A 274,725-nucleotide genomic window follows, 5' to 3' on the forward strand; every position below is an offset into this window, starting at 1 on the left:
GGTGAGAGGGGGGGGAGAGGGGGGAGAGGAGGGGAGGAAAGGAGAGGAGGGGAGATGGGGGGAGAGGAGAGGGGGGGAGGAGAGGAGAGGGGGGGGAGAGGAGAGGAGGGGGGAAGAGGAGAGGAGGGGGGAAGAGGAGAGGAGGGGGGAAGGAAAGGGGTAGGGGAGAACCTAAAAAGCATTTTAGAACCAAAAAAAGACACATTCTGCAAGCATTGTAGAACCAAAAGAGACACTTTTTGCAAACATTTTAGAACCAATAGACACATTCTGCAAGCGTTTTAGAACCACTAAGAACACTTACATTTGAGTAGACATGTGTTCAGTGTTATTCACAGCTCAGAGAAACGTGACCCTCTGCTTTCCTCCAGCTTGCAGACACTGATTGAGGCACACCACTTCCTGGTTTTATAGTCCCTCCCCCCTGCCGCCAGCAGGGGCAGCAGAGAGAATGGGGAATTTTGTAAAATCATTAATATCTCTGTCATTTTTCATCGACGGGAAAAATCCTCGGCACACATACGGCGGAGGGGGGCTCTGAGCAAGGTGGCCAAAAATGACGGCCGTAGGTGGCTGCGTTATCTCGGAAATCGCAACACAGATGGCCAAAACCGGTCAAGAACAGACTTTTAGTAATATATAGATTTGATATTGTATGACAGGCTAATATTTGACATAGAATTGGCAAATTAGATGGTGCATTAGATTGATGGGAATTAATATTCTATGCAAGTATAGCCATGGCACTTCCCTCAATGCTCTGTGATGTGAAGAACTATGTGCATCTTCTTTCTTTCCTTGTCTTCACGTGGTCCCTCTTTTCAACAAACATCAGGTATGATTCATTCAAAGCTTTTCCATCTCTGACTTCATGTGTCACTCTCGAGGTTCAAGCATTAAAATCCAGACAGATGCTTCAGCACAAACCTGACAGAAAGCTGGACTATGTATCACCTTTCGGATGAGAAGTTAAGTTCCATCACTCTCTATCGTGAACGTGAAGGTTGGCATGGCACCATTCTGGAAGAAGCACAGGGATTTATCCCTCGACAAACATTTATTAAATGTTACAAATGTCTGAGACATTGGCATGTGCAAGTTGGCTCCCTGTTACCCATATTCAAGAATGAGCCTTCAAACATACTTCACTGCTTTGGAATACCTTAACAACAAGCCCTTTTCTCTGTAAAAAAAAAACTGCGGGCGCTGGAATTTTGTAATGGAAACATGGTGCCAAAACTCAGCAGGTCAGATTGCACCTCTGGAAAGGAAAACAGTCAATATTTTAGTTTGTGGTTAACGAGATAATCCAGGTAACAGTGATAGTGGAAGAGGGCTATGGGTGGACTTGAATAATCCAACACATCCTTGGCCTGCATTCTTCATCCAAACCTCTGGACTTCCTCTCTTAAACATTATTACCTCGATCTTTCCCCTTGATTGCTGTTTAAATATCTTGATTCAGGTCATCTGACATGTCTCTTTAAGCGGCTGAGTGTCAAATGATATTTGGTAATATTTCTGTGAAGCATCTTGGCATGCTTTGCTACTTAAAGTGGCTTTACAATATTGAGCTGTTCCTACTAGGAGGTATACAGCTCCGCACCCAGCAACGCTTCAGGAGCTATTAAGGATGGGAAATAAATATCAATTACATCCACTTTCCATGAATAAGTCCATAAATAAAAAAAGATCTGATACTGGAGTCAAGGAATGCCTTAAGGAAGATGAAGGTCCTTTGGAATTCCATGGCTATGTTCTTTGGCATTGCTATGACCAGCAATAGAATCATTACTTATGGAAACAGTTCACAGAGAAACAATCAAATATCTTCAAATTTAAATCTCTCAGTGTGGAGGAGATTGTAGAGAGAAGAGATGCAGAGCCATGGAACAATTTGAAAACAATTAACGAAGTGTGTCAATAAATGGGAAGATTGCCATCTATAACAATGACAAAACCCAACAAGTGAATACAAAAAAAGTTTGAAGAATGGTCTCGACCCGAAACATCATCCATTCCTTCTCTCCAGAGGTGCTGCCCGACCCGCTGAGTTACTCCAGCATTTTGTGTCTAGCAAGTGAATACAAAACACAAGTTGTAGACTCAAGAAACTGCACATAGAAACATAGGAAATAGGTGCAGGAGTTGGCCATTCGGCCCTTCGAGCCAGCACTGCCATTCAATATGATCATGGCTGATCATCCAAAATCAGGACCCTGTTCTGGCTTTTTCCCCATATCCCTTGATTCCCTTTAGCCCTAAGAGCTAAATCTAACCCTCTGTTGAAAACATCCAGTGAATTGGCCTCCACTGCCTTCTGTGGCAGAGAATTCCATAGATTCATAACTCTGGGTGAAAATGTTTTTCCTCATCACAGTCCTAAATGGCCGACCCCTTATTCTTAAACTGTGCCCCCTGGTTCTGGACTCCCCCAACATCAGGAACATTTTTCCTGCATCTACCCTGTCCAATGCTCTTAGAATTTTATATGTTTCTATAAGATTCCCTCTCATCCTTCTAAATTCCAGCGAATACAAGCCCAGTCGACACATTCTTTCATCATATGTCAGTTCCGCCATCCCAGGAATTAACCTGGTGAACCTACGCTGCACTCCCTCAATGGCAATAATGTCCTTCCTCAAATTTGGAGACCAAAAGATGCTGGTTAGATTTTATTTTAAGACACTAAGTGCTGGAGTAACTCAGTGGGTTAAGCATCATCTCTGGAGAACATGAATAGGTGACGTTTTGGGTTGGGACTGCTTGACTGTTACCCCATATTTTACCCTCAACATCCACTACTGGTACGTCATGCTGCAGTGTGTATTATCCACAAGATGCTCTCTCTCTTCTAGGCTACTCCAATAGAATGTAACAAACCCATGACCTCTGGGAACCATCTTCTGCCGGTTTCTCTTCAAGTAATACCATCCTGATTTTTAAAAATATATCGCTGAACTTTCGTTGTTGATAAATCTTGATCCTGAAACTCCGCTACTCCATGGGTTTGGGAGCTTCTTCACCAGAAGGTCCATAATGGGTCAAGTAGGTGGCTTACTCAGGCATTTAGGGATGGACAATAAACGTTGGCTGCGCAAACATTCCCTCAACCTGTAAATTTGTCCCTGTACCTCGGTACACACGTGACAATAATAGAACAATTAAAATACCAATGTAAAATAAAGTAAGTAGTTGCAGAGATCCCCTGAGTTGGCATCAGTACTTGAAAATTGTGTCTGTACTATTCCATTCTTTACAAAGCACACAGCTCCACACTTTGCATAACATGCATCCTCAATGTTACATTGGATTTGTGAGAGGTTATTGGTGCTTGCAATAGTATCTGTAAGAGTGCATTAATATTTACACGAATATTGGTGGCATTTGGAGTAAGTCAGTAGTTGCATTAATGTGCAAAACACAAAGTGTTGGTGTGTTTTTGTTCAAGAAGATCCAGCATCTGCAGTTTCCTGAGACACCAGTAGTTGCATTGATGATTGCAGAGTCCTCGATTGTGACACTTTTGTTTGGTGTCCCTGTTGGTGTTTTCAGAGACCCCCTGAGAGTGAGTCACTGATTGTGGAGGTGATGTGGACGTGCATTAATATTTGGATATACTCTTTGGTCCTGCATTTGTATTTGCAGCATCCTTGTGAAGGAATCTGTATTTGTACGGAGGCAACAGGAGGAAAGTGTGTGGGGAAATGTTGCGACATTTGTCAGCATCTGCACCAGATCCCTCCTTGTCTTTGTGCCTTTTCATTCCACAGTCCTTGCATGCCAATCTGCATTGTGTAGCTGGCTCAAACCCTTTGGGGAATTCCTGCTTCAGAGAGCAGGTGCTCTGTCTCCAAATTCACTGAAGATCAATTGAGTTGAAGACTGACCATTGGATTAAAAAAAAGACTTGTTCACGATTTGTAAGAAATTATTCTTGCTGAATGCAAGAAAAGAGGTTTACCTTAATTCTTCTTTGGATTTATTAGTGATTATCTCATATTTACTGTTTGTAGCTTTAGTGGAGTAGACCTAGAGTGCTAATTCCATGCATCCAGTATACAGGGTTCCTGAAGATACAACCTATACATTTGTTCTATATCGCTCTGTATCACTGTCTATATCTCTCGTTCTGAAGAAGGGTCGCGACCGGAAACGTCACCTGTTCCTTTTCTCTAGAGATGCTGCCTGACCCGCTGCGTTATTCCAGCTTTTTGTGTCTATATTCGATTTAAACCGGCATTTGCAGTTCCTTCCTACTCGACCTATGAAGGTCCTTCCCAGGTTAAGATCCCACCTCTGACAACATGTAGGAAATGATCAGACTCACACATAGTGATTAGAATCCATAGTCTTTTATTCGCAACTCTGTGGAGGAAACACAACGTTATTTCACCTCCAACATGCATTCAGCTAGTCTACTAGAGAGAGAGAGCTCACTAATAAGTCTGTGGGCAGACCAATAGTATGAGTGACATAAGGAATGTGCAACAGGCATAATCTGTGTGGTGACATATATATAGTATCGACACACTAATTTACAGCTCCGTTCCTGAACAGTGTGCACGTCGGAAATATGGTGGCCTGGGAATATATTTAAATAAAAACAGACCAACCAAGGGCAATGTGTAGTTTCATCCAGGCCATTTAACTCAACTGTTCAGACTTCACTGCAAGAGGCAATGATATTGCCACACGGCAGAAGATGCCTGCAAAACCATCCTGCCGGTCTCCCAAACGCTTGTTCATGTGCGGAGGTCGTACATGAATTGGCATTTGTAAGCTCACTGTGCCTCGGTACACCTGACAATAAACGGAACCAAATTGGGGAAGAGCTTTAATGCAATAAAACAGGGTGCTTAGCTTTGTCTACCTACAATAATCATCGTCGGAGGTACACATGTGAATCTTAGATTGGACAACAGATATCTCACACACTGTTACTTTGGAAAATGTTTTAAGTCAAGTTTCATCAGGAGAAGGAAATGAGAAACGTACAATTTACCTGTATGTTACATCTGTGAGTGAGTAGCAGCATTTGTCAGACACGTGTATGAGCACACTGCCAATCCTCAATTCCTTCCATATATTTTGTGCTGGTCCTGTGCCATTTTCATGATGTGGGCACGCTTGCCAAATCCTGAAGTGATTGCTACACATTAGCTGCACACACACACACACTGCAATTAAACGTTTGCCCTGGAACTGTGAAAGTGGAACAAAAACCTCACTGTGCTCTCCTCTCAAATGAATATTCATAGTTCCAAAATACAACATCTGGAGGATGCACAATAATCAGAGAATACTGACTGACTGCAATGGTCAAAGAAAAGGGTGTTTGTGTGTCTCACACCACTATTTCCCCACTTCCTCCGAGCCCCCATAAATGGAGACATTTTAAACAATATCCCGTTTACAAATCAGTCCATTCACATCACGTTTCATCTTGGTACCCTCTCATCTAGTGACAGAAACAAAAAAAAAACTATCATTCAGCATTCCTGCCCCCGAAAATACAAGCCCAACCAACCTGTAACACAACTAAATGTTGAGGAAGGAACTGCAGATGCTGGTTTAAACCGAAGATAGACACAAAAAGCTGGAGTAACTTAGCAGGACAGGCAGCATCTCTGGAGAGAAGGAATGGGTGATGTTTTGGGTCGAGACCCTTCAAACTGACCCGAAACGTCACCCTTTCAGCTTTTTGAGTATCTTTAGAACTAATTGTTGACCTGACCCAATGGTCCTCATCACTTTTACTGTACCTTGTCACCCTTTCCCTCGTGCACCTTTGCAATCTTGGATGTTAAACATTGTTTTTTCATCACCTAACCCTGGAGGTGAAATCCACAGCCTCACAACTCTCAATAGCAAGTTGTTTTTCTTGCTTGCTGTTGTAAATCTGTTTTAATATATTCATGCTTTCCCGTAATAGATATTTAGATAATTTTGTCGGTCTGCCTCAAACAAATTCATCCTGATTTTTCATAGTTTTAGATGCCCAAATATTATTGCCTCATAAACTCATAGCTTTAGATCTGCCCAATTGTTCATGTCTTTGATCACTCCTGATGACTCTTGAGAGGAATGCAGATATTAGACAAGTACAGAAACAAAGATAGACGCACAGAGTGCTGGAGTAACTCAGTGGGTCAGGCAGCATCTGTGGAGAACATGGATAGGTGACGTTTCACAGAGTGCTGGAGTAACTCAGCGGGTCAGGCAGCATCTATGGAGCTAAGGAAATAGGCAACGTTGCCTATTTCCAGAAGGATTTCGGCCCGAAACGTTGCCTATTTCCAGAAGGGTTTCGGCCCGAAACGTTGCCTATTTCCAGAAGGGTTTCGGCCCGAAACGTTGCCTATTTCCTTAGCTCCATAGATGCTGCTGCACCATAACTCAGTGGGTCAGGCAGCATCTGTGGAGAACATGGATAGGTGACGTTTCACAGAGTGCTGGAGTAACTCAGCGGGTCAGGCAGCATCTGTGGAGAACATGGATAGGTGACGTTTCACAGAGTGCTGGAGTAACTCAGCGGGTCAGGCAGCATCTGTGGAGAACATGGATAGGTGACGTTTCACAGAGTGCTGGAGTAACTCAGCGGGTCAGGCAGCGTCTCTGGTGAACATGGATAGGTGACTTTTCAGGTCGGGTCTCTTCTTCAGACACATGAATCATGCCGTGCTCTTGTAATTGAATATGCTGTGAAAAATCTTAAACTGGATGCACGGATGAAGTGTGAGACACTTAGATGCCAGACGACAGCCAGTCATATTTCACGTGGGCAGCTTACATCCCAGTGGTATGAATATTGATTTCTCTAACTAGTAACTCCTGCATTTCCTCTCTCTCCATCCTTCCCCACCCAAGTCGCACCAGCATTTCGTCCTCACCTAGCAAACAGCTAACAATGGCCTGTTCCCTTTATCATCATTACTTTTTTGCACATCTTTCATTCATTTGTTCTATATCTCTCTACATCACCGTCTATATCTCTCCTTTCCCTTCCCCCCGACTCTCAGTCTAAATAAGGATCTCGACCCAAATCATCACCAATTCCTCCTCTCCAGAGATGCAGTCCCACTGAGTTACTCCAGCATATCGGCAGTTATAATTTTCCAACAGAAAGTGCAGTCTAAAATACATCACTTTGAAGACAGGATGATCATTGAGATGACTAATATTCAAGAGCTTCAGTTGAATCTAAACACCATTCCTTAACTGTGGAGTTTCTCACCACCAACTTTTAACCCCCACCGCCCACTTACAGTCTGAAGAAGGATCCCGACCCGATATGTCACCCATCCTTTTCTCCAGAGATGCTGCCTGACCCGCTGAGTTACTCCAGCACTTTGTGTCTATTTTCACCATTTCACTTTCACCCTGTTTCTCCCAGCATCACAGCTTAAGGTGTTCCCCTCACACCTGCATGTCCCCTCACACCTGCATGTCCCCCACACCTGCAAGTCCCCCACACCTGCATGTCCCCCACACCTGCATGTCCTCACACCTGCATGTCCCCACACCTGCATGTCCCCCACACCTGCATGTCCTCACACCTGCATGTCCCCCACACCTGCATGTCCCCACACCTGCATGTCCCCCACACCTGCATGTCCCCCACACCTGCATGTCCCCCACACCTGCATGTCCTCACACCTGCATGTCCCCCACACCTGCATGTCCCCACACCTGCATGTCCCCCACACCTGCATGTCCCTCACACCTGCATGTCCCCCACACCTGCATGTCCCCCACACCTGCATGTCCCCCACACCTGCATGTCCCCACACCTGCATGTCCCCCACACCTGCATGTCCCCACACCTGCATGTCCCTCACACCTGCATGTCCCCTCACACCTGCATGTCCCCACACCTGCATGTCCCCCACACCTGCATGTCCCCCACACCTGCATGTCCCCCACACCTGCATGTCCCCTCACACCTGCATGTCCCCTCACACCTGCATGTCCCCCACACCTGCATGTCCCCCCACACCTGCATGTCCCTCACACCTGCATGTCCCCCACACCTGCATGTCCCCCACACCTGCATGTCCCCCACACCTGCATGTCCCCTCACACCTGCATGTCCCCCACACCTGCATGTCCCCCACACCTGCATGTCCCCTCACACCTGCATGTCCCCTCACACCTTGGATAATTTAATGGATGTTTACTGCACCCACACATCTCCTGAACAAAACGCCAGCTCAATCCATCCTACAAACAAGTGTGTGGGCATTAGGAACTCTAAACTCAGTGATTATGAGCTTTGTTTAAGAAGGAACTGCAGATGCTGGAAAATCGAAGGTAGACAAAAATGCTGGAGAAACTCAGCGGGTGAGGCAGCATCTATGGAGCGAAGGAAATAGGCGACGTTTCGGGTCAAGTTCAAGTTCAAGTAAGTTTATTGTCATGTGTCTCTGTATAGGACAATGAAATTCTTGCTTTGCTTAAGCACACAGAAAATAGTAGGCATTTACTACAAAACAGATAAATGTGTCCATATACCATGATATAAATATATACACACATGAATAAATAAACTGGTAAGGTGCAAATAACAGAAAGTGGTTGTTAAGGCTTGAGGTCGAGATCCTTCTTCAGACAAATCCTTGATCATATCCTTGCTGATTGATATCTTTTGGCAGTTGCTACAGTTTCACAGGTGTTGGGTTATTTATGAAATGGCTTCAAGTTGCAAAAAAAGCTAAAGGAAAGATATTATGAGCTTAATTGTTGGGTGAGTATCTTGAAGGGAGGGATAATGAAAAATGTAGAATTTTGTGAGCATAATTAGAGCAGCACTTTATATTTGCATCTGAAAAAGCCCGGTGCAATCATCTTATTGATTCTCTACGAGCCCTGGGCCATGATCTACACATTCTCTGCAGCTGCGGGATATATATTGCGTCTACATCACAAAAGATCTTCACCCTCTCCCCGTGCCATTTTCTTTCTGTTCGGTGAAGAATATTGTTTACACGTTGGTGAAGGCAGGTGGAGTAGAACAAAAGGAGGGGTCGGGGGGAAAAAGTGATTCAAACAGGATCAGACCTTGTGAAGATAAAGAAAGGTGTGATATGGAAATCAAGATTGAATAATATATTCTGATGACTTTTGCCGATTGGATGGTGTGCACAGATTTCATCACAGCGTACCACCAATGGGGAGATGAGGTTGCTGCTGCTGCTGATGTGACTGCCAATCTGATCACCACCTCTCTACGCAGCACAGACAGACCCAACGGCAGGCTGCTGGCAGGGAGAAAAACACAAGCTTGTGATTGGCATCTGCACTCACAATGTTGCTGGGAAACAGAGCGGGCCAAGGGAGGTTGTCGATGAAGTGTGGAGCTTAGAGCCAGCTGCGTGAGCTGCCCTTCTTGCAATTGACAATTTAGATTGTGTAACAAACGGAGGGAGGAATAGACTGGGAATGGACAAAAGGACCATTTCTTATTAGAAAAATAAGGAGCCACAAAGGATAACACGAAGAATGTAAGTATCCTTTTAACTTTGTTATTTCATTGCTGCCCAAATGGCTCCTCCCCCTTTATCATTTTATGCTGCAGGTTGATTTGTAATAAATGTTGTCTCTTTCATCCGCCTAGCTGCTGGATGTTGTTTGCCCTCCATCTTTGGGATCGTGATGGGGACCAGCGAGGCGGCACTTCGCATGGACAACGTTGAGCTGAAAGAGGAGTGGCAAGATGACGATTTTCCCAGGTTAGCTAGCTGTCCACATGTTTGCACCTTAATATGCATGCTGACAGCCAGTGGCATCACTGCTGCTGAAGCTGCAAGCCCTCAGAGACCAAGCCGTGCTGTCAATATTTATGCTCTTAACTCCTTCACTGCCTGCCTCAATACTTTTAATATAGTCTAGAGATACAGCACGGAAACCGGCCCTTCAGCCCACTGAACTCACGCTGACCTGTGATCACTGCACACTTACACTGTCCTACACACTCTAGGGACTATTTGTAGGGTGCTGTCTGTATGGTGTTTGCATGTTCTCCCTGTAACTGCGTGGGTTTGCCCCAGTTTCCTCCCACATCTTAAAGACGTGGGTTTGTAGGTTAATTGTCCCTCTGTATATTGCCCCCTAGTGTGTAGGGAGTGGATGGGAAAGTGGGATGACATTGAACTAGTGTGAACGGGTGATTGGTGGTCAGCGCGGGCTGAAGGGCCTGTTCCCATGCTGTACCTCTAAACACAACTACATTTGCTTCTGGAAGGAATGACAATCTTGAGTGGGGGAGGGTTCAAGTAGGAAATGGGAACCATTGGATTTCTCATCCTGATAACTTGGATCCCTGGTGGGAAATGTGCTCTGTGGGTGAATGTTGGCGAAGGTATTATTGTGAAACATTGTAATGTTTAGGCAGTTCAATAGTCTACTGTATGTGATGCATCAAACTGGTATCCAGCTTGGGCAATGTTGGGCCCACCGTACATTCATGTCTTCAGGAGAGAAAATATTTGAGTAAAAATAATTACTAACTTAAAGGAGATTTTTGTAGCCATGGATCATATAATACAGCCCACTCTTTTTGAATCAGTTCATGATAAATATTAATACCTGCATTCCCATTGTTCCTTCACTTGCAGCCAAATAACTGCATACAATCAGTGACAATGAGTCTCTGACCTGACAGATGTTGCTGGATCTGCCAGTTGCTTCTAGCGTTCTAAGATTTTGTTTCAGATTTTCAGCATCTGCAGGTTTTTACTCTAGCCCACGCTCCTCCAGTTATGATAGCCACAAACGGAACTGTTGGAATAAACAAGACATTAACAGGTTCAGAAACCCGTTGAGGGGCCCGGAGCTTTATAGATGGTATGATGGAACATGAAAGAATGTTTATAGCCACACGCACCAATTAAGGTCCACATGTGCACGTGGCAATAATTGTGAACCTGAACTTGAACTTGAAAAACAAGTAGTATAAACTTTGGAAGGTACACAAAAATGCTGGAGAAACTCAGCGGGTGCAGCAGCATCTATGGAGCGATGGAAATAGGCGACGTTTCGGGCCGAAACCCTTCATAGTATAAACTTTGAATTGAATGTAAACCTTTATATGCCATCTGTAAGTGTTTCGCCAGAGTATTGTATCTTTATGGAAAGGCTAGAAGAACATTTCAATTTATGGTAGACACAAAAAGCTGGAGTAACTCAGCGGGACAGGCAGCATCTCTGGAGAGAAGGAATCAGAATCAGTCTTAAGAAGGTCTGGACCCGAAACGTCACCCATTCCTTCTCTCCAGAGATGCTGCCTGTCCTGCTGAGTTACTCCAGCTTTTTGTGTCTATCTTCGGTTTAAACCAGCATCTGAAGTCACTTCCTACACATTTCAATGTATGGAATGGTTTGATGATACATATAAGGAGAAACCACTGGCAGGAGAGTTGTTAATCACCAATTAGTGCAATGTGATTAAAAATGAAAGATTAGGAGAATTATTTTATTATTTAAGCTGAGAAGAAATCACTGTGTGAACGATCGCTGGAAAAAGATACAAATGTAATTTCTAAGAATTAATTAGTTATATAGAACTATATTTGAAATGGGGGGGGGGGGGGGAATTAGGGGCTTTTCAAGATTCAAGATTCAAGAAGTTTATTGCCATGTCAACAAGTTGATAGGAATGTGTCTTGGTTCGCTCTCAGACAGATACAATACAGTACAATACAACCACCACATACACCACAATAAATAATACAGACAATACCGTACGAAGGACAATATATACAGGAAGGACAGTACCCAGCAGCATCTCATGTTAAGCGTAAGTGCAAGTGCAATAGAAAGTGCAAAGTGATTAGTGCAAATTAAAATATCTGATGGCTTGGAGGTAGGTGCTGTCTCTGAAGCGAGATGTTTTACTTTTAATGCTTCTATATCTCCTTCCTGATGGGAGGAGATTAAAGAGGTAATGTGCCGGGTGAAAGTGGTCTGCTATGATTTTTTTGGCCTTTCTGGTGAGTCTTGTTGAGTAAAGTGATGTCACTGAGGGAAGTCTGCTGCAACCGATGATCTTAGAAGCTCGGCTCACTATTCTCTCCAGCCGAATCTTATCCTGCGAGGTTGTGTGACCATACCAGACAAGCATGGAGAATGTGAGTATGCTTTCTATGGTAGACCTATAGAAGTGGGTCATGGCTGGTCGACTGACCCTGAATATTTTGAGCTTCCGCAGGAAGTAGAGTCGCTGGTGGCACTTACTGATTATGAGACTGGTGTTGAGCTCCCATGATAGGGATTGATGTATGGTGGTCCCGAGGAACTTAAAGGAGGTGACCCTCTCAACCACCTCTCCATTGATGAAGAGGGAGGAGGGGGGTGGCCTTCTTTCTGAAATCAACAACCAGTTCCTTAGTTTTTGAGATGTTAAGTATGAGGTTGTTGTTCTCACACCACCTTACTAGGCTTTGATGAAATAGCTAGCATTGACATGATGGGCCAAATAGCCGCCTTCTGTCCTAGACAACTATATCCAAAGGATGACAGACACAAAATGCTGGTGCAACTCAGTGGGACAGGCAGCATCTCTGGAGAGAAGGAAAGGACGATGTTTCGGGTCGAGACCCTTCTAGTCTGAAGAAGGGTCTCGACCCGAAATGTCACCCATTCCTTCTCTCCATAGATGCTGCCTGAATCTTGAGCTGCTTTCCATGTCAAACCTTGGATAAGTTACAATCTTTGCAACCAGTTGCAACTGGACGTGGAGAAGTAGCAATGAGATTGGACCCCTGGGCTCAGATCCCACCTCTCCCTGCACCACTCGCTTGGGGAGGTTTCATAACTTGGCTCCATGGAGCCACCTAGTGGCAGGAATCTGCAGCTGGACCATCATCTCCAAATTTATCATAACAATCTAGCGTAGTAAATGCTGGCAGAAATTTGTAACCAAAACTGTCAGATTACAAAGTGCATATTCTGCGCAATGTATTTCTAATAAACCATGCTTTGTTGCGTTTTATCCTTATATTTGTTTTTACCGTGGCTTTGTTAGAGCTCAGTTCTCGTTTGGCCATTTCGGAGTCAACCACATTGATCGAGGTTTGGTGTCACGCATAGGACAGACTGGATAAGGGTGGCACATTTTCTTCCCAAGTGGCGATTAGTGAACTATTTGACAATAGACAATAGGTGCAGGAGTAGGCCATTCGGCCCTTCGAGCCAGAACCGCCATTCAATGTGATCATGGCTGATCATCCCCAATCAGTACCCCGTTCCTGCCTTCTCACCATATGCCCTGACTCCGCTATCTTTAAGAGCCCTATCAAACTCTCTCTTGAAAGTATCCAGAGAACCGGCCTAATAGATATAGATAGAGATAGAGATAGAGATAGAGATAGAGATAGAGAGATAGAGAGATAGAGAGATAGAGAGATAGAGAGATAGAGAGATAGATATAGATAGATATAGATAGATATAGATATATATAGATATATATAGATATAGATATATATAGATATATATAGATAGATAGATATAATTTGGCTGTGGCCCAAATTCAAGCAAAAACGACTAGCCCAATATGCCAACTGGGTCGGCATCGATAAGGTGGGCTGAAGGGCCTGTTTTTATGCTGTAGGGCTCTATAATTATCTGCAAGATTTCTGAGAAGAGCTCAGATATTGCACTTAACTTAGAAAAGTCCACTGGCAAGTTAATGTGAGTTTTCGGGAACTGTGAAGACAATCCAATGCCCTTCAATAACTTAATGCAAGTGGTTGAATTTATTTTCTGCCGCATATATTGGAATCAGAGATAGCACTTGTGAGTGGGAATCCAGAGAACCTTTGGAAAGTCAACATTCAGTGTATGTTCTTAGATTTCCCAGAGGTGAGATGCCAGCAGGGTGAGAAAAGAACAAAAAAATGTAAACATAGAAATAACCAAACATCTAGCAAATGTTGAGCAAAAAACATAGTGGGTCAGGCAGCATCTGTGGAGGGAATGGACAAATGACATTTCAAGTATTGATATTTTCAGACATAGAGTGATACAGCGTGGAAACAGGCCCTTTGGTCCAACTTGCCCACACCGTCCAACATGCCCCATCTACACTTGTCCCACCTGTCTGTGTTTGGCCCATATCCCTCTAAACCTGACACAAGATGCTGGAGTAACTCAGCGGGCCAGGCAGCATCTCTGGAGAGAAGGAATGGGTGATGTTTTGGGGGGAACCTTTCTTCAGACCTATAAACCTCCTTTCCCTCTAAACCTATTCTGCCCATGCACCCATCTAAATGCTTCTGAAATATCCATGTTTAAGAAGGAACTGCAGATGCTGGAAAATCGAAGGTAGACAAAAATGTTGGAGAAACTCAGCGGGTGCAGCAGCATCTATGGAGCGAAGGAAATAGGTGACGTTTCGGGTTGAGACCCTTAAGGGTGAAGCAGCATCTATGGAGCGAAGGAATAGGTGACGTTTCGGGTCGAGACCCTTCTGGGTCTCGACCCGAAACGTCGCCTATTCCTTCGCTCCATAGATGCTGCCTCACCCGCTGAGTTTCTCCAGCATTTTTGTCTATCTTGGATATCCTTGGATTGTTACACTGAATATCTCTTTGCCATGTCATAGCAAACACTTCCTCAAAGGAGATGTGTACCCTTTCCACAAAGCTAGATCATTCTTTGCTATTGAGGTCATTTGCCTCAGTCACAGAGATCGACAGATGGTTGTTCTGTCTGTGCGACTGAAGTGGAAACATCAGCCTCATTGAGTTAATGATGGGAGCCAGAGATCACAGCAGAGCTGGTCAGCATTACACTGACATGGTGACATTAAAGATGCAATTTGTTACAGATGCAGTTCCCGCTCCAGTTCCAAATAGACTACTTATTAATTTATATTTCATCTAATTGATTTGGCCTGCACCCCACATAATGTTGAGCCTTTCCTTTATGTGGCACAGTATCAGAGAGGATTTTAACTTACTGATTGGATTGTCAACATTGTTCAGCAGTGCTGCTACTGGCATTAAGCTGGATAACATAGCATGGATGGAAGGTGAATGCATGCTAAACAAGAGAATATAAAAAGTCAATATGTTGATAGAATGGAGCGGCTGGGCTTGTATACTCTGGAATTTAGAAGGATGAGAGGCAATCTTATTGAAATGTAAGATTATTAAGGGTTTGGACACGCGAGAGGCAGGAAACATGTTCCCGATGTTGGGGAGTCCAGAACCAGGGCCACAGTTGTAAAATAAGGGGTAAGCCCTTTAGAACGGAGATGAGGCAAAACTTTTTCACACAGAGAGTTATGAGTGTGTAGAATTCTCTGCCTCAGAGGGCGGTGAAAGGCCGGTTCTCTGGATGCTTTCAAGAGCGAGTTAGATAGAGCTCTTAAAGATAGTGGAGTCAGGAGATATGGGGATAAGGCAGGAACGGGGTACTGATTGTGGATGATCAGCCATGATCACATTGAATGGCGGTGCTGGCTCAAAGGGCCGAATGGCCTACTCCTGCACCTGTTGTCTATTGTCTAACATTATAAATGACACTTGAATTTCATACCTTGCTCTCTGAAGCTGATTCTATTCAGGGCCGTTCAGCTTCATATTATAGCCTCTACACTTACAAATGAAGAATGTTCACACTGGTATTCACACTGGTATCAGAAAATGACAATAGACAGCAGCAAGAATTTAGCATCTTTTCGACAGCTGAAGAAAACCTTCCATTAGCTGAAATTACAGTAATAAAATATTTCAACCAGAATCAAAGGCACTTTTAATTTTTGCTTCCTGTATCATTCAAAATATAATTGATTTAAACGCAGTTGTCACAGAATAATTCTGTGTGGTGAATGGAAGACACTGTGAAATACAGCTGACAGATAGAAATCTGCTTTTTTTGTCCAGGATTAATCCTTTGTTCCTCTCAGCGTAAAGACATGTCGATCCCTGTGGTGACGTTGGACATGCTCAGTGTGCACCCCACACATTGGCACTGCCTAGCGTCTGCCATTCCCTTCACATTGGGGGTGAGGCTTTGCTAATGTAATATTTCCTTACAAGGCAAAATATCCCCTTGGTGTGACCAACATCGGAAACGCAGTGGCAGGGCTGTCAACCCCACTGCTTCTCCAGACATGTCTCTGCAAAGAAAGGCACATTTCTGCACAGTGTTTTTACTTGTCTCCTGATGGCAAAAAAAAACCTTGCCAACGAGGTAAGATACCCTTGCGATCTGAATAGTTCAGTGGAAATAAAGGAATATGTTAATATGTGAACAATATAAGATGTATTTGCGTCCTTCTGGCTTGATTCCTGGGCTTATACGGTTTTAATTCCACTGATGCTTGCGGCGTTATGAATATTTGATTATGTGGCAGTGTGTAATTATTGGATCAGTGTAGCCAAATGCAGCGCTATCTGGCTCTTTATCAGTGGGCTTCCATTTTGAATCCGGTTATCCTGCAGTGTTTATAGCTGGTGTACGCTGGTGCACGCACGCTGCTGTGATTCTTGCTACCCGGCACCATTGCAAATATTTGCATCAAGCTCCACGGTCCCAGGGTCATTGAGAGAGTTAGTTCTCCAACATATCGTGCCGTTCAATGTAAACTGACAGCTGGTGTGCAGTCCAAAAAACATTTGCAGATTCATTCTGGCACCTTAGACATGTAGCATTGTCTCTCTCTCTGAGTGAATGGATGGACAACCCAGCATGAAGCTGAGCACCAGGCCTGCAGCTCCCCAGTCTGTAGTCTTGGTGTCAGAAATAGAAAAAATAGCATGAATTCTTGCCTTTATTCATTTTCTTTATGGTCTTTCATTAAACTGTGCATGGAATACATAAACGCATAGCTTGTCCACGATGATTCCTTTGTTCACACAGCTACAAATACTCTCTGCCTCAGTAATAACCTGGTTATGTGATGCACAACATTGTGGAATAGCATTTCATTCATTACCTAATGGTGGCACAATGGCCTCAGCGCTAGAGTTGCTGCCTCACAGCACTAGTGACCCGGGTTCCATCCTGACTACGGGTGCTGTCTGTACGGAGTTTGTACGTTCTCTCTGTGACCACGTGGGTTTTCTCTGGGTGCTCCAGTTTTCCCCCACATAGAACAATAGGTGCAGGAGTAGGCCATTCGGCCCTTCGAGCCAGCACCGCCATTCAATATGATCATTGCTGATCATCTAAAATCTGTACCCTGTTCCTGCTTTTTCCCCATATCCCTTGGTTCCTTTAGGCCTAAGAGCTCTATCTTTCTCCACGTGCAGGTATATAGGTTCATTAGCTTCGGTAAAGATTGTCAAGTCAAGTTTATTCGTCACATACACATACGAGATGTGCAGTGAAATGAAAAGTGGCGATGCTCGCAGACTTTGTGCAAAAAGACAAACAAACAAACAACCAAACAAACTACAAACAGAATGGAACAGAATCACATATTATTTTACATATTAAATATTGAGGGCGGAAGGAAAAAGGGAAAAAAACAGCACTTTAAAAAAAAGTGTTATTTGTCCCTAGTGTGTGTAGGATAGTCCTAGTGCACAGGGATCGCTGGTTGGCATGGACTCCATGGACCGAAGGGCCTGTTTCCGTGCTGTGTCTCTAAACTAAACTAAAGTCAACTAAGTTCACAAACAAACGTGGCCATTTGGCAAGGTAATAGTCAGCAGGTATCAGGATATTCAACAGAAAAAAATGGACAAGAGTATTAAGGAATATATAAGTTGGCATTAACTTGTAGGATGCTCACAAGAGAAATGCCATTCAGGGACAGTTTCTTCCCAGCTGTTATCAGGCAACTGATCCATCCTACCACCAGCTAGAGAGCAGTCCTGAGCTACTATCCACGTCATTGGAGACCCTTGAACTATCTTTGATCAGACTTTATCTTGCACTAAATGTTATTCACGTTATTCCCTTTATCCTGTATCTGTACACTGTGGACGGCTCGATTGTAATCATGTATAGTCTTTCCGCTGACTGGTTAGCACACAACAAAAGCTTTTCACTGTACCTCGGTACACGTGACAATAAACTAAACTCAAACTTAAAACTCAAACTGAGTGGATTTGAATAGTAAGAGATTGACAAAGTACCTCAATAATTGTCAGATTCTCCTGAGAATGTGTTGCAGGAATTAGCTGACGTCCACATTCACTAATGGGAAGCAAAATAAAAACCAAGGCTGAGGCAGCAATGTGGCAACTCTCCAAAATGCTTCACCAACCAAACACTATAACATCGCTGTGCATAAGACAATCCCAACGCTGCAGTGAGATGACTGGCCAGTGGACATCCTGCTGCCCATATGGTGACACTCTGGTCAACCTGAGGAGCAGCTTCAGCAAGAGTCATGGGTGTCTTATTGTCATATGTCTCAGAAGGGACAATGAAATTCTTACTTGTTGCAGCACAACAGAATATGTGAACATAGTACATAATGGGGGAAGAGAAAAAAAAAGAGAAAGTTCAATAAATAACAAATATAGTGCAATAATAATATAGTCTTAACTAACTAACAGACAGGTTCCACCAAATTGCAGCACAGAACCCAACAGGAGATCCTTCTACCATGCTGCTATCAAACTGTACAACCCCTCCCCTTCTGTCGTGAGGTAGACTGACCCCCCCCCCCCCCCCAATCTTTACACATCCCCAATCCTTTCCACTCGTGGCTTTAATTTCATGCTTCATGCATCGTATCGTTCTATCATATCGTATCGTAAATGGGATCTTATTGAATTGTTGATGATCATTTTTAAAGTGAGATTGATAGACTTTTTGCGAGCTGAGGGGATGGGGGTAGTAGATACAATCAAAGCAGTGGATGATACCAGGATAGACACAAAGTGCCGGAGTAACTCAGCAGGTCAGGCAGCATCTCTGGAGAGAAAGGATGGCTGACATTTTGGGTTGGGACTCTTCTTCAGATGAAGCCTGGATACAAGTCAGCCAACACCTTGTTGAATTTTGCAACAGTTTTGCAGAGGCTTTTGCTGACATTGTTCCAGTGTCTGAGATTAGGCAGGTATGGCCTCAGTTTTCAAGGGTGTTGGGGAAACTACTTGGGACATGGTCAATGACTGGTTCCTGAACAAAGGCTAGTGTTCCAATGTCAGAGATTAGACAATTCTCAGGCCACTGCCCATTCCTGCTTAATCTAGTTTAGAGATACAGCAGTGAACAGGCCCTTTGGCCCACCGGGTCCATGCTGACCATCGATCACACATCCACACTACTATTATATTATTCCACATTTGCATCCACTCCCTACTCACAAACGACAATATTACACACGACAACTAACCTACAAACACACACATCTTGTGGGTGTGGGAGGAAATTGGAGCATCTGAAGGAAATCCACAGGGAGAACTTGCAAACTCCACACAGACAACTCCCAAGATCAGGATTAAACCCGGGTCTCTGGCGCTGTGAGGCAGCAGCTCTAGACTCGATGGGCCGAATGGCCTAATTCTGCTCCTATCACTGATGAATCACTGTGTAATGCAAGTGATGAAATGCTATAATTGTAATTTTGTTCTACAGACCAATACCAGAGGAACAAATGATGGATGTACTTGGACGTTTACCAGCTCTAGAAAACAGAACTCGTGAGTCAGTCTGCTCCACCGTGTAGTAAATGTGATCTCTTCAGCATGACATGTTGGTGGGGAAACGGAACACCTAGTGGGCAGTCGTGTGCTACAATACAGAGTCAATCTTACCCTGCTCTGCTCCATTTAGCATTCACACGGGACACTGATTAGGCGCAGAACTAAAACGTTTAGCCATTAGAACACAAAACAATATGGCAGAGGAACGAGCCCTTCTACCCACGATGCTTGTGCCGAACATGATACCTCCAAGCTGAACTGATCCCATCTGCCTGCACTGATCCATATCCCTCCATTCCCTGCACTACCCTGTGCCTATCCAAGAGCCTCTATTGTATCTGCTCTGTGTTCCCAGCTCCCTCCACCAGCCAACAATGTCCCTGCTACCCTAGTCCCACTTGCCTGTACTTGGTCCATAACCCTCCAAACCTGTCCTATCCATGTACCTGTCCAACTGTTCCTTCAATGATGGGATAGTCCCAGCCTCAACTACCTCATCTAGCAGCTTGTTCCATACACCCACCAAAAGTTACCCCTTGGATTCCTATTAAAACTTTTCCCCTTCACCTTGAACCTATGTCCTCTGGTCCTCGATTCCCCTACTCTGGGTAAAAGACTGTGCATCGACCTGATCTATTCCTCTCATGAGGAATGCCTCTATAAGGTCTCCCCTCATCCTCCTACGCTTCATGGAATAGTGACCCAGCCTACTCAATCTCTCCCTATAGCTCACACCCTCTAGTCCTGGCAACATCCTCGTAAACCATTTCTGAACCCTTTCATGCTTGACAATATCTTTCCTATAACATGGTGCCCAGAACTGAACACAATATTCTAAATGCGGTCTCACCAACGTCCTATAAAAACTGCAACATTACCTCCCCTTCTATACTGAATACTCTGACTGATGAAGGCCAAAGTGCCTTTTGGCCACCTTATCCACCTGCGACTCGACCTTCAAGGAACCATGCACTCCTAGATCCCTCTGCTCGACAACACTATCCAGAGGTCGACCATTCACTGTGTAGGTCCTGCCTTTGTTCGACGTCCTAAATTGCAACACCTCAAATTCTCTGTATTAAATTCCGTGAACCATTCCTCCGCCCACCTGGCCAATCGATCCAGATCCTGCTGCAATCGTTCACGACCTTCTTCACCATCTACAAAACCACTAACCTTTGTATCATCTGTATATTTTGGGTTATAGTGATGGTAGAGGTTAATTTTGGATGTTAGTGTAGGTTTGGTTTAGTTGAGTTTAATTTATTGCTACGTGTACTGAGGTACAGTGAGAAGCTTTCAGTGATACTGTTAACTGTGTTTCTGCCTCTCTTCCTGGCCAGTGCCCCCGAACACGTTGAATATCAACGGGAATCATCCAAAGCGCAAAACCCTAGTTGCCCCGGAAATCAACATCTCCCTGGATCAGAGTGAGGGCTCTATCTTGTCAGATACACCTGACGACCTGGACATCAATGTCGATGATCTGGAGACTCCGGATGAGACAGATTCCCTGGAATATTTGGGAAATGGTAATGAGTTGGAATGGGAAGGTAATTCTAAGGCATTTCTTTGGGTTTCAAATTATTTTTCCCGCCTATATAAAATGTGAGTTGCCTGTGTAACCATAGCAATAGTGAGCATGCCCTCACTACAAAAGATCATAAGATCATGTGTTGGGAGTGGAATTAGGCCATTCGGCCCATCAAGTCTACTCCGCCATTCAATCATGGTTGATCTATCTTTCCCTCTTCTCCCCATTCTCCTGCATTCTCCCCATAACCCCTGCCTTAAATATATCCACTGACAGCCTCCATAGCCTTCTGTGGCAAAGAATTCCACAGATTCACCGCCCTCTGACTACAGAAATTCCTCCTCACCTCCTTCCTAAAGGAACGTCCTTTAATTCTGATGCTATTAGCATGTCTTTTACATGTGACAATTTCTTAGGCGTCTCACCAAAATTGTCTTATATCCTTAATATATAAATTCATGTCATAGGAGCAGAATCTGGCCATTTGGCCCATCGAGTCTACTCTGCCATTTAACATGGCTCATCTACCTTTCTCTGTCAACCCTATCTCCCGCTTTTTTCTCATGGCCTTTGACACCCTTACCAATCAACAACCTGTCAAACTCCACTAGAAACATACCCATTGACTTGGCCTCCACAGCCTTCTATGGCAATGAATTCCGCAGATTCACTGCCCTCTGACTAAATCATTCCTCCGCATCTCCGCATTCTAAAGGTACGTTCTTTCAATCTGAGATGTATTCCTTCTCTCCAGAGATGCTGCTGGTCCCGCTGAGTTACTCCAGCTTTTTGTGTCGACCTGTATTACTTTTCTACAGGTTTTCTGGAGCATCCTGATGGGGAATCAACGATCTTATTGAATTGTGGATGATCATTTTTAAAGTGAGATTGATAGACTTTTTGCAAGCTGAGGGGATGGGGGTAGTAGATACAATCAAAGCAGTGGATGAGACCTTGATAGACACAAAGTGCCGGAGTAACTCAGCAGGTCAGGCAGCATCTCTGGAGAGAAAGGATGGGTGAGATTTTCAGTTGGGACTCTTCTTCAGATTAAACCTGGACACAGGTCAGCCAACACCTAGTTGGATTTTGCAACCGTTTTGCAGAGGTTTTTGCCGACATTGTTCCAGTCTCTGAGATTAGGCAGGTATGGCCACAGTTTTCAAGGGTGTTGGGGATGTTACGACATGACCACGAATGGTGAAAAGTAAAGGGCAAACTACTACCTGTAAAAAGACCCCCGCTTAATAATCTCACCCAGAAGCCGCCACTAATCACGCCTATACAGGTTGCACTGTGGTGGGCCATCTTTCCGTACTAGATCCGTACCTATCCCCCAAATAGCAGGAGTGGGCATATGAACTAATTCTGTAATATTCGTCGAGTTCTGTACATGAGTTATCATCATAGAATCATAGAGTCATACAGCGTAGAAACAGCCCACACCGACCAACATGTCCCATCTACACAAGCCCCACATACCTGCATTTGGCCCATGTTTGTCGAAGCCTGTCCGATCCATGTACCTGTTTAAATGTTTCTTAAACATTACGATAGTACCTGCCTCAACTACTTCCTCCGGCGCTCGTTCCATACACTCACTACTCTTTGTGTGAAAAAGTTACCCCTCAGGTTCTTGTTAAATCTTTCCCCTCTCACCTTAAACGTATGTCCTCTGGTTCTCGATTCCTTTACTCTGGGCAAGAGACTCTGTGCGTCCACCCGATCTATTCCACTCATGATTTTGTACACCTCTATTAAATCACCCCTCATTCTCCTGCGCTCCAAGGAATATAGTCCCAGCCTGCTCAACCTCTCCCTTTGGCCCAAGTCCTCGAGTCCTGGAAACATCCTCGTAAATCTTCTCTGCACTCTTTCCACCTTGACAACAGAGTTTTAGAGATAAAAAGATAGGTCGACAAAAATGCTGGAGAAACTCAGCAGGTGAGGCAACATCTAACCATCATAGATGCTGCTGCACCCACTGAGTTTCTCCAGCATTTTTGTCTAACTTCGATTTTCCAGCATCTGCAGTTCCTTCTTAAACAGAGATAAAAAGATGGTCGCTTCGGTTTTCCAGTCAGTGCTAATCACTAATAAGGCTCCCTGCTGTCAGGTCAGACTCGTGAAGCGATCTCTATTTAATAAAGTATAAATAATGCCTGTGTAATGTGAATAAAGCTTGCCAGCTGTGGGGTGGTTTGGCTGTCTCCTGAGTATCTGACAAGTATTCATTCAGCTACGATGCAAGCGTTTAGCATGATCATTTTCAGTGTAATGGTGGGTGTTGAGTCTTTCCTTTTGTCTCCACATGAAGCACGACAAACAGTTCAGCTTTGTGTCTCCTCCTTACAAACTGTTAATCTGACAAGTGGAATATTTTGTGCTATAAAACATTTGGGCAAAATACTAATTGTTACTAGCGAGGAGAAGTTAAGGGAATAACCTAAGATATTCATGCAAGTGAATTGCAACCTTATGATAGATTTGGTTTACATTGTGACCACTGCATATAACACAACGCCAGGACAGCTGAGTCACACTGTTGAAAACATCATGGGTGGCAGTAAAACACACCACAAAAACATGTTTGATGTAACGTGCAAGAATAAAAGGACGGACCTTTAGGAAGGAGATGAGGAGGAATTTCTTTAGTCAGAGGGTGGTGAATCTGTGGAACTCATTGCCACAGAAGGCTGTGGAGGCCAAGTCGATGGATATTTTTATGGTGGAGATTAATATGGTCTTGACTAGTGCGGGTCTCAGGGGTTATTGTGGAGAAGGCAGGAGAATGGGGTTGAGAGGGAGAGATAGATCAGCCATCATTGAATAATGGGCCTAATGTCTCCTATGATTTAGGAACTTGTGAATATAAAGTGTGATGCAAATAATGCACTTGAAAATACGTGACATTTTCAGGAAATGTGCAATTAGATAAACAAGTAATATTTATCTCTAAAAGACACAATGTGCTGGAGTGACTCAGTGGGTCGAGCAGCATCTCTGGAGAACAGTTCCCGACCTGACCCGACCCTAAACATCACCTATCATGTGCTTCAGAGATGTAGCTTGAACCGCTGAGTTACTCCAGCACTTGTGCTGTTTTTTCTTTGCGTAAACCAGCAAGGTTGGAAGAGTTTGAAGAAAATGAAGGGCCCCGACCCAAAATGTCCACTTCCCTGCATAGATGCTGCCTGACCTGTTGAGTCCCTCCAGCAGTTAGTTTCTTGCTCAGGTGACGATGTAATACTTGAAGTAGGTGAATGGAGGACATTCGCAACACGTCTCCTGCTTGTCTTCCAGATGATACTCCAGTTGCAAGTGCTAAAAATTCTCCCAGTGCAAAAGGGGGCTCTTTTGATGGAGAGGACGGCGAAGCCACCAATGGGAGACTGTGGAGGACAATCATCATCGGAGAACAGGAGCACAGGATTGACATGAAGATCATCAGACCATACATGAGAGTGGTGACTCATGGAGGTAGGAAGCGTCAACCACAGTGATGGAGAGCCCAAAGAGTTTTAATTCATTCAATTCATGATCTTGTAAGAAGACTAAACTATTAGAAGAATGCACTAAATGTTATTCCTTAATCATGTGTCTATCCACAGTAAATGGATTGTCTTTCTGCTGACTGGTTAGCACACAACAAAAAGCTTTTCAATGTACCTCGGTACACGTGACAATAAACTGAACTGGGATGAAGATAAATGGCCGTTATCTCAAATGTGTTGTGCCAAAACAGAACTTGCAATTATCAAGCCTCTCTCTGTGTACCCAAGAGAGAGAGAGAGAGAGGTTTGCAAATGTGTTAAGTTGAGTTACTTGACTCAAAAGGTAATAAGGAATAGGAGTAAAATTAGGCCATTCGGCCCATCAAGTCTACTCTGCCATTCAATCATGGCTGATCTATCTCTCCCTCCTAACCCCATTCTCCTGCCTTCTCCCCATAACCTCTGACACCCGTACTGATCAAGAATCTATCTATCTCTGCCGTAACTCATTGTAATTGTGGCACAGTGTTTGGGCTCAATAGCAAACACTGACTGTAATGGCAGGGCCTTAGTTATGATGGGCTCTTCTGTCCCGCTGAGTTACTCCAGCATTTTGTGTCTATCTTCTAACGAACTAACGACAATGAATCCATTGTTTTGTAGGCTATTATGGTGAAGGACTGAATGCGATTATCGTATTTGCTGCGTGTTATCTGCCCGACAGTGGATGTACAGACTATACCTACATCATGGAAAACCTCTTCCTGTAAGTGTGCACTGCCCTGCCTGACTGGAGCTGTTCACTTTCTGCTTAGGCTCCAGACATCAACACAGAGGGAGCAATAACTCGTTCACCCGTGCATCATTTGAACATTGCTAAGGCCAAGGTCTGAGGCCGACAGTACAGAATAGCTCCATGCAGAGAAGATCTTCTTCTTCTTCATGCGAGGAGAGTCACTGGTCTGTATGTACTGGTCTACAAGAAATGGGTGGGATAATAGTGACAGTTTTGAAGCAGATTCAGAATACTGACGAGAAGGTGAATGTCGGTGGTGTGGGCCTTGCAAGGGACGTCAGCTGGTGCTGGTCAGCCTTTGAACAGAAGTAGAGTTCAGGGAGTAACACGTAGCCTCATGAAGGAGCTGAGGTGAGACAAGGCATGAAAGAGATGGGGAAGCCATTGTTTCAGGGCAAGAATGGAAAAGGCCGGACTGGAGGTATGACGGTGGTGAAGGAGATTTGCAGAGACAGTCGTGAAGAAGTCTGTTTCTCACCAGCAGCACATCTCTCTTTCACAACAGAAAATTAAAATGACTACGCAAGAACATATAAGGGTGCTCATGATTGTGTGTGTGTGTCACAGTGTGGGTGTGTCACAGTGTGTGTGTGTGTGACAGTGTGTGTGTGTGTGTCACGGTGTGACAGTGTGTGTGTGTGACAGTGTGTGTGTGTCACCGTGTGTGTGTGTGTGTGTGTGTGACAGTGTGTGTGTGACAGTGTGGGACAGGCAGCATCTCTGGTGTGACGGAATGGGTAACGTTTCGGGTCGCAATCCTTCTGTAGTCTAAAGAAGCGTCTCGACCCGAAATGTCACCCATCCCTTCTATCCAGCGATGCTGCCTGTCCCGCTGAATTACTCCAGCATTTTGTGTCTATCTGCGGTGTAAACCAGCATCTGCAGTTCCTTCCTACACATTGGTCTGGGTGTGAACATGTTAACCCATAATATCCATGTGGGAATGTAATTGTTCTATCAGGGACATGATGATAAAACACTGTTGACTCGAGCGCGATGAACTGCTCTGCCTGTGGCCATGAGACTGTGTTTGTTTCCTTGTGTCTCAGGTATGTGATCAGCATCTTGGAGCTGCTGGTTGCTGAAGACTACATGATCGTGTACCTGAACGGAGCCACTCCTCGCAGGAGGATGCCCGGCCTGGGCTGGCTGAAGAAGTGCTACCAGATGATAGACAGGAGGTAGGTGTGTAGCAGTGGACAACTGGTGCACGAGAAGCACAACCCATGAGATCCACAGCCTCTCCTGCAACAAGGCTCAAAGCAGTGGGGCGGCACGGTGGTGCAGCGGTAGAGTTGCTGCCTCACAGCGCCAGAGACCCGCCTTCCATCCTGACCACGGGTGCTGTCTGTACGGAGTTTGCACGTTCTCCCTGTGACCGCGTGGGTTTTCTCCGGGTGCTCCGGTTTCCAATCACACTCCAAAGACGTGCAGATTTGTAGGTGAAGTGGCTTCTAGCCATTGTCCTAGTGTGTGTAGGATAGAACTAATTTTGGGGGATCATTGGTTGGTGCAGACTCGGTGGGCCGAAGGGTCTGTTTCCATGCTGTAACACTAAGCTAAACTAAACTGATGACATTGAAACATATCTCCAACTCCTCTTTCCCACCTTCTCAATAAATACTTTTGGTTTTTGGATGATTGTATTTATTAATTTTTTATGTTTTCATGAATTTACACTGATTGTTTAATTCATTTCGCCCTCCTTATAAACATTTCTGAACATCAGCAGCATTTGCATGAATTGAATCTGCAGAGTCTCACATCATCTTTGTAACCGTGTGTCAGATGGTGAAGCTGACCGATTGGCTTTGCCATCTGTCGGGAGCTTTTCTCGGCAGCTTCATCAGTTCAACTTGTTTTGCTGGATCCATGTGACTTGATGACATCCATCAAGGCCCTTCCACCATGCTGGCCCATGCAGTGAGGTGCAGGAGGCTTTCATGTGTGGATACACACGAGGCTAGTCTGGGTCCCTGGGTATTCAAGTGGCAAGTGCTGGCAGTGGGCTCTCAGGTTTGTCAGTCATAGGAGCAGAATTAGGCCATTCGGCCCATTGTCTACTCGGCCATTCAATCATGGCTGATCTATCTCTCCCTCTCAACCCCATCCTCCTGTCTTCACCCTGTGACCTTTGACACCCGTACTAATCAAAGCTTCTCTCAACAAAATGCAGCCCACTAAGTTGCATCAATTGCCATCAGTGAAGAAGGGTCTGAAGAAGGGTCTTGACCCGAAACGTCACCCATTCCTTTGCTCCATAGATGCTGCCTCACCCGCTGAGTTTCTCCAGCTTTTTGTCTGCCTGATGAATAGACTGATTACACACTGTTAATGAAGTTCAGAAGTGTTTGGAGCAGAATTAGGCCATTCGGCCCATCGTCTACTTGGCCATTCAATCATGGCTGATCTATCTCTCCCTCTCAACCCCCTTCTCACCATAACCCCTGACACCTTTACTAATCAAGAATCTGTCAATCTCCGCCTCCACTGCCGTCTCTGGCAATGACGTGCACTGCAATTAATGATCCAAATAATCACCAAATGATCCATGATGTTTTTTGTCAAAGACCAGCACCACCCACTATGAATACATTGCCCTAATCTCTGTAAATGAAGTGTCTCAGTATTAGTGCATCCCTGGAGCACCACCAATGACCTGAATCAGTGAAAATGTATGCATTTTCCCAATCGCTATGGACAACGTGATAATCATTTGTGAAATACTGCACTGACAACAATGAAAAATTGTACCAATCATTAGAAACAAAAATAGCTGTTAATATGAATGATTTGATCAAACCGCAGTTAATGAATTGTGTCAATTGCTATTGAAAATTCTCATCTCTGTACACAACCTGCACTCTTTGGCCACTCTTGCTATTGAGGGAGTGCAGAGTAAAGGGCCTGTCCCACATGGGTGTCATTTACGCATCAATTACGCAACATCCTAAAAATTGTTTGGCGTGTCGTGAAGCACGCATGGCGCGTGGTGAAGCGTGGTGGCGTATGCAGTAACGCGCGGCGCCCCAGGATTGTGGACTGCTCAAAATCCCCGCGTGACGTATCCCTTGTGCACGCTGATGTACTGATGGTGTATGCTGACGTACATCAATTAATTAATCCAACTGCAAATAGAATGCTATTTATTGTCATTCAAACCTAGGTTTGAACCAAATTCCATTTCTACAGTTTTTTACATTACAAACACAATGTGAAATGTGCAATCCGATATTCTCGCAATTACTACAAAACTGAAAAGCTAAGTTTATCTCAGCGGGTGAGGCAGCATCTATGATGCTATGATGCTGTCTCACCCGCTGAGTTCCTCCAGCATTTTTGTCTACCTTCGATTTTCCCAGCATCTGCAGTTCTTTCTTAAACAGCTATGTTTATCTCCATTCTTTTGTGAACCTTTGTGCGAGAGTTATTTGTCCATAAACACTGTGGAGGCAGTTAGATATTTGTTGATGTGATTATTTGAAAGTTTGGGTTAATGGGCCAATGTACCTCACAGATTTGTGTTTAATTTTGGGGAGTTTTATGAAATCCAGCTGCGACCACAGATTTTCTGTTTCCCACTTACAGGCTACGGAAGAATCTGAAGTCATTAATAATCGTCCACCCATCCTGGTTTATCAGGACTGTGTTGGCAATATCCAGGCCTTTCATTAGGTAAGTCTAACTCTCACATATCTGCTTGACTTTGGTCACATTATGCCAACAATAACATCCTCACACGCGTGTGTATTGACTCTGCCAGTAACTGCAGTGTGTATTATACTGAGTTTCTAGGTTAAACAGAACAAGAATGTAGTCCCTGATCAGCTGTGGCTGATTTATGACCAGTTGTACTAGAGGGTCCACAATAACTCCAAGCATCTCTAGACAAATAGGAACCAGATCAACCAGGATGCCCAGTGGCTCCACTTAAAGACTTGGAATAGGGTATGTGGGGTAAAACGTGCAAATGTGCAAGGTGTTATTCACAGTGAGAAAGATAGCAATAAGCTGCAACTGAGCAGAATGGGTGGTTTAGTGGCAGATGAAATATATTAATCTGACAGGATATACAATGACAATTAATGAAATTAATTTAAATGAAATGCCGCAGTTTTAAAGCATGTATATGTGCAGAGCCTGGGTATTTTTCTGTATAAATTCTAGATAGTGACAGGGCATTTTCAGTGAGCAGTTAGTAAAAAAACATGCCTTTATGTATAAAAGCACAGAGGACAAATACAGGAAGGGTTTGTTGATCCTTTGTATAACACTGAAGATAGGCACACAATGCTGGAGTAACTCAGCGGGACAGGCAGCATCTCTGGAGAGAAGGAATGGGTGATGTTTCGGGTCAAGACCTTTCCCTGCTGAATATCCCGCGGTCTAGGCATAAGCTTAGGGGCGACCGAGCCTTTGCGGTTGCAGCTCCTAGACTGTGGAACAGCATCCCCTTCCCATCAGAACTGCCCCCTCCATCAACTCCTTTAAGTCAAGACTAAAAACTTATCTATACTCCCAAGCCTTTCCTGACGTCCACTGAGCGAGGGCTATATGTATATATGTATGTAGTTTGTTTGCTTATACTATTCTTATAACAAATGTAAAACACTTTGGCCAACGAGAGTTGTTTATTAAATGTGCTATATAAATAAATGTGACTTGACTTGACAGAGATTTCTCGACCTGAAACGCCTCACGTTCCTTTTATCCAGAAATGCTGCCTGACCCGCTGAGTTACTCCAGCATTTTGTATTTATCTTAGGCACTATAAAATAATGGTTGTACAGCATGTTGGTAATATATATATTGATGGAATTAACAGCAGAGACTGTTCTTTAATCGACGTGTTTCTGCCTGCATTGTTTTACAGTTTTAAGTTCATGAGTAAGATTCAGTACGCTTACACCCTCTCTGAAGTGGAGCAGGTGATTCCGATGGAACAGATGCAGATCCCAGAGTGTGTTTTACAGTACGTATCAACACTGGTGAACACAGGGCCTGTGACACCGAACAAACGGCTACACGTTGGTCTGAGATGTCCTTGAAGGTTCTTTACAGTGGTTTGGTTTCACACGCATTGAGCTGTGAGATGCCAAGCTATAGAAACTAAAAAGCCCAATTGCTAATCGGGATTTGTTTACCGTTATACAGCAATAGGTCATAGTGCAAGGGCTAAGATCTGGATAAGATCAAAGCGTTTAGCCTGTTTTACAGCTTTGGTTTGGATTAACATGAGATCCTGTGGGAAGGTTGTTGTAATATTGGATTTGTGGCCGGAGAAAAGAGTCTATCAAAGCGACATAGGATGTAAACTCCGTTTTTAAAACCATTGGTGTTTTGCTTCACACTCAGGCTGCAGCCCCAGAACTGAGTCGGCAGGAAGAAGGGTTAATGTGACATTTGATATAGAGATGTGTGATTATTACTATTTGTATCCAGTACTGCAGTGCTGGGCTCTGGCAGTGATGCAGTGCAGAGACTGCCTGTGAACGTTGGTGCAGGCTGGGCTGAGTGAATGACGCAGACATTGAGCGCTGGGATATTGGGCTCAGGACCCCACCCTGGTCGGCATGATGACCGTGAGCCACTGCTGGAACCTGTGGGGCGGCACGGTGGTGCAGCGGTAGAGTTGCTGCCTCACAGCTCCAGAGACCCGGGTTCCATCCAGACCACGGGTGCTGTCTGTACGTAGTTTGTACGTTCTCCCCGTGACCTGCGCGGGATTTCTCCGGGAGCTCCGGTTTCTTCCCACACTCCAAAGACGTGCATGGTTTTAGGTTGATTGGGTTCTGTAAATTGTCCCCAGTGTGTAAGGTAGAGCTCATGTATGGATGATCACTGGTCAGTGTGGACTCGGTGGGCTGAAGGGCCTCTTTCCATGCTGTATCTCTAAACTAAATTGACCTAGCAGGACTTGCTTCATGTTGACAGATGATCCAGATCCTACCGTCTCTCTTGTCAAAACCAGTTGGATGTTATAGTCACAGTGTGATACAGGCCTGTGGAAACAGGCCCAACCTGCCCACATTGGCCAACCTGTCCCAGCTACACTAGTCCCACCTGTCAGCGTTTGGTCCATATCCTTCCAAACCTGTCGTATCCATCATGTGATGTGATGGAGACTGTTTCCTCCCCCTCTCTATGTTTGGCAGAGAGCACTGGTGTGTGCAGTTATTTTGATTTAAGTGTAAAAGTATGTGAAGTTTCATAGATCCGATCAAATAATCGATAAATCCCAATCCTTGTAACTTTCAGGTTTGAAGAAGAAAGAATCAAAGCTAAGCGACCGAGGTAAGTAGTTGGCCGAAGTAATGCAAGTCTTTGGAGTGTTTCATTGTCTCACTGTTGAGTGGGTATTGGCTCTAACACTGTTGGCAGAGCTGCTCCACAGTGACCACCCAACACGTCGAGTCTGAAGAAGGGTCTCGACCTGAAACGTCTCCCATTCCCTCTCTCCAGAGATGCTGCCTGTCCTGATGAGTTATTCCAGCATTTTGTGTCTACATTTGGTTTAAACCAACATCTGCAGTTCATGTTATCCATTATTATTAAACAAATATATTTTAATTTCACTTTTATATGTCACACAATGGTGTGGTAAATGTGTTACCAGCGAGTCTAAATGGCAAAGGAGGCCTGGTATTTTTAAGGCGGAGTCTGACAGATTCTGGATTAGTACGGGTGTCAAGGGTTATGGGGTTAAGGCAGAAGAATAGGGTTGAGAGGGAGAGATAGATCAGCCATGATTGAATGACGGAGTAGACTAGATGGGCTGAATGGCCTAATTCTGCTCCTAGACCTCATGAGATCGAAACTGGTGATTTTCAGATTGTAAACTGCAGTTTTTTATGTATCAGCAGTTCAGAACAAGCTGAAACATGCAATCATTCTGGATGCCAGCTCCAGTCACTAATCTACCCACGCTCGCAGGAGTTCCAATCTCCAACCCTGGCTCGAGCTACAACCCCTGCCTCATGCTCTGGGCTAATGGCTGGCACACCGAGTCCTCTCACACCGAGTCCTCTCACACCGAGTCCACTCACACCGAGTCCACTCACAGAGCATCGGCGCTGACCAGCGATCACCAACGCACAAGCACTACCCTACACACTAGGAACAATTTACAGAAGCCAATTAACCTACACACCTGCACGCCTTTGGAGTGTGGGAGGAAATCCGATCACCGGGAGAAAACCCACGCGGTCACGGGGAGAACGTACAAACTCCGTACAGACAGCACCCGTATAATATAACCGTATAACCATATAACAATTACAGCACGGAAACAGGCCATCTCGACCCTTCTAGTCCGTGCCGAACACGTATTCTCCCCTAGTCCCATATACCTGCGCTCAGACCATAACCCTCCATTCCTTTCCCGTCCATATAACTATCCAATTTATTTTTAAATTATAAAAATGAACCTGCCTCCACCACCTTCACTGGAAGCTCATTCCACACAGCCACCACTCTCTGAGTAAAGAAGTTCCCCCTCATGTTACCCCTAAACTTCTGTCCCTTAATTCTCAAGTCATGTCCCCTTGTTTGAATCTTCCCTACTCTCAGTGGGAAAAGCTTATCCACGTCAACTCTGTCTATCCCTCTCATCATTTTAAAGACCTCTATCAAGTCCCCCCTTAACCTTCTGCGCTCCAAAGAATAAAGCCCTAACTTGTTCAACCTTTCTCTGTAACTTAGTTGCTGAAACCCAGGCAACATTCTAGTAAATCTCCTCTGTACTCTCTCTATTTTGTTGACATCCTTCCTATAATTAGGCGACCAAAATTGTACACTGTACTCCAGAATTGGCCTCACCAATGCCTTGTACAATTTTAACATTACATCCCAACTTCTATACTCAATGCTCTGATTTATAAAGGCCAGCACACCAAAAGCTTTCTTTACCACCTATCTACATGAGATTCCACTTTCAGGGAACTGTGCACAGTTATTCCCAGATCCCTCTGTTCACCTGCATTCTTCAATTCACTACCATTTACCATATACGTCCTATTTTGATTTGTCCTGCCAAGATGTAGCACCTCACACTTATCACCGTAGTCAGGATCAAACCCAAATCTCCGGTGCTTCAAGGCAGCAACTCTACCCCTGTGTCACCGCGATGAGCTGCCTTTTATTGCTCTTTCAAGGAGTTAAAATGTTAGCTGTAGAATGCTTTCAGTGATTTTTCTGATATTGTTCAACTTTTGTAGATTTGTTGATCAGTGCAGGATAGAAAAATAAATGTATTTTCTGTTTTTCTTCCTCTTGCCCTGATTTTACCCTGGAGATAGATTCCACAAATATTCACACAATGGTCACAGTGTGACGTGCCGAGTCAGCAAACTAGAATCCTCACCTGCCCCTCGTCTAAAGTCCGCACCATAACACAGGTCACTGGGGAACAAGTGGGGCAAGGAGTTAGAGATTCCATTGAATATTACCCCTCTACCCACAAGACCAGTGGGATGAATGAATTCAAGTGCTTGTATTTTCTGGAGCAGACTAATGCTGGGAGTTGAGGTGAAACAAATGTAAATGTAACAGATGAAGTGGCAACATGCCATGTACCAAGGCAGTATTGCATAGAATCACACGGCGTGGAAACAGGCCCTTCGGCCCAACTTGCCCACACCGGCCAACATGTCCCATCTACACTAGTCTCACCTGCCTGCGTTTGGCCCATATCCCTCCAAACCTGTCCTATCCATTTACCTGTCTAAATGTTTCTTAAACGTTGCGATAGTCCCAGCCTCAACTACCTCCTCCGGCCACTCGGTTCCTTTCATTAATGAGATTTATTTGGGGTATTTTACAGGACAGAGGAAAATGAAAACACAACTGAGAAAAACAGGTAATATGGTCATTCTTTAACCCAATTAGATTTGTCTATTGTCATTGGCAAGGGTGCAATGAAGTTCCTTGTTCATATGAGTAGAGTAATGGTAAATACAGCAGTGAGGGTAAAGCAGCAGAACGGTGCAAGGTTGTGTTGCAAAAGGTGCAGGAGAATGTTAGGTAGACAGAGAATGCTGGAGAAACTCAGCGGGTTTCAGAAGCAGCATCGATGGAGCGAAGGAATAGGCGACGTTTCGGGTCGAGACCCTTCTTCAGACTAGAATATTAGAGTACAATATCAGAATAACCGGATGGGTGAGTGTGAGTATCGTGTATCATCTTTCCACTAACTGGGTAACAAAGGCTTTTCACTGTACCTCGGTGTACATGACAATAAGCTGAACAGAGCTGAAGTGTATGTAGCAGCGCCTCCTGCTGGGAGTGTGAGAGAGGTCATTGGTTCAGAATGGTCAATAGATAATAGGTGCATGAGTAGGCCATTCGGCCCTACGAGCCAGCACCGCCATTCAATGTGATCATGGCTGATCATCCACAATCAGTACCCCGTTCCTGCTTTCTCCCCATATCCCATGATTCCTTTAACCCTAAGAGCTAAATCTAACTCTCTCTTGAAGACATCCAGTGAATTGACCTCCATTGCCTTCTGAGGCAGAGAATTCCACAGATTCACAACTCTCTGGGTGAAAAGGTTTTTCCTCATCTCAGTCCTAAATGGCCGACCCCTTATTCTTAAACTGTGACCCCTGGTTCTGGGCTCCCCCAACATCGGGAACATTATTCCTGCATTGAGCCTGTCCAATCCCTTAATAATTTAATATGTTTCTATAAGATACCCTCTCATCCTTCTAAATTCCAGTGAATAGAAGCCCAGTTGATCCATTCTTTCATCATATGTCAGTCCCGCCATCCCGGGCATTAACCTGGTGAACCTACGCTGCACTGCCTCAATAGCAAACCGGCTGGTGACAGCCTATGACAGCACCCACGTCAGGAGAAGTCAAGCTACGCTCATTGGCGTCAAACCCACTGTGGTCTAAACATTTACAACATGTTGCGACTGAGGTAACTACTCCCGGTGACCACCGCAAACATGTGGCCACAAACTAGTCACCTGTAGTTGCCTAAAAAATAGCCTAAGTGGGACAGGCCCTTAAGACCAGAGAATGTCTAAAGAACTGAATAAGTCAGTCTGTTTCTGAAGGGGAAATGTGTTAGAGTTGACATGGCATTTTTGTAGCTTGGTTATGCAGGAACTAATAATATTTTCCTTTCTCTAACTCAGATCTGGAACTGCAGTGGAAGGGCAGGAGTAAAGGTTTGTAGCAAGCAGCGTTTATAATCAGCTCTGGGTCAAATGGCTTCTTTCTGTACTATTCCAGCATAAAACTGTGCAAGAGGAAGTTGTAACTGTGTACGCTGACTCTAAATCTAAGCTTGATTTCTCTGTTGTCATCATTGTTAACTTCCCATTTTATACCCTCTAATAGCCTGTCTAAATTATGCTGCATTGAATCTGCCCGACAATGACCTGCTTCCCCTTATGCTCCGTGTCACTGACTTGGATGGTCCATCAAGCCAGAATTAAAAAGTTATTTCACATCCCTCCACAGTCTTGCTTCATCTCCTCTCTACAATTGCTGCTCCCTTGAACTCTCTGAGGATAGACACAAAATGCTGGAGTAACTCAGTGGGTCAGGCAGCATCTCAGGGGAAAGGGCAGCTTCACCCTCCAGACCACTTCAACTCTCCAGTTCTTTCACTCTGCTCGTGTTAATTCCACCGACCATCGTGGTAGCAAATCATTCAAACATCTTGATCATTCCCTCTTAAATTCCCAGCTAACTCACGCGGTCTCACTTCAGTGTAGTTTAGTTTAGAGATGCAGCGCGGAAACAGGCCCAACAGCCCCACTAAGTCCACGCCGACCAGCGATCCCCGTACACTAACACTATCCTACACACACTGGGGCCAATTGACAATTTTACCAAGTCAATTAACCTACAATCCTACACGTCTTTGGTGTGTGGGAGGAAACCGGAGCACCCAGAGAAAATGCACACAGGTCACGGGGAGAACGTACACACTCCGTGCAGACAGCACCCGTAGTCGGGATCAAACCCGGATCTCTGGCGCTGTGAGGCAGCAACTCTACCGCTGTACTATTGTGCCACCCACTTCTTCTTGATTAAACCTTTAATAATCTTCTCAAAGCCCAATTATTCAACCAGCTTTCATGTCATCTACGTCTCGTCACAGCTTCATGCTCATTGCTTCATTCATTTCTCTCTCTATTTTTCAATAACTATTCAGCCTTGTCATATAAATGGATTTTAAGTCAGGATGTTCCTTCAGCAGGCTTCAGATTTTGCCTGAACGGAAGTACATTTAGTATTTTGAAAAATGTATTCTTACGAGGTATTCTTTGACTACAGGCTTAAATTCTTAATTATTTGAAACAGTGAGTGAAAGCTTAATTCCGGTTTGTGCCATTTGTACGTCACCTAATCCCCCAGTCACCTAGAAACCCCAAAACAGCAGCTGAGTCATTCATATCACGTCGAGTAAACATGGTAGAAAATGCAACTATTAGTAAGTCACGTTGAGAATCCTTGAGGTCTGAAGAAGGGTCTCGACCCGAAACATCACCCATTCCTTCTCTCCAGAGATGCTGCCTGTCCCGCTGAGTTACTCCAGCTTTTTGTGTCTACCTCGAGAATACAGATTATTATAAAAGTCCATCTATTTTCCTTATAACTCTTTGGGAAGAAAATGTAGTGTTTTTACTGGTTCCAGATCTGATGTAATTTTACCCCTATATGTTTAACACTTCACATCCCCCCCTGGAACAGCAAGGCACTCGGTTGCATCAAAATTGTGATGACCTTCACAAATCCAGCAACTTGCCCTGAGTAGGGGAATCGAGAGCCAGAGGACATAGGTTCAAGGTGAGGGGGGGAAAGATTTAATAGGAGCACAAAGGGTGGTGGGTGTATGGAACAAGCTGCCGGATAGGTAGTTGAGGCAGGGACTATCGCAATCTTTAAGAAACATTTAGACAGGTACATGGATAGGACAAGTTCAGAGGGATATGGGCCAAACGCAGGCAGGTGGGACTAGTGTAGATGGGCAAGTTGGGCTGAAGGGCCTGTTCCTATGCTGTACGACTATCTAACATCAGGAACAAAGCCCACTCCCAGCTTCAAGATGACTCACCATTGCTGTTTTGATTAAAAGCCATCTCATAGCCGCCCACACCCATCAAGGGAATTTTAATAATTCCAATGGAAACAGCTGAAGATGTGCAGCAAGTCCGGCAGCATTGTGCAGAGATAAGCAGTTAATGATACACGTTTGTGCCTTCAATGCAGGTTTAGAGCAACGCGTAATGGCATAAAAAGTTAACTGTTTCTTTCTCCTCTCTCCACAGATGCTGCCTGACTTGCTGAGTATTTCCAGCACTTTCTGTTTTTTTCCCCTGCGGTACCTTGTTTTTTGTGAATGAAAAAACAATTTCTTGACAGTATTAAAAGGGTTTTGTCCGTGTTGTGAGGAGATGATTTCAGTAATGGACAGTTAATCACATGTGAATATTCACTGGAAATGTGTCAAATTGCAGCGTTCTTGACTTGTCCATGGACACTGTTCTAGAGTCAGAGTGATAGAGTGCAGAAAGAGACCCCCTGGTCACTGAGTCCACATTAAACCCCAGTTACACTGTGACCCATTTTATGCATCAGCTCCCCCCACTCAGTCACACTCATCTACACACTAGGGCAGTTTTCCACGACCAACTAACCGACCAACCTGCATGTTTTGGGATGTGGGAGGAAATGGGAAGAGATTGACTCGAGCAGATCTTCTGTATTTTTGTTTACTCTTCATCTAGACATCCCGTTGCTTGTCTGTGTATCTGTTAGCATTGGACAGGCTCAAACCCAGGCCACAATTCCCCACTACTTTTGTTGAAAGAACCAGACAGCTGTCTCTATTCCTCAATGCCTCTATGAATCACCGCCCTAGTGGGAGCAGATTGTAATGTTATATCCACCTGCTGCAGCTTTACTGTGTTCCCCTAAACTAAATCACTGCAGAAATATCTTTCACACCAATCCAACAGTCTTCCTCAGCCCAGATACACTTGAAAATGGAAAGAAATGCTGATAATGTGAGAGGGATTGAGAGCAGTAAACATTGTCAAAGACCATTGGGTTCCTGTATTGTGGATTTGAAGTAATCAGATTTACACGATGTCTAAAGTATAACATGCAAGAGGATGGAACTTATTTTCCAAAATAATCTTTTGAATACAGAATATCATCATAATCATAATTGTCATTTACTAGCTAAGTATGTTTAGCAACATACGAGGAATTTGATTTGCCGTTCAGTCAAACCAAAAAAGCAACAAGACACACAACTACATAAAATTTGACATAAACATCCACCACAGCGGCTCCTCCACATTCCCCACTGTGATGGAAGGGAATAAGGTCTTATCTCCTTTCCTCCATCCTCCCGCAGTCGGGGGAGTCGAACCACCCACAGCCGGTGATCGAGCTCCCAAGTCGGGGCGGTCGAACTCCTGCGGCTTGGAGCTCCCGAAGTCGGTCGCTAACCAGGGACCGCGAGCTCCGTAATGTTAAAGTCCGCAGCTCCCGCAGCTTGGAGCACCAAACGCCGACTCCCGGCAAAGGGATGGCCCACTGCGAGATGTTCAAGTCCGCAGGCTCCATGGTTTTGGAGCTCTAGAAGTCCCAGCTAGAGGCCGCCAGCTCCACCATGTTAGGCCGCAGTGCAGACGGACATACGACATGGAAAAAGTTGCATCTCAGTGAAGGAAAGAGATGAGAGTCTCCTCCACCCGGCCCACCACATAATACAAACTAAAGATAAACTAAAACATACATGTTACAACAAAATAAACACACAAAGAAGGAGAAACACAAAGACAGGCCGTTGGCGAGGCAGCCATCGTGCGGCACCCCCTGCTGTTTAATATATTAAGCTAACTGTAATATTAGAAGAAAGTAAGCCCACAAATGGCAGTGTAGTGCAGCAGAGGAGGGTACAAGTTAGAGACCCTATTGTTTGTTTGACCTCCTCTCCTATCCATCCCATTGTGCCACATGTCCCTGTGTATTGATCTCAATGCTTGTGATACCTGGCTGAAGTGGCCAAGCTTCACGTGTGGGCTGAGACAGAGAATGCAACCAGGATATTGAACTGGACGTTAACAGCAGTTGCTGCAAAATAGCTTCACACAACATCCACTTCCTCACCGAGATTGCAGATTGATGAAGAATAGAAATAGTGAGTTTCCTCATTGGAAAATAGCAGGTTAATGACTCGGTTACATGAGTGGATGCAAGGTGGTAGGTCGTTGACAAATAGTAACTTTGGTCCCTTTTATTGGGAACACGGGCAGGTGGGACTAGTGTAGATGGTTCATGTTGGCCGGGGCGGGCAAGATGGGCCGAAGGGTCTGTTTCCACGCTGTATCACTCTGTGACTCTGTGATAGTGCTGGGGAAGCAACAAAACCCTGACTTTCACTATCAAGGTTGAAATATTCAATCTTCAAGATATTCAATATTTAAAAAAATAATTGAAGTAAGTATTTTGACCATAAAACCATCTCGTTATCTTTCTGTTCTAGGAAGTTGAGAAGTTTCACGTCATAGATTGGAATTCAGAGAAAACAGGATGAAGTTCTTGGCAAAGTTGTTGTGAAATTTCTGACACAAGTTATATAGTTTGTCAATGGTTGATTTTCACTCTGTGTCGCTGACTATAGGATCCAGACACTGGGCCAGGATCATCTGAATTCTGTCGCCATTAATCATGTGGCTCACATCGTCACATGGAAGTATGTTAGGTTAAGGTCGTAACTCTGTTGTCACCACATCTCCTTTTTATATACATTATTTAGTACTTTGGTTTTGCCAACCTTGTTCCTCCCCGTCCTCTCCTGAAGCACCACCATCCATTGCTCTGTCAGTAGTCTCAAAGGCACCAGCCCCCCCCCCCCCACTACACATCAGCCTCCATGTCCGATGTCAGCAGCATCTTGTCAAGGTATCTCAGCCGCCTCGTCTCCACAACCCAAGACTCCTGCAGTTTCTGAATAAAACCCACGACTGACTGAAAGCTTTCAGGCTTTGAAGTGAATTAAGCTCCAAATGTTCTTAATCCACTTACCTTGAATTATAAGGATATGCAGGAGATTATTTCATCAGTTGGCCTCTGTGGAAAAAGTGTGTAGCCAGATAAATGTTTCAAAGCACCTGACCCATGATTATTGGAGAAGGGTTTTGGTGCTAGTTTGTTACATTCCAATGAGTAGTTGGGACAAAGGTGGTCAAGTTATTATTTAACACTAACCGCAGTAATTGCAATGAAAATCAAATGAGTGCTGTTGTGCAGGTTGGAGCTGGTTTGTTGCGACCAGCATGTTCTCAGATTCAGTGAGGAAGGCCTCACTTCGGTCGCTTTGGTGTAACGAGCTCTGCCAATGCATTGTGTGGACTGTGCGAAGCTCTCCCTGGTGTTTTGAGCTTGCTGGTCACAGCCCAGTGGGCTCCAGTTGCCAATTCTGCTGCTTGGTGGGAGAATGTCGGTCAAACTGGGCAAGTAATCAGCGATGCCCCCCTCAGTGATTGGGTAGCCAGTCATCACTGGACGTCATAACTCACACATGGAGAAGGTGCAAGATGCTGCTGGATAAGGCAGCAAGAGAGATAACAGGGGCAACAGCACACAGTTCTACTGGAGACAGTACTGGCCAGTGTGCAAGGCCAATGTAGTGGAGCCTGACTCGGAGTGGAGGCAGAGAAAGAGAACTGCTGACAATCACAGTTATAAATGCCCAATGATGGGTCACTTACTGCAAGTATTTGTTGGTGAATCTCATTGTAAATGTCTGTTATGGTTAACACTTGCATTGTTTTAAACTGTTTTTGATTGATTTCTTCATGACTAATATTCTCAGATAGCCGAGTTAAATTCCAGCTCTGGAATAACTGCTTGCTCCGTCCCAGCAGTGTGAAGGCTTACTGTGTAATCACCAGCCGCAGACATTGTGACATGTGCTGGATGTATCTATTCCATATTGTATAATCTTAAAGGTGGCTCCTTGATGATGTTTTGCCTATTGTCTGTTTCAAGACTTTTCGTAGAAAACCTCAATGAAATATGTTGATCTTCTCGTTGGGTATCTATCTTACTGTCAGATTCTTCACGCGAATGTTTTCAAACTATGGACTTTCTCACATGCAACAGGACAATCTCCCCCAAATGGAAGGGTTCTCTGATCAATGGAAATGGACAGCTCCATGAATTCCAGGAATTGGGAAAGGTCCCACCTTTGAATGACATCTGGGACACATTCCTGCTCTGCAGGGATTTTGTTTAGTTCAGAGATGCAGTGAGGAAGCAGGCCCTTCGGCCCACCGAGTCCGCACCGACTAGCGATCCCCACACTAACACTATCCTACACACACACACACACACACACTAGGGACAATTTACATTTATACCAAGCCAATTAACCTACAAACCTGCATGTCTTTGGAGTGTGGGGGGGGAACCGAAGATTCCGAAGACAACCCACGCAGGTCTCGGGGAGAACGTACAAACTCCGCACAGACAGCACCCGTAGTCAGGATCTAACCCGGGGCTCTGGCAAATCCTTTTGTGAATGAATCCTTTCATGGCGCTAGTATTCAAAATAATGCATTTTCTTCCTCCTCCCATTTACCTGTAAGATCCAACATCTTGATGGACAATTCTTTCAAAGCCTAACTGGTCCTGGAGTGTTGAGCAGGCTTACATTCAATGTTTTCATGCCCTATCCATAGACAGTGGGGAGGCTGTTGGAGTTACATAGATACATAGACAATAGATGCAGAAGTAGGCCATTCAGCCTTCTAGCCAGCACCGCCATTCAATGTGATCATCCACAATCAGTACCCCATTCCTGCCTTCTCCCCATACCCCTTGATTCCGCTAGCTCTAAGAGCTCTATCTAGGGTGAGTGATAGACAACAAGCGACCACAACAACCCTACTGAGAGTGAACGTGTATTATTAGAATGGAACCATTGGGCCGAAGAGAGACACAACAATCTGGAGTAACTCAGTGGGTCAGACAGCATCTTGGGAGTACAGGAACAGGTGACGTGTCGGGTTGAGACCCTTCTTCAGACTGAGCCTGTTGTGTACTCCTCATTTTACCAAGGTCCTGACTGTAATCGATAAACACCTACACAGCATGATGGATCCAGAGTGTGAGGGGATTATGAGCTGGATCATCAACTCAAGCCAAGTATGTTCCAGTGTTGTGGAGCTGGGGTAGGTAGGGTGTCCTGTTCACAAGGGGAGTGACACTGTTGTGGACTGGACATTTAGCCAGTTCATGCTCCATGTAAACACAGCTCATTGTTCTCAACAAAGAGCCAGCACATCCTCCTGTGTAATTGCTGACCCAGAGCTTCTGGCAAAAATCACTGCATCAATGTTGATTGCTAATTCAGTTACAGTTCATACACAGACACTGATGGGTAAATGTAACACTTCAATCCCTCCATAGACACAAAATGCTGCAGTAACTCAGCAGGACAGGCAGCATTTCTGGGGAGAAGGAATGGCTGACGTTTTGGGTCGAGACCCTTCGTCAGATAGGCCTTGCTTTCTCCTTCCCCTTCCCAGTTCTCAAACTAATCTTACTGTCTCCACCTACATTCTATCCCCTCCCGACATCAGTCTGAAGAAGGGTCTCGACCCGAAACGTCACCCATTCCTTCTCTCCAGAGATGCTGCCTGCCCCGCTGAGTTACTCCAGCTTTTTGTGTCTATCTTATATTCCGGCAGGTGATGATTATATAAAACAGGTGCTGGGATCATGTAGGTTGTTGTATCTCAGCTCAGTCGGCCCGTTCCCCTGCTCCCTTGACAGCACCTTTCCACGGCTTGCAGCCCACGAGGGTTTTTAGTCGAATGTAGTGCTCGACACACTCGAGTGCAATGGCATCCACATCTACATCAAACTTATTTGCAAATAGATGGTGTTGCTGAAGAATCCAGTTGAGGTCACCGGCTCCATAAATACAGACCGACCTACGATGAGAGCCGGTGCACGGAGGGTAGGGTCTGCCTCTCGTTACATCGCCTTCCAAATATTTCCACTTGACCAGCCTCGCCACCGACCTCATGTCACTCACATCGTACTTGGCATGTGAAGGATCTGAACCAGGAGCGCCAGGCACCCACTGCAGAGTGGCCCAGAAAAACTCATCGGGGCTGTAAGTATCTTTTGACCATTCCATTAAATGCTTTGCCATTGAGTGTTTGAAGATGTGTTCAACAAATCGTCTGCTGACCACGATGTAGGCACTGCCCGACAATATGGAGGTTTCTTCATCGTATCGGTCTTCACCATTTTCCCATCGATAACGTCAAAGTGGTATTTCCAGCGCTGCTGCTTCTTCCCTGAAGCTACCTCAGACTCTAAACTATTCTTCCCATTCAGCTCCTGCAGTTTGTGGACAATCTCCAGGTTAGTTTTGATGGGGAAGTCCATGCCACAGATGTTGATGTGGTACTTCCAGGTTAGATGTCTCGTCAGGAGCTCCTTCATGCAGTTCAGGTCAGCCTAAACCCTGGACAACCTTCTCCAATCTCCCTGCAAGGAAAACGTTGGGCAAGCAGGATGCAATGCTGCCAATCGCGGCTTTGAAACTAGTGGGTGATTTGTTGTCAACATGTACACAGTAAATATTCTGTGGTGCGAAGATTATTCTCAACATTCTTTCGAACTGGTCAGCTCTCTCATGAATAACGATGGAGTATGCGATGGGAAATTGCTTCTCATTTACACTGAGAGGAAATGTGATGTATTTTCTCTGTCTCATGAAAGCCTCGTAATTGCTTGTAAGGTTAATAAAGTAAGAGTCCGTGTGCCTGGTGGCTTTCCACTGCACCTTTAACAATTGGCTTCTCTTGATTCCGTTGGCTTCTCCTTGCAAAACAGCCGTACAGTTGACATCGTAGAGAGATTCTGTAGCGATCTCCAGCTCCGAGCACCGTTTGTTACAAGGACCAGTGGTGCGAAGGTCACCATTTCTCAAAGAACTTTGGAATTTCTCAGGAAAGCAAACTTGAATGTCAGATGAAAGGCCCATTCTCATAAAGAACTCCAGTAATGAAAAGGTGACACAGCTCAAAGCCAGGATTAAACAGGATTGCCCTAGAAATCATTTACATTTCCTCGTCATGATGAAACAGACAACAAACTTCAACAAGTTGTAAACTGATGACTTTGATTGCTGATTCAATGCTCCTCTAGCCAACAAATTGGCTCCACGGAAGGAAGCAGAGGGTGATGGTGGAAGGTTGCTTCCCGGACTGGCCTGTGACTAGTGGTGTGCCTCAGGGTTCAGTGCTGGCTCCGTTACTGTTGGTCATCTACATCAATGATTTGGATGAGAACATACAGGACAAGGTTAGCAAGTTTGCTGATGATACAAAAGTGGGTGGTTTTGCAAATAGTGAGGATGATTGTGAAAAATTGCAGCAGGATGTTGATCGATTGGCCGGGTGGGCTGAGGAATGGTTGATGGAATTTAATACAGAGAAATGTGAGGTTGCATTTTGGAAAGTCTAACATGGGCAGGACCTACACAGTGAATGAAAGGGCTCTGGGGGAGTGTTGTAGAGCAGAGGGATCTAGGAGTGCAGGTTAATGGTTCCTTAAAGGTGGAGTCACAGGTAGATAAGGTGGTCAAAAAGGCTTTTGGCACATTGGCTTTAATCAGTCAGAGTATTGAGTATAGAAGTTGGTAGGTCATGTAGCAGTTGTATAAGACGTTAGTGAGGCCACATTTGGAATATTGGGTTCAGTTCTGGGCACCATGATGCAGGAAAGATGTTGTCAAGCTGGAAAGGGTACAGAGAATTTACGAGGATGTTGCCAGGACTAGAGGGACCTGAGATGCTGCCTGTCCCGCTGAGTTACTCCAGCATTTCAAGGTTTCAAGGCCAGTTTATTGTCACAATTAAGGTACAGTGAAATTTGAATTACCATACAGCCAGACAAAAAAAGGCAACAAAACACACAACTCCATAAAAGTTAACATAAACATCCACCACAGTGGATTCCCCATGTTCCTCACTGTGATGGAAGGCAATACAAGTCCTGTCTATTCCCTCTTTTATTCTCCCGTGGTCGGGGCAGTCGAACATGTTGTGTCTATCTTTGGTTTAAACCAGCATCTGCAGTTCCTGCATACACTTGCTATTAAACACTACAACCTCCACATAAACACTACAACCTCCACATAAACACTACAACCTCTTATAGAAATGTACAAAATTCTTAAGGGGTTGGACAGGCTAGATGCAGGAAGATTGTTCCCGATGTTGGGGAAGTCCAGAACAAGGGTTCACAGTTTAAGGATAAGGGGAAATCTTTTAGGACCGAGATGAGAAAAACATTTTTCACACAGAGAGTGGTGAATCTCTGGAATTCTCTGCCACAGAAGGTAGTTGAGGCCAGTTCATTGGCTATATTTAAGAGGGAGTTAGATGTGGCCCTTGTGGCTAAAGGGATCAGGGGGTATGGAGAGAAGGCAGGTACAGGATACTGAGTTGGATGATCAGCCATGATCATATTGAATGGCGGTGCAGGCTCGAAGGGCCGAATGGCCTACTCCTGCACCTTGTTTCTATGTTTCTAAACTCCAACTACATAGACTTGGAAGCATTATTTCTGACTGCACTTTTGTTTTTACAAGAGTATTATATTTACATATCTGTTGGCCTGCTGCAGGTCATTCTTCTATCTGGGACACATGATAATAAAACACTCTTAAACTCTTGAGATGAGAGGATCTGTTAATTCCTCTTCCTCTCTGGCTCAACTCCACAAAGTGCTTGTTGTAGCTTCCAGTTCCTGCGCTTTTGTCAGTACTTCTACAGATTCTTTCAACTGCAAATATAAACCTTAAATACTAGATATATGTTAAACACACTTCCATGGTGTTATAACTACCCAAAGTGCAGAAACTAGCTTTTAACTGGCTAATAAGCGATTATTATCGAGTCTGCCGTGCATGCTCAAAGGACCAAATGGCCTCCTCCTGCACCTATTCTCTATGTTTATTAATTCGCTATATGAATCTGTCAAAGTGCCAATGTGAACTTTCTTGGAAACCCAAGTCATGAACTGAGACATAAATATTACGACCGCAACTCCATCATCAAATGTTTAAGATATGACTAACTTTGAGCCCATCTCTTTGAGCTCCAGGACACTGATTCGCGTTAAATGTGAACAGATACTCACTTTAGTTTGTAAAGCCGAATCATAAAGCCAACGCTCCCCGCCCGGAGTTCCCCTTTGCAAGAAGCAGCAAGCAGGCGGGCGGGCAGGCGCTGCTCAACAGATGCCAGCCGACCCCACCAACACACTTGAGTGCAGCGCAGCGACCCACACGCCATTGTGAATAGCGAGTGAATGGAGCGCTGCAGTGTCAATCAGCCAGGGGTGTGTTACATCGACTTGTCTGAGCCGGGACTCGAACAGTGGGGAGCAAAGATCCTGATCTTTGGTGGGGAGCGGAGTACACGGGTAGACACAGAAAACTGGAGTAACTCAGCGCGACAGACAGGCAGCATCTCTGGAGAGAAAGAATGGGTGACGTTTCTTCAGGAGAGTGAGGACGTTTCATTAAAATATATATTTATTTACATGAGTTACATGGTTCATAATTCAGTATTTACAATTTTACATAAAATTAACATGTTGATTAAAAAAATATGCCCCACTGGTCTAAGTTTTCAATTGAGGGGGGGTAGATTTAATGGGAACCTGAGAGGGTGGTGGGTGTATGGAACGAGCTGCCGGATGAGGGAGTTGAGGCAGGGACTATCGCAAAGTTTAAGATATATTATGGACAGGTACATGGATAGGACAGGTTTAGAGGGATATGGGCCAAACGCGGGCAGGTGGGACATGATGGGACATGTTGGCCGGTGTGGGCAAGTTGGGCCGAAGGGCCTGTTTCCACGCTGTATCACTCTATGACTCTATGGTCCCAGGAGACATCCAGAGAGCAGTGGACACCAAGCGTTCACATCATAGAAACATAGAAATATAGGTGCAGGAGTAGACCATTCGGCCCTTTGAGGTAGTTCCGTCATTCAATATGATCATGTTTGATCATCCAAAATCAGTACCCCGTTCGGGCTTTCTCCCCATATCCCCTGATTCCGTTAGCCCTAAGAGCTAAATCTAACTCCCTCTTGAAAACATCCAGAGGGCCAGTGGACTGTGTGTTCATATTATCCAGAGCACCAGTAGACAGTATGTTCTAATCATCCAGAGAGCCAGTGGACACAGCGGGTTCATATCATCCATAGCACCAGCGTGTTCCAACTCCAGGGCATGGAGGTTTCTCTGGGAGACAGTGGGCACTGGGCTGTACCTGCAGCCGTGCATTCATGGCACCACAACGTTACAGCACATCCACCAACCCAGGCGTCTCCTGCTGCCCGTCTGTGCCAGGCCACGTGGACCCCACACAACTGGAGATGGAGCTTGTCGTCCTCGATCCCCACCGTCAACCTAAGAAATGCATTAAAAAAATAACATGTTAACGAGCAGTTGGGAATATTTCTGAAACTGATGCTGATCTCCATAAGATACATGTTCATAAGTGATAGGAGCAGAATTAGGCCATTCGGCCCATCAAATCTACTCCGCCATTCAATCATGGCTGATCTATCTTCCCCTCTCAACCCCATTCTCCTGTCATCTCCCCATAACCCCTGACCCCTGACCCCCGTGCTAATCAATGCAGATCATTATATAGGAGCAGACGTCAGCCTCGGCCCAATTGAGTCGACTCCGCCATTTAATAATTTCTGATCTATCTTCCCCTCTCAACCCCATTCTCCTGCCTTCTCCCCATGATCTTTGACACCCTTACTAATCAAAAACCTATCAATCTCCACTTACAAAATACCCATTGACTTGGCCTCCACTGCTATCGGTGGCAATGAATTCCACAGATTCACCACCCTGTGAATAAATACATTCCTCCTCACTCTCCATTCCAAAAGTACGTCCTTTAATTCTGAGGCTGTTCCCTCTGGTCCTAGACTCTCCCACTAGTGGGAACATTATCTCCACATCCACTCTATCCAGGCCTTTCACAATTCGGTAAGTTTCAATGATGTACCCCCTCATCCTTCTAAACTCCAGTGAGTATAGGCCCAGAACAATTAAATGCAGTTTTTGGGCAGTCCATATTTCAAAGCGATTGTATTTTTGTAATGCGAGCACGATCTGTACCTCTTTGCAAAAATAGTTCTGTAAAAACAGTTGGCTATGAAAAGCAGAAGGTGTTACACTGAGAGGGTGGTCTGTATGTAGAATGAGGTGCCAGACCAATGGGTTGAAGCTGGAGCAATAACACGTAAATATCTCTGGACAGGTACAGAGATAGGGAAAGATTAGAGGGACATGGGTCAAATGTGGGGTAGACTTGATGGGCCGAATGGCCTAATTGTGCTCCTATCACTCATGAACATGACTATGATTAGAATACATGAAATTATATGTAGGAAGGAACTGTAGATGCTGGTTTATACCGAATATAGACACAAAATGCTGTAGTAACTCAGCGGGTCAGCCAGCATCTCTGGAGAAAAATAATAGGTGACGTTTCGGGTTGAGACCCCTTCTTCAGACAGTAGACATGAAATTCTGTTTCACTTTACACAAAACCTTAAGTTTTTAATCAGTTCTCCAGTGGAGTCTTTATTGCTCTGAACATAAGTCCTGGAAATAAACTCAGACAATAGCATGGGTTGAGGCTGACGAGACTGGCTTTGGGGAGAGACATGAGGTTACAATTGAAAGGTACACACAATGGCTGAGTGAATAGTGCAGCCTCAGTCCTGAACGCTCTTCTTTACGGAATGGCATCTGGAATTAATTAGCAGACAATGTCAAACCATCGACTGCAGTAAAACAAAACTGTATTCTTAATCTGGAAGATCAAAGGTACACTCTGGGAGTATCAGCATCTCGTGTTTAGTTAGAATCACATCTCATTTCCCACGCTCTTCTCTTACAGTCCCCGCTCCACAAGAGCAGGTTTGTATTAATGACCCCAACCTTGCTGGGAGTTACGCCAGGGACACTCTGTGTAGGAAGCAACTGGTTTAAACCGAAGATAGACACAAAAAGCTGGAGTAACTCAGCGGGGCAGGCAGCATCGCTGGAGAGAACGAATGGGTGACATTTCAGTCTGAAGAAGGGTCTCGAAATAAAATATCACCCATTCCTCCTCTTCAGAGAAACATTCCTTCCTGTCCACAATGGACATGAGGGAGGCGATACTTTCATCCCAACGCTCCTACCTCATCTTCAACAGCGCTGGCCTTTAACATTTGTAACAAGTATATTTTTTATTTTGCTGGAAATGATAATGAGAGCATCCATCTCGAGTTTACTGCCTCCGTGGGTTTGTCAAATGTCAGGTGGACAACAGGGTGATTGTGTTTTCGTGGGACATTGACATGTAAGACACTGGATCAGTGACTGGAGCAGATGTGAAGCCAACCTCACCCTCACCTGTGTCCCAGTCTGCTTTGGTCCACAAGTGGAAGCACTGAAGTGTGTCTATCTGATTGGAAGCCAGCGTGAAATCAGTCATTGCGTTACTGACAGCTCTGTCTCTGTAAACAAGACCTTAATCATGGTATCCAGAGCAGTAACTGCACTGATTGCTGTAGGAATATCGGTACGTGCAAATGTGTTTTGAGTAAACTAAACAAGAGTTGCCTTATACGATGCTTGGGCATTCTCTCTTTGCACATGTCTCTATCTCGTTCAGGTTGAATTAGAATCATAGAATCATAGAGTCATAGAGCGATACAGTGTGGAGACAAGAAATAAAACCCATAAATGTATCTGTGGTACACCTCATTTAACTCCGTTATAGTCTTACAGTGTGGAAACAGGCCCTTCGGCCCAACTTGCCCACACCGGCCAACATGTGCCAGCTGCACTAGTCCCACCTGCCTGCGTTTGGCCCATCTATCTATATAACTAAGTCTCATCTTGACCACCTGTCTACACTGTATATTGATTTTAGAAAAAACGCTACCATATATCGCTATGATTTTTGGCCATCTTACTCACAGTCCTCCTCCGCTGAGGCAGACCTGAGGATTGAGATAAACTCTCTCTAGTTGGAGATGATTGGTTGCTACCTGAGTTGCATTAGTGAAACGTTCCATTTCATAAGGTCATAAGTAGTAGGAGCAGAATTAGGCCATTCGGCCCATCAAATCTACTCCGACATTCAATCATGGCTGATCTATCGCTCCCTCCTAACCCCATTCTCCTGCCTTCTCCCCATAACCCGACACTTGTACTAATCAAGAATCTATCTATCTCTGCCGTAAAGATATCCACTGACCTGGCCTGATTTACGAGTCTGTGTCTTGTTTTCGCTGTAACTGCTGCTGAGTCTTCAGTTCTATCGGGTCCCAGAGCCCTTCCTGTATCCAGGTAACTCACCTGTGCTCAGGTAAAGCAAGTCGGATTGGCTTCAGGTATGATGTGGAGCTCAGAGGAACGTGAGAGCAGTCATCTAGAGAGAGTTTTCAAGAGAGAGTTAGATTTAACTCTTGGGGTTAAAGGAATCAAGGGATATGGGGAGAAAGCAGGAACGGGGTACTGATTCTGGATGATCAGCCATGATCATATTGAATGAATGCGCTGTCTTGAAGGGCTGAATGGCCTCCTCCTGTCCCTAGTGTCTATGTTTTCTATCTACTTCGCTCCTCTGGCTGACAATGGTGGTAAATGGTTCAGGCCTATGTTTACACAAAAGGTACAGTGGAGATTCAGAGTCTTGATTAGTGCGGGTGTCAGGGGTTATGGGGAGAAGGCAGGAGAATCGGGTTAATAGACAATAGACAATCGTGCAGGAGTAGGCCATTCGGCCCTTCAAGCCAGCACCGCCATTCAATGTGATCATCGCTGATCATCCACAATCAGTACCCCGTTCCTGCCTTCTCCCCATATCCCTTGACTCTGCTATCTTTAAGAGCTCTATCTAACTCTCTCTTGAAAGTGTCCAGAGAACCTGCCTCCACCACCGTCTGAGGCAGAGAATTCCACAGACTCACCACTCTCTGTGTGAAAAAGTATTTCCTCGTGTCCGTTCTAAGTGGCTTACCCCTTATTCTTAAACTGTGGCCCCTGGTTCTGGACTCCCCCAACATCGGGAACATGTTTCCTGCCTCTAGCGTGTCCAAGCCCTTAATAATCGTATATGTTTATTAGGGAAAGATAGATCCGCCATGATTGAATGACAGAGTAGACTTGATGGGCCGAATGGCCTAATTCTGCTCCAATGACTGATGACCTTATGACCTTACACAGATGAGGTGTTGCATTTTGGGAGGGTCATATGCAAGGGGGTGGCAACAAGAGTTCCGACCCAAAACGTCACCTATCCATGTTCTCCACAGATGCTGCCTGACCTGCTGAGTTACTCCAGCACTGTGTCCTTTTTTGTAAACTGGCATCTGCAGTTCCTTGTTTCTGCAACTAACTTCACATTGTGTTGGTTGAAGCCTGGCTCAGCAGTGATTGTGTAGAAAGGAACTGCAGATGCTGGTTTAAACCGAAGATGGACACAAAATGCTGGAGTAACTCAGCGGGACAGGCAGCATCTCTGGAGAGAAGGAATGGGTGGCCGCAACCTTTCTGGAGAAGGGCTTTTGGAACATCTAACCTAATAATCACAGCAGTCTGAGGACTGATGTAAAACCCAACATACATGTCAGCTAAAACGCAAAGTGCTGGAGGAACTCAGCGGGTCAGGCAGCATATGTGGAAAGTACTGGACAGGACCCTTCTTCAGATGAAACGTTGCCTGTCTATTTCCCTCCACAGCTGCTGCCTGACCCACTGAGTTCCTCCAGCAGTTTGTTTTTTGCTCAATACTCCAGCATCTGCAGCCTCGTATGTCTAAGTCATGTCAGATATTAATTTACTTGCTGATTGCAAATGACTGCAAGCCTTTGATTTGTCCACTAGGTGGAGAGCTTTGATATCAGAGATGATCCTCGTGGCAGAACTTGGAGTCACAGTTAGTGTCTGAATCCCAACCATCAGATTTCAAAACAATCTATCCTTGATTTTAATGCTGGCTCGAGGTGGAAAACTCACAACTCTGTGGGAGGACCTGAGGACCAGGTCATGGAAATAGCACCAAGTGGAGGGAATTAAACTTGCCCAGAGGTTATGATGTGTACACACAACTCCACAGATCACACATACCCTGCACCTCCTTATTCCAACGTCTCTTGTTCGCAAATTTGTCTTTAGACTTTAGAGATGCAGCGTGGAAATAGGCCCTTCGGCCCACCAACCAGCGATTACCGTATACGAGCACTATCCTACACACTAGGGACAGTGTGTACAGAAGCCAATTAACCGACAAACCTGTACGTCTTTGGGATGTGGGAGGAAACCGGAACTCCTGGAGAAAACTCACAGTCACAGGGAGAACGTACAAACACCACACACAACACCCGAGGTCAGGATCGAGTCTGGATCTCTGGAGCTATAAAGCAGCAACTCTACTCCTGCAACACCATGTCACCCCTTATTTTCAACTGTGACATTTGGAAAGAGCTGTTCTTCACTGCGATTTAATGATGAATTGGGAATAAATTAAAGATTTGGTGGTGTTGATGCAGCTGGATCTCAAATGTGAACCTATCCTGTGAATGGTAATTTTTGCATCTGAAGAATTACTGAAATGGGAAGAACAAGAATGAATAAACATTGTGTGAACAAATGGCCATTAGTTCTAGAAATGTAAACTTGTTTTTGAATGCTCGCCACTAGTTTGGGTTTAATATTGCCCCAGAACACAAGGAAGGTACTGAAGATAGACACAAAAAGCTAGAGTAACTCAGCGGGTTACCAGTCTGAAGAAGGGTCTCGACCCGAAACGTCACCCATTCCTTCTCTCCAGAGATGCTGCCTGTCCCGCTGAGTTACTCCAGCTTTTTGTGTCTATCTTCTGTTTAACCCAGCATCTGCAGTTCCTTCTTACACAAGCAAGGTACCCCCTGGGCTTCTCATTGCCATCAGTGATGTAGGCTTTGGTTCCATCCGGAGATCCAGGGATGCATTGGATAGCGAGCTGAGGGACAGATAAATCATGATCTTGGTGCTCGGTGGAGCAGGCTCATAGTCTGCTCCTGCCTCTCCACTCCCAATACTTATAGAGTCGTCACTTATAGGTGCTAGTCCCACATGCCTGCATTGGACCAATATCCCTCTAAACCTATCCTACCCATGGTGCATGTCCAAATGTTTTTTTTAATGTTGTTATAGTCCTTGCCGCAACTACCTCCTCTGGCAGCTCGTTCCATTCACCTACCACCCTGTGTGTAAAAAGGTTTCCTATTAAATCTTTGATCCCCCTCACCTTATACCTATGTCCTCCATTCCCAATCCTTATTGATTCATATGATGTCCATGTTAAGGTCAGGGCATATCTCAATATTCTAAGCCCCAGTGACGGTCATCTTTCCTGGTTGTTCGACTGCACTGGAAGGAAATGGTCATGTTTGCCAATAATTTTTTATGGAAGCTGATCAGGCATTTATACCAGTGAGACCATGTGGAAAGAATGAACGGAATATCCAGGTCTCCTCCGACCAACTCCTTGCTGATTCATTCAGAGTAATATTCATATGAATGACTGGGGACCTGGATGTCAAAGAGGGCTGAGGTTCTGCCCTTGTAAAGACCACACATCATCCATGCCAGGCAGGGGGGCAGCGCTATTTAGTTTAGTTAAGTTTAGTTTAGAGATACAGCGCGGAAACAGGCCCTTCGGCCAACCGAGTCTGTACCAAACAGCGATCCCCGCACACTAACACTATCCGACACACACTGGGGACAATTTACACTTATACCAAATCCAATTAACCTACAAACCAGCATGTCTTTGGAGTGTAGGAGGAAACTGAAGCTCAGAGAAAAGCGACAATTAGGAGATGTTTCCATTCCCCTCAATCATGGTGCCCCAGAGGAATTGTCCATGGGACAGAGAGAGCTGGCCAAACTGTACACGAATGATCAAGGGCACTGCCTAGCTCTTGAGCCATGCTATAAACACGTCTTGTGTTTATGTGCTCATACATGTTTCACATAGTTTCATGCTCCCTTGTTCCCATATAAAGCTGGACATCTTTTATACCACGTCTGGTGACTTCCCCTGGCAACCCTGCGCCCAGTCACTGTGGCTCCCGTTCTCCCGCACTCTCTGCTCCTTGTCACTCACCACAACTTTCTCTTGACCTTTCCTAAAGGCACCAAACTTCCTGGGCTACAAATTCTGTAGCTTGCAGTTGATTTTAAATAAACCGATTCCAATGCCCAGGCCTTGGTGTTCTGGTGCAGGGACCGGCTGCATTCCATATTCACTGGAATTTAGAAGGATGAGAGCGGATCTTATAGAAACATGTACAATTATTAAGGGATTGGACAGGCTAGATGCAGGAAATATGTTCCCCATGTTGGGGGAGTCCAGAACCAGGGGTCACAGTTTAAGAATAAGGGGTAGGCCATTTAGGACTGAGATGAAGAAAAACTTTTTCACCCAGAGTTGTGAATCTGTGGAATTCTCTGCCACAGAAGGCAGTGGAGGCCAATTCGCTGGATGTTTTCAAGAGAGAATTCAAGGGATCATGCAGGAACGGGGTACTGATTTTGGATGATCAGCCATGATCATATTGAATGGTGGTGCTGGCTCGATGGGCCGAATGGCCTACTCCTGCACCTATTGTCTATGTTTCTATGAGATATAAACTGGACGGCCAATCACAAACTGGATGAAAGTTCTGGTCCATTTTTAAAAGCTGGTCACGTTCATAAGTGATAGGAGCAGAATGAGGCCATTCGGCCCAACATCTCCACTCCGCCATTTAATCATGGCTGATCTATCTGGTCATACAGCTTTCAAGAACATAATAATATAAGAAATGGGAGCAGGAGTATGCAATTCAGCCCTCATACCCACAAGATCATGGTAGATTTTTTTACCTGTGTGCCACTGGTCACGTCAAATTGTGTTTATCGTCATATGTTCAAGTACTTTGGGCAGCACGGTGGCGCAGCGGTAGAGTTGCTGCCTCACAGCGCCAGAGACCCGGGTTCAATCCTGACTACAGGTGCTGTCTGTACGGTGTTTGTACGTTCTCCCCGTGACTACGTGGGTTTTCACCGGGTGCTCCAGTTTTCTCCCACAGTTCAAAGACGTACAGGTTTGGAGGTGAATTGGCTTTGGTAAAAACAGTAAATTGTCCTTTGTGTGTAGGGTAGTGGTGGTGTACGGGATGGTCACTATCCGGCGTGGACTCAGTGGGCTGAAGGGGTATGTTTCCGCGCTGTATCTCTAGAATGATAGAGTTATAGAGTGATCAGTGTGGAAATAGGCCCTTCGGCCCAACTTGCCCACACCGGCCAACATGGCCCAGCTACACAAGTCCCACCTGCCTGCGCTGGGTCCATATCCCTTCAAACCTGTCCTATCCACGTGTAGGAAGGAACTGCAGATGCTGGTTTAAACCAAAGATAGACACAAAATGCTGGAGTAACTCAGTGGGACAGGTAGCATCTCTGGAGAGAAGGAATGGGTGACGTTTCGGGTCGAGGCCCTTCTTCACACCTGGTCTGACCTATCCATGTACCTGTCGTGTCTCCTAAACCACACCTGGAACTTTGGCTAAGACGCAAGCATTTGTCATTCTATTCTTAGTGAAGTTGCAAGAACTGATCTTGGTGATTGTATAAATAATACATCTTGTAAATCTTTGGACGTGTCTGTGGACACGTGAGCATGTTACGGTGGGGCGGTGGGCATTAGCGTGTGTGTCGTGTACATAGCGCCATGCCAACACGTCAGTGTGACACGGCCGGTCTCGGCAAGCACATGTGAGTCACTGCACGTGAATCATCCATGACCTTCTTCATCAAACACAGAGCCCGGACAGTACCTGGGCCTGCTGCCCAACACCTGCCTGTTCCAACTTGGCATCAGGCACTTTTGTTTTTAATGACTGAATATAAACTCGCAGATAAATCTGACTTTGCAGGGCTAGCCTGCTCCCTTTCCTAATCTCTCTCTCTCTCTCTCTTGCCTTCCCTCGCTTTTATACACACCAACTACCTTTCAGGGTCCCTACCTGGTCGGAGAGAGGCAGCTTTTCTCCGGGCTGCAGCTTCGACCCGTCCTCGCGGCCTACCAGCGGGCCTGGAGCGGCATTTCCTGTCGGGGACCGCCCAGAACCTCGGCTTCGGCGACGGCACAGCGCTGGAGCGCTATCGCGGAGCGGGCGATGCCTTGCCCGGGTCGCCGCGCTGGAGCTCCGGTGAGCTGAAGATCACTGAGGAAAACATCACGGAGCTGCGGGACTGTGGGGCAACCAGCTGCGGGCGGCGGCGCTGACTTTACACCGGGAGCCTGGGATCTCTAGATGAGATCGCCAGTTGTGGAGCTCCAACCGGCGAGGCATTGTTGGCTTTGGAAGCCGTGGCCTCCAGTATGGAAGCGGCCATTCCAGGGTTCCCAAACCGCTGAGAGGACTCTCCCGACGCCGGAGCACCATCACCCGGCGAGAACGGCCTGGAACATCGGGCCTCCGTAGAGGCAACTGTGGAGGCCTCAATAGGCCCGACTATGGGTGAACTGGGGTTGGGGACTGGACTTTGTGCCTTCCCTCATGGTGGGAACCATTGTGGGGGGATGTTCTTTATGTTTAAATCACTTATTAATGTTATGTCTGTATTCCTTCTTTATGTGCTGCAAAATGTCAAGAAGCATTTCACTTCACTACACCTAGGTGTATGTGAATGTGACCAATAAAATACCTTTGATACCTTTGATACCTTTGATCTTCCTCATTTGGAAGCTTTGATTAAATTTCAATTCAAAAATATACTTGATTCCTAAATATACATGGGGGAAATATAGTCCAATCAGCGCATGTCTTTCCTTGCATTCCTCATGCCATCAAACCAACACGTAGTCTTACAAAGCACAAGTTCCACTCGTGTTTCCTGTTTAAACAATGTTGCCATGACGTGCCTGAGACTTTGCACATGGATATGCAGGGAATGGAGGGATAAGGATCACATGCACATTAGTTTAACTTGGCAGAGTTTAGTTAAGTTTTTTTAATTTGTTTAAATATTTTTATTTATTAGAAGCAAGTGTACTAAAATAGAACCGACGGCATATAAAATGATACAGTTATTGTACAGCTTCAATTTTAACTTTTAGTTGGAAGAAAAGAAAGAAGAAAAAGCAAGAAAGCGAAAAAGTGAGATGTGCAAAGATAGAGCCCCTAGATTACCAGTGTAGCAAAAGTAGTGTAGCCAAAGTAGTGTAGCCAAAGTAGTGTAGCTAAAGTAGTGTAGCCAAAGTAGTGTAGCCAAAGTAGTGTAGCCAAAGTAGTGTAGCCAAAGTAGTGTAGCCAAAGTAGTGTAGCCAAAGTAGTGTAGCCAAAGTAGTGTAGCCAAAGTAGTGTAGCAAAGTAGTGTAGCCAAAGTAGTGTAGCCAAAGTAGTGTAGCAAAGTAGTGTAGCCAAAGTAGTGTAGCCAAAGTAGTGTAGCCAAAGTAGTGTAGCCAAAGTAGTGTAGCCAAAGTAGTGTAGCCAAAGTAGTGTAGCCAAAGTAGTGTAGCAAAGTAGTGTAGCCAAAGTAGTGTAGCCAAAGTAGTGTAGCCAAAGTAGTGTAGCCAAAGTAGTGTAGCCAAAGTAGTGTAGCAAAGTAGTGTAGCCAAAGTAGTGTAGCCAAAGTAGTGTAGCCAAAGTAGTGTAGCCAAAGTAGTGTAGCCAAAGTAGTGTAGCCAAAGTAGTGTAGCAAAGTAGTGTAGCAAAGTAGTGTAGCCAAAGTAGTGTAGCCAAAGTAGTGTAGCCAAAGTAGTGTAGCCAAAGTAGTGTAGCCAAAGTAGTGTAGCCAAAGTAGTGTAGCCAAAGTAGTGTAGCCAAAGTAGTGTAGCCAAAGTAGTGTAGCCAAAGTAGTGTAGCCAAAGTAGTGTAGCCAAAGTAGTGTAGCCAAAGTAGTGTAGCCAAAGTAGTGTAGCCAAAGTAGTGTAGGCAAAGTAGTGTAGCCAAAGTAGTGTAGCCAAAGTAGTGTAGCCAAAGTAGTGTAGGCAAAGTAGTGTAGCCAAAGTAGTGTAGCCAAAGTAGTGTAGCCAAAGTAGTGTAGCCAAAGTAGTGTAGCCAAAGTAGTGTAGCCAAAGTAGTGTAGCCAAAGTAGTGTAGCCAAAGTAGTGTAGCAAAAGTAGTGTAGCTAAAGTAGTGTAGCCAAAGTAGTGTAGCCAAAGTAGTGTAGCCAAAGTAGTGTAGCCAAAGTAGTGTAGCTAAAGTAGTGTAGCTAAAGTAGTGTAGCCAAAGTAGTGTAGCAAAAGTAGTGTAGCCAAAGTAGTGTAGCCAAAGTAGTGTAGCCAAAGTAGTGTAGCAAAGTAGTGTAGCCAAAGTAGTGTAGCCAAAGTAGTGTAGCCAAAGTAGTGTAGCCAAAGTAGTGTAGCCAAAGTAGTGTAGCAAAGTAGTGTAGCCAAAGTAGTGTAGCCAAAGTAGTGTAGCCAAAGTAGTGTAGCCAAAGTAGTGTAGCCAAAGTAGTGTAGCCAAAGTAGTGTAGCAAAGTAGTGTAGCCAAAGTAGTGTAGCCAAAGTAGTGTAGCCAAAGTAGTGTAGCCAAAGTAGTGTAGCCAAAGTAGTGTAGCCAAAGTAGTGTAGCCAAAGTAGTGTAGCCAAAGTAGTGTGGCCAAAGTAGTGTAGCCAAAGTAGTGTAGCCAAAGTAGTGTAGCCAAAGTAGTGTAGCCAAAGTAGTGTAGCCAAAGTAGTGTAGCCAAAGTAGTGTAGGCAAAGTAGTGTAGCCAAAGTAGTGTAGCCAAAGTAGTGTAGCCAAAGTAGTGTAGGCAAAGTAGTGTAGCCAAAGTAGTGTAGCCAAAGTAGTGTAGCCAAAGTAGTGTAGCAAAAGTAGTGTAGCTAAAGTAGTGTAGCCAAAGTAGTGTAGCCAAAGTAGTGTAGCCAAAGTAGTGTAGCCAAAGTAGTGTAGCTAAAGTAGTGTAGCTAAAGTAGTGTAGCCAAAGTAGTGTAGCAAAAGTAGTGTAGCCAAAGTAGTGTAGCCAAAGTAGTGTAGCAAAAGAGTGAATAAATGAAAGAAAGAAGAGAGGAATAGAAAAAATAAAAAAAATAAAAGGACAAAAAGAGAAAGAAAAAAATGGTGATATACCTGCCTCACATCCCTCCCCACCCACCTCACCCAACCCGTAATTAGATTTAAATCCAAAGTTGTGTTGTACCATACTATCCTTATAATAAATCAATGAATGGTGTCCATGTCCGAGTTTAGTTAAGTTGAGTTAGACCAAACTCAATCATATTCAGCACAAATACTATTGGCCAATCAGCCTGTTCCTATGCTTTATCGGACTTTATCTTGCAATAAACGTTATTCCCTTTATCCTGTATCTGTACACTGTGGACGGCTCGATTGTAATATTGTATAGTCTTTCTGCTGACTGGTTAGCACACAACAAAAAGCTTTTCACTGTACCTCGGTACACGTGACAATAAACTAAACTAAACTACTTCTGCACTAGTTTAGTTCCTTCCTGCACTGAACTGAACTAATTTATGTTGTAGTGGAGGAAGGAACTGCAGATGCTGGTTTAAACCGAAGTTAGACACAAAATGCTGGAGTAACTCAGCGGGACAGGCAGCATCTCTTGAGAGAAGGAATGGGTGATGTTTTGGGTGGAGACCCTTCTTCAGACCGGTTAGGGATAAGGGAAATGAGTGATATAGACAATGATAGAGAACAATGAATGAAAGATATGCAAAAATGTACGCAGGTCTCATAGAGGGAGGCGAGGAGGGAAGGGACAAGGACTTTAAGACCTTTGCCCTCCATCACAGTGAGGAGGTGGCTGGTAGACTCACTGTCCAAGATGGCTGTCGTGAAGGGAGAGTGGACGCTGGCGTGCTTTAGCTGCCACTGCTCTCTCTTCACATTGTGTTTTTGATTTTTTGTTTTTGAACTGAATTCTGTTTTTAATTTGAGTTTCTGTGATGTCTTTTTTACTTATTTTATTCTGATTATATGTTTTTTATTCCTGTTAATCTCTGTAAGGTGTCCTTGAGATGTCTGAAAGGCGCCCAAAAATAAAATGTATTATTATTATTATTACTGTGGTGGATGTTAAACTGTGTTAAGTGTGTGTTTTGTTCTTTTATTCTATGTTATGACTGCAAGGTATACAATTTCGTTCAGACTGAAATGTCTGAATTACAATAAAGGATACTTTACTTTACTTTACTTTACAGAGAGTCTGTACAAGACTCCAGCCCTCAGTGTCCAGTGGTGACCTGACCCTAGTGCTTGGTCCTTCACTACAGACCCTGTGTGTTAGCTGCAGAAAGCCTCAGTGTGTCCCTCTGCACGTACTCTGACAGTGGCAGTCGGCAGGCACATTCCCTGCGGGACATTTCATGTGCAAGTCTGGGCTTGGAGCAGAGGGCACCAGACCCTGTGCTAGTGCTAGCCTGGTCCAAACCCCCATACACGTAGCGATCTGCAGCACCCGATCGCACGACTGTGAGCAAGATACAAGCGCGGTGAGAAACTTGCTCTTCACCTCTCCGGCCCAGGAACTGGTTGCGGGCCAACATTCCTCCGTTGATCCCTCCAACCCCATCAGTGGTTAAGGCCAAACAGCGACGATTGGGGCTTGTTGCAACCAATCGAGCACAGCGAGGGGTTGCTGTGGCGTCTGATTAAACAGACTGTGTGTTCGGAGTAAACTCGATTATCTCTGCCGGACACCATTCTGTTTACTGTCAGACAGTTAACCCATTCCTTCTCCAATTAAGTGACTCATAGAGGTTTTCCAACAACCTTTCCAAAATGACTGAATTATACAGTTGGGAATTGGATTGGAAACCTTCTGATAGGTGGAGCAGTGCGCAATGTTAGACCATACCACAAAGGAGCACAATTAAGCCATTCGGCCCATCGAGTCTGCTCAACTATTCAATCATGTGTAGGAAGGGACTGCAGATGCTGCCCACTAAACTCCTATGTGGGACCTTATCAAAGGCCTTTTGAAAGTCCAGGTACACTACATCCACTGGCTCTCCCTTTTCCATTTCCTACTTACATCCTCAAAAAATTCCAGAAGATTAGTCAAGCATGATTCCCCTTCGTAAATCCATGCTGACTTGGACCGATCCTGTTACTGCTATCCAAATGTGCCGCTATTTCATCTTTTATAATTGACTCCAGCATCTTCCCCACCACTGATGTCAGGCTAACTGTTTTCTCTCTCCCTCCTTTCTTACATTAGCTACCCTCCAATCCACAGGGACTGATCCTGAATCTCTAGAACATTGGAAAATGATCACCAATGTTTCCTCGATTTCTAGAGCCACTTCCTTAAGTACCCTGGGATGCAGACCATCAGGCCCTGGGGATTTATCAGCCTTCAGTTCCATCAGTCTACCCAACAGCATTTCCTGCCTAATGTGTAGAGCAGTTGGATCCAATTTCTGATTCCCTCCCCAAACCCCATTTTGGAGAGCACATCCCTCATGTACGTGTGCGATATCCTGTCGAAGGCCTTCTCCTGGTCCAAGCTGACTAGGCAGGCATCCACCCATCTGTCCTGCACGTAGGCGATAGTATCTCTCAGCAGTGCCAGGCTGTCTGAGATTTTCCTGCCAGATACAGCACAGGTTTGGTCTGGGTGGATCACCTGTCCCAGAGCAGACTTGACCCGGTTGGCGTTGGACATAGACAGGATCTTGTAATCTACATTCAACAATGTTATGGGTCTCCAATCCCTTATATCCTTCATCTCCCCCTTCTGCTTGTAGATTAGGGTGATGCTGCCCAAAGATCCTATAGAATTAACAGAATTATGAACTAACAGAATTATGAATCTAACCCTATATCACGCACAAAAACTTCCCCCGCAATGTCAATCACCCTGCGAGTCGGGTCGGTTCCTACAAAATCAACTCAAACACTGCTTGTGAACCATTTAAAAAGAAATGATTTAAAAAACATTAAAAAAGACAATTACCAGAATCAAATTTTATTGTTGACAAGAAGTATGAACTGACAGATTTATGAATCTAACCCACACAAACTGCTGCCCCACAACATTGATTACACTGCGAGTCGGGTCGGGTCGGGTAGGCTCAGGTTACTAAAATGGGCGTGGAAAAATGCCCATGATCCCCTCCATAGCGTACTACACGTCAGCCCATTGCATTTCGCAGGAGTAGCCTATCTTGCTCCGCTATAGGATCTTTGATGCTGCCCTTCCTCATGGAGTCTGACATGCTGCCGGCTAGAAGCATGCCGTTGTACACTTCCAGCAGGTCTGGGCCCACCCAATCCCACAGAGCCGAATACAACTCGGCCAGTAAGCCATCGCTTCCGGGAGTTTTACTCGAGTCAAAGGAACGGATGGAGCCAGTCAGCTCCTCTAGGGTCAGTGGTTGGTCCAGACTCTCCCGCTTGCTGTCCTCCAAGACCTCCGTGATAGAGGACAGGAAGTTCTGGGAGGCGGTGCTGTCTGTGGCCTTTTTGTAGTACAAATCCGTATAAAAGGATTTGCATATCCACCTGCAAGGATGCTACCGAGCCGTCATCCTCCCCAAGGCTGTTGATCACAGAGCTCCCCCTGTGAACCTTATGGATGAAGAAGCTTGAGCACGTCTCATCCTGCTCCACGAATCTTCAAAACTTTTCAAGTATTCCTCACCTCTGATTCTCAGACAGTCCCTTGTGGTCGAGGGTGACTCACCTACACTCTGCCGCCTGTGTTTCTCAGTCAGAAGATGAGTCATTGTCAGGGATTCCATACGGCACAGAAACAGATGCCTTGGCCCAACACATCGCAACTAGTCCCATTTTCCTGCGTTTGGCCCATATCCCTCTAAACCTGTCCAAACCATGCACCTGTCTAAATGTTTTTTTTGTATGTTGTTATAGTGCCTGCCTCAACTAATTCCTTTGGCAGCTCGTTCCATACACTCACCTGTGTGAAAACGTTCCTATTAAATATCCCTGTCACCCTGAACCATTGTCCTTTTGTTCTGGGTGTGCCGACCCTGGGAAACATTCACCATCTGATTTATACACCTTGATAAGATTACCCTTCAGATGCCGGCAATCCAACGATTTAGTACTAGCTTGTCCATCCCCTCCCTACAGCTCAGGCCATCAGGACACTTGTAAATCTTCTCTGCATTTTCTTTAGCTTAGTCCCAAATGAGCTGCTGTGGACTGGCGAGATGTACCTTTAGAATGGAGGCCGTATCTTTAGAATGACAACGAGGAGGAATTTCTTCAGAAACATAGAAAATAGGTGCAGGAGTAGAGGCCATTCGGCCCTTCAAGCCTGCACCGCCATTCAATATGATCATGGCTGATCATCCAACTCAGTATCCTGTACATGCCTTCTCTCCATACCCCCTGATCCCTTTAGCCTCAAGGGCCACATCTAACTACCTCTTAAATATAGTCAATGAACTGGCCTCAACTACCTTCTGTGGCAGAGAGTTCCAGAGATTCACCACTCTCTGTGTGAAAAGAAAGAGTGTGGTGAATGTGTGGAATTCCTTGCCACGGACAGTTGTAGAGGCCAAGTCATTGGGTATTTTTACAGCGGATGTTTAAAGTGATCTAGATGTAGTTACATGGGCGGTACAATTGATCACAATATCAATTGGTACTGAAGAGTGAAATAAAAATAATTCAATATCTTAACACACTCTGCACAATGACCACTGTTGAGAAAGGTAATGTACATCTGATCAAAGGGCTAAAGTACTAACTGTGTACGAAGGAACTGCAGATGCTGATTTAAACCGAAGATAGGCACAAAATGCTTGAGTAACTCAGCGGGACAGGCAGCATCTCTGGAGAGGAATGGGTGACGTTTCGGGTCGAGACCCTTCTTCGGACCATGATTAAGACATTCTGGCCTAGCAGACCTATGCAGTGGGGCAACGCTTTTGTTTGGCTTATGATAAGAATTTAATAAAGATCCGATTGCTAGATCCCATTGAGTATCGTAATGTCCAAAAGCCTTTCTGGAAACTCGATCCAGGGCCGCTGTGGTGTTGGACTGCACCGTCAGAGGTTGCTGGTGGCAGGCTGTTTGATATCCGAGCACATGCAACGTAGCGTTTGACATCACCTGCACAAACCCCTGACTTCTTGTAGGCCTGGTTCGGGGGAGGGGGTAACTGGGGAGCCGAGGCTTGCTATGTAGCAACCAGGACGCCCGACGTCCCTTTCAACATTACCCAATCTGTCAACATTTAAAATAGAAGTAGGAAGAAAATGCGGACGCTGGTTTAAACCGTGGACATAAAATGCTGGAGTAACTCAGCGGGACAGGCAGCATCTCTGGAGAGAAGGAATGGGTGACGTTTCGGGTCGAGACCCTTCTTCAACGTTTAAAATAAGACACACACAAAGCGCTGGAATAACTCAAACGGAAGAAGGGTCCCCACTTCGAAACGTCACCCATCCATTTTCTCCACAGATGCTGCCTGGCCCGCTGAGTTACTGCAGCACGTATTGTCTATCTTTGGTATAAACCAGCGTCTGTCTGCATGTCTTTTCTGCAGAGTAAACGGTTTTAAATAACCCATGTTTCTTGCTGTCTGCACCAAACTGGAACAAGCTCGGGGGTTTTTACACATTACACCCCATCTGAGACTGACAAAAGGTTAACATCAACAAATTGTGAAGGATTGGCACAGCGAAGCAATCGCCCAGAGTGCCGGCCGGGCATGTTAGGGGTGTTTTGTTGGCTGGTTCTCGTGAACTGCAGGCAGCGAGAAGGAAACTCTCTCCTGCTGTATCACCACACACTGCCCCAGAGCACGGTCTAGGCGGGCAAATTAAGGCCGTTGGCGCCTAATATCATTTTTTGAAAATGTTCAGAGCAGAATTTAAAAAAAAATAGAAACATCAATATAGAAAATAATAAAAAGTTTCACACGTTGAAGTTTTATTTGGTTGAAGCTGTAGTTTATACTTTATATAATTTCCTCGTTATCTTTCTAAGTTGCAGTCTGAGCCGGTGCATGGAATCTGCCTTCTTACTGATTTAGGAAAGAACAGATTCCAGGCTATAATTGGTTCGGGGCAGGGGGTGAGTGATGGTGGACAGCTGCAGTGTGACCACGGCGGCTCCCGGGGCCGGGGAGTATTGGCTGAGGGCGGCCAACACGTAAATGGTGACGCGGGGAGAGAAAGTATAAAAGGCGCGCCGTGGCGCCTGATTTGTGAATGAAATAGTAGCGCCTGGCGTTCAGGTGCAGCGGCGAGAAAGTATCAGCGACGGCAGCAGCGTTAGTGTTGCAGTATAGTAGCGGCCTGCGTTACAGTGTAGCAGCGATATAGTGTAACAGCGGGTAGTTACAGTGTAGCGGCGGGTAGTTACAGTGTAACAGCGGGTAGTTACAGTGTAGCAGCGGGTAGTTACAGTGCAGCGGGTAGTTACAGTGTAGCAGCGGGTAGTTACAGTGTAGCAGCGGGTAGTTACAGTGTAGCGGCGGGTAGTTACAGTGTAACAGCGGGTAGTTACAGTGTAGCAGCGGGTAGTTACAGTGTAACAGCGGGTAGTTACAGTGTAACAGCGGGTAGTTACAGTGTAGCAGCGGGTAGTTACAGTGCAGCGGCGGGTAGTTACAGTGTAGCGGCGGGTAGTTACAGTGCAGCGGCGGCCTGCGTTACAGTGTAGCAGCGGGTAGTTACAGTGTAACAGCGGGTAGTTACAGTGTAACAGCGGGTAGTTACAGTGTAGCAGCGGCCTGCGTTACAGTGTAGCAGCGGGTAGTTACAGTGCAACAGCGGGTAGTTACAGTGTAACAGCGGGTAGTTACAGTGTAGCAGCGGGTAGTTACAGTGTAGCAGCGGCCTGCGTTACAGTGTAGCAGCGGGTAGTTACAGTGCAACAGCGGGTAGTTACAGTGTAACAGCGGGTAGTTACAGTGTAGCAGCGGGTAGTTACAGTGTAGCAGCGGGTAGTTACAGTGTAGCAGCGGGTAGTTACAGTGTAGCAGCGGGTAGTTACAGTGTAGCAGCGGGTAGTTACAGTGTAGCAGCGGGTAGTTACAGTGTAGCAGCGGGTAGTTACAGTGTAACAGCGGGTAGTTACAGTGTAGCAGCGGGTAGTTACAGTGTAGCAGCGGGTAGTTACAGTGTAGCAGCGGGTAGTTACAGTGTAGCAGTGGCCTGCGTTACAGTGTAACAGCGGGTAGTTACAGTGTAGCAGCGGCGGGTAGTTACAGTGTAGCAGCGGCGGGTAGTTACAGTGTAGCAGCGGCGGGTAGTTACAGTGCAGCGGCGGCCTGCGTTACAGTGTAGCGACCGACAGCCCAGACCACGTTACAACATGAAGTACATCATCGGCATTGGAGGGTAAGTACTTGCTGTAAGTAACACAACGGAGCAAGTGTTGGCGAAGAATGATTGAACTTGAAATGAAACTTTTTTTGCCGCTAGTGTCTGAATTTGGAGAAAATTCGGTGAATTGAAGAACTTCGAAGGTATTAAAGGAATTATTTTAAAGTATCTATACGACTTTAAAAATCAACTTGTATGGTGTAATTAATTTAAATTTCTACAACAGTTAAAACGTGAATTAATCAAAATGTAATTTAAAAAAAATCTAAATACTAAATATAATGTTGATCATAAGAATTTAAAATCTAGCCCAGTTTAACCGCAGTTCGTTTTACGTATCCGAAGCCTGGTTGCTTTGACAATTTTCTTTGGAAAATGTAGTAAATGTGGCACAAAATGTCGGCTTTACCGTGGCGTTAACCTTGAGATGAGTGCGTTTCCCGAGCACCCGTCCCGTTCAACTACATATTTGTGGCGCCTTCAGTAACTGCCTCCAGCCATCCAGCCCAAAGATCTTATAGCGGAGGATCTTTGATCCAGCCAGCCCTGTCACCACCGCACTGCCATCTCATAATATTCAAATCGTTATTGCTCATCAATGAATCTTTGCATAAAGAATTCATTGTTTCCCTCTTTCCGAATCCTTATCCCATATAAAAACTATTAAACCAAGTAACGTCTGGGTTATTTTAAGCGAGACCTGGTAATTTATTATGTGTAGGAAGAGAACTGCAGATGCTGGATACTGAAGATCATACACGAAATGCTGGAGTAACTCAGCGGGACAGGCGGCATCTCTGGAGAGAAGGAATGGGTGACGTTTCGGGTCGAGACCCTTCTTCCGATTTATTACCTTGCAAAGTTGTATATTTGATCAGAGGATTGACTTTGGTGTAGCGGGTGATTTTTATTTGCATCTCCCGCTCCACTCTCCCGCGCTGGGCGCTCAATTCGAGTTTGAATTTAGGAGGTGGTTGCATGGGCTGGCGCGCCTCTGGCGGAGCTGCAGCGACTGTTCGCGCTCGGTGTCAATACAACTCTAATACACTGGGATAATAACGTCTGCATGGAATAGCGGCCTGGAATATTAACCTCCAACTTTCCCCCCCACCCCATTGACCTTGCAGCGTGACCAACGGTGGCAAGACCACACTGACCAATACAATTAGCCAAATATTACCCAACTGCTGCGTTGTGCATCAGGATGACTTTTACAAGGTGAGCCCAACTTTTTTCCCCCCTCTATTTTAAACCTGTTTTGGCGCCTGTTTGTGACAGTTGTAATCAATGGTAATTAAAACAACACTGCCCAAAGTCCTGATGTGCCGAGTGCAATATCTGGGAGTGATATCACTGGGTTAAGTGCTTTCATTATGGGATACTTGAAACGTGCTGATACTGGGGGAAAGACATTTGTGATATTTGAATCATGCGCGCTCAAGAATTTGTGCCCGCAGTTCAGTTATTACACTAGCTGTCTACTAATCTGGAGTTTTTTGATTACGGGCCATGGCGTGGCGATATCCTGGGACATTTCACTTAAATGCACATCTCAGCATTGGGAACTCATGGCTGATTTGGGTTTAATATAACCGTTGCACGGGACATGGAATCCACGCGTTTGAATCTTAATCTGAGTTCACTGGGTGGTAGAAACAGAATATAGATGCAGCGGTAGGCCATTCGGTCCTTCGAGCCAGCACTGCCATTCAATATGATCATGGTTGGTCATCCAGAATCAGTACCCTGTTCCTGCTTTCTCCCCATATCCATTGACTCTGTTATCCCTGAGAGCTAAATCTAACTCTTTTGAATATATCGTGGTGGGACATTCTGATTGGCTTTGACAAACCATTTGGTATAGAGGGAGGATGTATATGAATCGGCCATGGTTCCTACTGCATGAAGATGATTTTTGCTGGGAGCTTCACAGTAAGTACAGGCTGTGATCAACCATGCTCTGAAGGCTTTTTAACTCTTCATAGCCAATGTCAGCCTTTCTCATCCAGAATGGCCATTGGCATGATGTAGCCAGTAGCCATGATGTAGCCATGGTCATATAACAAAACATCAGGGACTTTGGGCAAGTGCACTTGGATTGATAAGATTCCTGTCTTGTGTGTAAATACATTGTTTGTAGCCTTGTTTTTATGACTATTTCAGACACCAGATCAGATAGAAGTTGGGCAAGATGGATTTAAACAATGGGATGGTAAGAATGGTATTGGTCGTAGGCAGTGACATTTTCTAACAAAGATCTACGTTGACATTCATTTCACCTTGTGTTGGTCCTTGTGATAACCTGCTGGGTTCTTTTTTGACCTTCAGTGATCACGGCCCTCGACATGGAGGCAATGATGAGCACTGTCAACGCTTGGATTGACAACCCAGTAAAGTTTGCCTGCTCTCACGGGGTGGCTGTCACTCCAGCCTCCAGCGAGCCGAGCCATCCAGAGGGAGGAGTGCAGATATTGATAATGGAAGGGTTCCTGTTGTATAACTACAGGTGCAGTTATCCCTACTTCAGTTTGAGAAAGATGGGGTTTTCTAGAGTACTGTCAGACTTTCATGCTGCTGCATGGGTTTCAGTTAAAGCATAATGGAGGCGGTGAGCCTCTTTGTACTGCATTCACTCCAACTGGGTCAGAGCCAGTAGGGTTTTAAAGTACACATTTTCTGGGTAGCATTAAAACTGTAGAATAATGTCAGGGTGCATTAAACTGTTAGTTGGGCTATCATTGACAATAATGTGAGGTGATTATGGGCATTAAACTAAAATATTGGACCAGTATATTGCTTTGTTATTTTTAAACAAGTAAATAGCATTAGTATTTCTATTGATTTGCAAAGTAATGAATTATAACCTTGATTTTAAAGTGATTTTTTTATTATTTTTTATTCGTCACCCCCCACCCCTTGTTTGTGTTTCTAGTTACGATCTCCATTGTGTAAATGTGCTTGAATGATCTTAGCCATAAACCTTTATACTCTCTTATCCAGAATTGGCATTGTAAACATTTTTGGCCAAGCAGTATTTAACCTTGCTGTGTTTTGTCTAATCAATAGTATCAATGATCAATCTTTTACAATAGTGCTAATACAGATTGTAGGTAGAATGATCTAGCCCGTTTTTCATGAACCAATTGTTTTTCCTCCCTGACCCAGGCCTTTGGCTTCGACTTTCAATCGGCGTTACTATCTGAGCCTTTCGTATGAAGAATGCAAAAGGAGGAGGAGGTAAATGGCTACGCTGGCGCGCTTTAGCTGCCGCTGCTCTCTCTTCACATTGTGTTTTTTTTGATTTTGTGTCTTTTCTATCTTTAATTTGTGTATTGATGATGTCCTTATTATTTATTTTTCTCCGACTATATGTTTTTCTTCTCTTCTGTTTAATCTTTGTAAGGTGACCTTGAGATCTGAAAGACGCCCGAAAATAAAATTTATTATTATTATTATTATTATTACTTTGTGTTGATGCACGTGCCTGCCGTTACAGTTCATTCTGCAACAATCTACCCGAGTGCAGCCATGTTAACTGAAGTTGTTTTCATTTCCAGTACAAGGAACTACACTGTACCTGACCCACCTGGCTTGTTTGATGGGCATGTGTGGCCAATGTATCTAAAGCACAGGAAAGAGATGGAGGCCAACAAAGTTGATGTTGGTATGTGATGGTTGCGTTCTCTATTACAAGCTGGCAATTAAACAGCTCTGTCATGCACAGTGGTGGGCAGAAGAAAGAAGTGAAAATAAGATGAGGTTGGGTGAAGTTTGTGCAGTGAAGAGACTTCATTTGGTAGGATGGTCTAACTTGAAATGCAGGATGTAGCTTGGGAAAGATTATCTGCATTTTTAGAAGATCGGGTTCCTTGAATGTTGGTTTTCCACTTTGGGAACTGTAGATATTAAACTATTCAAGGAGACATTTCTGGTCTCCTGAGAAATTGCAGATTATAGTGTTAGTGGGGATGGGTAGGAATTGTTGGAAACTCCTCAGATCAGCCATGATCCCACATAACAGAACGAACACTGAATGCACCAATTTTGGGTAGCTAACGAAGAACCATCCCATCTTTTTTTCTGCCCCCCTTCCAACTAGATTCCATCCTCTGGCATCACTGTGCCTTTTCTATCCTTGTTTTGCACCTTTTGGCTTTTCGTCTGCAGCTTTGGTCTAACCATGTACCCCCACCTGTATCCACCTATCACTTGCCAGACTTTGCCCTGCCCCTACCTCTCTTCCATCTTTTGTCCACATACTATAATTGGTAAGATGAAGGGTCTCGACCAAAAATGGTGCCAATTCACATTCTCCAGACATGCTGTTACTCCAGCACTCTGTCTTTTTTTTCTTGTTGTAAATCAGGAGTTGCTTGCATGAGTATGTCAGCCCAGCTGGCTTTCCAGCTTGACCTCTCTGGACTGAGGGAAGTGGGCTGTGGATTAAACCTTCGTCTGCTGTCCTGAAGACTCTGTTTCTGGCACTGGTTGGAATTTGGGGAGGCAGCTTGTACTTGGAATTTAAGTGGTTTAGAATGAATACAATTAAATTTAAGAAATTATATTTCCAGTGTATCTGAACGGTTTGAAGTCGAGGGATGATATCTATCTACAAGTGTATGAAGAGATTCAGAATCTCATCCTCAATTCTTCATAGGTAATTATCAAGTTAATTATCAAATTATTTAGATTCCTGTTTGGATTATGTCACAGTTTTAATGATTTTTGAATCTTTCTTTCAGGGACTGGTGCACTGAAGACTTGTGTGAAGATGAAGTTGTAAATAGTTGATCGTATCTTAGAAACTTGTCCTCTTAGATTTCTGTATATAGATTGGAATGGTTTAAGTTATTTCAATCTGCCTCTTATGGCCGTTTGTATTTTTAAAGCTTTGTGAACTTAAATTTTTTTTTTATGTGGATAATTTCTGTAACTTTTTACTGCTAACCGTGTATGATTTTTGAACATTGTAAACTGATGCCCACAGTAATGACTGAGTATTGAATGTTGTGCTTTCCAATTTGTAACTATTGTCTTAGTTTGCCGTCTGCTTTTCTACAGACATTGTATTGCAGTCTGCAAAGCCTTATCTTTAAAGTGGTGTTCAACAAGGTTCCTTCTCGGAACTACTGGTCCAAATGTTATACCTGGCAATGCAATAGTTGGGGGAAGTTTGACCTTCGTACAATGGCGATAACAGTTAGGGTAACTTCTAGAGTGGAGGTTTGCATTGGAATGGGTATAATACCTGTTCTCCACTGGGGTTGACTTGTCCTGCACCCTGTACTAGATGTTAGTCCGTATGGAACAAATCCATATGCATCTATGTTCTGTGTAGAGCTACGTTTTAATAGTTCACTATCTGATCACTCAAACTTTACACTTGATGACATTGAGGATGGAGGGGGGGGGGGGGATAACAATACAACTCGCTGTCATGTTAATACAGTGGCATTCAGCAAAGTAGTGAGACAGGTAACATTGCTTGTCCAAGACTGCTTTTTAAAAGAAAATGGTTTGGTGACTGAATGACTAAGGAAAATCTCTTTATAACCAATAATGTACGAGCTATGAATTTAACCAGCTGCCCCACTAAAGGGTGTAAAACTTTAATAGATTTTTTTTTTAATGGCATTAAAGGACCATTTTAATTCATAAGAACTATTTTGTAATCTTCAAGGTAAAGTTTAAAAATGCAACCATGTCTTGTATAATGAGTTTGGCCGGTGTTTAGTTGCCAACTCCATACTCGGGGAATACACACTCCATTTGGCAGAGGGAATATTAAAAGGAGCATAATTAATTTTCTAAATGTAGCTGTGTTCATTTTCAAGTCATTGAGTTTTTAAATGGTAAACATTAGATTGCTGCTCAGAAGTACTTTTGATGACAAGTGTGCTGTCTCATCATCCATATGCCAGCTATTCTATGTGAAAGCTTTAAATACTACGTCTCAAGACAAAACCATAGCCGCTGGTGATAAATCCTCAGTCGAGCTTTATTCAAACGTGTATCTGTCAATCTTCTGGATTCTAATGCTCTTTTGGCTGTTCAATGCCTTTTGATACTTTTGGTTTCTTTTGCAAGTCATTAGAATCCTTTGTGTATTTGTCTGCATTATCCATTGTTGAGCTATGTATTCTCATTGCACATCTCTCCCCTCACACTCTTCTGTATCATTTGCCTTCATGTTTATTACCTTTCTAAGTTCAGTCACTTCATCTTCCCCTGTCTACTTTTTAAAAAGGGCCTTCACTAATTGTGTCCCGCTACTCAAAGTTCATGTGAAACAATTCGAAAACAGAAGGTGTGGGAACTATATACACATTTAGGAAATTAGCGGTGGATGGTAGGGCATTCTCATGGGAAATAAAAAATGACCATGTCAGGTGACTTAGCCATGGGACATTACTCTCTCATAGAAAATAGGTGCAGAGTAGGCCCTTTGTGTCAGGACTGCCACTCAATATGATCATGGCTGATCATCCAAAATCAGTGCCCCATTCCTGCTTTTTTTTTACCCCATATCCCTTGATTCTGTTAGTCCTAAGAGCAAAATCTAACGAAAACATCCAGTGAATTGGCCTCCACTGCCTTCTGTGGCAGAGAATTCCACAGATTCACAACTCTGGGTGAAAAGGTTTTTCCTCATCTCAGTCCTAAATGGCCGACCCATTATTATTAAACTGTGACCCCTGGTTCTGGACTCCCCCCAACATTGGGAACATTTTTCTTGCGATAGATCAGCCATGATTGAATGACAGAATAGACTTGATGGGCCAAATGGCCTAATTCTGCCTCTCTCACCCATAACCTTATAGCTACTGCAAGTGGGAGCAGTATTGGGGAGGGCTGATGTGTAACTAGCCAGCTCGTAAATCATATGTGCAAATATTTGACACAATCTCAACTTCCATTATAACTATCACCTGTCTAAAGTAGTTAAATCATGTGCTGAGTCTTCAAGTGCTGCTCTGGGATACCCTATTCATCACAATCCCGCTGCCTTTATCAATTAACTCACGGACACAGCTAATTACCAGAGCCCTGTACAATTGGTGGCAAAAACAGGAAAGTAGACTTTATCTGAATGGTGGCCGATTAGGAAAAGGGGAGATGCAACGAGACCTAGGTGTCATGGTACACCAGTCATTGAAAGTAGGCATGCAGGTGCAGCACGCAGTGAAGAAAGCAAATGGTATGTTAGCATTCATAGCAAAAGGATTTGAGTATAGGAGCAGGGAGGTTCTACTGCAGTTGGACAGGGTCTTGGTGAGACCACACCTGGAGTATTGCGTACAGTTTTGGTCTCCTAATCTGAGAAAAGACATTCTTGCCATAGAGGGAGTACAGAGAAGGTTCACCAGACTGATTCTGGGATGTCAGGACTTTCATATGAAGAAAGACTGGATAGACTTGGTTTGTACTCGCTAGAATTTAGAAGATTGAATGGGGATCTTATAGAAACTTACAAAATTCTTAAGGGGTTGGATAGGCTAGATGCAGGAAGATTGTTTCTGATGTTGGGGAAGTCCAGAACAAGGGGTCACAGTTTAAGTATAAGGGGGAAATCTTTTAGGACCGAGATGAGGAAAACATTTTTTACACAGAGAGTGGTGAATCTCTGGAATTCTCTGCCACAGAAGGTAGTTGAGGCCAGTTCATTGGCTATATTCAAGAGGGAGTTAGATGTGGCCCTTGTGGCTAAAGGGATCGGGGGGGTATGGAGAGAAGGCAGGTACATGATAATGAGTTGGATGATCAGCCATGATCATATTGAATGGCGGTGCAGGCTCGAATGGCCTACTCCACCTATTTTCCATGCTTCTATCACAGTAGGACCTCCTTGCTCCTATACTAAAACCCTCTTGCTATGAAGGCCATCAAGCCATTTGGTTTCTTTGCTGCTTGCTGTACCTGCATACTTACTTTCAGTGACTGATGTACAAGGACATCTAGGTTTTGTTGCACCTCCCCTTTTCCTAATCTGACACCATTCAGATAATCTGCCTTTTTGTTCTGGCCACCAAAGTGGATAACCTCGTATTTATCCACATTATACCGTATCTGTCTACTCACCCAACCTATCCAAGCCACCCTGCAGCCTCATAGCATCTTCCTCGCAGCTCAAATATGGAGATGTTAGTTAATTCCTTCGTCTTTCCAGAAAGGTTGTCTGACCTAAGCCTTTATGGGATTGTTATTATTTTTTTCGAAGAGAAACTGCAACGCTCTGCCTACCTTGTCCATAAGAAGCTTTAACCCCCCCCCCCCCCCCCCCCCCCCCCCTCCCAACTCCACTGTTAATTGAAATACAGCTGTGAAAATCCACCATGACCTTCTTTAGTACAGAAGCCAATTCTGGGAAATGCAATAGATTGAAATAAGTACAATGAATTTAGGGGGCAGGAGTACAATGCTTGGAGCTGCCATATGTTGAAAGCTGATGATAGTGGATGGATGTTTAGTTTAGAGATACAGCACGGAAACAGGCCCTTCAGCCCACCGGGTCCGTGCTGACCAGCGATCCCCACACACTAACACTATCCTACACCCACTAGGGACAACTTTTACATTTGCCAAGCCAATCAACCTACAAACCTGTGCGTCTTAGGAATGTGGGAGGAAACCGGAGATCTCTGAGAAAACCCACGCAGGTCACAGGGAGAAAGTACAAACTCCGTACAGACAGCACCTGTAATCACGATCGAACCCGGGTCTCCGGCACTGCGTTTGCTGTAAGGCAGCAATTACCACTGTACCACCGTGACTGCCCTAGGATGTTTAGCTACTTTTTTCCCCACACGGTGTACCTGCTATTGTTCCTTTTTATCTTCAACTGCCTTGTGGCCTTTTGCTAATGTCCCTGCCCACCCAACAGGGCACGGGTTATTGATTGGGGACGATCAGCCATGATCACAATGAATGGCCTCCTCCTGCACTTATTTTCTATGTTTCTATGTAAGGGTTGCATTTGGTAAATGGAAGCTAGTGAGGGAAGTTGATTCACAGCCACTGGCCAGGGTCCAGTCCTGTGCACACATTTTTGAAGGTTATGATCTTATCTAATTAACAGGGACCGTGAGTTAATTGATAAAGACAGCAGGATTGTGATGAATAGGTATCCTAGAGCAGCACTGGAAGACTAGGCACGTGGTTTAATTAGTTTAGACAGGTGCAAGTTATAATGGAAGCTGAGATTGTGACAAATATTCGCACGTATGATTTTATGGTGTTTTTATATGCAATGTATTCTATGTAATGTCTTTTATCTGGACCTAGCGTCTGAAATAAAGTTTATATTATATATATATTACTAGCCGGCTAGTTACACATCAGCACTGGTCCCACTTGCAGTAACTAAGGCCATGGGTGGGAGAGGCAGAATTTGGCCCATCAAGACTACTCTGCCATTCATTCATGGCTGATCTATCTCAGGAAAAATGTTCCCCATGTTGGGGGGAGTCCAGAACCGGGGGTCACAGTTTAAGAATAAGGGGTCGGCCATTTAGGACTGAGATGAGACGAAAACCTTTTCACCCAGAGAGTTGTGAATCTGGAATTCTCTGCCACAGAAGGCAGTGAAGGCCATTCACTGGATGTTTTCAAGAGAGAGTTAAATTTAGCACTTGGAGCTAAAGGAATAAAGGGGTATGGGGAAAAAGCAGGAATGGGGTACTGCCATGGATGATCAGCCATGATCATGTTGAATGGTGCTGGCTCGAAGGGCCCAATGGCCTACTGCACCTATTTTTCAAATGTTTCCCTCTTAACCCCATTCCGCCTTCCCCCCCATAACCCCTGACACCTGTACTAATCAAGAATCTAGCTCTGCTGTAAAAAATATCCATTGAGAATATGCATCAATTATAGACACCACCCTATGAAATGGTGTTGGTTACTCTACTAATTGAAACGTAGAGATATGCTTTGGCCAGTTAAGCAGGGGCAACGGGATGGAGTTACACGAGGGGTGTCTCGTTACAGTGACTGGTTGATGGCTGCGATGGCTGATACTAGAGGTCATGGCTCGTGAGACAGGTGGATGGGCTGGAATTCAGGAAGGATGCAATCCAATACACTGCAAGGCACTCTTCACCCTGGGAACTATTTAGATGACGAGACACTGAGGACAAAGATTGCATAACACGTGAAGCTCTGGCCTCCAAACCATTTTTTGCGTAAATTGTGTGCAGTTCTGATCTAGCTATGAGGATATCACTAAGACAGAAAGGGAGCAGAAAAGATTCACAAGCATGATGCCGGGACTAGAGGGCTTGAGTTAGGAGAGTCTGGATCAATTGGTGCGTTCTCCTCCTCGTTTGGAACTACATGGGTCAAATGCAGAGAAGAATTACGAGGATGTTGCCAGGACCTGAGGGCCAGAGCTGTAGAGAGCGTTTGAGCAGGCTAGGGCTCGTCTGTGGAGCGCAGGAGTAATAGAAGTGCACAAAATATGAGAGGAATAGATAGTGTAAATGGTAATAGGATTAGAGGCTGGTGAGACTAGTACAGATGGAACATGTTAGTTGATGCGGGCAAGTTGGGCTGAAGGACCTGTTTCCATGCTGTATGACTCCTGGAGTCTTTAGCATCTTGAAGCCCGCAGTCTCTGGTAAGAAGAGGCCGATTCGGGAGCTCCATGCCACGGAGAGTTTCAACTGCCCCGACGTGGGAGTTTCGATCACCCCGACGTGGGAGTTTCGATCACCCTGACGGGGGCTCCGATTGTCGGCTGCGGGGGCTTTGACTGCCCCGACTGCGGGGAACAAGAGGAAGAAGATTGGACTTTATTGCCTTCCATCACAGTGAGGAATGTAGAATCCCCTGTGATGGATGTTTATGTGAACTTTTACATGGTTGTGTGGCTTGTTGCTTTCACTTAGTATGACTGTATGGGAACTCAAGTTTCACTGTTCCTTAACTGGTACATGTGACAATAAACACCAAATCCTGGCATCACATCACTCCAGTCCTCAAAAAACTTCACTGGCTTCCCATCTCCCACCGGATCACCTACAAAATCCTGGTCCTCACCTACAAAACCCTCCACCATCTGGCCCCCCCCATATCTCACTGACCTCCTCTCCCCCTACCAACCCTCACGGTCCCTCAGATCCACATCAGCCGGTCTCCTCTCCATCCACAAGTCCAACCTCCGCAGTTTTGGGGACAGAGCCTTCTCCAGGGCAGCTCCCAGGCTCTGGAACTCCCTCCCCCAACTGATCCGCAATTCCGTGTCCCTCACCACCTTCCAGTCCCGCCTCAAGACCCATCTCTTCACCTCTGCCTATCCTTAGCCCCACGTCCCCGTCCCTTTTCATCTGTGCATTAATTGCCTCATACTGTGTTTTGTATTGAATTCTGTCTTTACTTTGTGTACTAGTCATGTCTCTACTATTTATTTCATTCCCCTTACATGTTTTTCCTCTACATGCTCAATTTTTGTAAGGTGTCCTTGAGACTCTTGAAAGGCGCCCATAAATAAAATTTATTATTATTATTAATAAACTGACCTTGAAACCTTGAAGAAGGGTCCCGACTTTAAACGTCACATTTTCCTTTTCTCCAGAGATGCTGCCTGACCCGCTGAGTTACTCCAGCATTTTGTGCCTATCTACTATCAGAGGCCCTTTGGCCCACCATACCCATGCTAGCTATTGAGTGCCTATCTGTAATGATTCCAGTTAGCAGCACCCTGTGGCCTGTTATCACTCTAGAAGCTGTGCTAAAAGTGCAGGTCAGGCTCAGGCCAGTTCACAGCTGGAACATTGATAACAGAGAGGCAGAGATAAGTAATCACTGGAAGCTGGCACCAATGCTGAACCTGTTTTTATCACAAATCCTGTCATCGGTGTGAAGCTGCTATTGCTAAAGTTTTATCACAGACTCACATGATGCCGAAGTATCTGCAGAGTTTTATCACAGCAATGAAATTGAGCATTTCTATGTCAGGAGAATGAAGACCTGGCTTTGCAACACAAAATCCTAACATAACTTATTTTGCAAGATAACAACCAAAAGAATGTGGCAGCATGTCTGTGTAGTTTAGTTTATTTTGGAGATACAGTGCGAAAACAGGCCCTTCGGCCCACCGAGTCCGTGCCGACCAGTGATCCCCGCATATTAACACTATCCTTCACACACTGGGGACAATTTACATTTATACCATGTCAATTAACCTACAAACATGCACGTCTTTGGAGTGTGGGAGGAAACTGGAGCTCCCAGAGAAAACCCACGCAGGTCATGGGGAGACGTACAAACTCCGTACAGACAGCACCCGTAGTCGGGATGGAACCCTGGTCTCTGGTGCTGTGAGGCAGCAACTCTACCGCTGCGTAACCGTGCAAACCAGGTAAAGTGTTAAAGTGATGATGCCATTGGCGGTTATGTGGGGCAGGATTTGGAAGCAGAATGTTGAGCAGAGCTTTCTGTTATTAGTTGCAAACCATTTACTCATTCACTTCCTCATTTTTGCCCAGTGAGTTTATCTTGTGTGGGTTTTATTTCATACATTAAATTCTCTTTGAAGTTCCATCGCCTGTTCAATAGACATGTGATGAAACATCCTGGTACTAGATACCCATCTTACTTCCTCCACCCCATGTTCTCCTTTACCACTAGATATCAATAGCCAACCAGCAGAAGCCAACTTCCAGTATACATTCCTCAATACCAGTAATTGAGAAACAATCCATTGTGCAAGATGTTGTGAAGCATAAGGACTGATGTGTTTTGGCGAACGCTTGTCCCTCAACTGAAAGCTAACATTTGTTTGTTTTTTATCACATTGCTCTTTGTTTACTTTACTTTAGAGATTCAGCGTAGAAACAGGCCCTTCGGCCCATCGAGTCTGTGCCTCCACCCTGTACACATGCACTATCCTACACATACTGAATTTACATTTTTACTGAAACTAATCAACCTACAAACCAGCACGTCCTTGGAGCGTGGGAGTAACTGGAGCACCCGGAGAAAACCCACAGTCATGGGGAGAACGTACAAACGCCGTACAGACAGCACCTGTGGTCAGGATCGAACCGAGGTATCTGGCACTGTAAGGCAGCAGCTCTACCCACTGTGCCACCATGCCACCTTTGGCTTCTTTGGCAAAGCAGAAATGAGCAATTCTTTTTCTCAGAAAAGTGGTTGTATCTCAAAATGTTTAATTGGCTCTGAATTTCTTGGAAAATCCAAGAGTGGCGAAAAGTTGCTGTACAAATGGTAGAGCATTGGCTGTAGCCGCTGGGCCTTCAGTGGTAGAGCATTGGCTGTAGCCACTGTGCCTTCAGTGGTAGAGCATTGGCTGTAGCCGCTGGGCCTTCAGTGGTAGAGCATTGGCTGTAGCCACTGGGCCTTCAGTGGTAGAGCATTGGCTGTAGCCACTGGGCCTTCAGTGGTAGAGCATTGGCTGTAGCCACTGGGCCTTCAGTGGTAGAGCATTGGCTGTAGCCACTGGGCCTTCAGTGGTAGAGCATTGGCTGTAGCCACTGGGCCTTCAGTGGTAGAGCATTGGCTGTAGCCACTGGGCCTTCAGTGGTAGAGCATTGGCTGTAGCCACTGGGCCTTCAGTGGTAGAGCATTGGCTGTAGCCACTGGGCCTTCAGTGGTAGAGCATTGGCTGTAGCCACTGGGCCTTCAGTGGTAGAGCATTGGCTGTAGCCACTGGGCCTTCAGTGGTAGAGCATTGGCTGTAGCCACTGGGCCTTCAGTGGTAGAGCATTGGCTGTAGCCACTGGGCCTTCAGTGGTAGAGCATTGGCTGTAGCCACTGGGCCTTCAGTGGTAGAGCATTGGCTGTAGCCACTGCGGCTTCAGTGGATGGTCAACATGGCCAGAGTCACCATGAATTCAGGCTTGGTTTCTGTAGCAAGGCTGGAGTTTGTCAGCACCACACTGCTACTGCACAGAACCCCTCTGTTCCAAGGTCTCTTATGCATGGGGGACACAGCCCACAAAACGACCAGCTAATGACACAGCAGTAGAGTTGCTGCCTTACAGCGCCAGAGACCAGATTCAATCCTGACTACCTGTGCTGTCTGCACAGAGTTTGCATGTTCTCCCTGTGACCACTGAATTATCTCCGGGTGCTCTGGTTTCCTCCCACTTTCCAAAGACATGCAGGTTTATAGGTTATTTGGCTTCTGTAAATTGACCCTAGTGTGTAGGATGGGAAACTGGAATAACATAGAACTACTGTGAATGGGTGACCACTGGTCGCTGCAGACTCAGTGGGCCGAAGGGCCTGTTTCCATGCTGTATCTCTAAACATAAACAACAGTAAAACGGGAACAAAAGCTGAGATTAACTAACCTAGAAATAGAACCCAAGGCACTGTAGCTCACCACAAAACCTATTTAATTTCAGTGTTTATCTTGCACCAGATTTTTACAACTCCTGGAATAAACATAAATATCTCACATCCCTAGCTCTTAATCAGTTGTCAGTAAACCAAGTCCACACTAACCAGTTACTGATGCCAGTGTAAACCCTTCCAAACAATCTCCGCCACTAAATTGCCTCATGATGTTGAACTCCTCTGTTAGATCCATGATTCTTACATCTAGGGATTGGCATGTTCGATCCTGTTATCCTTGATCTAATGGCCACAATTGTAAAGAAGGTAATGGTAATATTCAGTAATCACCACACTTGATTTTGAGAACCCTTTGTGATACAACTTACATGATGTTATCTGGAATCTACAAAACCAGCATATTAAAATTCACATTCTCGCCCTGGAGACTGGGAGAGGAAGGCTCGGGCACCTAGAGTGAGGAAGGAGATCTGTGATGTTTACAGGATCTGCCACCTCACTGATTAGTCACCATGGACTTAGGCTGGGTACCTAGGCAAGGTTGGAGTCTATCAGTGCAACTCTACTATTTCACACAACACCTTTATGCCAGGTTTGGTTTCGTTTAGAGATACAGCGTGGAGCCACCAAGTCCACACTGACCACTCATCACCCGTTTACGGTAGTTCAATGTTATCCCACTTTTACATCCACTCCCTACACACTAGGAGCAATTGACAGAATCCAATTAACCCACAAACCCGCATGTCTTTGGAATGTGTGAGGAAACCGGAGCACCCGGAAGAAAACCACGCTGTCATAGTGAGAACGTGCAAACTCCCCACACAGATGGCACCCGTAATCAGGATCGAACCGGGGTCTCTGGCGGTGCGAGGCAGCAACTCTACCGCTGCATGAATGTACCGTCCCTCTTAGGCAGGAGGTCACTCAGCCCACAAAGTGACCAGCTGAGTGTAGAACAACAAAAGGTGAGATTAGGCATTTAAGAAATAGTACCCAAGGCCATTAGCAATTAGTAACTAACCATTAGTAATTCTGAGTCAATAGTTTGGCGCTAGCTTTTGCCAGATAACTCATCAGTAAAGTGGGTAGCGAATCGAATGGCTGTGTTGATTGGCCTTTTCCAACCTCCCGCAGGAGAATTGATAAGAAAGTGATGGGAAGATGTGATGTTTAGCATGAGGGTCCTCGTTCCATAGACCACTATAATGTCAGTGTGACTCAACAGCAGCCCACTACTGGCCAGTCAGTGAATTATATGCAAGTGGGAATATATTTACTCTTGACACATGAAGCATTAAATACACAAGTAAAAATAGCACTGCGTGCACTTAATCCCGAGGTACTGTACAGCCTGACTGTGCATCAACTAGAAATAACTGTTGGGTAAAGGCCAACGCATTTCAATCCTTTGATTTTGAACGTACAAAATTATTAAACAGCTTTAAAATGATAAAGAATGATGAGATGGATCAGGGTGAAGTGAGGAGTTTGCATTTGAGAGAAACAGCAAAACCTGTCAGCCTTTAACAACCTCTGGTATCTGGTCAATCTGACAACATGGATTCCAGAGGTAGCTCAGTAATTCCAGGTCTTTCATGGGATGCACGATTGCAATCCCTGCCTAGGTCTTGAGCCCAAACTCGATAACTATTTTAAAACATTTCTTACCGTAAAAAACACTCAAAATACTGGGATGAGGGGGAACCTCATTGAAACTTACCGAATAGTGAGAGGCTTGGATAGAGTGGACGTGGAGAGGATGTTTCCACTAATGGGAGAGTCGAAGACCAGAGGTCACAGCCTCAGAATTAAAGGGTGTTCCTTTAGGGAGAGGATGAGGAGGGATTTCTTTAGTCAGAGAGTGGTGAATCTGTGGAATTCTTTGCCACACAAGGCTGTGGAGGCCAAGTCAATGGATATTTTTAAGGCAGAGATAGATAGATTCCTGATTAGTACAGGTGTTAGAGGTTATGGGGAGAAGGCAGGAGAATGGGGTTAGGAGAGATAGATCAGCCATGATTGAATGGCGGAGTAAACTTGATGGGCCGAATGGCCTAATTCTGCTCCTATTCCTTATGACCTTATGACATGAAGTTAGATAAAGGTCACAATAAGAATACAATAGAGAGTTAAATCAAGGGTACACAAAATTGCTGGGGAAACTCAGCGGGTGCAGCAGCATCTATGGAGCGAAGGAAATAGGCGACGTTTCGGGCCGAAACCCTTCTTCAGACAGGTTCAGACAGAGTTAAATCAAGTTTGGTTTTGGAAGTAAACACAGGCTAGGACTCCAAGGCTGACATAGTTTAGTGCCCTGATCTGCTCTCACGGTGGGAAACTACCCATAACATCCTAGGATACATTTGGTCAGGCAGTGCAAGACCAGCAACACCTCCTCCTTTATAATGTTGACCTGCTTCAGGACATCATTCTTCCTTCACCGCAACTCATTAGCTTCCAAGTCCTTCTTCACTGCAGATACAGAGGAGATGTTTTCATTGAAGACCTTGTCCGTTTCCTTGTCCACATAGATCACATCATTCTCCATTATGTGGTCCTTCTCTCTCTCTAGTTACCCTTTATTCTGGATTTATTCAGAATTCTCCTTTAACATCAGACAGAGATATCTCATGGCCCTTTATTGCATTCCAATTTTCCTTCCTTTACTGATACTCGTCAAAACACTAGCTTGATCTCAGATGCCTATACCTGACGTATGCTTCTATCTTTTTCCTGACCAGACTCTGGGTATCTCTCATCAATCAACATTCCTGTATATTGCCTTTCAGCATAACAGAAACATGCTTCTATCTCACCTTCAAATGCCTCACACTTACCCGATGCCCAACTATCTATAAACAACCCCTCCCAATCAACTTTGGAGAATTCCTGCCTGAGGCAATTAAGGCTCGCCTTCCCACAATTTAGGACTTTAACTCGGGAACCAGTCTGGAACAAGGAACTGTGACTGTCCATAAGTGGAACAATGGTGCATCAGGGATGTTGTTACAGGTAGCAGTAAACAACATCTCAAAGCTTTGATACTGAGAATAATGAGCCATCTGTAATCTGCATTAGGGTTAGGGTAATGGGAACAGGTAGACACACTCTCAATTCACTGTTGGGATATGGTTATGTATCATGAACCTGTTCTTCTGATTAGTCACAACTAGAATCTAGAATTGGACCTGTGGCAAATCTAGACTTTGTCAACAAGAACCGAGCAGCATCAAAAGCCATTGTTGGTAATGATGGGATGCAGCTGAAGTTTCCATGAGGCAACAGTGGGAGATGCCCAGCCACTGTTAAATGATACCGTGTGACTTTCATCACAAATCTGGCGTTGGCAAAGTCATCACTGCTGTAATGTAGATGGGTGTGAGGTGGAGCAATTTGGCTGGAAGAATGTGGATGCAACATGATGAAGTTCAGCAGTTAGACATTAATTAACGTGGGTAAAAGAAGAACTCTCAAGGTTCAGGCACCCAGATACCAACAAATATGCCAATGCAGGTCACATTGAGTTTATAAAGTGGCTCAGACAGCATCTCTGGAGAAAAGGAATAGGTGACCTGTCTGAAGAACGATCTGAAGAAGGGTCTCGACCTGAAAAATCAGCTATTCCTTTTCTCCAGCGATGCTGCCTGTCCCGCTGAGTTACTCCAGCATTTTGTGTCTATCTTCAGTTTAAACCAGCATCTGCAGTTCCTTCGTACACATCTATAAAGTGGTTATTCAGCTGGTCTTTACGAGCATTTCTATGCTCCATGTGATGCCTGGCCTTAGACTAACCCTCTATTTCTCTCCTACCATTGCACAATGTAGCCTTTGTTTTACATTTAATTCATCTCCTACTAAAAGGAGTGTGATTCATGTGGGAAGTGTCCTCAGGATCCTGGACTGCATTGTTAAGGATATGTGGGTAAGCCTGAAGTCTGAAGAAGGTTCTTGACCCAAAACGTCACCCATTCCTTCTCTCCAGAGATGCTGCCTGTCCCGCTGAGTTACTCCAGCATTTATAGACAATAGACAATAGGTGCAGGTGTAGGTCATTCGGCCCTTCGAGTCAGCACCACCATTCAGTGTGATCATGGCTGATCATCCCCAATCAGTACCTCGTTCCTGCCTTCTCCCCATATCCCCTGACTCCGCTATCTTTAAGAGCCCTATCTAGCTCTCTCTTGAAAGTATCCAGAGAACCTGCCTCCACCGCCCTCTGAGGCAGAGAATTCCACACTCACAACTCTCTGTGAGAAAAAGTGTTTCCTCGTCTCCGTTCTAAATAGCTTACCCCTTATTCTTAAACTGGCCCCTGGTTCTGGACTCCCCCAACATTGGGAACATATTTCCTGCCTCTAATGTGTCCAAACCCTTAACAATCTTATATGTTTCAATAGATTCCCTCTCATCCTTCTAAATTCCAGAGTGTACAAGCCCAGCCGCTCCATGCTCTCAGCATATGACAGTCCCGCCATCCCGGGAATTAACCTTGTAAACCTACGCTGCACTCCCTCAATAGCAAGAATGTCCTTCCTCAAATTTGGAGACCAAAACTGCACACAATACTCCAGGTGTGGTCTCACTAGGGCTCTGTACAACTGCAGAAGGACCTCTTTGCTCCTACACTCGACTCCTCTTGTTATAAAGGCCAACATGTAATTCGCTTTCTTCACTGCCTGCTGTACCTGCATGCTTACTTTCATAGACTGATGAACAAGGACCCTCAGATCACATTGTACTTCCCCTTTTCCTAATTTGACACCATTCAGATAATATTCTGCCTTCCTGTTTTTGATACCAAAGTGGATAACCTCACATTTATCCACATTAAACTTAATCTGCCATGCATCTGCCCACTCCCCCAACCTGTCCAAGTCACCCTGCATTCTCATAGCATCCTCCTCACAGTTCACTGCCACCCAGCTTTGTGTCATCTGCAAATTTGCTAATGTTACTTTGAATCCCTTCATCCAAATCATTGATGCATATTGTAAATAGCTGTGGTCCCAGCACTGAGTCTTGCGGTACCCCGCTAGTCACTGCCTGCCATTCTGAAAGGGACCCGTTAATCCCCACTCTTTCTTTCCTGTCTGCCAACCACTTCTCTATCCATGTCAGCACTCTACCCCCAATACCATGTGCCCTAATTTTGCCCACTAATCTCCTATGTGGGACCTTATCAAATGCTTTCTGAAAGTCCAGGTACACTACATCCACTGGCTCTCCCTTGTCCATTTTCCTAGTTACATCCTCACAAAATTCCAGAAGATTAGTAAAGCATGATTTCCCCTTTTGTGTCTGTCTTTTTGTGGATAAGCCTAGATAGAGTTAATAGAATTGAGAATAGCACAGAACCAATTGTTGGGAATGACAGACACCTTGAACCTACTACTGAAATAACAGAGCACACGTGTAATGAAGCTGCAGGTGTTCTCCCAATCGGTGGTAGCCAGTGCCATCTTCTTCACTGCCGTGTGCTGGGGCAGCAGGATGAAGGCAGCAGACAACAGTAGGATCAACAAACTCATCAGGAAGGCTGGCTCTGTCCTGGGGACAGAGTTGGATTCATGGGAGGTGGCTCTTGGATGGCAGGATGCTCCTCAAACTGCAGAGCATCCTGGACAATACAGCTCACCCCCTCCATGACACACTGGTCAACCTGAGGAGCACCTACAGCAACAGACTGGTTCCACCATGATGTAGCACAGAACGCCACAGGAGATCCTTTTTCCCTGTGGCTATCGAGTTGTATAACTCCTCCCTCTTCTGCCGTGGGGTAGACTGATGCCCCCCCTCCTCCATATCTTTGCACATCCCCCAATCCTTTCCACTCGTCACTTTAATTTCATGTTTCATGCATCGTGTGCTTTATGACTGTTGGCAGATCAATGTCCCTCCTGGGATAAATAAAGTTCTCTTATCGTATCATATAAGTGCAGATTGAATCTGCTGCTGGGATAAGTGAACCACAGCTGGGAGCTGTAACTGAGAACCGTGACATACGACTGTAAGCTGTGATTGAGACTAGTGAGAAAATGCTGGAAGTTGGGAGACAGTTCTTGGATGGCAGGATGCTCCTCAAACTGCAGTTCAAACTTGACATAGAGCAGAATATACACCTGAACCTCGTCCATACAGTGCACGGTCAATGTGAAAAAGTTTTTTACTCATACGGCACGATTTTATCTTCTCCCCAAAATCCACAAACAGAACAGTCCCGGCAGACCCATTGTTTTTGCTTGTTCATGTCCCACCAAATTAATTTCCACATACCTCGAATCTATCCTATCCCCCCTGGTCCAATCCCTCCCTACCTATGTCCAAGACACCTCACACGCTCTTTGTCTCTTCAATGACTTCCGTTTTCCAGGCCCCCACTACCTCATCTTTACTATGGATGTCCAGTCACTCTACACCTCCATCCCCCACCAGGAAGGTTTTAAAGCCCTCCGTTTCTTCCTCGACCGCAGAACCAGCCAATTTCTGTCTGCTAATACTCTCCTCCTAACCCTAACCCTTTGACTCCTCCCACTTCTTCCAAATCCAAGGCGGTGCTATGGGCACTCGCATGGGCCCCAGCTATGCCCGCCTCTTTGTAGGGTTTACGTCGAACAATCACTGACCTCTACCTCCGCCACATTGACAGATGCATCGGTGCTGCCTCCTGCACCCATGCAGAATTCACTGACTTCATCAACTTCACAATTAATTTCCATCCTGCACTCAAATTCACTTGGACCATCTCCGACATATGCCTACAGTTTCTGGATCTCACCGTCTCCTTCACAGGAGACATCTATTATAAACCTACTGACTCCCATAGTTATCTAGACTACACTTCTTCCCACCCTGCTTCCTGTAAAGACTCTATCCCCTCTTCCCAATTCCTCCGTCTACGCCGCATCTGCGGCTAGGATGAGGTTTTCCATATTAGATCAACGGAGATGTCCTAATTCTTTAGGAAACGGGGGTTCCCCTCTTCCATGATAGATGATGGTTTCCTCGATATCTCGCAGCTCTGCTCTTGCTCCCTCTCCCCCCAATTGCAAAAAGGATAGAGTCCCCCTTGTCCTCACCTTCCACCCCATCAACTGTCGCATACAGCTCATAACTGTACTACTGGCCACATCTTCCCATCTCCACCATTTTCTGCTTTCCGCAGAGACCGTTCCTTCCGCAACTCCCTGGCCAACTTGTCCCTTCCCACCCCCTCCCCAGGTACTTTCCCCTGCAACCGCAGGAGATGCAACACCTGTCCCTTTACTTCTCCCCTCGACTCCATCCAAGGACCCCAACAGTCTTTTCAGGTAAGGCAGAGGTTCACTTGCATTTCCTCCAACCTCATCTACTGTATCCTCTGTTCCAGGTGTCAACTTCTCTACATCGGCGACCAAGCGCAGGCTCGGCGATCGTTTCGCTGAACACCTTTGCTCAGTCCGCTTTCATTTACCTGATCCCCTGGTTGCTCAGCATTCAACTCATCTTCCCATTCCCACACTGACCTTTCTGTCCTGGGCCTCCTCCATTATCAGAGTGAGGCCCAGCACAAATTAGAGGACTAGCACCTCATATTTTGCTTGGGTAACTTACACCCCCCCAGTGGTATGTACATTGACTTCTCTAACTTCAAATAGTCCTTGGTTTCCCTCTCTCTCCATCCTTTCCCCCTTCCCAGTTCTACCACCAGCCTTACTGTCTCTGACTACATTCTATCTCTGTCCCTGAAATTTAGGATGAGAGGGAATCTTATTGAAATATATAAGATTATTAAGGGATTGGACATGCTAGAGGCAGGAAACATGTTCCCGATGTAGAGGGAGTCCAGAACCAGTTGCCACAGTTTAAGAATAAGGGACAGGCCATTCAGAACGGAGATGACGAAAAACTTTTTTACCCAGAGTGTTGTGAATCCGTGGAATTCTCTGGCTCAGAAGACAGTGGAGGCCAATTCTTTGGATGCTTTCAAGAGAGATTTAGATAGGGCTCTTAAAGATAGCGGAGTCAAGGAATATGGGGAGAAGGCAGGGATGGGGTGCTGATTGTGGATGATCAGCCATGATCACATTGAATGGCGGTGCTGGCTCGAAGGGCCGAATGGCCGATTCCTGCACCTATTGTCTATTGTCCCCTGACATCAGTCTGAAGAAGTGTCTCGACCTGAAACGTCACCCATTCCTTCTCTCCATAGATGCTGCCTGTCCCGCTGAGTTGCTCCAGCATTTTGTGTCCTCCTTCGATTTCAACCAGCATCCAAGTTCCTTGTAGCAGAGTTATTGAAATGGACCTGGTGCTTTGGTGTCAAGTCACCAAGTCTGTGTAGTTCCAGGAATAACTCACCACTGTACAGTGTTGCTATAATTGACCCCAGGGCTTCTAGGTTAGACTGTGGATTAAAATTAGCAAGCTCATTACACGGTTTACACCCGTGGCAGCAAGATAGCACAGTTCAAGGAGTGGCCATAGTACATACAACAGTCTGATAACAGTGACTATTACAGGACAAATATTAAAGTGGGCGATGTCACATGCTATCTCCTAGCAAGGGTTGAAAATGGAGGAAATAGATACTACTGCATGAACCCACAAAAATACAAAAACAACAAGGGCTGCTTACGGCAGGATCCATGTAATTCTTGACTGCTCAAGAAACTTGACTAATCGGCCAAACAATGGTAGATATTGAGTTGGTAATGGTCATTTAAATGCACAGTCTTCCTGTTCCTATTGCCAAACAACTATTAGATAAAATATAGCACTTACCAGAATGCGAGGGATCTTGTATGTGGTGGCTCCTGTTCAATATTTTGGCCTGCAGGGCTGTTGTATTCCTTGGCCTGCTGAGTGCCCTCTCTAGAGCTGTGCAGGGCCCTATTGTTCCTTGAAGACCAATTCTTTTTTAAATGGTGCTTTTTCTCCAACTTACAGCCGTGACTTTAAGTCGCTGATGGAGATCCTGCGTTCTTTGTGAGTCCCAGCACTTTAGAAACCTTGTGACTGGGGACTGAGGTCAAAGCTGTTATGGCGCCAAAAGAGATTCATGTTTGTACTTGCGGGACTTTTTAATAATACACTTTAGTTCCCTGTAACTTGTGAATTCTCTTTTATCTCCAGTTTCTGCCCCTTCCTACTTTATTCCTGTGTAATAAAGACACGTTCATTTATGCAGGTGAAGTGATGCAAATGAGCAGTAAATGAATCATTTTCATTCAGCAGGACCTTTTAGCTGCCCTGGGGTTTAACACAAATTAAAGTTGTTTTAAAACAATCCATACGAGCTCAGTAGCAACTGTTAATATTGACAATGCTCTATTTACCACCACTAGCTCTGGCAGGGAGATTTCTGAGTGAGTTACATAAGGCTGTGCTGGTGTTAGGGAGGCAGATAACTCACCTGGGGGTCACCTTTACCTGTGAATCTGGATGCAGTAAGAAGTTACTTATGCTTGTGCTTGTAACACCATTAGTAGGGGAGGGGGTTAACAAAGCAACACACAGAAGGAGAGAGAAAGAACCTGACTGTTCAAACCTCCTGTACAATCCAACAAAACCAACTTTTCCAACAATTCCCTTCCTCTGTTTTTGGAAAGTGGACCAGTCAGGAGGTAGAATCACAATTTGCAAATTATTTTGCTTTTAGATTTTCGTGAAGTTGCCACTAATAATGTTTCCTGTGCAGAGCTGAAGCAGCTGGATTCTCTAAGCCAGGGTGCAGGGCAGACTTCATCTCAATGGTGAGTCTTGGTGTGCTGGCATCTTGGTTTTAAGGTCAATTAGCTGTTCAAGACTAGTGGAAAACCTCTGGAAAATCAATACAACAGCCTAATGAGCAGTCAGATATTTACAATTGTTTGTGTCTTACCAGAATAGAGATAGTCTAAAATAAGGAGAGCATTAATGGTCAGTATGAACAGAGTACACTTTCAGTCTCAAAACCTCTGCATCAAATCTGTTAAATGGCTACAGGGGTAATTTTTCATAATACTTTTCTTGTCAACAACATTTGGATTATAACACGTTTGGACATTACAAAAGGTGAGTTTAGGCATGTGAAGAGAATAATATATGGATTGGTAGAGATTTCGTTTAGTTTTGTTTATTATTGTCACATGTACTGTGGTACAGTAAAAAGCTTTTTTGATGCGTGCTACCCAGTTATTGAAAAGACTATACATGATTACATTCAAGCTGTCCACATTGTACAGATATAGAATAAGGAAATAATGTTCAGTGCAAGAAAAAGTCCAGTAAAGTCTGATAAAAGAGGGTCTCCAATGAGGTAGATTTATATTTGTGCAAATGATCAATGTAATGTAGTCCATAACAAGCCTCTACAAGCACTTGGCCCTTTGTTATAAAATTCTACAATACATGCGACCAGCGATTTTGTTTTTACATTAACATTCCACTGATTAGATTCGGGCCAGTTATAAATTTCATGTCATGTTTAACATTATGATGATGAACAAGAGCTCAGCAGTCAGCAAAATGACCGCAGGAACAGAGTCAAAATAACCTGAAGGGAAAATGATCAGCGTGGAATCATTTTGGAAATGTAACTTCTTGACAAGGCAGCGGCAGTGGGGAATTGATTGCCATTTAACCATAGATCTGATGGATTGAGTGGGTCATGAAACAAAAACTTTAAACTGAACAGAGGAAACAAGAAATCCCAAATAGTGAGCACAATAGATACAAAGCTTGCAATTTTATTTTTAGTTTCAATGAGGAGTGGAGGTATGAATCGACAATTAAAATACTCATTTTAATTGAGGATTTAAAAAATACTTTTTCAGCGTTGATGATAGGCGGGTCTTCACGATCAGCCAGAGCCAAAGTCGGAACTGTTTGTAACCTACAGTGGACTTTATCATTGACATTTCACTGTTGTCGGGGAACAAATTGAAACCAGGTCTCGGATTGCAGCTGTAAGTCTCTTGCGGAAAGTTGTTTCTTATAACTTGGAAGCATGATCAAGTTTGAGAAGTTTGACACAAGTGAGAGAATATACAAACTGAATATCAAAGTATATTTGTAACAAACACCTTGTTTTAATGAACCTTTATTTTAAAAAGATCCAATTGTCCCCCAGATTACTTTTCATTATTGTGCTTTCTTCCAGCTTTCTTTTTTTATTGAGACATGGATATGAATTAGTCATCTTGAAAAAAAAATTCAAAAACTCCACAGTTTAAAAACAGGCCTAAAGTCATGCAAAAAAAAAAAACACTTTCGAAAACTTGTGTATTGATGTAACTTTTCTGTGTCAGTTTCAGAAAATATATCAACTTCACGTTAAGAAAACTTTTGGTTTACTTACTTTTCTTTTGATTAGTATTTGTGATTTAGTGTTCGGTCTGTTGGAGAAATCTTGTGCCGATTTAGAGTGAGCGTGTGACACAGTTATAGGCAGCAGATCCACACGGGAAATCTATTGATAGAAAATGAATCTCGCTCTGCCCTAATAAGGTTAACATCCCTGAACTGGCACGGAGTCAGGAAAGACGCAGCATAACTGAGCCAGCTGCACATTGCTGCACTACCTACTTAAGGTCAGTGCCTTATCCTGCCATTTTATTCATAGACATCAGCATTTATTCATCTCTTTTGCTACTTTGCAAAGGAAGGGGATGGGACTAGGGTGGGGGGAGGTTAAAGAGCATTTGATACTGAAAGAAAAGGAATGTGATGAGGGACAGATTCATCATTGCCTACAAGTGTTACAATTGTTGAATGGTGTCAGATAAACTCACCCCTACATATTCACTGCCATGGACTATGATGTGCAGAGGTAAGCCTCATTGCTCACTGTTATCTCACACGGTTAGTACTGGAGGCCAAATACACCTTTCACCCACCTCCGTCGATGTGGAGTCTATCCAGACATTATTGTACTTATTCATACCAGGAAGCCCAGATCAAGGGAAGAGTCCCGATGCCTTAGAGCACCCCAGCATTTGAAATAAAGGATAATGTGGGAGGAGATACGCCAGGAAGAAGCGATCAGATGACATCAAGCCTGCACGTCAATTTCAGATAAAGACTCAAAGTACTGGAGGAATTCAGCAGGTCAGGTTTTATCTGTGGAGGGAATGGACATTTCTCCAAGGAAGTTGCCTGATCCATTGTGTTCCACCAGCACTTTGCGTTTTGTTCAGGTTTCCAGCATCTGCAGTTCCTTATGTCTCCTTTTTAATTTCAGATGATAGCAGAAAGTGAAGAGTGTTAAAGATTGAGACTGGGAGATGAGTAAAGTAGAAGGTTTGCCATGACAGGTGTCAGGGGTTATGGGGAGAAGACAGGAGAATGGGGTTAGGAGGGAGAGATAAATCAGCCATGATTGAATGGTGGAGTAGACTTGATGGGCCGAATGGCCTGATTCTGCTCCTATTCCTTATGACCTTATGACGTCCATGAAATTAAAATGAAGAAAAGCAAAAGATTGTGAAGCAGTACAGGATTTTTTGGACCTTATGAGGAGGAAGAGATAAAGATCAGGAATTGGTGAGATTTGAGAAACGACTGCGGAATAAACTGTCAAAAATACTAAGGAAACCTAATCAAGGTTTCTTTCACTGTGTTGACTTGATTCACGTTGATTGACTTGATGACGGTTTCAGTAACATGAGTAACTAAATTAAAGTTATCACGGAATAAGTCACAAACATTAAAATTGTTGTGTTTTCTTTGTTACTATTTTATCTAATTAGACCGGAAGTGGTGGCGCCTTGTGGCAGCGGCTATCTGCCGACCGTCTGTCTTTTTTCTTTCTTTTGTCTTGTTAGGAGTATGTTTTTAGTTTCATTTTAGCTGTGTATATGTTGGGGGTGGGGAAATGTTTTAATCTCTTCTCTGAACAGAGGACGTGACTTTTCCCTTGTCGTGTCTCCATTGTCGTTGGGCCTAACATCGCTGAGCTGGCGGCCTCCAACCGGGATCGACCTGAGGGCTCCAGCCGTAGAGCCTGCGGACTCACCATCGCGGAGCTGGCTGACTTCGGAGCTGTGGTGGCGCTGCGGTTGCGGCTGCGACCTGACTTCGGAGCTTAGGAGCTTCGGCCGCGGGCCCTGTGGACGGTGGAGTCGGGAGTTCGCGGGTCCCTGGTGGGAGACCGATTTTTGGAGCTCCCGCAACGGCAACTTCTCCCGCCCGAATCGAGGGTTTGAATCGGCCCAGAGCAGGGCCTTACATCGCCCGGCGCGGCTTAAACGGTCCCGGGACTTACCATCTCCCATCAGGTCCATCTGAGTGACGAGTTTAAAAAAAGGACTTATCTTTGTACTTGTGCATCATATACCAGACATCCCATGCAATGCATTGAATTTGAAGTGCAGACACTATCTGTATCTAAGCATGGAAACTAGTTTATGCATAGCAGGTGTTCACAAGTTGTAAATCAAATGCCAGCGATCCTGATTTTTATTTAATGGTTGAGAATTGAATTTGAACCCCCAGAGACTACACTGATTCCATTCAGCTATGGACCTGACCCTCTTATTCTGTACATGGACACAAAGTGCTGGAATACATTAAAACATTCTTGTAAGAGATGAATCTTATTCATTGCTATTTTCCTACCTACAGAACTGTAATGCATGTCTGCTAAAGACATGGACATTCTAGCTTTTTAAAATTCATAAGTTTGTCAGATAAAACAGAGTTATGAAAAAAAATGCTTCTGTGAGAGGCCACACACATGACCAGTCCTATTTGACCTCTGACACTAAACAAACATTGTCAGCATAACATAAATATTTCACGTGATAAACTTTGAAAAAAGAATCATATATACAGTACAAACAATATACCTGTGATGCTTTCAGAATTAGAAGAGATGTATTCCACAATCTTTCATATTTTTGGTCACACACGTGACTAAGAATGGGCCAGACACACCACCATCTGACAAGAGAAATTCCTCTTCATCTCCTTTCTGAAGGTACATTAATTCTGAGGCTGTGGCCTCTGTTTCCTAGACTCTCCCACTAGTGGAAACATCCTCTCCACATCGACTCAATCCAGGCCTTTCACTATTTGGTAAGTTAGTCCAGCACTTTGGGTCTATTCTGGGCAAGAGCACCACCTGGCGGCCATGCATCACACTGCTGCCTCATAGTGACTGACCGTAGACTGTGGAGGGTATTGACCAATCTAGCCTTCACTGGTTGACCGGAAACACAGCCCTTTTGGGAGGTGCTATGAGACTGCAATCTGTCTCATGCCATCTGTGCTTCCTCTCTGAGTGCCTTACAAGTTTCCAGCACACTCAAGTTGCACAAATAATCTGTAACTTTTGCACTGAAAGATTCCGTAGCCTTCTATTAACCCTGGAAGTCCCAAGATAACACTGTGTAGATGTGGGGAAATGTGGGGCAAGTTTCTAAAAACAGTGAAACAATGGCCAGGAGTTTATTCCTTGGAGTGAAGGAGGATGAGGGGTGTAGAGGTGTACACGAGGGGAATAGATCAGGTAGATGCACAGAGTCTTGCCCATAGGGGAATCAAGAACCAGAGGACATAGATGTCCCCCTGGACCTACCTGATCTCCCGGTTGCTAAACACTTTAATTCTCCTTCCCATTCCCACACTGACCTTTCTGTCCTAGGTCTCTTCCATTGTCAGAGTGAGGCTAAATGCAAATTGGAGGAACAGCATTTCATATTTGCTTGAACAGCTTACAGCCCCAGTGGTATGAATTTTGATTTCTCTAACTTCAAGTAACCCCGGCATTCCCTCTCTCACCATCCCTCCCCCACCCAACAGCTAACAATGGCATGTTTCCTTCATCATCAATACGTTTTTGCATATCTTTCATTCATTGTTCTACATCTCTCTACATCATCGTCAATATCTCTCAATTCCCTTTCCAGTGACTTTTAGTCTGAAGAAGGATCTTGACCCAAAACGGTACCCAAACCTTCCTTCTCTCCAGAGATGCTGCCTGTTCCGCTGAGTTACTCCAGCTTTTTGTGTTTATCTCCAGAGGATGAGGTGGGAAAGATTAAATAGGAACCTGAGGGGTAACTTTTTCACACAGGTGGGTGTATGGAACGAGCTGCTGGAGGAGGTAGTTGAGGTCGGTACTAGCGCATTGTTTAGGAAGCATTTAGACAGGTACATGGATAGGACAGGTTTGGAGGGATAAAGGCCAAACGCGGGCTGTTGTAGATGGGGCATGTTGGTCGGGAAAGTTGAGCTGAAGGACCTGTTTCCATGCTGTCTGACTCTATGACTCTCTACGACAGTGAAAATAAAAGAATAAAACAGTATTAAGTAAAACTCAGCACTGTCGTTACTTGTATTTTAGGCTCCTATCCAGAGATCCTCGCACATCATCCTACTGACACTCTAGTGCAGCCTGGAGTTCTACAGCACTGTCAGAGGTGTATTATTTGGATAAGGCCCCTGCGTGAAATTTAAAGCTCCCATGACATAATGTAGATGAGCAGGACCCTTTGTTTTATTGTTCCTCATCGCTTCGTCAGATCATGTGGTCATCAACCCGTTGCCACCTGTACAGTCTTACTGGGATGGGTGTCTCCCACATTATAACAATGACTGTCCTTTTTCCCCCTCTCTCTACCTAGTGCTCCAACTGGACTCACATCTAATTCTCCTCCTCCCCCTCTTCAATCCTTATAGTTTTATTTTTGGCCTTTATCCAACTATCTGCCTAAATAAAACCCTCCTCACCTGTATCCACCTATCACTTGCCAGGTATTGTCCTGCCCCCACCTCTCTTTCAGCAACCTTCCACTCCCCCCCCCCCCCCTCCACCAACAATCAGTCCAAAGAAGGGTCCCGACCTGAAATGTTGCCTATCCATGTTTTCCAGAGTTGCTGCCTGACCTGCAGAGTTATTCCAGCACTGTGTCTTATTTTGTACACCACCACATGCAGTTCCATGTTTGTTTAAAACAATCTCATTGGCAATAAAGTATTGGTAGCTTCATGGGTTTGTGATGGTGACGACATTATGCATCATTCTTGTTGTGTGAATGAAAGGTACGGGAACTGATGAATGAACGGGAATCTCCCAACAGTGTTGACAGCTAGGATTATAGAATATCCAGCATCAGAAATACCAAAAGTGATATGAAGCCTTGTGATTTATGATAACATAGATGGTATTGTAGCCTTGTGTTGTCACTGGACTAGTATGTCAGATGGCTGAATTATTAAATCATAGAGGGCGATACATATTCTACCCTGACAGAGGGGTATTTAAGTTGAACAAAGTTGTTTGGAATGGGGAAAGATCATCTGCTGCTATGCCTACATCTTTCCATCTGATAATCCTGCCAACATGGGCCAAACAAGTCCATCAAAAGCTACAGCCAGGCCTGAAGACAGACAAGGGTCACAACCAAATGGACCATCTTTATGGCCAACCTTGCATATTTTACCTACCAAAACATAGGCTTCTCTCAAATCGAACAAGTTGTTCACCAAAAGACTTCACAAGCAATGTAATAATTCATTTGGCAACATCATCCCTGCTTGTGAACACATCAATGACCTATACAAGAAGATTCCCAACATCAACATTAGAGACAGACACAAAGTGCTGGAGTAACTCAGCGGGACAGGCAGCATCTCTGGAGAGAAGGAATGGGTGACGTTTCGGGTCAAGACCCTTCCTTCAACACTGGAGACATTTCTATCACTTTTGACTGCAAACTGCCCCTTGCAAAGTTTCAGTTCCCTGAATAGTCTCACGCTGTATGAAGATCAGGAAGGAATGGAGCTTGGTAGCATAATGGTTCTGTTACTAGAGTAACACCCAGAGTTCTAGACATCAAGAGATGAGTTCAAATCCCAGCATGGTAGCTCAATTATCTGAACATCAGGCTTAAAAAATAAAGAAGGAAATTAAATAAAAATAATTTGTTGAATTAATTTTAAAATATCTTTGGTTATAGCAACCACTGTACTACTGAACTGTTGTTGAAACCCATGGGTCCCCAAGGGTTCTCAAAAAAGGAAACATTTCTTTATGAAATTTAAAGAGGTCATCTGGCCGCCTATTTTTGGCTTTCAGAGCAGTTCCATGAATCCTGCCCACAATCCAAGGGTTCCCAACCTGGGGTAAATTTCACCCACCCAGGGGGTAAATTTCACCTACCCAGGGGATACATTTGTTGATTCTGGATTTGTACAAAGTTGCAAAAAAGGTTGGGAACCCCTCTTAACCTATTCCCTCACAAATATCCCTCTACACACCACCCCCTCCTCCACGACTCACCCTCGTCACTTACTCTAGGGGCAATTCACGGTGGCCAATTAATCTACCAACTCACTCTTCTTTGGGATATGAGAGGAAACTGGAGAAACCTGGAGGAAACCCACACAGTTACAGGGAGAACGTGCAAACTCCACATTGTCAGCATGAGTTGAAGCTGTAAGGCAGCAGCACTACCTGAGCAGCACTTAGTTTCCCATCTGCCAACCTTGCCTTGTGTGATCCAAATGCAGCTCTAGGCTCACCAATAGTCTTACTCTGTAGTTAAGGATGTGCATTGACTGATGGCATTGCTGCCACTGCCCACATCTGGAGAATAATTGTAAAAAGTATCAATGAATTTACATCTTCGAGGATTTGGGAGGAAGCAACATGACTTCCATCCGCAGACAGATTGCAAAAGAGGGGGAAGATCAGAACATCCATTCCTCCCTCTACCAATATAGTTCCTGAAACACATCCACCGGCATAGCTCCATGGGAAGGGGTGTCTCAGCTTTCATTACTGAAAAGCAAAATTCCAGCAGTGTGCTGACCTTCAGAAGTAACAGCCAACAGCATAATCAAGGACCAGTCTCACCCCGGTCACTCCCTCCTTCTCTCTCCCATCAGGCAAGAGGTACAGAAGTGTGAAAACGCACACCTCCAGATTCAGGGACAGTTTCTTCCCAGCTGTTATCACCAACTAGAGAGTGATCCTGACCTCCCATCTACCACAAAAAGCTGGAGTAACTCAGCGGGTCAGGCAGCATTTCTGAAGAAAAGGAATAGGTGATGTTTTAGGTCGGAACCCTTCTTCAAATTGAGTCAGGGGAAAGGGAAACAAGAGATAAAGGTAAATAGAACAAATGAATGAAAGATATGCAAAAAGTAACAATAATCAAGGAAATGGGGAGCCCACAATGGTCCATTGTTGGCTGTGAGGTACGTGATAATGACACCAAGGCCACTGTTATGTGCGCTGTTCTTACAATGTGGAAGGCGACGCACCTGTGGATAAGCACAGGTGGACAAGCAGTGGGGACTGCGCCCTAGGCCAGTCTAAGCTTTTGCCTACTGGCCGAGGGCTACTGCATAATCACAGCGAGTCCCATCACATTAAATTGCCCGTCTACAGTGCTACTAGTGTGAGATGGACAAGTAGTAGCCTTCTGATGTTACCTGACCACTCTTGCACCAAGCAGAGCCATGAACCATTAATAATCAGGGCTAAGATAGACACAAAATTCTGGAGTAACTCAGCGGGTCAGGCAGCATCTCTGGAGAATATAGATAGGTGACGTTTCACAGAGTGCTGGAGTAACTCAGCTGGTCAGGCCATAACTGTGCAGAACATGGATAGGTGATGTTTCACAGAGTGCTGGAGGAACGAAATAGGCAACATGTTGGGTTGAGACCCTCCTTCAGAGTTTGTGTCTATCTTCGGTGTAAAACTGGTGTTAGCAGTTCCTTCCTATACAATAATCAGGGCTATACTGGTTACCGGGACAGGTTTTGATCAGCTAACTTGGGTTTAAAGGGGTTTCCTAGTTCTCCCCTTCACACCCCTCTCAGAGATAGATAGCATTTTAATTAGTATGGGTGTTGGAGGTTCTGGGGAGAAGGCAGGAGAATGGGGTTAGGAGGGAGAGATAGATCAGCCATGATTGAATGGTGGAATTGACTTGATGGGTTGAATGGCCTAATTCTGCTCCTATTGCTTATAATCTTATGACCCAATCTATATATTGTTTAATTGTATTTCCACCTCTCCCAGGTTATCTGAGGTTTCCAGATGGAATGGGACTGAATGGACAAGATCAAGCACAGTACTCAGTAGGTCAGGAACGTGACCCTGTCTGACCTTCTCCACTCTCTCCTTCGTCTGTTCACAGAGGCCAGTTACTAAAAATTTAGCTGAAATTAGCTGACATATCAGAGACTGCTTTGTTGTCTCAGTAAACATCTGTCTTTGTTTTCCTCTCTCTCTCACTCTCTCTCTCCAGTCCCTTTCTCATTCTCTTTCGCTTGCCCCTCTCACATGCATTCTCTCTCTCTCTCTCTTGACCACTCTTGACCACGTCTCGTGCTCTTTCATCCTCTCTTTTTCACCCATTCTACCTCTCACCCCTCTCTCTGGTCCCCTCTCTGAACAATGCTTTATCTCATCTCTCCCTCTTGCTCTCTCCCCCCCTTCTCGTGCCTCTTTCCCTCACCTCTCTCCCATTTGCCTTCTCTTTCTCCTGCCCCCTGTAGCCCAAAGATCCTATAGCGGAGCCCGCTATAGGATCTTTGCTGTAGCCTTTCTCTGTCTCACAGTTATTCTGCGGCAGGTTCCCTGAGGTGCATCCATTCCAATGCTTGCACAGTGAAAAAGGCTGTGCTTCTCTGCTTCTCTCTGCTGCCACCAGTGGACTGCAGATCAAGGTGCAACTTCTCGGTTTGGCCTTACTGCCTTTTCAGACGGTGTCATCTAGGCAGCAGGTTTTTTTGTAGATAGTCACAAAATGCTAGAGTAACTCAGCGGGTGAGGTAGCATCTCTGGAGGAAAGGAAGAGGTGACATTTCGGGTCCAGATCCTTCTTCAGACTGAGAGTCATGGGAGAGTGAAATGCGAGATATAGTATAACTAGACAACAATATAGTCAAATCACCTTCACTAGACAGTTTTAATAGGGCACTAACAGCACGTTAGTATGCACAACACATCCAAGTTGGCGATATGCAGAGTACTGCCCTGCCGTCTACAAATTCAGAAGATTCAGAAGATATGAAAAGGTGCAGAGAACAGATGAATGAAAGGAATGCAAAAGGTCAAATCAAAGCCGGCAACGACAATTTCTCATCCTGTGCTGTGCTCTGTTTCAGGATGAACAGCCTTCCATCACATGGCCAGAATGTAAAAAGATGAGAGGTTTTTGTTTTGGGCATGATATTTTCTTAAAGCCGGTGAGATGGTTTGGGGAAGAGTAGTTGCCACGCCTCGATGTGACTCACTAGGTACTACTGGTTTATAGAGCATCTTAACAGTGATTACATTCATTAAATGATACTTTTATTACATGGATTAGTGGGCGTTTCTGCTGTTTTATGGGATGTTTTCCAGGGTTCCTTTCCTTTTTCTGTGAAAGCTACAACAAAGGGGCCCCTAAATATTCCAAGCATTCCCGCTCCAAAGTCAGACTCCGTCCTTGTTTCGACATCTACTGTGGTCTACCTCTATGGGGACAGAGAGAAGGCTTCCCAGTATTGATGACGAGTTTGGGAAAGGTGTTTGAATGTAAGTTATTCTTTGTTTAAACATCTGTTGGAATCTCTCCTTTGCAATGCGGCCACACCCAGATGGCAGACGGGTAAATGGGTCTTTAATTCAGCTGCGCGCGGTTGGCAAAACCACAGGCTGTCAATGTCTGATGAATTTGGTTTACTTTTGTTGGATCAAATACAAAGGGCAGACTCCAGAGAGGCTCCTAACATCCTCTTGCACAGGATTACACTGCACCAAACCAGCCAAATGTACCCTGCTGCCGGGAACTAGCTGTGAATCTGCAACTGGAGTGAACTTTCTGTACATCACAACTAATTATAATGATATCTGCTTGGTAACATGTAGGTAGCTGATTATTGCAGATGGAATGGAGATTTACCTTCAAGTAGGAGACGAGTTAGTTGTTCCCCTTAGCATAAATTTGTATAATCAGTTTAGAGTATAGAATCTACTTTGGCTTTGGGCTTGGTTTTCTTGCACTTATCCTGGCGTTATAACATGTACTTTGTGTTTTAATTGTAATTCATGAGGTCTTTACCTTGACTAAAAGGAACTGTTTTAAATGGTGTCTCAGTAAAATGCAAGTGGAATATTTAGTGAATACATGTTTCAACAAGTCGAGTTGAATGAGCTTGGGAAATTCAAATGGATGCAATATCCAAAGCATTTTAACACCACATATGGGGAAGCTAACCACACATATATGCTCATATTGAAGCAGCTTGGAATTGCTTCCATTAAAATCCTAATGAATGCAAGTTATACACTTGAAACATCATCTGTCCTTTTTCTCCACAGATGCTGCCTGGCCTGTTGTGTTACTCCTGCATTTTGCGTCTATCTTTGGTGTAAACTGGCATCTGCAGTTAATTTTTATTAAATGCAAGTTATAGTTGTATCTGTACATATATCCATCAGGTTGTAAGAGACAGTCATGAAAAATAGTGGTTTTGTAGGCTTTGACAGTTTCCAAAGGTCCTCTATCACCAAAGATGCCACAAAACAAAGACCATCCATCAACCTGCACTCACTGTGCATCACTACCCCTCAACAGTAAAGTTCACACCGAGATCTTGAAAAAGTGAAGAATCTTTCCATCATTGGTACTCACCTCTCATTGAAAGCTGACATTGATGATGACGTTCACCATTGTCTTCAGTGATCCAGCAGTCTGAGGAAGAGAGCGTTTGAAGATCATGACTTTAAATCCAGTGCTAAGCTCATAATGCAGTGGGTTGCAGAGATTCCCCACTCTCCTGTATGTTTCAGAGGCAAGGACTGCCTACAGCCTAAAGCAGGACACTGTCAATGCCTACGCAAAATCCTCTTGTAGATAAAGTGATGCAATGTCAATGTACTCTCCCCCAGGTCAACAGCCCCAGCATCATTGGCAGTGCATTATCAGTGCTTTGAGATGCTTGCTGCAGCATACAGGATAGTGGAGATCATTGTAGCTCACTGCACCATGACCTTTACGTGGCATTTGAGGTCTTGATCTTCAAACACTCTTTTCCTCAGCCACCAAAAAACAGAGCTGGATCACTGAAGATAATGTTGAATTTCATGAGCAAAGGCCATAGTGCTGGAGGAACTCTTTTGTTAATTTAGTTTACTGTAGTTTAGTGTCACGTGTACTGAGGTACAGTGAAAAGCTTTTGTTGCGTGCTATAGAATGAGCGGAAAGACAACACATGATTACAATTCAGCCATTTACAGTGTACTGATAAATGATAAGGGAATAACATTTAGCGCAAGGTAAAGCCAGCAAAGTCCGATCAAGGATAGTCCGAGGGTCACCAATGAGGTAGATAGTAGTTCAGGACTGCTCTCAAAAGCTTTTCACTGTACCTCAGTACACATGACAATAAACTAAACTAAACTAAACTCTGTCTGAAGAAGGGTCCCGACCTGAAATGTCATCTGTCCATTCCCTCCACAAATGCTGCCTGACCTGCTGAGTTCCTTACCGGCTGACTTTGTGCCGCTTGAGACAGTTAAAGCCCGTCATTCCTCCAAAGGTTATCTTTAACTATCTGTATTAGACAATAGACAATAGGTGCAGGAGTAGGCCATTCGGCTCTCGAGTCAGCACCACCACTCAATGTGATCATGGCTGATCATCCACAATCAGTACCCCGTTCCTGCCTTCTCCCCATATCCCCTGACTCCGCTATCTCTAAGTGCTCTGTCTAGCTCTCTCTTGAAAGCATCCAGAGAACCAGCCTCCACCACCCTCTGAGGCAGAGAATTCCACAAACTCACAACTCTCTGTGTGAAAAAGTGTTTCCTCATCTCCATTCTAAATGGCTTACCCCTTATTCTTAAACTGTGGCCCCTGGTTCTGGACTCCCCCAAACATCGGGAACATGTTTCCTGCCTCTAGCGTGTCCAAACCCTTAATAATCTTATATGTTTCAATAAGATCCCCTCTCATCGTTCTAAATTCCAGAGTGTACAAGCCCAGCCGCTCCATTCTATCAACATTACTGGACTCTACATTGGATTCTGAATTCAGTGCAAACAAATGGTATTTCCGAGTTCCTGTCCGAACAAGAGCCTTGTCTTGTGCGGATGTCTACGTGGGGAACCTTTAGCTTTTGCAGCAGGAATGCACGATTCTCCTCTGGTGTTGTGGGTCTGATGGTTTACTTTTGCATTTCCCCTTTCAAATTCAACATTGAGTTTTGGAATCTTGTGACATTTGGCAGGAGCTAGTCAGTTTGTTGTACAAACAAACAAACCTGCACCTGTGTCAGCGTCAGATGTCGGCCCTGGAGACTGGGTAAAATTGCCATCTTACTGAGAACTGATCTATGCATACAGGAGGGTTAAGTGGCCTTTTGAAGCTGTGTTTTACTTGTCTTGCTAGAGACAGCAGGGGTGAATTGCTACTATTACATCTGACCCATGCAATGCCATGAATTAAAATTGTCCTTGGAGTTTATCTACACTGCTTAAGAATGGAATGCATTTCTTTATTAAATATTATTTCATTTACCCCCAATCCTGTCCTGCTGTTCCATGGTTGCTGCTAATTTTCCTTTAACTTTCACAAGTAGCTTTTTCCTTCATGTATGAATGAAAACATCAAAGACAATCGTTAGAAGGCTTAGGAAGTTCGGCATGTCGCCTACAACTCTCACCAACTTCTAAGGATGCGCCATAGAAAGCATTTGATCAGGATGTATCACAGCTTGGTTTGGGAATAGCTCCGTGTGTAGGATAGAGCTAGTATAGGGGTTGATTGCTGGTCAGCGCGGACTCGGTGGGCTGAATGGCCTCTTTCTGTGCTGTATCACTAAAGTAAATTAGCGTGTGAAAACGCACACCACCAGATTGAGGGACAGTTTCTTCCCAGATGTTATCAGGCAACTGAACCATCCTCTCCCCATAACTCAAGATTGTCTAGAGCTACTATCTACATTGTTGGAGACCCTTGGACTATCTTTGATTGAACTTTACTGGCTTTACCTCACACTAAATGTCATTCGCTTATCATGTATCCATACACTGTAAAGGGTTCAATTGTAATCACGTATTGTCTTTCCGCTGACTGGTTAGCTTGCAACAAAAAGCTTTTCTCTGTACCTCGGTACACGTGACAATAAACGAAACTGAACTGAGTGGAGCTCACACTATTGAATACCTCATTCTGTCCTCACCTGGTTACACTGATCAGCATTGGGGAATCATTGATAATTGATAAGACCCACGAGTCTTATTTGATTCTTAAAATATAAGAATGAATTTCTTTAGTGAAAGTGTGGTGAATCTGTGCAATTCATTGGCACAGACGTCTGTGGAGAGCAAGTCTTTGGGTAATTTTGAAGCAGAGGTTGCCAGGTTCTTGATTCGTAAGGGCATCAAAGGTTACGGGGAGAAGGCAGGAGAATGGGGTTGAGAGGGGAAAATAGATCAGCCATGATCAAATGGCAGAGCAGACTCAATGGGCCGAATGCTCTAATTCTGCTCCTATGTCTTATGGTCTATGGTCTTATTGTCGTCCCCTCTAGATGGAAGGGTCAGAAACAAATCTGATGCCCCCAGTCTCACCCCTTTTGAGATTTAGAGCTTTCTAGCTTTGCTACTCAATCTTGGTGACTAGCGCTGTGTGTATATCCCGGGGCACCTAATTATTTCAGCATTCAAATATATTAAATTGGACTTAAAGCAAAAACATTTTTATCAGGGATTTGTTTACTTGCCCTTTCCCGGAGGTGAAGCAATGTGAACGACTTTAGTATAAATGAATTGGCAATCCTGAATGGGATAAAAGACCTCAAAACAATTAAATCCCAGGATACACAGAAAAGAAGGACTGGAGAGAAGGAATGGGTGACGTTTCAGGCCGAGACCCTTCTTCAGACTGGTTCAGATATATCTCACGTTTCCCTTATCCCTAACCAGTCTGAAGAAGGGTCTCGACCCAAAATGTCACCTATTCCTTCTCTCCGGAGATGCTGCCTGTCCCACTGAGTTACTCCACATTTTTGTGTCTATCTTCGGTTTAAACAAGCATCTCCAGTTCCGTCTTACAAATTAAATCCCAGGGATTAGATGGTCTTTATCCTGGCTCACTAAGGGAGTTAAGGGAGAAGGTTAAGATGCATGGACCAGCATTGTGAGACTATACACTGCCAGGAGACTAGGAACTTTGAGAGAACGTTTGCACTCAGGACCTTCCAAGACCTTGGTTGCCTCAGGATGACCTACAACTACTGTAGTAAACATAGAAAATAGGTGCAGGAGTAGGCCATTCGGCCCTTTGAGCCAGCACCGCCATTCAATATGATCATAGCTGATCATCCAAAATCAGTACCCCGTTCCTGCTTTCTCCCCATATCCCTTGATTCCGTTAGCCCTAAGAGCTAAATCTAACTCTCTCTTGAAAACATCCAGTGAATTGGTCTCCACTGCCTTCTGTGGCAGAGAATTCCACAGAGTACTACGGGGCGTAGCCACGAGGTAAAGAAAGAAGTGCCATAGGTGACAATTTTCACAGAACCATTCCTCTTACTAATTTCCAAACGTCCTCCTACCCCCTCCAACCTCACCCCATTAAATTCAGATTTGATGAAGTTATTAAAAATGTTGTTTGAAGCTTTCTGGATGGGAGATTAAATTAAATTCCTGTGTAATTATTTTAGGAACTTGTATTTGTAATTTGTTGCCGCATTGGGATTTATTCAGCTTCTCTTGGGGCCTAGATTTCAGGGCATGCACACCTTGCTGTGTTAATGTGCACCTGGTTACATCCACTGTGTATTCCCCACATCCTCTAACAATTGCAGTCTCCACTTTAAATAGTGTATCACAGGAAATGTCGGACGTCTCTAGTGCCAATGGGCCATGGAAGGTTATGAAGAGCCGAATGGCCTACTCCTACACATATTTTCTATGTTTCTAAATATTTGACTGAGGAGGAAAGTAATTAAAATAAAAAGAGAATGCTTGCTATCTGGGATTATGGGCTTGGCCTATCAGCAGAAGTCGAGTACGGTATAATACGATAGAACTTTATTCATCCCTGGAGGGAGATTGGTCTGCCAACAGTCACAACACACAACAGGGTACACGAAAACTTGAAATTAAAATTAAAAGTGAGAGAAAAATAAAAAGACAAGCGACTGATGGCTGGCTGCCGTGTGCACAGCTCTTCACCAGAACGAACGGACAAATGAACTAACTACAACCATATCTCTAAAGTGTGGACACAATTCTTACAGGGCTGGATAGGCTCACTGGATAAGGCTTTCAATTGAAGAGTCAACAGCCAAAGGCCACTGTCTCACACTCTATCACCAGCATCCACCTATCACTTGCCACCTATTTATTTCCAGCTTTCTCTCCACTACTCCATCACTGAAGAAATTCAAACATCATCGGGTCGAGACCCTTCTTCAGTCTGAACAACACCTATCCATGTTCTCCACAGATGCTGCCTGACCCGCTGAGTTACTCCAGCACTCTGTGAAACATCACATATCCATGTTCTCCACAGATGCTGCCTGACCCGCTGAGTTACTCCAGCACTTTTTGCATCTGCAGTTCCTTGTGTCTTCAACAGTTTCATTGACATGGACTTGTCTTTCCACATTGTCTGCTGGACGTGCTGAGAATCTCCAACAGTTAACACAAAATGTGGGAGGGAGGGAGGGAGGGAGGGAGGGGATGGAGGGATGGTAGGGGTAGGGAGGGAGGGTAGGTGAGGGAGGGAGGTGAGGGAGGGAGGAGGAAGGAAGGCAGGAAGGAAGGAAGGAGGAGGAAGGACGGAAGGAAGGAAGGAAGGAAGGAGGAAGGAAGGAGGAAGGAAGGGAAGGAGGAAAAGGAAGGAGGAAGGAAGGAGGAGGAAGGAGGAGGAAGGAAGGAAGGAAGGAAGGAAGGAAGGAAGGAAGGAAGGAAGGAAGGAAGGAAGGAAGGGTCAGCGGCGCGTTCATCGGGCTAAAACTAGGTCGAAAATGTTACATTTGGCACTCGGTCGTTAAAGGAAATAAGATTTTGTATTAGATACAATTTTATTGTAATTTGGAACAAAATAAAAATAAATGCGTCCCTTTTGTTCGAGGTTCTTGCACCAAAATCAACATTCAGCCAAGATCAGAGCGTTGCAAAGCTTGATATTCAACTGCAAGGTGTAAGAAGGAACTGCAGATGCTGGCTTACACTGAAGATAGACACAAAGTGCAGGAGTAACTCAGCGGGGTCGGGCAGCGTCTCTGGTGAGAAGGAATGGGTGACGAAAAAGTCCGAAGAAGGGTCTCGACCCGAAACGTGATTCCTTCACTCCAGAGATGCTGCCTGTCCTGTAGCATGTCTATTCCACCTTGAAGCGGCGAGTAGACTTGTGTTCAAAGCTGACGGGAGATCGGGGATGCAGCGAGCAGAGTTTGGAGGTTGCAGCCCCGCGTACAAGGGGTTAAACCATCTGAGCTCGTCAGCCTTGAGTACACTTACAGTAAGATGCCCAGACGCTTGGTAAAACCGAGTGCTAGGCTCTCCTGCACTGTGAGGTGCAGCGAGCACCTGCCCGCACTGGCTATTGACCACTTTGATTTAGAATTATTATTAACACAGTTATTATTTTTAACAAACGACCATGAGGACATTGGTGGCGATGTGTTGCTGCTGGGTGGTGCTTGGTAGATGGGGTGGTGTGGCCGGGCAAGTGGAACGGAATGGACTGTGGAGGCAGAAGATTCAGTGGCAGAACAACGGCCAAGTGTACAGTTTACTCAACAGCGGCGCTGCTTACCGCCCGCCGACTCACCGCAGCTGGGACCCGCAGCAGCAACAGCAGCAGCAGCAGCAGCAGCAGAGCGTGTACCTGAGCGCGGCTGTGGAAAGGAGCCGTCCCCAGCCATACCACCGCGCCCCGCTCAACGCGCTGCCCCCGGCCAGCGAGCCCCGGTACCCGGCGCGTCCCGGGAGGACAGCGGCGGCGGCGGCCCGCGGCTTCCACGGACGCCGGGCTGTCAACTTGACGCAGGGAGTGGCCGCGGACGGAGGGAGCCCCCGGGCCGGCTACAGCCCAGTGTACCCGGGAGCGCAGGCGGACGAGCCGCGCCATCCCTCCAACCGGAACAGCGTCTTCTACAACTTCTACTCGTCCTGGCCCGCGGGACGACGCACAGGCGGCTCAGCCACCCGCTACTTCCAGCAAGGTGAGACCCACCCCCGTGGGGGCAGTGGGCTGGGGTAGGGTGGGCTGGGCTGGGGTGGGGTGAGATGGCGTGAATTCATTTTTCTTCTAACAAGCATGAAGGGAGTCAAGTAACAAGGGGTTCGCAGGGACGGGGGCGTTTTATAACCAAAAGGACACAAATTGCTTCAGTCAGATGGGTCCCGAACCGGAATGTCCCATGTCCATGGAGAAACAAGGAACTGTAGGCGTTGGTTAAAACACAAACGGACACAGTGCTGGAGTAACTCAGCGGCTCAGGTAGATATCTGGAGAACATGGATAGGTGAAGGTGATAGGTCTGAAGAAGGGTCCTGACCTGAGGTCAGCTATCCATGTTCTCCAGCGATGCTGCCTGAGCCGCTGAGTTACTCCAGCACGTTGTGTCCTTGTGTGTAAACCAGCATGTGCAGATTCTTGTCTCAGCGTCTTGTAACCCTATCCTGAGCCCGTGACTCGAGGTAAAACACAAAGTGTTGGGGTAACTCAGTGGGTCAAGATTCCAGCTTCTGCGGTTCCTCGAGTCCCCTGAGGTCAAACGCTGGCCGCTTGTTGTCCCCCAATCATTCACCCAGGCTCGCATTTTCACCCGGCATTTGCTGTGTGTGGCTGAACAGTCTGCTCATCCGCAAGTTTCATGAAGATGTTAAGCTGTGTTAAGATAGAGACACAAGAAACTGCAGATGTGGGAATCGAACAAAACACAAAGTACGGGAGGAACTCAGTGGCTCAGCCAGCATCTGTAGACGGGAACGGACAGACGACGTTTTTGGTCGGGACCCTTCTTCATACTGACAGAGAAGCTGGGGTGGGGCAAAGCCTGGCAAGTTTAATTGGCAGATGGGTGGAATATTAACAAGGACAAGGAGGGTGTAAGAGGGGTGAAATGTAAAGCCAGAGGGAGAGTTGTGTGGGACGGGGAGGGGAATGATGAAAGGCGTGGAGAGAGGGGATGTTTCCATGAGTGGGAGAGTCTAGGAGCACACGGCACAGCCTCAGAATAAAGGGTCATATTTACAGAAAGGAGACCAGGAGGAATTTCTTTAGCCAATGGGTGGTGAATCAGAAGAATTCATTGCCACAGACGGCTGTGGAGGCCAAGACATTGGGTATTTTTAAAGCAGAGATTGATAGGTTCTTGATGTCAGGGGTAATGGGGAGAAAGCAGGAGAATGGGGTTGAGAGGGAAAAATAGATCAGCCATGATTGAATGGCGGAGCAGATTTGATTGGCTGAATTGCCTAATTCTGTTCCTATGTCTCACAGTCTTACGGAACGCGAAATGGGGGACTCAGGATTGGGGAATGTGTGTGGAATGGAGAGGAAAGGAGTAGGGTGATCATGGGTAGGTGGGAGATGGTGGGAGAAATGGGTGGGCTGAGATAGCTGATTCATTATTGTTCAGAACAATTACTATTAATAAGAGCAGTGGGCGGTGAAGTTGGCCAATACTAAGTTGAGAATGAATTCCTCCCTGACATGGCTCAGATTATTGATGTCAGGAAAGTTGCCTGGTTCTGCACGGTGTGAAATGATATGGAACCGACTGTTCTAGTAACATTTAAACATGTTTTTTTTAGTGCCGGTAATCTGAATTAAAACAATTCTGGCAAATATGATTGTTTATCAGGCATCATTGTTTGAATTCTTTCCTTCAATAAATCCAAAAATATGTTATCACTGCCTGATTATGCCACAGGAGAACTAATCTCTGATGTGAGAGCAGATAACACAGCGGGGTATGGTCTCCATTTCAATCCTGTTGCCTGTCAGAGGGCAACGACTGATCCCACCAAGTTCTGGCCAAAACCGGCACAAAATCAATCATATTGAGGATTTCTGTTCACTGCCCAACTTCATCCACTGGGGCCATGCTGCATCACCATTGTTTTTGTGTCTTGGCTTTGGAGTTTGCCACATATAATGAGCCAACCAAATCAGTCTCACATCTGATGTGAAATGCCACATGTGAATCTGTAGCTTCCCCGTGAAATAGCTTTGAAGAGAGAAATGTAGACGAGGCAAGAAGCTTAGAGGGAGAAGGTTATGACGTTTTGTAGCAATATCAATGGCGAATGAAAATGACATTTCAATATACTCAAAGGATGAGGAACGTAATTAACAGAATAGCATTGCTGGTTTACAATGTCCTAAACAAAACCAAAACACAGTATGGATTATATCACGCATAAATGGATCATTTCAATCTGAAATGGACTTGAATTATGATATATCCAATCAGTCTGAAGAAGGGTTTTGGCCTGAAATGTTGCCTATTTCCTTCGCTCCATAGATGCTGCTGCACCCGCTGAGTTTCTCCAGCATTTTTGTCTACCATATATCTAATCAACTTGAATTCAAAAATTAACAACTGCAGTTTCATTAATATGTTAAACACAAAAAGCTGGAGTAACTCAGCGGGTCAGACAGCATCTCTGGAGAAAAGTATTCCTGGTGGCGTTTTGGGACAAGACGTTTCTTCAGATGTCACCACGTGCTCTCATTACTCAAGCCAAACACGTTTTCTTTCATTCATGAAACCAGGTTGTTGCTGAATACTGACATTCCCAGCCTGTAGTTTACAACAACAGTGTAAATGAGTCATACAGCACAGAATGAAGCATTCCATATCCAGCAGATCAGTTATTACACTTTGCTCACGGAAATGACACAAAGGGATGACCAGTTATCCTGTTTATTGTGTGAACCGAGGAATGTTAGTCAGTTTAGAAGAAGTGTTCAAACACACATAGGAAACTTATTATAAACCTTATAACAATTATTGGATGTCAACAAATATTATTGGAAGGACAAGAGACTGCAGATGCTGGAATCTATAGCAAAAAGAAAGAGAGTTGTTGGAGGAACTCAATGAATCAAGCAGCATCCATGGTAGGAAATGGACAATCAATGTTTCAGGTCGAGACCCATCGCCTAGACTGAAAGCCTAGAGAGAAGTAGCAAGGGTAAAGTGCAAGAGGGGGCAGCAAATGATAGGTGGATACAGCGAGGAAGGGCTGGTTGGCAAATAACAGTTAGTGTGAGGAGAGAGGGAGGGGGGGGGAGGGGAGAGGAGATAGCGACAGAGGCTGGGTGGTGATAAGTGGAGAACTAAAAGCTGGAATGGGAAAGGAAAGAAAGGTGAAGAATGGAAGCAAATAAGGAGGGGTGGTGGCAGATGGGAACAACAGCGAGAGTGGATCCAAAGTTTGCTGAGGAGGGGAAATGGGTGATGGAAGGCTGAGGTTAAGGTGGGAAGACAGGATGTGAGTGAGGGAAGATCAGGGTTGTTATGATCATGTTGAAGCTGGCGGAAATGTTGAAGAATGATGTGCTGGATGTGAAGGCTGGTCAGGTGAAAGGCAAGAGCTAAGGAACTCTATCCCTGTCCTGTCTGGGGGGAGTAGTGTTGAAAATCCACCCCAACTCTCCTCAGGCTAGGATGTAGATGTAGAGGAGATATGGGTGTGGATTTGGTCAACCAGAGTGGGGTGAAGCTTCATTTCCTAAAAACAAGAGAATATTTCAGATGACCTGGAGAGTAAAGCCTCATCTTGTGAACAGATGTGGTGGAGATGTAGAAACTGAAAGGAATGGTGTCCGTATAAGAGACCGGCTGAGAGGAGTTGTAGTTTAGGCAGTTATGGGAGTGGATTTGTAGTGGATATCAGCAGATATTTTGTCTCCTAGGAAAGATTAAGAAAAGGGGAGAGAGGTGTCGGAATTTGAGGGCAGGGTGAAAGTTAGTAGTAAAATGTGATGAAATTGATAAGTTCCACGTCGGTGCAGGAAGCGTTAGTGCAGTAGTCAATGTAACATAGATGGGTTGGGAGAACGGTACTGGGGGAGGCTTGGAACAAAACCTGGTCCACATAAACAATGAAGATGCAGGCAATTAATGTTATTTGTCAAGTTGAAGTTAGAAGTAACTTTCCAGTGATGCACTAGAAAAGTACTCAACTGAAAGCCAGGCACCACATTCACATTATTTGGAGCCAGCTTTCCACTTCTCCACAATCCTCATAGAATAAATTGGTAAGATACTTCTGGATTTAATGATCAACTAAAACGATTTAACATTGTCCTCTGTTAGGTTGAACATACACAAGGGTGGGTCATTACATCCCTGAAATATCTATTTGCATATTGGGACAGAAGAAGTGTGTAATTTTATCTATGGTTTCATTGAAGAAAAATAATTTGCATCAGTTATAGGCAATATCTTCAGTGACTGATGGACACATTGGTAGATTATGTAAGATTTTTGGAACCTCAAAGTGACTCTACTGATACTGATGATATCAGTCTGAAGAAGGGTCTCAACCCAAAACGTCAGCCATTCCTTCTCTCCAGAGATTCCTTCTCTACCTATCCCGCTGAGTTGCTCCAGCATCTTTGGTTTAAACCAGCATCTGCAGTTCCTTCCTACACGAATGATATATCTTGCAGCCAGTAATGTCAAAATTCCATTGATTTAGAAAAGATCATTCCAAAAATGTTTCTGCTTCTTTTCTAGGTCTTCCAGACTTGGTTCCTGATCCATATTATATTCAAGCTTCCATATATATCCAGAGGGTACACATGTATGCACTGAGGTGTGCAGCTGAAGAAAATTGCCTCTCAAGGTATAACGCACCAACTCTAGTGGTCAACTATTATGATGACAGGAAGGATCAGACATCACAGATATAAATCCTTTTCAGATCTCATGAGGAGTGCTTGTGGCTTCTCAAGTTACAGATTCCATATATTTTATCAGAATGTATTGTTAAAACCATAGATCAGATTTATGATATTGTGATACCTATTACAGATACATGCACTTTGAATAATTCATTTTGGTTCCTCCTCTTTAAAACAGAAACTTTTACTTGAGTGTTCTCATGCCAGGGTTTAAGCATTTTCTTCCTCTAGTTGATCATCACTGTTGTGACGGATCAGTGTGATGCGTGAGAAGCAGTTTTAAAAAATATCTTTGTTATTCTACCTTATAGTAAGTTAGGTGGGCTTGGGTTTTAGATTTGATTCATGTAAATTCATTACTGTCCTTCCATAGACAGTATGTAGAAACAAGGAAAGCTAGTTTACTGTGGAAAGACACAAAGTGCTGGAGTCTGAAGAAGGGTCCCAACCCGAAACGTCACCTATCCAGGGATGACCCGCTGAATTACTCCAGCTCTTTGTGTCTTTTCTTTGATAGACAGTTTTAAGTTGAGTTGAACCTTCTGCTTATTCGCATTTTATTTTTCATTTTACTGTGCTATTGAATATTCTGAACATTGAATTGTGTGAAAAGTCAATGGAGCATTGTTAGGAAGTTGACTGTAAATTGTTATATTTCATGCATTTACTTGAGGAAAATCTCTTTGGTCAAAGGGCAAACAATAGTTATTAAAAGTACAGAAGTCTCTTGGGGCCCTGTGGCTATATATATATATACACACATATATCTGAAGGAGGGTCTTGACCAAAACGTCACCCATTCCTTCTCTCCAGAGATGCTGCCTGTCCTGCTGAGTTACTCCAGCATTTTGTGTCTATCTTCTGTTAAAACCAGCATCTGCAGTTCCTTCCCACACACACACAGAAAACAATAAATATCACAAATATACAAAACGAGGGACAGCCCAAAGCTTTCAGCAAATTTTGCTTGGATTAACCAGTCTTTTTTTTTTAACCCATACACTGTGATATTATGCCATTAATTAATAAAATAGAAATGAATATGGATGGTGCAATTCCAAAACATCCTGCTGTCGATCTTCATTTTTGACATGACGGTGTAAAATGGACCTCAGTGGATTTACAGCCAATTGTAGCTCACCACCTTCTGCCCACCACAATATCTGCCCATGAATATCAGTAGTGGAATATTAACATTTTTAAATAAGCATTAACACCTATTACATGCATACTTAAAAAATGTCAACTTGTACACCCCATGACAATATTTTCTTCTCTTTTATTTTTATTGCGCTAATTGATATTTTGCAACAGAAAATCAATTCTTAAAACTTGCCTTCACTCACTCTGCTAGTCTTCACTCCCTTCCCCACTGTGCACAGATAGAGGAAAGATTGGATGAACACGCATGACATACTGAACAGATTCAAAGAGCTATTGGCAATGATTTAGACAGGTACATGGATAGGACGGGTTTAGAGGGATATGGGCCAAACGTGGGACTCATGTAGATAGGACATGTTGACTGTTGTGGGTAAGTTGGGCTGAAGGGCCTGTTTCCACGTTGTAGGACTCCATGACTTTGGTGAAGGCTTTGAAACACAAGAAACAAGGACCAGAAAGGCACAGAACAAATAGAAGAAATTGTGTTGGCAAGCACAACACCAACATAAAAAACACCTGTCTGGCAATGTAGTAGACTGGGAATTAGCAGTTATGATTGGCATTAATTGTGCATAGCTAGTATTTTGGTTTGGCACTGACCAACATAGCTGAGTATGGTGAACTAAGATTGATGGCAGCTCGTTGCCTGATGGCCAAACCAAACCCAACTTTCCTTTTCCAAACCTTGCGAAAGTCGATTACAGAGGTTGGGCACCCAAAACTGAACTCACACCAGTGAGCTTCATGTGATGGGGCAATGTAAAAGCATGTAAAAGAAAACATGCTTAATCTCTAGATGTTGTGTAATAAATTTATTTTCTTTCTCTTGCTGTTTTTCCTGAATTTTGATGTGTGGCTGATTTAAATATGGATGGTGAATATTTGTCAGCTATTCATAAGTTCATAAGCCATAGGAGCAGAATTAGGCCATTCGGCCCATCAAGTCTACTCCGCCATTCCCCATCTCTGGCCTTTGTCCAACTATCTGCTGATCAACCACCCCACCTGCGTTCATTCACCTAGTACTTGCCAGGCTTTGTCCCACTCCAACCTCTCGTCTATTGTTCTTTTCCACCCCCCTGTACAATCACTATTCAGCTGTCTAAGGTGTCACAGGTGAATTTGATCGCCTTCCCCGTCCTCCAGAGACAGGGTAAACAGAGGCCCTTTCTGTCCTTCAGGTGGTTAAAAGATCCCATTTTAAAAATGAGGCAAATTAGCCCTGTGCCCACGACAACAGTAATTCAACTGACACTTCTAAAGTAGTTTAATATTCATAAATCTTATTGTTATCTCATTGTTATTTGCGGGTGTCATTGGTACTTGTTATCCGTGTGTGGCTTTGTGATTGTGTTTCTCATATTACAACTGTTTCATTTATTTCGGAAATGCCCGGGGAATTATAAAAGGTGCTTTCTTCAGCGATTTAAAACAGCAGTATGAAAATGGCTCATCCCTTTCGTAATCTCGTTAAAGTTACTGATCTCTCACTCTGTGGGATTTGGAACATCAAATAGCTAATAAGACTAAAAACAGGTGACACAGAAGTAATTAGTTAATGTTTCTTTTGAGCAAAGATTTTAGGAATGTTATCCATACTGAGTGGCTGGTTATTTAAGAAGGCTTGTAAATTCCTACTTCAGGACATTTGGATGCATTTGTATTAACTGAGCCAAATCTCACAAATGAAAGAAATAAATTTCAGGAATTGTATATTCTTCACCATGCCATGTTTTTGCCAGGTCCATTACATTCCAGTGAATTATTTCAGTCTATAACTTGCAACTTTTCTGTTGTAGATAAAAACTTTTTTTTTTCTTAAAAGAGTCAAGATGACAAAAACCGTGTTACTAATCGAGACACAAGGAACTGCAGATGCTGGAATCTTCAGCGACTTGAAAAGTGCGGGTCAGACAGCATCTGTGGAGGGAATAAAATGGGCGACATTTTGGGTCCATATCCTTCTTCAGACTGATTGTAGTTGGGGGAGAGAGCTGAAAAAAAGAGGTGGGGGAAGGGCAAAGCTGGGCAAGTGATAGGTGGATGATGATCGTCTAATCCATACTTAATCTCTCTAGACTCTAGTCTGCTAAAAATCGTGTTGGACTTTAGTAATAATTTTATCAAACTGTAATACAAAAGAGTAAAAAATATAACTCAAAACAAAGGACCATTTGGCCCAAAGTTTATGGGTCGGCACGGTTGCGTAGCGGTCGAGTTGCTGCCTTGCAGCGTCAGAGACCGGGTTTGATCCTGACTACGGGTGCTGTCCGTACAGAGTTTGTACGTTCTCCCCGTGACCGCATGGGTGTTTTCCAAGATCTTTGGTTTCCTCCCACACTCCAAATTATGTATGGGTTTGTAGGTTAATTGGCTTGGTGTGAATGTAAAATTGTCCCTGGTTTGTGCAGGGTTGTGTTAATGTGAGGGGATGGCTGGTCAGTGCAGACTCGGATGGCCCAAGGGCCTGTTTCCGTGCTGTATCTCAAAACTAAACTAAAATAGATATTCAAAAGACCAACCAGATTCCACAACCCTGCCTTTTCACTAAATCCTTTTGATTCCTTTTTCAAAGAAACGCTGTATTCCTTTATCAAAGAATGTAACGCAGAAAATTATAAAAGGAATTGCATATTCCTTTTCGCTGAACCGTTTTGATTGCAAACAACAAATAGCCACAAAGAGTAATAATGATGCAAGATTAACCTAGTTCTTTGCAGTCAATTGATTTTAATAAAGGTGGAAGTAAGTAAAACTGTGCTGACATAACTCAGCAGGTTAGGCAGCATTTCTGGAGGACATGGATAGGTGACGTTTCACAGAGTGCTGGAGTAACTCAGCGGGTTAAAGCAGCATCTCTGGAGGACATGGATAGGTGATGGTTTGGGTCAGGACACTTCTTCAGATGGTAAGAAATGTGGCTGGCATCAGCATGTCAGAGCTGAGGTGGGGATTGCGAATGTCTAGTTCTAAACTCTGGTGATCATAGTTAGTTGAATGACTGACCACTGCTCACTATCTATGAGTCTTTGAGCCCCTATGGTCGAGCTTTAAACATACAGTCCTGTAGCACAACAACATTTAGGTAAGACAGCAAAAGAAGGAGGAATATTACATGGCACAGTATTATTGCTGGAGATTAAACATGTTTTCTGAAAATAAAAGCATTACCTCATCACAGTTTGTTCATTGTGTGTTCAGATTTTTATGTCTGACCTCTTTAATTGCATTTAGTGTGATTTTGGAAAAGCAAACTTAAGTTTGTTTTGGCCATTGGCAACTTCCTTTATGAGTCAGACTTGGTCTACAATGATCTAAATCTATTGAAGTAGAGATCAGCAAGCCGTTTTAAGTCGGTAGCCACATATTATGGTGCCTTATAGGCTACATTCCTAAAACCTTTGCTCATTAGAAATGCAATAACCAATTCTTCATGCATCACCTAGTCTTACAATGTCTTTCTATATAATGGACCAAAGCCCATCTGTGGAAGATCAGTAACCTAAGAAAAATAAAGTGGAAGATAAGAAATGAGCCAATTAGACTGCTTTGTCAAAGTGGTGCTTTGTTTTAAATTCTTGTACAATGCACCCTTTATAATTCCATCATACTCCCAAAATAATTCTAGGCCAATGTAACCCTGTGTATTTTGAAAAGATAGTCACTAAAATGCATATGTTGCAAACAACAATGAGATTTATAATAACTGTTATTGTGCTGGTGTTAATTCATTGATATTTGTTGACGTAGCAAAAGGAAACCCACCTGAAGTCCAGACAAGACGTCCATTTAACATTTCATTTGAAATCTTGTCTTTCCGCTGTCAGGTTAGCACGTAACAAAAGTCAGGTTAGCACGTAACAAAAGCTTTGCACTGTACCTCGATACATGTGACAATAAATTAAACTAAACTCAATAAGTGCATCTCCGAAGTCCAATGTGAAAGAATGAAAAGATGTTAGTGGAAGCTATTATTCCCAGCATCATATGAAGAAGTCCAATGAAAACCCTGGGGCCTCTTGTTTCTGTGGCTCTCTCATTTGTAGTATTTGAGACACAAAGCCGCACTCGGCCATTCTGTGGTTCAGTGCATTTGTCTACAGTGGAAAGATTTTCTGCAGAATTTGTGGTTTGATTGCAACATAATGTGTATAAAATACTGCTATATGTGTGTATACTGGCCACAAGGGCATTTACCTTCTCAGCGATCTTCTAGACCACAAGTGCTTGCTGTTTCTTAAAGCCACGAACCTCTGGCCAAAACCCCAGTCTCAACTGCAAATGATCTTTGTAGCTGCTGGCTTTGCCTGAATATTGGGAAAGTAAATATGATTATAACAAGATATTGTGGCAATGGATTGAAAAATAACCAACAGTTTTATTAAAATGAACAACTATGAGAATGTTACTTTCTGAGTAACATGTGAACGAGTCAAGAAAAAAACATACTTTTACCAAATTAATTCTGTTTAGATCGACACCAATAATGAGGTGAATCAGGTTCCTGTTCAAATAAAGCAGTACACCTTTTATAAAAAATGGTTTTCTCTGTATACCCATTTCAGTAAGACACGTTAGTACTCTGGTTGTGGTAGGATGATTCAGCAGCCTGATAACAGCTGGGAAGAAACTGTCCCTGAATCTGGAGGTGTGCGTTTTCACACTTCTATACCTTTTGCCTTATGGGAGAGGGGATTGCCATATCAGACAATTCAGTTGTATTCAGTAGGGGGTCATTATCAATTTCTATCAATTGATTCCAATGGCATCCAATTAAATGATTCGATTCACCAGATAATTGATCGGAACATTAGCCCAAGTATGTTCAATAATTTCTGAATGGGACACTGGGATTCTCAATCCAAAATCAAAATGTCCTGTCTTTCATTTATGCTGTGTCTCATGCGTGGAGAAATTAAGTTCTTCATGTTTTGAATTCACATTCATTAGAAAAGGTTAAGAACTTAACCATAAAAAAATGTCCTTGTCCAATTCTATATGTCTACATCTGGATGTTTCTGTAACTGGCTACAGTTTCAGTTCAACTTCTGGCATTTCAGCTAAGTGAAATGAGATGGTTTTCAAATACTTGGCTCAAAGTTAATCCTACTCAAATAACAGTTCCATATTGGAAATAATTCTGTGCTTAAAGCATGTCTGACTCTTTGCCTCAGGTCAGCCTATGGCCCCAGAGTAAATGACCTCAGCGTTAGGGTACTCCTAAGGTTCCCACAAAGAGTCAAGAACCAAGGAACTGCGGACTTCCTCCCCAACAGGCCACAACATACCTGGGAATGGCACAGCTGTCACCAGTAAGTATGCTGAATGTGATCCCTCTGCTATGTATGGTAGTGATTACGTGTTACTTGAACAAGGAACTGAACAAATCTGAAGAAGGGTCTCGACCCGAAACATCACCCATTCCTTCTCTCCAGAGGTGCTGCATGTTACTCCAGCATTTTATGTCTACCTTTGTGTTAATTAAAATGTGGCTTGCTTCAACTTTTCTATTTTGCTATCTTAAACTTTGGAAATCACTAAACCTGTTCCATTTCTTATTTACACATTACAGTTCTACTGACTGGGAGCAGGGCTTTCTGGGTTGAAGATCAATTGGAAGTCAGTATTTGTCGAGCCACGTGTTACCCAAGAATTGGGTGCTTTATGTTCACTTGGATCACTCTCTTTATTATTCTTCCTGGATCCATAATGGAACAGTGTGTGACTGCAGGAGATTTCAGCTAAGTAGTTCATGCAGGGTCAATCAAAATGTATTCTTTGAGATCAAATATATCGCCATTTCAGTGAGGTCCTGCCCATTGTGCATTAAATCAAGAACTTTGGTATTCTCATCTTTACACACTTATGAAGATAAATTATATTTCAATGTTATGAACATTTAGACACAGTGAACTAATAAAAAGCAGCAGTGTTCATTTTAGCAGCAAAGCCAAGGTAGTGCTGGAGAGATAACAAGTCTTGTTGTCCACAGACGAAGAGAACATGCCAAGCTCTGGGTAGATTTCAGTTTCATACTTTTGTACTTTCTTTGTACTAAAATCACACATTTTGCAAAACTGAGGCATCAATGATTATTAGATTAGTGAGCACAATGAAAAAACCCTCTCACAGTCTCTTATTCATGGATCCTCTGAACTTTGTCTTCATTAATTACTTTGCCAGTTTTTATTTCAATGTTCTTTTATTCATTTTATTTTATTAATTATGTTTCTGTAGCCCTCACTACTGTGGTTCAGTTTTCTATCATGTTCGTTGCTCCTCGCTCAGATAGGCTGCCATGGCTCCTGCAGTTGCAACTTCAACATCAGCACAACTCGAGGATCTAGCCTCGACCCCATCCTACTTCTCATCTGCACAATGCATCTCTGTGACATTGGACAACACATTGTTGGTTTCGAAGACACAAAAAGCTGGAGTAACTCAGCGGGACAGGCAGCATCTCCGGAGAGAAGGAATAGATGACGTTTTGGGTCGAGACCCTTCTTCAGACTGGTTAGGGATAAGGGAAACAAGAGATATAGGCGATGATGTAGAAAGATAAAGAACAATGAATGAAAGATATGCAAAGGGTTTCCACATGTGCTGATAACACCCAACTCCACCTCACCATCTCTTATCCACCTCCGCTGGTGTTAAATTATCAGACTCCTTGCCTAACATTCAGTACTGGATGTTATAGAATTTCTTCCATCTAAATGTTTGGAAGCCCAAGTCATTGTATTTGTTCTCACTAACAAATTTGTCCCTTTTACTGGCAAATGTCTGAATCTGAAACCAATTGTGTGCGACTTTGGTGTCATCTTTGAACCCAAGCTGAACGTTGCACCTCTAAACCAGACCATCACAAAGACTGCCTGGTTCCACCTCTGTAATACTAGCCACATCTGCCTCAGCTCGCCTTCTGCTGATACCCTTACTCATGTCTTTGTTGTCTCTAGATGGATATTCCAACAAACTCCAGGTCTACTACTCATAATCTACCGTGCTCACAGCTTCCAAGGCCAAATTATGTAATTGGCTCCCTAGACCTCTCTGCCAGTCCTTCCTTATTTTTACATGTTGTTTCCATGCTGTATGACTCAAACTATGACATATAAGGCCAATCAGCCATTGAGTTCATGCTGACTCTGAGAATAATTCTATCACTCTGATTAGCTCATTTAAGATCTACATCTTTGAACAAACGCTGCCTTAATATATTTTGTAACGTTACCGAATGTTGTTTACTGCCACCCCCCTCCCCCCTGTAAACAGCTTGTGATGGTCCTCGATAATAAAGGTGCCATATAAAGGCAATTCTTGCAATTGAATTTCTTCCACTTTAGGCATTATCACAGCATGGATCAGTTTAGCCATTATGATCTGTTGGAGACAACCACTCTGAGGAGGGTGGCTGAAGGACACAAGGCTAGCTTCTGCCTGGAGGACACTACGTGTGACCCTGGTGTCCGAAGGAGATACGCTTGCACAGCACATACTCAGGTAAAGTGATGCAGACAACTTGTTGATTGCGTTGACTTGGAATACATCAATTATTGGATACGGTGTAGGAAGGAACAGCAGATGCTGGTTTAAACCGAAGATAGACACAAAATCCTGGAGCAACTCAGCGGGACAGGCAGCATCTCTGGAGAGAAGGAATGGGCGACATTTCAGGTTGAGACCCTTCTTCAGACTATATCTCTTGTTTTCCTCTCCTCTGACTAGTCTGAAGGGTCTCGACCCGAAACGTTTGTTATCATTATCGGATAGTTATTGATGTTTGATGGTAACAAACAATCATGTTCGTCTGGTGTGTTGAGTGTCATCTACCACACGAGGTAGTAACAAATTATTACAAGATAGCACTCTTTTAAAGAAACAGTACATTTCCCTCATTCTCTCACTTTGCTTACCTTGATCTTTATGGACCACGGATAGGAAGTAGTCTATAGAGGGGGCGATAAGGATTTTTGTTCACATCCTCTTACTCAGAACAATGTCTCCATGTTACAATATCAACTAGATATTTAAAAAATTACCAATTGGGTTTGGGTAACCAGGAAAACTGACACCTATCCATAGTGGCATTCAGGTCTTCTTAAAGAATAAAGTCACGGCAAAAGAAGCAGTGGGCAGGTGAGGAGGCATTGCAGTGATCCAGGTGCACTGCATGTACTGTTGATGGGAGAAGAATGTACAAGAATTTTCAAGATGAAATTGGATATATAATTGAAAAGGGAAATCTAGGTGGTAGGATAATGAGATGGGGAATGGGGTTGAATTTCTAAATGCTTCAGCAAACACTAAGGTGCACCTCCTCCAGTGTTACTGTGCTTATGAGGGAGAATCCCGGTAGTTTATGTCACAACTGTACCTCCAGCTTCATTGACAATAAGCCGATGTCTATGTGTGATACCTGCTATAGATTCAGGCTGTTTTTGAGTTGCTGGTATTTGTACTCGGTGGGAGACAATATTGCGGAGGGGTTATGTTGGGACTGAGTTGCAGTCTTCACTAACTTTCCAGGTATGCACATATTGGTACCAGATTTCAAACAATGCCTTTCCAACCTGCCTCTTTTCACTCGACAGTAATTCTGTAAATAATATTTGAGTTCTTATTTTGTGTACTTTGAATTCCTTCCCACTCACCCAATAACTTCAATTTACATTGCTTGAGGTTGTTATTTGATCTGGGGTGCTGTTGAAAGGGGGCTGGCATTTCATCAATTTGAACGTCGTTCATGTATGAACTTGAACTGTGGACGCAATCTGAGTTAAATTTGATTCAACTCTCACCCAATATATGCTGACATGTAGATGCAACCTCAAAGCAGGAGCACGGTTGCAGAGTAATCAAGAACGTGGGCAATCCAGGGTGAATTTTCCCCTTCTTCCCTTATTAACGCCTTGCTCCTCACATCTCCTACCTCTGAGCGCTACACACCTAATTGAGACCAGAGGTTTTTGGCCATTTTTTTTTTTTTTTAAACATGAACCCTAGCCCAATTATTTGTGTTTTAACCAATTAAATATTCACATTTCCTAACAGGGATTGGGACCAGGTTGTTACGATACATACAACGCCGACATCGACTGTCAGTGGATTGACATTACAGACGTTGTTCCTGGAAACTACATACTAAAGGTACTGGAACGTCGGAGGTTAAGGGGAGACACGATAGAAGTATGTAAAATTATGAGAGGCATAGGTTGTGTAGACAGTTAGAACCTTTTTCTCCAGGGTGGAGATGTCCAACACTTGAGGGCATAGATATAAGGTTAGAGGGTGAAAGTTTAAAGCGGATGTGTGAAGCAGGTTTTTTACAGAGAGTGGTGGGCGTCTGTGATGCACTGCCAGGGGTGGTGGTGGAGGGAGATATGATAGTGGTGTTTAACAGACTTTTGGATAGGCACATGGAAATGCAGGGAGTAAAGGGATATAGATTATTTGCAGGCAGATGAGATCAGTTTAGCTAGGCATCATGTCCATCAGATCATAAGTGATAGGAGTAGAATTAGGCCATTCGGCCCATCAAGTCTGCTCCGCCATTCAACCATGGCTGCTCTATCTCTCCCTCCTAACCCCATTCTCCTGCCTTCTCCCCATAACCTCTGACACCCACACTAATCAAGATTCTATCTATCTTTGCCTTAAATATATCGACTGACTTTGTCTCCACAGCCTTCTGTGGCAAAATTCCACAGATTCACCACCCTCTGACAAAATAAATTTCTCCTTACCTCCTTCCTGAAAGAATGTCCTTTAATTCTGAGGCCATGACCTCTAGTCCTAGACTCTCCCGCTAGTGGAAACATCCTCTCCATATCCTCTCTATCCAAGCCTTTCATTATTCTGTACGTTTCAATAAGGTCCCCCCTCATTTCTCTAAACTCCAGCGAATATAGGCCCAGTTCTGTCAAATGCTCATCATATGTTAACCTACTCATTCCTGGGATAATTCTTGTAAACCTCCTCTGGACCCTCTCCAGAGCCAGCACATCCTTCCTCAGATATGGTGCCCAAAATTGCTCACAATATTCCAAATGCGGCCTTACCAGCGCATCAGCGAGCGTCAGCGAAGGCCGGTTCCTGTGCTATACTGTTCTATGTTTAACCATGTAATCAGCTCTACCACTGTGACAGTATCACTAAAACAGGATTAGAAGCACACGCTTGTCTGCAACATATTGTATTCTCATTCCCGCTCCCAATTCTCCAAATTTACAGGCCTTGCTCTCAAGGAGACAACATCACCTTGTTGTCTTTCTTTACTCTCTCTAAGAGTCTTTGTTTCTATCTTTGTTTTATCTGTTCTAATGCAGCCTGCAGGACTCTGAACATTTCTCACATGCTCCGGTTTATTGTCCTAACACACACATTAATTGTGCTCATGTCCAGATCTGTTGGACCATCGATAACAAGTTTAGTCCCAGGATTTCTAAACGACTCGGATTCCTTCTTTACTATCTTTGGTCTAGGTATATTATTGTCATGTGTGTACCAAGATGCAATTAAAATAGTTTGTTTGCTTGCTATCCAGCCAAACCACGCTAACATGAGTACAATAAAGTCACTCACAAGTATTACAGTTAGTGCAAAGGGAAACATTCCAGAGTGTAGAATATAATGTTGTATCATTATAGCTTTACAGTTGCAGAGAAAGTGCAAATATATTTTTTAAAGCATGGCCTGTAGTAATGAGGTATTTTGAAAATGGGGACTACACCCTAGTTTATGGCTGGACCATTCAGTAGTTTGATAACAGTGGGGAAGAGCTGTTCCTAAATCTGGTAGTTGGGAAGAAGCTGTTCCTGATTATGGAATCTGACGCTGTTCCTAAATCTAGCTTTTGTCCTTCCTGTAATTCTTCCTTTTCAAAATCCACGATCAACTTCATCCAATAATAATTTACTATTTTTAAATGTTATTTTTACGATCCAGGTTTTTCAAAAATAAAGTAATTTAAAACAATTGTTTAAACTAGGCAATTTAACAGGCAATTCATTTCTTTGTCATTTTATGGTTAGACTGCGGTTAAAATGAATTCTGATTCTGGGGACTTCAAGTTGGTGTTCTTGTTTGAAATGCAAAATGCAAACGCAAATAAAATCTATTAAGACATACATTTCTGGTTTAGAAAAATTATTGCAGTATAGACAAGCATAACATTAATAAGTGCAGTAGACAAAATGAAGAGAGGGTTAAGTGGTTAAGGGTTGTTAGTAATACAACTTTTTCTTATTGTTCCTGTCTTTTAATATTAAAAACTGTAGAATTATGTTTTTAATAGTTAAAGGAAATTGTTTATAATATATAACCTAACTATGTTTTAGAGTATATTAATATAGTATGGTTCTGTTTCAGTTTATCAACTGGTACAAATGACATTAGTCAGCAAAAGCAGAATGAAATTTCGACGAACAAACTAGCAATCTAATAATGAAGCGGGTCGAGAGTTTAGGAAAATTATTTTTATAGATAAACTGCTCTAACTGACTTCATATTCAGGTAACTGGATGAATTACACTCTTGTCATTAGCTCCAGTCTGAATGTTGCAAGTTTGGAGATCTGTGTGTATTGGGGAAATGTGATTTCAAAGTGCACTTTCTGTTTCTGCTAAAAGTCACTGTAGACTTTTGATTGGCATTCACAAGTTGCTGTTGTCTCCTGGACTTGTGGTGTGAGGAATTTCACATCATCCGTTCACATTTCTGCCTGGTCAAAATTAATTTAACAAGAGGGTGGAAGCTTGCCAGCTCTCTGTGTTTAAATTGTTTCAGTTTCCTTTCCTCTCCTCAAGGGTTGGATTCTAGCTCAGATGTTGTCTGGACTCCCAAGTGTTGGCTCATCAAAGCTAAGCCTGGCTAGTGATTGTTGGCAGGTTATTAACCCTGCTGGAAACCCATTCGAGACTCATTTTGTCCTCATATCACATCCATGTGTAATTGCAGCTGCAATCACTGGATGATGATCAGAAGTCAGAGCCCTGGCTCATATTTATCTTTGTATAAATATTTCTCCATTTCTGCCCACCCCCCTCCTAACCATCTGCTCTTAGCTAAAATCAACAAAGGAATGCCAGGACTTCACCGAGTTGCGCTTTGAAGCTCAGCATAGAATAAGCTGGTCTCTATTCTTGGCCAAGAAAGTTGATGATCCCTACCTGATTTATATACAAAAGCAAACCTTTAAGATTTCTATTTTGTGGATATGCAGAAACTGCCCTATATTTGTCACCAGTGCTCCATTAAACATGCAGATATAATTTCAAAGATTAACAGATTGTTGGATGTTTAGAGAATCAAGGGATATGGGGATTCCAGGAAACAGGAAAGTGGTAATAAGTTAGAAGATCCATCTAGATAGAAGAGCCATAGCCTCTAAATTAAAGGACATGCCTTTAGAAAGGAGATGAGGAGGAATTTCTTTAGTCAGAGGGTGGTGAATGTGTGGAATTCATTGCTACAGAAGGCTATGGAGGCAAAGTCAATGGAGATGGAGATTGATAGATTCTTGATTAGTACGGGTGTCAGGGGTTATGGGGATAAGGTAGGGGAATGGAGTTGAGAGGGAAAGGTAGATCAGGCATGATTGAATGGTGAAGTAGACTTGATGGGCCGAATGGCCTAATTCTGCTCCTACAACTTATGAATTGATGAAGATCAGTCTTGATCTTATCAATTGGCAGAGCAGATGCAAGAGGCTGAATGGCCAACTCCTTCTTCTATTTCATATATCTTTATAACGTGTGCCTGAAATTCCCACGAAAGCCTCAGTGTATGGAAATTCCTGTCCTAATGCTCTTTGTCAAGATGATCTGTGACAGACTGTAGCATGCTCTGTGAAAACTGTGGTCAATTTCTTCATGAGGGCAAGCTGTTGTTCTTAAAGGTTGTTCACCCCCTTTCCTTAATATATTGTACAGCCATTAAGTGGGGGTTCCTCACACAACTTCACTCCTTGACCTTTTGCTGCTGCTGTCCTTGCAACCAACAGTGAGCATGTGGTGTCCATATAGTGGTGTACATAGCTCACTACCACAAGTTCCCTCAGCTCCTACACCATGTACTGTACTGATATTTCAACCCGCTTTGTGTTCAATACAATTTCTAGGATGTGAACTATGATTGATTCTTCTCAAACTAATTCATAAATTTATTCTGCCATTCCTTACCTCTGGGGACAGTGAATTGGTGTCCAAAACACATTATCTGTTTTTCTGTCTGTAAACATATGACAATTGAATGGTTCAATCATCACTATTCTAAAGGATTTCTTCTTATTCTGCTTTGGAAACTTTCTCATCTTGTTGCTCTAAGTTGCACCTCTACTTTCATAGACATGGACTTGCTTGGCTGCAAAGGTATTTGAGTTTAGGTAGTACAGTTCCGTGTTGGCTGCCTTTTGCTGAGGCTTGCGTTCTGAGAATGCTGGCCCCAGTTTGTATAAGATATTTCATGTGTGATACCACACGCTGAGAGTTAATTTTAATTGTAAGACCTGTCTTTTAGTTTAGTTTAGACATACAGCACGGAAACAGGCCCTTCAGCCCACTGAGTCCACGCTGACCAGTGATCCCCACATATTAACACGATCCCACACAAACTTGTGACAATTTACACTTTACACAATTTACACATACCAAGTGTACAAATCCAAGCCAATTAACCTACAAACCTGTACGTCTTTGAGTGCGGGAGAAATCCGAAAATCTTGGAGAAAACCCACGTGGTCATGGAGAGAAAATAAAACACCGTACAAACAGCACCCGTAGTCGGGATCCAACCCGGGTCTCTGGCGCTGCAAGGCAGCAACCCTGCCATCGTGAAACTTATTCAATTGTTCTCTCCATAGATTTGACAGAGTATTACATGAATGACTGATGAACAACTTGCCCAGGTGGTCTGACTGAGTCCACTCTGAGTGGAAGCATTGCTGCTAAGCCTTGTGATGCTGACTTTCCATCACATCACCAAGCGTTGGTTAAGGGTGGAAACTTTGCCTATCATTCACATTTTAATGCTTGTCTCATGTATAGCATCGTTCCAGAAACAGGTTAGTTAATTTGAGAACCAGAGGACATAGGTGAGGGGGAGAAAGATTTAATAGGAACCTGAGGGGTAACTTTTGATATGCAAAGGGTGGTAAGTGTATGGGGCAAGCTGCCGGAGGAGGTAGTTGAGGCATGGACTATCGCAACGTTTAAGAAACATTTAGACAGGTACATGGATAGGACAGGTTTAGAGAGATATGGGCCAAATGCAGGCTGTGGGACTAGTGTAGATGGTGCATGTTTGTTGGTGTGACCAAGTTAGGCTGAAGGGCCTGGCTCCACGCTGTAAAACCTCTTACTCTTGCAATTCTTCCAATTGGTGTTATGCTTGGTTTGTCGCCAACTGATCTTTGGCGCTGAATGTTCTAAACATTGTGCTTTAGAATTTTATGCTAGTAATTCTTAAACAATTCATATTATTCCCACTGTAGGTTTCAGTGAATCCAGGATTCTTGGTACCAGAGTCAGATGTAACAAACAATGTGGTTAGATGTGATATCCTTTATACTGGGAGCTATGTGTCAGCCAGAAATTGCAGAATCACAAGGTATGTGTTGGTTGGTTAAATTGCATGGTAAGCCTCTTGTGCTCTGAATCTCAAGGCCGAACAAGTTGCAAATGGGACTTATTTCTGTGCATCTAGTGTAACATTTGAAAATTTGGGGCAGAGGTAACTAAATGTCCCATTATGTTTGTGCCAATATCAGTTCTCCCAGAAGAACTTTTAATGACATTTTCTTGTTCTCTTTATTTTTTTACTTCACAATTCATATTTCAATCCATTTACCTGTGAGCCTCCAGAAATTCAATGTCTTGTTGTCCACAGCCTTACTGTTGTAAATGCTGCATTGTAAATACATTTGTGTTAGTACGTAAATGCCAAATTCAAAATTGAGCCCATCATCTTCCTCATAGCATTTTCTGGGGAAATCATTCTTTAGGTGAGGATCGAGGCCAATCTCAGCAACCTTTACTCCAGGGTTATTTGCGAGCTGTTTCTGTGCTTTTGAAGCTACGCGATGTTGGCTGAGCTGGGATCCAACATTCTTCCCTTTCTTTTTGATTTGCAGTGTATATACAAAGCTGGTAGGAGGAGTATCAATTCTTCATGTAGTAAAACTAAAAGATGACTATTTTCTTCTTGCGTATGGCGTGCACAGCCTAAAGTTGTAGGACAACTTGAAAGAAGATTACCAGGTTCATCTTCCTGTGTGGATTATTTTTACTTGATAATTGTACAAAGTGAAGTGATTGAAATTACTGATTTTCAGGCCCAGATTGGTTGTCCTAAAAACCTGTTGGTGTTGCAGTTTAGATCTTGGCTCTCAACAGAAGTAGTAAAAATATTGATACTATTAGTGAATAGTCTGAAATTGCTTCTGTTTTTATTTCTAATTCAGTTATAATATTGTGACATTTCTCTCAACAGATTCTAAGGATGAGACCCAATGGCTGGAGTCATAGTTGAACAGAAGTGTGTACTACGGTCTCCAGCTTTTTGCCTCTTTAGTTTTGTGTTTGTATTTAAGTTTTATGGAGGAATTTGGCAATTTTATATGACATATAGATGTCAACATAGAATACTTGCAGGGAGGGAGTTTTGTGCTAATTTTTATATAATTTTTGGTTTCAAGAATCATGATCTATATTGTTTTCTGTTTCTCCTCTCTTTCCTTCCTGGCACAATTCTCCCTGTGATGTTAATAGTCACAGAGAGTTTGTCTTTCTGAGTGAACAGAAATTTTAGCAAAATTTATTTTTCTTCAACGTCTGTTTTTTCTGCAGTTCTATGAAAAGTTGCCCGGTAACTAAATGTTTATCATAAAGGCCTAACTATGCATTTTCAGGATTGCAAGTATATTTAACTTGCTCCTTTGTGTTTCCATCCCGTTATTCAAAGTGGCACATGGAATCAGGAACCCAATGTGTGGCGAATATCAAATGCACTATGGTAAAGGAACCTTGTTGGCCAGCTGCAGTTCCCTACCCATTGCGCTCTTGGGTTTAACTACAATATATAGGGCACCCACTAAAAGGTGTTTGGATATTTCCCTGCAGGAAGGAGCCATGGAAATAGTGGCTATCATAAAACCAAACTCAGTATTGAAGTAGTTAAGAATACAAGTATTTTTTGAAGTTAATGTTCACTTTGTGTGTTTCATTACACAGAGCACTGAGATATTTTTTGTTAATGTATGGATTATCATACCTTCATTAATGTGATCATAATTTCTTTATGGCAAGAATTCAACTTTACATTGAGAATGCCATATCCTATATCCACCTCTGCAAGCTGAGTTTAAAGCCATTTTTCTTCTAGAAAGAGGCTGAGACGTCTACAATTAAATGATCAAATCTTGGACAGATTTTGTCGCCATCTCCAAAGATATTGGCAAGCGCACCATATATTTTGGTGGTATGAAGTGGTTCCTAGATTTTAGCAATGATTAATTTAATACCTTTGAGGTATACATGCCAATTTTGCCACCCGTTTGCAATCTACTTGGTGTTAAAATGAGGGTTGGTGCTTCCTAAAGTTATTTCTTCTCCTGTACCCCTAAGTATTCAAACCATGGTTATATACCACATCACACAAATGTCATGTTCATCCTTTACATTAAACAAAATTATATATGAACTATCCTTTTATTTGACAATTTGCTCACTGAATTCTTTAAGAATATCCCTTCTTTATAAAGTCTTTTAAAAGAAAGTTTGTCTTAAATGTACTGTTCATTAAAAAACACATTCATTGTTGTTATTCCATTGACCCCATGACTGGGACATTGAACAGAGAACATAGAATGTAGTTTTCCCAGGGATAAGTTTGAAGTGAGAGTAACAGTATCTCACTTTTCTGAAATAAATTGTTATACCTCTGTTATTTGTGGGAACACTATGGGAAATCATTTAAAAATCTAAAACCTACTTGCCATTGATTGTTTTATGAAGAATGTTATTTCATGTTTCAACATGACGTATCTATTCTTTAATAGGAAATTGTAAAATCAACTCTATTCCAGTATAGAATTTGCTACTGGCAAGACATTTAAAGCAAATGTCTATTAAAATAGCCAAGGAAGGGTGAGGTACTGCATTTTAGCATTAAACATGATTAGATAGACAAACAAATGCTGTTTGCTTATGCTCTACTGGAACAGTCATGTCTCCAGACATTCATTTATTTTTGCAATAAGTGTTTTGCTGACATAGTCCTAGAGACATAGAGTGATACAGCGTGGAAACAGGCCCTTCGGACCAACTTGCCCACTCCGACCAACATGTCCCAGCTACACTAGTCCCACGTGCCTGGGTTTGGTCCATATCCTCCCAATCCTGTCCTATCCATGTAACTGTCTGTTTCTTAAACGTTGGATAGTGCCTGCCTCAACTACCTCCTCTGGCAGCTTGTTCCATACACCCACAACCCTTTGTGTGTAAACGTTACCCCTCAGATTCCTATTAAATATTTTCCCCTTCAGCTCTGCAAGTTCAGTGATAAACTGAGAGTTGAAATGTTGGAAGGCAGTATTCATATTAGCATTAAGGGCAGGACTCCACACGGTTTAAGGATGCAGAATGTTCGAGGTAGAGGGAAATAAACTGGATTTTGAAACATCCATTTATCTTCACATTTTGGAAAAACAGTCACATCAGTTTGGTTAATATTACATAGGGGTTCAAAAACAAAAATCACTGATGGAATATATATTAGACTAGACTAAGTGGGACCCATTGGGTCCCAGCATCACACGGGAGGGCTGGTCACCAACGCAATATTCCACCTCTCCACCAATTCCAATATTGCTCGCCAGTGGGGGTGGGGGGCTTTCTGTTGCGCTAGTATGGGTGTTGCGGGCCGAAGGTACTGGTTTCCAGAGGGCTAGTATAGACATTGTGGGCCAAATGGATTCTTGGGCTAGCAGCCAACTGTTGCAACAATTTTAAAAGCCAAGCCAAGCCAAGGCAAACAATTTGGCTGCAGCCACCCGACAACCAAAATTCATTTTGTGTACACAAACTTGTTAAAAAGGCGAGGCAAACAATTGGCAGCAGCCACCCAACCAAAATTCATTTTGTGAACACAAACTTGTTAAAAAGGCGAGGCAAACAATTGGGCAGCATCCACCTTACAGCCGCATCGAGGGGACTCACCGTGGAGTAGACGTGCGTTCAGTGTTATTAGCAGCTCAGAGAGCCGTGACCCACTCGCTTCCTGGGTCTGGCAGAGACTGAGTGAAGGACTACACTTCCGGGTTTTATAGTCCCGCCTCCCTGCCACCAGCAGGGGCAGCAGAGAGAGTGGGGAAGTGTTTTTAAACATTAATATCTCTCTGATTTTTCATCGATGGGAAAAATCCTCTGGTCCCGGAAGGCGGAGGGGGGCTCTGAGCGAGGTGGCCAAAAATGACGGCCGTAGGTGGCGGCGTTCTCTCGGAAATCACACCACAGCGAGCCAAAAGCGGTCAAGATCAGACTTTTAGTAATATAGATAATACTTGTTCAATAAATTATAGTGAAAAAATGGACATTCCCTTAATTATCAAAGTGCTGGTGGTGAAAATCTATTAGAATCCTGCCTGTATGGTATTACTGACACTCGTCAAGTTTTTTAGGAGCTCCAAAAAAATGGACGTTGTAGTTTTATGGAGTTTTGTACGGTCATCCATTCAGTGAACTCTAAGATTTTAATGTATTCATAGTAGTTCAGCATTATTACACATTTATCCTCTTGTTATTATGAAACATATTTTATTTGATCCCAGCAATAACATGAAAAACCTGAGAATATAAAATGTATCTTGGTTCGAAGTCCAATCTTGGTTCTCTTGCTTCCCAGGTTAGTTTGGTCTATTTACTGTTAATAATAGTTAGTGATGGTAAGACAGCTCCAATCTGTGTTCTTCTCAGTCTGAAGATTGTCCTTACATTAAGATGAATAGAATCCCATCCTCCCTCCTGAAGAGATGTCATACTTGTTGATACTGAATCGATGTAAGACTGAGGTCAGTGAGCCTGCTCTTCAACAAGAAATATTTGCTTATATCTGTGATCTCTAATAGTCTTAAGTACAACTTCACACTGCACTGCGAAGAAATCCAACACCTAACATGTGACTACTTTCCTGCAGGCACATTAAGTGGAAGTCAGACTTAAAGTTTCTAGTATTTTAAAGGAAATACTCTGCAGGATCTAATAGTGTTTTCCCCTGAGAGATACAGTGTGGAAACAGGCCCTGTGGCACACCAAGCCCACACCAACCATCGATCACCTGTTCATGCTAGTTCCATGTTATCCCACCTTCTCATCTACTTCCTACACACTAGGGGCAATTTATAGAGGCCAATTAAGCTACAAACCCACACATCTTTGGGCGGAAACTGGATAACCTGGAGGAAATCCATGTGGTCACAGGGAGAATGTGTAAATTCCATACAAACAGCGCCCGAGGTCAGGATCGAACCTGGATCTCTGGCACTGTGAGGCATCAGCTCTACCAGCTGCACCACTGTGCCGCCACAGGATTTATATGGATTTGTTATTACATGTAAACTATTTTCTTTCTCTTATTCATGTATTAATGTGAAAGGAGCATATGTATAAATATTATTAATTATGTTGGATACAAATATTTTGAAAAAATACAGCAGATACTTCCTGTCATCAATGATACATATCCATTTTAATGATTCATGGGATTTAGAAACCTAGCACAGGAACTATTTATAGTCCATCAGTGAATGCTATTACAAAGGTGGAGATGAATCACTGTCTTGAATTGTTACTGTCTTCGTGATCTTCATAAGATCTTCATAAGTGATAGGAGAAAGATTAGGCCATTCAGCCCACCAAGTCTACTCCACCATTCAATCATGGCTGATCTATCTTTCCCTCTTAACCCCATTCTCCTGCCTACTCCCTATAACCCTGTGACTTACTAATCAAGAATCTATCTATCTCTGCCTTAAAAATATCAATTGACGGCCTCTGCCACCCTCTAACTACAGAAATTCCTCATCTCCTTTCTAAAGGAACGTCTATTAATTCTGAGGCTATGACCTCTGGTCCTAGACTCTTCCACTAGTGGAAACATCCTCTCCACATCCACTCTATCCAGGCCTTTTACTGTTCAGCAAGTTTCAATGAGATCTCCCTCATCCTTCTATACTCCAGTGTATAGTGGCCCAGTGCAGTCAAACGCTCATCATATGTTAAACCCACGCAATCCTGGGATCATTCGGTGGCGGCGCGACTCACCTGTTGCAGCGGCCCCTACAGCCTGTCTGTCTTTTTTTTATTTTTTGTCTACTTAAATGTAGTTGTCGTGTTTTTTAATAGTGTTTTTAACTGTGTATATGTGGGGGGCGGGGGGGGAAACTTACGGGAGACCCGACCTTTTTCCTGTCGGGTCTCCATTGTCGTTGGAGCCTAGCACCGTGGAGCGGCCTCCAGCCGGAAGGACCTAGGGGCTCCAGTCACGGAGCTGCGGACTCACCATCGTGGGTCTGGCCGGCCTCGGAGCGTGGGGAGCGGTGGTGATTCGCTGCTGCGGTCCGACCCTGGAGTTCCAGCAACGCAGCTTCTGTGGACTGTGATATCGGGAGCTCGTGGGTCCGGGTGAGAGACCGCTTTTCGGAGCTCCCGCAACACAACTTCTCCAGCCCGTGTCGCGGGGTTGGAATGACCCGGAGCGGGGCCGTACATCGCCCGGAGCGGCTTTAATGGCCGCGGGACAATCCAGTGCCCGCCGGGGGCTCCAACTTCGTGACTTTTAGACCGGGAGCGGGGCCGTACTTCGCCCAGCGCGGCCTAAAATGGCCGTGGGACTTACCATCGCCCGCCTGGGGCTTCAACATCGGGAGAAAAATGGAGAGCAGGGGAGAGAAAAGACTTTGCCTTCCATCACAATGAGGAGGAGGTTCACAGTGATGGATGTTTCTGTAAATTGAATTGTGTGTATGTCTGTAGGAAATTGTCTTTGTTTGTATGGCTGTGGAAACGGAGTTTCGTTTGAGCCTCACTGAGGTTCAAATGACATGTAATAAATATTGTATTGTATATTGTATTCTCGTAAACCTCCTCTGGACCCTCTCCAGCACTAGCACATCCTTCCTCAATATGATACTCCAAGTGTGTTAAAGTAGAAGGAAGTTTCAGGATTTGGACACGTAATACACTTTCAAATCAGCATGGTTGAACTGCCTGGTGTGTCACTTGGAGGTTGCGAGAATCCCATGTGTTTACAACATTTGTTGAGTGGCGGAGGTTGCGGGTCTGGATTGAGAAACTTTGGCGATTTGTTCTTCTCTGAAGAAGGGTCTCGACTTGAAACGCCCATGTTCTCCAGAGATGCTGCCTGTCCCGCTGAGTTACTCCAGCACTCTGTGAAACGTCACTTATCCAAGTTCTCCAGTGATGCTGCCTGACCCGCTGAGTTACTCCATCACTGTGTCTATTTTGTTAATGAGATTGGATTTCTATCTTAACTGCCTTTTTAGACAGTGAGCTTCAGACTCCTTTTGAAAGATAGAAGATAAATACAAAATGCTGGAGTAACTCAGCGGGACAGGCAGCATCTCTGGAGAGAAGGGAATGGGTGACATTTCAGGGTCGAGATTCTTCTTTGGGCGTTTCAACCCGAAACGTCACCCATTCTATCCGTCCAGAGATGCTGCCTATCCCGCTGAGTTACTCCAGCATTTTGTGTCTATCTTCGGTTTAAACCAGCATCTGCAGTTCCTTCCTAAAACATCATGGATGTAAATGACAATAAAGTATTCATTTATTTATTCATTCATATTGATATTGCATTATTCTTTCCTTAGTCTTGAACATTTGACTTTGCTAGTCTTTCCTGCTGTCATTCTTCATACCTTACTTCCTAACTCAGTTAGCTTTTTCAAAAATTCTGTCTTTTAAATGTCTACGATTTATTTTTTAATGCTTTCTATTTATTTTCTTGTATATTTGTGTCTGTGTGTGTTTGTTTTAATGTCTTCCACATTCCCCTTCTTAAATTCCTTTTCAATTACTGTTCAAGTTTAACATGGTCCATTTTGGATAAAAGGTCAACAATAAAATCTGTTCTCCTCAGACATTTTCTGCTGCTGAGAATTTCATTATGATCACTGCTCCTTTGAACTTTACCCTATTTTCCAATGTCCGAGTTGTTTACACATTCCTCTTTCTCTTTGCATGTTTGAAGTGTTGAAATGACCCATCACTTCATCTCCTCATGCCAAGGACCCCAAAACTGACACTTCTCACTCTTCAGCTTTCCCTTATCTTAAGCCTATCATACGGCCCGAAATAGCAAAATACTCATTTAAAAAATATGTTTTCCTCATGATTTCATATGTGGCAACACGGTGGTGCAGCGGTAGAGTTGCTGCCTTACAGCGCTTACAGCACTAGAGACCCGGGTTCGATCCTGGCTACGGGTGCTTGTCTGTACGGACTTTGGACGTTCTCCCCATGACCTGCATGGGTTTTCTCCGAGAACTTTGGTTTCCTCCCACACTCTAAAGACGTACAAGTTTGTAGGTTAATTGGATTTGGTAAAATTGTAAATTGTCCCTAGTGTGTGTAGGATAATGTTAGTGTGCGGGGATTGCTGGTCTGTGTGGACTCAATGGGCCTGTTTCCGCACTGTATCTCTAAACAGTGTTCCGGTTTTCCGGTGGGCGGCGCGACCGACGTCGCAGCGGCCTCTGCAGTCCTTCTGTCTTTTAAAAAAAAAATTTGTCCCGTTGAGGTTATAGTTTGTAGTGGGTTTTTAAATGTGTATGTGTGGGGTGCGGGTGGGGGAAACTTTTAAATCTCTTCCCTGTACGGGGACCCGACCTTTTCCCTGTAGGGTCTCCGTTGCCGTTGGGGCCTAGCACCATGGAATGGCCTCCAACTGGAACGACCTGGGGGCTCAAGTCACGGAGCCGGCGGAGCTGCGGACCTACCATCATGGAGCTGGCCGGCTTCGGAGCGTGGAGAGCTGTGGTGGTGCGCTGCTGCGACCCGACTCTGGTGGATGGTGACACCGGGAGCTCGCGGGTCCCCGGTGGGAGACTGCTTTACGGAGCACCAGCAATGGCAACTTCTCCCGCCCGAATTGCGGGGTTGAAAGTGACCTGGAGCGGGGCCTTACATCGCCCGGCGCGGCTTAAACAGCCGCGGGACTTGCTAGCGCCCGCCGGGGACTCCAACATCAAGACCCGGAGCAGGGCCTTACATCGCCCGGCGCGGCTTTAAATGGGCGCGGACTTGCTTGCGCCCGCCAGGGGCTTTGACTTAGACTTTGACATCGGGAGAAGAATGGAGAGCAGGGGAGAGACAAGACTTTGCTTTCCATCACAGTGAGGAGGAGATTCACTGTGATGGATGTTTGTGTAAATTGTGTTGGTGTGTGTCTTGGTTCTTTTCTTGTATGACTGCAGAAACCAAATTTCGTTTGAACTTCATGTGAGGTTCAAATGACAAATAAATGGTATTGTATTGGATTGTATTGTAAATTAAATTAAGCTAAACTAAACAATGAATATCAAATTACAGAAGAGCAAAATGACTGAAAGTGAAATTATTCCTTTTACTTATCTTGTGTCTGGACTAAAATAGCTTGTTTTTTATGATAGTTTTTATGATGTGGGACTGAGATTTGTTGGTTGGACTGTGTAGAATTGACAGGTTACCTTCACTGAAAGATGTTCTGGGTTTCTAAGGCACTATCACAGTTTTCATAATCTCTTTTTTCATCACACATGAGGTATATTAACTTAAATTTCACAACCTATTGTGTGGAATATTAACATTTCATGAAAAATAAGAGTAACTAAATCAGTGCCATGTTCTTCAGTTACTAAGCAAAGGAACAGTCTGATACTCTGTGGGAGAATATATAAACAACGGCCCCTTGGAATGAAAATTATAAGAATCACAGATGCTGGAAATGTGAAATAAGTGCAGAAAACGCCCAGAAGATAAGGCAGCATTGGTGGAAAGAGAAATAAAATTATTGTTTTAGGTCTGAGACCCTTTGTTAGAACTAGGGAAAAGGGAAAATAGGTTAGTTTTCAGTCTAGAGAAGGTGAGAGAGGGAGGGACTTAGCAAAGGTAAGATCTCAGAAAGAATGACACTCATGGTTAATGTGGCAATCAGAAGTACATTAGGTTTATTTGTTCCTGTTGCGTCGCCTCCTGCACAGAGGCGGCTTTTTCCATGTCGCCTCCCTCGCGGCCTAACACCATTGATTAGTGCGGTCTTTCCCGGAGTTGGGCCCAGAGTTTCAGCAGCGGGCGCAGCGTGGACTTTTCATCGCGGAGCGGGCGAGCCCTTGCCGGGGTCGCCAGTAGGGAGTGCTCTGATCGCTGGCCCGCGGACTGTTACAGCCTGAAGCCGTGGTCTGCGGTGCTTCTAGCCGCGGGCGCGGCATCCGGAGCCTGGGACCCCTTGCCGGATCGCCGGAGAAGAGCTCCGACCGCCGGCCGCGGCCGAAAACATCCTGAAGCCGCGGTCTGCGGAGCTTCTAGCCGCTGGCGTGGCGTGGACTTAACATCCGGAGCGGGATTCCTCGCCGGGGATCCCCGTAGAAGAGCTCCGACCACCGGCCTACAACATCCTGAAGCTGTGGTCTCCGGTGGGGAAGCGCCGATTCGGGACTTACCGTCCCGATGAGAGGGCCTGTACATCTGGCTGCCCGCAGCAGCGACTGCGGAGGTTTCGGCCCCGACCATGGGGGAACAATGGAGGAGGACTGACTGTACTTTGTGCCTTCCACCACAGTGAAGAATGTTGTGAAATTTTGTGAAATTTTGTGAAATTTTATTGTGTGTTCTTTTTTGATTGTACCGCTGCTGGCAAATTCATTTCACTTTATTGTGTATGTGATGAATAAAACTGATTGAGTTATCTAAAGTTTGATATTCAACTTGGAATGGGTTGGTAGGCCTGAGAGAATCCCTAGTAAACTAGCCGGTGGGCGGCGCGACTCACGTCGCAGCGGCCTCTGCAGTCCGTCGGTCTTTTTATTATTTTTTGTCTCGTTTGAATGTAGTTTTTATTTTATTTTTTTTGTGTATGTGTGTGGGTATGTGTGTGGGGGGGGGGGGGGGACTTTAAAAATCTATCCCCTGCATGGGTCGGGTTTCTCTGTCGGGTCTCCGTTGTCGTTGGGGCTGTAACGTGGAGCGGCCTCCAGCAGGAACGACCTGGGGCTCCAGTCGCGGAGCTGTGGAGCTACTCACCATCATGGAGCTGGCCGAGTCCGGAGCGGGAGGAGCGGTGGTGGCGCGCTGCTGCGACCCGACCCCGGGGATTCGGAGGCTCCAACCGCAGGTCTGGCAGACAGGAACACCGGGAGCCCGCGGGTCCCTGCTGGGAGACCGCTTTTCGGGGCTTCCGCAACGGCGACTTCACCCGCCCGAGTTGTGGGGTTGAAGAGTACCTGTAGCGGGGCCTTACATCACTGCCCGGTGCGGCTTGGAATGGCTGCGGGACTTTGCCAGCGCCCGCCGGGGGCTCCAACAACAAGACCCGGAGCGCGGCCTTGCATCACCCGGCGCGGCGTTAATGGCCGCGGGACAATTGCCATCGCCCGCCGGGGGCTTTGACTTTGACTCTGACATCGGGAGGGGAATGGGGAGTGCAGGGGAGAGATAAGTATTTGCCTTCCATCACAGCGAGGAGGAGATGCGCTGTGATGGATGTTTGTGTAAATTGTGTTGTGTCTTGGTTCTTTCTTGTGTGTATGACTGCAGAAACAACATTTCGTTTGAACCTCAATGGGGTTCAAATGACAAATAAATTGTATTGTATTGTATTCAGCAGAGGAAAGAAAATTGTGAGTTAAAAGAAAATTGGAATGTACAAGTATACTGCAAATGGTCGAACATTGCGAAGAAATGAATATATCAAAATAAATGTTCCAGTCTGGTGTAAACTCCAACTTAAACATACCTTTGCACATCTCTTGATCAAACAGGAAGAGCATTATTTAAATACCTATTAAATTGGTAAAGTAGCAAGGTGTCACTATTTGTAAGTGTTGGCAGCCCATTCTGAATGAGGTCATTGAAAACATAAAAAGAACAAGCTTTGCTTTTAGAGACTTACAATTACATTTTGTTCAGTTAATTTGGAAAATACTAGCACAGCTGTTTTCCTTCAATTTCAGGTTCATGTAAGCATTTGGTATATATTCAGAGGGGTTATAACATGTCGACAACATTTTACATTCAGATTCTGCAGTTTGAGATTTGTATATTTTGCCTCTTAAACAGAGACCTTGATGAACAATACAGCAGTGGGTTGTGTACAGCAGGGCAGCCTCTGGATCATTCTCTTCTTATACTGAGTTAGCAGGTCTCAGTCATGATAACAACTCGAGCCCAGCCACACTATGTTCATAAGTTTTGGGAGCAGAATTAGGCCATTCGAATCATTTCATGCTTAATTGGATATCTCTAATTCAGAGGTACTCTTTAAGGCATCATTATATATTCTAGGTAGAATAATTTAATGAGTTCTGAAATAAATTGTCAGTAATTTGAATACATTTCCAAAATGTTCAAATGTATAGATTTTGGTGTGCTGAAATCTGATTTATCTATCAAAAATACAATTCTTTCTAAAGTTTCAGACTGCTAGAATTGAAACATGTTTAATCCAGGATTTTAAAAAGTCAATACAACTGGCCTGGAAAAAATGTGAGTCCAGATATTGTGTGGTTGAGGTGCCAGCATAAACCAGGATAGCCCAAGAACCACACTGCTGTGATAGGAATGCCCGGTCTCCATATGAACGTATCTAAGGACATTGGAGGCTCTCCTCCTAATGAGAACATCTGGATTCTTTGGCTGTAGGTTACATCTGATATATCAAGATGTGGACCTAATTTCTACGCTATTTTTAGTGGACTCCCAATGAAATTGCTGTGGTTGTATTTTGAAAGGGGTTCATATTGATCATTATTAAGAATTTCCTGAACATTCACACATTTCAGAGTTCATTGAAAGCATTAAATAAACTGCATATGAATTGTCCTTTACAAATCCACAATGGGCACCATTGTGATCTTTTGCAATTTATGGAAAGGGTTCACCTAATTAACACAATGTTCATTTTACAACTGCTTAAAAATGCATTGATAAGTTGGAGCCAAGTGAGTTGTTATAGTTAAATTGATAATGGATTGGGGAAATGAGGTATTGTCCCTCTAGTGGAAACTCACTGGTGTTGAAGGGAAACAGAAAAGGAGGTTTGAACGATCTGATCTGCTGATACCCACTGCAGGAGGCACAAGTTTTAATCATAGATTGATATGGAAACCTGGTTCTGGCTGCAAGTTGATCTGGAAAGCTGCTCAGGATTCACTCTGGATTGCACTCCAAATTCAAGTTCGGAGAGGAGCATATATCTTAGATACTTGGAGCAGCAGCATCAGTTGCTCATATTTTGATGTAAACAAATACAGTAATATTAGGATGAAGAGGTGTATTTTGGGAAGATTCACAAAAATATCATAAAATTCAGCATATAAAGAGATTAATTGAAATGGAATAGCAACGATTATTATTTTTTCTGACTTGTGCTGTAAATGCACCAACATTTATGTAAAAACATTAGGAAATTCATTTGTATGAGCGGCACGGTGGCGCAACGGTAGAGTTGCAGTCTTACAGTGCTTACAGCGCCAGAGACCCAGGTTACGGGTGCTGTCTGTATGGAGTTTGTACGTTCTCCCCGTGACCTGCCTGGGTTTCCTCCCACACTCCAAAGACGTACAGGTTTGTAGGTTATGTGGCTTGGTATAAATGTTAAAAATTGTCGCTAGTGTTGGATAGTGTTAATGTGTGTTGATCGCTGGTCGGTGCGGACTCGGTGGGCGGAAGGGCCTGTTTCTGCGCTGTATCTCTAAACTAAACTAAAGTAAAGTATTCATTGTAATTCAATGATGTGTAAGAGAAGTTATGGAGCTTAAATCCAGAATCAGTGGAATAGAAACTTTAATCTAGACACCTGTCAGAATGATTTTCTATCAAACCTCTATTTTGCTTGGATATGTCAACAGAAGATTTTCATGCTATAGTAATAGTACTGAAAGTTGAATCACACTTCCTTTAAGCACATTCATTGGCATTTTCTAATTACAATGTCATATATAAATGTTCCATTATCACCCTATAAAATGTGATCTTAATCTTAAAAACGTGGATTATTTTCCAGTGTATTTCTGCATTAGTACAGATGATAGAATTTATGCTCTGTCATCTCTTATGCTTCCTTTATAGTGCAGAGCGACAGGGTAGTTGTGGCGTAAACGAGCATGGTGAGGTTAGAGGCAAAGGTATTTGTACAGAAAATGCTTCAAGAAATCGTTCAACATCTCCTTTAACAAATATATAATTGTCATAGACTCACGGGAATCTGGGCCATTATTGCTCAAAGTGAATGGTACTGTGAACTTCTGTCTCAACAACGGGAGCATGTGGAGGCCATGTGAAAAAGACAATGCAGGTACATTGGCAATTCTAATTTAGGATTCTTCAGCAACCTCAGATCTCACAGAACCTGAATGGAAGCAAGTCATCCTCGATGATGAGGGGCTGTCTAGTGGAGAAGGGATGAAACATACTTTTTGTATGTTGATTCCAAACTACTTTCACGAACTGGAAACAACAATGCATCCTTCACTTATATCTCTTTATGTTTAACTGTGGGATAATCAGGACAGGCTAGGTTATGATTATAATTAACTCCAGATGTGCATAATTTCAGTTAAATATTTCACACATGAAAAATAGGATGGAGACTGTCTGTGGAACTGTGCACCCGGAAGGAAAGTTAAGAATGTGCTCAAAAATAGATTCTCTTTATAGACTGGCTTCACTTAACTTATATTCTCAGCACATTTAATCTTCTGTTAGAAAACATGTAGCCTAGCCAATTTGACAAATTACATCAACTCAGCGCTTGCCAGCACCATTATTAACACAGTTAAAAAGTTAACTTGTCTTTTAGGAACAAGTTGAGTTTCTGCCCTTTGGCTGAAAATCCATGAAACTCATAAATCCATGGTGTGGAATCAGCTTTCTGATGTGATGTCATTTTACCTGGGTTTAAATTGCCACAAATTTCTCCGACTCACTCCCAAATTGACACACCCTTGGATTTGACATTGTTCCCATTCCTTCTCCCCTGTCCAAGCAAACTGTGATAATCACTAGAAGGTGACCCAAGTGTAATCTAATGAGAATGTTCTGCTTGTTTCATGTCGTTCATGAGCTATCATCACAATGCACTCATCGCAGTCTCGATATCCCACTCATGTGGAGGGTCAGTGATCCAGACTAAAACAACATTCAGTGTTTGTCTGACAGCTGGTTGAACATACATTCACTCTGAATGAGGGGCTCTTATTTGCCACAGCTGTGTGTGTAAAAATGAATCTATTAAAGGCTAGACATATCCTAAAGAACACGACATCATCTCTTGGAAATCTAACAAACAAACTTGATTCATGTGTTCTGCAAAATTCCTGAAACAAAATGGATTCATTCATTACAGTTTCCATATGGAGAGGCCAAGGTTTTATAGACAATCTTGGGATAATGGCCCCGATCACCTGGGTGTACCTGATATTGAGACACAGAGAGGTGTGAGGTTCAGGTCTTTGTCTGGACCATCATGTCTTAACTGGGCTAATGGGTATCTTACTCAACCCTAATGTTCCTGGTAGAGGGAGGGGGACAAATATGGGTAACTTTCCAACTCATTTTCATCATCCAAAGAACTCAGCTTCTTTGGAAACGTGTTTTTGTGGGCATGGGAGGAAATGGTAAAAAATGATTTGGGGAGTCAGTTCCCCTTCCCTTGTCGTCGTCGTCACCCCCCTTCCCCCCAGTGAGCTCCAATAACCTGTCAATAGTAATGCCACAAATGAAAAATGAACAAAATACACAAGAGTGGCCAAAACACATAAGATTGTTAGCCAAATAACACAGAGAGTTTACAGGCACAGAGGACAGATTGCAACTGAAGTGCCAAAATACATGTAATAAGCATCATAGAAAATAGGTACAGGAGTAGGCTATTTGGTCCCTTCTGCCAGCACTGCAATTCAGTATGATCATGGATGATCATTCAAAATCAGTCCCCCGTTCCTGCTTTCTCCCCATATCCCTTGATTCCGTTAGCCCCAAAAGCTAAATCTAACTCTCTCTTGAATCCTGATCCTATATCTTTATTTAGTACTTATATAACTATATGATGCAAATAAACACTAACACATTATTTTAGCTCAAATGAAACATTGTTAAACATTTTAATTCCACTTTCCCATCTACCCGTGTCTATTTTCATTGCTTTAAATGTAATGCTATTTCTCAATTTATCTTCTCTTTTTAGTGCATGATTATCTTAGATCTAGCTTTTTAGAAACTTACTTTGGTCATCTTTTTAGCAAATTAAATAATCAGTTTTAATTGGTGGTTTTTTTCCGAGCCAATCACTCTAACATTTGTAACTGTTAGAAAATGGACTATGGGTACATTAAATGAACAACAAGCACAAAAAAATGATCTTGTATGATCTTTCATTTAACGTTGTGCAATATTGTCAGCGATACAGTTAAAAAATCTTAGCTTTTATAAATAGCATATGGCCCTATAAACCTTCTGGATATTTCAGTTTAAACTGTCTGCGTTCTTTGATGTGTTTAACCATGGTGGGAATGCACTCGTGTGGTTCTATTTTTAACTACCTATTTAAGGTCACAGAATAACCTTAACTTTTCCCTCCTTACATACATTTGGTGCTCCCCTAAGGATTGTCTTTGGTTACTCCTATTTCCTATCTCCATGTTGTCCTTCAGAAGCATTACATTTGAGGACACAATGACAGGATCTACATGAAAGATGACGACACCAGTTTTGGCTCACAACATCTTCATCTCTACTTTCTTTCTAAATTGTCAGTAATTTTCTTTCATTTAATATTAGCAAGACTGAAATCATATCTTTATCTCAGAAAACAGGTTCACAACTAATATCCATTATTAGTCCATAATCTCATAAAGATATCTTGACCACACCTTCGAACACTCAGTGTCCTATAAGGACTGCAATCCAGTATCCCAATTTCTCTAGCTCAGTCATATTTGTTTTTGATGACACTTTCCACACCACTGCCTCTGATACATCTTCCATTCTCCTTAACCATGGTTTCCTACTCCAACGGTCATAAATGATAGGAGCAGAATTAGGCCATTCGGCCCATCAAGTCTACTCCGCCATTCAATCATGGCTTATCTATCTCTCCCTCTTAACCCCATTCTCCTGCCTTCTCCCCATAACCCCTGACACCCGTACTAATCAACTGTATCTGTTCTTTTGCCAACTTCTCTGCTCTGTTCCACTCAGAGCATGGAATTATTCCGAATTTACACCCTATCAGTCTCCATATTCAATGATTCATCTTTCGTAATTTCCACAGATTCAATATAATGCTGCCACTAGAGACATTTTGGCAGTGTATTCTGCAGCTAGTACACCCTGCAGCCAAAGTACATTGATTGTGGAAGGAATGAGTGTTTAGGATGGTTGATGGGGTGCCAATCCAACAGAACGCTATGTCTGGGATGATGATAAGCTTCTTGCAAGTTATTTGAGTTGTTCTCATTCAGACAAGAGGAGAATATTTCATCACACTCCTAACTTTGCCTTATAGATGATGGAAATTCTGATGAAGGATTGCAGATCTGAATTGTTGATTGTTCCTCTTTCCATAGATGCTGCCTGACCTGCTGAGGTTTTCCTGCATTTTCTGTTTTTGTTTCAGACACTTGTCACAGGATATGTAACTTTTGACCAGCACAGATGAGTTTCTAATCAATCCCAAGGTGTTGTTGGTGGGGGGCTCAATAGTCATTATAGATGATCAAAAACTCTGGCATTTTGGTGGCATGAATGTTATTTGCTACTTATCTCCCTATGTCGGAATGTTATATAGATCTTGATGCATCTCAGTCTAGGTCTTAAATGGTTCTTGATTATGTAGAAAGGTAGACACAAAATGCTGGAGTAATTTAGCAGGACAGGCAGCTTCTCTTGTGAGAAGGAATGGGTGACGTTTCGGCTCGAGACCCTTCTTCTTGATTATGTAGGTTGCTTTTCTGAAACAGCGTGAAGTGTCAATGGGATGCAGGGGGTGAGGGGGGATGGACGGGGCTACTGCCTGAACATGGGGGCACAAGGGAGTGGTTACTTCGACCAGTGGGCAGATGTATTGGCCACAAGTAAATTGGCCACAAGTAAATTGGTGAGATTTTGATTAAGTAGGTTGATCCCTAGCCTTAGTTCAGTCCCTTCCTATCAAGCAGCTCTAACCTTCAGGACTTGACTAACTCATCTATGCTGGTGCTATCAAGCCAATCTTGGTACTGGATATTGAAGACCACCAACCAGCCAACATTCTGTGTCTTTGCTACTAGAATGCAGATTGTAGAAAAACTTAAAAGATAGATATAATTATCCTGATGGCATGTTGCTTGAAGGTCTGTGCCAGTTGTATTACATTAAACAACTGGCATTAAAGCAGGCCATTCAGCCTAACCAATCCATGAAGCATTAATACCCTATTTGAGCCTTCCTCTGTTTTTCCTAATCTAAATCCAACAATGTAACTCTCTATTCTCCTCTCCCTTATTTGCTTTAAGAAGACGTTTACTCTCTATGCACTGCTCACTATTCTCTGACCTTGTGAATGCCTTATCAGACTGTGTTGATAGTATATACAATACTCCTGTATTTACATGTATCCTGTACTAATGTCAGCTGTGCATGGCATTTTCTAAATCAATAATTTTTATTTTTTTAAATATTGTTGTGTTAAATGAATTAAATTGCACCCCCAGAGAAAATTTCCAAAAATGTAATTTATTTTTAGTAACTCAGTATTGCATGTGATAATGAAAAAGGAAATGATTGAAAGTTTAACATTGAAAGTCAGTTTAGAATAATAATGTTAGTGTGTCTCTGAGCAATATTTTGCTATGTGGATTATTACTGCCTCCTAGTGGTTTAGATTCTAGAATTGTATTTCTTTGAAACAGCTTCAGGTAACAAGCTTTTCTCCCCTCCACAAATATCGCTATATATTTCAGTTTCAAATTGTTTAATTTTCCCTTCCATCTCCAATTGTCGATATTTAAAATAGTGGCCATCTCGCCAAGTGTGGTCTGCACCCTATCACAGACATGCCCTTATAAACACAAAGTGCTGGAGTAACTCAACAGGTCAGGCAGCATCCCTGGAGGGGAATGAATAAGCAAGGTTTCGGGGTCAAGATCCTTCTGTAGACCACATTGCCTGTCCATATTCTCCAGAGATGCTGCCTGATCTAGTCCTGCACAGTGTGTGTGTGTGTGTGTTTTTTTGTATGCCACCATCTCCAGCTCCTTGTGTTTCCAGACATTCCCTTGCTTTCTCCACCTGCTTGCATTGTGCAGTTTAAAATATGCATGCTATCTTACTTTTTAAGTTCTCTCTCTATGAATGCTGCCTGACCTGCATGCATGCAGCCTGGTCTGCATTTATTTCGAAGTTTCAACATCTGCATATTTCGGCTCCTGGGCTCCATCCTGCCTGGGGGGTTTCCTACGTCACGAACTGGGGGTAGGCACAAAGTGCTGGAATAACACAGCGATTCAGGCAGCATCTCTGTAAAAAAAAGTTACATTTCGTGTTGGGACCCTTCTTCAGACTCAAGAGCGGAGGCTGGTTGGGAAACCACATTCCTAGGAGAGGGAGGGGGGGGGGGGGGTGGTTGCGGAGAACAAAAGGACAAAGAGGAACCATCGTGAATCTAACGAGTACTTTTGTAACTTTGTCGCCTCCAGATGCATAAGTTCATAAGTGACAGGAGAAGAAGAGGTTGGACAGGCTAGATGCAGGAAGGTTGTTCCCGATGTTGGGGAAGTCCAGAACAAGGGGTCAGTTTAAGGATAAGGGGGGAATCTTTTAGGACCGAGATGAGAAAAACATTTTTCACACAGAGAGTGGTGAATCTCTGGAATTCTCTGCCACAGAAGGTAGTTGGGGCCAGTTCATTGGCTATATTTAAGGGGGAGTTAGATGTGGCCCTTGTGGCTAAAGGGATCAGGGGGTATGGAGAGGGCAGGTATAGGATACTGAGTTGGATGATCAGCCATGATCATATTGAATGGCGGTGCAGGCTCGAAGGGCCGAATGGCCTACTCCTAAATAGGCCTGACTTTGGGGTGAACATGGGGTGGGGACTGGACATTGTGCCTTCCCCCACAGTGCTATCCACTGTGAGGGGATGATTTTTCTGTCTAATTGTAGTCCTGTAGGTCTGTGTCCAAGATGGCTGCCGTGAAGAGAGAGTGGACGCTGGCGCGCTTTGGCTGCCGCTGCTCTCTCTTCACACTGTGTTTTTGATTTTCTGTTTTTGGATTGAATTCTGTTTTTAATTTGTGTCTCTGTGATGTCTTTATTACTTGTTATATTCCGATTATATGTTATTCCGATTACTATGTAAGGTGTCCTTGAGATGTCTGAAAGGTGCCCATTAAATAAAATGTATTATTATTATTATTATTATTACTCCTGCACCTATTTTCATAAAGAATTAGGCCATTCGGTCTATCAAGTCTACTCCGCCATTCAATCGTGACTGATCTATCTTCCCCTCTCAACCCCATTCTCCTGTCTTCGCCCCATAACCCCTGACACCCGTACTGCCGGTGGTGACTATTTGCATGCAAAAACAAAGAATTTCACTGTACCGAGGTACATGTGCCAATAGAGTAACATTGTATGGGGACATGCGCATTGACCAGGATGTCCTAGCATGGAACACCTCTTCCTGGGGGTGGTATGTCCTTATGTGAGATGACCAAGGAGTGGGATGTCCCGGGAATGGGATGTCCTAGTGCGGGATGTCCTAGCATGGTCACCTTCTCTTGGGGGTGGGATGTCCTGGTGTGAGATGTCCTAGCCAAAGATCTCGCTATAGTATAGGATCCTCGCTATAGGATCTTTGGTCCGAGCATGGTCACCTTCTCTTGGGGGTGGGATGACCAGGGGGTGGGATGACCAGGGGGTGGGATGTCCAGGGGGGAATGTGCAAGGTGTGGTATGACCAAGGTGTGGGATGACCAGGGGGTGGGGTGACCAGGGGGTGGGATGTCCAAGGTGTGGTATGACCAAGGTGTGGGATGACCAAGGTGTGGGATGACCAAGGTGTGGGGTGACCAAGGTGTGGGGTGACCAGGGGGTGGGGTGACCAGGGGGTGGGGTGACCAGGGGGTGGGATGTCCAAGGTGTGGTATGTCCAAGGTGTGGTATGACCAAGGTGTGGGGTGACCAGGGGGTGGGATGACCAAGGTGTGGGATGACCAGGGAGTGGGATGTCCAAGGTGTCTGATGACCATGGAGTGGGGTGACCAGGGGGTGGGATGACCAGGGGGTGGGATGACCATGGAGTGGGATGACCAGGGGGTGGGATGACCAAGGTGTGGGGTGACCAGGGGTGGGATGACCAGGGGGTGGGGTGACCAAGGTGTGGGGTGACCAGGGGGTGGGGTGACCAGGGGGTGGGATGACCAGGGGGTGGGATGACCAGGGGGTGGGGTGACCAGGGGGTGGGGTGACCAGGGGGTGGGGTGACCAGGGGGTGGGGTGACCAGGGGGTGGGGTGACCAGGGGGTGGGGTGACCAGGGGGTGGGGTGACCAAGGGGTAATGTGCAAGGGGTGGGATGACCAGGGGGTGGGATGTCCAAGGTGTGGGATGAACCTACCATGGGACACGTTCTCAGCCATGAGTGGCCGGCGGGGCCAGGCCGGGGCGGGGCGGTGCCGATGAACTGATCCGCCTGTGATGGCGGCAGTGGGGGGAGTGAGGCGCGCGCGGGCGGCGGTTGAGGGGTCTGGGCGCGCGCGGGCGGCGGTTGAGGCGGGGGCGGGGTCTGGGCGCGCGCGGGCGGCGGTGGCCGTTATGGCGGTTGAGGCGGGAGGAGTGAGGCGCGGGAGCGGGAGCGCTCGGGCGGCCGTGGCCCTTCTCCTCCTCCTGTGCTGTGTGGGCGCGAGCACCGCGGACGAGTCCTCCCGCACCGGGCAGTTCGACGTCCGGCCCGGCGGCCTGGTGCACTCGCACAGCGAGACTCTGGTGAGCGGGGGTGGTCGATGGCCGCACTGGGGGGGGGGGGGTCAGTCTCTGGAAACGGACCGACAGCCGGGAGCGGGCCCGGCCGCGGTCTAGGCCTCGGCCTGTCGTTGTGGGTTCGGCGGGCCGGGGCGGAGAGGCACCGCCACCGCCACGACAGCCTGCTCGGCCGCTGGAGCTGGGCCTCGGTGTCCGCGTAGCGACCGTGAAGGGGACACGGCCCCGGCCTGCGGGGCAGCCGGTGTCGCTCGGTAAAGAAGCGGCATCTCCCTCACGGCGTGGGCGAACCTACAGAGGGGAGGCTCAGGCATCAGTGCCGCCGGTGCCGCTAGATCATGTAGTCACACAGCGTGGAAACATGTCCTTCAACCCAACTTGCCCACACTGACCAACCTGTCCCAGCTAGACTAGTCACACCTACCCGCGTTTGGTCCATATCCCTCCAAACCTGTCCTATCCATCATATGTACCTGGTCAAATGTTTCTTAAACGTTGCGATAGTTATTGCCTCAACTACCTCCTCTGGCAACTCGTTCCATACACCCACTCTGTGTGCTAAAAGTTACCCCTCGGGTTCCTATTAATCGCCTTAAACCTATGCCCTCTGGTTCTCGATTCTCCTACTCGGGGCAAGAGACTCTACTCGATCTATTCCTCTCATGATTTTATTCGTTGAACACTAGGGCTCGGTCTGCCAAGACCTGCTGGATCTCCCGGTTGTTAAATATTTTAATACCCCTTTTCATTTCCCATACTGACCTTTCTATCCTGAGCCTCCTCCATGCCAGAGTAAGACCACATACAAATTGGAGGAACATATTCCACTTGGGTAGCTTGCAACCCAACGATATGTGATATGTTCATTACGTTCTCCAATTTTCAGTAACTAATCTACAAACCCTACCCTTTCCCCCTTGCCCCATCTCTCTTCCCTGTGCCCCATCTCTCTTCCCTGTGCCCCATCTGGATGTGCACCCATTTCTCTTCCCCTTCCATTTATATTCCTTCCTTTGGCTTCACAATTCACTTCCAATGTGCTTATCATGAAGGTTCTTGAGAGACTGGTATGCAAACATCTTTCCAGCATTACACTTGATCCCTATCAATTCGCCTACAGAGCCAACAGAAGTGTAGATGATGCAGTGTCCCTCTGTGTGCACTCCATCCGCCAACACCTGGAATCCAGATCCACATATGCTCGCATTCTTTTTGTGGATTTTAGCTCCGCATTCAATACCATCGTTCCTGTAAAGTTGATACACACTTTACAGGAACTGGGGGTCAACTCATCTCTATGTAAATGGATCTATAACTTTCTATGTGACAGAAAACAGGTGGTAAAAATTGGTAACCATGTCTCACTGGCTAGGTTCCTGAACATCGGCGCCCCCCAGGGTTGCGTTTTATCACCTCTTCTGTACTCTGTATACACACATTTTTGCTGTTCACACTCTGACTCTGTCTTGTTATTTAAGTTTGCAGATGACACATCTGTGGTAGGTCTTATTACCAATAACATCGAAACCGTTTACCGTAGTGAAGTAGAGGAGCTAGTAAGGTGGTGTGAGAACAACAACCTCATACTTAACATCTCAAAAACTAAGGAGCTGGTTGTTGATTTCAGAAAGAAGGCCACCCCCCTCCTCCCTCTCCATCAATGGAGAGGTGGTTGAGAGGGTCACCTCCTTTAAGTTCCTCGGGACCACCATACATCAATCCCTATCATGGGAGCTCAACACCAGTCTCATAATCAGTAAGTGCCACCAGCGACTCTACTTCCTGCGGCAGCTCAAAATATTCAGGGTCAGTCGACCAGCCATGACCCACTTCTATAGGTCTACCATAGAAAGCATACTCACATTCTCCATGCTTGTCTGGTGTGGTCACACAACCTCGCAGGATAAGATTCGGCTGGAGAGAATAGTGCACCGAGCTTCTAAGATCATCGGTTGCAGCAGACTTCCCTCAGTGACATCACTTTACTCAACAAGACTCACCAGAAAGGCCAAAAAAATCATAGCAGACCACTTTCACCCGGCACATTACCTCTTTAATCTCCTCCCATCAGGAAGGAGATATAGAAGCATTAAAAGTAAAACATCTCGCTTCAGAGACAGCACCTACCTCCAAGCCATCAGATACTTGAATTTGCACTAATCACTTTGCACTTTCTTTTGCACTTGCACTTACGCTTAACATGACGCTGCTGGGTACTGTCCTTCCTGTATATATTGTCCTTCGTACGGTATTGTCTGTATTATTTATTGTGGTGTATGGTGGTTGTATTGTACTGTATTGTATCTGTCTGAGAGCGAACCAAGACACATTCCTATCAACTTGTTGACATGGCAATAAACTTCTTGAATCTTATCACTGCCGCAGAAGGTAGTTGAGGCCAGTTCATTGGCTATATTTAAGAGGGAGTTAGATGTGGCCCTTGTGGCTAAAGGGATCAGGGGGTATGGAGAGAAGGCAGGTACAGGATACTGAGTTGAATGATCAGCCATAGGCTCGAAGGGCCGAATGGCCTACTCCTGCACCTATTTTCTATGTTTCTATCACACCTTTTTTCTTTTCATCTCCAGTCCTTGTCCAACTATCTGCATATCAAAACACCCCTCACTACTCTACCTATCACTTGCCAAGCTTTGTCCTGCCCCTCATGTCTTCCGTTCAACCACATTTGGTCTCAAGAAGGATCTCGACCCGAAACATCACCTGTTCAAGTTCTCCAGAGTTGCTGCCTGACCTGCTGAGTTACTCCATGCTGGATGGATGACAATAGGTACAGGAGTAGGCCCTTCGAGCCAGCGCCGCCATTCAATGTGATCATGGCTGAATCTTCAACAAATCTTGAATCTTCAACAAAACACAGTGCTGGAGGAATCAGACAGCATCTGTGGCGGGAATGGACAGGCAGCGTTTCAGGTCGCGACACTTCTGCAAACTCTTATCTGAAGCATGGAGGTACAAGGGACTGCAGATTGAAGATTGTAGATTTGTTGAAGATTCAGCCATTCAATTTACACAAGACTAGATTGTGTGTAAATTGAATGAAAATTGTAAACCACCACACCCCTGTAATCACAGATTACATCATACTTTGTTTTAAAACATTGACTCTCTATTTCCATTTAGGGTGATCACTCATGCATATTTACATATGCATCTCAAGGTGGAACCAATGAGGTTAGTTAATTATGCCTATTTTACAGTTAAATTTATGTTGGGGGCAGACTCCTTTGAAAGATTTAGAAATCATTGTCACATTGAGATCATTAAGCAGTGCAAGCATTGAACCCAAAGTATTTTTGTTATTGTTCTGTTTTATAATTGACTAAAGTTTCGTTTTAGTTTAGTTTATTATTGTCACGTCTACTGTGAAAAGCTTTTGTTGCGTGCAGTCCCGTTAAAGAAAATACTATACATGATTGCAATCAAGCTGTACCATGTGTACTGTTCACTGATAAAGGGTACAATATTCAGTGCAAGATAAAGTCCAACTAAAAGTAGATGGGAGTTCACTCGCACCATGGCACTCTAGCTGGTGCGGATATTTCAGTTGCCTTATAACAGCTGGGAAGAAACTGTCCCTGAAGTTAATTTTTGTACCTGTACTATACATTTTTGAACCTCTGCCAACTGGCCTTCAATTGTTGGTATTCTTCAGTGGCGAATGGGGTCATATTTATGCTGGACCACTTGATCACCATTGTTTGTTGTCATTGTGATGTCAAAATGTCTTTGCCCATGTATACCCCCAAAAAACCCACTTGACCATGCTCATGGTTGGTGGCGGAGGGGGCCGCAGTGGTTATGATAGTGGTCTAGTCACTTGATTGTCATCAGGACTGAAAGCCCAGATATGCTAATAAATGTGATCATATTGCATGCTTTAAAAATAGCATATCAGGCTTGTATGTATTGCGTGATGTCAATAAGTTCAAACTTTATTGATGTTCTGATTGCCTTCCACTGTTGCACTCTATTTAAGTCATGGTATTTTAACTGTACGCTATTCTCGTTGGAATTCCTAGGTATATGTGCAATATTATATATCAGTTTTTCCACATAATTCAGCTCACTTATATTTTATAATCAGCTTATCAGTCATGACTGCTGTTTTTCACTTTGTGAATAAATTAAAAGCGTGCACTATTTGGAAGCTTCACATATTTGCTTTACATGGGGGAAATGTAATAATTAGGTGGATTAATATTCCTGTCACAGTCTGATTTTTTTTTTTTTTTGCCTTTTCATTTGTTTTTAAACAACTGTTAGACAACAGCTTTAGGTTTTCTAGCCTTGTCCTTGCAGTGATTCCGGTAATTTAACTAATAGTGGCATTGAAATAATGAAGATTCAGCTATACATGATTTTCTCATTACAGAGATGGCACATGAGTGTAGGTATCAGCGAGGACAACAAGCTATTCTCTTGCTCCATCTGGCGGTGAGTAAATAAGAAATAAGGATTTTATGATACCACTTTGAATAAAAGACCATTTAGAGTTTAATCACTTCTCATACCCTTACACAAATAATTCAAGAAATATACCGTAGCAACATAGTATAGCATCTAGGTTAGACATATAGAAGGATCTGGGCCAAACGCAGGACAAGCGCAGATGAGGCAACTTGGTCGGCCGAAGGTACTGTTTCCGTGCTGTATGTCTCTAAGAATAGAACTAACAACAAATTTAAGTTTTTGTCACTTTTCGGTCGCATCAAATAATGAATTAAGGAAGGAACTTTTATATCACTTAGCTTTCCCAGAAGGTGAAAAAACGTAATTTGTCTTTTTACAGTATATTTGTTTAGAAGGTTACTGGTAAACGTAATAATGCTTGTATGGGTTTATCAAAACCGGTAAATAGTATTGTGTGTATGTTTTCAATAACTGATCTGGAGCATTGATGTGTACCAAATATTTTTAATGTGTATCATATAAGCCTGCACAAAAGTATGAACAACTTTGATGTTGGGTGGGGAAACGATGAAGTCTGTATATTTTGATGATATATTGAAACTGAACGACTGGAGAGGAATGATCCAGCAGGAAATTTTCCTGTCTTTTCTGAATTAAGAATTGACATCCTCTCGAATTGCTTGTGTAGTTATTTGGAACACTGGTGACTAGTTGCTTTTATGTGGCATAACATTCCCATGATTCAATCTGTATTTGGCATGTTATAAATTCATGATTTTTATTTATTTACCAATGCAAGTGGTTATTTCACACAATACAACTTCATTAAAATGTTAATGACTGCATACAGTACCCAACCATAGGTTTGTACATTTCAATGGTATTATAGCAATCTTGAATTTGGTTAACTGCCTCTTCTATTAGGTAAGGAAAAATGCAGGGGCATTCTTCATTGGATAGATAGGATGGGGAAAACTATTTTCGAGGAGAAAATGATTTCTAAGAAGAAAAGTAAAAGGTATTTTCCAAAATAAGTTTGCTTCATTTTTTTTCTTTCCAGACCTCAGGGGAAATCCTACCTGTTTTTTACTCAGTTTAAAGCAGAAATCACTAATGCCAAAATTGAATTTGCAAACGGGTTTGTAAGTATATATTTTATTCCTTAGTTCTTTTGCAAAATAGAATATAAACCAAATAATCTGAATAAGCAGCCAAGATGCAGCAGATTTTAAAGAGTTCCTAGTTTGAATTGCTGTAGTGTTAACCTTTACATTAGTGCTGGATAGGGTAATGAGGGTACTAAATTGTCAGAATAAGTTTCAGATCATATTACCTCCAGGAGGCAGTCTGTTGGTTATCATATTGTACTCTTTATTTAAAAACTTGCTGCTCTTGTGAACAGATCAAATTGAAACCATCTATTTTAAAATTAAGCTTCTGTATATAAAATATAAAATTTCAAAAGGTTTTGATGCTCATAAGCTTTACTTGTAATATTGCTTTTGTTTGCTAATAATATGGAATTTGGATTGCATTCAAATATTCAGAAATCTCAGATTCATATCTAACCAAAGAACAGTTATTTTTGATCATCTCAGAACACATCTGTTGCAACTGGCTAATTTTCACAAATTGTGAGATTGCATTTTTTTTGCAATAAAAATATATCAGCTCCAAAATTCAATGTGGGTTTTATCAAAGCTGTTGGAGTGATCGTTCAGTCTGTGTAGAGCATCGGTTTATAGTTATTTACATTTTTATATCTCGGTGAATGATACATATGATATTGGTGAGTGCTCACTTGGAGTGTTTTATTCCGTTTTGGTCACCCTGCTATGCGAAAGATTCCATTAACCTGGAATGAGTGCAGAGAAGATTTATGAGGATGTTGTCAGGACCCGAGGGCTCAGGCTATAGGGTGAGCCTGCAGGACATTATTCCTTGGAGAGTAGGAGGCTGAGGGATGATCCTTGGGGTATATAAAATCACGCGAGGGAATAGATAGGGTGAATATATAGATTTTTTTCCCCAAGATATGGGAATAAAACACTACAGGGCATGGGTTCAAAGTAATTGGGGAATTATTTAATAGGAACCTGAGGGTCAACCTGGAGGGTGGTGGGTATATGGAATGAGTTGCCAGATGAAGTAGTGAGACAGGTATAATAACAAAAATTAAAAAAAACATTTGGATATGTATGTGAATTGGAAAGGCTTAGAGGATATGGTTCTGGCACAGGTAAATGGGACCAGCTTTATGTGGGGTCTCTTCGTCGTATAGATGCATTGGGTCAAAGTACCTGTTTCCGTGCTGTGTGACTATGACATAAAATTCTCCAGTTTGTTTCATAGTTATTAACCTGATAGCTGGTAGGCATCAGTTTATTTTGTTATCCCCGATCGGAATGAATTTCCACTCCCTTACAAATGAGTGCAGAAGTTGAGATTCCATCCATACCTGTAATATTATAACTCGTAGCTCAAGTATTAAATAGACATATTTTGGGAGCTGGTTGTAATGCTGAAATCAGCTAATATTGTTCCAGGGCAATATTGCCTATGGGCAGATTTTAAATTGAGTTTAGGTTGGCACTGCTTAAAGGAAGTCAACACTTAAATCTTATTGAAGATAAGATTATTGGGGATCTTGTTGAAACATATAAGATTATTAAAGGTTTGGACACGCTAGAGGCAGGAAACATGTTCCCGATGTTGGGGGAGTCCAGAACCAGGGTCCACAGTTTAAGAATAAGGGGTAAGCCACTTAGAACGGAGACGAGGAAACACTTTTTCTCACAGTTGTGAGTCTGTGGAATTCTCTGCCTCAGAGGGTGGTGGAGGCCGGTTCTCTAGAGAGAGGTAGATAGGGCTCTTAAAGATAGCGGAGTCAGGGGATATGGGAAGAAGGCAGGAATGGGGTACTGATTGGGGATGATCAGCCATGATCACATTGAATGGCGGTGCTGGCTCGAAGGGCCGAATCGCCTACTCCTGCACCTATAGTCTATAAATCATATGTAGGAAGGAACTGCAGATGTCCCAAGGTTGTCATCCATTTTTTAAAATTATGCTCGAAGTAATTCACCTTGATTCATAGCAATAGACATATACAGTTTGACCTAGCAAGGAATCATGTTGATGACTGACAGTATTTTGACGGTGTCTATGTTAATATTCTTGCAATTCACCAATTTAATGGCATATAAATCTATCATCATTCAATGGTATAATAGAGTACAGAGTACATCAGCATTTTGTCAAGATTCGTGTGTCATCTGGTGTGTACTTCCTTCCATCCATCGAGGGGATTTATCGCAGTTGCTGCCTCAAAAAGGCTGGCAGTATCATCAAAGACCCACACCACCCTGGCCACACACTCATCTCCCTGCTACCTTCAGGTAGAAGGTACAGGAGCCTGAAGACTGCAACAACCAGGTTCAGGAATAGCTACTTCCCCTCAGCCATCAGGCTATTAAACCTGGCTCGGACAAAACTCTGATTATTAACAACCACTTTCTGTTATTTGCAGTTTATTTATTCATGTGTGTATATATTTATATCATGGTATATGGACACATTTATCTGTACTGTAGTAAATGCCTTACTATTTTTCTGTGTGCATAAGCAAAGCAAGAATTTCATTGTCCTATACAGGGACACATGACAATAAACTCACTTGAACTTAGAGGTACAATTTAAGAAAATGCCACTAAAATGTAAAAGGAACTATTTTTTCATCAATTTTCTTTATTTTCCTGAAATTATTGTTCAAGTTAGAATTTTGTCCCAAGTTTCTGGATAGTTCATGATTGATCTAGGCGAAAATAAAGGGTGTGGCAGCAGAGCCATCTTTGCTGGTGCCAGCTTATTTTTATGAAAGAGTAAATGTCTGTCCATGCTCAGTTAAATGTGGATTCCTCAAGCTGCTGTTAGAGAATACTTTATGGATTGGAATTTTACCCATTGGTTCTACACGATAGCCAGCTGAAATTGTTTAGGAGGGAACTGCAGATGCAGGTTTACACAGGATAAAACAAAAAGTGGTCTAGAGATGACGTCTAGAGAAAACAAATAGGTGACATTTTGGGTGGAGACACTTCTTCAGACTGACTGTAAATGTTTGTTGTGGTGTAGGCAGGATTTTGTTTTTAATGGCAGTTAGCTGCTTTAATCCTTGGGTTTATTTATACAGGTATGATGTTCTCTTTGGAAATAATTATTGCGGACTTACAAATATTTGTTTTTCCTTTCTTTTGGTCCTATCCTTTTTCTCAATTTTTATTTTTGTTGCTTAATTTAAATGTAACTTAATCAAATATGCAAGTAATGGACCAGAGCCCTAGGTTAAAAAAATGTAGTTATCGGGATGCAAGACGTAGAATCTTTATCTCTTCCCTGTCATTTAATTTCTTAATTCAACATTGTTTTAAAGTGGGGATTCAGAATCATCTGTGTCAGCATCTCCTTCCTTTAAGATGCAACTTAAGACTTCTGACCAAGCTTTTGGTTGTCTGCACTAAAATATCCTTAACTGGCTGTCAGTTTCTTTGACAGAAGCATTTGTGAAGCACCTTGGTATGTTTTGCTGCATTAAGTGCACTAAATGAATTGAATTTATTGTCAATGTCTTCTTGGGTGGTAAGAATAATTTACCTAATCGATTAAAAGCACCACAGGCGTATCATGTGATATTGAAATGATACATTAAGCACTTCAATATTGCTACTGATGTGCTAAATCAGCACTGTTGTGGTGTGCATTAATGTTTTGTTAATGCATTTTAGATATCTTAAGTAAAATCTCAAAATTGATTTTCATAACCAGAGTTTTAACCGGCTAAATTATGGTAATTGCAATTATATTTTTTGCTGCTGAACTTTCTTGTGAGCCGAGTGGTAAAGCAATATTGGTGTTCAAGTATGAAAGTGGAATTCCCCAGAAATACCAGCCTATTACTTAAATAGCCATACCGCCATACCAGTTCTTGTGGGATATTTGTAGAATTATCAAAATAAATATTTTTAAACTCTAATTCTGTTAGAATATTGTTATAGGAGGTGAAATTGTTTTTACAACTTTGTGTGATAAAATATGTCATTAATATGGCTTATTAGGAAGTGCCAAATACAGAAAAACAAAGGCATCTTGCAACATCTGAACAGCGAGCATTCCATAGCAGTTGGATAATTCCTTCTCAACCTTTTTAACGCATTGCCTTAATGTTATCTCATGGTTTCCAAGTGTGCTCAGCTTGCAAGTGGCAAAATAATTGTCTTGCATATTCTCTGACCTTGTATATGCCCTTTATCTAAAACTGAATTGGACAGCTCAGCATGCTGCCTGGACCTCTTCACCAAGTCCTTCCCCTGTCCCAGCTGCCCTTTCTCTGATGCATTGGTTGGGATAACCTGGGTCTCCTGATTCCAAAATTAGGCACCCAGGTTATCTGAAGCCTTGGGTGCTGTACTGACGAGGCCTTGCCTTGGAAATGAGAGGCAACTTTTGACAGGAGGATTCGGGTAGACCCTTAGCCTTGCCAATCTGAGGCTTTAAGTAAATTACTCCTTAGTTTGGGTTAATTGCAAAAGGAATCAAAGGAAAATTGACAGGCACCAGAATTAAAGGTGGAATGGGATTAATACTTTCAAACATTTTATTTAAAAAATAGTTTGACAGTCAGGTATTTGTACATTTCTTATGGATCTGAAATTTCAATTTACAAAATGGTTTCATGATGTTTACAGAATGTCTGAAGGTGGTGAATGATCAAAGAATCTCCCTGACATTCTGGCTGCCTACAGAGGGGGAGAAAAGTATGGGGAAGAGAAATATGACTCACTGGTCTCCTAGAGCTGCTTGATGAAAGGTGTTTGGAGCCATGCCATGAATTTAACAGCAGGAGAGGCAGGGAATCATGAGGCTGGTATTTCTAGAACGTGTCCTTACTTTTTTAATTAGAAGAAGGAGAATACTTCTGAAGAAGACACAAATCATTCTTTCCCATTTTTATCCTTGGAGTTTTCTTCTCAGGTTAAAATGGAGTTGACAATTGACATAGTCGACAATTGCCATTGAATTTCGGACTAGAAGCTAGGATGCCATAGAATTTACTTGCATTTCCTTACAAGGATAATGTCATAAAAGTTTGGGGAAATTTTCATGTTTAATGTTTTTTTTAAACATATTTATGGATGTACACATGCAATTGTTGATAGCTATTTGCTAAATGTTATAAATGAATATGTATTGATAGATTTTTGTATGAAATAGTGTTTTTCTATCATTGATAAATGTACAATGTATTTGATGTTTAATGGAGGAATTATTTGATTTGAGCGGTGCCTTTTTCTGTTGAGTGGAACAACTACTTTGATTTGCTAATGTTCCACTTTTCCCTCTCTTTTCCAGTCTCAAGGAGCAGTTGGCGGCGGCAGTGACGTTCCCCTGAAAGAAAACGAATATGTAATTCATGAGAATACTGGTTAGTATAATGCACTAAACACGATAAGCTTTTTCTTGATTATATTTGAGAATTGCAAATAGTCACAAGTTGGAAGTCAATGGAGGAAAAACTGAAATATATATTTTAAAGGCTAACAAATATACTTGGAAACATGCTCCATTATATTTCAGTAATAAACCTTGATTAATCTAAAGAATGACTTTCCTCATATTTTCAAATCTCTGACTAAATGTTCACTTACATGATTTATAAAGTTCAAATTGGTTATGTTACTGCTTTGCTATCAAGCTGTGTGGAGTTTGCAGCCTACAAACAACATCCTTAATGTGATTCATAACATTTTGACCCTAGTTCCTGGTCTTTCCTCAACTTGGAGTTTTGTTTTGACTTGAAAATCTCATCAATTGATTTTGACATTGTTAAAAGTACAATTCCAGACTCAATTGCTGCAGATTTCCTTTGCAACTTCATGTTTTTCCTCGTTAAATAATTTGTATGTTACCTTATTGCATGACTCAGTTCTGTGCAAATGATTTGCATTTAACATTTAGATAACGTGATCGCTAATACTCTGAATTGGGTGGTGGTGATTAGTTTTGGCATTAATTCTTGCTCCACCAGTAAAGTTTACTTTTCTTGTTGCAGTGACGCACAAGGATGGATTGTTCAAATCAGAGCTGTCCAAGCTTATTATAGTTGCCCGCTCAGGACATGATGAACTGTGATTGGAAGTCCTTTTTTTTGGTATCTGTTTGAAACAAAAGGTTTTTTTAAATTATAGATTCATTGTCTTCATTCAATTATTGGGAATATTTTCATCCCCCTCCTTCGTTTTGGTTTCATTTTGATGACAGAGCAGATTGTGTCTACTGCTAATTGCTGCTCAATTAACCATCTTAAACGAAACCCCTTTGCAATCACACGTGAGCCTTTACGAAAGACATATATTCTTCTAGTTAGTCTACACATTTTAAGGTCAAGATACTGGTTGGAACAAGATGCTTCATTTAACAATGAGACTGGAAAGAGGTAACACAGCACACGTGGAAGATCAGTTGTGGCCCAACTGCATTGTAAAAAGGAACCATCGTTAAATCCCATAAATCTGATTACATGTCAGAATTATAAACTGAGCATTAAAGTGTGCCTCTTTACAACACTGACTTGTATGTGTTAAAATGTAACAGAGGTACATTTGAGTAGTTCATGTACACTGGGTGCTCTTTTCAACCAAAAATATGAAACATGTCTGCAACCATCAGAATGAACTTTGGAATCCTTTAAAAAAAATTGTGTTCAAATAATTGTTTAGTAAACTTTGGTGTTAATTTATAGAGCTTCTCTCTACAGAGCTATAGTTGAAGTACAAATTGATTTTTACCCTTTTCCGGATTTCCTCCATATCATTTTTATAATACGCACTGATTAATTTGGGACCATATGATGCTTTTATACTTTGCCATCAACTACAAATAGTGTGATACAAGCTTCATGTATCGTTTACAGTGAATTTGCTTTTGTTTTACATCTCTGCCACATGGGGAAATAAATTACTAATTTCAGCTCACTTGTATTTTACGTACCGACTTGAATTTTATTTATGTCACACGTCTTGGAAAAGGTGTTTACAACACAGTACATAGAGTATTGAAATGGAAAATTATGAGGTTCTTGATAAAATTCAGAGCAGCAGAGAAAATATTTAAAGTGATCAAGGAGAATTGAATAAGAAATATATCTAAGATGGATGGGTGTTTATGGGTAGAGGTGGGAGTAAAATAGGAAATACAATAAATGTAAAATATAGGACAAAAACATGGCCATGATAAAGTGTAGCTGCTCGTAATATACTTAGGGATAAAATTACAAAAGCATTATCACTTACAAAAAATATTTGGAATGGAGCCTGAGGATTCTTCAAGTAGCTCTTGTCAAATTTATTAGTAGAGGGAAAACAAGCCATTGAATAAATAGTCAAGGATAAATAGCAGAATAGATGACACAAAAGTCCATAAGTTATGGGAGCAGTTTTAGGCCATTCGGCCCATCAAGTTTACTCCGCCATTCAATCATGGCTGATCTGCCTTTCACTCTCAACCCCATTCTCCTGCCTTCTCCGCATAACCCCTGACACCTGACAATTTGTCAAATTTTGCCCTAAAAATATCCATTGTCGGTCTCCACAGCCTTCTTTCGACCACCACTTTCCTAACCTACACACTGGGGGTTATTTACAGATGCCATTTAACCTACAACCCTGCATGCCTTTGGAATGTGGGAGGGAACAGAAAACAATTGTAGCTGAAAATAGTTCACAAGCGTCATTGCTGGGAGTACTTGTTTGCTCATTACATAAAGGATATGAGGTTGGGGATAAGTGCAATTTCAGATGAATGGTATTAAATTGCTGGATGTAATTCGTATGCAGGAGGACTGAGCCGCCATATAGAAGATGTGGATGATTTTGTAGAAACAATGAATTGCAGATGCTGCTTTACAAAAAAAGGCCAAGTGCTGAACTAACTCAGCTGGTCAAGTCTGCCTTGTCAGAAAGGTCCCCACACAAAACATCACCTATGTTCTCCAGCGATGCTGCCTGACCCACCGAGTTACCCCAGAACTTTATTCCTTTATTAATTTTGTAAATAGGGATCCAATTGATCACTAAACATAAATACAAATGAAATGTCTGTGGCAGGAAGGATAAGGAGTCCTCGATAACTAACCGGGACAGACGAGCAGAGCATACCAAGTATAGATGTTTACAAATGTAAAATAAATGAGTTTCTAGAGAGATTGTATAGAAAAACAGAATTCATGGCTCAATCTCGTACACCATCTTTACTGTACTGTTAACACTTCATTCTGATCTCTGTGTTATTAGAAAGGATATAAGTGTAAGTGAATGTGTAAAATAAATTTACTAGGAAACCAGAACTGAAAAGTCACAACTAAATCTTTCCTGAATTGTCTATAGTGTATTGTCCCCAGACAAGAGGTTGAGACCATGACTAGGGCCCATGTATATATCTTCGAAGTGGCCGGCAGATGATTATTTAGCATCCAGAGCAACTGATGTTTGTGTTAATCCTGGAATCTTATGCCTTTGATATTACTTTGTTTGCATGTGGTCGTAGATAAAAACATTAATGGCACACTATTGATGCTTTGCCCTGTTTGTGCTAAGGGATGGCAGCCAATAATATGTAAAGACTCAAATATATTTCATGTCAAACGTGCTTTTGATCTGATACATGAGTTGGTCTTGCCGAGGTTCCTAATTTTTGTATGTTCATAAAGTGGAAGTGATGCATTGATTGACATACATTTAGTCTGATCTCAAGTTTGATTTGGGCACTGAAACAGGAAAATATATGGAGGCCTCAACTACCTCCTCCGGCAGCTCGTTCCATACACCCACCACCTTTTGCGTGTAAAAGTTACCTCTCGGGTTCCTATAAAATCTTTCCCCCTTCACCTTGAACCCATGCCCTCTGGTTCTTGATTCGCTTACTCTGGGGAAGAGAATCTGTACGTCTACCCGAACAATTCCTCTCATAGTTTTATACACCTCTATAAGATCACCCCACATCCTCCTGTGCTCCAGAGAATAGTCAATTGACAATAAACGCAGGAGTAGGCCATTCGGCCCTTCGAGCCAGCACCACCATTCAATGTGATCATGGCTGATCATCCCCAATCAGTACCCCGTTCCTGCCTTCTGCCCATATCCTCTGACTCCGCTATATTTAAGAGCCCTATCAAGCTCTCTTGAAAACCCCAGCCTGCTCAACCTCTCCCTTCATCTCAAACCCTCTAATACTGGCAACATCCTTGTAATTAAGCAACTTTTATTTGGAAGGTTTAACTTGTGTAGATGAGGTGAATGCTATATTTTTGGCCATTTGATAAGGAACCAAATAAATGGTTGTTTCACAAAATAGAATTGAACAGAGGGTTGACGTAATAGAATTAGTTTAGTTTAGAGATACAGTGCGGAAACAGGCCTTTCGTCCATTGAGTCTGTACTGACCAGTGATCCACACACACTAATGCATGTTCTTGCACACACTAGGGACAATTTACAATTTTACCAAACAAATGAACCTACAAACCTGCACTTCTTTGGAAAGTGGGAGGAAACTGGAGCTCCCGGAGAGAACCCACGCGGTCACAGGGAGAATGTATAAATGCGGTATAGACAGCACCCGTGGTCGGGATTGAACCTAACCCTCTGGCGCTGTGAGGCAACAACTATACCGCTGTGCCGCCGTGGTGGAGTACAGTGTTAATTCACACCGATTGCACAAAAGATTCATTATGAAGAGTGAATGGATTAATATCGTTTGTATTTACAAAATTGATTAAAATGACAAATATTTAAGTTTGGTGGTTGCAGAATACCCATTTTGTCTATTGGGAAATGCATTCTAAGGGCCAAAACGTAAAAATTCGAGTGTGATCATTTTGAGTCACTTACCTGCTTGAGTTATCTGCCTTACTGTATGGAATGCTCTGAGATGTCAGTTAATGTAATTCCATTTGACTGATGATTGATTTGTTTGCAAACGTATATTTCAGACTGTTGTAGAGGTAGGCTTCCGGACTGCGGATTGATGCTTTGAATGTGATGCTGTGGCTACGTTTGTTGTGGAAGAGCTGCTGTTACAGATTGATGGCGCTCTTTGGTGTAGACAAGTATTGTGTTGTGATCTGGCACTGCAACCACATAAATTAACAGTGCAAGCTTTCCTCTGTATGGGAACCTCAAGTTTGGTTGTGGAGCTGGGATAACGGACGCACTTTGAGGATTGCTGGCTGATAAAAGTGTTTGATAATGATTTGGTTTTATCATCAGCTTCCAGTTGACTTTGTGGCACCCGTGTTGAAGTGTCAGACCGTGCACTGCATCCGTCACAGTTTCTCTCCAGACCGTCAGTAGTTGAATGTGTTCCATTGTGCATGTTGGTGCCATTAGTTTTGAGATTGTTATTTGTACAAGTTGACTTTGCCGGGCTTGCCACCCTGACTGGTGTCCTCCGTGGGGGTGGGGGTGGAGGTTTGGATTTGCGAAGCACTGTTAGGACAGCGCTTGATGTTGGTATAGGTTTAATAACCAGTTTGGCCTTGTCTTTGGACTTCTCTAGAGTCGATACTGTCACTCCGCTGGAACTGCTGTCTAGGGTATCACTTTTGTAACTTTCATTTATATCCTCGCACAGGTTCAGGTTTGAGGTCAGTTGGTCTATTTGTCCCACCACCTGTTGGAAATAAATGGAACATATTGTCAAGTTGTTCATATTGGCTTACAGCATTGAAGATGTATTCTATTATAAGTTATAGGAGCCGAATTAGGCCATTAGGTCTACTCCACCATTCAATTATGGCTGATCTATCTTTCCCTCTCAACTCCATTCTCCTGCCTTTTCCCCCATAACCCTGACACCCATACTAATCATGAACCTATCAACCTGTACCTTAAAAATATCCATTGACGGCCTTGAATTCCACAGATTCACCACCCTCTGGCTAAAGGAATTCCTCCTCATCTTTCTAAAAACGCCCTTTTATTCTGAGGCTATGGCCTCTGGTCCTAGACTCTCCCACTAATGGAAACGTCCTCTCCACATCGACTCTATCCAGGCCTGTTGAGTTCATGACAGTTCTCAAGAGCATTCCCATCAATATCATTATCCCACTTATTTTCCCTGTAACCCTTTGTCTCTCACACTTGTCCATTGACTTCCTCCTGATTCTCCTGTCCCCTACCCATACGGGCAATTTTAAGGTCTCTTCTCTTTCCACCCCTCTTCTGAGGGCTATGTCAGCTATGTCAATAGCCGTTCACTATTTAGCTTCTCATTTATATCTTAACAAGTAAATCAGTTTTATCAAGCAAATTACTTCCTATTTCCTCCTGGAGATGGTATTGGAGGGGAGAATGCTGCACAAACTGTGGAGCATCTTGGACAATGCAGCTCACCCCCTCCATGACACACTGGTCAACCTGAGGAGCACCTTCAGCAACAGGCTGGTTCCACGAAGATGCAGCACAGAACGCCACCACCCTTTGTGTGGAAAAAGTTACCCCTCAGATTCCTATTAAATCATTCCCCCTTCACCCTAAACCTCCTCTAATGAGATAAGCTTCCTCTCTTAGATAGCACTAGCTCACCTGAACAATCTTGGTCAGAGACAGCTGTTCCCAGTGAATGAATGAATGATTAATTGATACTATATTGTCACGTGTACATGGAGTACCTCAGTACATTGAAGAGCCTAGTTTTGCATACAACCCAGGCAGTACACAAGTGTCGCTACATGTTGGTGCCGACAAAGTCCAATCTACCTGCCGCTGCACGTGGCAGTAGCCCCCTCCTACCCCACCAGTTCTCCCTTCGTCCACAGTACCCCCATCACTCCCACTATGTTCTCGGCGGCCCCACGCCAGATCCCATCATTGAAACTCATTATCTTCAGAGACTTGCTGAACTCCTTCCATGAAACCCTCGCACCACGCTGGCTCACTTAGGATGTTGTGTGATCGACTCTTGTCTGAATGGCATTCCCTACAGCCTCCGTCCCACCCTAAAACACGTTTTTCATCTACAATGCCTGAAAACCAACAGATTTCACTCAATACATATTGGAAATGAAAAGAAAGATTAAATATCTTGATATAAACACCATAGAAGTTTACTCAACCATCATTTTCCGATCTCTCTCTTATATGGGAATGTGCTTTTAAAAAATACATCTGGACCTTGTATCATAGTCTACATAATAATGCAAAACCACATACGCTGCAGCAGTAAATAGTGCTATCCTAATATTTCCTTTCTCAGTTCAACGTAAAGTATATTTGGATCCGGGCTCTTCTTCTTGCGTATGGCGCGCACAGCCTAAAGTTGTAAGACAACTTGTTCGGTTTGATCTTTGTTGATTGCATTCGTCGAAACAGGGTGGACCACGTGAAGGTTGCAATCTCCCACCCCGAGCCTAACTCGGGTCAATTGAATTGAGAGAAAGGGCATCTATAGCAATTTACTTTGACCAGTTGAGCCTCACATTGGACAGAGAATTTTAATCTTTTAAATCGTTGGGATTTTTAACAATGAATCTGGAACGAGCACTTTAATGTTTTTTAAAAAATCTCAAGGGTTTTGTAAATCTCAAGGGCAAAACCTTTGTTTACAGCAGATAATACTGAAACCCCAAGCTGTATTAGAACCTTCTACTCTCTGGTCAAGACCCTTAATGTTTTTGATATTATTCATTAAATTCTCAGAATTATTACTATATAAAATGTGGACCTAGAAGAAAATTAATTGAGCATTTGTACTAAGATTCATAGCAAAATAAGATTATTCTGCACTTGCCAGAATTATAAGAGAATTTGAAATGTGGTATAAATAGTGAAATTGCTCCTCCCTTGGACAGACAAATCTGACCTCCAGTCTGCCACTATTTAGTCGCTAGGTGGCAGACCAATACAGTGTAAATATAAATCAGTACATCCAGTGCCAGCATGTGTAAATCTCTGCATGGTTGCAGATAAATGGATAACATTTAGTCAACATAAAGTGTGTCAGGCTTCAGCTGCCAACAAAAGTCATTAATGGTGTTGCTCGAACTGTTGGAACTGTGAGGTGAACCAGTTTCCCACAAGCACTTCATCTTCTTGAACAGGATAAAGTGCATTGGAGATCAACTTGGCTGAAAGTGTTCCTGACAACCCCGACAACCTCACTCACTGGCTAAAGAGAGGTAAGAAGTACCACAAACCACTTAACCCAGCATAATGTATGGAAAATGTCTATAAGATAGTGCTACCAGTAGGCTCAGAAAATAATAACATGATTAGGCAGAATCACTTTTACGAAAGGAAGCCTGTGGTTAATAGTCATACAAAGTGGAAACAGACGCAACTTGCCCACATCGACCATTAGGCCTCACCTGCATTAGTCCCACCTGCCTGCGTTTGGCCCATACCCCACTAAACCTGATCCATCCATGTACCAGTCTTAATTGCTTTTTAAATGTTGCAATAGTTCCTGCCTCAACAACCTCCTCTGGCAGCTTGTTCCACACACCCACCACCCTTTGTGTGACAAAGTTGCCCCTCAGATTCCTATAAATCTTTTCCCCCTTCACCTTAAATGTATGTCCTCTGGTTTTTGATTATCCTACTCTGGGCAAGAGACTGTGCCTCTATCCAATCTATTCCTCTTATAATTTTATACACCTCTATAAGATCACCCCACATTCTCCTGCGCTCCAGGGAATAGAGTCCCAGTCTGCTCAACCTCTCCCTTTATCTCAGACCCTCTATTCCTGGCAACATCCTTGTAATAAAGCAACTTTTCTTTCGGAAGGTTTAATGTTGTGCAGATGAGGTGAAAACTATTTTTCAATGGGCATTTGGTAAGGAACCAAATAAATGGTTGTTTCACAAAATAGGAGGACTGAACAGAGGGTTGAAGTAATGGAATTAGTATAGTTTCGAGATACAGTGCGGAAACAGGCCTTTCGGCCCACCAAATCCGCGCAGTCCAGCGATCCCCGCACACTAAAACTATCCTGCACACACTTGGGGCAACCTACATTTATACCAAGCCAATTAACCTACAGATCTGTATGTCTTTGGAGTGTGGGAGGAAACCGAAGATCTCGGGGAAAACCCATGCAGGTCACGGGGAGAACATACAAACTCTGTACAGACAGCACCCGTCGTCAGGATCGAACCAGGGACCCGGGTCTCTGGCGCTGTAAGACAGCAATTCTACCGCTGCGCCACTGCCGCCATTATTCGTTCAAACATGTTAAAATAAGACAATAGAGGAGGAATAAATCAGATATTTGCCGCCACAATGCATTTCCAGGAAAGAATGTAGAAGGAAATGCATATACGAAGGAAACTTTATGGAGCACATTAACTGCAAATATAATGATAGAATCCTTGTAATATCCTGACATAAGAAACAATTAAATTAGAATTCCATTTACTCTGTTATTGGAGATTAAGTTAGCAGAAAAATTAAATTAATATTACATTAACTGACAAAAACAGAAACGAATAATGAGCAAAATGAATGTTCACTAGTTTGGTAGCTATATTCTAAGTAATAAATATATTTCTGCCATTTCAGTAGATTTATTAATCTACCATCAATGTTTGTTTCAGTGTCATAGTGCATGGTCTGAAAATAAAACTAATTATTTCAAATTGACCAGAAAAATCATTAGTTTAAGAAGGAACTGCAGATGCTAGAAAATCGAAGGTAAACAAAAATGCTGGAGGAACTCAGCGGGTGAGGCAGCATCTATGGAGCAAAGAAAATAGGCAACGTTTTGGGTCGAGACCCTTCTTCAGACAAAAAAATCATTAGAATCTCCATAAATCTACTTCATATTCTTTACTAGCTGGCAGGCTATAGAGTTTAAAATGTATCTCTTCTATTTTTCTGTCAGGCTGGGTCTGACCTATTCTGTACCATTCCCAAATAGTCATTTGCACAGGTTCTTTGCTTACCACAGCTGACTTTCATTTCACTTTTTCTTAATGGTAAGATCTGAGCAGTTGCCAGCACGTATCTTATTCAGAGGCTTGTATGACTTGACCCATGGAACCTGACTTTTGAGGCCAATCATGAAAAGCTGTCTACTCCTCAATTTAATTAATGTAAGCAAGCACGCACAAGGGAAAAGTTAAAAAATAATGGAGGCACCAGTCAGCCTTTTAATTTTAGTTTACTTTAGAGATACAGCACGGAAACGGGCCCTTCGGCCCACCAAGTCTGCACCGACCAGTGATCCTCACACACTAACACCATCCTACACTTACTAGGGACAATTTACACTTATACCAATCCAATTAACCTACAAACCTGTATTTCTTTGGAGTGTGGGAGGAAAGCGGAGCTCCCGGAGAAAACCAACGCAGATCACGGGAAGAACTCCGTACAGACAGCACCCGTTGTCAGGATAGAACCAGGGTCTCTGGCGCTGCCAGCGTTGTAAGGCAGCAACTCTACTGCTGCGCCCTTGACAAACCATGACATAGTAATTTGTAAATTTGTAAAATGAAGGTAAATTAAAGACAATGGGCATGAATTAGTTAATTTCTGGACAAACAGGATCTAGCGTTTGATGAAATAATGGAAGTAATCGATGTAAGTATCTGAGATCTCACCTTGCTCATCTAAATCAACTATTTCTATTGGTAACTTCCTCCATTAATTTTGATTGCTTCATCCTGTAATTCTGACCTCTTGGAAATCTCCCTAAACCTTTCCCTTGAGAAAGAGAGATACATGAGAAAAGGGTATTTTCTTCTTCTCACAGAGAAGGTTGAAGGAAGATTTAGCAGAGGTCAGAATGAGAAAATCTGTTGAGTGAATAGGAGAACGTATATGCAATGATGATAAGAGACAAGAGGTGCAGGAGTAGGCCATTCGGCCCTTCGAGCCAGCACCGCCATTCTCTGATCTTGGCTGATCATCCACAATCAGTACCCCGTTCCTGCCTTCTCCCCACAGCCCTTCATCTTTAAGAGATCTCTAATTCTCTCTTGAAAGCCTCCAGAGAATTTGTCTCCACTGCCTTCTGAGGCAGAGAATTCCACAGATTCACAACTCTCTGTGTGAGTGATGTTAGCCAAAAGTGTTGACTTAATGTTAGTGACAAAACAATCAATAGGGGGGGGGGGGGGAAGAGGGGAAGAGGAGCTTTATCCTCCTCCACATAGAATGTTTGTTATGAAATGCACAAAACAAATGGATGGGGGGTAGCAGCTTCAGTAATATGTTTTAAGGACAATTTAGACTAATTAATAGGACCAAGGAAAAAACAAATTACAAAATTAGATGAATGCGATCATACAGTACAGAAATTGATGCTGGCACACTCGTTTATGCCACCTAAGATGCCCCATCTAAGCCTGTCCCAGTTGCCTGAATTTGGCCCATATCCCTTCAAACCTTCCCTATCCATGTACCTCTCCTAAAGCTGGATAGGTTTGTCAAAAACAACTTTTAAATGTGTGTATGAAGGAACTGCAGATGCTGGTTTAGACCAAAGATAGACGCAAAATGTGGAGTAATTCATCGGGACGGGCAGCATCTCTTAAATTTATTATGGTACCCACTTCAACTACTTCCTCTAGCAGCTCATTCCATATAAACAACACCCTCTGTGTGAAAATGTTTCCCCTTAAATTCCTATTAAATCTTTCCCCTCTCACCTTAAACCTATTCCCTCTGGTTCTTAATTCCTCTACCCTGGGAAAAAGATACTTTGCATCACCCTATCTATTCCCCTCATGATTTTATACACCTGATCATGTGCATGATTTTAGAAGATCACACCTCGGCCTCATACGCTCCAAGGAACATAGTCCCAGTCTGCCCAACCTCTCCCTAAAGGTTCAGGCTCTTGAGTCCTGGCAGTATTCTTTGCAATCTTCTCTGCAACATTTAAAGCATTATGACATATTTCCTGTCGCAGGGTGACCAAAACTGAACATGGTATCCTTATGCTTGCTTCAACATCTTATACAAATGTAACATCATGTCCCAACTTCTATACATAATTCCATGACTGATAAAGACCAGTGTGCCAAAAACCTCCTTTATCACCTTATGTACCAGAGTGCCTGCTGAGGCCTCCTCCCCCTCTCCCCCTCAGCGTTCCAATACATATCTCTCTAAGAGCTGATAGTTTTGTTTATTGTCACATGTACCGAGGTACAGTGAAAAGCTTTTCGTTACGTGCTCTCCAGTCAGTGTAAAGACTATACATGATTACATTCAAGCTGTCCACTGCGTACAGATACAGGATAAAGGTAAAAATGTTTAATGCAAGATAAAGTTCAGTAGAGTCCAATTAAAGATAGTCCGAGGGACAAATGGTAGTTCAGGACCGCTCTCTAGTTGATGATAGGATGGTTCCGTTTCAGCTGGGAACAAACTCCCTGAATCTGGAGGTGTGCATTTTCACACTTCTGTACCTCTTGTCTGATGGGAAAGGGGAGAAGGGGGACTATCCGCAGTGAGATTAGTCCTTGATGATGCTGCTGGCCTTGCTAAGGCAGCGTGAGGTGTAGATGGAAGGGCAGTTGGTTTGGGGTGTATCCACAATTCTCTGTGATTTCTTGTGGTTTTGGATGGAGCTGTTCCAACCAGAGGGCTGTGGAGACCAAGTCAGTGGATATTGTTATGGCAGAGATAGACAGATTCTTGATTAGAATGGGTGTGAAGGGTTATGGGGAGAAGGCAGGAAAATAGGATTATGAGGCAGAGATCAGCCATGATTGAATGGCGGCGTAGACTCGATGGGCTGAATGGCCCAACTCTACTCCTATAACGTGAACGTTGCCAAACCATGCTGTGAGATATCCCGATAAATTGCTTTCTTCATGTTACTCATACTCGAGGAGGAGGAGCCATCTTGGTGAACGGCTGCTAGCAGCAGCCGTCCGTCTTAAATTCGTTTTTTTTAAAGTTTTTAGTGAGTCCTGTTTTTTTGTTTGTAGGGGATATGGTCTTTTAATGTGGGGGGGTAGGTGTTACTTTATTTATAGGTCCCTACCTGGTCGGTGTGGCAGCCTTTTTTCCGGGCTGCCCGTCGACCCGTCGTCATGGCCTACCAGTAGGTATGTTGCAAAGCCTACCTGAAGCGTCGTTGAAGATCTGCTGCTGCCCGTGTGCGCGATTTTGGCGCCGTTTAGAGGGGGCGGGTTTAAAACGCGATTTTCTCTAAGCTGTTCCAATCGAAAATGTTCAGCCTAGTTAATTATTAACGAAAAATCGCTGGAAGACCCCGTCGCAAAAGCTATTATTAGGTTTAAAGGCCTTGAATAATAGTTATAGTAGTTTAAAAATCAATCTCTAAACCCGCGACCGCCAGCAACCGCAGGGTCTCATAAAGCAAACAACTGAAGTTAGGTTGTATATTTTTACATTAAAAAGGGCTTCTAAAGATCCCTTTATACAAAGTTTAATATTGCGAGTAGCTCAATTTGGGCCCATTATATCCCGCAGTATTTTTCTCGGCATTTGGGGCACAAATCTACCGCAATGTGAACGTTCTAAACCAGCGCGTTCCACAGGGACCCACTGGAAAGCTGATTTAAATGGGCATTTATTTACAGCAATTAAACACTAAATTCCTTCCATTTGGCCTATAAATTAATGTAAATGAGATTTAAAAATCATGTTTTATTGTGAATTATTTGTGAATATTATTTGGACATTTAGGCTATTTAAAAATGTTAATCATTTATTAAGAAATGGATAGATGTTTAGATCTAGTAATTGAAGTCTGAAATTAGCTACAATTAGGTAACTAACTAATTATATGCTTTAATTTCAGGTCATCCAAGTAAGATTATTTTATATTTGTTTCAGAATGCTTCAATCTATGATAACTGAAAATTTCATTCAGTTCTCTTAATTTTTAAGAAAGTTATGGGCTTTTGACTGTTCACGATCACAGCTTTTTTGTTATGTCCATAGAAAATCAATAGGGAACAAGATGCTCATTTCCCAGTATGAAAATGGCCATAACTTTTTAAATACTTGAGATATGAAAGTAAATTAGGTGTCAAATTAAACTTATTTTTATGCTTTATCTGATGGGATAAATTACAGACTTGATTTTTAAAATCTCAAAATTTTGTAACATTGCTACTACCAGCGGGCTTGGAGCGCCGTTTCTTGGCGGGAACCATGGCGGGAACCACCCAGCACCTCGGCCTGCGTGGCGGCACTGCATTGGAGCGCTGGAGCGGAGCGGGCGATGCCTTGCCTGGGTCGCCGCGCTGGAGCTCTGGCGAGCTGGACCGCCGTAAGCAACATCTCCGGGCTGCGGGTTTGCGGAGCGGAGAGACGGCGTGCGTAGAGGCGGCAAGGCGGCAGTGAGGAGAGCGGGCGCCGACTTTTTCATCGGGAGCCTGGGAGCGCCAAACCGGCGCGGCCTTGTCGGCTTCGGCAGCCGCGGGCTCCAACCAGGAAGCGGCCGTTCCAGGTGGCCCAGCCGCCGAAAGGACTCTCCCGACGCCGGGGCAAGACCACCCGGTGAGAACGGCCAGGGACATCGGGCCTCCGTAGAGGCAATTGCGGTGGCCCCAATAGGCCTGACTTTGGGGTGAACATGGGGTGGGGACTGGACATTGTGCCTTCCTCCACAGTGGTATCCACTGTGGGGGGATGATTTTTTTTGTCTAACTGTAGTCTTGTAGGTCTGTGTCCAAGATGGCTGCCGTGAAGAGAGAGTGGACGCTGGCGCGCTTTGGCTGCCGCTGCTCTCTCTTCACACTGTGTTTTTGATTTTCTGTTTTTGGATTGAATTCTGTTTTTAATTTGTGTCATTGTGATGTCTTTAATTACTTGTTTTACTCCGATTATATGTTTTTATTCCGATTACTATGTAAGGTGTCCTTGAGATGTATGAAAGGCGCCCATTAAATAAAATTTATTATTATTATTATTATTCAAAGAGTTGACACAGGCTTAATAGGCAGAATGCAATATGAATGTTTGAAGATTGAGACTGGCATCTCACTGTTCACAGTAGTTGGTCATTAGAGGACCAAGGTGCCCTAAATATTTAATAGACAACACTTTAACTGTCAATTGCATATCCTTTGGTATATCTGCAAAATTAATGATTGATATAGTTTATGTATTCTAACTACTATAACTATTTCTGCAAACTGAAACAAAACTGTGATGCTAAAATATTCTCTAGCTTCACATAGTGTTGACTTCCTCAGTGGGGTTGTGGCACCTTCATGGGTCATGCAAGGAAAAGTCGTTGTTGTTTGACATGTTCAAAGAGGAGCAGTCGGAGTTTAGCAAGCTTCAACCAGCGATTGCCAGTAAACATGTCGACAGCCTTGGTCTAGCCTGCTTATCATTAACAGGACTAGTAGGGTTCCTTATACCACCAGATTTCACTGTTGAACTAATACTTCAGTTCCACAGATGGACCCCAAAAGATTGAGTTAGATTTATCTCTTAGGGCTAACGGAATCAAGGGATATGGGAAGAAAGCAGGAACGGGGTACTGATTCTGGATGATCAGCCATGATCATATTGAATGGCGGTGCTGGCTCGAAGGGCCGAATAGCCTACTCCTGCATGTTTCTATGTTGCATTCAAAGTCAATCCTCTGATATTTTCAACATTATGAAGGTAGACAAAGATCAATTCATTGTAAGTACTGGCCCCATACCAGAAGCGTCCACATGGCGGGGCTGGAAATTGGAAGTACCCTGAGCTAATTCTGCTACCACCATCATCTACTGCGACAAGTGATAGCTCCCACTGATTGTTGCCGGAAGCTTGCGTCTTTTTCAGGACGGACGATGACAACGAGGCCAACATTTGTAACATGGAAGATGGACATGAAAGAAGTTTGTAAGTACTGCCCAAATACTACCTTGGTGCAATCGAGAGAGTTGCAACAACATATGTATATGGTTGGAAAGAAAATAAATACGGAGGCTTTTCATTGCACTTTGGTTAGTGGCTCCCTTTCCCAATGTGGAACAGCAATACAGACATGGCCAGGTGGATCTCTGACTTAGCTGATCTTAGAAAAGATGCTGGGGGTTTGGGGGTGCTCCAATGCGTACTTGGGAGCAGAAACATCAGGCAGAGCCCCTACATCTGAATGCTGACAACCAGATCTGTGCAAAAGATAGAATAGCAATCCACTGTGATACCTTATATGGAATAAATAGGTGAGTAATATTCTCTGCCTAGACTTGTATGATTGGAATAGTGATGAGATTGAAGCAAATCTCATCTGCCTGATCCAGATAGAAAAATAGAAACAGAGAAAATAGATGCAGGAGTAGGCCATTCGGCCCCTTGAGCCAGCACTGCCATTCAATATGATCATGGCTGCTTGATTACATAATCAAGCAGTCCACAGTGTACAGATACAGGATAAAGGAAATAACGTTTATTGCAAGATAAAGTCCAGTAAAGTCCTTGATTAGAACAGGTGTTTGGGGTTATAGGGAGAAGGCAGGAGAATGGGGATAGGAGGGAGTGATAGATCAGCCATGATTGAATGGCGGAGTAGACTTGATGGGCAAAATGGCCTAATTCTGCTCCTATAACTTATGAACTTATAAAGTTTGGTTAAGATAGTCCAAGGGTCTCTAATGAGGTAGATGGGAGGACAGGACCGCTCTCTAGTTGGTGAGAGGATGGTTCACTTGCTTGATAACAGCCGGGAAGAATCTGGCCCTGAATCTGGATGTCCCTGTGTGTGCTGGTCCCATTACGTTTGTGACAACAACACACACCTTTCCTGTATTGAGGAGAAGTTCCCACATGTCCGTTAATCCATACTCTGAAATGCTGCCTTCCACGGGCAGGTTGGGAAGGCCATTTGGTTGCTGCCAGATATGACAGACAGAGCATTCACTTACACTTGCTGTTGGTGGCTGTCAGTCTACAAAGGCCGCTACACATAATCGAGGCAGATGCTGCTCTATACTGAGGGAAGGAAGGGCTTCTCTCAACACTCACCAGAGGCTGTGTCGTGAAGCTAATGGCCAGTCAATTATAGATTTAAAGCTCTGTCACGCGCTAACTAAATCAAAAGCGTTGGAGAAACTCAGCGGGTGCAGCAGCATCTATGGAGCGAAGGAAATAGGCAACGTTTCGGGCCGAAACCCTTCTGGGTTTCGGCCCAAAACGTCGCCTATTTCCTTCGCTCCATAGATGCTGCTGCACCCACTGAGTTTCTCCAGCATTTTTGTCTACCTCAGCTACATCTTTCCAACGTTATTTCGTTTCCCTTGAATTTTTACAGTTAGATAATTGCACTTTAAATCTCAGCACTCTCATACACTTATATTTATTCCCAAAGCAGTTTTATTCCATGCAAAGTTTCTATCGAGCGGAGTGGATTTCATGTTATGTCAGTGACGTTGCATTGCAAAGTGCTGCAGTTAATGAATGAAACATAGAAACATAGAAATTAGGTGCAGTAGTAGGCCATTCGGCCCTTCGAGCCATTCAATATGATCATGGCTGATCATCCAACTCAGTATCCCGTACCTGCCTTCTCTCCATACCCTCTGATCCCCTTATCCACAAGGGCCACATCTAACTCCCTCTTAAATATAGCCAATGAACTGGCCTCGACTACCCTCTGTGGCAGAGAGTTCCAGAGATTCACCACTCTCTGTGTGAAAAATGTTCTTCTCATCTCGGTTTTAAAGGATTTCCCCCTTATCCTTAAGCTGTGACCCCTTGTCCTGGACTTCCCCAACATCGGGAGCAATCTTCCTGCATCTAGCCTGTCCAACCCCTTAAGAATTTTGTAAGTTTCTATAAGATCCCCTCTCAATCTCCTAAATTCTAGAGAGTATAAACCAAGTCTATCCAGTCTTTCTTCATAAGACAGTCCTGACATCCCAGGAATCAGTCTGGTGAACCTTCTCTGCACTCCCTCTATGGCAATAATGTCCTTCCTCAGATTTGTTCAAGTTCAAGTTCAAGTGAGTTTATTGTCATGTGTCCCTGTATAGGACAATGAAATTCTTGCTTTGCTTAAGCACACAGAAAATAGTAGGCATTTACTACAAAACAGATAAATGTGTCCATATACCATGATATAAATATATACACACATGAATAAATAAACTGATAGTGCAAATAACAGAAAGTGGTTGGTAATAATCAGAGTTTTGTCCGAGCCAGGTTTAATAGCCTGATGGCTGAGGGGAAGTAACTGTTCCTGAACCTGGTTGTTGCAGTCTTCAGGCTCCTGTACCTTCTACCTGAAGGTAGCAGGGAGATGAGTGTGTGGCCAGGATGGTGTGGGTCTTTGATGATACTGCCAGCCTTTTTGAGGCAGCGACTGCGATAAATCCCCTCGATGGAAGGAAGGTCAGAGCCGATGATGGACTGGGCAGTGTTTACTACTTTTTGTAGTCTTTTCCTCTCCAGGGCGCTCAAATTGCCGAACCAAGCCACGATGCAACCGGTCAGCATGCTCTCGACTGTGCACCTGTAGAAGTTAGAGAGAGTCTTCCTTGACAATCCGACTCTCCGTAATCTTCTCAGAAAGTAGAGGCGCTGATGTGCTTTTTTGATGATTGCATTAGTGTTCTCGGACCAGGAAAGATCTTCAGAGATGTGCACGCCCAAGAATTTGAAGCTCTTGACCCTTTCAACCATCGACCCGTTGATATAAATGGGGCTGTGGGTCCCCCTCCTACTCCTTCCAAAGTCCCCAATCAGTTCCTTGGTTTTGCTGGTGTTGAGGGCCAGGTTATTGCGCTGGCACCATATGGACAGTTGCTCGATCTCTCTTCTGTACTCTGACTCATCCCCATCAGTGATACGCCCCACAATAGTGGTGTCGTCAGCGAACTTGATGATGGAGTTCGCACTGTGGTTCGCTACGCAGTCATGGGTATAGAGTGAGTACAGCAGGGGGCTGAGCACGCAGCCTTGAGGTGCTCCCGTGCTGATTGTTATTGAGGCTGACACATTTCCACCAATACGAACAGACTGTGGTCTGTGGACGAGGAAGTCAAGGATCCAGTTGCAGAGGGATGCGCAGAGACCCAGTTCTGCGAGTTTGGTAACCAGTTTGGAGGGGATGATTGTGTTAAATGCCGAGCTGTAATCAATGAATAACAGCCTGACATATGAGTTTTTGTTGTCCAAGTGGTCCAGTGCGGAGTGGAGGGCCAGCGAGATCGCATCCACCGTTGATCTGTTGTGGCGGTATGCGAACTGCAGTGGGTCCAGGTTTTTGTCGATGTAGGAGTTGATTTGCTCCATGATCAACCTCTCAAAGCACTTCATCACCACCGGCGTTAGTGCCACTGGTCGATAGTCAATGAGGCATGTCACCTTACTCTACCAAAACTGTACGCAATACTCCAGGTGTGGTCTCACCAAGACCCTGTACAACTGCAGTAGAACCTCCCTGCTCCTATACTCAAATCCTTTTGCTATGAAAGCTAACATACCATTCGCTTTCTTCACTGCCTGCTGCACCTGCATGCCTACTTTCAATGACTGGTGTACCATGACACCCAGGCCTCGCTGCATCTCCCCTTTTCCTAGTCGGCCACCATTTAGATAATATTCTGCTTTCCTGTTTTTGTCACCAAAATGGATAACCTCACATTTATCCACATTATACTGCATCTGCCAAACATTTGCCCACTCACCCAGCCTATCCAAGTCACCTTGCAGTCTCCTAGCATCCTCCTCACAGCTAACACTGCCCCCCAGCTTAGTGTCATCCACAAACTTGGAGATATTGCCTTCAATTCCCTCATCCAGATCATTAATATATATTGTAAATAGCTGGGGTCCTAGCACTGAGCCTTGCGGTACCCCACTAGTCACTGCCTGCCATTTTGAAAAGGACCCGTTTACTCCTACTCTTTGCTTCCTGTTTGCCAGCCAGTTCTCCACATCAATACTGAACCCCCAATGCCATGTGCTTTAAGTTTGTATACTAATCTCTTATGTGGGACCTTGTCGAAAGCCTTCTGGAAGTCCAGATACACCACATCCACTGGTTCTCCCCTATCCACGCTACTAGTTACATCCTCGAAAAATTCTATAAGATTCGTCAGACATGATTTACCTTTTGTAAATCCATGCTGACTTTGTCCAATGATTTCACCACTTTCCAAATGTGCTGCTATCCCATCTTTAATAACTGACTCTAGCAGTTTCCCCACTACCGATGTTAGACTAACTGGTCTGTAATTCCCCGTTTTCTCTCTCCCTCCCTTCTTAAAAAGAGGGGTTACGTTTGCTACCCGCCAATCCTCAGGAACTACTCCAGAATCTAAAGAGTTTTGAAAGATTATTACTAATGCATCCACTATTTCTGGAGCTACTTCCTTAAGTACTCTGGGATGCAGCCTATCTGGCCCTGAGGATTTATCGGCCTTTAATCCATTCAATTTACCCAACACCACTTCCCGGCTAACCTGGATTTCACTCAATTCCTCCAACTCCTTTGACCCGCGGTCCCCTGCTATTTCCGGCAGATTATTTATGTCTTCCTTAGTGAAGACGGAACCAAAGTAGTTATTCAATTGGTCCGCCATATCCTTGTTCCCCATGATCAACTCACCTGTTTCTGACTGCACTGCAAGGGACCTACATTTGTTTTAACTAATCTCTTTCTTTTCACATATCTATAAAAACTTTTGCAGTCAGTTTTTATGTTCCCTGCCAGTTTTCTTTCATAATCTATTTTTCCTTTCCTAATTAAGCCCTTTGTCCTCCTCTGCTTGTCTCTGAATTTCTCCCAGTCCTCCGGTATGCTGCTTTTTCTGGCTAATTTGTATGCATCATCCTTCGCTTTGATACTATCCCTGATTTCCCTTGTTATCCACGGATGTACTACCTTCCCTGATTTATTCTTTTGCCAAACTGGGATGAACAATTTTTGTAGTTCATCCATGCAGTCTTTAAATGTCTTCCATTGCATATCCACCGTCAACCCTTTTAGAATTAATTGCCAGTCAATCTTGGCCAATTCACGTCTCATACCCTCAAAGTTACCTTTCTTTATGTTCAGAACCATTGTTTCTGAATTAACAATGTCACTCTCCATCCTAATGAAGAACTCAACCATATTATGGTCACTCTTGCCCAAGGGGGCACGTACAACAAGACTGCTAACTAACCCTTCCTCATTACTCAATACCCAGTCTAAAATAGCCTGCTCTCTCGTTGGTTCCTCTACATGTTGATTTAGATAACTATCCCGCATACATTCCAAGAAATCCTCTTCCTCAGCACCCCTGCCAATTTGATTCACCCAATCTATATGTAGATTGAAGTCACCCATTATAACGGTTTTGCCTTTGTCGCACGCATTTCTAATTTCTTGTTTGATACCATCTCCAACTTCACTACTACTGTTAGGTGGCCTGTACACAACACCCACCAGCGTTTTCTGCCCCTTAGTGTTACGCAGCTCTACCCATACCGATTCCACATCCTCCAAACTAATGTCCTTCCTTCCCATTGCGTTAATCTCTCTAATCAGCAACGCTACCCCACCTCCTTTTCCTTTCTCTCTATCCCTCCTGAATATTGAATATCCCTGGATGTTCAGCTCCCAGCCTTGGTCACCCTGGAGCCATGTCTCCGTGATCCCAACTATATCATAGTCATTAATAGCTATCTGCACATTCAACTCATCCACCTTATTACGAATGCTCCTTGCATTGAGACACAAAGTCTTCAGGCTTGTTTTTACAACACTCTTACCCCATATACAATTATGTTGAAAAGTGGCCCTTTTTGATTTTTGCCCTGGTTTTGTCTGCCTGCCACTTTTACTTTTCACCTTGCTACCTATTGCTTCTACCCTCATTTTACACCCCTCTGTCTCTCCGCTCACACATTTAAGAAACCCTTTCCCTTTAACTCCATCCTCCACTATCCCATTCGACACCCCTGTCGGCCACAAATGCTCTCGGATTTCTCAAACACCTAAAGTAAGTAATTCCCCAGAGACATGGCTTTGTAAATGTGGGGTCATGGAGGGACACGATCTGTCAGGACTTTAGTCAAAGTATTAAACTGGCATCATGTTCATTGCGTGGGAAAGGACTGCAGCTGCTGGTTTAAATCGAAGATAGAAACAAAATGCTGGGGTAACTCAGCGGGACAGGCAGCATCTCTGGAGAGAGGAAGGGTCTCGACCCGAAACGTCACCCATTCCTTCTCTCCAGATATGCTGCCTGTCATCAGTCTGAAGAAGGGTTTCGGCCCGAAACGTTGCCTATTTCCTTCGCTCCATAGCTGCTGCTGCACCCGCTGAGTTTCTCCAACATTTTTGTGTACCTTCGATTTTCCAGCATCTGCAGTTCCTTCTTAAACAACATGCTGCCTGTCCCGCTGAGTTACTCCAGCATTTTGTGTCTATCATTGTAAATGCTACTGGTTGCTTTCATGGATACAATAGCAACAAATATTATTGTTGCAGAGAGGGGAAACAAGGATGGCAAACTCTGCATTGGCGGCAGGTAGGAAGTGTACATCTAGCGGTCAGTCAAGATGATATAGACGAAGGCTGGATCTGGTTCATCGCTGCGCCCCACACACTGGACAAATAACCTACTGACGTTACATTCAAGGCACCAATACGAAGGAAGCCCACATTTGCGGAGATCGACGGCACAGGAAGATACTGAGAGAGGGTAGATTGTGATAAACTGGGTCTTAAATCCACTCCACATAATCTACTTCTGCTTGCAGTTTGCACATGTCAGTGCGTCTCAATAATCATCGCAAATGTTTAAATGGGACAGGTCACTTTTAATCTGACGGGTGTGACATTTGTCAATGCTGCACCCCGAGTAACAATGATCGACTCAAAATTCCTCAAAGCAATCCCATCTATTGCACAGATGTAACTGGAACTGAAAGAGCAAATACTGTAGATGCTCAGTACATCTGGAGAATGTTTTAGGAAACAATAATGCTCCAAACTCGTTGATTTCCTCCAACATTTTTAGTTGCTGTCCCCACAACAACAGTATTGGCTGTGTTTAGAACAGTGTAATCTTGTCTTTTTTGTATATATATATATATATTGGCTTATTTCAGCTCTCTTACAACTAGCATTAATCACTGGACGTCATAGGAGAAATCTTACCTCAAACAGGACGTTCTCTGTTGTAAATAAATCACCCCCGCATTTCCTCGTACCGCCCCAAACACTCGACTACAGCAAGATCACATTTAGAAGTGAGCTTATTCCACAGTTTAAGCAGATTCAAAAAAGCCCCCCAAAAGAAAACCCATCCCAAGAATTTACTGAAATCAGACTCTGCCAACACTGAAAGCTTTCATTTCATGACCAAACTGGACACGTACCCACCTCTTTCATCTCAGTGGAAACAGTCTTCAGTTCCCCTAGAACCAGTTCCAGATCTTTCACAATACACATAATCTGCTCTTTCACTTTGGGCTGGACATCGTGCATCTTTAAATCCTCTCCACCCCAGCACCGCTCCCCAGACATGATCTCCCTCCCCTCTCCTTTCTCAGCTTTCACATTCCCATTGCTTGTTGGTGCATGGGTCCGACCGCCTCACTGTCTGCAGCATAGACCTCTCTCTGTCAGTGGCAGAGTTATTTCCTGCATATTTTAATATTCAATCAGAGCTGAACTCTCGTAAGGCCAACCCACTGCCAAACACACACTCGGTCCCAGTCGATGTGCTTTCTCTCTGTGTGTGAAATAAATAGGACCGTTTCGCGTTACTCGGGGATCTTAAAAATACCGCTATAATTGTAAAAATGACAAAAGATATTTAACACTGCACAATGTAAATCTTTGTAAACTCAGATTGCCAGTGACAACTTTCAAGAGAGAGCTAGATAGGGCTCTTAAAGATAGCGGAGTCAGGGGATATGGGGAGAAGGCAGGAACGTGGTACTGATTGGGGATGATCAGCCATGATCACACTGAATGGCGGTGCCGGCTCGATGGACCGAATGGCCTATTCCTGCACCTATTGTCTATTGTCAATTCAGAATCGTGGGATATAGGAATAATCTTCCAGCATTTGTTCCCAATGAGGGAGGCTCTGGGCAGCTGGAGGGTCTTGGGGTAAAATTAACCGTTTTTTTGTTTTTCTTATAAATCAATTTCTCTGCTGCAGTGTAGAGGGGTGAAACCAAGATTGTAGCTTTGCAGTGAATTGAAAAATAGTGAAGGAAAGTTATTCATGGCTGTGCTAATAACTCAGCTCACAGATGCCATCCACACTTAAATGTGAAGTCACATCTGGACCAGAAGATATAGGAGGCATAAGAGACAACATAACATGTTATCTGTTGGAGGAACTCAGCAGGTCAGGCCCCTTCATCTATCTAATGAGTAGTGGGGGCGGCGGCAAGAACTGCAAGGTGGGTGGGGGTCCAAGTGCAGAGGGCTGATTGGTTCACGGACTAAAATGGTGGAGATGGCAACAGAAACTGGGAGGTGATAGGTTGACACAAAATGCTGGGGTCCCTTAGGGTCCCGACCCGAAACGTCGCCTATTCATTTTCTTCAGAGATGCAGCCTGACCCACTGAGTTATTTAGTGTCCATCCTTGGTATGGGGAGGTTTCACGGCAGTCGGGTCACGACCCATGACCCGTACTGTTGCTACGCTACGCCAAGTGGAGTACACGCGATGAACTGCAGGTAGGCACTGACCATTGTTTCCAGCGTAGCGGGCCCGTTAAAACCCGCCGAAATGGTCATTTTTTGCACTGTGAATAATTATGGAAATCGGGATAAGCGTGTGAGACATTTAGCCTACTTCAGAATTCCAAAGGTGAGGAGAAATGACGGTAGATAGAAGCGAGAGCTGAAGGGACAACAACAGCCAGAGTGCTTGGCGAACATTGGCCGTTTGCTCACTGCATTTCATCAACTAAGGCATTATTTGTGTTTTTTCTTGATTCCTTGGGCATCTAAAAAGTTTCAGAAGTGATAAATCTGGCTGTAAAATTTTAAAATCGCCCATGGTTCTCAAGTGGGTTTTTACATACAAAAAGAAAACGCCTCTGAAGCAAAATTTACAGCCAGATTTATCACTTCTGAGGCTTTTTAGATACCAAAGGAAACAAGAAAAACACAAATAATGCCTTACTGTTGATGCAGTGAGCAAACGCGATAATTCCCAATATACTTTCAATTCCGATATCTGCACGGCTAATGTTCGCCAAGCACTTTAGCTGTTGTTGTCCCTTCAGCTGTCGCTTCACTTTACCTTCATTTGGCTTCACTTTTGGAATTCTGAAGTTGAGTACGATGTCTCTCACACTTACCCCGACTCCCACAATTTTTTACAGCGCAAAAATTCAACATTTTGGCGGGTTTTAACAGGTAGGAAAGTACGCGTTTCTTGCATTGATAACATATACCGGAAGTGACGGATGTCCTCCAGATGGATTGAGCGGCTCCGTGCGTCAAGCCCTATGACCCAGTGACCTTACGTGCAACCCCACTATAAACCAGCATCTGTAGTTCCTTCCTACGTAGGTGATGAGTTGAGGCAGCTAATGGCCACAGGTGGTGGTACCTGATAGAAATGAAAGGTGAAGCATGGAGCCGATAAGGAAACTCCCCCCTCTGTCCCTTTCTCTCTTCTGATCTAACCAGGTCCTCTCACACAACTCCCTTCTTTTCATCCACCCCCCACCCAATTACTACCCACCCCTCCACCCAGTTGCGATCCACCCCCCACCCAGTTCCTACTCCCCACTTGCTCTCCCTCCACATTCCTCATCCACTCGTCCCACTGGATCCCTTCCCCACACTGTTCCCATCTGCTGACGCTACCTCCCTTATTTGGTTCCATGTTTCTCCTTCTTTCCGCTCGGATTCCATGAGCGACAGCCCTTTGTTGCCCCCACCTGTCCCGCCTGTCACCTGCCAGCACTTGTTGCTGCTTCCACCTGTCCATCTGCCCACCTGACTACATCGGGAAAGGGTGCAGAGAAGATTTACGAGGATGTTGCCAGGACTCGAGGGCCTGAGCTACAGGGAGGGGTTGAACAAGCTAGGATTTTATTCCTTGGAGCGCAGGAGGATGAGGGTTGATCTTATAGATGTGTATAAAATCATGAGAGGAATAGATTGGGTAGACGCACAGTCTCTTGCCCAGAGTAGGGGAATCGAGAACCAAAGGACCTAGAGTTAAGGAAATTCAATTCAATTCAATTCAACTTTAATGTCATTGCACAAATACAAGTATGGGTACTGAGTGGTAACTTTTTCATGCAAAGGGTGGTGGGAATATGGAATAAGCTGCCGGAGGAGTTGGTTGAGGCAGGTAACGTTTAGAAATATTTAAACAGGTACATTGATAGATCAGGGATATGGGTCAAACGCAGGCAGGTGGGACTAGTGTAGATGGGACATGTTGGCCGGTGTGGGGTTGGGTCGAAGGGCCTGTCTCCACACTGTAAGACTACATGACACTATGACTCTAATACATGGACCCACCTATAACTTGCCAGCTTCTTGCTCCCCCATCCCACCTCTTTGTACAAACACTCACCCCTCTTCTCTTTCAGTCCCGATGTAGGGACCCAACCCAAAACCTCGACTGTCCATGTCCCTGCATTGGCGCTGCTCGACCCACCGAGTTCCCCCAGCAGATTATTTATTGCTCGGGAAGATACAACACTCAATCAGGTCCAGTTTCTTATGGCAATGATGCATTTGCCATCTGTATTTCTTGGCAGGGACGTGGAAATAATATATTATTTTTTAAATCAGCATCTGGCATGAAGAGCTTGTTGTTCTTCATCACTGCCATGGCTCCCACTGGATACTCAGGGGAGGGCAGGGTTGGCCACAAGACATTGAAACACAAGTGGACCATTCAACCCCTTGTGGTTGTTCCATGGGGTGGTACGGCAGCAGGTAAACACTCACACTTTCTTTGAGTGGGGCTAAATGTTCAACCAAGTGTTCCTAGTTATTCTTAGTAGCATTCTCACATGAAGTTCATCAGTCATTGGAGCAGAATCAGGCCATTCGGCCCATCAAATCTACTTTGCCATTCAATCATGGCTGATCTATCTTTCCCTCTCAACACCATACTCCTGCCTTCTCCCCATAATCCCTGACACCCGCACTAATCAAGAATCTATCTCATGTCCCCCTAGGCTTCACAATTCAAATAAGTGGGAATATATTCCATTTTGGTTTGGTCCGTTTATTTGAAGGTTAAAATCTCCACACGATTATTACCTTTGAAACAACATTTCTCCTGATTAAAGGTAGACAAAAATGCTGGAGAAACTCAGCGGGTGAGACAGCATCTATGGAGCGAAGGAAAAAGGCAACATTTGATTGATTCTCCTGATTAATGTCCCTTTGACCATCAATGGGGAATGTCAACCATTCACACAAGTATTTGCTGTTCTGCCGTTTTATCAACACCCATTCTGATTGTACTCTGTTCTCCGAAAGATGGTCACTCGTGTTTGTGTTGTATTGTTTATTATTGTCACATGGACTGAGATACAGTGAAAAGCTTTGTCTGCCTGCTATTCAGTCATGTCAAATCATACTAGCCATGAATACAACTAAGCCATACACACCAGGCAGTGCAAAGAGAAAAATACCAGAGTGCAGAACACAGTGTTACAGCACAATACAATTACATTTACAGAGAAAGTGCAGATACAAAAAAAGTGCAAGGTCCACAATGGGGTAGGCTGGAAGATAGGTTCTGAATTCTGGCTTATGGGAGAACATTTTCGTAGTCTGATAACAGCGGGGAAGAAACTGTTCCTGAATCTGGTGGTATATACGTGTATGTGTTTCAAGCCTTTGGAGATTTTGCTCATCTGGAGAGGGGAGATGATGGAATGAAGGGGGTGAAAATGGTCCTTCATTATATTGACTGCCTTCCTGTGGCAGCGTGGTATAGACGGAGTTGATAGGGTGGAGGTTAGATTGTATGGAGGACTGAGCTGCATCCACAATTCTCTGCTATTTCTTATGGTCTTAAGCAGAGCTGTTGCCAAACCCACGCTGTGATGCATCCTGTAAAGATGCCTTCTTGGTGCATCTGTAGAAGTTGGCAAGAGTCGTTGATACACTGAACGTCCTTACTCTTCTGAGGAAGTCGAGTAATGTGTTACTTTCTTTGCCATTGTTTCAATTAGGGTAGTTCAGGACAAATTGAGGATTTTTTCAGATGTTGAATCTATGGGATGTATTGTCACAGACAGCTGTGGAGACCAAGTCATTGGGTATTTTAAAAGCAGAGAGTAACAAGTTCTTAGTTAGTAAGGGTTTCAAAGGTTACAGGAAGAAGGCAGGAGAATGGGGTTGAGAGGGAACGATAAGTCAACCATGATGGAATGACAGCGTAGACTCGATGGGCTGAATGGCCTAATTCTGTTCCCATTACTTATGAACTACAAACTTGTTGGTGATATTTGTGCCTCAGAAGTTGAAACTTTAGTTTTAGTTTTCGAGATACAGCGCGGAAACAGGCCCTTCGGTCCTCTAGGTCCGCGCCGACCAGCGATCGAAGTGGCGCATATTAATGCTATCCTACACATACTAGTGAAGATTTACACTGATACCAAGCCAATTAACCCACAGACCTGCACGTCTTAGGAGTGTTGGGAGGAAATCGAAGATCTCAGAGAAAACCCACGCAGGTCACGGGGAGAACGTACAAACTCCGTACAGACAGCAACAGTGGTCAGGATCGAACCCAGGTCTCCGGCGCTGCAAGCACTGTAAGGCAACAACTCGACAGCTGTGCCACCATGCCAAAGCCTTTCTAAAGCAAGGTTGGAGAGCGCTTTGCTCCCTTCCAAAGCTAACATCATCCTCAAAGCCAAATACTGCTCATTCACATGAAATCGTGTTAAAAACATTGTTTATAATGAAAATCTATTTCATTATTCAAATCAAGTATCAAATGGGAGAAAACATCCCATTTATTAAACATTTGAAGCATTCTAAACAGTATCATATACGTAAGATAGACACAAAATGCTGGAGTAACTCAGTGGAACAGGCAGCATCTCTGGAGAGAAAGAATGTGTGACGTTTTTGGTCAAGACCCTTCTTCAGACTGGTTAGGGATAAGGGAAACAAGAGATATACAGTAGATGGTGTTGTAGAGAGATAAAGAACAATGAATGAAAGATATGCAAAAAAGTAACGATGATAAAGGCAACAGGCCGTTGTTAGATGTTCGTTGGGTGAGAACGAGAAGCTGGTGTAACTTGGGTGGGGGAGGGATAGAGGGAGAGGGAATGCCGGGGCTACCTGAAGTGAGAGGAATCAATATTCATACCACTGGGCTAGAAGCTGCCCAAGCAAAATATGAGATGCAGTTCCTCCAATTTGCGTTTAGCCTCACTCTGACAATGGAGGAGAGAGAGGACAGAAAGTTCTGTGCAGGAATGGGAAGGAGAATTAAAGTGTCCAGCATCCGGGAGATCACGTTGGTTCACGCGGGCTAAGCGAAGGTGTTCCGCGAAACGATCGCCCAGTCTGCGTTTGGTCTCGCCGATGTATAAGAGGCCACATCTTGAACAACGGATACAGTAGATGAGGTTGGAAGAGGTGCAAGTGAACCTCTGCCGAACCTGAAAGGATTGTCGTCCCTGGAAAGAGTCGAGGGAGGAGGTATAGGGACAGGTGTTGCATCTTCTGCTGTTGCAGGGGAAGGTACCTGAGGAGGGGTGGTTTGGGTGGGAAGGGATGAGTTAACCAGGGATACTTCAATCTATTATGACTGTTAGTTGGTGGATTGGCAGCCCTTTGAGAATTCATTGTAATTTTAACCCAATAAAGAGATTTGATGTTGTGAAGGTAGATAAAAATGCCGGAGAAACTCAGCGGGACAGGCAGCATCTATGGAGCGAAGAAATAAGTGACGTTTCGGGTCGAGACCCTTCTTCAGACATGTTGTATGAAGCAGATTTCATGGCAGAGGGGATTTCAGAAGCTGACATTGATATATTGATAGATCTCCTGTTCTTTATCCTCTGTACATTATCAAATACTAACTAGAGTATCTACTGACAGGTGAAGAGGTTCTCAAGCAGGGAGTTGGGCTTCACCCATGAGCAGCTCGAAATACACAGTCTAACATAACAAAATTACAAAGAATAAAAAAAACAAGAAAAAACCCAGATCGATGTGTAGTAAAGAAAAATAATGCTTACACACACACCAACCCACATGCCGCAGAAACTTTGAGTTAATCCTAGTGCAGACACTGCTGTTTAGTTGATGAACGAGGCAAGCCGTGTTTCATAGTGCAGCAAACAGCGCGTAGGTTCTAGTGTATTATCTGAACAACAGACCACAAGATTGAGCAGTCTGCTCTCCGTCTTATTGCATAGAAATGTTAGCCCATTACACTCTATGCCATGTTGTGTATATTACAGACTGATATACACTATTATGTATAGTGTACTGTAAATAATCGAGGCAGCATCAATGATGTCAAAGTAGAAATGGTCGAGTGACTGAAAATTGCTGGGTTTGGACAAATGTTTGATTTCCTTCCACAACAAATAATAATACCCTGATAGAAACAGAAGCCTTAAAATCACACACACAGATTTAGGAGGTTATTGATTGTAATGTAAAATAAGCCAATGTTAGACAATAACCACGAGATATCTGATCAATATTGTTCATGGCTCAAGTGATCTAGTTAATATCTATCAGCTGCTCGATATAATTACGGACTAGGAGAGACATTAGTTCTTGATTAGTGCGGGTGTCAGATACTATGGGGAGAAGGCAGGAGAATGGGATTAGGAGGGAGAGATAGATCAGCCATGATTGAATGGCAGAGTAGACTTGATGGGCCGAATGGCCTAATTCTGCTCCTATTTCTTATGACCTATCATAATTTATCTATCTGAGATTACTCTGAAGATGAGCCACTGTTGTTTTCTATTGCCATTGCTATCCATGGACCGGCAGAGATGCCGCTGGTGAAAATGCCTTTATCTCCATTTTTTTATTAGCAGCCCATCCCCCGTGTTTGATCACTATTTGTGTGAAGAGGAATTCACTGACGTCTAGAATCCTCATGGTCATGTCTTGGCCCTTGTCCAACCTTCATCACTCTCTCAGTATCACCAAGGGCTGGGTATATGATCAATGCTCACCTTGTTATCTCTGGGACCTGACTGTGCACAAACAGGCTGCTATGTTTCCCTGCACAGCATGTCTGACTACACTTCAACAGTACTCTATTGTGTGTAAAACACTTTGATGTGGTTGTGAAAAGAGTTCAATAAATTCAAGGGTTTCCTATCTTTTATGTATCAGTCCTTAAAGATGTCACAGATGCAAAGAAATGGCAGTGTTCTGCTCGCACACTGATTAGTGAACCTTCAAAGCTCCTCCAACGTCTGCAGTAAGATGCTGCAGATGTTCTACCAATCGGTGGTGGCCAGTGCCATCTTCTTCACTGCCGTGTGCAGGGGCAGCAGGGCAAAGGCCGCGGACACGAGTAGGATCAACAAACTCATCAGGAAGGCTGGCTCCGTCCTGGGGGCTGGAGTTGGATTCACGGGAGGTGGCTCTTGGAGGGGAGGATGCTCCTCAAACTGCTCCTCAAACTGCGGAGCATCCTGGACAATACAGCTCACCCCCTCCATGACACACTGGTCAACCTGAGGAGCAGCTACAGCAACAGACTGGTTCCACCAAGATGCAGCACAGAACGCCACAGGAGATCCTTCTTCCCTGTGGCTAGCAAACTGTACAACTCCTCCCCCTTCTGTCGTGGGTAGACTGAGACTGAGACTGACTCCCCTCCCCCCCCCTCCATTGGGAATTCCTGGTGTCATGGTCGGCACTATTTAAATGCAATGTTTGTTTAGGACTCATTTAATGACAAGGATGTAGTCACAAGTTGATCTTCATTAATCAATCAATTAGTCAATCAATTAATTGATGGATCTTAAGAGATTTGCATGACTTCACTGCAGGTAAAGACTCTGTTTGCGCCTACCCACCAGATTTCACACATATGGCTGTAGACAAGTGGACGGTTTAGTCCATCAAACCCCTCTCTATGAAGATGGGCAGCTGACGAGGTCAGGTGGGGAGGAGGCATGGACAGAACTGAATAGCTGGTGTAGAACAAATATCTCAAAACCATATTTCTGTGCTGTATACGTGTGTGGCCACCCAAATAATCTTTGAACGCATTATGGATATTGGGCTGTACGTATGCTTATATGTATTTAACATTCCTGTAAAAGCAATCAAGCTTAAATTTCAACACAGGCTCTGGGGGGGGGCACGGTGGCGCAGCAGTAGAGTTGCTGCCTCACAATTCTAGAGACCCGGGATTGATCCTGACTGCGGGTGCTGTCTGTACGGAGTTTGCACGTTCTCCCCTTGACCTGTGCGGGTTTTCTCCGGGTGCTCCGCGTTCCTTCCACACCCCCAAGACGTGCAGGTCTGTAGGTTAATCAGCTTTGGGAAAAGTGTCAATTGTTCCCTCGTATGTGTGTAGGATAGTGCTAGTGTGTGGGGATCGTTGGTCAGCGTGGACTCGGTGGGCCATAGGGCCACTTTCTGTGCTGTATCTCTAAACTAAACTAGACTAAACATGCCCCTGCGAGCAATTTATGTGACCCAAACCCCCTCCAAAAAGAGCGTACACTTCAATGAAGCTCTTCCCATGCTGTCTGAAGCTGCAATAATCCACCACTAACAACTCTCCCTTACTGATGAGTCCGGAGAGACGGCTGTGCCACACACAATCTAATGTTTCTCGCTGCAGACTTGGTACGTTCTTTGTCAGTCTCAATCTCCTTTGGAAGAGAGGCCGTAAAAACCTATTAGGTCCAACAATGCTATTGATTTGTAATAGCAGTCCATCCACTGGAATCACAATCTCAGCGAGTCCTTCAGTGTCAATGGAAGCTTTTAATTGCACAGTGACCCCTTTTATGGGCCTTGCTTCAACGTGCATTCATCGCCTTGAGGGAAGGAAGGCATTTACGTTCAGCAAGAAGATGCTTCATTCAAGATTACGTCTGCTCCATTTCCTCTCCTCCTTTCCAGTGATGTCGCTGTTCCTAAGCCACTTGTCCTTTTGATAGGTTGCATTTTTCATACGTATAGTTAGACAGTGCAGACTGGAGAAATCCAGAGCATCTGCCCAACCCCGATGGACATAAGGCAGCGTCATGCCCTCAGGGGTAGTCACAGGTGAGTGAGTGCATAGTGGGAACCTGAGCTGATTGGTTTTCTTCCTCCAGGCCAGGTAGTCACCGTTCAAGCACAGCATCGGACCAACTCCACAATGTGGCATCTTCCAGGTGTAGTTTAACGCCTCGTTCATTGATTTAATGCAGCTACAAAACAAAACACAGCCAGTGAGTTCTAACAGATTCAGGTCAGGGTTTTGTAACACTGGTTATCTCACAGGGATGTAAAAACAGTTTGTGAGCAATATAGCAAACAATGACTTGGCAGCATCTCTGGATAGAAGCAGTAGGTGATGTTTTGGGTCGAGACCCTTTTTCAGAAGAAGGTTGAGACCCTTCCTCGGACAATGCCGTCTGAAGAAGGGTCTCGACCCAAAATGTCACCCATTCCTTCTGTCCAGAGATGCTGCCTGTCCCGCTGAGTTACTCCAGCATTTTGTGTCCATCTTTGGTTTAAACCAACATCTGCAGTTCCTTCCTACACGGAATGGTGACGTGTCCATATCTGTTGGGTACGTACTCAAGGTGACCCTGGAATGATCAGGCAACTGGACCTGCTTTCTGAAGACCAAGAGTGTGACTTGCTCCTAATTGAGGTGAGGCTGTTCAGCAGGAGTTGTAGAATGCACCCCCAAATGTGGGGTGAGACAGAAATGCCTTGGACAGAGATTTTCACTGCGCCTCGGAGCACGTGACAATAAACTAAACTAAAACAAAAAATGCATCTTGCACGAATATTGCCCCCATTAGATACTCTTTTGTTCCTGGTAAATCAACAGGCACGCTAATGTTGGTTAATGAGCACTGCTCTAATTTCCTGATGGCTGCTATTATGCCCAGAATTGATGGTGGGTGTGATCTAATGTGGATTAAATGGTTTTCATCTATGATTTAGACATGAAAGTGCTAACCAATACAATTTCTATGTACTTGGCTTATTATTGCTGTTTAATATTTAATGAATTTGAAACGTTTGTATATTGTTTGCTGCATTCTCCCTCCCCTTATCGAGGTATTGATTTTACTGTAGAAACAAGGTATCAAAGTAACAAGTCTGAAGAAGGGTTTCGGCCCGAAACGTCACCTATATCCTTCGCTCCATAGATGCTGCTGCACCCGCTGAGTTTCTCCAGCATTTTTGTGTACCATCAAAGTATCAAAGGTATTTTATTGGTCACATTCACATACACCTAGGTGTAGTGAAGTGAAATGCTTCTTGCCATTTTGCAGCACATAAAGAAGGAATACAGACATAACATTAATAAGAGTTTTAAACATAAAGAACATCCCCCCACAATGGTTCCCATTATGAGGGAAGGCACAAAGTCCAGTCCCCAACCCCAGTTCACCCATAGTCGGGCCCATTGAGGCCTCCACAGTTGCCTCTACGGAGGCCCGATGTTCCAGGCCGTTCTCGCCGGGTGATGTTGCTCCGGCGTCGGGAGAATCCTCTCAGCGGCTTGGGAACCCTGGAACGGCCGCTTCCGTCATGGAAGCCGCGGCTTCCGAAGCCAACAAGGCCTCGCCGGTTGGAGCTCCACAACTGGCGATCTCATCGAGAGATCCCAGGCTCCCGGTGTAAAGTTCAGCGCCGCCGCCCGCAGCTGGTCGCTCCACAGTCCCGCAGCTCCGCGATGTTTTCCTCAGCGATCTTCAGCTCACCGGAGCTCCAGCGCGGCGACCTGGGCAAGGCATCGCCCGCTCCGCGATAGCGCTCCAGAGCTGTGCCGCCGCCGACGCCGAGGTTCTGGGCGGTCCCCGACAGGAAATGCCGCTCCAGGCCCGCTGGTAGGCCGCGAGGACGGGTCGAAGCAGCAGCCCGGAGAAAAGCTGCCTCTCCGACCAGGTAGGGACCCTGAAAGGTAGTTTCCCCCTTCCCCCCCCCCCCCACATAAAAAAGTCTAGACCTCCAAACAAAACACTTAACTAACTAAAATTTTTTAAAAAAAAGATGAAAAGACAGACAGCTGCTGGTTGGGCAGCCGTGCACAGGAGAGCGCCCCCTACAAGGAACTGCAGATGCTGGTTTACAAAAAGACACAAAGTGTTGGAGTAACTCAGCGGGTCAGGCAGCATCTGTGGAGAACATGGATAGGTGACGAAGGGTCGGGACCCTTCTTCAGACTGATTTTATTGTGTTCTGATGAAGGGTTTTCAACCCGAAACATTAACTCCGGTTCTCTTACCACAGATGCTGCCTGACTTGCTGAGTGTTTCCAATGACTTCTGTCTCTGTTTGAGATTTTACTGGGGCTGGATTCACCGATGTCATTCTGCCTTTTCTTAAATTAATTTAATGGATGTCAGGGTCTGGGAATAAATCAGGGCAAAGGTGAAGAGAAGGGGAGACGGGGATTGATATTTCACCCTGCATGCCATCAGGACAATACGACATGCTTCATGTTGGAACGGCAATGCTGAGCTACTGTGAGAAACCAGTTAAACCACCTTCTGCATCAGGTCTGGGTGGCATGGTGGTGGGTAGAGTTGCTGCCTCACAGCGCCAGAGACCCGGGTTCGATCCTGACCATGGGTGCTGTCTGTACGGAGTTTGTACATTCTCCTTGTGACCTGCGTGGGTTTTCTCCGGGTGCTCCGGTTTCCTCCCACATTCCAAAGACGCGCTGGTTTGTACGTTTATTGGGATGGTGTAAATGCAACTTGTCCCTAGTGTGTAAGATAGGGTTAATGTGCAGGGTTGACCAGACTCGGCTGGTCAGCATGGACTCGGTGGGCCGAAGGGCCTGTTTTTGCGCTGAACTCTTAACTAAACTCATGAACCATGCCAGCCACTAGTGTTGTGAACATGTTGACGCTTGTGTGATGACTATGTTGTAAGTATCCAAAGGAGACAGAATGTGGCATCAAAGACTGTGCCATGCATGTCTGATGCCAGTGTTGCATTGAAGATAGACACAAAATGCTGGAGTAACTCAGCGGGACTGGCAATATCTCTGGAGAGAAGGAATGGATGATGTTTCGGGTCGAGACCCTTCTTCAGAGTTACTCCAGCATTTGATGTCTATCTTCATGTTGTTGTGTGCTATGCAGTCAAAGAAAAACTATACATGCCCCAGGACTAGCTGTAGTGCCCGGATGGGCTCGCCTGCCCCAGGTCTGGCTGTAACGCCCATGGTCGCCTGCGTGCTCCGGGACTGGCTGCAGTTTCCAGTTCGCGAAAACGAATTGAAAAAAAATACGCCTGCGGGCCGGATGATTTTGGGTTAAGGGCTGTAGGACGCCGGCCCCTGTCCTAGATGTTAGGCCTCATTGTGTTTCCCCCCCCCCCCCCCCCCCCATATGTTTTAAAAGCGATTTCCACCCCTGCCGCCCTCCCCCCTCACGTGGTCCCCCAGTGCCCCCCTCAACAAAGGCTAGCAATGTAACGGAGACCAAGAGGCTCCATCGACCACGAGGCCCCACCGCCACCAGACTTGTTGTGCATTATAATGCTTTGGTCTGTCTGCAGGGGCAAATAATATTTTCTCCCATTGCCTCAAATTCTTCGGATCAGCAGAGAAGGAAATATCATTTAAAATGAGAACATTGCTGGAGTAGCAGCCAATACAGAGAATGTTGTAAACTCAGCATACTGTGTTGCAGGATCAAATATATACACTGCGATGGGCCTGTGTATCAGTGAGAGAAGTCGGTGGCGAGGGAATCGCTTTTACATATAGTGTGCTGGGGACAGGAGATGAGGACTGGGGAAACGTTTAAAATGGGAAACCGAAGATGAGAAATGGTGAGAGCTTTAGGGACTTGTTCAATCTGAGGAGATGAGGTTTTTTAACCAGAACAACATTTATCGCATTATTCAGCCCAAAAAAGGCTGATTAACAGGGGCAAGGGCATGGTGGCGCAACGGTAGAGTTGCTGCCTCACAGTGCCAGAAACCTGGGTTCGATCCCGACCTCAGGCACTGTCTATAAGGACATTTTGTACATTCACCCCGTGACCTGCGTGGGTTTTCTCCGGGTGCTCCGGTTTCCTCCCACACTCCAAAGACGTGTGAGTTTGTAGGCTAGGTGGGGGGGGGGGTGGGGGGTGGAGGAGAGAGCTGGAAAAGGGTGAAACTTCTTCAGACTCTGGGCCTGGAATCCGGGTGAATTTAGTTTAGAGATACAGCGCGGAAACAGGCCCTTCGGCCCATCGTGTCCATGCCGACCAGCGATCCCCGCCATAACAGTGTCCGACACACACTAGGGACAATTTACATTTACACCAAGCCAATTAATCTACAAACCTGTGCGTCTTTGGAGTGTGGGAGGAAACTGATGATCTCAGAGAAAACCCACGTGGTCACGAGGTCATGTACAAACTCCGTACGGACAGTGCCCGTAGTCGGGATCGAACCCGGGCCTCTGGCGCTGTGAGGCAGCAACTCTACCGCTGCGCCACCGTGACCACCCAGAGTTGACGTCTCAGGCCAGCTGTTGGCCAGGGGAGAGGCGAGGATCAGTGACGTCGACGGTAGCAGACTGCGGGTGGCCGGTGTGGGTCAGCGGTGATGGTGATGGCGGGGCCTGGATGTGGCCGGGGAGACAGTGGGTGAAGGTGTCAGGGGTTATAGGGAGAAGGCAGGAGAATGGGGTTAGGAGGGAGAGATAGATCAGTCATGATTGAATGACGGAGTAGACTTGATGGGCCGAGTGGCCTAACTCCGCTCCAGTCACTTCTGACCTCATGATTGTTGAATGAAAACATGCTTCCAGTTGGAGAAAGTGTGACCTATGAGGAACACAGTGTTACTTTATCAAGAAAACAGTGGCAGGCTGTGAAAACGGTGGTACTGAATCACACAAAGTGTGTTACATTGCCAGAGTTCCGGTCTTAAGTATGTTCACAGTGTGACCCCCCTCAGAGTTCCGGTGTTACTCGAGCAGGCAAAGTTTCAGGATGCCAGGACAAACAGTGCCAGCAAGTAAACATGACGTCAGGATGTCAGAAGCTGTCACCATATCAGGAGTGAAGGAAATAGGCAACGTTTCCGGCCGAAACCCTTCTTCAGACTGATGTAGGGTGGGGAGGGGGGGGGGAGGGGTCTGCCCCATTGTTTATTTATCAGGATAGGTTGGAAAAAGTTAGCTTGTTTTCTCCTGAGTGTCGGGGGATGAGTGGAAACCTGCCAGAAGTCTATAAAATGATGAAAGTAATAGATTGGGTGAACAGTCAGGACTTGGGCTGGAATGTCCCAGGGTGGAAATGTCAACGATTAGAGGGCAAAGCTTTAAGGTGAGAGGGGCAAGGTTTAAAGGAGATGTGTGGGGCATTGCTTTTATACAGAGAGGGCTAGGTGCCTGTAACAAGTTGCCAGGGAGGCAGGCATGATAGTGGCACTTCAGAAGCTTATAGATAGGCTCATGGATCTGCAAGGAATGGAAGGATATGGATCATATGTAGGCAGGGGCATTAGTTTAACTTGCCATCATGTTCAGCATGTATATTGTGTGTTGAGGGCCTGTTCCTGTGCTGTAGTGCTATATGTCTGAAGAAGGGTCTCGACCCGAAAAGTCACCCATTCCTTCTCTCCAGAGATGCTGCCTGCCCCGCTGAGACACTCCAGCATTTCGTGTCTATGAATGATTTTGAACACTTTCAGTAAATGCTTTCTCATCCGAAGGAGAATAATCCCAGCATCTCCAGCCTAGTGTGGATACTCATCACTGGGTACTTTCCAGAAAGTCTTAACTGTAAACTCTCCAAGGTCCACACACTCTGTCCCAAGTGCAGACGCCAGAACTGACCGCGATACTCGATGCACGAGAGCTTTACAGGGGTTGCAAAAACCGTCCTTTTTTATGTACACCATCGCCAATAAACTCAGTCATGTCACACTGTTTATTTCAGTGCCACTTAATTGAAAATATAATTCTTTTCAGACGTTTTCACCCTGGGTTTCTTGACGCTTTGGAAATCCGGACATTTCCTGCTGTAAATTGTGTGCGAGAGAGCTGAGGTTTGTCCAGAGTTGCATCAAGTGACTTCTCTCCACTCACAACACTCTTTAGCCTTGTTGGGCACTCCCACATGTCTTATTCCATATTGCAGATCTCCACATCTCATTAAGTCCCTTCCGTTCATCTCCACTTTAAAAAAATACCAATTGACTTGGCCTCCACAGCCGTCTGTGACAAAGAATTCCACAGATTCACCACCCTCTGGTTGAAGAAATTCCTCCTCATCTCCTTCCGAAAGGTACATCCATCAGTATTGAATCAGACTATTAAGTACTGTGTTTGGACTTGAGGAGATTTGTCATGGTTCCACAATAATGTCAAATTATATCTTGTCTGACTATTTCACCTCCAACTCTTTATTAACCAGAATACAAGCGTTCAGGAAATGCAGATGAATTTACAAAATTACCCAACTCTGAAGACGCAATCATTGCACTGCTCTCTGCCTAATGGCTCCTCTTTATCAAAGGCAATAAGTGAACACTGTTCAATGAAGTATAATCATTCTCACTTGTGTTGGAGCCTGGAGTGATGTGGAGTGATGTGCCACACACAGCTCTAATCAATGGCTGCATTTGTATCTATGTGGCCATTGGGGGCAATAATGTTTGACACATCAGGCATTTAATACAGTGACCAGAATGGTTTGGTTTTCAATTTCTGACTGTCCCTGGAGAAGGGATGTGGACTTCTTCATCAGCTAAGCTTCGCTGTTAAATATCCCACAGCGTAATCTTCAGTCTTCTCTACACTAATGATCCAGCAAGTATTCAGATTGAGATCGATAGTATATACATATCTTTTCTTTTCTTCTGGTGCCATTGCCTATATATATATATATAGATATTTATATCACACACACTCAGTCTGAAGAAGGATGGGGCTGAAGCCCAAAATTTAATGCCTGGACTGGTTTTTCACCAATGGTTTTCACCAATTGGTTTTCCAGGATCTAGTTAATTAAATTACTTTTTTTTCATTTCAGTCACTAAAACAAGTGATACTGTAACTATGTACTTTTCAGAGGTGATCTACACATTTTGTTTGTTACTTGTAGGTTTACATGTATGCAATTTTACATTAAAATGTAGCTTAGATCTGTTTGGTCCATTAAGTCGCAGGCACTTTTTAAGCACACGTTTTGATTACTTTCCATTCTACCGTAGAGATATAAAGTCCATAATAGACTTTATTTATATTTCTATGATTCCACAGACCTTGGCTGGGAACCTGGGGCTCACCAAAATAGTTCCCAATTGGGCCCCGCACCTCCTAAGGCCGGCCCTGTCCGCAGGCAGACCAAGTCATGGTCAACCAGAGGTCAAATGTCAGCACCTTATACTAATGCCTCATTGCAGCCCCAGCTGGCCATTAGCCGTTAGCCATTAGGCATTAGGCATTAGCCATTAGCCATTAGCCATTAGCCATTAGCCATTAGCCATTAGGCATTAGCCATTAGCCATTAGCCATTAGCCAGCTTGGGCTAACACATAAACAGGCTCCTCTCTGCGATGATTCTGGGCGGACTGTTGCAAAGCCGGCAACTTCTAGTAGAGCCAGAATACTAATACATCGTAATCTCCCTCAGTGTCATGTAAATAATGTCTCACATACAACGACCGTTACCTTTATGATCCGCAATTTTAAGTCTGTCTGGAGAACCACACGCTTTCAAATGTGGATTTTTCAAATGTGAAAGATTGTTGGCTGGGAAATGACAGCTCAATTTCATGGGACATGGATGGATATTGCTCCTAGCTCTTTCTCAGTGTCTCTCTGCACCGAGAGTGTTGTCACAGTCTACCCGAGGGCAGCAGACGGCAGGCACCCAGTTGCAAGGCCTTTATTCAGCATTAACTGGGTACTGAGGGGCTGGCTTTTGTGTGACAAACAGTGGTGCAGCGGTAGAGTTGCTGCCTCACAGCGCCAGAGATCCAGGTTCGATCCTGACTACGGATGCTGTCTTCACAGAGTTCGTACAATCTCCCTGTGACCGCGTGGGTTTTCTCCGGGTGCTCCGGTTTCCTCCCACACGCCAAAGACGTGCAGGTTTGTAGGTTAATTGGCTTCAGTAAAATTGGAAATTGTCCCTCGTGTGTAGGAGAGCGCTTGTGTACGGGGTGATCGCTGGTCGGTGCAGACTCGATGGGCCGAAGGTCCTGTTTCCATGCTGTATTTCTAAACCAAACCTTCTAGCAACCTCTTCGCTAGAAGATTACAGATAACACCAAGTACGGGTCAACTGGGGACAACTGACAGAACTCTGTAATCTTTTAAGCCAGTGGTTCCCAACCTTTTTTTAGCTCAAGGCCCCCTTGGGATCTTTTAATTTTTCTGTGGTCCCCCCCTGACATTATTAGTGGAAACAAAGTACTTCAATATTATAATACCTTCCCAAAAATATCAGTGTCTATTAATTGCACATTTATTCTCTTTTATTCATCAACAATATTTCAACTACATGGATTTAAATGTATTAGAACTGAAATTTAGGAGGTAGCTCTGTGACCCCCTTCATTGAAACTGTGGCCCCCTAAATCCTAAAAATTTTCTGTGCCCCCCTGAAATTCGCCATGGCCCCTTTGGAGCCATATGGCCCCAGGTTGGGAATCACTGTTTTAAGCTACAAGAGTATTCTGAATAGTAATCACTTTTTTTGCTTATTAACTTTAATAACTTTGTCAAGAAACAATATTTGTGCAGTGGAGAGAGGAAGTGAATTAATATTTCATGCTGATGAAATTTCCTTCATCTTATCTAAATTAATATTGAATTTCTTGGCTCTTCAGCCCATAATTAAAGAAAGTCCGAGGGTCTCCAATGAGGTAGATAATAGTTCAGCACTGCTCTCTAGTTGGTGGAAGGATGGTTCAGTTGCCTGATAACAGCTGGGAAGGAACTGTCCCTGAATCTGGAGTTGTGAGCTTGGTGTAATCTTACTTTAGCAACTCTGTTCTTTTACCCCATCAGAGAACCTTCCTACGATACGATACGATAGAACTTTATTTATCCCAGGAGGGAAATTGATCTGTCAACAGGCATGAAAACACAAAATACATGAAACATGACATTAAAGTGACGAGTGGAAAGGGTTGGGGATGTGCAAAGATTGTGGAGGGGGAGGGGAGTCAGTCTCAGTCTACCCCACGACAGAAGGGGGAGGAGTTGTACAGTTTGATAGCCACAGGGAAGAAGGATCACCTGGGGCGTTCTGTGCTGCATCTTGGTAAAACCAGCCTGTTGCTGAAGGTGTTCCTCAGGTTCCTGTGTTTAATCTGGCATACACATAACCTTCACTACTACCTGCGTTAACTTGTCCCCTTCTCAGCTCTTATGAAAAACTTATGAAAAACATGAAAAACCCAGGAAATGGGGAATTTCTTTCCACAGATTATTCCTGAACTGTTGTGTTTTCCCAGCTTTGTTTTACTTCAGATATCAGCAACTGCAGTTTTATTTTATGTTTAATGTTATCCCTCTTGTTGTAATAAGCCCAGCAACAAGAGGCAAGCGAGAAAAATGTCCGATCATTGATCTGCGACAGAATTAATAGTCACCTGCAGGAGAATGGTCTAATGAAACGAAGCCAGCACACATTGGTTGGTTCAGGGCAAGTCATGTTGCGTCAAGCTGATGGATATTTCCTTGTTGTCGAGTTAACAGATGGAGGTTCTGCTCACCCCAGCGGTATGAATATTGACTTCTCTAACCTCAAGTAACCCTTGCTTTCCCCCTCTCTCCATCCTTCCCCCATTCCCAGTTCTTCCATCAGTCTGCCTGTCTCCGACTACATCTTATCTCTGTTTGCTTTGTTGTTACCTTCTCCCAGCTAACAATGATCTATTCTACACGTTCCTTGATCTCCATTCCCTTTTCCTGTTTTCACACCTAACACTTCCTTATCTATGTATCTCCCTCTCCCCTGACATCAGTCTGAAGAAGTGTCTCGATCCAAAATGTCACCCATTCCTTCTCTGCAGAGATGCTGCCCGTCCTGCTGAGTTACTCCAGCATTTGTGTCTATCTAAGGCAACGGTTCTCAACCTGGGGGTAAGTTTCCCCTACCCAGATGGACCAGAGTCTGAAGAAGGGTTTTGGTCCGAAACGTTGCCTATTTCCTTTGCTCCATGGATGTTGCCTCACCCGCTGAGTTTCTCCAGCATCTGCAGTTCCTTCTTGAACGGGGGTACATTTGTTGATTGTGGATTTGTACATATTTGTTCTCATTGACTGAGTGTGTTTGGTTCTGGTATACTATTCATCATTGGTTGTTTATAAATAAGTGAAATAACATTGTTACGTGCTATTAAAGTTGCCGGGGGTAAATGGGATGAGAACGGTTGGGAACCCCTGGTCTAAGGTGACTGGGCAGGTGAGAAAGTGGATAAACAAAGCTTTTCACCGTACCTCGGTACCTCAGTAAACAGAACTAAACTAAACTAATAAGAGGTACACCATTCTAGATGTTCATAGTGGAGACATAGAGTTTAATAGTAGACTAAACTAAATATAGCCAGTGTCTGGCACAGCTAGCAGTTGCTTAGACATGCCTTTGTTTACTTACAAAGACTCATGTTCTTTCTGAAGAGCAGAGTTTGGACAATTGTGAGCGTTCTGCTCAGGATTGTTCACAGGACAATGAGACTGCCGTGTGATACAGAGTCACCTTGTAGTCAGGGGCTGCCACTGCCCCAGGCAGCTGAGGACAGGCTGCTGCTGATGCTTCATAGGATACAATGCCACACGATACGATGTGGTACGATGTGGTACAATATGATATAACTTAATTTATCCCAGGAGGGAAATTGAGGGAGACTGGCAGGCAGTGGCAAGATCACGAGAAACACTGGCCTTCTGACATGTACTGATTCATCTGATGGTGAATATTTTAACCCATATTTGTCGAGAAGTGTAATAAAAAGGAACAGCAAATGCCTCCAAATAGGCTCTGAACTATATAGTGAGGGCATTACTTTAGGCTGTGTGCAATTATTGTAAATATATTTGTCTGTTTGTTGTATATATATCTATGTGTATGTGTCTCTGTCTATATATATATGTATATATATATATATATACATATATATATAGACAGAGACACATACACAGATATATATGCAACAAACAGACAAATATATATATATATATATATTAGAGAGAGTTAGATTTAGCTCTTAGGGGTAATGGAATCAAGGGATATGGGGAGAAAGCAGGAACGGGGTACTGATTGTGGATGATCAGCCATGATCACATTGAATGGCGGTGCTGGCTGGAAGGGCCGAATGGCCTACTCCTGCACCTATTTTCTATGTTTCTATGTTTCTATATATATAGATATACACAGCAACACATACACGCATACACACACACACAATATTATTTGTGATGTATTCTGGTGTTTACAGAAGATTATGTTCACATATCTTGCTGCTGCGTGAGAATTTTATTGCTCCATTTCAGGACACATGACAACAAACCACTATCGACTTACTTGAATCTTGACTCTTACACCAAAGATAGACACAAACACCCGGAGGTCAGACAGCATCTCTGGAGAAAATGGACAGATGACGTTTTGGGTTGGGACCCTTCAAACTGATAGGTTAAGTTTCGGGTTTGTCTGAAAAAGGGTCCCGACCCGAATCGTCATCTATCCATGTTCTCCACAGATGCTGCCTGACCCACTGAGTTACTCCAGCACTCTGTGAAACATCACCTATTCATGTTCTTCACAGATGCTGCCTGACCCACTGAGTTACTCCAGCATTTTGTTAAACGTTACCTTTCCATGTTCTCTGGAGATGCTGCCTGACCCGCTGAGTTACTCCAGCACTCTGTGAAACGTCACCTATCCATGTTCTCCACAGATGCTGCCTGACCCGCTGAGTTACTCCAGCACTCTGTGAAACGTCACCTATCCATGTTCTCCACAGATGCTGCCTGACCCGCTGAGTTACTCCAGCACTCTGTGAAACGTCACCTATCCATGTTCTCCACAGATGCTGCCTGACCCGCTGAGTTACTCCAGCCTTTTCTGTCTATCCTTTGAGGAGAAGTGATTGTTTGGTGGATGGGGGATGTGCAGAAGGTGTAGAAGGTTGAGCAAGGGTGTATTAAATCCAGGGGTCACTGCGTGGAGAGTTATTATTTTGTGACTGGCTTTCAATAGGAAGGAAGATCAGCTATTGATTGAACTCCCATCTCTACAGCACGTCACTGGCAGCTCTTCAGGAAGTCCCACAGCACTTACTGCAGGATGTGCTGCCACTGTGGTTAAGTATCCAGAGACAGGAGACCATGTTAACTTTCGGGAAGAGACAGTGAGCTAATCCATCACCTGTTTACCTGCTGAGGTGTTGCAATAACGAGACCCAGGATTGGTGGATTAGATCACAGGATCGTCGATGTACCTGGGAACAGGTTGCTCATCATCTCACTTTAGTTTAGTTTAGTTCGGAGATACAGCGCGTAGAAATGCCTTGTGTTGCCGCCATCAAGCAGAGGAACAATTGCACCAGCCGTGAGGTGAGGAGAATGATGCATCTGGTGCTTTGGAGAATAGATGGTGGGCTCCAGAGTTGAACCACGCCGTGCAAGATGTGATCACAGGGAAAGAGGTGACTAAAGGGCCTGTCACACCTAGGTAATTGTTTAGGCGATTGCCGGCGTAGTCATAGCAAACCGGTGACTGGACCCCCTACAACATTGTCTTACTTGTAAATTCCGCTCATTGGCGTCAAGCCAACTGTCGCCGAAAATGTTTGAACGTGTTGAAAATCCAGCGGCGACCAGAAAGATGCTACGACTCTTTGGGCGACTGAGGAGACGACTCACGACCATACAGGCGACACCCTGGCGACCATGTGGCAACAGCCTAGTCACCTAAATAATCACCTAAGTGGGACAGGCCCTTAAGGAGTCCAGTGAGAAGAACATTGTGATTTGTGAGGACCTGTGTGACACTGACAGCCACCCTAAAATATCTTCAGCTACAATGTTGTGTTTGTTGACTTAATTTTTCAAGGATATTGTTAGTGAGATGCAATGATGCACAAGATTTATGTTGTTAATGACAACCAAGGATCAATCAATTAGCCGATGAATTAGAGCTCATGTAATCAATGCAGTGACAGTGCCCATTATCCGAATAGATTGGATGTTGCAGTTCATCAGAAATCTCGGAGCAGCTTTGCTCTTCTATCAATGTGACATTCCTGTCCAAGGTCAGTACTGTGTAACGTGGATCCAAGAAACTTCTCCAGTCACTGGCCTATTGTTAATCCCCTGCAGGTGAAAATGAAAGAGAACTGAACCTATTGGACAATGATAAAAAAAGGTTGAGAACCTTGAGAATCAATGTCACAGGAAGAATTGGGCAATAACCCACTTCCAGGAACGCATTCAGTACTGAGCTCCATTGATTTCTTTGGAACCAGATCCGCCTTGGTTGCATAAGTAGGTTGCAAAACTCATCTCTAAACTGAATGTTTCATTTGCCTCAGGTAGTTCCACAAGTTGGTCAAACATCTACACGTACAAAGATTGGTTGACCCCAGGACAGGTCACCGTGGTTTAGCCAGAGCTGCTTCGAACCTGACCTCTGGTATTGACTTTGTGGAGTTTGCATGTTCTCCCTGTGACTGAGTTGGGATTTTATCCGAGGTGTCCTGGTTTGCTCACACATGCCAGAGATGTCTGGGTTGGTAGGATAATTGTCTACTGTAATTGGTCCTGATTGTGCAGGTGGATAGTAGCTCATTACTAGAGCCAGGATGTTTAGGCACTTAAAAACTCTGAAACAGGCTGGCAAAAAGGCATAATAACATTACAAAAAAGGCACAAAAAAGGCATTTATTGACAAAGAAAGGCATAAAAAGGCATGTCTTTCCACTACCAAAATATTGTTAAAAATGATAATATAAATGTATACTGTGTTAAATGACCAAAGTTGCCTGGTTGGACATAATTACTAGCATTTTATTCAAGTTATCTGGTGTTAAACTATGCCGTCTGTCAGACAGAATATGCTTCAGTTGTGAAAAACTTCTTTCTACCCCAGCTGAGGTCACTGGTGCATACCCGAAACAAGCTACCAGACTCTATATTCATGCCGATATCTTGTGCATTACAACTACCTTTGAGAACTTTAGCTATGTTTTGTATTTCTTCAAGATCTTTGTTATTTCTTCAAGATTTTGGAGAAGGCTGAACCAGCGGGCAGCAGCACGAATGAATGAATGACCGATGGTGGCTCCCCCGGTTTCGCCCCGGTGGTGGAAATGTTCTTGTAATTTATACTATGTTAACACGTTAATAATAACATTAATATTAACGTGTTAATATAGAAAACATCTTTGTAATCACGGTACAACGAGAGAAAATCGCGCAACCTTTTAGCAAAACGGCAAAAAAAGGGCTAACAATGATCTATTCTACATTTTACTTGATCTCTTTCCCTTTGTCCTGTTTTCACACCTGACACTTCCTTGTTTATGTATCTCCCTCTCCCCTGACATCAGTCTGAAGAAGAGTCTAGACCCGAAAGGTCACCCATTCCTTCTCTCCAGCGATGCTGCCTGTCCCGCTGAGTTACTCCAGCATTTTGTGTCTACCTTCATTATTAAGGATGCTCTTTCATAAAGATTCAAAGGCCTGACCAAAAAGTCCTTATTGCCAAACCTGGGTATAGTGCTGAAGGGAGAGGGAGTAATTGGCTATGTCCCAATCTGAGGATATATGAAGCTTTTTTTGCCCATATTCACGGGGAAAGCTGATACATCAGAAGTCCATTTAGGTTTCCAGATTGTTCATGTGAAAGGAGTAGAATTAGGCCATTCGGCCCATCAAGTCTACTCCACCATTCAATCATGGCTGATCTATCTCTCCCTCCTAACCCCATTCTCCTGCCTTCTCCCCGTAACCCCTGACACCCGGACTGCCCTAATTTGACAAAAGCAAGCAGCTGACAATGTTGTCAAAATGGAGTTATTGCTTGTTTTAGGGTATTTGAGACATGCTCTACACAATGGTGAACAAAAATAAGTCTTCTCCGAGTGCAATTTGAAAATATCTATACCAGAGAAGTAAGAAATTCCATCACATAGAGCTGAAAAACCCCCCACGTTTTCCTCATTTACAGGAAAACTCCTTTCTGTCCGTTGCTCCCTCTTGTCAAAGTACAGCAGCGTACTAATCAAGAATCTGTCTATCTGTCCAAACTAGATAACAAGATGGATTTTTCAAAAGGTGAACATAGAAGGAAATGGAAATGGTTCCTTTGAGATACATGTATTTAATGTCTGGACTAAACTAAACTAATAAACTGAACTATCCGGAATTTGCAGATCACTATCGCGATTTACCATGTGTGTCATTTCTTAGATTGTTTAACTGTTGGGCAAGCATGTAAAGAGTAAACTGTTCTGGTAGATATATTCCACGCATTAATCCTTACATTCACCCCTAGATCTGACTGGCCCTTTCTGCATCTGACACAGCCCACGATTGACCAGAACAAGTTCAAATGTAAGTTCAAAATCTTCTCGTCATTCTCCAAGCTAAAATGCATTTGACATCCAGTGGATCTAACTCCCTGCCCAAGGGGCCGATGCTGAATTATAATGCTAAGTCAGTTACTGCAATGACATGTTCAGTTGCTGTTCTATTGATTGTGCATCAGGCTAACCCACCAAGTGCACCGTGTGTTGTTTAACAATGATAATAATTCTCCCTCGCTGAGAGTATGTAGTTGTTTCAGTTGCTTCTTTGGAAAATTGTGTTTACAAATGGTTCTGTCCATTTCCTCCATTGCCACTCCATGGTCTACGGCGATTCTACGACGAATATATTTGCTGGTGATAATGCGCAGTCTGCAGGCAAGCAGACAAATCTATGCAGGGAAAGATAAGACCTTAAGACGTTGGGAGCAGAATTAGACCATTCGGCCCATTTAGTCTACGCCGCCATTCGATCTATTTTTCCCTCTCAACCCCATTCTCCAAATACAATGGGCACAACCTTGGAGATATGAAATCGGCGGGTCAGTCACGCAGTTGGTGGTAGAGCTGCTGCCTCACAGCGGCAGAGACCCGGGTTTGACCCTGACCTCCTGTGCTGTCTGTGTGGAGTTTGCATGTTATCTCCCCCTGAGACCACATGGGTTTCCTCCGGGTGTTCTGGTTTCCTCCCACATCCCAAAGATGTGCGGGTTTGTAGGTTAATTGGCCTCTGTAAATTGCCCCTAGTGCGTAGGGAGTGGATGAGAAAGTGGGACAACATAGAACTAGTGTGGGTGGATGGTCAGCATGGACTCGATGGGCTGAAGACAATAGACAATAGGTGCAGGAGTAGGCCATTCGGCCCTTCGAGCCAGAACCTGTTTCTGCGTTGTATATTTCAAATTATAATTCCAATCTTGATGGGGGGGGGGGGGCTGTTTACTATGTTCTGTCTGAGCCACTAACAACATCCCTGAGTGCAATGATGTGCAGAAAATGTACCTCTTACACTGGGGAATAGCCAGAAACTTAAACAAACTTATTTAAACTTTATTCAAGTATTTCCAAGAGAGAAGACGCACATTTATTTTCCTGTGCACCTATTCCCATTCAAGCAAACGTGATCCAACCTGTTCAATATTAACAACTCGATATTCCTTTTACAGCGAGCAGGTAGACAAATGGTAGACTTCTCACAGAAGAATGTCATTAATATCACATGAGACATATTCTCCCCTTCTTTAATAATAGAAGTCAAGCTTACAAGTAGCTCTCCAATCAATGTGTGCTTTACTGGGTTGAAGGACTATTCATTTAGATGCTTGTTGCTTGTTGGGGCTCATGTCATCATTGCCTTCTGTCACATCTGGTGCTGGACTGTGTAGGAGGAACTGCAGATGCTGGTTTAGACTGAAAATAGACACAAAATGCTGGAGTAACTCAGCGGGTCAGGCAGCATCTCTGGAGAGAAGGAATGGGCGACGTTTCAGGTCGAGACCCTTTAGACTCTGAAGAAACGTCACCTATTCTTTCTCTCCAGAGATGTTGCCTGTCCTGCTGAGTTCATAAGTGATAGGAGAAGAATTAGGCCATTCGGCCCATCGAGTCTATTCCGCCATTCAATCAAGGCTGATCTATCTCTCCCTCTCAACCACGTTCTCCTCCCTTCTCCCCTTAACCCCTGACACCCGTACTAATCAATAATCTATCTATCTCTGCCTTAAAAATATCCATTAACAGCCTCTACTGCCGTCTGTGGCAATGAATTCCACAGATTCACCACCCTCTGACTAAAGAAATTCCTCCTCATCTTCATTCTAAAGGAACGTCCTTTAATTCTGAGGCTGTGACCTCTAGTCCTAGACTCTCCCACTAGTGGAAACGTCCTCTCCACATCCACTCTATCCAGGCCTTTCACTCTCCGGTAAGTTGCAATGAGGTCCCCCCTCATCCTTCTAGCCTCCAGCGAGTACAGGCCCAGTGCCGTCAAACGCTCATCATATGTTAACCCGCTCATTCCTGAGTTACTCCAGCTTTTTGTGTCTATTGGTGGTGCTGGTCTGAGCTGGCTTTGATCTTTGAAAATTGATAAGCTCCATTGATGAAAGGTGCATGAAGTCCCACCTTGTGTACACGACCTGTGGCCCAGGGTGATGTGAGAATCAGCATGACACTGTCCGTGACAATAAGCTGCAGTGCCTATCTCTGGTTTAAACACTTCCTACACACTAGCTCTGATTCTCTTCTCACTCTCCTTCATACCCTGTGTTTAAGAAGGAACTGCAGATGCTGGAAAATCGAAGGTACACAAAAATGCTGGAGAAACTCAGCGGGTGCAGCAGCATCTATGGAGCGAAGGAAATAGGCAACGTTTCGGGCCGAAACCCTTTCGGGTTTCGGCCTGAAACGTTGCCTATTTCCTTCAGGGTTTCGGCCCAAAACGTTGCCTATTTCCTTCGCTCCATAGATGCTGCTGCACCCGCTGAGTTTCTCCAGCATTTTTGTCTACCTCCTTCATACCCTGGCGTGCTGAGTATTTACCGCACGTTCTGCTTTTGCACTAAATATCACCAACATTATTACAAACTGTAAGGTCTGTGATTAGTAACAGTTTCCAGTAAAGTGGAATTGTCATTCCCAGTGGCAGGATCATTAGGTTCATGCCACAGTGGAGCTGCCTGCACTGATTTAACAACCTTGTGCTAAAGTGGAGCTTTAGACTTTTCCAAACTACCCGAAAAGCACGTCTCACTGCCTTTCTAGTGGTTTAATAGATACTCATCTTTCATACAATGCTGCACACTACGACTTGGATTTGGAATTCAGTTTGGTGGAGTTTTGAGATACAGTGGCTTGCAAAAGTATTCATACCCCTTGAACCTTTCCACATTTTGTCACGTTACAACCACAAACGTAAATGTATTTTATTGGGATTTTATGTGATAGACCAACACAAAGTGGTGCATAATTGTGAAGTGGAAGGAAAATGATACATGGTTTTCAAATTTTTTTACAAATAAAAAAATGAAAAGTGTGGCGTGCAAAAGTATTCAGCCCCCCTGAGTCAATACTTTGTAGAACCACCTTTCGCTGCAATTACAGCTGCAAGTCTTTTGGGGTATGTCTCTACCGGCTTTGCACATCTAGAGACTGAATTTTTTGCCCATTCTTCTTTGCAAAATAGCTCAAACTCAGTCAGATTGGATGGAGAGCGTCTGTGAGCAGCAATTTTCAAGTTTTGCCAGAGATTCTCTATTGTATTTAGGTCTGGACTTTGACTGGGCCATTCTAACACATGAATATGCTTTGATCTAAACCATTCCATTGTAGCTCTGGGCTGTATGTTTAGGGTCGTTGTCCTGCTGGAAGGTGAACCTCCGCCCCAGTCTCAAGTCTTTTGCAGACTCTAACAGGTTTTCTTCCAAGATTGCCCTGTATTTGGCTCCATCCATCTTCCCATCAACTCTGACTAGCTTCCCTGTCCCTGCTGAAGAAAAGCATCCCCACAGCATGATGCTGCCACCACCATGTTTCACAGTGGGGATGGTGTGTTCAGGGTGATGTGCAGTGTTAGTTTTCCGCCACACATAGCGTTTTGCATTTATGCCAAAAACTTCAATTTTGGTCTCATCTGACCAGAGCACCTTCCTCCACATGTTTGCTGTGTCCCCCACATGGCTTGTGGCAAACTGCAAACGGGACTTCTATGGCTTTTTTTCAACAATGGCTTTCTTCTTGCCACTCTTCCATAAAGGCCCGATTTGTGGAGTGCACGACTAATAGTTGTCCTGTGGACAGATTCTCCCACCTGAGCTGTGGATCTCTCCAGCTCCTCCTGAGTTACCATGGGCCTCTTGGCTGCTTCTCTGATCAATGCTCTCCTTGCCCGGCCTGTCAGTTTAGATGGACGGCCATGTCTTGGCAGGTTTGCAGTTGTGCCATACTCTTTCCATTTTTGAATGATGGATTGAACAGTGCTCTGTGAGATGTTCAAAGCTTGGGATATCTTTTTATAACCTAACCCTGCTTTAAACTTCTCCACAACTTTATCCCTGACCTGTCTGGTGTGTTCCTTGGGCTTCATGATGCTGTTTGTTTACTAATGTTCTATAACAAACCTCTGAGGCCTTCACAGAACAGCTGTATTGATACTGAGATTAGATTACACACAAGTGGACTCTATTTACTAATTAGGTGACTTCTGAAGGCAATTGGTTGCACTGGATTTTATTTAGGGGTATCAGATTAAAGGGGGCTGAATACTTTTGCACGCCACACTTTTCATTTTTTTTATTTGTAAAAAAATTTGAAAACCATGTATAATTTTCCTTCCACAATTATGCACCACTTTGTGTTGGTCTATCACATAAAATCCCAATAAAATACATTTACGTTTGTGGTTATAACGTGACAAAATGCGGAAAAGTTCAAGGGGTATGAATACTTTTGCAAGCCACTGTACATTGTGGAAACAGGCCTTTCGGCCCACCGAGTCCGCACCGTCCAGCCATCCCTGCACATTAACACTATCCTACACACACTAGGGACAAGTTTCACTGAAGCCAATTAACCTCCAAACCTGCATGTCTTTGGAGGAAACCAGAGATCTCGGAGAAAACCCACGCAGGTCACGGGGAGAACATACAAACTATACAGACAGCGTCCGGAACCAGGATGGAGCCTGGGTCTCTGGCGCTGTAAGGCAGCAACTCTACCGCTGAGCCACCGTGCTGCTCCTAGATAGAAGATAATACTGAAAGTATTGGTGCTCAGTATTATTATCACATAGCAACTTCCAGAGACCGCCTGAATGGAGTTCCAAACGTCTCTCCCCTCCATTAGCTCCACCACATTGATGACTCTCCAGTAGACTCTGTCTTAAATTACATGTTGCAATATCTACTCACATACAGTATTACCCATTCAACATTCGTGATCAAGTTATGCCGGTACATTCAGGTTTTTAAAGTTGGGGTAGAATGAGATGCCAGCCTAACTAATCTAATTTCCAATCTAGTCCTGAAACGTTGTATATTCCTTTTCTCCAGAGATGCTGCCTGACCCGCTGAGTTACTCCAGCACTCTGTGAAACGTCACCTATCCATGTTCTCCACAGATGCTGCCTGACCCACTGAGTTACTCCAGCTCTCTGTGAAACGTCACCTATCCATGTTCTCCACAGATGCTGCCTGACCCGCTGAGTTACTCCAGCACTCTGTGAAACGTCACCTATCCATGTTCTCCACAGATGCTGCCTGACCCACTGAGTTACTCCAGCACTCTGTGAAACGTCACCTATCCATGTTCTCCACAGATGCTGCCTGACCCACTGAGTTATGGTGCAGCAGCATCTATGGAGCTAAGGAAATAGGCAACGTTTCGGGCCGAAACCCTTCTGGAAATAGGCAACGTTTCGGGCCGAAACCCTTCTGGAAATAGGCAACGTTTCGAGCCGAAATCCTTCTGGAAATAGGCAACGTTTCGGGCCGAAACCCTTCTGGAAATAGGCAACGTTTCAGGCCGAAATCCTTCTGGAAATAGGCAACGTTTCAGGCCGAAACCCTTATGGGTTTCGGCCCGAAACGTTGCCTATTTCCTTAGCTCCATAGATGCTGCCTGACCCGCTGAGTTACTCCAGCACTCTGTGTCTATCTTTAATCTAATTTCTTACTCTGGTTGAAGAATAGACTTTTAGATAGTTATGGAGCCGTAGAGTGATAGAACCAATCTGTCCATGTTGACCTTAGTGGCTAAACCCAGCGAATCCCGCTTCCCTCTGCCTGCCCCTATCTATCCATTCACCTGCCCAAGTGTCATTTCATTGTCATCTCTGCCACCTCCTCTGGGAACTTGTTCATTATACTACACACCACCCAGTGTGTGAACAAGCTGCCCCTCAGCTTCCCACTCCACACTCACCAAGTTCCAAGGGACATTTGACAACGAACTGATCAGGTAGATAGTGTGAGGTAGTGATCTTGCTGGCAGCTTCGATTACAGACACTGCTCTTCTGTGCAGCTTGGAGCCAGCATGTTCTACTCACAGATCAGAGCGTTGTGAAGAAAATGTCCAGTGGTAATTGCTGATCCATAAGAACGTCATTTATTGCTATGGCAAATGTGGAAACAAATCTTCATGGGAACAGCTTTGAAGAGTCGTGTTGTCTATTTTGACAAATTTGCTTCATTAAAGCAGGTTGAAGATATTTACAAAATGAAGCGGGAAGCTGAGTTATTATTGCGGGTTTGCAACTTATACAGTGTGCAATTGTACTGTAAAACAGAGGGCTGCAATGCCTGAACTAAAGCAGGCGCTGCCAGTAGGAACGGCCTTTAAATAACCTATTTGTTTTTGTGTAGTGATGGACTCTCATCAATTTCTGAGCTGTGTTGGTTTTCTAGTAAAAACATTTGAAGAGCTGTAATTAGTGTTATCCAAGCTGCAGCTCGATACTAAATGTGTCCAACAATTGATCTGACAGACTTTGATGACATTCTGCTAATTATGTTCAAGGTGACAGAGTATGATCAGATTGTAATATCAGGCAGATCGATCCGGCAATTACTTTAATCAGGGTCACGGAGGAATTTGAATGAATGAAGGCATCAATCCATTCACACAATGTCATTGAAAGGTTGCCCACCCTTGTTTGGCATTGTTAAATATTGCCGGGCCAATTGACAAGCACACTGGTAGCACCCGGAGAATACTGATCCAGTGAACAAACAATGCTAATCAGCTCAGTTAGGGAGTGAATCAATTATGCTAATTGGAGATTAAAGATGATTCTGATGGAAGTGGAATTTGACACAAACTCCACGATCACCCTCTTCCATTTTCCATCATTGTATATTTTTTTTCCTGTGTAAACTCATGAGCAATGCTATTGTACAATTTCACGTGCATTTTCCCATTCACCTAGAAACATAGAAAATAGGTGGAGGAGGAGGCCATTCGGCCCTTTGAGCCAGCACCGCCATTCATTGCAATCATGGCTCATCGTCCCCAATCAATAACCCGTGCCTGCCTTCTCCCCATATCCCTTGATTCCACTAGCCCCTAGAGCTCTATCTAACTCTCTTAAATCCCATCACACTCACAAACACTGTTTGTTCACATTGTGTAGTCAAATGCACCCATTCCATCCCTTGTACAAACACTCCAAACTCACTGTTTACACAAACACTACATTAGTTACATTTTACAGTTATCTAAATACTACCCATCCAGTTTGATTTGTGCAGTCACTGGAACACAGTCTAATCATTCAAAGCCTAGAGCAGAGTGTTTACAATAGACTCCTGAATAAATGTGTTTGACAGAGGGTGTGAGCTACAGGGAGAGGTTGAGCAGGCTGGGTCTCTATTCCTTGGAGCGCAGGAGGATGAGGGGTGATCTTACAGAGGTGTATAAAATCATGAGAGGAATAGATCGGGTAGATGCGCAGAGTCTTTTGAGAACCAGAGGACATAGGCTTAAGGTGAGGGGGGAAAGATTTAATAGAAATCTGAGGGGTAACTTTTTCACGCAAAGGGTGGCAGGTGTACGAAACGAGCTGCCAGATGAGGGAGTTGAGGCGAGTACAATCGCAATGTTTAAGAAACATTTAGACAGGTATATGGATAGGACAGGTTTTGGTGGGAAATGGGCCAAACGCAGGCAGGTGGGACTAGTGTAGATGGGGCATGTTGGCCAGTGTGGGCAAGTTGGGCCGAAGGGCTTGTTTCCACACTGTGTAACTCTATGACTCTATTAGAATTCCATACACATTCCAATGTCAGGATGTGGTGTTTGCTGATCGGAGCAGATATCACATCTCCGATTGTTCAAAGATACGATTGCATTAAAAAAATGTACACATTGGTTTAGGTTTTTTGTTGTCACGTGTACCGAGGTACAGTGAAAAACTTTGCATTGCCTGCTGTCCACACAGATCACGTGGACCACACACAGATACAATCAGGTCAAACTCCATACAATCATTAGATCAAAGAGGAGGCACAGAGCGAATGTAGCTGTGATTGGAGATGGTTGGACTTTATACCTTCTGGATGAGTTTAGTTTATAGAATCATTGAATTACAGCACTGAATGTGGCATTGGGCCCACCTCATCCATGCATAGTGTGATATTTATCTACACGTACCTCATTTTCCTGCTTTAGTCCATATCCCTCTCTGCCTTTCTAATCCAATTGACCATCCAACTGCTCAGCCTGAAGAAGTGTCCTTGTCTGAAACATCACCCATCCTTGTTCTCCAGTGTGGCTGGCCGGACCAGCCTCGCACTTTGACTCCAGCACTTTGTGTCTTGTTTTGGGATGAACCAGCATCTGCAGTTCTTTGTTTCTACAAACTCTCCCAAAACATAGTTTCAAGATATATTTCAAGCAGCAGGAGCTAACGAGAGAACAGGAATGGGACATCTCCACGTGCTACACTCCTTGGTCCATGAGACCCGAATAACAACTCAATCTCTGCCTGGTCTTCCAGCTCATGAACTCACCACCCAAGGAACTCAGACCATATTATTAATGTTTAATGTTTCATGTGCCATTCCTAACTGTCACTTGTGGGCGGAGCACCAAGGCAAATTCCTTGTATGTGAATACTTGGCCAATAAACTTTTTTTTTAAATCTTTTAAAAAAAAATTTTATTAGAAGCAATGTACATACATCTTAATCATAATATGCAACATATTACATCTCTTGTACAACTTTAAAAAAAAATTTTTTAACCTATAATAGAAAAAGAGAAAAGAAAAAAGTGAAAGAAGAAAAGAGTGAGGATAGTAGTGGAGTGTAGTCCGCAGTAGTTGGCGTTAAGTGAATGATACTGGTTAAGTAATTGGCCTATAAACTTATTCATTCATTCATTCAGACCATGACCCTTGGTCCAGCAAGACTGTTTCCATTGATGATACCAGCCAAGCGTTTATCAATGAGTTATGTTTTGGCTACATTCAGAAGTTGGGTTTCTGGAACATGATTTTTTTACTTTTGAACTTAAAAAACAAAATCCGCCAGGGACCTAAACAACAAAACTGGTTTAAATCGAAGGCAGACACAAAATGCTGGCGTAACTCAGCGGGACAGGCAGCATCCCTGGAGAGAAGGAATGGGTGACGTTTCAGGTCGAGGCCCTTCTTCGGTGTTCAGGGTCTGAAGAAGGGTCGCAACCTAAAACGTCACCCATTCCTTCTATCCAGAGATGATGCCTGTCCCGCTGAGTTGCTCCAGCATTTTGTGTCTACCTCAGGAAATAAGATGTTTAAGAAAGAACTGCCGATGCTGGGAAAATCGAAGGTCTTTTTTTATTTTTGTCTTATTAAATGTATGTCTTGAGTTAGTTTTTATTATTTTTTTTAGCTGTGTATATGTGGGGGGCTGTGGGGGGGCTGTGGGGGAAACCGTTTTAAATCTCTTCCCTGTGCGGAGACCCGACTATTCCTTGTCGGGTCTCGGATGTTGTTGGGCCTAACATCGTGGAGCCGGCGGTGACCTCCGGCCGGGACTAACCTGAGGGCTCCAGTTGCAGAGCCTGCGGAACGGACATCGCGGAGCTGGCCAACTTCGGAGCGGGAAGAGCTGTGGTGGCGCGCGGCTGCGACCCGACTTTTGGAGTTCGGAGGCACCGGCCGCAGACCCGGTGGACGGGAACATCGGGAGCTCGCAGGTCCCTGGTGGGAGACCGCTTTTCCGAGCTCCGCAAAGGCGACTTCTCCCGCTGGAATCGCGGGTTTAAAGGACATGGAGCCGGGGCCTAACATCGCCCGGCGTGGCTTAAACGGCCTCAGGACTTACCATCGCCCGCCGGGGGCTTTAACATCGGAGCCCCAGTTCGACTCGACACTGCAGTGGGACTGCTGGACAACGGGAGAAGGAACAAAGGGAAGCGATAAAGACTTTGCCTTCCATCACAGTGAGGAGATGTTGGAGACTCACTGTGATGGATGTTTATGTAAAACTGTGTTAAGTGTGGGTCTTGGATTGTGTTGTAATGTTAAACTGTAGAAATTATATTTTGTTCAAACCTAGGTTTGAATGACAATAAATTGCATTCTATTCTATACTGCCTCACCCGCTGAGTTTCTCCAGCATTTTATGTCTACCTTCAGGAAATAAGATGCTCAGTTAAGTGTGATTCAAATTTATCCTCCCAAGGGTTAAACGTTATTTACTGCCCAGAATAAGTATTCAATTATTTATGACCTCTGTGTTATACGGTGATTGGTCATAAATCATAAGCAGACAAATACGCTGTGTATTTCTCAGTCACTGTCCAGCAGATGCATAGTGCAGTCAGCATGACATCACAGGTGAGGAAGATGCATGGCTTGGTCAGGGTGGGTGACACACAGGGATGGGGAGAGAGTCGCTGGATCTGCATGGTAGTGGCTGATGGTACACACAGCTGAAGTGTGGGTCATGCAGAACACTGAGGCCTCATTCTGGAGACGGCACTTTGATCCGAGGCTCTGCAAAAACAACAAATGTTGAACATCCGAGGTGTAGAATTAAATTGTTTCTACTTGTTGCAAACAGTTACGTCCGAGATGCAGAATAAAGCTGCCTCATTACTCCAGAGGTTCCAGTCAGTTAAACGGTTGAGTAAAACTCTCTGTGTAGAAAGAAACTGCAGATGCTGGTTTAAACTGAAGATAGACACAAAATGCTGGAGTAACTCAGCAGGTCAGACATCATCTCAGGAGAGAAGGAATATGTGACGTTTCGGATCGAGACCCTTCTGCAGACTTTCCCCTGCCACTCAGTCTGAAGAAGGGCCTCGACCCAAAACATCACCTATTCCTTTTCTCCACAGATGCTGCCCGACTCTCTGAGTTACTCCAGCATTTGGTGTCCATCTCTGCAATAAAAAAGTATTTTGCTGTAGTAAACACGTGACGATAATAATGAAGTGAACTAAAGGAGAAAGAAAACAAATAAAGTAAACAGTCTGGGACCTCCCTGACCCGGCAGCCTTGCTCCTGACCATAAATAGATCTTGTGTTTAAGAAGGAACTGTAGATGCTGGAAAATCGAAGGTAGACAAAAATGCTGGAGAAACTCAGCGGGTGCAGCAGCATCTATGGAGCGAAGGAAATAGGCAACGTTTCGGGCCGAAACCCTTCTTCAAACGTCTGAAAGGGTTTTGGCCCGAAACGTTGCCTATTTCCTTCGCTCCATAGATGCTGCTGCACCCGCTGAGTTTCTCCAGCATTTTTGTCTACCTTAAATAGATCTTGTCAGTTTTGAATGAACTAACTTCAGAAAAGAGCTGACACCACCAGTTGTCTCTTTTGATACCAAAGGACCCTTTGATTCACCAGGTCTGACTCTCACTATAAAAGCCATCTGTTCATTGAAGGTTTAGAGGCACCTTCTGCATCTGTGGTGCTGCTGACACACCTTGATGAATTGGCTTTCTGCGGGCTTTGTCAGCGCAACAGCTGAAGGTTTGCAAGATGCTCCTGCACATTCAATGAGATCTGGAGAGGATGGAGTAGACTCCGGAGACACCACTGCTTCATCTGTCTATGTCCCGTGCATCTGTAAATCTGACCAACCGCAGACAAACGTCAGCAAGGCCAGAGATGAATGAGAGGAAAAGTAGCGAAATGAAAAATGTTTAAGAAGGAACTGCAGGTGCTGGAAAATCGAAGGTAGACAAAAATGCTGGAGAAACTCAGCGGGTGAGGCAGCATCTATGGAGCGAAGGAAATAGGCAACGTTTCGGGCCGAAACCCGCAAGGGTTTCGGCCTGAAACGTTGCCTATTTCCTTCGCTCCATAGATGCTGCCTCACCCGATGTTAGTTTTGTGGCTGGTTTTAGAATCTAGACTTTAGATTTTTGAATTTGGTGTGGCACGGTGGCGCAGTGGTGGAGTTGCTGCCTCACGACGCCAGAGACCCGGGTTCGATCCCGACTACGGGTGCTGTCTGTACGGAGTTTGCACGTTCTCCCCATGACCTGCGTGGGTTTTCTCCGGGTGCTCCGGTTTCCTCCCACACTCCAAATACGTACAGGTTTGTAGGCTAATTGGCTTGGTGTAAATGTAAATTGTCCCTAGTTTGTGTTGGACTGTGTTAGTGTGCGAGGATCGATGGTCGGTGCGGACTCGTTGGGCCGAAGGGCCTGTTTCCACGATGTATCTATAAACTAAACTAAACTAATCGTCTCCCTGTCAATGGATATACAAGAGATTGTGACAATGGTTTCACTTCACTGAAGCAAATCACGCAGGGAGATAAATGTTCAAGGGATAGAGGTCTTTAAAATGATGAGAGGGATAGACAGAGTTGACGTGGATACGTTTTTCCCATTGAGAGTAGGGAAGATTCAAACAAGAGGACATGACTTGAGAATTAAGGGACAGAAGTTTAGGGGTAACATGAGGAGGAACTTCTTTACTCAGAGAGTGGTAGCTGTGTGGAATGAGCTTCCAGTGGAAGTGGTGGAGGCAGGTTCGATTTTATCATTTAAAAATAAATAGGATAGGTATATGGACGGGAAAGGAATGGAGGGTTATGGTCTGAGTGCAGGTAGATGGGACTAGGGGAGAATAAGTGTTCGGCACGGACTAGAAGGGCCGAGATGGCCTGTTTCCGTGCTGTAATTGTTATATGGTTGTATGGTTATATGGATAACAGCATCCCCATTGGGAAATGGATACGTTACTGCAGGATGAGTGGAGTCACACCAACTGCCCAAGACATTAGGCTGATGGTCTGAGATGTCTCTTCAAACACTGTCTGCAGTCGCACCAGAGCCTGTTACACAGTGGCCGGGAGAAGTAGCCCCAACATTGACTGCAGTGTCACACCCACCCTCCCTCCCCCGCACTCCTCGTCTGTAGGTGCCACCCGCCCATGTTGGACCCCAGCCCATTGATGCCTTGGTACCGGGCACTTGGCTGCCAATGTACAGGCATCTTCTCCTTCTTGTGTATGGCGTGCACAGCCTAAAGATGTAGGACAACTTGTTCTATTTGATCTTATTCGATTGTGCACGCCAGGTTGATTGCATTAGTCGAAACAGGGCGGACCACGTGAAGGTTGCAATCTCCCACCCCATGTACAGGCTTGTGTCAGCTAGACCGTGTATGTCCTGCGTCACACATCCATGGCTACCAGTCTACAGATACATGGGTGTCCACCCTTAGTCTTGTGGGTGCCATCCCCAGTCCCATGGGTGCCATACCCCAGTCCCATGGGTGCTATACAGTCCTATGGGTGCTGGACCTCAGTCCCATGGGTGCTGGACCTCAGTCCCATGGGTGCTATACAGTCCATGGGTGCTCGGCTTCAGTGCATTCTGCAGTCGTGAAACTGCGGACACGGATGGTTCCAACAGTTGTCCCCATTTCCCCACCACCATCACATGGATCCCCGTCACTGGTCATCGAACCTCCAACCCGACTATCTCTGGTGTGCACGCGTTCTGCCAGCGCTCCCTGGGCCTGAAGAAGGGCCTTCTCTCCAGAGATGCTGCTTGTCCCGCTGAGTTACTCCAGCACCTTGCTCTGCCCATTAGTTGCTGTGTGCCCACAATACACTTGCCTTTCACAATCACAATCAATCTCTGTGATCAGTGGAATGGGGATGAAGTTTGATCGGAATCCTTTAAATTACCTTTTATTGAAAATTCTGCAAATTAAATTTTAGGAACATGTGACCGAATGTAAAAGCCATTAGCACCGAATTGATTTTATTTGCTATAACCGTATTTAATACAATGAATCCAGATGGAACAAATATGATGTTGTGGAATGCTTAATGTTGTGCCCAGTGTGTGAGGCTGAGTGCAGGCTGATGTGTGACTATAGCACTCCCTGCTGGTAGCTCTGCTTTCCTGCAGGACTACCGACAGGAGCAGACTGCCAGATTACTCACCACTGTGTAAGAAGGAACTGCAGATGCTGGTTTAAACCGAAGGTAGACACAAAAAGCTGGAGTAACTCAGCGGGACGGGCAGCATCTCTGGAGAGAAGGAATGGCTGACGTTTCGGGTCGAGACCCTTCTTCAGACCCTTCTTCGGTACTTGGAAGATGGATATTTTTGGGTGACTGTCAGTGTCACTTATCCCCCGTGACACAGGTCCTCACAAATCACAACGTTGTTGTCACTGGAGTCCTGAGTCACCTCTTTCCCTGTGATCACATCTTGCACGCCCTGGTTCAATTCTGGAGCCCACCATCCATTCTCCAAAGCACCAGATGCGTTGTTCTCCTCACCTCCCGCCCGCCTGGTGCAATTGTTCCTCTGTTTGATGGCAGCAACACAAGGCATTTCTTCAAACACCGAGACCAGGAGGGAACGTCCATCAAAACCGCTGGAAAAGACATTGGGACCAATGACAGCATCGTGGAGAATATCACACTGTCACCGTGTGAGAATTAAACCCCTGTCCCACTATACGAGTTCATTCCAAGAGTTCTCCCGAGTTTGCCCTGATTCGAACTCGGAGATTTACGGTAATGGCCACTCGTCGGTACTCGGGGCTCTCGTGGACATTTTTCATCATGTTGAAAAATCTTCACGAGTCTTCCCGTGCTTACCTGCCATTAGCGAGTCTTCCCGAGTACCTGCCGTTAGCGCTAAGAGACGTCCCCGAGCTCCGACGTACCTGCTACGTTCATTCTCCGTTACACCGAGTTTGATTTTTTTAAACTCAGGAGAGCTCTTGGAATGAACTCGTACCGTGGGACAGGGCTTTAAGGCGTCGGCCATTTAGAACTGAGATGAGGAAAAGCCTCTTCACCCAGAGAGTTGTAAATCTGTGGAATTCTCTGCCACAGAAGGCAGTGGAGGCCGATTCACTGGATGTGTTCAAGAGAGAGTTAGATTTAGCTCTTAGGGCTAACGGAATCAAGGGATATGGGGAGAAAGCAGGAACGGGGTACTGATTGTGGATGATCAGCCATGATCATATTGAATGGCGGTGCTGGCTCGAAGGGCCCAATGGCCTACTCCTGCACCTATTTTCTCTGTTTCTATGTGTCTCCACGTCTATGTGTCCATGTTTCTAGGCCATGTCATCATTCATCACATGCTTGTCATGAGGAAACATTTCACATGGTCAAATTTTCCAGGAAGTTGGCAGAGCAGAATCAGCCAACGCAACAGGTTCAAGAACAACTTGTATTTACAGCAAAACATCGCCAGAGGTTTTCCAGGAGTGTTAATGAATTCACCTTCACACCAAGTCACACAGGGACAGCGAAGTCAGATCCAATCCAATCCAACTTTATTTGTTAACCACTTTAAAACAACCAATGTTGACCAAAGTGCTGTACAGAAGAATAAACAAGACATCATAAACAGACAACATAACAGAACATAACATAACAGCTCACATGAGGCGCAAAAATTACATATGAAATACAACAATAAATTAAAAGACATAAAACATAATAGCCACGCAATAAAAGCAATCAAAATAAGAAATTAAATCAGGTAAATAAATAAAGTCGACATCTTACTGGGTATCAAAGGCCACGGAGAAGAGATGGGTTTTAAGAAGTGATTTAAAATCAGACAGAGAAGAGGCCTGTTTAATGTGGAGAGGCAGATCGTTCCATAATTTGGGTGCCGACACAGCAAAGGCACGGTCCCCTCTGAGCTTCCACTTAGTTTTAGGCCCACTCAGGAGCAGCTGATTATCTGACCTGAGAGAGCGGGCGGGTGTATAAGGGTGTAGAAGCTCAGATAGGTAGGGCGGGGCAAGACCATTCAGGGATTTAAAAGCATAACCAAGAGCTTCGTCAATGAGCTGGCTACTCAGGGGGAGATTTCCTGCATTGATGTAGTTGAAGACATTGGACATTGGCTGAGTTAAATTGGGAATTTTCAAGAGACCAGAGCAGGATGAACAGAAAACGGGTCATGGAGTTGGAGCCAATGACAGAAATAGGGGAGATTCATCCATGGAAGGACCTACAGATTAGGAGGAGGACACGAAAGTCAAGGGCATATTGTAACTGGAATCATGGCTGATGTTGGTGTAGTTTGGTTAGTTAGTTAGTTTAGTTTAGTGTACCAAGGTACAGTGAAAAGCCTTTGTGTTGCGTGCTAAGCAGTCAGCGGAAAGACTATACATGATTACAATCGAGCCGTCCACAGTGTACAGATACATGATTTCCTCATCTCCATTATAAGGGGTAAGCCATTTAGAACGGAGATGAGGAAACACTTTTCACACAGACAGTTGTGAGCCTGTGGAATTCTCTGCCTCGGAGGGCGGTGGAGGCCATTTCTCTGGATACTTTCAAGAAAGAACTTGATAGGGCTTAAAAATAGCGGAGTCAGGGGATATGGGGAGAAGGCAGGAACAGGGTACTGATTGTGGATGATCAGCTATGATCACAGTGAATGGCGGTGCTGGCTCGAAGGGCTGAATGGCCTACTCCTGCACCTATTGTCTATTATTTATTGATAAAGGGAATAACATTTAGTGCAAGATAAAGTTCCAGTGAAGTGCGATTAAAGCCAGAGTTAGGATCTTATGAACCTATAAACTTATGGACGCATGAACTTCTGAAGGGTAGCAGAGGGTATAATGGTGGAGTATACGTGCTGATGCATCCAGGGTGCAGCCTGAGTGTATGGAATCAGGCAGTGGGCACAGCGCTGGCTCCTGCACCTATACTGGCCGAGGCATGGTTCCACCCTAACATCAACCAGCGCCAAAATGTGTATGAGAATGTGTAGGATGCTGGTTTACACACAACAAGCACGAGAAGCGCACGACACCATTGTACACAAATGCCGAGAAGTGTGTTCAGCTCTGGCTGAGCAATTTCTAATCTTGTGTTGTGGACTCGATAAGAAGACTATATTCTGCACAAAACAAGGAAGTGCAGACGCTGGCTTACAAAAAAAGGACACAAAGTGCTGGAGTAATTCAACGGGTCAGACAGCATCGCATCTCTGGCGAACCCGGGTAGGTGGTGTTACGGGTTGGGGCTCTACTTCAGACTGGTTGTGGGGAGTGGCGAGAGGGTACTGGGAGATGATATTCTGCAGTCTGGCAGACATAGATAGATTCTTGATCAGTACGGGTGTCAGGGTTTATGTGGAGGAGGCAGCAGAAAGGGGTTAGGAGGGAGAGATAGATCAGCCATGACTTAATGGCGTGGTGGACTTGATGGGCCAAAAGGCCTAATTCTGCTCCTATCACTTATGCCCTTATGATTTCTGTTTCCTGGTGCTTTTGCACCACCAGTTGTCCCCACCTATGGCAAGATTTGCATGGTTAGCCAACAACACAAGGACTCTCATTGTTCCTCTGGCCACAGTACAATAATAATACAAATAAGTTTCATTTGCATGTTGTGCAGTCAAATCATGTTGTACACAAATACAAGCAAGCTGTGCATAAGTAAAACAGGTGGTGAAAAGAGAAAAATAACAGGGACTGGGGAACTCGCAACAGTTAATGGAGATGTTTTCAAGAGAGAGTTAGATTTATCTCTCTGGGCTAACGGAATCAAGGGATATGGGGAGAAGGCAGGAACGGGGTACTGATTGTGGATGATCAGCCATGATCACATTGAATGGCGGTGCTTGCTCGAAGGGCTGAATGGCCTCCTCCTGCACCTGTTGTCTATGGTTTCTATGTATTGAGGACAGTCTGTATAATGGTCAAGGTGGTGCTGGAGGTTCTAAACGTAGATATTTCTCCTGGGATGGAGCCGGTATATCTGAGGATGCTCAGGGAAGCTGGAGATGACATTGCAGGAGCCTTGTCTGACCACCAGGGGGCTGCACACGGTGGCAGCCTCGCCAACGGTCTGTCTTTTTGTCTTTTTTTTGTCATTTGTAGCGTATTTTAAAAGTTTGTGTTAATGTTCTCTGGTTTGTTTTATGTGGGGGAGGGGGAAACTTTTTTCAATCTCTTACCTTGCCGGTGTTGGGATTGTTTTCCGGATCGTATCTCCGGTCGCCCTGCGGCCTAACATCGTGGAGCTGGAGGCCTTGTACGGGAATTACTTTGAGCCCCACCGCGGGGCCGTGGACTGACCATCGGAGCCAATCCCTTGCCTGGGATCGACGCTCCAACCACGGCCTGCGGATTTCACCATCGAGGAGCTCGCAGTCTCGGGTAGAGACCGATGTCGGGAAGCTCCAAGCCGCAGGAGGTTTTGACCAGTCCCGACCCGGGGTCCGATCGCCCAGCGCGGGGGAGCTGACATACTCCCCGATGCAGGAGCTTGATCGCCCCGATGCGGAGGGCCCGACTACCGGCTACGGGATACAAGATCGCCCTGACAACGGAAGGCTCAAGGCCCCCAACCGCGGGAGAACAAAGAAGGGAAGAGATTGAACTTTGTTTTCACCTTCCATCACAGTGAGGAATGTGGAGGAGTCACTGTGGTGGATGTTTATGTTAACATGTATTTTGTGTGTTGATCAGTCACTGGGGAAGTAGTGTCCGGGGGGGTGGTGACTTGCAATCACCAAGGTGCAGAGTTAAGTAGAGTAACAACCGCAGGGAAGAAGCTCTTCCTGAACCTGCTGGTCCGGCAACGGAGAGACCTGTAGCGCCTCCCAGATGGGAGGATTAAAGAGAACATCAACGCTGAAAGGCATCATTCCTGCTACTGACTAAACCATCCAAGTCTCCAAGACATAAGGAAATAAAGCTTTCTCCTAAAAAAAAATCACTTGAGTCGTTATGTTGCAACAAACGATTCAAAGTTCAGTAATGTATTCATAGAATAACGCATGGAGCCGCACAGTGGCGCAGCGGTAGAGTTGCTGCCTTACAGCCCTTGCAGCACCAGAGACCCGGGTTAAATCCCGACTACGGGTGCTGTCTGTACGGAGTTTGTACGTTCTCCCCGTGACTGTGTGGGTTTTCTCCGGGTGCTCTGGTTTCCTCCCACACTCCTAAGACGTGCAGGTTTGTAGGTTAATTGGCTTCTGTCACAGATATTCCCTTTGTTTTCTGCACCTCCCCTCTCTCCAATTCATTTCAAAGAGACACAAGAGACTGCAGATGCTGGAAACTTGTGCAAAGCACAAAGTGCTGGAGGAACTCAGAGGGCCAGGCAGCATCTGTGGAGGGAATGGATTTTTCAGGTCGGGACCTTTGTTCGGTCCAAGGATCCGGACCCGATTCATCTTCTGCCCTGTCCCTCTAGAGATGCTGCCTGACCTGCTGGGAACCCAGTGGTATGAATACTGATTTTCATAACCAAGTAAACCTTGCGTCCCCTCTCTCCTTCCGTTCCTCCCCCACACGTACCAGCTTCAAAGTCGTCTTGTTGAGTCTCATTGCAACTTGTCTACACGTAGCCCACAGCTAACAATGGCCTGTTTCCTTCATCACCGTTTCTTTTTTGCATCTTTCATTCATTTGTTCAATAACCACTGATGAGGTGTTTGCGCAGTAATCTACCAGAATCAACCAGAATATCTCTCTATATCACTGTCTAGATCTCTCGTTTCCCTCTCCACTGACTCTCAGTCTGAAGAAGGGTCTCAACCTGGAACATCACCTATCCATGTTCTCCAGAGATGCTGCCTGACCCACTGAGTTACTCCAGCACTCTGTGAAACGTCACCTATCCATGTTCTCCACAGATGCTGCCTGACCCACTGAGTTATGGTGCAGCAGCATCTATGGAGCTAAGGAAATAGGCAACGTTTCGGGCCTAAACCCTTCTGGAAATAGGCAACGTTTCGGGCCGAAACCCTTATGGGTTTCGGCCCGAAACGTTGCCTATTTCCTTAGCTCCATAGATGCTGCCTGACCCGCTGAGTTACTCCAGCACTCTGTGAAACGTCACCTATCCATGTTCTCCACAGATGCTGCCTGACCCGCTGAGTTACTCCAGTACTCTGTGTCTGCCTTGAGTTCCTCTATCACTTTGTTTTATAATTTACAGCACATTTGTTCTCTCAATTCTCCAATTCTGACAAAAGACCATTACTTGCAAACGTTAACTTTGTTGTATGTGTGCTTATATACACATACATACATTTAAAACTATATATTTTAAATATATTGCCTTTATTTGTTTTTACATATATATTGAACTTTTATTTCTTATTTATTATATTGTTTACAGAGTACTGTGTTTTCCATATTCTGTTGTGTGGCTGCAAGTAAGAATGTCATTGTTCTATCTGGGACACAGATACATAGATACATGGCCCTCGAGCCAGCGCTGCCATTCACTGTGATCATGGCTGATCATCCCCAATCAGGACCCCATTCCTGCCTTCTCCCCATACCCAATTGACTCCGCTACCCCTAAGAGCTCTATCTAACTCTCTTTTGAATGCATCCAGTGATTTGGCCTCCACTGCCTTCTGAGACAGAGAATTCCACAAATTCACAACTCTCTGTGTGAAAATGTTTTTCCCCATGGGACATACAATTAAACCCTGACCCGCCAAGTACCTCCAGTGTTTTCCACATTTAACATTCTCCGCCACATTTCAGTTCACTGTGGTGTGATTACACCTCCTCACCGTCCTCTCTCAGTGCACAGGCAGAGGCAGGGTCAAGCTCAGGTCAACACGTTCCACATCTGGAGCAACATTCACCGCTAAGTGTTTGTGTCAGGACTGACAACCACCCGGGCCCACAGCAGAGGCGCCACGATCTTTTCCAGACACTTGGGAGAGGAGAATAAACCACGAGATACCACTTTCTTGGGTGAGGCAGCATCTATGGAGCGAAGGAATAGGCGATGTTACGGGTCGAGACCCGAAAGGGTCTCGAACCGAAACGTCGCCTATTCCTTCGCTCCATAGATGCTGCCTCACCCGCTGAGTTTCTCGACCTGAGACGTCGCCTATTCCTTCGCTCCATAGATGCTGCCTCACCCGCTGAGTTCCTCCAGCATTTCTGTCTAATTTCAATTTTTCCAGCATCTGCAGTTCCTTCTTAAACAGATACTACCCTCTTGGTGACCCTCGGACTATCCTTGATCGGACGTTGCTGGCTTTACCTTGCACTAAACGTTATTCCCTTTATCATGTATCTGTACACTGTGAATGGCTCGATTGTAATCATGTATTGTCTTCCCACTGACTGGATAGCACGTAACAAAAGCTTTTCACTGTACCTCAGTACACGTGACAATAAACTGAACTCAACTAAACCTTTGAGGTATTGATCAGTTTTCCTCCATGTTTCAGAACATTGATCAAGGGAGTTTGATCAGTTCTATTTTGATCAGATCAGGTCCCGTATCTCCCGGAACAGGGAGATACGGGACCTGAACGTGTGGCTGAGGAACTGGTGCACGGGGCAGGGATTTAGATTCTTAGATCACTGGGATCTGTTTTGGGGTAAGGGGGAACTGTACAAAAGGGACGGATTGCATCTTAACGGGTGTGGGACCAGCATTCTGGCAGGCAGGTTTGCCACTGCTACACGGGTGGTTTTAAACTGAATAAGGGGGGTGGGGTGTCAAATGGGCTAGTGGAGGATGGAGTTAAAGGGAAAGGGTTTCTTAAATGTGTGAGCGTAGAGACAGAGGGGTGTAAAATGAGGGTAGAAGCAATAGGTAGCAAGGTGAAAAGTAAAAGTGGCAGGCCGGAAAATCCAGGGCAAAAATCAAAAAGGGCCACTTTTCAACAAAATTGTATAAGGGGTAAGAGTGTTGTAAAAACAAGCCTGAAGGCTTTGTGTCTCAATGCAAGGAGCATTCGTAATAAGGTGGATGAGTTGAATGTGCAGATAGCTATTAATGACTATGATATAGTTGGGATCACGGAGACATGGCTCCAGGGTGACCAAGGCTGGGAGCTGAACATCCAGGGATATTCAATATTCAGGAGGGATAGAGAGAAAGGAAAAGGAGGTGGGGTAGCGTTGCTGATTAGAGAGGAGATTAACGCAATGGAAAGGAAGGACATTAGTTTGCAGGATGTGGAATCGGTATGGGTAGAGCTGCGAAACACTAAGGGGCAGAAAACGCTGGTGGGTGTTGTGTACAGGCCACCTAACAGTAGTAGTGAAGTTGGAGATGGTATCAAACAGGAAATTAGAAATGCGTGCGACAAAGGCAAAACCGTTATAATGGGTGACTTCAATCTACATATAGATTGGGTGAATCAAATTGGCAGGGGTGCTCAGGAAGAGGATTTTTTGGAATGTATGCAGGATAGTTATCTAAATCAACATGTAGAGGAACCAACGAGAGAGCAGGCTATTTTAGACTGGGTATTGAGTAATGAGGAAGGGTTAGTTAGCAGTCTTGTTGTACGTGCCCCCTTGGGCAAGAGTAACCATATTATGGTTGAGTTCTTCATTAGGATGGAGAGTGACATTGTTAATTCAGAAACAATGGTTCTGAACTTAAAGAAAGGTAACTTTGAGGGTATGAGACGTGAATTGGCCAAGATTGACTGGCAATTAATTCTAAAAGGGTTAACGGTGGATATGCAATGGAAGACATTTAAAGACTGCATGGATGAACTACAAAAATTGTTCATCCCAGTTTGGCAAAAGAATAAATCAGGGAAGGTAGTGCATCCGTGGATAACAAGGGAAATCAGGGATAGTATCAAAGCGAAGGATGATGCGTACAAATTAGCCAGAAAAAGCAGCATACCGGAGGACTGGGAGAAATTCAGAGACCAGCAGAGGAGGACAAAGGGCTTAATTAAGAAAGGAAAAATAGATTATGAAAGAAAACTGGCAGGGAACATAAAAACTGACTGCAAAAGTTTTTATAGATATGTGAAAAGAAAGAGATTAGTTAAAACAAATGTAGGTCCCTTGCAGTCAGAAACGGGTGAGTTGATCATGGGGAACAAGGATATGGCGGACCAATTGAATAACTACTTTGGTTCCGTCTTCACTAAGGAAGACATAAATAATCTGCCGGAAATAGCAGGGGACCGCGGGTCAAAGGAGTTGGAGGAATTGAGTGAAATCCAGGTTAGCCGGGAAGTGGTGTTGGGTAAATTAAATGGATTAAAGGCCGATAAATCCCCAGGGCCAGATAGGCTGCATCCCAGAGTACTTAAGGAAGTAGCTCCAGAAATAGTGGATGCATTAGTAATAATCTTTCAAAACTCTTTAGATTCTGGAGTAGTTCCTGAGGATTGGCGGGTAGCAAACGTAACCCCACTTTTTAAGAAGGGAGGGAGAGAGAAAACGGGGAATTATAGACCAGTTAGTCTAACATCGGTAGTGGGGAAACTGCTAGAGTCAGTTATTAAAGATGGGATAGCAGCACATTTGGAAAGTGGTGAAATCATTGGACAAAGTCAGCATGGATTTACAAAAGGTAAATCATGTCTGACGAATCTTATAGAATTTTTCGAGGATGTAACTAGTAGCGTGGATAGGGGAGAACCAGTGGATGTGGTGTATCTGGACTTCCAGAAGGCTTTCGACAAGGTCCCACATAAGAGATTAGTTTACAAACTTAAAGCACACGGCATTGGGGGTTCAGTATTGATGTGGATAGAGAACTGGCTGGCAAACAGGAAGCAAAGAGTAGGAGTAAACGGGTCCTTTTCACAATGGCAGGCAGTGACTAGTGGGGTACCGCAAGGCTCAGTGCTGGGACCCCAGCTATTTACAATATATATTAATGATCTGGATGAGGGAATTGAAGGCAATATCTCCAAGTTTGCGGATGACACTAAGCTGGGGGGCAGTGTTAGCTGTGAGGAGGATGCTAGGAGACTGCAAGGTGACTTGGATAGGCTGGGTGAGTGGGCAAATGTTTGGCAGATGCAGTATAATGTGGATAAATGTGAGGTTATCCATTTTGGTGGCAAAAACAGGAAAGCAGACTATTATCTAAATGGTGGCCGACTAGGAAAAGGGGAGATGCAGCGAGACCTGGGTGTCATGGTACACCAGTCATTGAAAGTGGGCATGCAGGTGCAGCAGGCAGTGAAGAAAGCGAATGGTATGTTAGCTTTCATAGCAAAAGGATTTGAGTATAGGAGCAGGGAGGTTCTACTGCAGTTGTACAGGGTCTTGGTGAGACCACACCTGGAGTATTGCGTACAGTTTTGGTCTCCAAATCTGAGGAAGGACATTATTGCCATAGAGGGAGTGCAGAGAAGGTTCACCAGACTGATTCCTGGGATGTCAGGACTGTCTTATGAAGAAAGACTGGATAGACTTGGTTTATACTCTCTAGAATTTAGGAGATTGAGAGGGGATCTTATAGAAACTTACAAAATTCTTAAGGGGTTGGACAGGCTAGATGCAGGAAGATTGCTCCCGATGTTGGGGAAGTCCAGGACAAGGGGTCACAGCTTAAGGATAAGGGGGAAATCCTTTAAAACCGAGATGAGAAGAACTTTTTTCACACAGAGAGTGGTGAATCTCTGGAACTCCCTGCCACAGAGGGTAGTCGAGGCCAGTTCATTGGCTATATTTAAGAGGGAGTTAGATGTGGCCCTTGTGGCTAAGGGGATCAGAGGGTATGGAGAGAAGGCAGGTACGGGATACTGAGTTGGATGATCAGCCATGATCATATTGAATGGCGGTGCAGGCTCGAAGGGCCAAATGGCCTACTCCTGCACCTAATTTCTATGTTTCTATGTTTCTATTGAGGAGCATCAGTTGATGGGGCCATCGAGAACAGATCATTGAGTATTGGCAGCTCAACCAAGATTTTGGGCCCCGTATCTGAGGAAGGATGTGCTGGCTCTGGAGAGGGTCCAGAGGAGGTTTACAAGAATGATCCCAGGAACGACTGTGTTAACCTATGATGAGCGTTTGTCAGAACTGGGCCTGTACTCGCTGGAGTTTAGAAGAATGAGGGGGTACCTCATTGAAATATAAAGAATAGTGAAAGGCCTGGATAGAGTGGATGTGGAGAGGATGTTTCCACTAGTGGGAGAGTCTAGGACTAGTTATAGCCTTAGAATTAAAGGACGTTCTTTTAGGAAGGAGATGAGGAGAAATGTATGTTGTCAGAGGGTGGTGAATCTGTGGAATTCATTGCCACAGAGGGCTGTGGAGGCCAAGTCAGTGGATATTTTTAAGGCAGAGATAGATAGATTCTTGATTAGTACAGGCATCAGGGGTTATGGGGAGAAGGCAGGAAAATGGGATTAGGAGGGAGAGATAGATCAGCCATGATTGAATGGTGGAGTAGACTTGATGGGCCAAATGGCCTAATTGTACTCCTCATGACCTTATACAGACTGGAAGCCAAAGATTACGATGCTTCCCCAAGCTGATTAAAGTTTCAATGGAAAATGTTTGTTTGTAGATCTGGGCGGTTTCTTCAGAGTTTCCGTGAATACACTGCTGGAATCTCCATCGCTGTTCCAAACCCCGGCCACAGACCATGAACAACATTCTCACTTTGTGTCATTTAAGTCTTTATTTTCTCTTTTAAAAACCACAGATGTAGTATTATAAAAATGGCTCAAAATCACTCTTTTTTTGAGCACATAGGATAAAATAATTATCTTTCATTAACAAGAAAAAGGCTTCTCAATATTTGGAAGAACTGTACAGAATTAAAATATACATTACTTATTAATTTGATGGACAAAAACCAATTGTAATCCGCATGATTGGATCAGCCCTTTGTTTCCTAGGTACCAGTGAGGAATGGACCTCATCCAACCTCACCCACACTATCCGCTGTTCCAGGTATATCCCAGGTCTATGCTCCTGTACATCGGCGAGACCAAGCGCAGGCTCGGCGATCGTTTCACTCAACACTTCCACTCAATCCGCCTAAACCTACCTGATCTCCCGGTTGCCCAACACTTCAACTCCCCCTCCCATTCCCACACTGACCTTTCTGTCCTGGGCCTCCTCCACTGTCAGAGTGAGGCCCAGCGCAAATTGGAGGAACAGCACCTCATATTTCGCTTGGGTAGTTTACACCCCAGTGGTATGAACATTGACTTCAGATAGCCCTTGCTTTCCCTCTCTCTCCATCCCTCTCTCCTCATTCCCAGTTCTCCCACCAGTCTGACTGTCCCCGACTACATCTTATCTCAGTTTGCTTTGTTGTTACCTTCTCCCAGCTAACAATGATCTATTCCCCATTTCCCTTGATCTCCATTCCCTTTGTCCTGTTTTCACACCTGACACATCCTTATCTATGTATCTCCCTCTTCCCTTCCATCAATCTGAAGAAGGGTCTCGATCTGAAACGTCACCCATTCCTTCTCTCCAGAGATGCTGCCTGTCTCGCTGAGTTACTCCAGCATTTTGTGTCTATCTGCAGTGGGAATGACTTTCCTGAACTCCTCCACTTTCCAACTAACTGCAGGAGGTCCTCAGTACATCCCGTAGTCAGGATGGAACGCAGGTCTCTGGCGCTGCAAGGCAGCAACTCTACCGCTGAGGAGCAGCTTACTGATGGAAAGAGGAGTCAGGGGTTATGGGTGGGGGGGGGGGGGGGGGGGGGGGGGGGGAAGGAGAATGGGATTTGGAAGGGGGGATAGGTCAGCCACGAGTGAATGGCGGAGTAGACTCGATGGCCTAATTCTACTCCTATCACCTCTAACCTTCTGAAACCAGCTGGCATGTGGCTCGGTAAAATATCTCAGCGTCTCGTTGTCCACGGGGCCAGCAGCTTAACGGGGGGGGGGTGATGGAATTTGCTCACTTTTCCCTCAGTGTGACTTTATTGTACAAATAACCAAGGAACAGATGTGATTTAGAACCACAGAGAAACCACTTCACAAGACAGATGCAGAAAACCAATACAAGACACTTCAAAGAGACACATAAAACACTAGATTCTGGATCCAAACAGCCAATCGTACACAAACTTGGCGCTCTCAAAGTTGACGGTAATCCTGCAGAGCCATAAATAGCATTGCACCATCAGATGTACACGCCGCATCATTCTGTTGTAAGGGATAAACTTGTCAGGTCGAGGCCAGGAACAGCAGAGTTCAGTTTCAGTTGGTGGCTTCAGGTTACACGTTCTGATCCATCTCGAGACCTAGGGCTTCGCCAATGTAGGACAATCTAGTGGTTTGTGGTGGACACACGTCATTAATGTACTAGCTCTGTCTCACTCTCCCTCCCCACGATCTAATCTGACACCTCCCTCTTTCCCTCAACGGCTTCACCACTGGCTGAAGGTGCCTCAGTGTCCTGTAACTCACTCACATGCGTGTGGACGGAGCGAGGGAATACGGCCTGATCTTGTCCTCGATCTATCTGCCTGGTGATCCAGACCCCCTATGTCTGGACCTCCTGCCCAATCCCAGATTAATCCCCACATATCCAGCCATCTCACCCCCGCACACATGGCAAAGGTCATGGGTTTTTAAAGTTAAAACCGGGACATGAGACAGATCAGGAGAATCCCTGACCCATCTGTCAAATGTCCTGGTCAGTGGAGGCAAAGGCTCAGGATTCAGTCTGGACTTTCACAGTACAATAGTTATGGTTCCTGCACACCTTGTAAGCAGGTGTGGGAGAACACAAACCACAGTTCAATGCCTTGGTGTTGCCCATAACTGCCCACAGTAAAGATGCCTCATCCAAACAAGTATCCCCCCCATCCCCCCCCCCCCCCCCCCCCCCCCCCCCCCCCCCCCCCCCCCCCCCCCCCCCCCCACAGTAAACCCACTCAGTCATCCCTGCCAAGGCAGTGGTCAGATATTCCCATCCTCCAGCATCTTGTTCAGCCCATCACACAGCTTCTGTACGTGGGCACGGTACGGCTCCAGGGGTCCATAGAGGGCGGCCAGAAATTCGCAGTCTGCAAAGTGGTTGAAGATGTGGTTGACCCGGCCGTGGGACTTGGCGGTCAGGTGCCGGTTAATGGTCTGGTGCAGCAACTCCCTGCACTCGTTCAAGATGCCGGCCAGAATCCGCCGGTCAAAAGTGAAGTCAATCTGGTGGAAACTGACGGCCGTCATGGCCAGCTGGTGGACCTTCTTACGGAACCTGTCCACCAGTGCCAGCTCCTCAGCGTTGAACTGGTTGTTGCGATACAGAACCCCCAGTTTGATCACCACCTTGATCAGGTTTTTGACCACCTTCTGTGCTTCCTTCTTGTTTTTGGTGTACTCCTTGGTCACCTGGTACAGTTCGTCCAGGACATCGCTACTCGTGTCATCGATGAAGATGTTGGCCATGCCTTTGTTGGCCATCTTGCCCAGCAACTTCTTCTGTGCCTGCATGGCCAAGCTCCTGGTGTTGAAGACATCCATCGTCTCTGCGCAAAACAAAGCATACCATTTCCAAATTAGACATTGTTTAGTTTAGGGTTAGGGTTCACAAAGCTTTTCACTGTACCTCGGTTCACGTGCCCATAAACCCACCAAGCCACACTGCTCTTGATAATGTCTTTATCATCATTTAATGGGACACAAATCACCTTTGTGAGCTTTCAGTTCAGTTTAGTTTATTGTCACGTGTACCGAGGTACAGTGAAAAGCTTTTGTTGCGTGCTAACCAGTCAGTGGAAAGACAATACATGATTACAATCGAGCCATTTACAGTGTATAGATACATGATAATGGAATAATGTTTAGTGCAAGGTAAAGCCAGCAAAGTCCGATCAAGGATAGTCTGAGGGTCACCAATGAGGTAGATAGTAGTTCAGGACTGCGCTCTGGTTGTGGTAGGATGGTTCAGTTGCCTGATAACAGCTGGGAAGAAACTGTCCCTGAATCTGGAGGTGTGCGTTTTCACACTTCTGTACCTTTTGCCCGATGGGAGAGGGCCATGCCCATCTCAGGCCAATGGTCACTGGGCAATGAATCGTGAGCGGTCCAACAGAGACGGTGGATCTGGATGGTTCCCAACACACGTCAGTACCCACCAGCAAGGACGGTGGCCAATGGCGGATATTCTCTCTTGTGATTCCACCTCGCGTACCACAAATGGAACTGAGACAAACTGCCTTAAATTTTTAGAGCGAGCCTAAAAACTCACTCGTATAGAGTGGATGTGGAGAGGATGTTTCCACTAGTGGGAGAGTCTAGGACTAGAGGTCATAGCCACAGAATTAAAGGATGTTCCTTTAGGAAGGAGATGAGAAACATAGAAAATAGGTGCAGCAGTAGGCCATTCGGCCCTTCGAGCCAGCACCGCCATTCAAAATGATTCTGGCTGATCATCCAAAATCAGTATCCCGTTCCTGCTTTCTCCCCATATCCCTTGATTCTGTTAGCCCTAAGAGATATTTCTAACTCTTCTTCTCTTCTTGTGTGTGGCGTGCACAACCTAAAGTTGTAGGACAACTTGTTCTATTTAATCTCATTTGATTGTGTACGCCGGGTTGATTGCATTAGTTGAAACAGGGCGGACCACTTGAAGGTTGCAATCTCCCACCCCATATCTAACTCTCCTTGAATACATCCAATTTCTTTAGTCAGAGGGTGGTGAATCTGTGGAATTCTTTGCCACAGAAGGCTGTGGAGACCAAGATAAATTCTTGATTAGTGCGTAGTCAGGGGTTATGGGGAGAAGGCAGGAGAATGGGGTTAGGAGAGATAGATCAGCCATGATTGAATGGCGGAGTAGACTTGATTGGCTGAATGGCCTAATTCTGCTCCTATCACATATGACCTTGTGAACACTTGTCCTTTGTTGGGAAGGTTTGGGGCTCACTTGATTGCTTGTGCTGGTTGGCTGAATTAACCGACCAAGCCCAAGTGGTGGGAGGTGGACACCAGGCCAATTGGTGAACTCATTTAACAGCAGTTTTGGCATCAGAGCCTCCAGTAACCATCAGGTCCAAGATGATTTATCAGTTGAAGCCTAGACGTTCCATTCACGGCTGTGCAAAAGCTGCAAAGATTCAATGCCAGAACTGTGAAAGATGTTCCCATCGATTTCTGAACATGCAGCACAGATGAAGCATGCAGCACAGGTGGAGCATGCAGCACAGATGGAGCATGCAGCACAGGTGGAGCATGCAGCACAGATGGAGCATGCAGCACAGGTGGAGCATGCAGCACAGGTGGAGCATGCAGCACAGGTGGAGCATGCAGCACAGGTGGAGCATGCAGCACAGGTAGAGCATGCAGCACAGATGAAGCATGCAGCACAGATGGAGCATGCAGCACAGATGAAGCATGCAGCACAGGTAGAGCATGCAGCACAGATGGAGCATGCAGCACAGGTGGAGCATGCAGCACAGGTGGAGCATGCAGCACAGGTGGAGCATGCAGCACAGGTGGAGCATGCAGCACAGGTGGAGCATGCAGCACAGGTGGAGCATGCAGCACAGGTAGAGCATGCAGCACAGATGAAGCATGCAGCACAGATGAAGCATGCAGCACAGATGGAGCATGCAGCACAGATGGAGCATGCAGCACAGGTGGAGCATGCAGCACAGGTGGAGCATGCAGCACAGGTGGAGCATGCAGCACAGGTAGAGCATGCAGCACAGGTGGAGCATGCAGCACAGGTGGAGCATGCAGCACAGATGCAGCATCGAACACACCAGCATATTGCAACTTCAGGGAACATTTCCCAAATCATGCTTGGTGTGTACCTGGCCGATGGACAATGAGGGGGAAGAGCAGGGAGATTGGACGGACGCCAGCAGCCACTGAGAATGTGATTTGGTTGTTGAAACCACAGGGGAAGCCCCGCAGTTCCATGTAATCATTAGCTGCAATCCAGAAACTGTGTCGTTGACATAAGCACCTCATCCCTGGTGAAAAGCCGGCTGAGAAATAACCGGGGACTATTGCAGAGACCACAAACACAGCACCATAGATACATGTAGAATGGAGCCTGACAGTGCAACCGTTATGTTCCCTACACACCTTCTAACCAGGTGCCAACTACAACATCTTCTCCCCAAACTCATCCCTCAACACAATTTCAGTGCCGGATTTAGATGAAGAGAGGCCCTAAGCTGTTCCACTTGTGAGGCCCCCAGCGACCGGACAGCCATGGGGGCCATGGTGGCAAAAACAGGAAAGCAGACTATTATCTAAATGGTGGCCGATTAGGAAAAGGGGAGATGCAACGAGACCTGGGTGTCATGGTACACCAGTCATTGAAAGTAGGCATGCAGGTGCAGCAGGCAGTGAAGAAAGCGAATGGTATGTTAGCTTTCATAGCAAAAGGATTTGAGTATAGGAGCAGGGAGGTTCTACTGCAGTTGTACAGGGTCTTGGTGAGACCACACCTGGAGTATTGCGTACAGTTTTGGTCTCCTAATCTGAGGAAGGACATTATTGCCATAGAGGGAGTGCAGAGAAGGTTCACCAGACTGATTCCTGGGATGTCAGGACTGTCTTATGAAGAAAGACTGGATAGACTTGGTTTATACTCTCTAGAATTTAGGAGATTGAGAGGGGATCTTATAGAAACTTACAAAATTCTTAAGGGGTTGGACAGGCTAGATGCAGGAAGATTGTTCCCGATGTTGGGGAAGTCCAGGACAAGGGGTCACAGCTTAAGGATAAGGGGGAAATCCTTTAAAACCGAGATGAGAAGAACTTTTTTTCACACAGAGAGTGGTGAATCTCTGGAACTCCCTGCCACAGAGGGTAGTTGAGGCCAGTTCATTGGCTATATTTAAGAGGTAGTTAGATGTGGCCCTTGTGGCTAAGGGGATCAGAGGGTATGGAGAGAAGGCAGGTACGGGATACTGAGTTGGATGATCAGCCATGATCATATTGAATGGCGGTGCAGGCTCGAAGGGCCGAATGGCCTACTCCTGCACCTATTGTCTATGTTTCTATGTTTCTATCTCCCACAATTCAAAGCGAGGGAGAAAGTGCCCAGCGCCAACCAGTTGCCGTTGCAGTGCGCATGCGCAGGGCGGCCGATGATGTGCTGGCCGTGGTTGTGCGCATGTGTAAGGCGGCCTGCCGTGCCGTGCCGTGCCGTGCCGTGCCGTGCCGGCGGATGAGGAGCGAGCGGAGACCGGCGGCCCGGACACGGATAGCGGGGGGAGATGGAGAGGGGGGCCACCCAGGGTTGAACGGTAGGTGTTCTGCCTTGGCCGGAGGCCCCCCTAGACCTCGAGGCCCTAAGCTTAAGCTTGTCTAGTTTATAGGTAAATCCGGCCCTGGCAATTTCAGTTAAAAAAATTCACAACAGTTGATGTGATCTTTACTTTACAGTTTAGTTTAGAGATACAACAGGCCCTTCGGCCCACCGGGTCCATGCCCACCAACGTTCATCTGTACACTAGTTCTATTCCACACACACACACGAGCAACAATTTACAGAAGCCAATTAACCTACAAACCTGTATGTCTTTGGAGAGTGGGGGGAGACCCGAGCACCTGGAGAAAACCCACACAGATCACGGGGAGAACATACAAACTCCATACAGACAGCACCTGTAGTGGGGGTTGAACCCGGGTCTCTGCCGCTGCGCATCCAGCAATTTAGGAAGGGATGCCTCAAGAAGGCAGCTGATATCAGACTCGCACCATCTGGCAATCTTCTCATCTCACTGCAGTGGTGCAGGAGCCCGAGAATCATGATGTCCAGATTCAAGCACAGCTTCTTACCATAACCACAGTCCTATCTCAATATCAATCTGCTATGGAGTCTGCATAAGGATGGACTCTGCACTTTGACTGATTCAGTGATGACCTGGTTACCTGGTGTGACTAATCAATAAACAATAAACAACGATGCAATAACTTAGCTGCGGCAAAGCTGCAGAAAGAATGAATGTCTTTGTTCCACTTCAGATGATAATTACACACTTGACCTTTAAGGTCATAAGGAATAGGAGTAGAATTAGGCCATTCGGCCCATCAAGTCTACTCCGCCATTCAATCATGGCTGATCTATCTCTCCCCCCTAACCCCATTCTCCTGCCTTCTCCCCATAACCCCTGACACCCGCACTAATCAGGAATCTATCCGTCACTGCCTTAAAAATTGGGGTCCAAGCCATTATGTATCCCTGGAGTAACTAGTTGCTGCCATGTTCCTGTACAGGGGACCGCTGTGTGATATACTGAGTACTGGATGTCCTAAATGCACGTTAAATGCTTTGTTGGCTTTGGGAAATACTAAGATTATGTACTATACTGATGCAAGTTTGTGCTTTCTATCTTCAGTCTGCAATGTTTATATAACAGTGTTGAGTAATCGGACCCATGTGTGTGTGTTTAGTGTACAAATTGCATTCAGCTGTTTTGTCCTCATTAGATATCCCTCGTCATCATTTCCAGGTCATTTAGCGACCAGCAGGAAACTGGCCTGGTCCCGACCCAAAATGTCACCCGTTCCTTTACTCCACAGATGCTGCCTGACCCACTGAGTTACTCCAGCACTCTGTGAAACGTCACCTATCCATGTTCTCCACAGATGCTGCCTGACCCGCTGAGTTACTCCAGCACTCTGTGAAACGTCACCTATCCATGTTCTCCACAGATGCTGCCTGACCCGCTGAGTTACTCCAGCACTCTGTGAAACGTCACCTATCCATGTTCTCCACAGATGCTGCCTGACCCGCTGAGTTACTCCAGCACTCTGTGTCTATCATCGGATGGGATGACAGATGGCACAATGGGCTAAGTGTTCGGCTGGCAACCGGAAGGTAGCCGGTTCGAATCACGCTTGGAGTGCATACTGTCGTTGTGTCCTTGGGCAAGACCCACCTTTGCCTGTGTGTGAATGTGTGTGAGTGATTGGTGGTGGTCGGAGGGGCCGTAGGCGCAGATTGGCAGCCACGCTTCCGTCAGTCTGCCCCAAGGCAGCTGTGGCTACAGAAGTAGCTTACCACCACCGACTGTGACTAAGGAGTGAATGAATAATGCGATGTAAAGCGCCTTGAGTATTAGAAAGGCGCTATATAAATCCCATCCATTATTATTATTATTATCATCCGTATATACCAACATCTGCAGTTCCTTTCCACACAGCATGTGTGAAACTTCATTGGTGAACAATAAGCATCAACACCAGCATTCAGCGGAACCCAGTTCCTTGCTTACTGACAGGAATGGAGTGTTACAGAGCATCCAACCACTTGTTTATAACTCAGTTACCTACAGAGCAATGTGTTGAAGAAGGAACTGCAGATGCTGGAAAATCGAAGGTGGACAAAAATGCTGGAGAAACTCAGCGGGTGCAGCAGCATCTATGGAGCGAAGGAAATAGGCAACGTTTCGGCCCGAAACCCTTCTGAGTTTCGGCCCGAAACGTTGCCTATTTCCTTCAGGGTTTCAGCCCGAAACGTTACCTATTTCCTCCGCTCCATAGATGCTGCTGCACCCGCTGAGTTTCTCCAGCATTTTTGTCTACCTTCGATTTTCAGAGCAAGCCTGGCAAGGACATGTGACTTACAAGATGCTCATTGTTTAACCGATGTAGAGCTAGCTATTGGCTATTTTAATGGCAGAGATTGATAGGTTCATGACTAGGAAGGGCACGAAAGGTCACAGGGCGAAGGCATGAGAATGGGATTGATAAGGAAAAATAGATCAGCCATGATTGTATGAGGGTGTTGACTCAATGTGCTGAATGGCCTAATTCTGCTCCTATGTCTTATCATTAAACGCATGCCCTCATGAATCCTGGCCTGACTTAGCAATGATATTTTCCCTACTTTTTATGTTCTCCTTCAAGCAGAACAATAACATCTGCCGGCAACATAGGACCCTGGTCAACACATGACGTGGTGTCCGCGGTTATGGGGAGATGGGCTGAATGGCCTAATTCCACTCCTATAACATAGAAAATAGGTGCAGGAGTAGGCCATTCGGCCCCTCGAACCAGCACCACCATTCAATATGATCATGACTGATCATCCAGAATCAGTACCCTGTTCCTGCTTTCTCCCCATATCCCTTGATTCCGTTAGCCCTAAGAGCTAAATCTAACTCTCTCTTGAACACATCCAATGAATTGGCCTCCACTGCCTTCTGTGGCAGAGAATTCCACAGATTCACAACTCTCTGGGTGAAGAAGTTTTTCCTCATCTCAGTCCCAAGTTATGTTATGCTGTCCGCTGCTTACGGCAATAATCCACAAACAGGTCCATGGACTGTTGCCCTTAGAGTCACGTTACTGCCGACAAACCTCAGCCCCTCACTGGCCATTGGCCGTTTCTCCGTTGCTCCATTCCTACATCCTCTGCTTCTTTAAATGCCTTGTGAAGAGTTTGCCGATGATTTCATCTCATCTGATAGGCTTCTTGATGTAGTTATAAAAACAGGTCTGATGAAAGGACGTGTATATTGACAACAGATTCTGTTGCCGTGGACGCTCCCTCATCTGATGCTTGTTTTCTGTTTTTCAGAGTTTTTACTGACAACACTAATGCATTGGTGGTTGGGTAGAATGTTCGACAGAACAAAGTTGGTTGTACATGAAACATCTAACAGTAAATAGTCTTTTTAAAAGCAGAAGAGACCGAACCCAGAGGAGTGTTGCAGTAAAACCTGGGCACTTTTCCTGAAAAAAGCAACACTTGGAGGTCACTTAATTAGTTGGATTTGTTATAAACTTTGCCCATTATATAGTTTTCATTCACCCTCTAGAGTGCAGGGATCAGTCACATTTATCCAATCCTCCCCACACGTTCAGGTATTAGCATTGTTACTTTACGTAGGTTGAGTTCAGTTTACTGTCACGTGTACAGAGGTACAGTGCAACGCTTTTTGTTGCGTGCTATCCAGTCAGCGGAAAGACAATACATGATTACAATCGAGCCGTCGACAGTGTACAGATACAGGATAAGGGAATAACGTTTAGTGCAAGGTAAAGCCAGCAGAGTCCGATCATGGACAGTCCGAGGGTCACCAAAGAGGTAGATAGTAGTTCATCTCTGGTTGTGGTAGAATGGTTCAGTTGCCTGATAACAGCTGACCATGTGGTGTCAGCTGAGAGTTTGAAGTATTTTGGACTCTAGCGCTAAGCAGCTTCAAGAGTGATTGATAATTCTGCCCTATGAATCTCTTTCTTTTCCCTTTCCTTGTCCCCCTCTTCCTAACGTTTTTCACATTTGCAACTAGAAAGACTACAGCTGTGGTGTATGACCTCACCATAAGCTACTTGTAGTTCATTAAATACATGCCAAGGGTACTCAAGGAGCTTAATGCGATTCTTGGCACAAAGATCAGTAATTACATTGACAATGTTGGTTGGACTTGCTCTGATGTACCTCAGTAAGGAACTTCTGGCTTTGTGGGAGACCTGGAACAGTTCACTAAAATGTTTCTCGGTCATTAGAATATGATTCTGGGGAGGTGAGGATATTAAGATGTTATATGATCGTGGGCGGCATGGTGGCGCAGCGGTAGAGTTGCTGCCTCACAGCGTCAGAGAACCACGTTCGATCCTGACTACGGGTGCTGTCTGTACGGAGTTTATCCGTTCTCCCAGTGACCTGCGTGGGTTTCCTCCAGGTGCTCCGGTGTCCTCCCACACTCCAAAGACGTACAGACGTAGGTTCTTTACACCGGTGAGACCAAGCGCAGGCTTGGCGATCGCTTCGCCCAACACCTCAGTTCACAATAACCAACCTGATCTCCCGGTGGCTCAGCACTTCAACTCCCCCTCCCATTCTAAGTCTGACCTTTCTGGCCTGGGCCTCCTCCATGGCCATAGTGAGGCCCAGCGCAAATTGGAGGAGCAGCACCTCATATTTCACTTGGGTAGTTTACACCCCAGCGGTATGAACATTGACTTCCCTCATTTCAGATAGTCCATCCTTTCTCCCTCCTTCCCCTCCCCTTCTCAGCTCTCCCACAGCCACTGTCTCCTCCTCTTCCTTTCTTTCTCCCCCCCCCCTCCCCCGACATCATTCTACATTCCATTTGGAATATTTTGGAGGACCAAGAACCAAGAACCAAGATGTCTCGACCCGAAACGTCACCTATTTCTTCTCTCCATCGATGCTGCCTCACCCACTGAGTTCCTCCAGCATTTTTGTCTATCTTCGATTTTTCCACAATCTGCAGTTCTTTCTTCAACACTAGTGTTAATAGTGATTGTGTTAATGTGAGGGGATCTCTGGTCGGCGTGGAGCCGGTGGGCCAAAGGGCCTGTTTCCGCGCTGTATCTCTAAACTAAACTAAACCCCAGAAGAGTCAAGGGGGAGGCAGCTTTAAATATAATTCCCATCACGCGATGTTTTTAAGACCAACATTCCTAAGTGAAGCATTATTCCAGTGTTAATGTCATTTTCTGATCACCCTCCTATCACTGTCTGGGCTCTATCTTCCTTCAACTAAAAATAGCCCAGCAGCCGTTCCTGTGTGGGAAATCTGAGAATAAAGTCGACTTTCCTCACGGCAAATTATCTGAAGGGACAGAGAGGTTGTCATGGATATGAGTGAACATCAAGACCAGAGACGGGCCGAGACTAATCCTCCCAATTGTGGCACTAAGAGTTATACTAGACTTACAAAACAGGGTGGACAACGGGAGGATGTTCCCTTTTATGAAGAAAACCTAAAACTAGATCACTGGTTAAAAATAAAAGTTCATCCATTTAAACCCAATGAGATATTTTCTTTCCTCTTGAGCTACAAGAGTCTTTCGAACTTCCTTAGAGGGCAGTGGAAGCAAAATGTTTTGACATTTCTAAGGCAGAGATAGATGCAGTATTCTTGACTAGTACGGATGTCAGGGGTTATGGGGAGAAGGCAGGAGAATGGGGTTAGGATGGGAGAGGTAGATCAGCCATGATTTGAATGGCGGAATAGACGATGGGCCAAATGGCCTAATTCTACTCCTATCACTTGTGACCTTACGTAAGAATCACCGATGCTTTAGACTTTGGAGACACAGCGTGGAAACAATCCCTTCGGCCCATCGAGTCGGTGCCGACCAGTGACCATTCCACACAATCCCGAAGATATAAGATGGATAAAAGTTCACCTCAGCGAGATAGGAATGCCGAGATTGGATCAGTAAATGGAGGAGAATGTTTGAGGAGTGAATTTCTTATTCCTTTTCAAGTTTGTAGTTACCAATGAATGAGAGAGAAAAGGTTCCACACAAATGCAGCCCAAATTCAGAGCCCAGTTCCTCGCGATGAAGAAATCTCCTTCTCTCTTTGGCACCATTTTCACTTTAGGTTTTTCATTTCTACTTTTTAGCTTTTGGAATAAAAAGTTCATGCCTCCAGATTCAGGGACAGTTTCTTCTGTCTGAAGAAGGGTTCCCACCCGGAAAATCACCTATTCCTTTTCTCCAGAGATACTGCCTGACCCACTGAGTTACTCCAGCATGTTATGTCTATCTACAGTTACTTCTTAGTTGTTATTAGGCAACAGAACCATCCTATCATCAATGAGAGAGCAGTCCTTGCTATTCTCTACCACATTGGACGCCCTTGGACTATCTTTAATCGGACTTTATCTTGCACTAAACGACAGATGGCACAATGGGCTAAGTGTTCGGCTGGCAACTGGAAGGTAGCCGGTTCGAATCCCGCTTGGAGTGCATACTGTCGTTGTGTCCTTGGGCAAGACACTTCACCCACCTTTGCCTGTGTGTGAATGTGTGTGAATGTGTGTGAGTGATTGGTGGTGGTCGGAGGGGCCATAGGCGCAGATTGGCAGCCACGCTTCCGTCAGTCTGCCCCAGGGCAGCTGTGGCTACAGAAGTAGCTCACCACCACCGAGTGTGACTGAGGAGTGAATGAATAATGCGATGTAAAGCGCCTTGAGTATTAGAAAGGCGCTATATAAATCCCATCCATTATTATTATTATTATCCTGCATCTTTACACTATTGACGGCTTGATTGAGTTGGATGATCAGCCATGATCATATTGAATGGCGGTGCTGGCTCGAAGGGCCGAATGGCCTACTCCTGCACCTGTTTTCTATGTTTCTATGATTGCACCAAAAAAAGCTTTGCACTGAACCTCGCTCGGTACACGTGACAATGAACTAAAATGAAAACAAAAACTACAAACTTGCCAGCGGAGAACCTTGTGGCTGCAATGCCCAATGGATCAATATCCTGCCAGAACCGTATCTGTATCAGTTCACCAGCATTGAGGGTGGCAAATATAAAAAGCAAGTTCAACTTGTTGTCGTGGGGCAGCACGGTGGAGCAGCAGTAGAGTTGCTGCCTCACGGCGCCAGAGACCCGGGTTCCATCCCAACTACGGATGCTGTCTGTACGGAGTTTGCATGTCCTCCTCATGACCTGCGTGGATTTTCTCCGGGATCTCCAGTTTCCTCCCACACTCCAAAAACATACAGGTTTGTAGGTTAATTGGCCTGGTATACAATGTAAATTGTCCCTAGTGTGTGTAGGATAGTGTTAGTGTGAGGGGTGATCGCTGGTCGGTGGGCCGAAGGGCCTGTTTATGTGCTGTATCTCTAAGCTAAACTAGACTAATCTGCTTCATCTTGACACCAGGGGAGCTGAGACAACACTGAGCCAATATGTGAAACGCCAGGTTCTAGAATGACAACAGCTCGTTGGGGAACAGGCAGCAACATGTCTGGCAAATATTTCCCCTGCCCGCAGGACACCGTCAGACTTCACGGAAATACTTTGTTGTTCTACCTTGCCGTCTTCTACAACTGTGGGATGGCTCGTGCCACCGTGGCTCAGTGGCAACAGGATCATGTCTGGGGTCAGTGTGGCAGGGAGGTCCAGAGTGTGTGTGTGTGACGTGACACTGAGCAACGCTTGCGGCATTTGAGATGTGGGTACAAGGGAACTGCAGATGCTTTAGACTCTAGAGACACAGAATGGAAAACAGGCCCTTCGGCCCATCGAGTCGGCACTGGCCAGCGATCAACCTGTACACTAGCACCATCCTACACATTAGGAACTAATTAACCTACAAACCTCTACTTCTTTGGAGTGTGGGAGAAAATCAGAGCACCTGGAGAAAACCCACGCAGGGCGAGCACACAAACTCTGTACAGACAGCACCTGTAGTCAGGATTGAACCCTAGTCTTTGGTGCTGTGAGGCAGCAACTCTACCGCTGCACCACTGTGCCGCCCTTAAATGCTGGTTTACAAAATAAAGTCACAGTGCTGGAGTAACTCAGCGGGTCAGGCAGCATCTGTGGAGAACATGGATAGGTGACGTTTCACACAGTGCTGGAGTAACTCAGAGGGTCAGGCAGCATCTGTGGAGAACATGGATAGGTGACGTTTCACACAGTGCTGGAGTAACTCAGAGGGTCAGGCAGCATCTGTGGAGAACATGGATAGGTGACGTTTCACATAGTGCTGGAGTAACTCAGCGGGTCAGGCAGCATCTGTGGAGAACATGGATAGGTGACGTTTCAGGTCGGGAACCTTTTTCAGACAGAAACGTCACCTATCCATGTACTCCACAGATGCTACCTGACCCGCTGAGTTACTCCAGCATTTTGTGTCGCTTGTAATCATGCGTTGTCTTTCCACTGACTGGTTAGCACGCGACAAAAGCTTTTCAATGTACTTCGGTACACGGACAATAAACTAAACTGAACTGTCTAGCCTTGGAAAATATCCAAGATTCATGTTTATTTTCCAAGATATTTCTTCCAAATTTTAAAGTGAGATTTGCTAATTATGGCTCCTTAGATTAGTTGAAATTTCTTCCTCCCTTTTAGTAGAAATTTCCTTCTATGGCACTGTGATTAGAACTGTACACCATGTTCCAAATATCAGAAACTCCTGCACTGCATCTGTCTGCTGGAACAGTAATCTGCTGTAGTTCAATTCCTTGGAGCGCAGGAGGTTGAGGTGGTCTTATGTAACTGTATAAAACCACGAGGGGAACTGACTGTGAATGCACACAGTGTTTGGGAAAAGGTTTCAGGTTAGAGGGGAAAGGGGCAATAGGAATTTGAGGGGCAACTTTTCATGTTCAGAGATTAGTGGGTTTACCAAAAGAGCTGCCAGAGGAGGTACTTGAGGCAGGTACAATAACAACATCTGCAATACACTTGGATGGGGACATGGATAGGAAAGGTGAGAGAAAATGTGGACAAATGGGACTAGCTTCGATGGGGCATCTTGGCCAGCATGGATGAGTTGGGCCGAAGGGCCTGTTTCCATGCTATGTGACACTCTGGCTCTACTGTACAGGAAGGGATGGGACACAGGAGGTTGGACACAGGAGCGTGGCACTGGACAACTCAAATAGGCTGGGCTGCAAAAGGACAAAATACAACGCAAACTTCCCATCAGTTTCCACAGAAGTTTATCCAACTTGCTCTCGCACTGGAGAGTTCTTTGTTTTTTCTTTTGTTTTCCAACTTTGTCAGTGTGTACATAACAGACACCACTGGAAACATCACCAACCCACTGTTTTCAGAATGCAATTTAACACCTTGGAATTCATCAACTCAGGGAAAGATAGCCTTCAGCAATTCCATTACACCACTCGAAGGAAAGTTTCCCGGCATGTCATATCTATTATCAACATTGATTATGGGGTCAAGGCAAGAGCGTTCACGTCGATCGCGGCCCTGTTTCCACCAAACTTTCCATCACCACACACAAGAGGTGACAAGACAGACACCATTGTATGCAGATGGCCGAGACGTGCGTTCAACTCTGGTGAACAACTTCTAATCTTGTGTGTGGACTCGATATGAAGATGGAGAACGTTGATTATATTTCCATTTACTTTGGAGATGTTGCCATGAAAACACTTTGGTAATTGTGCCGTGTAAGAAGGAACTGCAGATGCTGGTTTAAACCGAAGATAGACACAAAATGCTGGAGTAACTCAGCGGGACCGGCAGTATCTGGGGAGAGAAGGAATGGGTGACGTTTCGGGTCGAGCCCCTTCTTCGGTAATTCTGCTGATAGGAGTTGGTAATCAGGTGGCGATATCCCTCGGGCATTTTGTCCACTTTCTATTGACCTGCTCGTGGTCGACATCCAAACAAAGTCGGAGACTTGTGGAAGTCCAGGGTCATGGTGGCCTCCATTCTCTCACCAGCAACTGTCTGAAAATGAACAGGACTATTTGCAAACTTGGTGTCATAGACAATAAGTGCAGGAGGAGGCCATAGGGCCCTTCGAGCCAGCACCGCCATTTAATTTTATCGTGGCTGATCATCCCCAATCAATACCCCTGATCATCTACAATCAGTACCCCGTTCCTGCCTTCTCCCCATATCCCCTGACTCCGCTATTTTTAAGAGCCCTATCTAGCTCTCTCTTGAAAGTATCCAGAGAACCGGCCTCCACCGCCCTCTGAGGCAGAGAATTCCACAGACTCACAACTCTCTGTGTGAAGAAGTGTTTCCTCATCATCGTTCCTAATGGCTTACCTCTTATTCTTGTGTGATGCCAGAATTGTGTTTTGCATCTTAAGTCCATAACATCACTAAAACCGTATCCACCTCTGTTTCATTGCCTGACATATCCTTCCTCAAAACATTGGCTGCTACAACTCTTCCCTGAGTCATCGTTAACTCTGGACAAGTTTTCCAAGACAATCCTACTTGGGTTAAACAGTGAACTGGAGAGATGACAACTCCCTCCTGATCTCATTCACCAGCTCCCTGGTTTATGTTGCCCTACACAAGTGCCTGGACAAAAAACTCCTCAAATAATACTGTTCTGCTGTCTGTCCCCACCCCGCCTGTGCATAGTTCCACTCACTCTCACCCACATCCTTGGTCTTCCCCAATGCCGATAATTTCAAAATCATCGTTGAATCTATCCACATTCAATGACCACTTCACCTTTAGTTTAGATTATTGCTTGTTGCGTGCTACCCAGTCGGCAGAAAGACAATACACGATTGGAATCAAGCAGTCCGCAGTGTACAGAAACACGGTGAAGGGAATCACGGGAATAATGTTTAGTTCGGAGCTGTCGATGTGTCTCTACCCCACCTATGCACTAGAGGCTACAGAAAACGTACTCTAAATATTGCCTTAATGATTGGGTGAAAACTCTTTGCACAATAACACTCACGTGAAACACCTTTGGCATATTTGTTTTGTGAACATGCTCATTTAGTTGCATGTGATGTTGTTGAGTCTCTGTCATAATGATGGAATGAGGAATCCCATTCATCGCATTTAAAACGTTTGCTCCCCACAGATGCTGCCTGACCCACTGAGTTACTCCAGCACTCTGTGAAACGTCACCTATCCATGTTCTCCACAGATGCTGCCTGACCCACTGAGTTACTCCAGCACTCTGTGAAACGTCACCTATCCATGTTCTCCACAGATGCTGCCTGACCCACTGAGTTACTCCAGCACTCTGTGAAACGTCACCTATCCATGTTCTCCACAGATGCTGCCTGACCCGCTGAGTTACTCCAGCACTCTGTGAAATGTCATCTATCCATGTTCTCCACAGATGCTGCCTGACCCACTGAGTTACTCCAGCACTCTGTGAAACGTTACCTATCCATGTTCTCCACAGATGCTGCCTGACCCGCTGAGTTACTCCAGCACTCTGTGAAACGTCACCTATCCATGTTCTCCACAGATGCTGCCTGACCCGCTGTGTTACTCCAGCAATCTGTGAAACGTCACCTATCCATGTTCTCCACAGATGCTGCCTGACCCGCTGAGTTACTCCAGCACTCTGTGAAACGTCACCTATCCATGTTCTCCATAGATGCTGTCTGATGTACAGATATGTAGGCTAAGTGACTTGGGCTTGTATACTTGGTATAAGTGTAAATTGTCCCTAGTGTGGTAGGCTTGTGTTAATATGTGGGGATCGCTGGTCGGTGCAGACCCAGTGGGCTGAAGGGCCTGTTTCCGCACTGTATCTCTAAACTAAACTGGCCATTCGGCCCACCGAGTCCGTGCTGACCAGATTACCACTATTATAGAGAATTCCCAACTTTTCACCAATTGTTAACTGATGTGACAAACACCTGCTTTAAACTTCCCATTGTTTTAGCCAAGTGCTGGACAGAAGGCTCCCAACACAGATGTTCCTCCTGTCCTCAGTGACACCCCCTCGTGAACTGTCCCTGGATGGTTCTGCTTCGCAGTCAACGTTAGTTTCTGAAGGTTTCTGTCCAGAACCCCATGGCTACCATCTACAAACCAGGGCGGCACGGTGGCGCAGCGGGTAGAGCTGCTGCCTCACAGCGCCAGAGACCCGGGTTCAATCCTGAGTACGGCTGCTGTTTGTACGTTCTCCCTGTGACCTGTGTGGGTTTTCTCCGGGTGCTCCGGTTTCCTCCCACACTCCAAAGACGTGCAGGTTTGTAGGTTAATTGGACTCTGGATATTGTTGCCAATGTGTGTGTAGGATAGTGTTAGTGTGCGGGGATCGCTGGTCGGTGCGGACTCGTTGGGCCGACGGCTTGTTTCCGCGCTGTATCTCTAAACTAAAACTAAAAAACTGAAAGCCAGCCTTTAAGCAGCTGCTTAGGTTGGCAACACTCATCATCCCTCCTGGATTGTCCAGGAATTAAAGATTAATTTCCAGCTCACTGCTGTGGGAAAGTCAGCCGAGAGAAAACTGTGCATAAAAATACATTCTGAAGTAGTTTTTATGACACAGGACACTGGGGGAGAGAACAAATTGCTGTTGATTGATGAAGATGAACAGAAAGAGCAAGTCACTCAATCCATGGAGTCTGTGACCGAGTGATGTGTCATTGGTAGCAGGGATATACCAGTCCAATCGCTTTCAGATTAGCCAAACACGGTTCACAAGTTATAGGAGTAGAATTAGGCCATTCGGCCCATCGAGTCTACTCCGCCATTCAATCATGGCTGACCTCTGCCTCCTAATCCCATTTTCCTGCCTTCTCCCCATAGCCACTGACACCCATTTTAATCAAGAATCTGTCTATCTCTGCCTTAAAAACATCCACTGACATGGCCTCCACAGCCCTCTGTGGCAATGAGTTCCACAGATTAACTACCCTCTGACTAAAGAAGTTCCTCCTCACCTCCTTTTCTAAAAGAGCGCCCTTTAATTCTGAAAGGTGATGCAATAGCTTATTTTAGAGATACAGCAAGGAAACAGGCCCTTCGGCCCACCGAGTCCGTGCCGACCAATGATCAAACTATACACTAGCACTATCCTATACACTATGGACAATTGGCACAAAGCTAGTTAACCTACAAATCTACAGTTGTTTGGAGTGTGGGAGGAAACCGGAGATCCTGGAGAAATCCCACACAGGTCACGGGGAGAACGTGCAAACTCTGTACAGACAGCGTCTGTGGTCAGGATGGCACCTGTAAGGCAGCAACTCTACCGCTGCACCACTGTGCTGCCCAGAATAATAGACAATAGGTGCAGGAGTAGGCCATTTGGCCCTTCAAGCCAGCACTGCCATTCAATGTGATCATGGCTGATCATCTCCAATCAGTACCCAGTTCCTGCCTTCTCCCCATATCCCCTGACTCCGCTATCTTCAAGAGCCCTAACTAGCTCACACTTGAAAGTATCCAGAGAACCCGCCTCCACCGGTTAGATTATGTTTGAATATGTTGAAATTTAATAACTGCAGTAAAACACAACCTTTACATTGGAAGATTGCTACCCAATCCATTCAACCTGCACATGGGCAAATCTCAGAGAGAAGGTGTTCGCACTCAATACTGAATCACGCCTCTAGACCAACTCCTGCCCTGAATGAAAGACTGACAGTGGTGAGGTTCCTGGAACACAAGCTCATAAACCACAACTGGTGTCCAACATAAACACCACTTCTGCCACAAATATTCATTGGAACAAAATGTTTACTTTGAAGAAAATCTTCAAGTCAAACATTTTTCTTGGGCATTGCTTTGCCTTAAACAATGCGGCACCAACTCTGGTCATTGCAGGCGAAGATTTCTGTAGCCTGTTTTGATGGGAAGCGAGCTCAAAGGGCCTGTCCCACTAACACAATTTTTTCGGCGACTTGCTGGCACCCGTCATAGTCGCAGCAGATGGCCGAAAATTTTCAACCAGAAGAAACGTATGACTCTTTGGGCGACTACTCACGGCCATACAGGCGTCACCTCGCGACCACAGTAACTAATTTTACTGATTAGCTAATTTACCAATTTGCTGAGTTAGATTCTGCAGCCAATACCCGCGCTCACTCCTTTACCTGCCGCTCCTATACTAACCTCGTTCTATATTAACACATCCAACTATGTTAAATATATTTGGAGATGAATGTAAGCACTAAACTCCTCAAACTGCAGAGCATCTTGGACAATACAGCTCACCCTCTCCATGACACACTGAGGAGCACCTTCAGCAACAGACTGGTTCCACCAAGATGCAGCACAGAACGCCACAGGAGATCCAACTGTACAACTCCTCCCCCTTCTGTCGTGGGGTAGACTGATGCCCCCCCCCCCTCCCCCTCCCCAATCTTTGCACATCCCCAATCCTTTCCACTCGTCACTTTAATTTCATGTTTCATGTATTGTGTGTTTTATGACTGTTGGCAGATCAATATCCCTCCTGGGATAAATAAAGTTCTATTGTACCGCATCATACATGCAGGCAGAGATCAGTTTACCTTGGGATCATGTACGGCACCAATACTGTGGGCCGAAGGGCCTGCTCCTGTGCTGTGCTGTTCTACAGGATCTATAATGAATACCACACTCTTAGATTAATATAAACTGCAGACCACGGCCTTCCTTCAACGCATTGTGAGATTGTCATCCACAGTTTCAATATCCTGTGCCACAAAGTTTGTTTTTAAATCCGAGCAAAATCAGCTTCCTTTAAATAAAATTACAAACATAACTCATTTCAATTCCTTTCTATAAATATCAAAAACTTGGGATCAAAACTTCAAAGCACCAGAGATCCGGTTCGATCCCGACTACGGGTGCTGTCTGTACGGAGTTTGTACGTTGCAGGAAGATTGTTCCCGATGTTGGGGAAGTCCAGAACAAGGGGTCACAGTTTAAGGATAAAGGGGAAATCTTTTAGGACTGAGATGAGAAAAACATTTTTTACACAGAGAGTGGTGAATCTGTGGAATTCTCTGCCGCAGAAGGTAGTTGAGGCCACACAGTTCATTGGCTATATTAAAGAGGGAGTTAGATGTGGCCCTTGTGGCTAAAGGGATCAGGGGGTATGGAGAGAAGGCAGGTACAGGATACTGAGTTGGATGATCAGCCATGATCATATTGAATGGCGGTGCAGGCTCGAAGGGCCGAATGGCCTACTCCTGCACCTAGTTTCTATGTTCTCCCTGTGATCGCGTGGGTTTTCTCCGGGTGCTCCGTTTTCCTCCCACACTCCAAAGACATGCGGGTTTGTAGGTTAATTGACTTCTGTAAATCGTGCCTAGTGTGTGTAGGATAGAACTAGTGTGGGGGTGATCGCTGGGCGGCACGGACTCGGTGGGCCGAAGGGCCTGTTTCCATGCTGTATCTCTAAAACTGTACTAAACCAGAACTGTCTTGAAGGTTTGTGCGCTGATGATAGTGGCGTTTATGAGAGGTTTGGATAGATTCATGGAGTACAGGGGATGGAGGGAGATGGATTACGTGCTGGCAGGCAGAGTTGGTTTTGGCATCATGTTCGGCACAGCACAGACATTGTGGGCTGAAGGGCCTGTACCTGTGCTGTACTGTTCCATGTTTAAGAAGGAACTGCAGATGCTGGAAAATTGAAAAGGTAGACAAAAGTGCTGGAGAAACTCAGCGGGTGCAGCAGCATCTATGGAGCGAAGGGAATAGGCAACGTTTCGGGCCGAAACCCTGAAGGAAATAGGCAACGTTTCGGGCCGAAACCCGGAAGGGTTTCAGGCCGAAACGTTGCCTATTTCCTTCGCTCCATAGATGCTGCTGCACCCGCTGAGTTTCTCCAGCACTTTTGTCTACCTGTACTGTTCTATGCTCTATGAAATACTCAGCACCTCAGGTGGGCTCTGTGCAGAGATATTATCTCCGTTCCTGAGTGTGTCCCACTATTTTTATCCCTTCTAGTAGGAGCAGCATCTTGCTGCCTCACAGCCCAGCTCTACAACAGCGAGTGGCAGTCGGTGGTATAACAGGGCTGCCAGATGCCTTTAGTGTTTGTTCTACCTCCGCCCCTCACTACTCCACCAATGACAAGACCTGGGAACTTCTACATCCCAGCAAAACCTTCGGATCCCGACCTTGCTCTGATCTTCTGTAGCTGCAAATCAAGACCCGACTTGTACACACATTATCTCATCACTTTACTGCTCCAGTTTTGGATCCAGACTCAAGACTTGTGACAGACACAAACTGCTGGAGTAACTCTGCGGGACGGGCAGCGTCTCTGGAGAGCAGGAATGGGTGACGCTTCGGGTCGAGACCCTTCTTCAGACTGAGAGTCAGGGGAGAGGGAGACATGGAGATATGGAAGGGTAAGGTGTGTAAACGAGAGAGTAAAGGGGACGAAGCTGAGAGAATGGTTCACTGGGGAAGGTGACAACGAGACGTACAGGCAGCAACATTTAATCAGGGGGAAAGTCAAACTAGTCGGAGAACTATGAAGGGGGAGGGATGGAGAGAGGTGGAGGGAAAGTATTGGTTACTTACAGTTAGAGTTGATATTCATACCGCTGGAGTGTAAGCTGCCCCAGCAAATTCAGACTTGTTTGCAAGGTAATGGAATGCAGATTACAAGCTTGTAGGTAGGCACTAACATTGGTCACTATGGGAGTTGATAGTAAATGCTCTCTAAATTTTACAAAATACAGAAAAACAAGACACTTCTCCCCCCCCCCCCCCACACCACCCCCAAATTTCCATTCATAATATTTTTAGATGCAGGTTTTATTTCACATTTTAATTCCATTAAAGCAGAGCGCCTCAGGGTTTAGTTACTATTGTTTGACAGGTTCACGATTGGTCATTGCAAAACTTTGCTATACAATACAATACGATAAAACCTTCTTCATCCCCGAGGGAAGTTGATCTGCCAACAGTCACAACACACAAGGTACACATTAAAAATATAACATATTAAAAACATTTCACGCAGGTGAAAACGCAGTATTTTCTATCCCACAGGTCATAGAAACATAGTAAATAGGAGTAGGCCATTCGGCCCTTCGAGCCAGCACCACCATTCAATATGATCACGGCTGATCATCCAGAATCAGTACCCCATTCCTGCTTTCTCCCCATATTCTTTGTCCTAAGAGCTAAATCTAACTATTAAAACCGGTCACCGGTTGACTTGACAACCACAAACCAAATACAAGTCGCACTAAGGTCTGTAGAAGGGTCTCGACCCGAAACGTCACCCATTCCTTCTCTCCAGAGATGCTGCCTGTCCCGCTGAGTTACTCCAGCATTTTGTGTCTACCTTCAGTATTTACGAGTTGTTCCAGCTCCAGTATTCAGGAACAGAGCCACACCTTACCTTTCCCCACCTCGTGTTCCAACGCCATAGCCGGGAGCGAGTGGCAGTGAAATGAAGAGGCCGTCTCACTAAGTGACAACAGAGTGGCCAGTGGCAACCAATACAAGCCCCAGATGCTTGAGGTACAGCCCACACTGGTGTTCTCAGCAGCTTCAGTCAAGGCACTTTGTGGAATAGATGAGAGGATTATTTTAGTTGGAAGTTGTCACGCTGACCAAACCTGCCACGCCTCCCTACTGACGTTAGACTCAGACAGACAGACAGACATTCTTGACGCTCTGAAACCATCACCACTCCTAAGGGAGGGTGAAAAATTTGAATACAAATCCAGGCACGCTAATGTCACAAACTATTCATTGCAAGTTCTGCTTTTTACCAGCACTGCAAGTCACGGAGAGAACAGAAGGAAACAGTACTCGCTCACTCGATGATGGCCACAAGTGATACTGAGGGAACTTACTGATCATAAGTTCGTAAGTGACTAAAGAACTTCCTCCTCATCTCCTTCCTAAAGGAACCCCCTTTAATTCTGAGGCTACGACCTCTGGTCCTAGATTCTCCCACTAGTGGAAACATCACAAGGTCAAAAGGAATAGGAGTAGAATTAGTAGGTATGTTACAATACTTACCTTCAGCGGCGCTGCAGTTCTGCCACTGGCCGTGTGCTCGACTTTGGTGCTTTTGAGGGGGGGGGGGATAAAAATGCAGTTCTCTCCTGCCTGTCCGAGATATATTTTCTCGGGCTGCCAGCTGATGCAGAAAAATCGTTCCGACTTCCGTTCTCTGAAGTTTTTAAAAAAAATCGCGGGACAATTTAATCGCTGGAGTAAAATAAAAAAGCGACCTCTAACGCCTTCAATGGGACGGATCTCACGTAGGGGACAAAACACGGGGTAAGTCGTAATTTTTACATATAAACTTGCTTCTTAGGATGACTTTAATCAAAATATCCTTGACGAAAATGTGATTACGGCCCCATACGAACCGGCAGTGTTTTTCCTGCCGATATGGGGTTCAAATTCACTGCAACCGCAACGTTCCAATCGATCGCGTTCCACAAAAACCCACTCGCAAGATGATTAAAATGGCCATTAATTTACGGGAATTAAACATTAAATTCCTTCCATTTGGCCTATAAATTCATGACAATGAGATTTATAGATCATGTTATATTGTGAATTCTTGTGTGAATGTTATTTGGACACGTAGGCTATTTAAAAATGTTAATCTATTCTTAAGAAATGGATGATGTTTAAATCTAGTAATTGAATTTTGTAATTAGCTACAATTAGGTAACTAACTAATTATATGCTTTAATTTCAGGTCATTCAAGTAAGATTGGTTCATATTTGTTTCAGAATGCTTCAATCTATAATAACTGAACATTTCTTTCCGTTCTCTTAATTTTTAAGAAAGTTATGGCCATTTGACTGTCCTCGATCACAGCTTTTGTGTTAAGTCAATGGAAAATCAATAGGGAACAAGATGCTAATTTCCAAGTATGAAAATGGCCATAACCTTTTTTATACTGAAGATATGAAAGTGAATTAGGTGTCAAATTAAACTTCTTTTTATGCTTTATCTGATGGGATAAATTGCAGACTTGATTTTTAAAATCTCAAAATTATGTAACAATGCTAGAATTAGGCCATTCGGCCCATCAAGTCTACTCCGCCATTCAATCCTGGCTAATCTATCTCTCCCTCCTAACCCCATTCTCCTGCCTTCTCCCCATAACCCCTGACACCCTCACTGATCAAGAATCAAGAACGCTAGCTTACTTTTCTGAATTATGTAACAATCTGACTTCCACTACATTCTGTGCTGAGAAAGTTCCACAGATCCAGAAGGACCATTTCCTCATCTCACTCCTAAACTCACTCCTATCCCTGGACTGACCCCTATGGTCTGAGACCTCCCTACCATTGGGAACATAACTTGTTCAGTCGTGTCTATGGAATGCACTCTGGTTCTTCCAGTGAATACTAGCCGACTGATCCAATATCTTTTCATACATCAAGCTATTTTGAGCGTCACGGTGGCTCAGCGGTAGAGTTGCTGCCTCACAGCGCCAGAGACCCGGGTCTGTTCCTGACTACACGTGCCGACTTAAACCAAGCCGTGCGTGACCCGCGTGGGTTTTCTCCGGGTGCTCCGGTTTTCTCCCACATTCCAGACCCACAGGTTTGTAGGTTAATTGGCCTGGTATAAGTACGTCTTTAGTGTGCGGGGATCGCTGGTCGGCATGGACTCGGTGGGACGAAGGGCCTGTTTCTGCGATCCTGTATCGCTAAACTGAAATAATGAAACTAATCGCAGCCATCCCTAGATTGGGCTTTGCTGTATTCCAACTCCAACAAAAACATTCTTACTCAGATCAGGAGATTAAAAACTTCACACAAAGTACAGAATCACTGAGGCATGGACAATTGCAGCATAACATTCCTCTTCCATTACTCAAATTCACTCCTTACAAAGCCCAGCAAACCATTCTCTTCCTAACTCACCTCTCCCCACCAGTGTTTAAGGGTAGCACAGTGGTGCAGCTGGTAACAGCTTCACACCTCCGCTGATCCAACTTCTATCCTCATCTCCGGTGCTCTCTGTGTGGAGTTTTCATGTTATCTCTGTGGCCGGGGAGGGTTTGCATTGGCGCCCTGTATCACATCCCAAAGACGCACATGTTGGTAGATTTACTGGCCCCTAGTGTGTAGATGAGCGGGGAAATCGGGGGCAAGTTGATAGCAATGGAGGGAAAGTTAAATATGGTTGGTCTAAATTGGGTGTTAGATAGCCAGCACTCAGCGTAACGGGCTGAAGGGCCTGTATATGTGCTGTACACTACTCTGACTACGACTTCCTTCAGTGACTGGCACACAAGGACACGCATCTCTTGTGGAACCACCTCCTCCTTTCCCATTCAGATAATAATCAGCTTTATCAGTTAGCCAACCACAATCTCTCCACATTATACTGTCCCTGCCATTAATCTGCCCACTCCCGCGATCTGTCCAAATTAGCTTGAAGCTCATCTGCTGCTTCCAGCCTTCCCGACTTCTTCCACTTCCACCCCCCCCCCCAGCTTTGTGTCATCTGTAAATTTGATATTACATATAACTTCCACCAATTAATCTGTGTAGTGAATATCTGGGGAGCCGACACTAATCCCAGAGTCATTGCCTGCCCCTCAGTAAAAGACCCATTTTATTTTATTCTGTTCCCAGACAATCACCATCAGCCCTCACTCACAATGCCATGTGCAATGGCGTCACATGTTAACCTCTAGTTTGGAGATACTGTGCGGAAACAGGCCCCTCAGCCCACCGAGTCCACACCGACCAAAGATCCCCCGCGCGCTAACACTATCCTACACACACTGGGGACAATTTACAGAAGCCAATTAACCTACAAACCTGTACGTCTTTGGAGTGTGGGAGGAAACCAGAGCACCCAGAGAAAACCCACACAGGTCACGGGGAGAAGGTACAAACTCCGTACAGACAGCGCCCGTGGACAGGATCGAACTGTGGTCTCTAGCGCTGTGAGGCAGCAACTCTACCGCTGCGCCACCGTTCCGATCCTGTGTAACCTTAATAAAAGTTTTCCATAAATCCAAATACAAAATATCCACTCGTTCCCCCTTATCCGCTCCTCTAGTTGCATCCTTCAAATGATTCTGCCGTGTCGGCCATGGTTGGGGTGAGGGGACTGGGGAAGATCTTGTATCACCAACCATTGGTGAGGGGGCGGGTAGTGAAGGACTGGAGTTGGATGAAGTTATCAACATTGTTCCCACTAAACACCCTCGGTCATTCCCCATAACTGGCAGCGGGAAACGTGAGGGTTTTCCAGCACTGGATATCAGCTGAAGAATGGAACAAATCAGAGTGTGCAGACTAACCTAGAGACGGGTATGCAAGATGCGAGGGTCACTTTGCAACCTGGCGTTGATCTAAACATTGCATTACTGCATCTTCATGATATTAAAACAGTGATGTTTGTCACCCTAATGCTATTTGTAACAATTCCCGTAAAGATTGAGACTTTCACTTGCAAGGTTCCCACACCAGTGTGGCTGCAACTCTTTGCTGCTTGTGTTTCAGAGGAAACTAATCTATTGATCTGAGCCTAATGGTTCTGAACTCATCCACCCAGCCTTAAAGGGACATCCACAGTACAATGTGTACGGCATCTGCTCATTGTGTCATACTTCACTTCCAAAATTCACTGGTTCATAAGTGATAGGTGTAGAATTAGGCCATTCGGCCCATCGAGTCTATTCTGCCGTTATATCAAAGCGGATATCTGCCTCCTAATGATATTTTCCTGCCTTCTCCTTGTATCCCTTGATACCCGCACTAATCAAGAATCTGTCAATCTCTGACATAAAAATATCCACAGACTTGGCCTCCACAGCCCTCTGTGGCAATGAGTTCCACAGATTAACTAATCTCTGACTAAAGAGGTTCCTCCTCTCCTCCTTTCTAAAACATCCTCTCCACATCCACTCTATCTATGCCTTTCATTATTCTGTAAGTTTCAATGAGGTCCCCCTCAACCTTCTAAACTCCAGCGAGTACAGGCCCAGTGCCGACAAACGCTCATCATATGCTAACCTACTCATTCCTGGGATCATTCTTATAAACCTCCTCTGGACCCTCTCCAGAGCCAGCACATCCTTCCTCAGATACGGGGCCCAAATATGCTCACGGTACTGCCTGCCTGTGGCAGTAAAAGCCTGCCTGTGGTCCAATGTTAAGGAGCAACAGGTGAAGAATAACAGGGAGGTACAGCAGAAACAGGCCCTTCGGCCCACTGAGTCTGTACTGACCATTGACAACCCATCCACATTAATCCCATTTCTTTTATTCTCTCCACTGTAGTTCAGTTTATTTTAATGTCACGTGTACCGAGGTACAGTGAAAAGCTGTTTTGTTGCGTGCTATCCAGTCAAAGGAAAGATTATGCATGATTACAATCGAGCCGTCCACAGGATAAAGGGAATAACGTTTAGTGCGAGATAAAGTCCAGTAAAGTCCAATTAAAGATAGTCCGCGGGTCTCCAATGAGGTAGATGGGAGGTCAGTACCGATGGTGGGGCCTGTCCCACTGTACGAGCTAATTCAAGAGTTCCTTGAATTAACTCCCGAGTTTCCCCCGATTCGAACTCGGAGATTTACGGTAATGGCCGCTCGTAGGTACTCGGGGCTCTCGTGGACATTTTTCAACATGTTGAAAAAACTTCACGAGCTTACCGCGTTTCCCGAGTACCTGCCGTTAGCGTTACGAGCCGCTAAGAAACTTCCCCGAGCTCCGACATACCCACTACATACATTCTGCGTACTTACCACAAGTTCGATTTCTTTTTAAACTTGGGAGAGCTCTTGAATTAGCTCGTACAGTGGGACAATGAAACTGCCTGGCAACTGCCCCAGATACGACCACCAATGTGCACTCTAGCGGCAATTTACAGTGGCCAATTTACCTGCCAACCCGCACCTATTTGCTATGTGGGAAGAAACTGCAGTAGCCATGGCATCCCCGGGAGAACATGCAAACTCCACAAAGAAAGGCTCTCTCGCACCTTGCAACAAACTTGTAGAATCAGCCAAGGACTGACCCCCTGTAGACAACGTTATTGTGGTTGGGAAAGACCAAAGGCTCTACTCGGTCGTGAGATATGCAAGGATAAAAATGGCTGCAGAATGCCAAGCAGCTGACAGAGGCAAGTCGTAGATGTGTACAAGCTTATCCCCTCAACTAAATGCTGCCTTGGCCTACATGCAACAGGTCTACAGATGGCATCAAACGTTCTTTTAGAATCAATATGATGGTTGTAATGCCACACAAACACTTGGCAGAGAGAGAGGTGCTGCTTGGTGGGAACCCCTTCCACTCGAAAATGCAGAAGATCATTAGTTTAGTTTAGTTTTTCTTTTGTTTAAAAAAAAATTAGGCATTGCCCAATTTCATACATAGAAAATAAGTGCAGGAGTAGAGGCCATTCGGCCCTTCAAGCCAGCACCGCCATTCAATATGATCATGGCTGATCCTCCAGAATCAGTACCCCGTTCCTGCTTTTTCCCCATATCCCTTGATTCCGTTAGCCCCAAGAGCTCAATCTAAAAGAGAATTCCACAGATTCACAACTCTCTGGGTGAGATTTTACAGAATTCCCATTGCTTCACAAAGTGATGTTGGGGTTATCACAGAACTGCCAGCAATTCCTGCCTTTGACCCACGTGCAGGAGGCTGCCCCCGTCTATTAATTATTTGCTTCTGCTTTAATTCAGATCAACTTCCTGGTGCTACAAAAGTATCAATCCATAGATACTTCCTCACCCGCTGAGTTTCTCCAGCATTTTTGTCTACCTTCGATTTTCCAGCATCTGCAGTTCCTTCTTAAACAATCAGTATTGTATTGGGTTTTCTGGTGTACGACTATTTCAAAAATAGAACTTTATTGGACTTTCCCTTGCATTAAACATCATTCCCTTTATCCTGTGTCTGTACACCGTGGACGGCTCAATTGTAATCATGTATTGTCTTTCCGCTGACTGGTTAGCGCGCAACAAAAAGCTTTTCACCGTACCTCGGTACACGTGACAATAAACTAAACTGAAACGTGAACAAAGTGTGACAAATTGTAAGGAGACCTAAAAATAAAATGCTATATTTTTGGATGTTTCCGCGCTGCCCAGCGGCACAGTGCTGGCTGGCCGGCCGGGAAGGTTGCCGATGACCGTTGCCCACAGCAGCAGAAGAGGAATGTGAGCGTTTCCTGCTCTCGTCTCCTGGGTCCCCTGCACAAGGCAGCATTCCCACTGCAAACCTCTTTAGTGCTGCCCCTGGCCTCCTGCACAACAGTCACACACCAGCAGGAATCCTTCCTGACCATGCTCATTACAGTGTGGACGCTAGCTACTGGGTCCCACACAACTCCATGTCAGAGTTTGTAGGAAGCAACTGCAGATGCTGGATTAAACCGGAGATAGACACACACACACACAAAGCTGGAGTAACTCAGCGGGTCAGGCAGCATCTCTGGACAAAAGGTACATGTGATGTTTCGGGTCGAGACCCTTCTTTAGACTGAGAGTCAGGGGAAAGGGAAACGAGAGATAGAGAGATGTAATAGGGAGATATTGTTCTATATCTTTCATTTGTTCTACATCTCTCTACAACAATGGTGGTGGAAGCCAAGGCATTGGGTATGTTTAGTCTGAAGAAGGGTTTCGGCCCGAAACGTTGCCTATCTCCTTCGCTCCATAGATGCTGCTGCACCCGCTGAGTTTCTCCAGCATTTTTGTTTACCTTCGATTTTCCAGCATCTGCAGTTCCTTCTTTAACGCATTGGGTACTTTGACCTCAATTTTTAACTTGTTCCTCTATCCACAGATGCTGCCTGACCCACTGAGTGTTTGTAACATTGTCTGTTAGCAGACAGAAGGGCTGGATAGAGAGGATGTTTGCACAGCCTCACGATGAAAAGCTATTCCTTCAGAATGGAGATGAGGAGGAATTTCTTTAGTCAGAGGCTGGTGAATCTGTGGAATTCTTTGCCACAGACGGCTGTGGAGGCCAAGTCAGTGGATATTTTTAAGGCAGAGATAGATAGATTCTTGATTAGTACGGGTGTCAGTTATGGGGAGAAGGCAGGAGAATGGGGTTGAGAGGGAGAGATAGATCAGCCATGATTGAATGGCGGAGTAGACTCGATGGGCCGAATGGACTAATTCTGCTCCTAGTACTGATTAACTTTCTGTCCAGATACCTACACATGAAGGAGTATGGAGCTATGGCCAGAGGTACCCGTCCCAACATCTCTGAAGCCTGAAGAAGGGTCCAGACCCGAAACCTCACCCGTTCCATCTCTCCAGAGGATGCTGCCTGTCTGAATATTCTAGACCTAATAGAATAACAACAGTGGAATGAACGATATCACCAAATGATCTCACGCTGGTACAAAAGAGAGACCAACTACACTAAACTAACGAAGGTCCCTCTTGTCTGACGTATGTTTGTCACATTCCCATCCCCCGCTCCCACTGTGTTTGGGCACCGGGTACAGAGGGGGGAAGGTCGGGAGGGGGGAAGGTCGGGAGGGGGGAAGGTCGGGGGGGGGGGGAGATCTCCCTGTCCGTCTGCTCCTGGGCCTGGCCAAGATGGCCATTCGCTGGTCCAGGCAGCGGGTAGTTGACTCCCTGCCACTTTGCCGGGCCAACGTCCGTGCCTGCGTGTCCATGGAGAGGGAACATACCGGTTTGTAGGTTAATCGGGCTTGGTGTAAATGTAATGGGATAGTGTTGATGTGTGGGGATAGAAACATAGACAATAGGTGCAGGAGTAGGCCATTTGGCCCTTCACCGCCATTCAATATGATCATGGCTGATCATCCAACTCAGTATCCTGTACCTGCCTTCTCTCCATACCCCCTGATCCCTTTAGCCACAAGGGCCACATCTAACTCCCTCTTAAATATAGCCAATGAACTGGCCTCAACTACCTTCTGTGGCAGAGAATTCCAGAGATTCACCACTCTCTGTGTGAAAAATGTTTTCCTCATCTCGGTCCTAAAAGACTTTCCCCCTTATCCTTAAACTGTGACCCCTTGTTCTGGACTTCCCCAACATTGGGAACAATCTTCCTGCATCTAGCCTGTCCAACCCCTGAAGAATTTTGTAAGTTTCTATAAGAACGCTGGTCAGCGTGGACTCGGTGGGCCGAAGGGCCTGTTTCCGCACCATATCTCTAAGCTAAACTAAATAGACAGGATTGAGGGATGCAGACCATGTTCAGGTAAATGTTGCAGGTGAGTGTAGGTAGTGTGGGCTGGTCGGCCAGTTTCCACAGTGTGCTGTTTTACGTTCAATGGTCGATTAGGATTGTCAATTGTGTGGGTGGGCGCTTGCACCTTTCACCCGCTGTTCTAAAACATCTGCATTCCTCTTACATCAGCGAGTTCAGAATTGTGCTGGGATTATTGTCAACGCACGGGGCCGGTCGAGGCAGCTGGTATCCCTGTTCGTACAAAGCCTTTGCCTTCTTGTCTCAGGCCAACATTCCCTCAACAATTACAGCAAATTAGTCACGGGTTGGACACAGCACTGGGCAACAAAGGCGGTGAAACTGCAATTCAGCCCAAATTGGACACAATGAACAAAGGAAAAGAATAATAACAGAGTGTTTAAGAAAGAACTGCAGATGTGGGAAAAATTGAAGGTGGACAAAAATGCTGGAGAAACTCAGCGGGTGAGGCAGCATCTATGGAGCGAAGGAATAGGCGACGTTTCAGGTCGAGACCCTTCTTCAGATGTAGGAAATGTTGCGGATAAATTTACTCAAATTAAAAATTGTTAGTGCGCTCCATAAAACTCAATGTCCATACACCTTCAACACACAATACCCTTTTTGAACACGAGATGTATAATGGTTAATAATTACCTGGAAACATTAACTGGTTCATTTGCTGGCTCCAGAATAAATACATGACCAGGCATTTGAACCTCAGACCGAAACCTTGTCAGTGATTTATCAGACCGCACAGCCAGTAGATAAAACCAGCCACAAAACTAACATCGGGTGAGGCAGCATCTATGGAGAGAAGGAAATAGGCAACGTTTCGGGTCGAAACCCGCAAGGGTTTCGGCCCGAAACGTTGCCTATTTCCTTCGCTCCATAGACGCTGCCTCACCCGCTGAGTTTCCCCAGCATTTTTGTCCACCTTCGATTTTCCAGCATCTGCAGTTCCTTCTTAAACAAAATTAACATCCTTCTGCACAGGAATTATGGCAAGATCACAACACAACACAACACAACAAAATAGATTAGATTAGATTAGATAGGCTTTATTGTCATTCAGACCGAAGTCTGAACGAAATTGCAGCAGTCATACATACAATACAATACAATAAAAAACAACAATAAACACATATTAACATCCACCACAGTGAGTCCACCCAGCACCTCCTCACTGTGATGGAGGCAAAAGTCTTTAGGTCTGCAGTCTCTTCCCTCCTCTTCTCCCTCTGCGCTGAGGCGATCCCCCACCGGGCGATGTTAAAAACTGTCCCGCGGCTCAATCACCGCGCCCCGGGGTGGTCGAAGCTGCCGCCCACCAGTCCTGCTCACGCAGCCGCTGGCCCCGCGGCCGAACCCCGGACTCAGGCCACCACCGCCAGAACACCGTCCCAGCCACCCTCACGTGAGTATCGTGCCGTCTTCAGCCTCGGGCTGGGCCGCCCCGACATGGGCACCGTGCCTCCCTCAGGCTGGGCCACCCCGACATGGGCGTCGCTTCTCCCCGGGCCGGGCCGCCCCGACATGGGCACCGCTCCTCCCTCGGGCTGGGCCGCCCCGACATGGGCGCCGTACCTCCCTCGGGCTGGGCCGCCCCGACATGGGCGCTGCTCCTCCCTCGGGCTGGGAACGCCATACCTCCCCGAGCTCGGCCACTCCGACGGGAGCACCGTTCCTTCCTCGGGCCAGGCCGCCCTCCCGGGAGCGTCACAGCCCCTCACGGAAGCCCTGTACCAGCCCCGAGCCGGGCTGCCCTCACGGGAGCGAGCTCAGGGCGAGTCCTGGCGGGCTCTGCCTCCTGAGCCTCGAGGTCGCCAGCTCCGCCATTAGGCCTCAGCGCAGACGGAGGCAGAGAAGGGGAATACGACAAAAAAGTTGCATTCCCCCGCAGGGAGAGACAGCAAGCCCCGTTTCAACCCCCCCCCCCCCCCAAACACAAACTAAAAACCAAAACTAGACTAACCAAAAACGAAATAAACAGCACAAAAAAACACAAAACAAACAGGACTGCCGGAGAGCCGCTGCAGCCAGGGCCGCGCCGCCACTCCGAAAATAGGAACACAAATTAAAATGCAAATGCAATCGTGTATTTTGTGATCAAGTTAAAATATATGTTAATGTATCATTAGTAATTTAGAAAAGGATATAGATAATTGGTAAGTGGTTTAAATCTTGCAATCACTGACCAGTGTTACATGTAAGATCATGGAACACATCAGACACTCTCACATCATAGAAACATAGAAAATAGGTGCAGGAGTAGGCCATTCGGCCCTTCGAGCCTGCACCGCCATTCAATATGATCATGGCTGATCATCCAACTCAGTATCCTGTACCTGCCTTCTCTCCATGCCCCCTGATCCCTTTAGCCACAAGGGACACACCTAATTCCCTCTTAAATATAGCCAATGAACTGTGGCCTCAACTACCTTCTGTGGCAGAGAATTCCACAGATTCACCACTCTCTCTGTGAAAAATGTTTTTCTCATCTCGGTCCTAAAAGATTTCCCCCTTATCCTTAATGGGCCGTTTCGAAAAGAATGGGATACTGGTGAACTCACAACATGGCTTCAGAGCAAAACATTCTATGGAAACACAACTTATTGTCACTATTAATGACATGGCAAGGGCATTAGATAAGGGGAAATCTATACTTTTTTTTCTGGTAACACTTTCTAGGCAACATCACTGGTTTGTAAAGTGTAGGGTGTGTGATTTTGTTTTCGAGGCTTTCCTGCTTGTTCAGAAAAATGTACATTTCTCACCGTTTAGTGGACAATTTACTTGTTTTTATTAACTCAAGTACCCAGGCGAACTGGAATCTACAGCACCTGATAGCCAATGTCAACACTGGGGTCTGAACTCACCGTGTCATGTTACAGTGAAACTGTCACACACACAACCATCGCCCTTGGCCCAACCCGTCTGCATTCGCTTGGATCATCTATGAGGTTTAACCACACACCCCAGTCTTGCTCAAACTTCCTTCTTCCTCAAGGAAGGTAGTAGAGTGATCAAACGCCACAGGCAGCAATCATTAAACTGACAATGCAATTCTGAACCTATAACAATTCATTAGTTTATTGTTGCGTGTACTGAGTTACAGTGAAAAGCTTTTGTTGCGTGCTAACCAGCCAGCGGAAAGACAACACATTGTTTTTAAGAAGGAACTGCAGCTGCGGGAAAATCGAAGGTAGACAAAAGTGTTGGAGAAACTCAGCGGGTGCAGCAGCATCTATGGAGCGAAGGAATAGGCGACGTTTCGGGCCGAAACCCTGAAGGAAATAGGCAACGTTTCGGGCCGAAACCCGGAAGGGTTTCGGGCCGAAACGTTGCCTATTTCCTTCGCTCCATAGATGCTGCCGCACCCGCTGAGTTTCTCCAGCACTTTTGTCTACGAAAGACAATACATGATTACAATCGAGCCGTTTACAGTGTACAGGTACATGATAAGGGAATAACGTTTAGTGCAAGGTAAAGCCAGCAATGTCCGATCAAGGATAGTCCGAGGGTCACCGGTGAGGTTGATAGTAGTTCAGCACTGCTCTCTGGTTGGGGTAGGATGGTTCAGTTGCCTGATAACAACTGGGAAGAATGTGGAGGTGTGCGTTTTCACACTAATGTGTAAAGTGATCTCTTGTTTATTAAATTTTAAATCTTACACAATTTTAAATTTGTGGAAATTCAAAGTTTCCTTCTACTTAATCTATCAAATTATTCAAAAAAAATATTCAAAACATCTCTATCAAATCATAACTCCAGGAGCAAAATTAGGCCATTCGGCCCATCAAGTCTACTCCACCATTCAATCATGGCTGATCTATCTCTGCCTCCTAATCCCATTCTCCTGCCTGTTCCCCATAACCCCTGACACCCGTACTAATCAAATCCATGAGTTATTTACGCTTTAAAAAGCGTAATTGCAGTTGTACAGGGCCCTAGTGAGACCACACCTGGAGTATTGTGTGCAGTTTTGGTCCCCTAATTTGAGGAAGGACATTCTTGCTGTTGAGGGAGTGCAGCATAGGTTTACAAGGTTAATTCCCGGGATGGCGGGACTGTCATATGCTGAGAGAATGGAGCGGCTGGGCTTGTACACTCTGGAGTTTAGAAGGATGAGAGGGTATCTTATTGAAACACATAAGATTGTTAAGGGTTTGGACACGCTAGAGGCAGGAAAAGTTCCTGATGTTGGGGGAGTACAGAACCAGGGGCCACAGTTTAAGAATAAGGAGTAAGCCATTTAGAACAGAGACGAGGAAACATTTTTTCTCACAGAGAGTTGTGAGACTGTGGAATTCTCTGCCTCAGAGGGTGGTGGAGGCCGGTTCTCTGGATACTTTCAAGAGAGAGCTAGATAGGGCTCTTAAAGATGGCGGTCAGGGGATATGGGGAGAAGGCAGGAACGGGGTACTGATTGTGGATGATCAGCCATGATCACATTGAATGGCAGTGCTGGCTCGAAGGGCCCAATGGCCTACTCCTGCACCTATTGTCTATTCGATTGTAATACCTTTATCTTTGTTACAGTCCGACAGCCCCAGGCATCTTAACATGTCCTCTAACAGGATGTGTTTTGCATATCGCTAGATTGAAGCCATTGACAATTGAACAGCCAGGTTATGTTGAAACAGCAGATGTGGATATCCACTTTACAATCAACTTGTACACTGATTTATTAGCTCCTGCTTCCTGTGCACAGAATACATAGGCTGGTTTAATGACAATGCCAGTAGCATGTTCCTGTACTGTTCATAATTAGGACCAGAACTGTGTGGAATGTGACACATTGTAGAACATGCCAACACAGGTCAAACAGACCCTCACCCACTTTAGCTCATTTGTGCAGGAAGGAAGTGCAGATACTGGTTTAAATTCAATTCCATTTTTGCATAGAGTTCAGTAAAGTATTACAATACGTGGCACAGTCTTAGATGAAGTACAAAGTAAACACTCTAGTAAGTCTAAGATAGACACAAAAAACTGGACTAAGTCAGCAGGTCAGACAGCATCTCTGGAAAAAAGGAATAGGTGATGTTTGGGAGAATCTGAAGAAGGGTTTCAGAGGGGTGACATTTTCACACAGTAGCATGTGGGGGGTGTATGGAATAAACTGCCAGAGGAGGTAGTTGAGGCTGGGACTATCCCAAAGATTAAGAAACAGTTAGACAGGTACATGGATAGGACAGGTTTGGAGGGATATGGAGCAAACACAGGCAGGTGGGACAAGTGTAGCTGGGACATGTTGGCCGGTGTGGGCAAGTTGGGCTGAAGGGCCTGTTTCCACACTGTGTCACTCTACAGGGAGAAATCCTAAAGGCCTCCCTACACCCAGTTAAATATCGTTAGGAAGTCCGGAGAGATGTACCCTTGAGAATCCATGGGAATAAACTCCACAGGACACTTGAGGAGTCATTGTACAGCAAAAGGCAGCGATGGAGGGGAGGAAATATGGAGAGTTTCCAGATGGCAGTCGTGCTAAACAGTCTTTGCAAATCTTCACTAAATACTCTGTTTCATTGGAAATTATCCAACAGACAGGTATGACACAGGGAAGCAGTTGAAACATTCACAAAGGCAGATGTTGGCTTTGGAATCCTTCATAACGAAAGGCATTCTTCTTCTTGCATATGGCGTGCACAGCCTATAGTTGTAGGACAACTTGTTCCATTTGATCTTATTAAGATTGTTAAGGGCTTGGACTTGCTAGAGGCAGGAAACATGTTCTCAATGTTGGGGGAGTCCAGAACCAGGGGCAACAGTTTAAGACCCTTCTTCAGACTGATGTTGACCCAAAACGTCACCGATTCCTTCTCTCCACAGATGCTGCCTGTCCCGTTGAAATACTCCAGCATTTTGTGTCTATCTTAATGACAAAGTCTCTGTCTTTGTCCACACTTATAGATGGAAAGCAGGCAGTAGCATCAGAAGGTTTTCCCAGGGATGGGAATGATGGGAATGAACAATGGGAACCTTTGGAGTTTATTAGTAACCTGTATCTCCACCTGCTACTCCATTTAGATGCAAGAGTCCATGTCACAAAGCAACAATCGCAAAGGGAGTGGCCCGACAGGCAAACAGAGACCTAGTCCTTCATTATGGAGCTGGCTTTCAGCACATGTGCCAGGTTCCCATACTGATAGGAGAACAGGAGAGGACATTATCTTCAAAGCAGCACCGGTGCCCCTGGACAAAGGTGGGAGTGACACATTGATTACAAATTCCACTGCACTGAGTCAGAGTGAAATGTCGCCAGCCACGGAAACCAAGGAGCTAGCTTAGTTCACGATTGCAAACCGCT

The 274,725-nt window shown here is 44.6% G+C and overlaps 6 protein-coding genes, 2 long non-coding RNA genes and 1 pseudogene across 20 annotated transcripts in view; 4 read left to right on the plus strand and 5 right to left on the minus strand.

Annotated features, from left to right (window-relative positions):
* Positions 1-9,197: 9,197 nt before the first annotated feature.
* Positions 9,198-41,499, plus strand: atcay (ATCAY kinesin light chain interacting caytaxin). Of its 3 annotated transcripts, none has more exons than XM_033047248.1 (13): positions 9,198-9,503; positions 9,617-9,731; positions 19,543-19,607; positions 20,954-21,142; positions 24,448-24,624; positions 25,302-25,404; positions 26,484-26,615; positions 29,023-29,109; positions 30,308-30,406; positions 31,693-31,728; positions 34,256-34,291; positions 35,579-35,611; positions 37,724-41,499. In XM_033047248.1, the coding sequence occupies exons 2-12, from the start codon at positions 9,655-9,657 to the stop codon at positions 35,607-35,609; spliced, it is 1,032 nt and encodes a 343-aa protein (XP_032903139.1). In that variant the 5' UTR covers positions 9,198-9,503; positions 9,617-9,654; the 3' UTR covers positions 35,610-35,611; positions 37,724-41,499. The 3 variants fall into 3 exon arrangements, with proteins under 3 accessions (XP_032903139.1, XP_032903138.1, XP_032903140.1); XM_033047247.1 differs by having other exon boundaries at positions 9,202-9,503; positions 20,954-21,163; XM_033047249.1 differs by lacking the exons at positions 9,198-9,503; positions 9,617-9,731 and adding an exon at positions 16,008-16,197 and having other exon boundaries at positions 20,954-21,163.
* A 1,594-nt stretch (positions 41,500-43,093) lies between these two features.
* On the minus strand, positions 43,094-44,704 carry LOC116989661 (annotated as a pseudogene).
* A 2,478-nt stretch (positions 44,705-47,182) lies between these two features.
* LOC116989663 lies at positions 47,183-92,570 on the minus strand. Of its 3 annotated transcripts, XR_004416279.1 has the most exons (4): positions 92,475-92,570; positions 89,918-90,292; positions 50,782-50,955; positions 47,183-47,915 (listed from the first exon to the last, which is right to left on the minus strand). It is a non-coding gene; the product is annotated as an uncharacterized LOC116989663 (long non-coding RNA). The 3 variants fall into 3 exon arrangements; XR_004416280.1 differs by lacking the exon at positions 50,782-50,955 and having other exon boundaries at positions 47,187-47,915; XR_004416281.1 differs by lacking the exons at positions 47,183-47,915; positions 50,782-50,955 and adding an exon at positions 82,009-82,101.
* LOC116989664 lies at positions 53,368-67,127 on the minus strand. The gene is made up of 3 exons (XR_004416282.1): positions 66,873-67,127; positions 56,971-56,972; positions 53,368-53,403 (listed from the first exon to the last, which is right to left on the minus strand). It is a non-coding gene; the product is annotated as an uncharacterized LOC116989664 (long non-coding RNA).
* nmrk2 (nicotinamide riboside kinase 2) lies at positions 65,705-72,648 on the plus strand. 7 transcript variants are annotated; one of them, XM_033047256.1, is made up of 9 exons: positions 65,705-65,862; positions 66,780-66,850; positions 67,963-68,053; positions 68,999-69,047; positions 69,164-69,341; positions 70,001-70,072; positions 70,393-70,499; positions 71,407-71,492; positions 71,578-72,648. In XM_033047256.1, exons 2-8 carry the CDS (start codon positions 66,825-66,827, stop codon positions 71,490-71,492), a joined length of 609 nt encoding a protein of 202 aa, XP_032903147.1. In that variant the 5' UTR covers positions 65,705-65,862; positions 66,780-66,824; the 3' UTR covers positions 71,578-72,648. The 7 variants fall into 7 exon arrangements, with proteins under 7 accessions (XP_032903147.1, XP_032903145.1, XP_032903146.1 ...); XM_033047254.1 differs by lacking the exon at positions 65,705-65,862 and adding an exon at positions 66,408-66,424 and having other exon boundaries at positions 66,772-66,850; XM_033047255.1 differs by lacking the exon at positions 65,705-65,862 and adding an exon at positions 66,424-66,453.
* A 16,013-nt stretch (positions 92,571-108,583) lies between the features above and the next one.
* On the plus strand, positions 108,584-131,940 carry LOC116989665 (protein-lysine 6-oxidase-like). Of its 2 annotated transcripts, XM_033047260.1 has the most exons (8): positions 108,585-109,076; positions 109,134-109,303; positions 113,837-113,945; positions 120,342-120,479; positions 122,514-122,670; positions 124,222-124,317; positions 129,659-129,774; positions 130,657-131,940. In XM_033047260.1, exons 1-8 carry the CDS (start codon positions 108,739-108,741, stop codon positions 130,661-130,663), a joined length of 1,131 nt encoding a protein of 376 aa, XP_032903151.1. In that variant the 5' UTR covers positions 108,585-108,738; the 3' UTR covers positions 130,664-131,940. The 2 variants fall into 2 exon arrangements, with proteins under 2 accessions (XP_032903150.1, XP_032903151.1); XM_033047259.1 differs by having other exon boundaries at positions 108,584-109,303.
* Positions 131,941-151,188: 19,248 nt separating this feature from the next.
* Positions 151,189-163,866, plus strand: mydgf (myeloid derived growth factor). Its single transcript, XM_033047261.1, has 6 exons — positions 151,189-151,405; positions 154,541-154,591; positions 155,793-155,854; positions 156,891-156,972; positions 162,239-162,311; positions 162,939-163,866. The coding sequence occupies exons 1-6, from the start codon at positions 151,235-151,237 to the stop codon at positions 163,016-163,018; spliced, it is 519 nt and encodes a 172-aa protein (XP_032903152.1). The 5' UTR covers positions 151,189-151,234; the 3' UTR covers positions 163,019-163,866.
* Positions 163,867-166,753: 2,887 nt separating this feature from the next.
* Positions 166,754-185,297, minus strand: LOC116989640 (protein Largen-like). Its single transcript, XM_033047208.1, has 2 exons — positions 185,193-185,297; positions 166,754-167,554 (listed from the first exon to the last, which is right to left on the minus strand). The coding sequence occupies exons 1-2, from the start codon at positions 185,295-185,297 to the stop codon at positions 166,871-166,873; spliced, it is 789 nt and encodes a 262-aa protein (XP_032903099.1). The 3' UTR covers positions 166,754-166,870.
* Positions 185,298-238,014: 52,717 nt separating this feature from the next.
* tnfaip8l1 (TNF alpha induced protein 8 like 1) overlaps positions 238,015-274,725 on the minus strand; it is a 39,721-nt gene continuing 3,010 nt past the window's right edge. The window contains exons 1-2 of one of the 2 annotated variants that reach the window (XM_033047262.1): positions 259,626-259,843; positions 238,015-238,635 (exon numbers count right to left, since the gene is read on the minus strand). In XM_033047262.1, the coding sequence (XP_032903153.1) occupies positions 238,070-238,635; positions 259,626-259,653 (594 nt within the window). In that variant the 5' untranslated portion in view covers positions 259,654-259,843 and the 3' untranslated portion in view covers positions 238,015-238,069. Of the gene's footprint in view, positions 238,636-259,625; positions 259,844-274,725 lie in introns of those variants that run through there. The other variant, XM_033047263.1, reaches the window with a different exon arrangement.

The sequence above is a fragment of the Amblyraja radiata genome, chromosome 29 (assembly GCF_010909765.2).
Source record: "Amblyraja radiata isolate CabotCenter1 chromosome 29, sAmbRad1.1.pri, whole genome shotgun sequence".
NCBI lineage: Eukaryota > Metazoa > Chordata > Chondrichthyes > Rajiformes > Rajidae > Amblyraja > Amblyraja radiata.

Bases quoted from the DNA above. Each gene is read 5' to 3' on its own strand.
- atcay (XM_033047247.1), top strand. From the start codon at position 9,655: ATGGGGACCAGCGAGGCGGCACTTCGCATGGACAACGTTGAGCTGAAA. The intron at 30,407-31,692 runs GTACGTATCAAC...TGTAACTTTCAG, and splicing joins ATCCCAGAGTGTGTTTTACA to GTTTGAAGAAGAAAGAATCA. The intron at 31,729-34,255 runs GTAAGTAGTTGG...GGTATTTTACAG, and splicing joins ATCAAAGCTAAGCGACCGAG to GACAGAGGAAAATGAAAACA.
- nmrk2 (XM_033047256.1), top strand. From the start codon at position 66,825: ATGAAGTACATCATCGGCATTGGAGG. The intron at 69,048-69,163 runs GTAAGAATGGTA...TTTGACCTTCAG, and splicing joins TGGATTTAAACAATGGGATG to TGATCACGGCCCTCGACATG. The intron at 70,073-70,392 runs GTAAATGGCTAC...TTTCATTTCCAG, and splicing joins GAATGCAAAAGGAGGAGGAG to TACAAGGAACTACACTGTAC.
- LOC116989665 (XM_033047259.1), top strand. From the start codon at position 108,739: ATGAGGACATTGGTGGCGATGTGTTGCTGCTGGGTGGTGCTTGGTAGA. The intron at 109,304-113,836 runs GTGAGACCCACC...CTTCTTTTCTAG, and splicing joins CACCCGCTACTTCCAGCAAG to GTCTTCCAGACTTGGTTCCT. The intron at 122,671-124,221 runs GTAAAGTGATGC...ATTTCCTAACAG, and splicing joins CTTGCACAGCACATACTCAG to GGATTGGGACCAGGTTGTTA.
- mydgf (XM_033047261.1), top strand. From the start codon at position 151,235: ATGGCGGTTGAGGCGGGAGGAGTGAGGCGCGGGAGCGGGAGCGCTCGG. The intron at 154,592-155,792 runs GTTAGTTAATTA...TTCTCATTACAG, and splicing joins CTCAAGGTGGAACCAATGAG to AGATGGCACATGAGTGTAGG. The intron at 162,312-162,938 runs GTTAGTATAATG...TTCTTGTTGCAG, and splicing joins TGTAATTCATGAGAATACTG to TGACGCACAAGGATGGATTG.
- LOC116989640 (XM_033047208.1), bottom strand. From the start codon at position 185,297: ATGCACGATGTCCAGCCCAAAGTGAAAGAGCAGATTATGTGTATTGTG. The intron at 167,555-185,192 runs GTGGGTACGTGT...TATTTCCAACAG, and splicing joins TTTCCACTGAGATGAAAGAG to GTGGTGGGACAAATAGACCA.